The sequence below is a fragment of the Danio rerio genome, chromosome 10 (assembly GCF_052040795.2).
Source record: "Danio rerio strain M-AB ecotype USA chromosome 10, GRCz13ab, whole genome shotgun sequence".
NCBI classification, from domain to species: Eukaryota; Metazoa; Chordata; class Actinopteri; order Cypriniformes; family Danionidae; genus Danio; species Danio rerio.
In genome coordinates, this window is record NC_141030.1 from 40570001 (window position 1) to 40822500 (window position 252500).

Below are 252500 nucleotides of genomic sequence, written 5' to 3' on the forward strand. Positions count from 1 at the left end.
AAACTGAGAAGAAGAGACTGCAGCCTTGATCAAACTTGCGAAGTGTGAACTTACACGGAGATAATGCAGGACTGAACTGTGCGTGTTAGGCTACTTAATATTCAGGAAATGCCCCAATCAGAGAGGCGAATGTCTGCAGCCCCGCTTCCGTTTTCAGATGTACATGACAGTTTATAAGTATCACACACCAGACGCGCTCATTCGAATGATATTTAACATGAAACTAATCAGATGGCGCTCTGTGGCGCGGCTGAAAAATGAACTGCGTCCTGAGCCGTCGCCGGGCGCCGCCGACTTGCGGCGCCGGTGTGTGTATCCTGATAGAAACCTATGTTTAGAATTCTAAAATACATGGCGCTGCGTGGCGCTGCGCGGCGCGCCGCCGAGCGCCGCTTCTGGTGTGCGACCTTAGAGTTTTCCAGCTCTTTTCATCCCCGCTTCTAGCAGCACACTCCATTTCCGCATTACTGGATCTGTAGCGACAACAGACCGCAAGGGATGATGGTCAAGCATGGGCTGATGGGTATTGTAGTTTTTGCTACTTCCCGTTCGCTTCATTCGCCTGAGCAAATTTTCTCAGAAGACCTATAGTTTTACCGAGTCATGCGACTTCGGTAATATCGAAAAAAAATAATATTGCGGTATGACGGTATTTACAATACCGTTACATCCCTAGTTATTATTATATAATATATTAAAACATGTGCTTGTTTGTTGTAAAAATTTGTGATAATGACAAAAAATACTAATTCGTGGATCTCCTTACTTCCGGGTGCAGCTATCTTGCTGTTGTAGATGGTGTATTCTGGGAAATGTTCTAACCTCTTGGTTTTGAGTGTGGTCCTGGAAAACTTTCATCTACCCTTTCCCCTTAGCCATATGTCTTCAAGCTGAAGAGAATTGGGACACCCCTACCCCTTCACGGGAACGTGCAAAATGAGGGGTAAGGGGAAGGGCTAAGGGGTAGGGTTGGGATTGGGATTGGGCCTTAAAGTCTAGTCAAGTCCACAGTTCCAATCTGTACAAAATTTTGCATTTTAACCAACAGTAGACCTACACATCATATTATTGTTGTTGTTTTACCATGTTTGAGAATAAGATTAATAATAGCCTACTCATATTAACCTTCATTTTACATCTACAGAATTGTGAGAAAATCATCATCTTTATTTTAAGCACAAAAAAATTGTGATTACTATTATAGCCAGAATCATGCAGCCCTAGTTTAAAGTCCAGAAAAGGAACCAAAACATGTTTAAGTTTAACTGTAATTAAATGAAGCAAAAACACATTTGTATGGCAAAAAACTGTACAAATGACTTTGTTTACCTATATCCTTTATGCCAGCTTAGTGTGAACATTTACTCCTGGCAATACGATGCTTTTGTGTTGCGCTGCTGATAGGGTTGAGTCGATAAAGGATGCCATTATCCATGGCCAATGGCCGATAGAGATCATGATGCTGAACCGGCCTCACGATCCACCGCTCCGCCCAACCGCTTGTGAAAAACATACACTTAGGCCTGTTTACACTAATACGTTTTAGTTTTAAAATGGCATATTTCAATGAAAATGATCCACGTCCACAATGCTGTTTCATCTAGCATTTCTGAAAAGCCCTCCTTCCACACTATACCACTGAAAACGCACATTACATGACCACACACACAAAGTGTCAGTACACTGCTTCAATCTTTTACTTTCACACTTAAATGTAGTCATTTTAGCGAAAACCTCAGATACTGTTGGTTGGTTCCTGTTGGTTGTGGACCTTTTTTTGCTAACCAAGTTTGTGGATGTCATTATAACGACATGGATCACTCTGCCTATTCATGCCAGAGTCTCGTGAAAAAAGTGATTGACGGGGTATTTTGTGTGTAACTTAGCTTTATTTATGGGTAAAACAAAGACCATGCGGGTAAACTAGTTGAACCGGTAGGCTACAAATAATTAATTAGTTATGAATTAATTAATTATTCATAAATAATTAATTCATCGATGCCTACGATGACGATGCCATCGTCCATCGCAATGTTTCACATTAGACATCGTGCAATGCCAAATTAGTCTACTTCGCCCAACCCTAGCTGCTGACTCTCATGGGAATGTTTTATTGCCTGTAGTTAACCCACACTCTGACCTGCCGCAGGAGAACAGATAAAGGCAAACAAAGTCATTTTCACAGTTTTTTTATCACACAACTGTGTTCTTTGAGCTTCGTGTTATAAACCATTGAAATCACATAGATGGTTTGGAGGAACGTCTGGTCTGGTCTGGTCTTTGAACGTCTCTAGACCAGCGGTGTCCAAACTTGTTCCTGGAGGGCCGGTGTCCTGCTGAGTTTAGCTCCAACTTGCTTTAACACACCTGCCAGGAAGTTTCTAGTATATCTAGTAAGAGCTTGATTAGCTGGTTCAGGTGTATTTGATTAGGGTTAGAGCTAAACTCTCCAGGACACCGGCCCTCCAGGACTGAGTTTGGACACCCCTGCTCTAGACAATTGCTGTCAATGAAGGATAAAGGAGCTCTTGAATTTTATCCAAAATATTTGAATTTATGTTCTGAAGATGATCTTAAACTACATTCATTCATTCAGTTTGCTTTGGCTTAGTCCCTTTATTTAATATATTTATCAGAGGTCGCTAGAGCGGAATGAACTGCCAACTTATCCAGCATACTGTATGTTTTTCACTGCGGATGCCCTTCAAGATGCAACCCAACACTGGAAAACACCCACACACTCTCACATTCACACACATACACTACTGCCAATTTAGTTTATTCAATTCAGCTATACCGCATATCTTTGGACTGTGGGGGAAAACAGAGAACATGCAAACTCCACACAGAAATGCCAACTGACCCAGCTGAGATCGAACCATTGACCTTCTTGCTGTGAGGAGAGAGTGCTACCAGTGAGCCACTGTGTCCCCTTGAAACTACATTTTATTTTTAATAACTAAAATCTTGAAATATTTTAAATAAAAATGGAAACAGAACAAATTCGTAAGTAACATGCCTGTCATCATCCTCAGCCAGTGCCACTTTCTCAAAGTGAATGTGCAGCCGATGACCCTCAGGAGCCTCCAGTATCCAGTGACATGTCAGATTGTTGCTGTAGTTTCCAGGAAAGCCCGGAGAGATCACGCGACCCTGAGTGGCATTTCTCATCATCCCCCCACAAGCAACTAGCCATGAAAGACAAAAAAGAGAAAGAAATGGAGAGCGATACTACTGTGAATTTGCTATAGCCGTCATTTTCATTATGCATGGCACACATTTCCAACAGGCTGCCAACAACTAATGAGACTAATGAAAAGGAATAACGTCTGCATTTAAATTAAACCAAAGCACAGACATTTTTCGATTTGGAGCATTTTTGAAGCAATGCACGCAGGGGTAAATTTAGTTTGTCCCCTCATACCTTGGCACCTGGGCTCTCTGCCACTCCAGTATGGTGTTGTGGCATTTCGGCACGTCAGGGAGGCAGGGCCCTGGAGCTGATAGCCAATCAGACAGGAGAAATAGGCCACGCCCCCCACATGAAGACCAGTGACTGAAACCTCACCATTATCAGGGGTAGTTGGAGATGCACAGCTCAGGGCAAAGGCTAGAGAGAAAGAGATTGAGGTAAATGGCAGCTGATGATTTCAGTCTAAAAAAAATTACTTAATGCATCATGATTGAAATAAGTACAGAAGTCAGGAAAAAAGTAAATGTAAGTAGAAGCTAATTGAGACTGAAAAGATCCTTAATGCTAATATGCACACATAACTTTATAACTTTAACTGTTAAAAGCTATTAGTTAAAGATATTAGTAACTAATAAAGTTATGGTAATCAATATTCGGACACAGCCCTAATGCTTTTGCGCCCTGCGCTTTAGACTTTGTGCCTAGATCGTTAAAATAGAGCCCATTAAGTCAGAATTTGCCAGCGGTATGAATAATTTTAGGCTTGACCGAACATCCAAGCAAACATGCACATGAAATAACAGGGTGATTATAGTAAAATAAGTGTTAACTGAAATAAAATACATAAAGAAAACCTCTATATCAGCTTGTTGGCATGAAAATATTTCTCATTTTCATTTATTTTAAATTTAGGTAATTTTATATTAGTTATATAATAATCTGTTGGCATACAAATTAGACACTTATTCTTTGCTTTAAGGCAGCAATTACAGTAATTGAAGATGTCTGCATATGTTTACACAGAGGCAAGTAAAAGAAAACATGGCTGTCATGAGTACCAATTCTGTCCTTTGACTTCTATTTCAGTTTAAATTTAATGATATTTTTATCCGAGCCAACTTGCATGGCATTTAAAATACATATTTCCGCTCTGTGTGAGCTCCCTAGGAGCTAAACGTTTGATCTTGATATTTTACATGTAACTGATACAGTAGAGCTGAGCAAACGGATAGAAAGCAATGCTTGAATCTGACCCAGACTTGCTTAATCTGTGGCTAAATCGTTAAGGTGCTGCATGGCTAAATGTGCATGAGCAACATTTAACATCCAGCCGATTTCCCCAGCTGTGAATAACAGGCCTGGCTGTCTCTGTTTCCATGGCGATTAATGTTCCATAATGCCCAGTTGTTTAGTTATTACTAATAATGACTCGGTTCAAGCACAGCAGGGCAGATTCGCTGCTTAGAGGTTATGACCAACAGATGCCAGAGCTTTATGTAACATTAATCCAATCTGTCTATCAGCAGAAATGCAGTCTCTGACAGACACTTTCTTACAATATATATAAAGGAAATTAAAGTAGCAGGAGGAAAAAAAAAAACTTTGGGTTGATGGATGGAGTCTATAAATAGAAACTTAATTGATCATAATTGAAATAAGTACAGCAGTATACAGTTGAAGTCTAAGTTATTCTCCTTCCTGTTATTTTTCTTTTTTTAAATATTTCGCAAATGATGTTTAACAGAGCAAGACATTTTTCACAGAATGTCTGATAATATTTTTTATTCTGGAGAAAGTCTTATTTGGTTTATTTCGTAAAAGCAGTTAAAAAATTTTAAAAGACAATTTAATGTTAATATTTTTAGGCTCATAAAGCAACATTTGTTTTCGAATGTCTACAGAACAAACCATCATTAATTAATAACTTGCCTAATTACCCTAACTTGCCTAATTAACTTAGTTAAGCCTTTAAATGCCACTTTAAGCTGAATACTAGTATTGAAAAATATCTGATCAAATATTATGTACAATCATTATGGCAAAGATAAAATAAATCAGTTATTAGAAGTTAGTTATTAAAACTATTATGTTTAGAAATGTGTTTAAAACAAATCTTTCCAGTAAACAGAAATCGGGGAAAGAAATATACAGGGGGGTGAATAATTCTGACTTCAACTGTTTAAAAAGTATAAATTTGTCTTGAAAGAAAAGTGTAGGCAAATGAAGTCTAAAAAGATCCTAAATACTGTTTTCTTATTTTGAGACAAGACAAAAATGTCAACACTGGACGGTCCTATTTATATGGCATCTAAAAATACACTCCACTGTATTAGGTACACCTGTCCAACTGCTCGTTAACGCAAATTTCTAATCAGCCAATCACATGGCAGCAACTCAATGAATTTAGGCATATAAACATGGTCAAGACGATCTGCTGCAGTTCAAACCGAATATCAGAATGGGGAAGAAAGGTGATTTAAGTGAATGTGGCATGGTTGTTGGTACCAGACGGGCTGGTCTGAGCATTTCAAAAACTGCTGATCTACTGGGATTTTCACGAACAACCTTCTCTAGGGTTTACAGAGAATGTTCCAAAAAAGAGAAAATATTCAGTGAGCGGCAGTGCTGTGGGCGCAAATGCCTTGTTGATGCCAGAGGTCAGGGGAGAATGGCCTGACTAGTTCCAGCTGATAGAAAGTCAAGAGTAACTCAAATGACTACTCGTTACAACTGAGGTATGCAGAAGAGCATCTCTGAATGCACAGCACGTTCAACCTTGAGGCAGATGGGCTACAGCAGCTGAGGACCACACCAAGTGCCACTCCTGTCACTCCCGATGAGTCTCGATTTCTGCTGAGACATTCGGATGGTAGGGTCAGAATTTGGCGTCCACAACATGAAGGCATGAAAGCCAGCCAGTGTATTCATCTTCTGATGGCAACTTCCAGTAGGATAACGCACCATTTTATAAAGCGTGAATCATCTCAGACTGGATTCTTGAACATGACGATGAGTTCACTGTACTCAAATGGCCTCCAGTCACCAGATTCAAATCCAATAGAGCACCTTTGGAATTGTGGTGGAACAGAAGATTCGCATTATGGATGGGTATATGCCAAATCTGCATCAACTGCATGACACTATTATGTTAATATGGACCAAAATCTGTGAGGAATATTTCCAGTACCTTGTTGAATCTATGCCATGCAGGATCAGGGCAATTCTGAAGGCAAAATGGAGTCCAACCCGGTACTAGTAAGGTGTACGTAATAAAGTGGCCGGTGATTGTATGTTATGTAGTTATTACAGCCAGCCGACAATTGAAACCTACTCACTAAAATTTAAAATGCGCCAAAAAGAAAAAGAAAGTTCTTTTCAAAAAACAACAACATCAAAAAAAAAAAACACTTTACAAACACTTGAGCCAAAAATATCAAAAGTTAAATAAGAGTCACCTAAAACACACACACACACACACACACACACACACACACACACATATATATATATATATATATATATATATATATATATATGTATATGTGTGTGTGTGTGTGTGTGTATATATATATATATATATATATATATATATATATATATATATATATATATATATATATACATTTTATTTGCCTACAACAAACATTATTTAATGCGTTCCTCATGTTTAGTTAAACATTTATTTCTCAAAATACACACGTATTCCAATTTTGGTTCTTGCAACACATGTAAAAACAACGTTTGGAGAGTCTCAACTTTTTCTGATTTGTGGTTGTAAATAAACACAACAATAAATAGGTTTATGTGCACACTAAAATTGTGCTACTGTTCAGTTCACCCCTCAACTGTTTCATTCATCTTCTATTTTATGAGTAAAAATACTGGCTGAAGAGCATCATATCACGAGGAGGTCATCGTATGCTGAACGGTTCATTAATTTAACTGCTTTTGCCAGTGTATTGGTGCTCTTCATGGCCTCTGAGCTGCATCTCGCTGCCTTTAATAGCATTCATTGAGCCCTTGACCGTTTGAACGGCGCATTTAACCTCAGCGCATAAATATTGATAGGGCACAGCGATGCATTATAGCTCGCTCTCATTTAATCTTTATCTGGGAGAAACGCTATTGATCTCTGTTTAGCAGCAGGAGCGGAGTTCACGTGTGCTTCAAATGCATTTAAACTCAACAGGCTTTTGGCCAGTAGCTTCATCTGTGGTGCCTGCCAAACACACTGAGATGGTTTAATTTGGGGGTCAAAATGACTTGGTTTGGTTTAGGGTCAGATTTATTTTAAAAATAAATTAATAATTCTACACTGTATCTAAATTGATCTAGAGTGACAGAAAATACATTTATTATGGTACAAATGATTTAGTTCCAAATGATTTCACGTATTGTTTTTAACTACAGAAAAGTGTGAAGTAGCACTAGTTTTATTGCAAAGAGATACAATACACAACGTCAGTAGACACTGTCATTTTTACAGTTTAAATTTCCTAATCAGGATAAAGAGGAAATATAAATTTCTACATGACCGTAACAAAGCAACACATCCCTCTTACATCATTTAAACCAAAACTATTTACAGAAGAAAAGGGGTGTAAGCAATATTTAGAGTAAAAATACATCTTGAAGTTCGGTAACACTTTACAATAAGGTTCATTAGGTAATGCATTTACTAACATGAACTAATCATGAACAACACATGTACAGCATTTATTAATCATAATTGAACATTTACTAATGCATTATTAACATCCAAGTCCATGCTTGTTAACATTAGTTAATGCACCATGAGTTAACATGAACTAACAATGAACTACTGTATTTTCATTAACTAACGTTAACTAACATGAACAAATACAGTAGTAAATGAATTGCTCATGGTTTGTTCATGTTAGTAAATGCATTAATTAATATTAACTAATGAAACTTATTGTAAAGTGTGACCTAAAGTTCTATAGCAAAAAGACATTAGGTTGAATGGAAGTTGTGTACTCAATCCATTTGGACCAAAAGTCAACAAATGTATCTTTTTGATAATGCACACAATATGTAATTTTCTACTTAATATATTTTTCGAAACAGTAGCACTACACTAAGCGGCCACTTTATTAGGTACACTTAGTACCAGCTTAGACCCGCTTTTGCCTTCAGAACTGCCTTAATCCTTCGTGGCATAGATTTAACAAGGCACTGGGTATATTCCTCAGAGAATTTGCTCCAAATTGAAGTGATAGCATCACGCAATTGCTGCAGATTTGTCGGCTGCACATCCATGATGCAATCTCGAAACCACATCTGAAACATTCTCTATTGGATTGAGATGTGGGGATTGTGGACGCTATTTGAGTAGAGTGAACTCATTGTCATGTTCAAGAAACCAGTCTGAGATGATTCACACTATGTTATGGCGTGCTATCCTGCTGGAAGTACCCATCAGAAGATGAATACACTGTGGTCATACAGGGATGGACATGGTCAGCAACAATACTCAGGTAGGCTGTAGCGTTGACATAATGCTAAATTGATACTAATAGGCCCAAAGTGTGCCAAGAAAATATCCCCCACACCATTACACCACCACTACCAGCCTAAAATTGTTGATACAAGGCAGGATGGATCCATGCTTTTATGTTTTTGACACCAAATTCTGACCCTATCATCTGAATGTTGCAGCAGAAATCGTGACTCATCAGACAATGCTTTTACAATCTTCTGATGTCCAATTTTGGTGAGTCTGTGTGAATTGTAGCTTCGGTTTCCTGTTTTAAGCTGACAGGAGTGGCACCCGGTGGGGTCTTCTGCCTCAAGGTTCGACGTGTTGCTCTTCTCCTCTGACCTCTGGCATCAACAAGGCATTTGCGCCCACAGAACTGCCACTCACTGGATGTTTTCTCTTTTTTTTGGACCATTCCATGTAAACCCTAGAAATGGTTGTGCGTGAAAATCTCAGTAGATCAGCAGTTTCTGAAATATTCAGACCAGCCCGTGCTGCCATGTGATTGGCTGATTCGAAATTAGCGTTGACGAGCAGTTGGATACGTGTACCTAATAAAGTGGCCTGTGAGTGTATTTTTCAATGTTAAATTTGAAAAAGATAATTAGAAAGATCTCTGATCACGTGGCTCTTAAGACTGGAGTGATGATGCTAAACAATAATATTTGACAGCACAGGAATTAACAATTATTTTGAATTGTGACAGGATTTTTATTTTTATTTTTTGCTTTACGGAGTTTGTTCTGTAATCGAATATCTAGCGATAATTATTATTATTTTTATTTTTTTAAAATATTTTATCTAAAGTTTTTCACATTTTAAAGAACAAACCCCAAATCCCTCCCATGCCAGCAAATAATAATAAAGAAACATTTTTGAAATGTAGATACATATGCACATGTACATCCACAACTGTACAGATACCTAATCATATTCCTCTATGAAAAATCTATACCTGCGCATATCCACAAGTTCAGTCAAATATCTGCATATGTACATGACATATAGAGCATATATACATATGAGTACAAATCAATACAGATAACAAGAGAAGAGAGAAGAAACAATGATAAAATAAGGAAAAGAGATAAATAATAATAATAATAATAATAATAATAATAAATAAATAAATAAATAAATAAATAAAAATAAAAAATAAAAAATAAATAAATAAAAAAAAATAAAAAATAAAATTGGATAATTGAAAACCTATACATACCTAATTATTGAGCAATAATTATTATTTATAGGGATTTATTTTATGTTCATATAGGATCTAAAAATACAGGTGACAAGCTTCCATTTAAGATGTCCTGCTGACAGTGATGTTTACGAGAGCCCATATAGCAACACCATCTCTCTGGAAGAGCTGTCTGCCTCAAAATAAATGTCTAGTGTGTTTTAGAATTTTTCTTTGCACATGTACACACACACACACACACACACACGCACACATACACGCACACACACACACACACACACGCACACACACACACACACTCTCAAACAAACATCCAAACAGAGAGCTGCTGTCATTCTCCTCTGCAAAATATAGCATCAATAAGTTTACACTGAGGATTAACATTACTATAAGCCAATCACTATTATTATTTAGCTCATTTAGCACTTTAATATTAACACTCTTAACACAAAAATGAAGAAGATTTTATAATATATAGATTGTACCTCTGTACCGCAGAATTAATAAACCGGGCTGAGTGGTTCGTTCACTGCTAAACTGTACTGAGATCTGGTTACTAGAGCTCCGCAGCACTAAACCCCTGGATAATCCTGAGCTGTTGGCCAGAATGGAGGTCATGGGTCCACCCAAATCCTCCAGAACTGCCTCCATTCCGTCATCCAAACTAATGTTCAGCACCTGCAATACAAGGGAAGAATCAGATAAATTAAATGGTAGGCCTTGATATTTCTGATTTACATGACTGCGCTCTGTAGATAAATGTTCAGCTGAAAGCGTGTTTTGGAGGCACTTCAGTGGGTCTGGTATATAAAAGTGTACATGGAGCCTTCTTTGATCGGTTTTGTTGCATGTGTTCCTGAGATAAGCATATTGACCAGCGGTGTGTGCCGCTCTGTGCCGGTGTGACGTGTTGAGCTGTCCAGTCGTATCAGAGCTGATACCGATACACACGCTGATATAGCTTGACAAACCCCTGTGAGAGAGCACAGGTGAAACACTTTTCTTGTTGCATTACAGACGATCAACCTAGGCTCATTCTGAAAATGTACCGCTGTATACATTCTTGAGAGTGCCAAATATGTCCCAGGAGCTTCGTTTTTTTGCAATTTTGTTTCGCAAATCCACCAGGAGCCGCTGTGTACACTTTTTGACATCTCAAATTTCTCTCGCGAGTGCCATTTCTGCCTGCTTTTCACACGTAAATCCACCAGAGGTCGCTGTCGACTGACTTACTGACCTATCGACAGTTTTAAAAAGCAATACAGAAAAAGAAAAGCCCTCATCTGTGTTTTATTTTTATTTTTTTACCTCATTTTCAGATTTTACCACATTATAACCCTGTTATTTACTTGTTTATTTTTTTGGCTGTTGTTTTGGTCTTACCCGTTTGCTGGAACCGTTTTTTGCCGGACAGTGCATTTCAGAGCATTTTGGAAGGGCACTTTCTATCCAAGACTAAAAAGGGCATGTGCACTGCACAGGTTGAGCCCTATGTGTGCACGTGCCTGGTCTTAAGTTTGCCAACGTATATATGGCAAGCTACTGGACAAACTGGCAACAGCAGGAAAGTCGTCCATATGAAGGTAAGCGGTCAGCTGGTTAGCGGGTGAAAAGGAACGGCGTCATACCGCCCCGTAGCATTCATACGTAGCTCTAGCTACATTATTTCATGATCTCCAAAAGTGTATATAGGACTACGTTTTTAGAATAAGCCTTTGTTTACCATAATATATATATAAGTGACATTAATTTAGATTCATATTCAAAGGGTCTCAAAGGACGTTCACAGACTATTACAGATTATAAATACAACAAAATAAAGATATTTAATTATCAAAACGGACAAAAACATTGAACAAATTGGCTGTTGTGTTGTGTTTTTGATCCCCTTTAAAAATGAACGGGGTTTTTTTTTTTTTTTTGGGTCTCATTTTTTTATGTATTTTGATGGTCTGTTTGTTGAATTTAGATTACATTGCATCTACATGCCAACTAATTCTCATTAGACTATAAGTAGACTGTTAGGTTGGGGATAGGGTTAGTGTAACATGTACTTGCAAAGTTTCTTATAGTCAGTTAAATGCCTGTTGGAGCATATCAATAGATCTTAATCAGACAGTCTACTAATACTCAAATAGTCCGTCAAAATAAAGTGCTTCCTTTTCTGTTATCAAGTTTCTTTGGATTTGATTTACAAAAGAATTACGCAATTCAATAAGAGATTTGTTTGTTTGACAATTGGAGTACACTGACATGCGGTGTTTTTTAGGCTTTCTAAAATCAGTCTCATCTAAATAATATTTAAAAATAAATTGCTGTGTTTTGTTTATGTCAAGACCAACACCAATTAGGCCTGCACGATATTGGAAAAATCTGAGATTGCGATATTTTATTTTTCTGCGATTAAATAATGCGATTTGAATACAGTTTCAAAAGAAAGCTTAAATAGCACTATTGCAGTTTTCTGGGGAGTCCAATCTGAATAATCACAATGCTTTGCTTTGTCACGTTTCTAGTCAAAATATCAAAAAATTCTTAAACAAGTAAAACATTGTTTTGTTTTCAACTTGAGAAGAAATAAGTCAAAACTTATTAAATTTTCCTTAAAATATTCAAAATTGCCAGTGGGGTATGTAAAAAAAAACAACAGTTTTTTTGTTATGAAATGTAGATATTTGGACTAGAAACAAGAAAAAAAGTTCTTAGAATTCATATCTTGCAATGAGACTATTGCGGGTGCGCACATTGCGATTTCGAGGCTGAAACAATATTTTGTGCAGCACTAATGTCAACCGTTTATTAGGAGTACAAAATACAGGTTTCCTTGATTAACTGAACAAACTGGCTCATTTGAATCATTCCTTCAGGTACTGAATTAAGGTCATGTCCACATGAGCACAGGTATTTTCAAAGCTACATTTTTTCCACACTTTTTTCTTCACTTTTTTGACACGGCTGGGTTCACACCAAAGATGCAAATGAGGCAAATTCCTAATGTTCGCAGCAAACGCATTCCGTGTTTAATGTTGTTCACCCACAGGACAGTAACCCACCTCTGTTCTCACGTTTGCATTGATTTGTATGCAATTTACTTGTGCAAATACTTAATTCTTTGTTTGGTGTGAACCCAGCATAAAAGTATCATTATTGCCGCCTGCTTGTTTGACTTTCCCTTAACATACATGCAGTGCATTTTTGGTTTTTATGTGGATTATCTTTTGTCAACTAAATTAGGGAAACCCAGTTTTTAAAAATACCCGTGTACATGTGGATATGGGCTAAATGCCACAATGGTGGTGTTTTGATTCACTGGCGTAAGCGAATCATTCAAAAACCTGTACAACGGCAAGCCATATTGATTTGATTCACTAAAAAACTCAAATTGGTCATTCATTCTGGAAGTTTTGTTGTAATAATGCGTATTGACGGAGGATTGCACAATTGAAAACCTTTATCATTTATAATGAATTGCAACTAACATTGATTCCAGTGACAAACTAATAATGTTCTGGATGCCACTGCCATGAAAACTGTAATAATAACTATACATATAAAGAGAACTAAACAACTTATTCTAGTTTAGTTCGGTCAGATCAGTGCTGTATAATGTTTTGTGTGCAATTGCAGCTACAAAAAATGGTCATCTGACAGAGGTTGAAGGAGCCAATGACCTGGAGCAAATCTTCATAGATCTGAATGCATGATAAACTTAGCTTCCTATTTCTAATGGATTTGCTTTCCCCTTTCCCTTGTGATGTAATAGTCTCAAACGCCGAAAGGAGTAACCGTCCCTGACACTATTTTGCTTTACATATCTATATATTTTTTTATGACGCCCTATTGAAGCCAAGGTGAGATTAATATCAGCTGACAGCAATCTCTCCAACTGAGACCTCCAGTAAAAAAAACTCATTTCACATGCGGCATCAGGACCTTGAAGCTCCCCTCAGGTTCAGGCGACTGCTTTCTGTGAATATTAGCCAATTTGTTCTGCCATAATGTGAGCTTCTTCAACTCAAAATGCAATCGAATGCGCACAAAGACCTTCATTTCCATAAAGCGGGTCTAAAAGTGTGTCAGCCATTGTTCAGTTGATGCTCTCTGACCCCAGAGGTTGGGCAGAGTTAGCGGGGCAGTGTGTATGGAATAATATGAGCGCCGGCACGGTCAACAGGTCGACAAGCAATTAAAATGAAATAGTGTTGAATCCTAATGATTTGTGGCCTTTCACAGGACCTTTGTGGACTCCAGCAGACCAGTTTGTGGAACGTTAATGAAGGTCTAGTAGGACCCAGGAGAGGCGGCAGTGTGAATACAAGGTACTTTTAATTACAGCTCAGCTAAAACTCCAGTTTCACAACTAAACACTCAGCAGACAAAATATTGATTAGATCACGAACTGCTCACAGCTACCCTGATGTTCTGTGAATGAATATAAATGATGGATTTGGAGGGAAGCTGACACATGTACTTCGGTTTCCACAAAGTCCTCGTAACACAGTAAATGGCTAGATCTGTAGTCTCGTAAAAGATAATGATTGTATCACAAAACACATTAAACAGGCTTTTCATATAGAGGTGAAAATACACCTATGTGTACAGTTGCATCCCAAATGACACAATATAGACCAGTGTTTCCCAACTCTGTTCATCTAGGCACACCAACAGTCAGTGGCTGATTTAGACATGGGAAATATGGCGATCGCCCAGAGCTGCATCTTGCTCGGGGGGGCGGCATGGAAAAATAACGGTACCCACTATAAGCTTAGAGAGATTTACTTTATATAAGTATATTAGTTCAGAGGTGTATAACCAGATTAAAAACGTTAGGGGCCATTCACATTTGCCATCTTTTGCATGCGCAAGTTTGTTATTCTCTATGTGCAAACGAAACAACGCTGGTAAAAGCAAACTGACGCATGCGCACAGAAAACCATTCCCGCAAACTTCATGCGCTGCTCTGCTCCTGGTTGTTTACATGCATGCCGATAAATTACACGCTGCTTATGCACTGTGAAACCGGAGACTTTTATGCAGAGGTCAACAAATCTAAAGTTATAATATGATGATCTTATTTTGAGCATGGCTATGAAGCAGAAAGGAGGGATAATGACCTAATAATATTAATTCTCGGCCATGAGACAACAGATAATAATTACATAAAACTTTTGTTTTTTGTATTCTATAGAATTGCCATTAATATTCATGAAAAAAATGTCCTAAGTGATCTTAGCATATACTCCAGTTGTGTCTCTACATTGTTTTTTCAGTTACATTTAGGATTGATTTCTGTTATTTATTTAGATTAATAATTGTATAATAATAATAATAATAATAATAATAATAATTTTTTGGGCGAAGCAGTGGCGCAGTAGGTAGTGCTGTCGCCTCACAGCAAGAAGGTCGCTGGATCGCTGGTTCGACCCTCGGCTCAGTTGGCGTTTCTGTGTGGAGTTTGCATGACCCCGGATTAATAAAGGGGCTAAGCCGACAAGAAAATGAATGAATGAATAATAATTGTATTTATTTGTAATAAAGAATATTTATAAAAGTGTGTGTGTGTGAGTGTATACATACATATATATATATATATATATATATATATATATATATATATATATATATATATACATATATATATATACATATATATATATACATATATATATATATATATATATACATATATATATATATATATATATATATATATATATATATATATATATATATATATATATATACATATATATATATATATATATATATATATATATATATATATATATATATATATATATATATATATATATAGTGCTTAATAATATTATTATTATTACTATTATTATTTTAAATAATAATTATTATAAATAATTAAAATATATGTTTTTGGGTAGTGGGGGCATGGCCATTATGTCTAGCAACACCCCTGGGTTACTTTACTGGACTATAGGATAACGCAATGATGATGAGTTTGCAACAAAAAATGCAAGAAAGGTCCAGATGGAGGGAAATATTTGTAACATTTTAATTTGTTTGTGTGCTGTATATATTGTTTGTTTGAGACAATTACATGTGTTTCAATGGGAGTAATAAAAAGTCAACCACATAGTTTCAATATTGGAAGAGAGAGAGGGGGTTGGGGGTGGCTTGTATATGGCGTTATTCGCCCAGGATGCCCTTTAAACTAGAACCACCACTGCCAACAGAACATATTTTAGATGTTGCCCTTATCTGACCTGTTACCTTCAGGTTTTGGAGTCTCTTCTGATGAGTTGATTTAGGTGTGTTTGATTAGAAAGAGGTTGGGAAAAAAAAGAAAGAGTATTTTAGAAAATGTGTTACTTTTTTACTCAAGCCGAAAGAGAACAAAGCGTTCATTTTGAGTAAATGAAGCCTGCAAACACTGTCTCTTCTGTGTTTCATGCAATCAGGTGGAACTTGTTATCGTTCCTGTCAGCCGTCCAACTTGATACGGTTCGATCGACTGCGCTGCAATTTCTGAGACCTCTAATTTTGGATTGATCAAACGAGAGAGAACCGCATTTAAAAAGTGATTGTGAGGAGACAGAACATAACGCGTAAAACTTTTTTGAGGCAGATGCTGCCAACTATCTCTCTCTCTCTCTCTCAGGTATTAGGAAAGGCCTCCTGTCTGAAGCTGTTAAAGTTTCCTTATGGAGTTTCAGGAGGAGCGTCGCATTTCAACGTGTTTGACTGCCGCGCAGCTGCTGCGTCAAATTAAACTAACTTCTCTCTACAGTAGACTGGATGTGTTGGAACAGAAGGAGGGCAACTCTGTTCTGTGCTGAATCATACATATGATGCACACTTGGTTTTTCTGACATTTTAGATGTGATGGTTCATCAGGATGTGGACTAAATATTTGCGCTTCAGTAAAGTTCATGCAATATTCACCATCAGTAGACGAGGTTTAGCTACACTGTGAAAAATTGCTGTATAATTGACAATTTTATCAGCAATTTTGCTTGCCAGTAATACTGAAAAAAGTACAAGTTCACTGTAAATTATCAAATTCAATTGTACTGTAAAACTACAGCACAGTTATAATTGCTAATTTACCATGGACTTGTAAATTTTACAGTATTACTAGCTAAATTTACAAGTGCACTTTAAATTAATAATTACAACTGCTGTAAAACTAGTAACAGTAGTAGTAGTAGTAGTAGTAGTTGTTGTTGTTCAGGTAGTAGTAGTAGTCATAACAGTAGTATTAGTAGTTGTGGTAGTAGTAGTAGTAGTTTGGGTAGTAGTAGTTGTTGTGGAAGTAGTAGTAGTTGTTGTAGGAACAGTAGTAGTTGTTGTTGTGTTGGTGGTAGTAGTAGTAGTAGTAGTAGTAGTTTGGGTAGTAGTAGTAGTTGTGGTAGTAGTAGTAGTTGTTGTAGGAACAGTAGTAGTAGTTGTTGTGGTGGTTTTAGTAGTAGTAGCAGTTGTTGTGGTAGTAGAAGTAGTTGTTGTAGGAACAGTAGTGGTAGTAGTAGTAGTAGTAGTTGTAGTAGTTGTGGTAGTAGTAGCAGTAGTATAAGTAGTTGTGGTTGTAGTAGTAGTAGTAGTTGTGGTGGTAGTAGTGGTAGTAGTAGTAGTTGTTGTTGTAGGAACAGTAGTAATAGTAGTTGTGGTAGTAGTAGTAGTTGTTGTAGGAACAGTAGTAGTAGTTGTGGTAGTAGTAGTGGTTGTTGTAGAAACAGTAGTAGTAGTTGTGGTAGTAGTAGTAGTGGCAGTAGTATTAGTAGTTGTGGTAGTAGTAGTAGTTGTTGTTGTGGTAGTAGTAGTAGTTGTGGGAACAGTAGTAGTATTAGTAGTTATTGTTGTGGTAGTAGTAGTAGTTGTTGTTGTAGGAACAGTAGTGGTAGTAGTAGTAGTTGTGGTAGTAGTAGTAGTAGCAGTAGTATTAGTAGTTGTGGTAGTAGTTGTGGTTGTAGTAGTAGAAAGAGTAGTAGTAGTTGTTGTTGTAGGAACAGTAGTAATAGTAGTTGTGGTAGTAGTAGTAGTTGTTGTAGTAGTAGTTGTGGTGATAGTAGTAGTAGCAGTAGTATTAGTAGTTGTGGTAGTAGTTGTGGTTGTAGTAGTAGTAGTTGTGGTGGTAGTAGTAGTACTAGTAGTAGTTGTGGTAGTAGTAGTAGTAGTAGTAGCAGTAGTATTAGTAGTTGTGGTAGTAGTTGTGGTTGTAGTAGTAGTAGTAGTAGTAGTGGTAGTAGTAGTAGTAGTAGTAGTTGTTGTAGGAACAGTAGTAATAGTAGTTGTGGTAGTAGTAGTAGTTGTTGTAGGAACAGTAGTAGTAGTTGTGGTAGTAGTAGTGGCGGTAGTAGTAGTAGTTGTTGTTGTTGTGGTAGTAGTAGTAGTTGTGGGAACAGTAGTAGTAGTAGTAGTTGTTGTTGTTGTTGTAGTAGTAGTAGTAGTAGTAATCATTGTAGTAGTAATTGTTGTAGTAACAGTAGTAGTAGTTGTAGTAGTCGTAGTAACAGTAGTAGTAGTTGTGGTAGTAGTAGTCATTGTAGTTGTGGTAGTAGTTGTAGTAACAGTAATAGTGGTATTTGAGGTAGTAGTAGTCATTGTGGTGGGAGCAGTAGTAGTAGTTGTTGTAGTAACAACAGTACAACACATGCGCTCATGTTTATTTATTTATTTTATTCTGGGAGGAGTAGAATGTACATATGTGGCTTCAACTAGATGCATTTAGATCTGTTCACTTTCCTCTGGAAACTACCTCCTGGAGTTGTCCTATTAATCGGATATATATCTGCCTCAAATGCATTTCGGAGGGCATTTACACCTGGCCATATCATGATCTGAAAAACACATGAAGTGACCAGGTGTAAACAGCCCATATGTGTATATAGAATTCAGAAAACCTTGCTATTAGCAACACTGGGGTGGTTATGTAAGCTTCAGCAGCAATTTATTGCTTTGTGCTCCCACTACTGCACACAAATCATCCAAGACACTAAATGTGATTAAATTCCTTGATATACTTCAAATTGAGAAGTAAAAAGCAGTAAAAACACCATTGCAACACATTAATGAACATCCAGATGCCATCCATGCAGCTATTAAGAAACATCTGGTCATAGCAATATGGATGGTCATTTAAATGTGACTGATGTGGTAGTTTGATTACCATAAATAATGAGAAGACTATGTAGATTTAACTATGTGGGACTATTTTTGAAATGAATCCTTTTCTTCACATGACACAGTGATGTTGCAGTGCAGAATAAGCTTTTTTTTTTTCACGAGTACGCATCATATCTTTTTAATTTTCCCAGCAAAGCAGCCTGAGAAGTTATACATACATTTAGTATTCACATGAAGCAGAGCATTTAACTCATGACCCTATAAATATGCAGAAAGAACTGATAAGAATATCTTGTTTATATGAGCCTGAAGAGACAGGCAGTACTTTTACATTTCTTTGTACACTTACGAAATTTCAATGTTAAGTGTAGAGGAGGCAGTAATGACACTTTGGTGCCCTTGAGAGACAAAGATGTGCAAGAGGGACGCTTCTTTTGATCTGCATATGATAAACGTGTTAGATGAGAAAGTACTGACCTGAATCTCAATGCCATAACCCAGATACACAGTAACCAGGCAGGTGCAATGCATGTGGGAATCAAATGAGGCATCCGGAGGGAGCTCAATATAACCCTCAGCGTCTGTGAAGTTCATATCGCACTGAGCTGGAAAAGAAAGACACAGAGAGGAAAGGGCAGCATTTTTAACAGTCACCCATAACTGCTGTCTGAGGCTGTGCATTAACCCTCTATTAGCTGAGGTCAGTGCACAGTCAGAGAGTTCACCAGCTTTCTTCTGTATCTATCCATGTCTGCAGTATCCACCCATTCACATTTATATCTATCTGTCACTGTATCTTATATAGAAAGCAACTAGGCTTGGGCGGTATCCAAATTTTGATACCATCAAACCTTCTCTTTATTTTACCTCGGTATCCGGTATTACCGTGCATAATACAAAAAATGATGACGTAAGGCTCAGACAGCGTCACCAAACTGTTGGCTTGTGCCTAAACCATTCAGAAACTGAATACCGTATATGCGAGGTTAGGTTTGCAGTCACCTGTTTGTCTTGTTTGTATTAGAAATCTGCGCGGGGTGCTCTCTCTTCTTCACACACAAGCACGCACACACACACAGAGGGAGAGAGAGAGAGAGAGAGAGAGACAGCACCAAGCGACGCAAAGCACCGCTCTCTCTCTCTCATATTTACACACACACTCTCCCTTCTCATTCATCGAATCCCGAAAAACTGCCAAACTGCAGGTCACTTTGTATGCGACTCACCATCTTACCTCTCTCTCTGTTCTCCACATTGTCCCATGATGACAATCACCCATACGCATTTGTAGGCATTAAATAAATAATATTTATTATTTAACACTTGTCTCCTATTCAAGTGCATTGTTTTTTTATGACAGTATAACGGTATTGAAACTGACACCGTTGCTATCTTTAGATCCCGCGGCATACCATAATATACCGTATTACCGCCCAAGCCTAATATCAACCTATTAATATATAGCATTATGTATGGAACAATATCTTTCTCGACATTAGAGTTGTTAAAACTGTTTTTTTGTCTGTCCATATCATTATATCTCTCCATCCATCCATCAATCTCTCTATCATCCATATCTCTCTATTGTCTCAATTCACTGCTACACATCCAATTATCCAAATCACAGCATATCTATACATTCACATACCTACACATCTCTCCATCCATCCATCCCTCATCCATATCTCTCCATCCATCCATATCCATACATACATCCATCCATCCTTACATATCCATACATCCATCCACCTATCAGTACATCCATCCATCTCTCAGCCATATCTCTCCATTCATCCATCCATCCATCTCTCTATCATCCATATCTCTCTATCGTCTAACAGTTCATTGCTACACATCCAACCATCCACATCAAAACACATCCATACATTCACATCCCTACGCATCCGTCTATCCCTACATATCTGCACATCCATCCATCTCTACATATCTGTACATCCATCCATCCCTACATATCTGCACATCCATCCATCCTTACATATCTGCACATCCATCCATCCCTACATATGTATCCATCCATCCATCTCTCATACATTTCTCTCCATCCGTCCAAATCCATACATCCGTCCACATATCCAAACATCCATCCATCCCGACATATCCGTACATTCATCCATCCCTACATATACATCCATCCGTACATCCATCCATCCCTACATATCTTTACATCCATCCACATATCTGTACATATATCAGTACATACATTCATCCTTACATATCTGTACATCCATCCATCCATCCATCCCTCATCAATATCTCTCCATCCATATCCATACATTCATCCATACTTACCCATCCATATCCATACATCCATCTTTACAAATCCCTACATCCATCCCTACATATACATCCATCCTTCTCTACATATCCATCCATCCATCCATCCGTACATCCATCCATCCTTACAAATCCATCCATCCATCCTTCCATCCATCCATCCATCCTTCCTTGCATATCCAAAACATATCCATCCATCCTTACATCCATCCCTGCATATCCATTTGTCCATCCATTTCTACACATCCATTCGTCTATCCCTCCATATCCATTCCTCCAAATCCATCCATCCATCCATCCATCCCTCCATATTCATCTATCCATATCTACACTTCTCTCTATTATCTGTTATCATATAAACGTACCTGGAGTTATCTCAGACAAGTATCCGGGTGTGGTTTTCTCTTCTGGCCTTCGTTGTTCTTTCTTAGGTGATGTTGACAGAAACAATGGTGGCAATGTAGTTTCTTTGCTGAAGGCCTTCCTTGTCATTGTGGTGAGAGTTGTCTTTTGACTGGTTCTTGTGGGAGTGTTAGTTGGAGCGGTGGGGTTTGTGAGAGGTTGAGAGGTAATTAGCATCTTCTCCGATGCTCTACTATGGCTTTTGCTGGACTGTCTCTGTTCCACAGGCGTTGTCACAGTCATTGTCATTGTAGTTGCAAGGTCAGAGAAAGCTGCTGCATCCTCCTGAGGCACCAGATATGAATGTTCAGTGTTGGATATGGAGGTAGAGACTGTGGGTATGGTGTGGGGTACCTCTTTAAAGAAATGCTGATCTCCCTCAAAGTTCTTGGTCAGCAGAGCTGAGTGGAGTTTGAGCAATCTTAGGTTAGGGAGGACTGGTACTGCATCTGTCGTAAGCTGCTGGACGTCAGTTGGTGGCTCTTGTTTGCTGGTGAAATGGTCATACTCTCTCTCCAATTCTGATTCTCCTCCTCTCCAGGTTATTACAGTTCCATTCTCTGCAGTCAAAAGATATCAAATTTGTTTTAGCCAAATGACCAAGACAACCAACTATCTATTCATCCATCCATTCATATCAATCAATCAATTCATCATTCTATTCATCACAATCAATCAATTTATCAGGCCATTAATCCTAACTAATCTATTTATCCCGATCAATCATTTCATTCCAGTCCATCAATCCATTCCAATTAATCCATCCACCCATCCCAACCAATCAATCCATCCATCCATCCATCCATCCATCCATCCATCCATCCATCCATCCATCCATCCATTCCAATCAATCCATTCAAATTAATCCATTCATCAATCCATCCATTCATCCCAATCAATCCAGTTACCTATTCATCCCATTCCATCCATTCATCCCAGTCATTCCGTCTGTCCATCCATCCATCCATCCATCCATCCATCCATCCATCCATCCATCCATCAATCCATCCCAATAAATCCATCCATTCCAATCAATCCATCCCAATCCATCCATCTATCCTAATAAATCCGTCTAAACCAATCCATCCATCCATCCATCCTTTCATCCCAATCAATCCATTTAACCCAGTCAATCTATTTATCAATACATTCATCCCGGCCCATCCATCCCAATCCATCCATTCAAATGTATCCATTAATTCACCCCAATCAATCCATTCCTCAATCTCTTCATCCATCTATCCATCCATCCATCCATCCATCCAAATTTATCCATCTGTCCCAATCAATCCATTTATAAATCCATCCATCTATTCATCCCAATTAGTCCATTCATCTATCCATTCATCCCAGTCAATCCATTCATCAATCTGTTTCTTTCCAGTCAATAAATTTATCAATCTATTTGTCAATCAATCCATCCATCCATCCATCCATCCATCCATCCATCCATCCATCCATCCATCCATCCATCCATCCATCCATCCATCCCTCCATCCATCCATCCATCCATCCATCCGTCCATCCATCCCAATTAATCCCTCCATCCCAAGCAATCAATCTATCTATCCATTCATCCATCCACCCCAATTAATCCACCCTAATCAATCTATCTATCCATGCATCCATCCCAATAAATTCCTCCATCCCAAGCAATCAATCCATCCATCCATCCATCCATCCATCCATCCATCCATCCATCCATCCATCCATTAATCCATATATCTTAAATCAATCCATCCCAATAAATCCATTTATAAATCCATCCATCCACTCATCCCAATCAATCCATTAAAAGTCCATCCATCCATCCATCCATCCATCCATCCATCCATCCATCCATCCATCCATCCATCCATCCATCCATCCATCCATCCATCCATCCATCCATCCATCCATCCATCCCAGTCAATCTATTCATCGATCCATTCATCCCAGTCAATCCATTTATTAATCCATTCTTCCCAGTCAATCCATTTATTAATCCATTTATCAATTTATTCAACAATCCACCAATCCATTCAAATCCAACTAATCAATCAATCCATCCCATTTATCAATACATTCATCCATTTATTCATTCATCTCAATCAATCCATTCATTCATCCTATTCAATGTCTTCATCCATTCATGTCTTTGTTCATACACAGTGTCTACTGCTTTACACATGGAAAAACTGTTTCATTTTATTCTGCTTCTGATTTACACTTATTATTTCTGCATGACAGAACGCTTAATAAATCATTGTACAAAGTTTTGTAAAGCAATTTGAATATTCAGTTCTTGAGTGTATTATGGTAATGCCTGCCAGAGTCCCTGCAAAGTAATTATTTTATAGTTTATAAGTGACACAAGAGGTTCAATATTGCTATGATCTTCAGTGCTGAAGTACAGCAGCATCTTTCAGGGAAAAGAAAGTGTGAGGCAATTACTGAACGTCTTTCATCTGAAGATTAACACACCTCGCTAGGCAGAAGAGCTCTCGAAAGAGTTCAGAGAGAGAGAGAGAGAGACAGAGAGAGAGAGAGAGAGAGAGAGAGAGAGAGAGAGAGAGAGAGAGAGAGAGAGAGACAGACAGAGAGAGAGATGTATTATGACAGAAGCACTTGAGAGTATTAACAAATGTTTATGATCAACAAACTGTAATCAGAAGGACAGACCTTCTTCACTGTTGAGAGGAAGTGATTCATCCAGATAAAAAGATTCTTAAAAGCGTGTCTAATAAAAAAATATGCAAAAGTCTGTCTAATCAAAAATAGTCATTACGAGAATGTCAGAGAATCCAGTTGATCGCTCTTTGACTTTTTAAATGCATCATGCTTTTTAAACTGCATGTGTTGCCTCAGATTTTTGAGTCAAGGATTTTGAATGAACTTTCAAACAAAACATTTTTTATCATTGATAATTGGTTTGTATGATTTGGGGAATAAAGTAAAACAAAAAAGAAAACACCGTCTGAAGATCACAGAGTCTAAATTGAGAATTTAATCACGCAAAACTCGAATGATATTTTTTTCTGTGGAATGTGAAAGTTTGTCATTATCAAAATGTCAAATGTTTTCTTGGTAACATTTTATTTTGATAGTACATTTGAGATTTAGTAGGCTGTCTGCTTAATATTAAACTGACTGTAAGAATCTTTAGAAGTAAATGTCAGCTTAAACTAACCCTAACCCCAACCCTAACCCCAAACTAACAGTCAGATGCAATGTAACTTGAATTCAACAAACGGATCATCAAAATAAATTGTGACCAAAAATTTGGGAGACTACTAGACATTTCTGAGCTTAACTGGATTTACTGGACTTTCTTAGATTTACTGGGTTTATTAAAAATTAAAATATTTGTTTTATTACTTTTAGATTTTTATTATATCTTACAAACTTTAAATAATGTTATTCAACGAGCCCATATTATGCATTTTAAAAGGTCATAATTTGGTTTTGGGGGTCTTCAACGACAGGCTGATATGCATGCAAGGTCAAAAAATACTTTCATTGTCTTATATCAGGCATGTCTAACCTCAAGGGCCGTTGTCCAGCAAAGTTTAGTTCCAACCCCAATCAGACACACGCATCGCGTTTTCAACATGGACACTATATGTCTTTGCTGATATTCCTTTAATAACAAACGGCCGGCAAATCCCATGTTGCAGTGTTGTTTATTGTATTAATCATCAGAGAAATGACAGGAACAAACAGCACAAGGTTGGCTATAGTGTGGTACTCGGTAGGTAGCATTAGAAAAATGTGTGTATAGACTATCCTGTCACAAAATGCAGTGAAAATCCTACAGGACGGTAATAGTTTGATGAAGGTGTTCACATGCTTACACTCAGAGAGCCACAGTTACAGAGGATCTTTCAGTCCATAATTCATTCATTCATTTTCTTGTCGGCTCAGTCCCTTTATTAATCCGGGGTCGCCACAGCGGAATGAACCGCCAACTTATCCAGCAAGTTTTTACACAGCGGATGCCCTTCCGCCCGCAACCCATCTCTGGGAAACACCCACTCACACATTCACACACACACGTGTACTCATACACTACGGACAATTTAGTCTACCCAATTCACCTGTACCACATGTCTTTGGACTGTGGGGGAAACCGGAGCAACCTGGAGGAAACCCCCGCGAACGCAGGGAGAACATGCAAACTCCACACAGAAACGCCAGCTGAGCCGAGGCTCGAACCAGCGACCCAGCGACCTTCTTGCTGTGAGGCGACAGCACTACCTACTGCACCACTGCTTCGCCTCAGTCCATAATATTGTACTATAATATTGTAGTGAGATTAACGTACTGTTAACTTAGTAACTCAATCATTTCGACTAAGGTATGTCTTTAAAAACTGAAAGAGTACTGCTGACGATACAAACTAACTTTGTCATCTGAATAAACAAACAATGAACACCGACCACAAAAACAAAACCTTTGTTGCAGAACATTTATAAACAACACTGATGTCTCCAAATTCTTGTTCTTCCACTTGTTTTGGCAACACAATGTGGTGTCTCTCTCTGCCGTCTGAACACTGTAACAGGTAAAAACTTTCTTCGAAGCTGTCATGCATATAATGAAGTTGCACCTCATTCACAATAGAGCATTGGCTGATTGGAACCAAGTCTTTCTCATGAATTAATGCAGCACACTCAGAGGCGTCACAATGTACTTGCAGGTAGAGACATCCAGTCTCCACTATGGATTAAACGCAATGATCTAATCACCATTTATGCAACTTAAAATTTGTTTAAACCAGAAGAACAAATTGGCTCAAAATAACGCAAAAACAACCTATTTTCACTTTTTAGCTAAATATGTCCTAATAGTGTTTTTAGCAGCGTGGGACACATATATCATATCATTGTCATATATCCATAGTCAGTTTATGCATAGGAACATTAATTTTAAAAACTAAAATATCTAACATTTCCACCATTTCTACGTATGTTGGCATCTCTCCTCTTTACTGTATTGAGATATTTGTGATATTTCACTGAGGTGTGAAGGAAATCCTTTTGTTTTCCCTTTAGCAATCCAAAAAAAAAAAAAAAAAAAAAAACTGCTTCTGCGACAACAACATCTGGAGCTGTTTTTTTTTCTGTCAGCAAGTGCTTCCATTATTGAGACGTGTGCGAAAAAACGCTGCATTGAACTGCTGTCAGATCATCCGTCTCTTTATAATCATTCCTGCAGGATTATACAGCAGATATCCACTGGGACTTTAGCACTGTCTGGCTTTGGAAAAAATTCAACTGCAGAAGCACAGACTGGATTTTGTTAATACAAACTATAAGTGACAGTACACTTATTCATACAGATTTTTTTTTGTTTGTTGTTGTTGCTGTTTAGGATACTTTATCTAATACCATATACATGGCTTAAAATGACTACACAGTAATTTTAACAAATCAATATTAATTGATTCATGTCCCCGATTCTTTCGCTTGCTAAGAAAATGAGTGGTGTTCTCTAAATATTTGCACAATGTTAGCCTATATATGAAATTCTACCCAGCCTGTTGGTAATGTTTTAACTATTTAACATGTATGTTGAAATACTTACCGGCCACTTTATTAGGTACACCTTACTAGTATCGGGTTGGACCCCTTTTTGCCATCAGAACTGCCTTAATACTTTGTGGAAAAGATTCAACAAGGTACTGGAAATATTCCTCAGAGATTTTGGTCCATATTGACACGATAGCATCCCGCAGTTGCTGCAGATTTGTCGGCTGCATATCCATGATACGAATCTCCCATTCCACCACATCCCAAAGGTGCTGTATTGGATTGAGATCTGGCGACTGTGGAGGTCATGCCACGTTCAAAGTCACTTAAATCACCTTCCGTCCCCATTCTGTTGCTTGGTTTAAAATTCAGCAGATGGTCTTGACCATGTTTACATGAATAAATGCATTGAGTTGCTGCCATGTGATTGGCTGATTAGAAATTTGAGTTAACGAGCAGGTGTGCCTAATAAAGTAGCCAGTAAGTGTAAATATATATTACAAACAAGTTATGAAAGCCATGCATGTAAATGAACAAATTTCAGCAAAGATTTGGAGTAGAACGATTATTTTAATATTAAATTAAGATGCTAATAATCTTGCAATTTACATGTTTCAATAATTTATTAATCTTTCAGAAAGTTTTTAGTGTTGATTATTTAAATATTATTAGGAAGTGAACTTAATAGTTTGACGTGTTAATTTTAGCCTTATAGTAGTAGCGTACAGCATTAGATGTAAAGATAGATTCTTATCCTTGAGGGAAAAATAAATCATTCATTTTATTTACATTCAAAGCTACATTTTTTTTAGGCAAACAACAAACCAAAAAAATCTAATCTAAAAAGCTATGCTAAAAACCAAACCTAAAAACCAAACTGAAGTATCAAACCCCCCTTATACCTTCTGATGCAAACACAAAGTGCCCTGGTTTGTGCATTATCCCTAAATACGGCAGGTCTAAAAGGGACAGTTGACTCAAAGTTTTAAAATGAACTGTCATTATTTAATTACCTACATTTAGTTCACAGCTTATTCCCAAGCTCTCAAGTCTCAAAATCCTGTTAATTTTACACAAACAAAATGAAAATCATTTGATATGAAAGAACATGACTGTGAGCAATTTATTTATTTTAGGCAATCTACTACTTTAAAGTGCTTTGTGACAACCAAAGATTATAATCACGTGTTTTTTTTTCGTTCATAATACATCCTACACAAGTCCTAAGAAGATTGTAAACCCCAGAAGAGCATTCAAACAGCATGAGATCTCGAGTGTTTTTTTAACTCCCTAATTAGGGAACTAGATGACAGTGTGTTCTAACAGGATGTGGTTTGGCGGCACAATGAAGACAGAGATAAAAAAAGAACATCACAGGCACAGACTGTAAACAGGGGACGAATCCTAAAGGGATCAGAGATTTGGAGACCAGCGCACAGTCAAACTCTCAGCGGGAGCTACTGCTCTGCTTTATTATTGGATGTCATCAGCTTGTAGTGCATGGTGTGCCAGTGAATGCCGGTGGAAGGACGAATTAAGATAATCAGCTGTGGATTGTAGTTGGGTTTTTTTGGCGGAAAAAAAGTTGTTGGGTCAGAAAGCTGAATATCTATTTGGCGCATTGAAAACTTGCAATGTCTTATTGGTGCTTATTCAGCCATCACAAATTGCTGTAATTGAAGCAGCGCTAAGGGGAAAAGAATATGCAATATAAAGGGATAGTTCACACAAAAGCTGTTTATTCACAGTCAAGTGATTCTAAACCTTTATGAATTTCTTTCTAAACCATTGGCATCAATAAATGCCATGAAAATCAATGGTTGTTTTCCTCCCCAAACATTATTCAGTATATATTTCTTTGTGTACTCACAGAAGTAAGACATTGATAAGGTTTAGAACAAGTGGAGGAGTTAATGATGGCAGAATTTCCATTTTGGGGTGAACTGTCCCTTTAAGTGGCTTTAATACTGATAAACAGAAGCTTCTGAATGGAAAACAGACATTTTTTACAAATGTGTTTTGATTGAAACTTTTTAGTGCAAAAACATTTCAGAAAATTACATTGAGGAAAAAGATCATATCTATCATACATGTAGTTTGGATTTGAATTCTGACCCCACATGAAAAATATAATAAAAATAATAATAATAGTAAATAAAATTAAATTGTAATAAAAACAAATAAAAAAATTATAACATGATAAAATACAATGGTATATTACAAAAGGCATATTACATTTTTTTTTTTTGTCCAGGCTGAGTCTAACAGACAAGCTTTTAGTCTTAGAGGTTCCTAGATAATCAAAGAAAGGGTTCTAGGTCTGATAAAATAGAAAAGGTATGTTCTTCATAGCTATGGAGAAAGCCTCAAGTGTTGCATACTGCAAGCAGCCTTTGATTTAAACTGGGTGGTTCTTCAATAATCCACTTCACATTGATATATTTCCCAGCAAAGTAAGAAGTGTAGAAGGTCTCCTGAAAATTAAAAGGTATATCATCACTAGCTATGTTTCCATTCACCTATTTTTATGCATTTTGGATATGTGCTTAAAAAAACGTTGATGGAAACGCCATGATGCGCATAAAAAAAAAACATGCTCATAACTGAGTAAGATAAACTTTTTATTTGATAAGAAAAGATGCACATAAATTACAATAAAGAGACGCTTTTATTGCACAAATTCCAGTATGCGCATTAAAAAAGGTCATGTGATTTTGTGATAAGAGATCATGTGATGATAAAAATGTGTGCGAATGGATAATCCAGCAGGCTGACCACATTGTAAAACATCTGAACTGTTGTTTTGGTCATTCTAAAACGCTTTACCGTTTCAGTATTAGTGTTACTGTGGTATTAATGACCTCCAGAATCAAGGTATGTCTGTGCTCCGCATCTCAAGCCTTTAAATGCCACTGTGTGTCAGGATTGTCTTCTGAGGTGCAAGCTATTTATCAAATAAAGAAAAGATTGACGTAGCTTCTCTTATCGCAGCAAATTCTGTTTTTACTGTTGATTTTTGGCACTAGATAATCAGAAAGTAACTATTTTGTTCGCTTTGACTCGTTGCATGGAAACTCTGCTTTATTCGCAAATCCTTTATGCGATAATCTAGTTTTGTGCATAAAGTTAATTCGCATTTTTGGATGGAAACATCCAGTAAGCAAGTCTTTGCACCCAATTGAAATATACGTTTAAAGATGGCGTTGAGCTGCAGTCTAATCAAGTCCTAGAAATGCCGTATAGGAAGACAACTCCACATACAATGATAGAAAGATCTAATGTCCGATTTACATTTCACACACAGCTCAGACAGACCTGGAGTCATTTTATGTCTAACCTCAGATGTAATAAACTATGTAAAATTTTGAATTTGTCTTTCCCAAGCAGAATTTGAAGCTAACACACTAAGAGGATTGCAACACAGATCCAGTCAGGAATCATTGTCAATTACACTACGCAAATCAGCTTCCCATTTACACTTAAGTGAGTCAAGGTCATTAGTTTTAATATTACAACGGGTGTTATAGAAACGCTGTGTGATACATTTGACCTGCTTATCAATGACCAGAAGTGATTCAACTGGGGAAATACAAAATCCTCCAGGGAAAACATACATTTAAAGATGAAGTATGGAACTTCTAGTTGAGCCAAACTGAACTAGGACCATTTAATGAAAAAAAATCTATATATTTTTATTAGTTTATGGACTTCACGCATGCTAAAATGGGTAGCCTTACTATCAATAAAAGTATTATAGTTACTAAAACTTATGTAAAACATAAACTAAAATAAAAAAAGATAATTTAAACTTCAAATTAGTGTTGTCACGATACTGGAATTCAGTACCAATCAGTAAATTCCAGCAGTGAGTTTGCGGCCAATCACAGTCCAGTGTTTCCTCTAGGATTTTTTCCAGCTGTGGCGGCAGGTCGTTTTTTTTTATTACACAGATCTACCTGTGGCGCCATTTCAATGACAAATGTCGTGAGCGCAGTATTAGAAGTCGAGATCGCATTTATGTAATAGCCTACAGCATGCGGATCTCTTGCTTGCACATCGATTTCCTCTGCTCGTGCACAAAACTTTTTGCACACCCCCTTAAATATAAGCCGCTTCAAGAGCGCGCACCGTGCAGATCTTGTGCGCTCTCAAATAAATGCTGAAGTGCGATTTAGTGCGTTTATGTAACAAGTATGTCTTCAGCATTTATTAGATTTGCTAGGAATATTAATGAATGTCCCCCTAATAAACCTACAGAGCGATATTAATGTGCCCTGAAGTAAAGTGAAACGGCTATACGTTGTGTTTGCTGTCCTCACGCATCACGCGCCTGTTAGTCAGCGAGTCAGCACGTAACCTAAAAGGGTTAAACAAATGACGCACAGCACTACTACGGTTAAGTTCAGAGAAGTTCGCACTGTTATAATTCACTTACCCTTTAATACGTTTTGGTGCGATTATCACCTAATATTAAAAAAATAAAACGTTTTGAATGAGAAGCTGTAATGTAGCTGTGGCGGGATGAACTTTGGCGTGGCGCCCCACCATGGAAGAATAAACCATGCAGTCATTTCTGTCGAGCACGTGAACACAATGGCAAGCCAGTGCTGTTTTTACAAACTTCAGTACCGATTGGTATCGAATTCCAGTATCGTGACAACACTACTTCAAAAACTATAATAGTATATAAATAATACAGAAAAAGAACATTTTAAAACGTTAGCTCTGTCTGCATTGAAAGGCATTACATATTAAGAAAATGTAAAAAGAAGAGAGTTTGCTTAAGCTGTACTATTATTTCTGTAAATCAAACGCTAGCAAATATTCCAGTGAAACTCGCTTCCATTGCCGACTCTGCTATTAAAATGCAACACACTCTTGCTTCTCCAAGATCATAAATCACACAATAAATCTGGGTGTGTAAACTAGATCCTTTAGAGGCCAACTGCTCACAAGCGCATCCCCACTTTCATCCTGAAATCTCTTCCCTGATATAACAAACAGCTCTAAAGGCTTTAAATAGCTGTAAATCAAGCATTGACCTCACAATCTCTCTCCTATTAAGAACACACAGAGCACATGTCACTCCAGAGTGAATCCCATTTATCAAGATGACACTTTCTGTAATGGAAGTGTGATCTGATCATTCCATTGGCAATAAACAGCGGCTCGGAAAAAAACCACACAATGTCAGACCTTCTAGTCAGATTAAAACCAGATGCTCTAGACAGACATTAATCTCTAAAGGAGGCAATTCCGCTAGGTTTTTACAGGTGGATAGACTAATCCCAATGCAACTTCTGCAAGCAAATGTCACTTCTAAAGTGCTCAATACATACAACCTATATAGGGTGAGCCTTTTACTTAGACTTAACAGTATTGGACAGAATTGCTATGCACAGCCTTGGGTCCGAGGGGCTCTGGTTCGGGGACCACAGGATTTCATCTCTGTTATTCGCAGGTGATGTTGTTCTGTTGGCTTCATCGGACATGTACCTTCAGTAAGCACTGAGGTGGTTTGCTGCTGAGTGTGATGTGGCTGGGATGAGAATCAGCACCTCCAAGACCATGGTGCTCCACCGGAAAAGGTAGCTTGCCATCTCCAGGTTGGAGGAAAGTGCTTACCCCAGGTGGAGGAGTTCAAGTATCTTGGGGTTTTGTTTACGAATGAGGGAAGGATAATACAGTAGATTGACAGGCGGATTGGTGCAGCGGTAACAGTTATGCGGTCGATGTATCTGTCCGTTGTAGTGAAGAAAGAGCTGAGCCGAACAGCAAAGATCTTGATTTACGGGTCAATCTACTGTAGGTTCCTACTCTCACCTATGGTCATGAGCTCTGGATTATGCAAGCGGCCAAAATGAGTTTCCTTCGTAGGGTGGCAGGGTACACCCCCTGTAGATAGAGTGAGGAGCTCTGTAAAGCCGCTCCACATTGAGAGAAGTCAGCTGAGGTGGCTCGGGCATCTGTTTTGGATGCCTCCTGGACACCTACGTAGGGAGGTGTTCCAGGCATGTCCCACCGGGAGGAGGCCTTGGGGAAGACCCAAGACATGCTGGAGGGAACATCTCTCTCGGCCGGTCTGGGAATGCCTTGGGATTTCCTAGGAGGAGCTGGAGGAAGTGTCTGGGGAGAGGGAATTCTGGGGTTCTCTCGTGAGACTGCTGCCTCCACGCCCGGGCCCCAGAAAAGCGGAAGAAAATGAATGGAGTATTGGTAGGGTTTAGTTCATTGGTTTGATATGTGATTTGTATGACAAGCCAGCTTTCTCATGGACGTGTACAAGAAGGACATGCATCTATTAGAATAAAACATATGCTAATAAGCCAATTTAAGATTCACAAAATTGCAAACAGCACTTTCTAGTGGATCTGTCGTCTGTAACTTGCAACGAAACGTACCTAGAGCAATGCATTTCACTAAAATGTAGTACATATTTCAAATTAACCTAGTATGCGATTCTAGAAAAGAGAAACTGATATTTTCTTTATGTTTAATACTGCTAACCTATGAATCTAGCATATAAACAATATAAATAAACGTGATATGATTTCACTGAAGAGCTATCTCTAATGCAGAGCACAGGTATTGTTCATGTTTTCTTAACCACTGTTTTCTCACTATTGTCCTTTGTCTGTTATATTGTGTTATAGAGTAGAAAATGCACAGCACATATTACACTAAATAATTATTTTGCTGCTTGTTCAAACTATTTATTTAAAATTAGTTTAAACGACACAAATCTAAAGTTGTTTTTGGAAAAACGTAATTGTTTTATGTTGAATTTACTTAAAATTTTAAAAACGATTAAGTTAACCTGATTTGTGTTGCGACAATATGAAAGAATTGTGTGGAACCTTGCATATTTTTTACAGTGTAAGTTCTACCGCTGCTATCAAAAGCAATTTGTTCACTAGCATTATTCTGCTTGATAGTTAGTTCAAACCTATTTAAAAAGCAAAAATGTCAGCTGAGTATATGAAGCTGACATACGCACCAAGGTCTTTTTCAAGGATACGTTATTTTACATGTCAGTCAGTCCCATTATCCAAATTCAGGCTATGATTTGTTTAACATGTTTTTCCCCAGCCTGCGAGAGTCCAGCAGAGAGGCATAGAGAGCACAGAGGTGTTTAAATACTCTGAAATTGCTTTTATTCGCTTTGGCAGGCGGGTGTCAGAGTGCAGCGTGCTGCGAGTCAACATGTCTAAAAACATAAACGGACAAAACAAAGGCCCTACCTGCCCAGCGGACATCAGCGGGAAGCACAATATTAGAGCTGACACTGATGGATGAAGCTTGGGGTTCTTAAAAAGATAGCGAATGTTTTGGTCTCAGGATGAAGACAGTGACCCAGTGATTTGAAAATGGATCCTTGCAGATGAAAAATCATGCAGTTTATCCGATGTCCACCTCATCTGCCAACCTACCACACATTTAACTAAAACACAGAAAGCGCTTTCTTAGTTAATGCTACTCGTTTGTGTAATGAGAGTGTAATTATTTCTCTGGTGGACAGCGAACAAACCACTAAACTGACTAAACCAGATCAATCGCTCAAGCTCAGAAAGGCAGACTTACAGACACTGGTGAATACAAATGACTAAATCATACAATGCTGTCCTTCTAAACTTCCCCAATTTCTAGTGGCATCTATATACATTTACTTTTACTCATTTGCAGATGCTTTTATTGATAGGAACTGAAAAGTGAAGATAAAAGAAGCACAAATGAGCAGAGAGTCTGTATATAAATGCTATGACATGTTTTTTTTTTTTACCCCTCTAAGTATACGGAGAGGAGAGAGTGTGTCCTATAGGTGGTTTGTCATGCCCACTCACATATGGAGCACACTCAGAATTGCGCAATGTTTCCCAAGAAGTATGAAGGGCTGTAAGAAAGTGTCTGGTTCACATGGAGAGTAAAAGAGTTTGTCAACTACAGGTGGTTTGTCAAACCCAGTTACATGTGGAGCACACTCAGTATTGCACAACGTTTCCCAAGAAGTATGGAGGGCTGTAAAAAAGTGTCCGATTCATATGGAGAGTAAATGAGTATGTCAACTACAGTGGGTTTGTCAAGTCCACTCACATGCGAAGCACACTCAGAATTGCACGTTTCCCAAGAAGTATGGAGTGCTGAAAGAAAGTGTCTGGTTCATACGGAGAGTAAATGAGTATGTCAATTACAGTGGTCTGTTCTTCGTACCTCGCTTAAATGATCTAAATGATTTGGCAGATCCTGGATCTGTTCATCTTATTACCTGATCTCTAGCTAATTTGGTTCTTCAAACAAGTTAGCAAATCAGATTAAAATGTCTGGACAAGCTGATCTGAGGCGGCTGCGTGTGTTGTGAAGGACAGATCTATCAATCCTTAAAATCATGTTCAGCAATGCAATGATTGGCTGATGGCACATCAGCGTAATGAAATCATCTGATTATTATTCATTTATCCATGTGAGCAAAGTTACATAAAATTAGCAGTAAATGGTTTGTTAAATATGACGAGCAATAACTTCCCACATTTGTTGTGAACTGCAGGCTTTACACTTTCATGTCAAGAATATTCATCATGTATTTCAATGCATATCAGTATATTTAGTTCCACATTTATAGAATTGTTTTATTATAGTAGCCTAGGCCTAATCATGTTATATATATATATATATGTGTGTGTGTGTGTGTGTGTGTGTGTATATACTGTTTTCCCCAAGTGTATACAAGTATTTGGTACATACTTCCAGTATTATCTTTGCTTGTACTGACCCAATCTAATCCTGTTTATATGAAGTAAACCTGCTCCTACGCAGGTTTGAGCTACCAGAACTGTTGCTATGACAACATGACTTAGACGAGTTTTGAAGAACGAAACGATCCTGGATCCAGCTAATTAAGTAATCCACGTATGAAGAATGGACCCCAGGTGGTTTGTCAAGCTCACTCGCGTGTGGAGCACACTCAGAATTGCACATCGTTTCCCAAGAAGTATGGGGTGCTATAAGAAGGTGTCTTGTGCATTCGGAGAATAAAAGAGTTTGTCAACTGCCTAGAGCACTGCGAATTGTACAATATTTTTTAAGAAGTGTGAAGTGCTGTAAGAAAGTGTCTGGTGCATTCTGAGAGTAAAAGAGTTTGTCAAATACAGGTGGTTTGTCAAGCCCACTCATCTGTGGAGTAGACTCTGAATTGCACAATGCTTCCAAAGAAGTATTGAGTGCTGTAAGAAAGTGTCTGGTGCATTCTGAGAGTAAAAGAGTGTCAACTACAGGTGGTTTGTCAAGCCCACTCACCTGCGAAAAGCACACTCAGAACTGCAAGATGCTTTAGCTAGGTATTAGTATACTTCTAGAATACTCAGATAAGAAGAGATTTTTGTTCATATTAACTTGAATGCATCACACAGTTGCTGCAGATTTGTCAGCTGCACTCTACTCTACTGGACTGAGTTCTGGTGACTGTGGAGGATATTTGACATGCCGTGTTATCTTGCCGGAAGCAACCATCATAGGTAGGCTGTGGTATTTAAAGGATTAGTTCTCTTCCAGAACATCTTGGATGAAGGGAGTGGGTAAATTGTTGGGATATTTTTGTTCTGGAAGTGAACTAATCCTTTAAATAATACTCCGTTGGGATTAAGGGGCCAAAGTCTGCCAAGGAAAACCTCCACCACACTACTACACCACCAGGAGCGTGAACTTTCAGTGCATGGCAAGATATGTTCATCCTTTCATCCCCACATTTTGTGGGTCTGTGTGCTATGTTCCGGTATGTAATGTTATGACGTGTGCAAGAGTGGGTGTGTCTGTTTACCTTTTCATGGTAGCGTGCATTCTGTTCAGCTGACCTAATCAGCGGGCCCCAGCTGATGCCTGATTTTGCAGGCTACATAAACTGTCTGTTATGCTTTTCTTCATTTAAATTAGTTTTATTGGGTTTTGGAATTTAATAGATTATTTAATTGATCATTTAATCTAAAAATCTGAACAATGTTTATTGAGTTAATGATTGGAAAATCAGTGTCAGTTGATAAAGAAAATTAATGTAAGGGCATTCTACTATACACCTCTTTTCAGTTGTAGCAAGTGGTTATTTTAGTAGCCCTGTTGCCTTTCTATCAGCTGAACCAATCCGGTTATTCATCTTGGACCTCATGCATTAAGGCATTTTCACTCAATGAATATTTTCTGTAAGATGGTTTTAAGTGAAAATCCCAGTATCAGCAGTATTTGTAATACCAGCCTTATACATTCAAAGTGAATGAAAATGCCTCCCATTCCAATTCTGATGCTCTGTTTGTACTTTAGCAAATTGTCTTCTACATGACTAAATGGATTGAGTTGTTGCCATGTGATGCATTAAAAGATTAGTACACCTAAAATTTTAAAACCTTATTAATTGCTCATGTTGTTCCAATCCCCAGAGGCTTCCGTTCATCTTCAGAGCAGAAATGAAGAGATTTTATGGCTCGTTTGCACTGACTGGTACAGTAAGGTACGGTTCGGGTCGGTATGGGTCACCTTTATCAGGCTTGCGTTTCCAACACAAAGGGTACCCTTTTTGGTGGGCGTAGTGTATGACAAAGTTTTAAGTTTTACAGTAAGGCTGTACCGGTTGTTCACATATCATAATGAGTAGCACTTCTCACAAAACAGATGCTTTATACACATAAATACTTGTCTATAAATATTTATTACTAACTTTTCTATGAACAGGAGTTGATTATAACTGCAGATCAATGACAGTGCAAAATAGGCTACTGTAACGTCTGTAATTATAGAAAATAAATACATAAATACAACATATATGAACACATACAGCCCCTTACAGTCTACGATATATGATTAATTACAGAAAAACTACACGCATCATACATTTAGTACTTATTTGAGTTCAAAAACACACGCAATAGAGCCCACAGTCAGCGCAAACCTCTCATCTGTGTCTGTATTCTTCACCAGCCAATGCAAACTCTGTTAGAGAGTCTTTGTCATTCCCAGTTCATAATAGTCCAAAAGGCAAAGGTAAACATGGCAGTTTGTTCATGATTCAGGTTCTTAAACACTTTTGCTCCTGTGTTTTGCCAGATTTCTCCTTTTTTCTGCGCTTTACTCTTGCGCTTGTTCTTTTCTTTCTGAATGGATCAGATGACGGAGACACTTCAAAAATTACGTAACGTTACACTTTTTTATCATCAGCTCAAGAAGTTTGTTTTATAAAATATAGACGCGATCGCATGCTCCCGGAAGAAAGCGAATACCGCTCACAATTTTAGACGAGCTCGTAAAGCAACAACAGGACACGGCAGATTTTGTTCTACTTTGCATTGTTTCTGTTCATCAAGACGACGACACGGTTTGTTTGAGCCCGGGTCATCCATGGCTGGTTATTTTATGCACATAGTAACGTTATATCCATGTAATCTCTTGGCTGTGTATTAGAACATGGCGGATCCTTTGTTTACATTCTGTCTAGCTCCAGAAGCTCGTGACTTATCTCTGTAACCAATCAGCGTTCGGCTGCACGTGTAGCTCCACCTTTTGGTACCCTTCTCGTTTTTGGGACCCTTTCGAAAGGGTGCCGAAAAAGTGGTATGGTACGGTTTAGTTCGGTACGCTTACTGACAGTGGAAACGGCCATAAAAGCGTCCCTCGTCCTCTATAGACAGAAACAGTCCAGAGATGTTTAAAGTCCATAAAAGGAAACAAAAACATTGTCAAGACATTGCATGTGACTTCAGTGATTCACTTGTAATGAATATGTATATATGTAATGTAATTAATATACTATATATGAAGCTCCAGGAGAAATTTCGTTATCCAAAAAACTGTAAAAATTACTTTGTTTGCCAATGTCTCTCATGTCAGATTATGATGTGTGTTTACTACAGGCAATATGGTGCTGAACTGTTGCGCTGCTTATTCTAATATCAATATGTCATATAGTGCTCATAGTAAACCCACACCCTGACTGGTCATGGAAAAAAGGCAAAGGAAAACCAAGTTGTTGTTTTTTTGGTGCACAAAAGTGTTTTTCTAGCTTTGTATGATTACAGCTGAACACACAGAAGTCACATGGAATGTTTTGACAATGTTTATTTTTCCTTTCTTGGCTTTGAATGACTCTGCATTATTGCTTTCTATGTAGGTTAAGAGAGCTCTTGGATTTCTTCTAAAATATCTTAATTTGTGTTCTGAAGACAAACAAGGGTCTCAGAGGATTGCTACGACATGCGGGTGAGTATTAATAAACCATTTTAATTTTTGGGTGAACTAACCCTTTAGCAAGCAGTTGAAGAGATGTAGCTTAGTTTACACCATGTCCTAGCTACACACGATCTGACAAGATTTTAGCAACAAGCAATTTGTCTGTCCACACCAGACGTGACATGACTGCAATATTTAAATACCAGCCATCACAATAGTGCACTGGACTCCCAATGGAATTTTAAAATAATACAGATTCAACCTCTTTAAAACCCCTTAACAATCACTGTCCCGCCATTGGGATGCTTATGTTTACCTAATTTTAAATCCTAATCTAATCATGACAAACTATATATCATTGGAAAGGTCTAAGACTTCTAAATGCATATTTTACCACTGTTTTTTGTTACACAGGAAGAGTAATACATTAATATATATTTACTGTCACTCTTCAACCTGTGAGATTATTTACGGTTACATATTCAAACCATAATGGCATAGTTTAAACAAAGCAATCATGACAAACTATATATAATTTAAACCTTACAATGTCTAGTTTTCATATCTGGTGACTGATTTATAATAGATTTTACTGAGCAACAGATAGTTATTAATTTGCAACAAGGATACTCATCAGTCGTAAAAAGCACTACTTTGCTACAGCAATCCACATGTAAAAAATGTTTTAAAGCGGTTTTAAAATGTTTTTAGAGGGTAAATTCAAATCAAATATGACCAAACTTCACGACAAACTTCCCAAACTACTACTTTAGAATTTAGACTTTTATGTCTTTGTAAAAAAAAAAAAAAAAGGTAAAATATGCATTTAGAAGCCTTAGACCTTTCCAACAATATATAATTGTCATGATTAGATTATGATTTAAAGGGCACATATGGTGAAAATTCTACTTTTCAAGCTGTTTGGACATACATATGTGTAAGCATAGTGTATAAACTGTCATAAAGGGTGATATAAACACACCCAGTCCTTTTTTTTTTTTTTTAATTTAACAACATAAAAACGGTGGACCAATTGAAGCGGTTTTCAGATCGACCGCAACTTTACGTAGGAGTTTGGTCCCCCCACCCACCAATATTGATTGACAGCTAAGCGCATTATCATGTCTCCGTAGTAATGCATATACTCATATCGACAAGACAGGACGAGCGCAAAACAACCGAGAATAAAAGGTCTGTTCAGTTTGCTTGGATCATCAGACGTGATCTAGAGTGAGTTTTACAAGTTTACCATTTTTTAAAACGTGTGCACGTGCGTAATGAAGTACAGCCATTCACTTCAGATTCACTTCATCAGCACAGCCGCGTGTCTCTCTCACTGTCTCTGTGTGTGTGTGTGTCTTCGCTATGTATGTGTGTGTGTCTGCGCTACGTGTCTGTGCTATGTGAGTGTGTCTGCGTGTCTACGCTATGTATGTGCTTGTGTTTGCGCTACGTGTCTGTGCTATGTGTGTGTGTGAGTGTGTCTGCCTGTCTACGCTATGTGTGTGCATGTGTTTGCGCTACTTGTCTGTGCTATGTGTGTGTGTGCGAGTGTATCTGGCTGTCTACGCTATGTATGTGCATGTGTCTGCACTGTGTCTGTGCTATGTGTGTGTGTGTGTGTGTTTGTGTGTCTGCGTGTCTGCGCTGTGTGCGCGTGAACTCGTTGCAACTCCACAAAAAAAAAGCATCAAATACTGATTGGTAAAGTTCTTACTGTAGTATTTCTCACAAACGTTTTATGAGATCTGCTTCCTGCGGCACGTGGGAATGGTGGGCGGGGATGACTCGCCTTAAAGGCCCAGTGCAAAAAAACAGCAACAACCTTTTCCCAGCTATAATACAGACACTTCAAACAGCTATAATAAATACTCTGATGGGTGTTTTGAGCTGAAGCTTTACAGACACATTCTGGGGACACAAAAGACTTATAATAAATATGAAAAAAGGAGTAACTTATGTGCCCTTTGATTGCAAAAATGTATGTAAACTTAAGCATCAGGACTGTGTTTTAAACTGATTAACACTGGGTGGAAAACTTTTAGTAGTTTCAATTCTATAATGAAACCCCTTTGGCCATCAGTGATAGAAAGTAAAAGTTGACTTGTGCTCAGTGACAAACAAAGGAAAGCACATTTGTGTAGGTGTTGCTGAACAGCATGTATCATTTACATTAGCAGCTCTTCTCTGACACAGCTCAGCTAAGCAGAAAAAGTGCTGTTATACCTGAAAGCTCATGATTTAATTGTTGGCAGCTTGTGGAATATATTAAAGTGTGGATGTTGAGACAGCTTTCCACCCACATAGTGGAGAGGTCACTGCATTTCTGTGCTGATGAAACCTGTTAAAAATGCACCATTTTCTCTGCATAATAGGATCCTCTCACTAATACTGCTATCTGCAAAATATCCGTGTCATAAGATGACAGCTGTCAGTGGAAAGTCAATTACATACAAAAAATACATACTGTGCATATGAAATTAATCAAGCAATGTTTCTGTTCATGTAAACCACCGACCAAAAACAGACTTGATATGATATAATATGCCACATTTTGTTTCATCACTTAATGTTAACATGAACAACACTTGTACAACATTTATTAATCATAGTTCAGTAATCATTTAGTAATGTATTATTCAAATCCAAATTCATGCTTGTTACATTAATGTACTGTGAGTTAACAAATTAATAATGAAAAACCTTTTTCATGAACTAATGGTAACAAAGATGAATTAATATCATAATAAATTTACTGTTCGGTGTTTTTTTTTCATGTTAGTAAACACATTAACATTAACTAATGCAACCTTACTGTAAAGTGTTATATGCATTGTTATAATATAATATAATATAATATAATATAATATAATATAATATAATATAATATAATATAATATAATTTAAGCATGCATTTTAGCAAAAAAAAAAAAAATGAAATAAATAAAATATATATATTTTCAATATTATATGTGTAATTTTAAATATCTTTTTTTGTTTCCGCTCGTTGCAGATTCGTATGCGTATTCCTACGTTTTATTTAGTTTACCTTAAAACCAAAATTAATAAATTAAAGAAATTAAAATAAAAACTTAAATGCATTATTTAAAATATTATGCAGACTTGTTTATAAAGCCAAATTAAAACAAGTAAACTAAATTTAAATATAATTAACAACTATTTATTAGCAAAAATGTTTATAATTTTACTTGTTTTATGCAAGCTAGTTACCAAGAAAATATTTGTCATTTCCATTTACTTCAACTTAAAAATCTAAAATATTGAATATATCGTTTTTTCAGTAAAACTTCATTCATTAATTTTCCTTTGGCTTTATTTTTACTTTTAATTTTTCCTTTGGTCCCCTTATTTATTAGGGGTGGCCACAGTGGAATGAACCACCAAATTATCCAGCATACGTTTTATGCAGCGGATGCCCTTCCAGCTAGAGCTCTGCATTCTGTTTTGCGGCACGGGAATACATTTCCAAATAACACATAGTGGTCGGTAACTCTGGTGTAATTTGAATAGGAGCAGATGATCTAACAATATGATCTAACAAAACATGCACTATCATGTTTTTCTCTTCTTCTTCATTCTTTCATATCACATTTTACCTGTTTTTATGTTTTGTTTTGTTTTTACGCATTTTTATTATTTGTTTTTATTTTTATTTTACTTGTTTCTTTTATTCTTGTTTATGTAAAGCACTTTGAATTGCCATTGTGTATGAAATGTGCTATATAAATAAACTTGCCTTGCCTTGCCTTGCCTTATATCACGTCCGAGTCCCGATGTTATTTCGGAACAGCATATCTGTTATTTCCTAATTCTTATTGAGCACCAGTACAAGTGCTCACGACTGTTACACATGCTGACTGCATTGACTAGTGCTTTCTGCACGTGCATTGTATTCACATAGTCTGTGGTTGCATCATCTGCATAACGGTCCTCAAAGTGAAGATGTGCTGTCCTTGAAGGACATTCATTTTTCATTAGAAAACGGTCAGTTTCTGTTATGAAATCCACATCTGGCAAGTCTGATGTGTGAGTCTTTTTCATGCGTCACACAAATGGGAAAAAAATTACCCTTTGTGTGATGTGATAATTTTACCCTTTAGCAGTCAAGGGACGTCCGCGGCACCCATCTGTGTCTCAGGACACTGTTCATATTTCTGCCGTGCCACTGCGTATCTGAATACTTTTTTTTTAAAATAACATGCAAATGTGACCATCCGGGGAATGTTACTTCCGACTGTCATATGTGTGCCGCGGCGCATCCGGTGTGCGACCAGCTTCAGACTGGAACCTCAGGTTATGTCTCATCTAAAAGGGGTAAACAAAACTGTTATCACTCTCCTTTGGTAGTACTCAATTTAAACGTGAGATTTTGGATCTACATTTAGCTGGAGCGGGTGGAAAATTATTCTAAGTGGGCAACAGGTGAACAATAAAATCTGGCGGGAGCGAGACTAAAAAATCAGTCCCGTGCAGACCTCAACCCCATATCGGGAAACACCCATACACAGTCATTCACACAGATACACTAGGGCCAATTTAGTTTATTCATTTCACCTATAGCACATGTCTTTGGATTGTGGGGGAAACCAGAGATCCCAAAGAAAACCCATGAGAACACAGGGAGAGCATGTAAACTCCACACAAAAACTCCACCTGACCCAGCCAGGACTTAAACAAGAACCCTTATTGCTGTGAGACGACAGTGTTACCCACTGAGCCACTGTGTCGGCTTTTATAAAAATTTATAGACAATAATAAAAGACTGAAATGCAACAAAAGTACTGAGATGTAAATTGAAAACAGAAACGATGAAAAAAAAAACCTGTATAAATTCTGTCATGTGAAGTGAACTTCTACAACTGTAGGCAAGAGGTGAAACTCTACAGGGATCCTGAGATAGGAAGCAGCCAACAACAAACTTCTGGGGCTTATTGAGGACAAACACGTTATTTCATCAAAGAGATAAACAACAAAACCCATTCTTGCGTTTGGAGGCGCCGCTGCTCTCTCTGGATTTCATCGAACTTAAGCGTCGCATCCGTTCAGATTCACTTCTATGATTAAAACAGCATCCCTGCATGTTCCTTATCAAAAGGAAATTCTCTGAGATGAAACGCTGTTGTGTCTTCAGACTCCTGTAGGTTTAGCGAGGCTTTTTTTTTCAGACTTTACCATAACAGTTTGCACAGAATGAGCAAGAGAACATGCCCGAGGAAATAATAATGATCTTATTTGGTCATTCGTCTCCTGAGGCCGGCCGTAAATCCAGAGAAATATCGTTACGAGATCAGAAATAGTCTGCACTCTCTAAATAAGGCTGTGATTGTTATTCACCTCTGCCTTACTGTGTCTCTCCCCCTATTTACCTTTTCTCTCTTTTTGCCTCCTTGTTTTCTTCCTTTACAGCGCAATCTGTGCACAGCAATGCATTGTGGGTGATAAAACCAAGCATACTTTAAAGATCACTATAGTGATGTTTTTACATAATGCCAATGATTATATATACAGTATGGTTGCAGACTTATGGTGACTGAATAATGGTGAGCATTGCAGTTTTATAACTTATGAATTTCTGTAATCATTAATGAACACATTACATTACACACATTACATTAACATATTATTACAAATACATCTTTGGATTTTAATATGTAATATTTAATATAATTTATATTAAAATATATTTGTATAATATAATGAATTTAATGTACATATAATAATAATAATAATAATAATAATAATACATTTAAATATAATTTTGTATTTAATAATAAATATATGATTGTGAAATTAACATGAAATAAAATTAATACTCGACAATGAAAACACTTGAGGTGTAGCCAATATTTTATATACAGTTTATATTAATATATTTTGTGCTGTATGACATGTTTCAGTATCAAAACCAGCATTCATTTAAAAATCCAACAGTGTGAATGTTTAGAGCATGTATATTTTAGATATATTTATTTTCTAGATATATCTGTGAATATTTTTGCATTTATATGTTTTTTAGTTTAGCACATCAGGTTGATCTAAAAGAAAACGAGAAATTTAGATGTTTTTGATATTTTACATCAATTAACATTTATTTATGTCATGTTACATAATACCTATCATAATATTTAATTAAACATACAAAAAGTCTATTGTAGATTAAATTACATACTTTTTTCAATTATCATATAACTTTTTGTGGATGATTTTAGCTTTGATTTGATGATTTTTTTTCCGGATGTTAAATATGATTTGAACTAAGATGTTATACACACACACACACACACACACACACACACACACACACACACACACACACACACACACACACACACACACACACACACACACACACACACACAAAATGAGATTCAGAGTTTTAAAAATCCACAGGTGATTATTAAATAGCAAATAATGCACAAAGAATACAAATATTACAAGCATTAACATAAGCTAAGCAGCTTACATTGTAAGGGTCGATTGGCATACTCGCTCCTGTTGGTGTTGTCAATCTGGCAACCTGCTTTGATATATATATATATTTTTATGCATACAGATAGCAAGTGAAAGTAAATTTGTACTTTAGTGAAATCTTACATGCAAATTTTAAACATTTGACCAATAGAATATGAAAATGTTGTGTAGAATATCAATGTTTTCAAAATTTGGCATTTATTTTACATTTGTTTACTCTTTGCTATATAGTAAACTTATATTGTTTAAAAAGGCACTATATAATATGACTTTTATTAGGTCAGTTGCTGTAAGAGTACAAATTATTATTTTAAAGGGACTTTTTTCTATACACACAGTCACTAATTTATACATAAAAGCTCATATATTCAATTCATCTTTATTTCTATAGTGCTTTTTCAGTGTACACTCTCAGAAATAAAGATACGCAAGCTATCACTGGGATTTTGAAAAGGTACACATTTGCATTTAAAGGGTCTATATTGGTACCTCAAAAGTATATATTAGTATCTAAAAATGTTTAGAGGAACACTTTTGTATTTTTAGGTATTAATATGTACCCTTGAGGTATTAATATGGACCTTTTAGGTACAAATTTGTAACTTTTGAAAAGGTACCACCCCAGTGACAGCTCATGTACCTTTATTTCTGAGAGTGTAGATTGTGTCAAAGCAGTTTAACATAGATGAAGTTGTAGTAAATTTAAACCCCTTCAGTCCAGTTTTCACAGATGAAGTCGTTTAGTTCAGTGTCATGTAAATGTCACTGCTGAAAGCCCAAACAGAAAGGTGCAAATCCATTGATGCAATACATATATAGCTGCTCAAATAAAGACAAATTTCTGCTTTAAAATGTAAAACGAACTCGAGTTTTCTTCTGATCAATGATTTCCTTCCATGAGATGAAAGACGCACAAGGAAGATCTTTATTTATCTTTGTAACAGAGACGCATGTGAGAATACTCTGAGGATTGTGAAGTCTCAGCGGCAGCCGCAGTAAGACACTTTCATTCTGCAGCAAACTCTCCTCAAAACACTTGATCAGAGTGACAGGAGAGAGCGAGGAAGAGACGGAGAGAAAGCATAATTCATGCTATTTGAAAGAACAAAGGCCTGTGAGGAAATGACAGCTTGTCAGAAAAAAAAAATAAAGCCGCGGAAGAGAAGAGACAACAACACGAGGCATAAAGCAAACAAACAGAGGTAAAGTAAACAGACTTTGGTTCATCCGTGCACTCGCATATGACTTTTTATTTCTGCTTAGATCATTTTTTTTAATATCTGGAAGTAAATTAACTTGCAGTCTATGAGCTGTCAGTTTTTGATAATGATATCTTCTCAATAATTATCCTTTATAGTCTGCTGAAGTATAAGCGGAGCTTATTTGGATAAACAAAAACATCAGAAATGAGACCAAAATGAGACTGTACAGATCACTCATACGCCCGATTGCCTTGAATGATTGTGAAGCATGGACGGTTAGGATTGCTAAACAGAAACAAGTAATTATATTTGAACTGGCAGCACTGGGGAAAATACTTGAAGTTCACATCATGGACAAGATAAGAAATTATGACATTAGAAAGGCTCTTAATCAGACTGAAAACAATCAAGCAAAAATGTTAAAGACAGACAACACCAGTGGCTTGGTCATGCACTTTGTTTGGATAATAACAGGATTGCCTACATTGCATTGCATGGAAGGGTAGAAGGTACCATAGAAAGAGGGCATCCAAGAACAACATGTGTCATTAGTGCTGGCAAAATATAATTTTGGACCACAAGTTTTAATGATAATTGTGCAAGATAGAGAGAAGAGGTGGTATTTAGCGTTGACTTTTGCGAGAACCTATACGTTGATGTTCAATAAATTGCATAGAGATATGCTCAAGAAGAACTCTTTAAGACCAGAACTCATTCCAATCAATACAACATCTCTGGGATGTGCTGGAATGGGAGATTTGTATTATGAATTTGTAGCTGACAAAATGGCAATCTAAAAAATGAAATCATATTTTCTTTCACCTCTAGATGAATGTATGTGAAAACTCTGGAGATACAAAATGCAATTTAATAAGATAAGTCCTGGTATTTTGCTCTGTTTTATACTGTCTGTTTCTCTCTTTAGAGACAACAGTCCTGATAGACATCTGTGATTGACAGGAGGATGTTATTGCAGTGGAAAGGTCAAGGTTGCTTAAAACTTAGAAAGAGAGAGAAAGCGGCTGATTAGATGCTCTGTGTTGAGCTCTGAAAACTCCACAAGCCCTTGCTCAGTATCTGCCCATCTCCCATCAACTCAAGACTACAATCAAAATCAAAATAGAATACAATACAATCAAAATAGAAAAATGTCTTCGTTATTAACCCGGAAAACCTTTTTGTGTGTTTAATAGACATATAAACACAGATGTCATGGCTAAAACAAGACTAATTTTTGGCTGTCAGTGGAAATGCAATAGGCGTCTGCTGTAACAATAGTCCAAAAAATAGGCTAGCCATCAAATTACACAGATTAAACACATGTACTTTGCTGTACAATTTGAGGGCATATTGTTTTGGCCTATTGTTAGACGTCTATTGATTTTTCACTGATAGTCCAAATTTAGCCTTGGTTTAGCCAAGCCGCCTGTATTTAGATGAACATTACATGTCTATTAAACCCAAAGTTGCTTGGTGGATATCCCTACATAAAAACAGGTCTACAGAAAGTTTATGTAAGTTTTATAAATAATGATGCACATATCGGTACATTCTGGGTCAGATGTTTTCACCTTGCAGGTGAATTAATAACAATATAATTGAAAATATAAAAATGAAAGCAGGTCGGCACAACAGCCCAATGGTTAGTTCGCTGACAAATGGCTTAGAAGCACTCTGGGCTTCCTGAGTTCGAATCCCGGCTTGCAGGCCTTCCCCAATCTTACTCCCCCTCTCTCTCCCACTTCCAGTGAACTTACTGTCCTGTCAAATAAAGGCAAAATAGCCATATATATATATATATATATATATATATATATATATATATATATATATATATATATATATATATATATATATATTATTTTTTTTTAATCTTTTTTTTTTTTAAAGGTAACACTTTATAATAACTATACACTATTAATCATTTATTAAGCATTACCAAGTAGTTAATTCATTATCTGGTAATTATTAGCTCTGCAATAATAGACATTAGTAAGCAATATCTATAATTCTTGATAACACCATCATGTTGTTTCTGTTTTATTTCAGAAAATAGGATTGTCAAAAAAAAATTTGTTTCACTGCGCTCTAATGCCGAGTTCAGACTGCATGATATTAGCCCCGATTTTCACGCAGACAAATGCCCAAAATCACAGGCAAATTGGTGCTCATTCACGTGAGTAACAGCAACACAATATGAACCATCAAAGACGCGATCTGAGAGAATTGCAGATGAGTTGCTTACACTTGTCAGATAATTGGCTTGCTCAGTATCTGGACCTGTTGGCGATTCAAATCATGTCATGTGAAATGTCTTCTGATTGAAACTAACATCAGCGACTACATACAGCCAATGAGAGAGCAGCATCCACTAGTGTGTAAATCTGCAGGTCAGTGGGAGGTTGGAGGATAAGCTAAAATGGCTTCTTTTTGGTCTATTTGGACCCAAGAAATGGAGGAAAAACTAGTGGAAATTTGGCAGGAGCACCCATGTCTGTTTGATGTGTCATCTGAGCAATACCACAACTGGATCAAAAAGAAAAAAGTTTAAGAGAAATTGCTAATTCCCTTCAAAGCCATGTAAGCCAAATAAGTACATTTTCTATCCCACTAAAGGCTTCTTTCTTATTATGAGGTTAATAACGAAAGATATACATGACTTTGTGTTGTTTCCATGTCACTTCTCACATGGGTTTGGTTGTGAGACGTAGTTTGTGGACCGAGACAAAGTTGTCTGCGATTCGCCTATTGTAAAGTCATGCAGTGTGAAACCCCCTATCACGATCCATCTTGCAGTGTAAACACAGCAGCAACAGAACACTACCCCAGATATTCATGCAGTGTGAAAACATCTGTGACATGACTACTTTGAAAATCGTGCAGTCTGAATTGGCCATAAGTTTACCCAACAAAGACGACTTGTGAAAAGGGTCCATAGTGGCGGCTCTGCCCTGAACATTCATTGGCTGTGGTTGTTGTCATATCATGCAGTGAGAGGGTGTCCAAACTTGGTCCTGGAGGTCAGGTGTCCTGCAAATTTTAGCCCCTTTCACACATACAGACCTTTCTGGAAAATTACCGGCAATTTTCCGGAAAGGTTGCATTTGTGAACAGGCCCTATTTGAAAATACCGGTAAATTCGTTCTGGCTATTTTCTGGGAAGAGAAGTTGTAACATTACCGGTAATTTGCCGGAATGCTGCGCTGTGTGAATGCAGAAGGAAGATTGCCGGAAAGAGCGCGTGCACATCTAGATCGTGCTGACGTGAGACGTCTGCTTTAGCCAATCAGAACACTCAGACACATTTACGTCCGCGCGGTTTAGGAGAATAAGTGAAGTTTATGTATAAACAAATTTCGAGAGGATCACGTGCTTATGATTGCTAGCGGCTGGATCCGCATTATCCAATTCACTACGCTCCAATCAGATGACTCCTAAACTACTATAAATACCCTGGGTTTCATTCCACTGCTATCCTCGTTTTGAAGAGTCCCCGCTTCCACCCCTACTCCTTTTTAGATGGGTGACACGGTGGCCCAGTGCGTAGCACTGTTGCCTCACAGCAAGAATGCTTCTGGTTCCAGGCTTTACCAAACCAGCAGACATTTCTGTGTGGAGTTTGCACTTCTCCCAGTGCTCACGTGGTTTTCCCCGAGTTCCCTGGTTCCCTCCCACCGCCTAAAAACATGCAATTAAGTTAATTGAATAATCTAAATTGGCACCATAGATATGCTTCTAGTACGTAGTTATCTTCAAGAGCAATCACTTACTGTTCATTGGTTACTACAGCAGGGGAGTTCTCGAGATCTACCTGAGCTCAAACTCCCCTCCCGCCTTGCAACAGGAGGGAGCCCTGGGCTCGAGGATCTCATGAGCTCAGGGTTCTCTCCCGAGACAACATGCCAAACAAGCTTTTATAATTAATCATCAGCTAAGTGTGATCTCTTGAAAAGCCTTTGAATATTTTCCCAGACGCATTTAGCTGCTAGAAGTTAGTCAGATAACGTTTATATGTTCTTCTTAATGCCAACTGTGTAAATAATCATCGATAAGATGCTTATGATAAGCCGCTGTTTGTTTACCTTCAAGCTTTGCGTGTGCCTGTGGAACAGCCTGTGAGCGCCTGCACACATACATATCATGAACATCTCGACATGCGAAAGTGATCCTCCATATGTTTTCATCGAAGTCGTTCACAATACTGATCCTCCACAGAGTTTGTAATGTAGTCAAATGTTTACAAATACAAGCATAGCCATTTTAAGCTCATTTGTGGTGAATGATGTCAGAATTTACCGGTATTTTGGTATGAATGTGTGAACGGTCTTTTCTGGAAAAATTCCGTAACGTCATCGCCTGTGTGAACAGAGCTTTTTTGAATATACAGGTAAAGTCCTTCCGGAAATGTTCCTGATATTTACCAGTATCACTGTGTGAAAGGGGCTTTTAACTCCAACTTACCTCAACACACCTGCAAGGATGTTTCTAGAAAGCTTAGCTTGATTAGCTACCCAAGGTGTGTTTGATTGTGGTTGGAACTAAACTTTGCAGGACCAAGCTTGGACATGCCTGGTCTAGTGTGTGATTAATCTATGTATCAACTCTTTCTCCTTGAAATCAATGCAATCAGAGCACACTTCCTCATAAATAATAAAGGCCACAGAAATCACATAATAATTACAGAAGAGATCTAGAAATGCATTCAGAAGTCCGCAATCAAAATAAGTCTGAAAATGCTGTTTGAATTTGAGCGAGCTGTATTTGTTTCATCGATCCACAAACAATTTCATTTATTTATCTTAAGGAATATTTACGAGAAGCATCTAAAGTCAGAAGTCACGGACTGATCGAGAGAAAGACAGAAAGAGAGAAAAGCGGGATGCTAATGGTGTTGAATATATTCCCATTGTGTCTTGTTAACTTCTCAAGTTTTTGCCGGGTTTATTCCGAAGCTCCCGCTGGGCACTTCTCCAGCAAATTACCATGGAAACAACTTTTAGATACGTCCCTATGGATATTTTCAATTTATGCAATGAATGATGAGTAATGAATATACAGCCTTTTCCCCTAGTCTGTCTGTCTGGGTCAACACCGAGGATTTTTTTCTTAAGTGTATGAATATGTAACAGGGTGAGAGAGGCTGGAAAAACACAGTCAGACGTGAGCTGTATAAAACTGACTTCTTAACACGGCAAACATCCAATATAGACCTTTCAACATCTCAGAGAATATCTGGACTTAACCTGCATTTCACAACAATCCTTGATCTTGGAGAATGGAGAACACTTTGTTTCTTTCAAGGTCTGCTGGACCGGAGTGAAATAGAGTTCCTTTCGGGAATGAGAAACACTTGTTTGAACTGAAGTGAGCAAGTTGATTTGGCCTTGTTGCGTCAGATGATCTGGATCTTGTAAATAAACATTTAGCTTTGTTAAATAAAATACACATACAAATGGGAAATCATGTACTGCTGTGGCAAAGTTTCAGAACAGTACTTTGGAAAGCTGAGTACTTTGGAAACATGTTGCTCTTCTGCATCAACTAATGTATACACTCACGGCCATTTTATTAGGTACACCGGTGCAACTGCTTGTTAATGCACATTTTAAATCAGCCAATCACGTTGCAGCAACTCAATGCATTTAGGCATGTAGACATGTTCAAGATGATGTGCTGCAGTTCAAACCGAGTATCAGAATGGGGAAGAAATTATATATAAATTAAATAAATATTTGACTTGCTTGGGGATAATTTACATCTTTGTTTTCATAAATTTTTGGACTTTTTTTGCATTGTATAATAATTTTATATTTTAATAAGTGTATTAAAAATGAATAATCTTAATCTGTTTTAGTTTATTTAGATTGAACTTTTGAAATATGATTGTTCATATAAAATTCATAAATTTATGCATGCACCTAAAACAGATTATTACAGTAGTAAAATTACAGAAGTGAGTAAAGTAAAAAAAAAAAATTACCATTACTTTTATTTATTTATTTTGATCCTTTTTTATTTTGCCCTTTTATTTTTATCTCATATACATCCGATAATATGATTATTATTATATAATCTATTAGATTTATAATTGATTACATTTAATGCTCATTTTTTGCTATTTGTTGCTGCCTTATTTGTTTGTTAAACTTTAGTATTTGTCACCTGTAAATTGTAAATCTGTTTGCAGTTATTATTTCAAATAATTCTTAAATTACAGTATATATACATTATACAACAGTGCTGCTTACTAATGTGGAGAATAACCCCCGCAATGATATTGAACTTTGTAAAGCTTTATAAACTTTACAGATCACACGAATGATTCTAAAAGTTGAAAAAACAAGCAAACATAATAAACCAGTGTTAATTTGCACAGTGACAGTAGATCACCTGTTAGAAAATACCAGTAAAACAGAGTAGAGCGAGGTTTGAGCAGATTTACAGTGAGCAGCTCCAGCTGTGATTGTCAGACCAGACTCAGACTCTGTTCCCCAATCAGCTTCTCTTGTGTGTATAATCATCAGAGCAGGAGAAATCTGAACAGAAGCAGGAGCACAGGAGCCTGTCCACCTCTAATGACCAATCCACCCGCTGATCGAGCCGACCGGGTGACACTTTACACAGCGCTTACACAGGATAAATGCACTGTGTCAACTCACAACTGTCGTCTGCACCCCTGACCATATTTCTGCTGGATTTACTGCATTTAAAAGAACAGTTCACTCCAAAAATGACAAATCTGTCATTATTAACGTCCACTTGTTAATAACTTTTTAACAATTAAGATCCTTTTTGCTGTTGATCACAAAAAGAAGATATTTCGAAGAATGTTGGAAACTGGTAGCCATTAATCTTCATAATATATATTTATGGAATGGCTAATGATTTTCAGCATTTTTTAGATATCAAAATTTGATTAGTTTCATTATTTCTATATCAATTTTTATGTTTTTTTTGGGTGAACTGTCACTTTAAGGCCTGCTCACAGATAAAAAAAATTATTATAGCAAAAAAAAAAAAATAATTAGGAAAAAAATACCTTCAAATCTGTAAAGATGAAGGTCACAGTATTCATTATTTATTTCAGTTATTTTTTTTCTTTTTTATTTCTTTTATTTCTTTTCTTTTCTTTTATTTGTTGTTATTTTATTTTTTATTTATTTTTATTTTATTTGTTATTTGTTATTCCGTTAAATTTGTATTTTTTTGTTTTGTTTAACTTTATTTTATTATATTTTTATTTGTTATTTAATAAAAAAATTTAATTTAATTTTATAATTTATAATTTATTTTATATTTTATATTTTATTATTTTATTTTTATTTATTTATTTTTTGTTTATTTTTTATGTTTTATTTTAATTTAATTTAATTAATTCTCTTTTAAATTCTTATTTCATATTAAACACTATAAAAACTGCAATAACACGCTGCAAACCAATTTCCCCTAGGTCCGAGTCACTTAAAATGATGTCCAAATATCAACACTGAACAGATTCAGTCTTCCATATTTGACATTTTATCATAAGACATCGGACATCGATTCAGTTGCCAATGAATGTTTGTTTCTGTGTCTGAACAAATAGTGTCTGTGTTTGTGCTAAGCTCCATGTTCTTCTTTATAGCGCAGATTTTTCCTTCTTGGTTTGGGATGAGGGAGGACAGGCTCTGACAGCACATGTCTCCCATAGCAACGCAAGAGCTTTAAAGTCCAGCCGTGGCTCTGTCACCCTGTCAAATCAGCGCAAAGGTAAACAGCACAACACATAAACAAGCTCACAGACGCTCAAGCCAACATCCTCATTAACTGGGCTAATTACTGGAATTACATAGCCACCATTACTTTTCCAATCAGAATTCTCTTAACGTCTCAAACACCCCATAAGATTTCAGACTGTTTAAAAAAAAAAACTCCTTTATTGTATAAAGTGGCATTAATTTTGAAGACCAAGAGACTTTTTTTTTTTTCCAAACAACATTCTCCATATTGATTGGCTGGGTTAATTAATCTTTAGAACTCTGGGTGCATTTTTTAGTCCAACTGACTTGTATAGAAGATTTCTGAATCTAAAAGCATTTGCTAGCTTTATTCATCAAAAAATATATTAATAATTAAGTTTTAACCAATGTCATTATTTTGAAAATAGATACTATTATAATATTAAAATATAGCAATAATATAATAAAATATAATATGAAAAGCTTTTAAATAAATATGTATTTTATTTATTTAAAATCAATTATATATATACATATACAAAACATATATTTATACAAAATATATATCAAAATATATATATTAAATATATCAATAATAAAATACAATATAATATATTTTTTTTAAATATGTATTTTATTTATTTCAAATAATCAGTTACTAATTCAAAATTTAAATATAACAAAAAAATAATAAAATATAATATTCAATATTTTTAAATAAATAATCATTTATATATATATATATATATATATATATATATATATATATATATATATATATATATATATATATATTCATACAATATTATCAATAATGTAATAAAATATAATATGACATTTTTGATACATATATGTATTTTTATTCATGTAAAATAATTAATTAAGTATAATACAATAATAAAATACAACAATAATATAGTAATATATACTCTGAAATATTTTTAATAAATAAATGTGTTTTAATTAATTTAAAAGAATTAAATAAATATAATAATGCAATATTAAAATATAACAATACTATAATAAAAAATATGAAACATTTTTATATGCAAATGTGTTTTTATTTTTTAAATAATTTATTAAATATATTAATACAATATTAAAATATAACAATATTATAAAACATATATTATGAACAATTCTTAATAAATAAATATGTATGTTATTTATTTTAAATAATTAATTAAATATAATAATAAAATATTAAAACATAACAATAAAATATAATATTAAATATTTTTAAATAAATAAATATGTATTTATATTTATTTAAAAAAAATTTAATATATTAATACAATATTATAATATAACGATCATATAATAAAGTATACTCTGAAAATATTTTAAATAAATAATCGTGTATTTTTATTATTTTAAGATCATTAAATATAATAATAAAATATTAAAATATAACAATGATATCATAATGTATATACATACATGTATGTTGTTTATACATATATGTTGAAAAAAAAAAACATGGTGTCAGACTCATTCGTTGACCGTGGATTTGGAAAACGGTGGTGGTTTAGGATGGCCTCCACTCAGGTCCATATCTGCATTCAGTACATATATTTTTGTAGTATTAAAGTGCAAAGATTTGTTTCAAAACAATTCCCAAATTCAGTTCTAATTTCCAGCAAACAAATTAATGAAAAACAAGGAAATGTGGTCAAAAAACTGAACTTTACCATCATGCATATCACTAGAGCGTGCTCTTTAATTAACAATAACAAAACCTGCGCTTTTGACTTCAGATCAGCTTTTAATTGGTCAATGCCGTGGTTTATTTTAGTTGCCTCAAGATGGCAACAAACCAACAATGCAGGCGCAAATGCATTTGTTATTTTACCAGTGTGGCTGAGAACATGAAAATAATACTTGCACCAGAATGAAAATAGCAAAATAAACACTTGCATCATTCTACATTGTGGTGGATGTATGATAGGGACAGATGCATGTCTGATAGTCTCGGATTGCAGATCTGTGAGCATTAATTGCAGACGCGTTTCAAACCCAGCGTGGTCTGAGCTCTTCGGCAGAAGGACAACATGAAACCTTCATTTGTCCTGCAGCCTTTGAGAAGCCCAGTGTCCTCTGCTCTGATCCTGCCAAAACACGGAGCCTCTTATTTGACAAATGAGCTCAGGGGATCTACAGACACCTTTGCCTTCCCTGTCATTTCATTTAAAGACATTGCACAGTCGTCTCTCAATATGATGGGAAAACCTCAGATAACTCATTTACAGGATATCGATCCGATCTGAATTTTAACATGCGCTTAAATGCAATTAAATGTTCAAATGCTTACACCAACTCTGGAGACATGTCCTTATTAATGTTCAAATCTCATAAATTATGCTTGGAATTTCTCATATAAATTGCAAATCTGACTCGTGACCTTGATCAGACATTCGGCAAAGCTTGAGGCATAAGAGGAATCAAAACAAAACAAATTAAATAAAAATGATAGCAGGTTATAGGTCAAAAAACACGCATGGTTATAGGTCAAAATAATTGAGCAGGAGTTTTCATCAAAACAACACAAATGTAATGAGCAATTGCAGCGATATGGATTTAACATTTGCGATAAAACCTTGAAACAGTGAATGTTATATGTTAAGAGTATGTTGACATATTTGTTTATATTTTCCAAAACAACTAACAACAGAATTAGGGCATTAGAAAAATATCTGTGAATGTATTTAGTATTTTAAATGAGGGAAGTAAACGAGCATTATGGATGTGAACACAAAAATATGTGAGTTTACAGCACACAAGACATTCTGTAAATTAAACTGCACAACACAAAATAAATTATACTTATTAAAAGTATAAGAGTTGGCTCACTATAGAGCAATTATTATTATTTTTTTTTTTACATTTTTGTATTTATGAGTGAAATCTTCATAATGGATGTGACGTCTCTCTGTTATGGATGTGACAGGTGAGAAATTGACATCTGTGTGCATTTGTGTTAAATCAAATAATTGTTTAAAGACGTTGACAGAGACATTTTTGAGTAATTTTGCAATACTGTAAAATACAAGCCTACATAAATAACTTAAAGGATTTCACTATTTTGGTAAAAAAAAATATTTTTTTTTCATGGCAAGTTTGGCATTTGCATGCTCTAATAGAGCTTTAAGTTCTTTTTTTTTTTTTTTTTTTACAGAAATTTTGTCATGATTAATTATATTTTAAATTCCTAAGCAAAAAATAATGACTATCATATTTTTAGTGTGCTGTTTGATTTATCAGAATACTATTTCCCCCAAATTTACATTTTATTTTCTGTTTATTATTTGAAATCTTAAAGGATAGTTCCCCCAAAAAAAGAAAATTTCCATCAGTTACAGTTGTTGAACAGAAAAAATATATATATTAAAAAAAAATGTTAGAAACTTGTAACCATTAACTTCCATTGTAGGAACAAGTGAGTAAATGACAACAGAATTTTCATTTTTGGGAGAACTATCTCTTTAAAGCACACATATCAATTCCAGTTCCCGGAGGGCCGCAGCACAGTTTAGTTTCAACCCTAATTAAACACACCTGATCAAACTAATTAAGTTCCTCAGGATTGTTTGAGACCTACAGGTAAGTGTGTTGGAACTAAACTGTGCAGAGCTGCGGCCCTCCAGGAACTGGAATTGACACCTGTGCTTTAAAGTATAAAAATGTACTTTGTAATTTTTACGATTTGCTTTGATGACACAAAACCTTGTCTTTGTGAAAAACAGATCTTTACAATTTTTTTCACAAATAGTTTTTATTATTATATTTTTTTTTACAAAAAATATTTTTAGTCAGAGCAGCATTGCTCATTATTTGAAACATTAAAGGGATTGTTCACCCAAAAAAGGCAATTCGGCCATCAGTTACTCACTTGTTTATTCTGTTGAGCAAAAAAATTGATATTTTGAAGACTGTTGGGAACCTGTAACTATTGACATCCATAGAAGGTTTGAAACAAGCCAAGAGTGAGTAAATGATGACAGAGTTTTTGTTTTGTGAACTATCCCTTCAAAGTAGTTTTACAATTTGCTTTAATAACACTAAATCTTGTCTTTAATCCTTATTTAAACACATCTTTACATTTTTTTTTATGTTTTTTTTTTTTTTTTTTTACAGAAAATCTGTTCAGTAAAAGCAACATTTCCCATTGTTTGAAATATTAAAGGAATAGTTCTGTCAAAAAAGACAATTCTTTTATCAGTTACTGTTGAACAGAAAAGAAGATATTTTTAATTTTGGGAACCTGTAACTTTTGACATCCATAGTTGGAAAAAAAACAATCTCATCTTTCACCCTCATGCAGGTCTTTTATTTTGTTGTGTGTTTTATTTTTTTTAATCCCTTTAGTAAGATCATTATTTAAAACATTAAAGGTATTTTTTTTTACACAAAAAAGCCAAATCAGCCATCAGTTACTCACTTTTATTTCTGTTGAACAGAAGAAAAGATATTTTAAAGAATGTTGGAAACCTGTAACCACTGACATCCATAGTAGGAGGAAAAACATCTTAAACGGCTTTGGAAGAAGTCAAGAGTAAGTAAATGATGACAGAATTTTCATTTTTGGGTGAAGTATCCCTTTAAAGTAGAAGATGTTTACCATTTCAGTTTTTACAATTTGCTTTGACACAAAAATCTTGTCTTTGGTCCTTATATAAACAGATTTTACTTTATTTTTATTGATTTATTTATTTGTTACAAATTTTTTTTAACATTAATGTTAAAAAGCTAAAGTTTTAGTAGCTGTAACTATAAATCAAAGTGTGAGAGCTGATTTGATGTTTTCTATGTAAAGATTTGATCATTATTTCTATATGCTAACATAAACTACCCAGGCTGAACAAATGCCAACATGTGCTACAATGACGACAGCTTCCTTTCATCGCTAAAAAGCTTATGTTCTTTGTTTATGCCATTAAAGAGCAGCTCAAAAGAGATTATTCTGACTAATTCCTTCAAATAAAAACCCCCAAGCATTTAAAAATGAACTCTTTTCATGAAGAGAGTGAAAAATCAGAACAATTTGTAGTCTTCACAAAAACAAATCTTTATTTAGTGTCTGTGTATTTCAAAGACCCTCTTCTGCATTCTGAATCCGAGGCCAAGAAAAACCATCAGGATGCTAAATAATGAAATGTCACACATAACAAGAGAAGGATTAGGAAGCCAATGGACTTGTGGCATTTTAAAAGTCAAAATGTCAACTTGTAATCTTCCTCTTAAATATCCCAATTTTATGCTTGTGTGGCTGCAGGTGTCTGGCATGTAAAGAGCCTCAGCCTCGCGCCTGCAAAATAGGATCAGTAAGTATTGATGCCTAGAAAGTCGATGTCGCCGCCCTTTAGGCTGAAATGAAAACACTCTGAATCAATACATGACCCATGACAGCGTGCTGACTGAATAAAGTGTTTCAAATGCCATTTTGGCACAAAAGGAACACTTGTGTGTGGTGGTACACTTTAAGAGTTTTACATGGTCACTCACTGAAATCGCTAATTATTGGATTATACTATCTGTCCTTTTTTAATGTGCTGCTTTTCTATCATTGCAGTAAAAGACAGTATAGTAGGAGAGCCGTTACTTTGGATCAAAGCTATATGTACTACAACCCCAAATCAGAAAAAGTTGGGACAGCATGGAAAACGCAAATTAAAAAAATTGTGATGTCTGACTTGTATTTCATTGCAGACAATACAACAAACATGATTAACATGTCCCTCATGTATTTTTTTCTTTTTCCAAAATAAACATATTCCAATTTTGGTTTTTGCAACACATTACAAAAAAAGTTTGAACAGTGAAGCATTTAACACTCTGTTGCTATTCCTTTTCCCAACACTTAAAAGATGTTTAGAAACTGAAGACATCAAGTGATGAAGTGTTTCAGGTATAATTTTGTCTTATTCCCCATTAAAGTATGGGGTCTTCATTGTCACTTTTTGTGCTTTAAAATGCGCCACACATTCTCTATTGAGACAGGTCGGGACTGCAGCTAGGCCAGTCAAGTACCTGTATCCGCTTAGTCCGCAGCCAGGACTTTCTAATGTGTGCAGAATGTGGTTTTGCATTGTCTTGGTGTGCATGGGTGTACCATACTGTCCTAAATTTTTTTTCAGATTTAGGGTTGCACGCTAAAAGAAATCGGATTACAGTTTCCGTATTTTGTGATTCACAAGAGTTTTCCTTTAATTTTTGGTTGTGAATTGCAATATGGGACCTTGATTTCTGTTCTGTTGACATTTGATGTTTAGAGTTAAGCTGTCTACAGTTTAGCAAAGTGACTTATTGACATTGTGTAGTGTAGTATAATGTGTAAGAAATAATATGTAGAGAAATAAATCTGTAAAATAACAGAAATTGTACTTAAAGTTTATTAGAACGTTTTTATACCATAACATTCAACACCAACCCAGACAATATATCACTTTAAATGATCAAAAATGTTAATAAAAGTCACTTTTTCAAACTTTTAAAGGATAAAAGTTGTTGGAAGAAAGATAAGGTGCCATAATGTAATTTAAAAGCATAAATAAATAGGGGGAAAAAACATGAATCACAAAATATGTAAAATTGCTGATTTATGTAATTTTTTGTGTATCGACCTTATTCTTCAATGCGGAAGTGCGCTTGTTTTGCGATGATTTTAGAACTTCCGATTCAGTTGCCTATGGATGGAATGACTAGGAATAATAAACAGAAGAAAACGGTCAAACTACTTGGTCTACAAACAAGTGTTTGCATGACTATACAGACAAAGTAAAATAAAATACAGTAATAAGAAAATATCAGTTTGCAACATTAAGCAGCAGAGCGAGCTGTTTTTAACATCTAAAAATGAATGGAAGTGAATAAGACCGGAAGTCTCGAGCCAAAATGGTTCAAATGGCTGCATCCGCTCGTTCACAGAGAATAAGGTGAATAGTACAATGCAACCTGTTTACATGGGTCTTGATGTCCCTGATGGTCCAAAAATCTAAATTTAGGAAACTTTATAGAAATCCACATAACCACAGCTGACAAATAATGCCTCTTTAGCCAAACCTTGTCATTTCTAGAAAAAAAGATCTTTTTATATACTTCTTGACTTCAAATGATCACCTTGGTCCAGCTCTACAATCCAGATAATATCCAATATATATCAGACACAGAAACCGAACAATATGACTTTAGATGTTTTACACCAGCTTTGATTTTGTAGTGAAAGACATTCTGACATACTTGTTTCTCTAAACCGGGACAAAATTGAACCAGAAGACTTTGTCAGAAAGCAGAACAGATATCACAAAGCTTATTTTAGGCTTTAACTCAGTTTTGACTAAATGTGTAGTTACTGCACTTCACCTTTGCAGGGCAGTGTATACATAAGGTGTTATGCGTATGGTGATGTGTTCTTTATAACAGTTTCCCCCCCAAAATGTGGTCATCCCAAATCAATCAATCAAACAACCAAAAAACAATTAAAGTAGATAAATCTGCAATATACAGTATCATCCTTCCTTTCAATCTAGCAGTGTATTGCTGTATCACACAGCACATAACCCATATCACAGCACATATCAGTCTCGCCAATATCCAGCCCTGCTCTCATTTCTTTTTGATTTATGAACCGGAAGTAATATCAGCCACAATATGAGTGAAGGTTCGGGTAGTTGGCATGATCAAGTTAACATCCGCTAGTACATTCTAAAAATGCTGGGTAGTATTAGCCCAACACTAGGTCAAATAGACAAATAAATTAAAGGTTATGTTAAAAAATAAAATTTAAATAGAAGTTTTTGTCCCACCATATATTAAGTGACTTCAACTATGTACTTGCACTGAAATCAATCATATCACAGTGTAACTATTGTGTAAAAACATGTTTTTGCATTGTACTTATGATTGATTAAATACATGCATGTAATTACATCTGTAATTAATTTCTGTAATTACATTTTTAATTACACTGTTGTTCATCCCTTACACTTTAACCCACCCTTAAACCAACCCATACTCCCATACCCGTATCCCACCTGAAGAGCACCCCAAGTGTTCTGCAATACTTTATGAACACAGTGTGTGCATTGTATTTGTTTTTTGATGCAAGTTGTAGCGTTGCCACTAGCTTAATGTTTTATGAACATTATAAACACATAGAGTAACACGAAAAACGAATTTACCTGTGTGGTTTTAAAACTCCTATATGTCTTGCCTTCTTGTAATGTGTTCCCTGCTTACCTGTTATGAGCGACATGACGTAAAGGGGAATCCCCCATACGTCATTCATCACCTGATCAGTGCTGCATGAGATTATAGGTCAGGGGGGTGTCAAACTCAATTCCTGGAGTGCCGAAGCCCTGCACAGTTTAGTTCCAACCCTGCCTTACCTGTAGGCTTCAAAGAAGCCTGAAGGACTCAATTAGTTTGATCAGGTGTGTTTAATTAGGGTTGGAACTAAACTGTGCAGAGCTGTGGCCCTTTTGGAACTGAGTTTGACACTTTGGTTATAGTTTGAGAGAGTATTTATGGCGGAAGTTTTGCTCCGTGTGGAGAGATATAAGAAGTTGAAGAGATCGCAATCGTTTTGCAGTTTTTGCCTGCAGGTTGTTTTATTGGACTTTCTCTAAGAGGATATTACTGACTGTTTGATGCGGTGGGGAAAGAACTCCAGGACAGCGATAAGATCATGCATTGATTTTTGTTTATTGCATTAGGACAGTAAGGTCTGACTTTGCTTAAACAAAAGTCTTGTCACTTAACAGAAATAATGTCCAGTATAGAATGTAAAGTCATGCTGCAGTGGAAAAAAAATGAATATTGTGTATGACTCCCATGAGCTTGGAGGACTGCATCCTATCATCTCTGCAATGACTCAATATCTTATTAAAAAAGTTATCTGGAACGGCAAAAAAAGCGTTCATGCTGGACTCCCAGAGTTCATCAAGATTCTTGGAATTTATCATCATTCTCATCCCAGACATGATCAATAATGTTCATGTCTGGTGACTGGGCTGGCCAATCCTGGAGCACCTTGAACTTTGATGTGGAGGCTGAAGTATGAGGAGCGCTATCCTGCAGAAGAATTTGCTGATTTCTGTGAAAATCTTGGCTCCATGCGGGTTCCAACAGGTCTTCTGCAGTATTTGTGATGATTGATGCAGTTCAACAGAAGATTCATCTGAAAAATCTGGCACTTTCCCAAATGATGAACTAGAAGTCAAATTATTATTTGTTGCTCTTACAACTAGGATCGACGACAAGACTTTTGTCAGGTAGTGTAGTAGTTAAGATCGCTTAATATAAAGTGGGACCAAATTTTTAAACTTAAGCCAATGTTGGGTTTGTTCATATTTGGCCCATGAGTTACAACATCTCAGCATTTTTAGAGTGCAGATCTCTGCTTTTTTTGGTGAAAAAAAAAAACAAAAAAACACAAAGTACATAAAGCATCATCAGATAATCAGAAATACTTTATGTGAGAAACAGCAAACGCACAGCCAGGATTTCTGCGGGGCCAGCAAGAGGATATTAGAGAGCATAATGAGTCTCATTTACAAGCCATAAACTGACAAAGCGCCAGACTAATTATGTCAACTAGCAGCTTCTGAATAGCCCTTGATCAAGCTAATCACCAGCAATCCAAAAAACAGGTGTTGAACATTTTCAAGCCCTCCCTTGAAATCAGCAGTATGAAAGGCAGAGATTGAAACCCTCAGCCTGTCGCCATGCCTCTGTTTCAATAGCCAGAATACGACATGATGAATCTTGCACAGAATCATGAAAAGGTTCGATAAGAAAGCTGGGGCAAAATGAATTCAGAAATAGACCTTTGAAAGGACCTAGCTATAGCGCGCACTTTAAAATTACTTCATACACTTCTGCCTGCATAGAAAGACATTTCCCTCTGACTGCCTATAAATGAGTCATTCACTTTCAAATGCTTCTTGCAAAACTTTCATTCGGCACTCAATAAGTCATCATATACAGGGATATTAACTCTCTTAACTTCACTTAAGATGCACTTTCAAATGTCGTACTCATCATTTAATAACTAGAACCCTTGATGGAGGAGTCTTTAGAGGTGCTTTACAATGCAGGTAACGCTGCAATGAAAGTATTTTTGTTAAAGTGCACGATTTTTCAACATCACAACAGTTCTGGAAAACAAAACTAATTTTGCCATTTGGATATTGATTTTAAATAATTAACCTTTATTGTCTCTAAGGATATTAATTCAACCCAGGCTCATTCTGATGATACGCACCCCTATATACATTTCTGGAGAGCACCAAATACATCCTATGAGCTACTTTTTTTTTTTCCGTTTTTGTTTACGCGAATCTACCAGAGGCCGATATGTATGCTTTTTGAGATCTCGAATTTCTCTCGCATCTTGCATCTGCTCTTCTCACGTAAATCCACCAGAGACCGCTGTCGACTGACCCATTGTCCTCCTTTCATAAACCCAACCAATAGTGTTTTAAAAAGCACAGATTTACCTGATAATATAAATACTACAAATGCAAACATTAGGTGAGCAGGTTACATTGTAACCGCATACCAACAACATGCTACATGACGAGTTTTAGTGAAAAGCAATTTGGCTGTTTGCATCAGTCGAAACACAACATAAATTTAAATACAGCTATTCAGAAGCACAGAATAGTGCACTTTTATTAACATTATTAACATAATTATGAAAAAAATGAAATTAACATTACTGATATGTGTTGGCTTGCACTGAGTCATGGTTTTAAAGTTTAATTTCAAACTGTTTTATTTTTTAAGATCTGAGGTGAAATATCTGCAGCAGCTTTTAGTACCCTCTAAGAAAAAAGGTACACGCTGGTACAAATAATATTCCTTAAGGAACAGTTTTGAATCTATGTAAAAATTGTACCTTATATGGTACAGAAAAGACCACTTATGATACTGTTCTGTACCATTTATGGTAAAACTAAAATGAACTTACACAATTGTTCTCATATAAAAGGTTCCAATAGCCCCTTTTACACATACAGACCTTTCCGGAAAATTACCGGCAATTTTCCGGAAAGGTTGTATGTGTGAACAGGTCCTTTTTGAAAATACCGGTAAATTCGTTCTGGCTATTTTCCGGAAAGAGAAGTTGTAACATTACCGGCAATTTGCCGGAATGCTGCGCTGTGTGAACGCAGAAGTAAGATTTCCGGAATAAGCGCGTGCACGTCTAGAACGTGCTGACGTAAGACTTCTGCTTTAGCCAATCACAACAGTCAGACGCATTTACGTCCGCGCGGTTTGTGAGAATAAAAGCCTTTGAATATTTTTCCAGACACATTTAGCTGCTAGACGTTAGTCAGATCACGTTTATATGTTCTTCTTAATGCCAACTGTGCAAATAATCATCGATAAGATGCTTATGATAAGCCGTTGTTTGTTTACCTTCAAGCTTTGCGTGTGCCCATGAAACAGCCTGTGAGCGCCAGCACACGCACATATTATGAACATCTCGACATGCGAATATGATCCTGTGAAAGTTGTTTACAATATTGATCATCCACAGAGTTTGTAATGTAGTCAAATGTTTACAAACACAAGCGCAGCCGTTTAAAGCTCATTTGTGGTGAATGATGTCAGAATTTACCGGTATTTTGGAATGGATGTGGGAATGCTCTTTTCCGGAAAATTTCCGTAACATCCTCGCCTGTGTGAACAGCGCTTTTTTGTATATACCGGTAAAGTCGTTACATAAATTTTCCGGATATTTACCGGTATCACTGTGTGAAAGGGGCTAATGTGTTGGACAACTCCTTTATTACAATATGTTTGAAAATTAATCTAAGAAAGGCAAAGTGATTTCATGAGTAATTTCCATATTAAAACATGAATCATCATTTAAAAGTATTTAAAAAAAACTTATAAACATGAATTAGTAAGTTCTATAATACAATAGTATAAACAACTGGTAAAACATAAAACTATAGTTATTGTAAACTAAACTTTTAAGGCATTTAAAATAAATGTTTAGTAAGCATTTTTGACACTGTTAAGAAACAAAGTGTCTTGTCACTGTAGTGGTACCTTTTTGGATCAGATTTGTATTTTTGATTAAGGTACAATATTGTATCTGCAGGTTTTAAAAACCAAAGGTAAATTTTGGTTTCCCATGGTACAAATCATATCCTTAAAGGTACAAACTGCACTGGTACAAATTTGTTTCTTTGTCTTAAGGTACAATTCTGTTCCATAAAAGGTACTGCCCCAGTTACAAGGGTTTGTACCATCTTTGGTACTACATTGTACCATTTGTTTCTGAGAGTGTAGCATTGCAATAAATGTAATGTAAAATGGCATTCAAACTTACATTATTAGCATTTAACACTGAATAAAGCACATAGGGTGTACCTGAGGTGATCAAGGTCAGTTTTCTGTTGTTCAGCTGCAAGAAATGAAAGACGTTTCTAAAATATACATTTCTGGTGTTGGTTAGGACAAAAACTCCTTTTAATATAGAAAATATTCCTTCTATTGCGTGCCGTTGATTTTATTTAGAACACAGTTTAAATCAGCCTTAAATTAGCCTTTAGGCTTGATAGTAAGGCACACTGCTGTTGGTGTCGTCAATCTGGCAACCTGCGCTTACATGTGCTTTTAACCAGATGTGCAATACCTAGTTCAACCACTGGGTGTCAAACTTACATACTGTACCTTTAAATTCTCCCAGAATAAAGATGTTCAAAATGCACTCTGTAGCTAAATTGTAATGATAATAAACAGTCATATAAAGGGAAAATCCATTTAACAGTAGTCAAACTTATATTACAATAAAGTAATTATAAGTATATTGTGCATATACTTAAATATAAGTATATGCACTTATAATGTAGAAGTAGAAAAAATAAAATAAACTTGCCTTGCCTATATGCATAACTGTGGTTTAGAGAGATGCACAAAAGTTGCTTTATGTTTTTGGCCATTAAAAACATGTTGATTTTAATTTTGTAATTTTTAAATATTCCTGCTTTTTAAAGTGCAAAGCGGCAGTATACTTGAAATTCAACAGTCCTTCATCCTTTATCCATCAACCACTTAATTTTGAAATACAATAACTGTCATTCATCCTGTCATTCAGCAAGTTTTTTGAAAGCTTGCATAAATTATCATTTATTATTTATAAAATGTCAACGTTTGTTAATGTTCATTTGTGCAATTTCACTCGTCTCATTGCAAAAATCCCACAAAATCAGTAGAATTTGCACTTGTAAAGCAAACAGGAGCCCACAGGATAGTACAGGAGGACTGCATCTCATTATCACAACACAACATATGGCCGCCCAACATGCTGTGTCACTAAATTAAATATAAACATCAACAATACCCTGACTTATGAAGCAACTTTAATATAAAAACCTCCGAGCCATCTGCAGCCTCTGCGTAACTGTTCAAATGACCTGAATAAGCCGCGATAGAGTCTGTTATTAAACTGGTAAAAACAGCACAAGTCTGCTGCTTTCATAAACAGGTCTGTTCGGGACGGTGGTAATCTGATCTTCGGGATTAGTGTCATTATCTTCTGCTGCAGGGACCCATAACACAATCAGTCTGTCCCGCTGTAACACTGGGGGGGAGGGGGGGGGCGGAATGGTTCAACATAATAGGTCATATTTTGAGGCGCAATATGTGTGGAGCAATGCAAAACACTTAGCTCCAAACGTCAGTCATCGAAAATAATTTTTAAACACAACAATACAAGTTTCTAATGAGTTTTAAATGGCTTGGAAATCATTAACATACTTAGGTTTGTTGACATTTTGTCCCATATGCTACTACTATATTGATTGAAGCTCAAGTGGCGTACCTGTTTGTTTACCGCTAAAGAAGGCGTTTGCATGCAAACTGTATGCTAATATTAATATGTAGCGTGGCAAAGTTTGTTGTTACTTAAAATTGTTGTACTTATTTTAAGGACCATTCCAACTTTTAGCTTACACACACACACACACACACACACACAAACACACACATTGGTTATTCAGTGGTTCTTCATGCATGATATGCTATCTAATTAGCACTGCTTTATAGTTTGTTTGTTTTTTTTGTCTCTTCGCATAAATAAACCAGTTTCAGTTCTGTAACTTATAGGAACATAAATACTTAAGAACATTAATAGTTCTGTAGTGGTTCTTTAAAGTGATTAGACTGTAAATATTGACATCTTTAGAAATATAAATGCTATATTCAGCACATTTTACAGTGTAGCTTTGGGGTGCTGAAAGGGATGTAGTTCACATTATTTAGCCTACTCAGACCTTGTTGCAGACCTGTTTGAGTTTCTTTCCTCTTTTTAAAGAAAAAGAAACACACACGTAAAGTGTCTGATTATGTAGACAATGTGTATACTGCATGATATGAATGAAGCAAGACATCAGATTATGTTTGATATGATTATTAGTGCCAATTCTACAACCATGGTATAGCTGTAAATAGTTGTTTTGCTAGCTTACAGATGTGTATTTTTTTACTGTCTGAATCCTAAAATAAGTGTTTTGCATTAAAAACACTGATTTATTCTCATGACAAGTGCAGTGCACGCGTCTCTGACCATTAGTGAATTCATTAAGGGTTCAATAAGAAGACCGCAGTGGACAGGAGTGTGACTGTAAAGGCTGGTCCATGCTGGGTTCATCAGCCCTCATAATGATATTGTGGCTGAGTCTGATAAATTACTGTTAATTTAATTTAGCTAGTCCCAAACAACATAGATCATATCCAGTCAAAAACAAATCAAAATGAAAATAAAATTTAAACATGAATTATTTTGTTAATATATTATTATTATTTACGTGAAATATTTAATGTATGGAATTTTATATATTTCATGTATGTAATTTTATTACGGTGATACACTGTAAATGTTTATTAAATCTAACTGTGTAGGCTAGTTTTTGGTCAAATGTTAATGGTTAATTAATGAACGGCAGTTGTAGTTCTAAAAAATAAACAAAATGAACAACCTTATCTTTCTTGAGGTATTGACCTTGTTCCAGACCTGTTTGAGTTTCTTTCCTTTTTTTAAAGAAAAGAAAAACAAAAAATTTGAAGGATGTTGAAAACTGGTATAGTCATTGATTGAATTTTGCAGCATTTACATTCCCAATATTGGCTAGCTTTTTCCAACATTCTTCCAAATATCTTGTGTTCAACAAGAAACTGAAACTTTTGGAACCACTTGAGAACGAGTAAATAATGAGTTCATCTTCATTTTTGGGTGAATTTTCCATTGAAGTTCGCAAACGGACGCCGTGTCCGTTGTGTCGCATTAGCTTTAGCTTTAAAATGTCGTTTTGAGAAGTAGGCTAGTTTAAATGTGAACTCAATATAACGTTTTAGCGAAGACCCCCTGACTTTAAATATCAGTTGTATTCATCATTGTCATCAAGTAGTCGATATGCTAAGTGTGTGAAGGTGCAACACGTAATCCATCAATCTCTAACGTTAAATATATGCAAAATTCTTCGTAATTGAACTTTACGCGGCGCAAAATCCTCTGCCAGTAAAGCCCCAGACAACATGAAGCCTACAACCCCAGTTAATCATGAGTCCACAATGAATATCTAACACATTCATCACAGCAGATTTAGCATCTTAAACATAAATACTCACCTTGACAGCTCGTGTAAATCACTGAAAGACTCAGTACGAGCAGCAGAAAGAGCCGGTCCGTTTGGAGCTCGATCCTCACGCACATACTGAAACGACTCCTAACAACACACTGTAATTTGTCCTTGTGTTTAAAATATCCCAAGTAAAGGAACTGGATGTCAGATGAGATTTCCGTGAGGTCTGAAAAACGACTCTCAGCGCAGAGAAACAGCTATCCCGACTCACGGCTGCTGTAAGCGGATTGCGGAGCTTCAGCACCGCGGACAGTTCCGTCAGACACTCCGGACAGCAGCAGACAGTGTTTAGACTTCAGAGGATTTTTGGTTTTGTGTACCGAGAGGCAAAGGAGAGTTAGATATAACACGAGGATGGATAGATCGCGCTATAATGCAACCAGAACAAGTTCTAATACACACTAAACCTTGAGGGATTGAGACATTTGAATGGTTGGGGGGAGGGACAATGTACAAGTGGATTTGAGCGGGCGAACAACAGAGGTATTACAAAGAAAACTTTTTTTTTTTTTTTTTAGATTTCAAAGCATAACCTAATATAAAATAAATATTATACTGATTATTTTAATTAATTATTGGTTGAAGCGTGTTTGATAACACTTTAGGGTTCCATGATGCTATTTAATGTATTTATTAACACGGAAAAACGATGAATGAACAGTTAATTTATTACAGTGTTTGTTCGTCTTTGTTAATGTTAGTAATGAAAAAAACATTCATTCATTGTAAGTTCTTGTTAACTCACAGTGCATTAACTAATGTTAACAAACACAACTTTGGATTTTAATAATGCACTAGCCTAAATGTTGAACTGATAAATGCTGCACAAGTGTTGCTAATACTTAATTTGTGTAAGTAAATACATTATCTTTCATTAACTAGTGTAACCTTGTTGTAAAGTGTGACTGTTTTTGAGGAGTATATGGGATATTAGACTAAATTAAGGGATAATATAAAGAAAAACTAAGTAAACAATAAACATTAATTAAAAAATATGAAAGGTAGTTTAAATAAATATTAAAAAATAGCACTAATAATGCAATAAAAATACTGTCATATCATAAAACATATGCTGGATAAGTTGGCGGTTCATTCCATCGTGGCAACCCCTAATGAATAAAGGGACTAAGCCGAAGGAAAATGAATAAATGTTTGTCCTGTTTTAAGCTGCATTTCTACCAGTCTTGTTATCAATACTGCCTGAACTTATGGAACTGTGAATGCTCAAAAGTACAGACTGGTTTTAATCCATAATGCCATTACTTCTGGAAATATAAGTAGTAGTGAAATAGCAGTGAAATCCTATTGATGAAACACAGAAAGCCATAAAATGGCCTCTACAGTGTCCAGACCTGAATATTATAGAGGCTGCATGAGATCACCTGGATAGAAAAAGAAACACACTCTAAACCTGAAAGTGCTTAAAGAAGCCTGATATTATGCAGTACATTGTATCAGAAAATGTCAGGACAATTAGAATTAATTAATTAATTAGTTTGTTTGTTCGTTTGTTTGTTCCTTCCTTCATTAGTTTGTTTAGTTCTTCCTTGAATCCTTCCTTCATTTATTTGGTCCTTCCTCCATTCCTCCCTTCATTTGTTTGCTCTTCGTTAATTAATTAATTAATTCATTCATTCATTCATTCATTCGTTTGTTTATTTATTCGTTCATATTTTTGTTCTTTGTCATTCATTCATTCATTCATTCATTCATATGTTTGTTGCTTCCTTCATTAGGTTCGTTTATTCATTCATTCATTCATTCATTCATTCATTCATTCATTCATTCATTCATTCATTCGTTTGTTCACTCAGTTGTTCACATTTTCGTTCATTCATTCATTCATTCATTCATTCGTTTGTTTGTTCATTCATTCATATATTTGTTGCTTCCTTCATTAGGTCCATTGTTCGTTCATTCATTCATTCATTCATTCATTCATTCATTCATTCATTCATTCGTTTGTTTGTTCATTCATTCATATTTTGTTGCTTCCTTCATTAGGTCCATTGTTCATTCATTCATTCATTCATTCATTCCTTTGTTTGCTTGTTCGTTCATATTTTTGTTGCTTCCTTCATTAATTTAATTGTTCGTTCATTCATTCATTCATCAATTCATTCGTTTGTTCACTTGTTCGTTAATTAGTATTTTTGTTGTTTCCTTCATAAGGTCCATTGTTTGTACACTCATTCATTCATTCTTTCGCTTGTTCGTCCATTTGTATTTTTTGTTTCTTCCTTCATTAGGTTCATTCATTCATTTATTCCTTAGTTTGTTTAGTACTTCCTTGAATCCTTTCTTTATTAATTTGGTCTTTCCTTCCTTTATTAGTTCAGTCCTTCCTTCATTTGGTTCTTCCTTTTCCATCTCTTGTTTGGTCCTTTCTTCATCCGGCCCTTCCTTCCATTCTTCATTATTTAGTGATTGTGATTTTAGTGATTGTTTGGTGATTACAGTCATCATACAGTCAACATCCTTCATTTGCTCATCAGTGACACACAGTCTATAAAAAGTCTCTGGGTCATTGTGCGTAAAGATGTTGGACATCTTCTTGGACATTTTTAATGCTTTCAAAAGGTTTGCTGCATTTATAAAGAGCCCATGTGTTTGTTCAGTATGATGCAATTTACTATACATGTCATTTGATTGGACAGGAATTTCAGGACTAATTTTTCTACTTTAGTCAATCCCCATAGACAAGAAATAAGTAAGATAGGGACTGCAGGTTGAAGGAAATAGTGGAGTAAAAGTACCAATACTGCACAAAAAATGTACTCAAGGGAAAGTAGAAGTACACATTTTTAAAACTACTTAGCAAATTACAATTCCTTAGAAAAACTACACAAAGCAGGTTAATTAGCAAGTTGGGTTCATTAGGCATGTAATTGAAGAACAATTGTTCAGAAAAATAACTTCTTAAAGGGATAGTTCACAAACATTTTTTAATTTACTCGTTTACATTTTTGGCTTAGTAGTTAGCACTGTCACCTCATTTGAGTATTTGTAATTTGTTACTTCACAACACTGATATTGTGCAAAAGTCTTAGGCCAATAAAGCTGGTATAGTGATGAGGATTTTTGCACAGTACTGTATAAATTATCATTCAAAATGAAATAAAAGTAAAAAACTATTAACACTAAATAGATTTAAGTATTTATTAATGATATTTGTGTTTAATTGTCAGTGTGCACAATATGATTTATTCAACATTTACAGCATTCATATAAATTAACTAACTAACTAAATAAACTAACAATAACATAAAAACCATGAGATGAAACTAATATAAACTATATAGAGAGTTATAGAGAGTAAATGGAGAAAGTAATTAAAACTTTCTATTGAAGTGGGGTTTTAAGGGTTTTGGGAGTTCTGGACGGCATCTAATATACTATAAAAACACTGTAACATCCTGTACTGTATATCTGGCAGACGGTTAGTGTTTTTAATGTTTGTGTCTCTTTGCTTACACCTTCAGTCTGAGATTTCAGCTGCGCTTTGCTGCTGTTAAAAAAAAGTGTGTCTGCTTCGCTAATGAAAATCACAGCCGTGAAATAGACTGACCAATGTGCTGAGGTAATGAAGCGATCATCATCATCTTCACGGCCTCTAAATTCATTTCGGATGGGATGCTGACTAAACAGCCGATTAGATATTATTACTGAGGAATTAATCTATGGGCCTCCATATCAAGAGAAAGATTTACTGTGTCCTTATCAATCAGATCCGGCCAGGCTCTAATCCAAGATGCTTTCGTAATTAGGATATCATTTTAGGGAAATATATTTTTCATTGAAATCTAATTTTAATTATTTTTATACTTGAACATATATTGTGAAAGAACAGTGTTTTTATTTTTATTTTAGTTCAGTTATTTTAGTATATCGAATTATTTCCAGAAAATAAGAAGTTAGTTTTTAGTAATACTGAACACACATGCAGAAATAAGTTACATATTATATATTAATTACAAATATATTGTAATTAATTATGCAAATTGTGTAGGCCTATAGTTGTTAAATAATAAATATAGTATTTAAAAAAAATATTTTTATAGATTTTATTTTTGTTTATTTATTTTAGTGTATCAAAGTATTTCTGTGAAACAAAATCGTAAGAACTGTTTATAACATTTGTTTTCAGTAATACTGTATGCACATTTATTACAAAGATGTTATTTAATATACATTTTAAAAAAAATCATAGGTCTATATTTATTAACTAAATATATTATTTAAAAAAATTGAAGAAAATTATGAAACTAAAGAAAATTATAAATATTTCCTTTAAGGAAATTGTACAATTTTTAAAAATTTTACAACATAAAAGTGTACACTTAGAAATAAATGAAATATCAAATATTCATTTAAAATCTATTATTTTATACAGATTAAAAACATTGCATAGGCCTATATTTACATATTATGAATATATTATATAAATAACTGAAAATATATGTTTTGTTTTTTTTTACATTTTTTATTAGCCGTTATTTTAGTTCATCAAATTATGAAACTAAGGAAACTTAGTATTTCCTTTAAACAAGAACATTGTAAGAACTGTGGGGCTACCGGAGCACCTGTAGGAAACCCACGCCAACACGGGGAGAACATGCAAACTACACACAGAAATGCCAGCCTACCCAGCCGAGGCTCGAACCAGTGACCTTCTTGCTGTGAGGCGATCGTGCTACCCACTGCGCCACCGTGACACCTATTTTTATTTTATACATAATTTTTAAAAATGTAGTTTTTTAATAAAATATGTATTTAAAAGCTAAAATGAGTTTTTCTTAGTATTATTTATTTTAAATACTGAGGTATTTTCTGAATGATATCCCTAGTGTGTATTGCTGAAGTAATGCTATCAATGAATCCGTATTATAAAAGATGAAATTGACATCTTGACCTGCTTAATTGTGTGTGTGTGTGTGTGTGCGTGCGTGCGTGTGTGTGTGTGTGTGTGTGTGTGCGTGTGTGTGCGTGTGTGTGTGTGTGTGTGTGTGTGTGTGTGTGTGTGTGTGTGTGTGTGTGTGTGCGTGTGTGTGCGTGTGCGTGTGTGCGCGTGCGCGTGCGTGCGCGTGCGTGTGCGTGCGTGTGCGTGCGTGGGTGCGTGCGTGTGTGTGTCTCTGGCAAAGGATTAGAAAAGCGCTGTGGAAAGTGTGATTCAGGCACCAAACCTTTCACAGCTGCCACATATTTTAGTCTCAGTCTGCTGATGTCACGGCCTCCCTCTGTTCTGCTAAATGAGCCTTTCTCCCTCCAAACATTTCCTCTCAGGACTGGACAGATCAACTCATCTGCGTCTATAAAACCTGGCATTCGTCTCAATAGCAGCTCACCTTTCACGAACTGCTTTTTTTCTTCTTCTAATAGCTGCACAAACAGCAGGAATGAGATCATAAAGAATAAATAGACATCCGTTCAGGGTTTTTCCAATATAACATCCATCAGGACTCCTCCACTCACACACAGACACCCCACGGTTCCTGTGACCTTCATACAGGTGAAGGCCAAATTTTAAGTCTTTTTCAAACGTTTCCTAAGTGATGTTTAACTGAGCGAGGACGTTTTTCACAAAAAATCTTGAGTTTCACACAATCCCTTCATGTCGTTCCAATGCAAATCGATAAAGTTAACTTGATGGTTTTTACAATTTTAAGTGGATTCAACATAAAACAATTAAGTTATCCCCAAAAAACATGAATAATTGTGTTGTTTCAAGCTCATTTTAAATAAGTAGTTTGAACAAGCAGCAAAAATGCTGTATTTTCTATTATATTTTTTTCTCTGGAGAAAGAATTTCATCTGAATTTCTTTTAGTTTGGCTGAAAAAATATTTTTAAAAATGCTAAGGTCAATATTATTAGCCCCTTAAAGGGATTCCTTCATTAATTCATTCATTCATTTTTCTTCAGGTTAGTCGCTTTATTCATTAGGGGGCTCCACAGCAGAATGAACCACCAACTTATCCAGGATATGTTTTACACATCGGATGCCCTTCCACCTGCAACCCAGTACTGGGAAATAACTTACACACTCATTCACACACACACAAACACACATACATACACTATGTCCAATTTAGTTAATTCAATTCACCTATAGAGCATGTCTTTGGACTGTGGGGGAAACCAGAGCACCTGGAGGAAACAACACAGCGAGAACATGCAAACTCCACACAGAAATGTCAACTGGACCAGTTGGGACTTGAATCAGCAACCTTCTTGCTGTGAGGCGACAGTGCTAACTACTAAGCCAAAAATTTAAACGAGTAAATTAAAAAATGTTTGTGAACTATCCCTTTAAGAAGTTATTTTTCTGAACAATTGTTCTTCAATTACATGCCTAATGAACCCAACTTGCTAATTAACCTGCTTAAGCCTTTAAATTGCACTTGTGAGTACCATAGTATTTTGCCAAATATCTAATCAAATATCATGCACAAAACTATCTTCTCTGTTAAAAAAACAGCACTTGGGAAATATTTGAAAAAGAAAAACTCACATGCGGACTAATAATTTAGTCTTCTACTCTACATGTTAATGATGACTGGGGGCTATCTTGTGTCTAAATATGAATAAGAACACTCACCGGCCACTTTATTAGGTACAACTGTCCAGCTGCTTGTTAAGGCAAATTTCTAATCAGCCAATCACATGGCAGCAACTCAATGCATTTAGGCATGTAGACATGGTCGAGACAATCTACTGTAGTTCAAACCAAACATCAGAATGGAGAAAAAAGGTGATTTAAGTGACTTTGCATGTGATAGGATTGTTGGTGGCAGACATGCTGGTCTGGGTATTTCAGAAACTGCTGATCTGCTGGGATTTTCACACACAACCATCTCAAGGGTTTACAGAGAATGGTCCGAAAAAGAGAAAATTTCCAGTGAGCAGCAGTTCTGTGGGTGCTAATGCCTTGTTGCCAGAGGTCAGAGGAGAATGGCCAGACTGGTTGAGCTAATAGAAGAGCATCTCTGAACGCACAGCACATCCTGTCAGTTTAGAACAGGAAACTAAGGTCAAAATTCACACAGGCTCACCAAAATTAGACAATAGAAGCTTGGAAAAATGTTGCCTGGTCTAATGAGTCTATATTTCTGCTGCAACATTCAGATGGCAGGATCAAAATTTGTCGTCAACAACAAAAAAGCATGGATCCATCCTGCCTAGTACCAACAATTCAGGCTGGTGGTGGTGGTGTAATAATGTGAGGTATATTTTCTTGACACAATTTTGGCCCATTAGTACTAAATGAGCATCGTGTCAACACTACAGCCTACCTGAGTATTATTGCTGACCATGTCCATCCCTTTATGACCACAGTGTACCCATCTTCTGATGGCTATTTCCAGCAGGATAACGCGTCATGTCATAAAGCGTGAATCATCTCAGACTGGTTTCTTGAACATGACAATGAGTTCACGGTACTCAAATGGCCTCCACAATCACCAGAACTCAATCCAATAGAGCACCTTTGGGATGTGGTGGAACGGAAGCTTCACATCATGGTTGTGCGGCTGACAAATCTGCAGCAACTCTGTGATGCTGTCAAAATGGACCAAAATCTTTGAGGAATAATTACATAACATTGTTGAATCTATGCCACAAAGTATTAAGGCAGTTCTTAAGGCAAAAGAGGGCAACCCGATACTTGTAAGGTGTACCTAATAAAGTGGCCAGTGAGTGTATATGTACATATAATAATATATTAGCAAAAAAATTCTGTCTAAATACTTGGCATTCATAAAACAGTTGAGTCGAAGGTACTAAGGATTGGTAAATTGCAATGAAGCTACACAGCTGACCTAAAGTTAAGCCCCGCCTCTTCTCCCTTAGTTACTCTTGACATAAAAATAAGTTTCTAACAGTCTTACAATGACAGCTGTCTGTGCTGAAGTTGTTTTTGGTATGTTTTGGACTGCCTCTCATTGTGGAACATTCAAGTGTGACTTAAATACACCATGGAGGGATATACAGTGACATATTTAAGAGAGGTTTTAGCTGTTTTGTGTTAAATTGATCATAATATTACTGATAAAATAATGAAAATATCTGTGAAATTTCTACAATGTAATCATGATGTTTATTAACCTTAGTATAAAGGAGGTGTAGATCATTATTCTTCAAAAACAAGTTAGACTGTTATCAATTTCCCTGATAAATTGAAAAACAATCTACAGTAATTTACCAGCATCAGTTTGCCAGTAACTTACTGTAAATCATTTACAGCAAACGTACTGTATTTACATTTAAAGCGGCATTTATCTTGCTGTATGTATTTACAGTGCTGCAAATCTTTACTGTCAAATATACAGTAATTTCACAATGCAGCTTTAAACTACTGTGACATCTGTCCTACGGTAAAATACTGTTCATATTACGGTCAAAACTGTAAACATGGTAATATTAAAATTGAATGCGGATAAAAGCACTACTCACTTCATCTAATATTTCTTATTTCATGAACATAATATAAAATGAAGGCAAGAAGGTCAATATTTTCAGATCTAATCTAGTTTCTAATAATTATGGCCACCACTGTATGAAAGATATTAAAACAAATATGGCGGATATCAAGATTGAAGTGGAATGGAGGGTTTACAGCTACATGAAAACATCCAGGATCAACACTTTGTACCAAAGGCTGTTAAATGAATTGACATTTAACTCACCTTGCTGGTGGCAATCTAATTCAGCTAACGTTAGCTATAGCTCGCTCTGAAACACAATCACAGACATTACATGGCACTGTGGATGTGGAATCGCAAGCTATACTTTAATCATATGCATCCTTTATTTGATTTGATAATAAATAAAAGTACCCAAAAAGAACTTTAGTTTGCTTACTGCTCTCAAACATCACTCCTGTGTATTTCATTTGACACTGAATTTATCATTTATTCTACACGAGCAAATGACACAGCAAAGATCCTACTGTTGAGACTAATGAATGAAAGTAATGGCTGTTTTGAACACTTTCCTGGCCTCCTTTCTGCAATCTTTCTCTCCCTTCAGTTTGTGAAATGAGTTTATGTGAAGGCTGCCAAGGAACACATTCCTCCCTCGTCCTGGATGTGTTATATAATGCAACGGTTTGATGAATGATGCAATTTTTGCATTGTTTATTTTACAGTTGTGACAAAACAAGGCAGAGCTTTTGCTTGTGTTCATTGACATCAGCTTGTGCATTCAAATGCTGTCTTGTTTTTTTGATATAATGCTAATAGCAAATAGCCCTATGTAATTTAACCTTGAACAAAAATGAGCATATAATAGCTTTAAATATAGCTGCTGTTGCAGGCCAGAGTTGCTTTTAACTATTAAAAAATCTTTTTAAAACGTTATGTTTGAACTGAGATTGTGATGTTTCTAAATGATTAATCATGCAAAGCTTAATTATATAATAGCCAGCTTACTTTATAGTAGATTATTCCAGAGACAGTTGCGTAAAGTTCAAATCAGGTTTTCTGTACTACAAGAAGTGTGATTTCCACAAGCGTATAGAAATGTTTACAGTTAGAATAAAAAACAAAAACAAATAAATATTGAGTAAATTAATGTTTGGAAGGAGGACGACACTTTAAGAATGTGTCAGTTACATTATTACATATGGAATTGGCAATACTTGACTTAAATGTATTTGTAGTTGAATCATTTATTCAAGAGATTCGTTCAAAAAGCTGATTCATGCAGTCATGAAACAAGTTAAATCTTTTTGAAAGAGTCGTTTAAACGTGAATTTAAATGAAGCGTTCAAAATGCTGATTCATCAAGTAATGAAACAATCGAAGTCTGTTTTAGTGAGTCATTTAAACACTGAATAAAATGAAGTGTTTAAAAATACTGATTCATCTAGTAATGAAATTATTGAAATCTTTTTGAGTGAATCATTTAAACATACATTTAAGAGAACTGTTCAAAAATGCTGATTTATCTAGTGATGATACATTTGAAGTTGTTTTGAGTGAGTCATTTGAACATTCATTCGAGAAAATTGTTCAAAAATGCTGATTCAACTAGTAATGAAACAAGTGGTCTTTTTTCAGTGAGTCGTTTAACATGAATTTAAGTGAAGTGTTTAAAAATGCTGATTCATCTAGTAATTAGATTATTGTAGTGTTTTTGAGTGAAGCATTTAAACATTCACTCAAGAGAACTAATCAAAAATGCTGAATCATCAAGTTATGGAACAATTGAAGTTTTTGTAGGGAATCATTTAGTAATTTAAATGTTTATTCACGCAGATTTATCTAGTAATAAAACAATTGAAGTCTTTTTGAGTGAGTCATTTAAATATTCATTCAAGAATATTGTTCAAGAATACTGATTAAATAATGCTGATTTATCTAGTAATGTAATGATTAAAGTTTTTTAAGTCAGTCATTTAAACATTTATTCAAGAGAATTGTTCAAAACGCTGTTTCATCTAGTGATTAAACATTTGAAGTCTTTTTGAGTGAGTCATTTGAACATTCATTCGAGAGAATTGTTCACAAATGTTTATTCATAGTGATGACACAATTGAAGGTTTTTTTAAGTGAGTCATTAAAATTTTAACTTGCACTGATTCATCAAGTAATGAAACAATTGAAGTCTTTTTTAGTGAGTCATTTAAATATTCATTCGAAAGTATTGTTCAAAAATACTGATTCAAAAATGCTGATTCATCTAGTAATGTAACGATTGAAGTCTTTTTTTTAAGTGAATCATTTGAACATTCATTCGAGAGAATTTTTCAAAAATGCTGATTCATCTAGTGATGACACAATTAAAGTATTTTTAAGATTTATTTAAACATTAATTCAAATGATAACTTCAAATAGCTGATGCATCCAGTATTGAAACAAGTTTTTATGAGTGAGTCATAGAATCATTGATTTATGTCATTGAGTGAGTCATGCAATCATTTGTTCACATTAATTTATTCATTTTCTTTTCGGCATTTTCTTTTAGTCTCTTTATTACTCAGGGGTCGCCACAGTGGAATGAACTTCCAACTTATCCAGCATATGTTTTACGCAGCAGATGCCCTTCCAGCTGCAACCCATCACTGGAAAACACCCATACACTCTCATTCACACACATACACTTTGGACAATTTAGCTTATTCAATTCACCTAAAGCACATGTCTTTGGACTGTGGGGGAAACCAAAGCACCCAGCAACTGATGCCAACACGGGGAGAGCATGCAAACTCCACACAGAAATGCCAACTGACCCTGTCGAGGCTTGAACCAGCAACCTTCTAGCTGTGAGGTGACAGTGCTACCCACCATGCCACCCTCATTTGTTCGCATTCATGAAATATTTTTTAAAATAGAGCTGTGGCAAAAAATAATAATAATAATAATTTCAGAAATCAATTTGCATTGACTGTAAGATTCCCAAAATGCATTGCTATTATCTCTTCAACCGATTCTTAATTTCTGACAGCAGATAATTGTCTTCAGAATCGTACAGTAATCCTAATTATCAGTTCATCTAGAATTATGGATCTCCGCTATGATGTAAAAATATCTGTAAATTATAAATATAACATATTTTATTTATTTATTTATTTTATTTGTTGGTATTTTGTTTATTTTTGCTTTTGATTTGCATTATTTTGGGACCTTGATCTTCCTTCCAACAACTTTTAATATTATTAGCGTTTTAATAGTTATAAGTGATCTATTGTCTTGGTGTTGTATATTACAGTACAAAACCTTGCCAATTCTGTTAGTTTACAAACTTACTTCTCTGTATATTATTTCTTATGCGTCATATTATTTACTAAAATGTCAATAAAAGTCACTTTGTTCAACTATGGAGTTGAATTTTTAACATCAAAAGTTAACAGAGCTGAGATCAAGGTCTCATAATGCAATTCACAACCTTAAACAAACAGAAAACACTAAACAGAAATCTTTTTACTGTGTATATTGTACTCAAATTCAAATCAGGGCTAGTGTTTACTGAACACGTGCAATATCAAAAAGCTAAACTCCTTCCACTTTTCCTTCAACAATATGAAACCTGACCCTCACAAACCACACAGTCTCATTCAATTTCTTTCAGAGTATGTATGAAATAACTCATGTGAACCCGAAAGCAACTACATTTGAGATTAAGCATACTTGACCTCACTTTCTATACTTTCCTGCCATTATACATCATGTTCAGAGGTGGGCTGCTTTTATAGAGCAGCTGCTGAGATTGTATCAGCGTGAGGTTATATAACAGAGTTTTATGCTTTTACACAAAAGATATCAGCTCAGGAGAACCGTGTACAGCCTGACCCTCAGCTTTAAATCCTGATTGAAAAAAGTTTTTACATTTAAGAACATTCGCTCACACCTGTGACCACTTTAAGAGCAAGTAAATTATTCACCGGGCAAGAACAAACATTACTCTGTTTGCATGTCGGGTGGTAATATTAATATTCATGAGGCTGAACTAAAGCTCAGACTGCTAATAAGTCATTTTAGCAGAAAAATAGGTGGCTGACATGACATTTCAAGCATAGTTATGGTACATATAACTGTTCCAAACAATTTTTAAGAGCAAGTGCATTATAACATTTAGGGTCAACTATTTGTTTTAAGGAAAGTACATATTTTATTAAGCAAGGATGCACAAAATGGATCTAAAGTGACAGTAAACATTTATAATGTTACGAAAGGTTTATTTTTGTATTGTGCTGCTGAAGACTAGTAAGGATCTTATCACAGGAATAAATGACATGTTAAAATATAGCAAATATAGCATAATTGGATTAATGATTATCAATATTTTAAAGATTTACACTATATTTGATTTATGTAGCTCTGAATAGGCATAATAAATAATTTAAAAGGGTTTTAAATTTTTGTAATTCACGACTACATGTAGTCACACACACACACACACACACACACACACACACACACATATATATATATATATATATATATATATATATATATATATATATATATATATATATATATATATATATATATATATATATATATATATATATATATATATATATATATATATATACACACACACACACACACACATATATATATATATATATATATATATATATATATATATATATATATATATATATATATATATATATATATATATATATATATATGTATATATATATGTATATACACACACACACACACACACACACACACATATATATATATATATATATATATATATATATATATATATATATATGTGTGTATATATATATGTATATGTATATATGTGTATATTGTTAAAAAAGTAAGGTATTTAAATAAAAGTAAAAAATGAAAACAATATTTCTATAAATTAAGTTAAAGAGAGAGAACAAAACAATCGCATAAATCCCCACAACAACATCTCGCATCACAACTCCTGAGTGCGAAAATGAATTTCTCAGCATCTTTTGTGACAGTTGTGTGGAAGCTGCTGAAATATTGCACAAGACAACAGCAGACATCACAGTGCTAACAAAAGATCCTTGAGCTCCCTGATTATATCGCCTTCAGCTGTTTGAGCCAGCGTTATTCATTCTCTGTTGTCAACCTGGTTGTACATAGACGTGTGGAGGGTTCAGATATCTGATCAACCCCACAACACAACAGGATAAACCATTTCTAATCGGTCACTCTCCTGAAATCTAACTTTAAGGAGCACTTTAGAGATCTTTAAAATGAAAATCACATTCATTTTCTCATTGTCTGATAAAGAAATTTCCAAAATGGATTTTAGGAGTAGTTGGTCTCCAGTTAGTGAGATGAAATATCTCCAGAATGTGTCTAAGCTATCTCACGCCATTTTGTAACTTTTGTATGAATATGTATGATCTCAATCATGCATTTTAGTAGAATTTGTTAGGTTTAGGGGTGGGGTTTTGGTGTATAAATTGGTATGAATTAGCCATTTAATTGACAAAACGTAAAATAGTTAAGTTTCCTCATCATCAGGCTGAAATACCTGTTGAAATACCTAAAAAAATGTTTGTTGCTTTAAATGCAAATCAGCTACTTCTCTCCGCCCTCTTTTCAGAAGAGGATGTGGCCTTTACAGCTTGTGCCTTGATTAGTCTAGGGAAAAAATGAGGTGATTTTTATTAGAAATTTGGCATTTTTATCCCTTTGTCTTTTAAGTGATACATAAAAATACATTTCTGTACTTTACATCAAGGACCACAATGGAAGTAAGTTTTGTTTTTAAAACTTTATTGTGTATATCCTTGATAAAATAAGTGTATTCACTGCTTTTCTGTTAACAGGGTGTCTGTGGGGTCTTAAAAAGTATTAAAAGTTGGTAAAACAATTATGAGAAAATTATGGCCCTTAGAATGTATTAAAAAGTCTCAATCGTGTTTTTATGAGGTTTTGAATTTTGTTCGACTCCAAAAAAGCATAAATATTTATTTTCCTCCTTATATTACCAACGACGTGATCAAACCACGTGATTGGTTCAGGCCAGGGAGTGACTGGCCAAGCTCCTCCGTCCGGGTGATGTGACATTTTCTGCATGTAGCAAAACCATAGAGCGAAACTGAGAGCAAAATGGGAAAATGTAAGCTTGCGTACTCCTGGTTGGAGAAAGACAAGTTTAAGCAATGGCTGAAGCATGTCGCTGAAAACAACCGCGTAATTTATTCTTTCAAGCATTGTTTCTTCCTAGCTTATCTAAGTTCTGTGTCATGGTTGTGCTCTACTGATTTATTTAACTACAACTGTTTATTAAGTTAAAGGTTTAATACTGATTAGAACTTAGTGGCGATGAGGTCTTATAATATTTTAAAAAGGTCTTTAAAAAGTCTTAAAAAGGTATTGAAATTATCTTTAGGATTCCTGCATATACCCTGGTTAAGTAAAAAGAAAGAAAGAAAGAAAATGAACATTAATCCAGGGTGATGTAAACCCAGCAAATACCTCCTTTTGAAGCGACTTTTTATTTTGTTACTTTTCAGATTATTTACGCTATTTTATGAATTTGTATAAATTAGCTAAACTGACAAAACTTAAAATGTTACGTTTCCTCATGAAATCAGGCTGAAATATTTGTTAAAATACCTGAAGAACATGTTACTTTTGTTTGTCTTTAAATGCAAAACAGCTGCTTCTCCCCACCCCCTTTCCAGAAAAGGGTGTGGCCTTAATAGCTTGTTGTCTCAGATAATCTAGCAAAAAATGAAGGGATTTCTATTAGAAGTTTGGCATTTCTATCCTTCATCTTTTATGCGATACGTCAAAATATGTTTCTAAATTTTAGGTCAAGTATCACAATGGAAATAAGTTTTATTTTTCAAAGTTAATTCACTTCTTCACTGTCAAGTAGAAAGAAAGAAAAAAATACCCTAACTCTTCAATACATCTATAGTTTATTGCTCTTTTGTTGAACTTGTTTATATATATATATATATATATATATATATATATATATATATTGTATATCTGTCATTTATTATTGTATTTTTACTATTATTGTTGTTCTTTTTGTGTTCACAATCACATAATTTAAAATAAAATAAAAAATTTATAGGAAAGAAAGAAAGAAAGAAAGAAAGAAAGAAAGAAAGAAAGAAAGAAAGAAAGAAAGAAAGAAAGAAAGAAAGAAAGAAAGAAAGAAAGAAAATGCACATTAACACAGGGTGATGGAAACCCAGCTAATAACTGGCTAATAACTTTTAGAGCAACTTTGTATTTTGTTACTTTTAAGATTAATAATTTTACTAATATTTTTTATGCACATTACTTTTATAGCAGTTTAAAAAGCTTCATAGTTTCATAATGTTCATGTAATGAAATTGTTTTACATGACATTCTTATAGACAAATTTGAATCACAACCAGAAAAATGTGGCAAGTCACTTTTTTGCGCATTATTACTGTACCTACAACCTCAGAGGTCAATAAAACATGTGTCTAGAAGGCTACAGTATAAAGTTATCATACAAATGCCAGGCCTTATAAAGGTTAGAAGCCATCCAGTGTATAAATGCATTAGTGGAATAAATCTCAGGGGACCTTGGCTAATTTATTACAGTGATTTATGGCACAGCACTGATAATTCACTTACCAAGAGAAATTATGCTCTATTAAACCGCTGCTGACCTTCACACCATCAGAAATCTCACACACCCACTGTATTACACTGCAGGATCGCCAGGACTTTCTGTTGGAAACGACTATGAAATGTTTAATTGAAGAGAAGCTGCGGATTTTATTGTTTCAGAATATGTCTATAGGAACCATCTTAACCACTTTTTCATTAGCTGATCTTTATGGGAAAGGGTTGGCAGCTTGCCTGCAGGGCTAGACTGAATATCTGCCTGGAACATTTCGTCAGCAGTTTGAATAATCTGCAGCGAGCCCAGCTCTATTGTCTCTACTCATCATAGAACAAAACATAACTGCAACACAGGCTCACTGGGAAAATGTGCCCAGGACTACATTTTGATAACCAAGAAATTTGTACTTGCTGGGTAAATATGGCTGCATTTTGTGTGTAAAATGAATGCTACGGGCCAGTACAGCTGAATGCTTACCTCCGAATTGACAGTTTTTCTGATGTGACTGGTCTACTTGGTAGCTCATCACCAACGACACCAGACTTGAGAAGCGGAGCAGACCGGGGTTCGAGTCAGGATAAGGACTGTTCCAGAAACCAGATAAAAGGAAACCCAAATAAATACTGTGAGATCGTGTTAGAAGCATGCACCGAGGATAGCTTTTTTTTCTCCTAGTTTGCTTTTGAAAACACTATTGGTTGGGTTTAAGAGAGAGGGTGTGTGGGTGAGTCGATATTAAGCTGAAATATTATGCATGAGAAGCTGTCCTGCTTCTCTCATGTATGCGTGCAAGGGCATTGAGATTGGTGATAATGTACATATCGGCCTGTGGTGGACTTACCAGAAATGTCTTGTATGAGAAAACGTGGCCCAGTAACGTATTTGAAATTGTCAAAAATGTATATTGCGCCCTCTAGTGGAATTGTAAAAACAAAAGTTGCAAGAAGACACATATTTCCAATGAGCCTGGGTTGTAAAATAATGTTTGTTTGGGCTTAGTTTCAGGAGTTCGGCACTGGCTGTTAAAAATCCTCACACTGCCATTGGTCTATGGATGAATACATGGGTGATTCTAGAATTGCTGGTACATTTTGCGTCTTTTTGGTGTGTGTTTACTAAGGTAAACATTTGGATGAAACATTCATTTTCTGTATAGTTTTTTATAAAAAATGCGGCCCCACTTTATATTAAGTGTCCTTAACTATTATGTACAATGTACTTACTGTGTTGAAAATGTATTTGAGTACACTTGTGGTGCTCTTAAGTTGGGATAGGGGTTGGGTTATGAACAGATTTGGTGGTATGGGTAGGTTTAAGGGTGGGTTAAGGTGTAAGGGATGGTCAACAGTGTATTTACAAATGTAACTACAGAAGTTAATTACAGGTGTAATTACATACAGGTATTTAATCAAGCATAAGTACACAGTAAATACATGTATTTACACAATAAGTACATTGTAACAAACTATTAATTCTTGTGTAAGTACATATTAGTTAAGGCCACTTAATATAAAGTGGGACCAAAAATGCATATTGTATGTTTGTCTGTCCCTGTTCTGGTCAACTCTGTTACATTGGTTATAAAAAGGCATAATAATAATAATTATAACACTGATAGAATAAGCATATCACTTACTCAAACTGCTGTCACTGCTTCTGGTGAGAAACTTTGGAAAGCTTTGAGTCATTATTCTTCTCTGATTACATTGTATAAAATGTTGAGGATATACTGTACCAATAGTAGATTCTTTTTTTTTTGTCAACACTGTTACTGTGATATTTTAAAGAATGTTTCATTCACTATTTAAAACAATAATGCAATGCTAAAAATCAGTTTTATACATGCCATGTGGTATCTGTTTTGATGTTAGCATATTGAGCTAAAGCACAAAATGGTGGGTAACTCTGTTACTGTCATAACTCTGTTTTGGGTTTAAATGGTTTAACAATAAAACAAACAACATTTAGTAACAAAATTAAATGTTTCCTTTAATGTTCGAGCATTTTGCAATATTTTACATTAACAATGGATTCAGTTTAACATTTATGTTTAACCAAAATGCTTGAAATGTATCTGCAATTCTAGAATGAGGCACATAATAAATAGGCAGGGCTCTGGGACTCAAATTTATACATGCATAAACACAGAAGGATAAAAAGAAGTGGAAGATTACAGTAGAAATTGAAAGCAGGGCTGAGCCTGGTGTGTGGTGAGCACATTGGTGCCATTGTCCTGTGGCTGCCGTCGCATCATCCAAGTAGATGCTGCACACTGGTGGTGTTGTGGAGAGACCCCCCTCATGATTGTGAAGGGCTCATAAATGATAATACGCTATATAAATACACATTACATTACATTGAACATAAAAACTAGCTTTAAAGCAATCTACTGTATAAAGTGCTGTGTAAGTAAACAACACATAACTCGTCAATTTGCAGAGCTCTTGCAAACAACAGATACTTTTTAGCTGCTTTTTTTAACTCTTATGTAACTGTTTATTTTCTTAATGCTTGTAACTTGCAATATACCGCTGCTTGCGTACTTTAAACTTTGCTTGTTTTTCTAAAAGAAGATGAAATATTTCAGTCACAATTACATTTTAGCATTTCAATCGGCTCCAATAGCAAAAGAAAAAGAAATCCACTATACACAGTAGCTTTTCTATGACGCCACAAAACAAAACAGACATCAAGAAATGGTTTGCATTTGTCAGAATTTTTTTTTTAACACTGACAGCCAATCTGAATGCACCCTGCTGAAGAATAAACAGACTGAACAGCATTATATTGTGAGTTTTACACTGCAAAAACTTCTCACTTACTCACTGAAACACAAAGTTTGCGTCAAGTGCAGGATTTCTGTAGAGCGAAACAGCCTGGTAATCTATGAATGGATCATTTGCCTATATATACCCTACAGAATTCCTCCCATCTGCTCTGCTAATGAACTCTGGAATTAAATGGCTAATTAATTTGTGCTTTTAAGCAGTTTCAAGTTCTAAAACATACGTCTTTAGGGGGATCTCAACACTGTAGAGATCATTAAAACATGAATAATAAAAGGCGGTAGTTTTTACTCAAGAATTATTCTTTCAGATATATTGCAAATAGTTTTCGTCTCTCATCCCTGCAGTTATAAACAAAACAAGCTGTTAAAAAACGATTAGCCGCCTTGTATCGTGATTCCTGATGTTCCCACATCTGTCTCAACGGGAACATCAGTCAACAGACAACCCACAATCCCAACACTCCCAACAAGAAGCACAGAGCACGACGATCAGAGCGTATTTATTAGGGGAATAATAAAGTCAAATTTATATTGACTTTTCTCTGACAATGGACGCATTAAAAGACCATTAGCTAAAGCAGAAGAAATCCATCGTCCACCCAGAGAGGACTATGCTAATTAGCTTCGGGAGCAGCAAACTGGTGCTAAATCACTGTTGAAGTTTAAACTCGCTGAGATTTGGGAATTTAATTTTTTTTAAACACCCCTGAAACAGTCCTGCATCTGGTGGAACAACATAATACTCATTATATAACAGTTAAGGTCTGCCGTATACAAGAGCCAAAACTGTAACTCATTCATCAACATCGAAAAGAAATTCTAATTTATTTTAATCTCCCGCTGCACTTGCATTCTGTCAAATGTAAAGTTAGATGGATTATGATTGGCTTGCTGTGATTTTGTTCTCATTTTCTAGTCTGATTGGTTGGGCAAAGTTTATAGGTATCTGAGGTAAAGACATCCATAAAACTTCTGTTTGTTTCAATTTTTAGGTAACATTCATTCATTCATTCATTCATTCATTTATTCATTTTCTTTTTGGCTTAATCCCTTTATTAATCTGGGATTGTCACAGGGGAATGAACCACCAACTTATCCAGCATATGTTTTATGCAGTGAAACATCCATACACTCTCATTCACACACATACACTAAGGACAATTTAGCTTACCCAATTCACCCATGCTGCATGTATTTGGACTTGTGGAGGAAACCTGAGCACCCGGAGGAAACCCATGTGAACACGGGGAGAACATGCAAACTCGACAGAAATGCCAACTGGCCCGGCCGAGGCTCAAAAAAGTGACCTTCTTGCTGTGAGGGGATCATGCTACCCACTGCGCCACTGTTGTGACCTTTTAGGTAACATTTCACAAGAAAAATAAAATATGTGAGCAAACTGCAAACTTAAACAGCACTCTTAATCTACTTCAAATGTTAAGTTCTGTAATCTTTAATTGATGAATGCAGATGCGGCAGATATGGTGGCTTTTCCTATATAATAGTGCATAATATCACATGAAAAATGGTGAATAGTCTTACTTTTCTAACAGTAAAAATTGCTGTTGTTGTTTATGTGTTTTACTTTGGTGCATTACAAATTAAACCAGACATTATTTTACAACATAATCAGTTGATTCTCTGAGAGCCAAAAAGAAGTATGCATGAACCCAAGTCATAAAAGAAACACATCATTAAAAGGGTTTCCATCCTAATGTGAAGTGAACCTTTTCAAAGTTTGCATAAAAAGATAAAAATCCCAAATGCAAATAAGGTGTTTCCATCAAGTTGTTAGAGTGGCCAACTGTAGTATTGGTAACCTAGTAACCAACAGTAAACAAGACATGCAAATAGATCACGTGAGTGCAATGTTCGCTATATTACAATTAATTCTGGAAATGTGTTTTAATGTCCCATTATTTGCATTAAATCTTCATTGCACAAGTCCGAAACCATCTCAAACAAGTGTAAAAATGTCAAATGTTTTGCGAATTATATGATAGTTTACCAAAAAATTTTAATTCTATCATCATTTACTCACACCTCACTTGCTCCAAACCTTTGTGTGTTGAACACAAAAGAAGACATTTTGAAAAAAGCTGAAAACCTGTAACCACTGACTCCATACTATTTTTTTTACTATGGAAGTTAATGTTGACAACTTTTCAGCTTTCTTCAAAATATTTTCATTTGTGTTCAGAAACTCGAGGAGGATGAGTAAACAGCAAGTAAATTTATTTATTTTTTGTGAACTATCCCTTTAACACAAGGTGATGGAATACCAGCTACTGTCCTGTAGGCCTATCCTGAAAACAGCACTCCTCTAGAACGGTTTACATCCAACACTAACTCTGAAATAATAAACCAACGCACCACAAGACTCAACAGGCTACAAACTGACTTTAATTTTTATCACTAGACTAAGCAGGGGAGAGTTTAAATCATAGTGTACTGCTGCTGTTTTAGCTTTTCCCACTCAAGAGCATCAGAAAAGAGCAGACAGAAACTGTGGATCTGCCCAAACACAAAGCAGCGGGATATCCCAGCATGCCTCTCCCGTGCGTTCCCACAATGCTGTTTATCTAAGAGCTCCCTGGAGACTCCTCGGATTAATACTATTCTTGTGTTTGCAGACTCCACACCTTCTATGTACTCTGTTAGACAGACGCTTTTTTTAAACCTTGCAAAATAAAATACAGTTTTATGGTAGTAAGTAGCAAAGCAAACTTTTGTTTTTCATCAGGGTGGTTGAAGATTCATCTTTTCCAAGTTTATTTTAATACACCACAATATTCACAAACATTTTTACATGTACAGTCAAGCCTAAAATTATTCATAGCTCTGGCAAGTTCTAACTTAAAGGTGCTGTAAGTTTTCGACTCTTCTAAAGCAAGAAAATACCATAATATGCTTGCAGATATTTAAGTAACATGCTAAGTCAACATCCTTGCCTGAAAAACAATGCTGAAATCAGACATTCTGCTTTGAAAATGTGCAGAACACAACTTAAATCAGCCTTCAGGCTCAACAGTCATGCACACTGCTGTTGGTGTCGTTAATCTGGCAACCTGCACTTGCGTGTTTTGAACCAGGTGTGCAATACCTACTTCAACCACTGAGTGTCAAACTTACATACCTCACCTTTAAAGTCACTTTTACTCAACCAGAAAGTTGTCTTTTGACTGGATAATGATACAGGTTTCTCCCAAAGATAATAAGACGATGATTTTCTCAGCTTTTATTCACATTTGAACAAACTTTTAAGTTAAAATTTGCCAGAATTATGAATTTTTTCTGGTTTGTATTACTGTACATGTAACACTTTTCCCCTAATTATGGATAAATAAGTCACTTTGTATTATACATGTACACATTGGAATGTGAAAATGAGGGTCAGTTATAGTTTTTTATTGATTACAAAGGAAAAAAATAAATAATATACATTAGAAAAAGCTGCAAATAAATTAAAGTTTAGCCTATTAAAATGAATAGCTATTATAAAGAAATTGATTCAAATCTCATTAGCTTTTTTTCACTATAATTTAAACATTTTGATTAAAGAGCAGTGTGAATGACTCATTTAGATTTTTCAATTGATTACATTAAATAACAGAAGCGTCACTTTAAAAATGCACAGATCTATAATGAAAGCGATTGCTTTCCTACATATTTAAATTTGAACATTTAAGACAATATTTGCTGTGTTAAAAAAAACACCAAAATTGACCTGTTTAGCTATTATTATTATTATTATTATTATGTGTACATGTCTGTTCAAACACGCAGCCAAAACCCATTGCGTGTACAGAATCTGCCTTTTTATCACTCTGAAAATGCGTCTGAGAGTCATGCACCGCTACATGAACTGACTGTTTTGAGGATTGCACAGCAGGGGCAATTGCGCCTATAATGAAAAGGAAGGAAATCCTGCCGTTTTTATATTTATTTCAAAGTGTTTTTAAGCCTAAATGAAATAAAAGTACAGAACAGATTCATGTTTAAGAGCAAGGGGTGTCCCCTGGTGGTTCGGCAGTATGGGTTGCGAATAGGGAGGATCGGCTCTTTGATGTTCATCGCCACCCTTCATAGAAAGATTAAAAATGTGGTAGAAAAACAGGAAAATACCTTTATGGGATGATAGCAGGATAGAATTGTAAAATAAGGGAGAATCCTGGGAAAAACGGGATTGGGAGTTGACAGGTATGCTTTGTATTTACTTTGCAATCTGATAATTTAAGCTACGGTAAGATTCTAATCTCATTTTTTATGTTTCAGACAGTTCCACAAAATAAGTTGTGATACTTTATGCTTTTAATTAACTTGCATAACAGACCAATACTTGAACAGATAAGTACAGAAGTTGCATTTGACAGATGTTGTGGCAATGGAGTATATGCACAGCTAATGTTTCTTCCCATATCAATAAACTTCTGGTGAATGGTTAATGTGACTTTTTTTCAATTTTATACAGCTCCTTTTACAGAATTGATGTTGCAATGTTATTAAAATATAATTGGTTAAATAGACTTCAGCATTCATTTAGTTGTTCAAGTGTAAAAAAGGGTGAAAATCCGTTTACACACAGGCGCCATCAGGATAAGCAGGCAAGCGCAGAAACTCCAATGAAAATACTGGAGTAAAAAAAAAATTCATATTTTAAAGACATGGTGCAGTATTTAATGCATTCTGAGACCCACTTTATATTGTATATTAATCAGGCAGTGAAGATCATTTAATTTAAACTTAAACATGCAGATTTTGTAACAGCATACAGTTTACCAGAAGCGTTTGACCCAGGTTACTAAAATAAATAAAAGTCCTTCTGCATATTTTAAAATTAAAATACTGTCTGACCCTCTTGCAAGAAAATAAAATCCTCTTTAAATATAATCGGACATGTTTGTCTCTTAATCAGTGATGAAACTTTAAAACTGCCCCAACACAGACAAAAAGCCAGCTTAACTCTCTATACTAGTTTATGTGTAAATGCTGAAACTGTACATGACACTTTATAGATTCATCAGAAATCAAGTACAGGCATAAAAATTTACCAGCATCTTTTATTTACAATAACAAATGCAAAACTCTTCCTTGCATATATATATTGCTCTTATATATCATTTGCATTTACTGCATAAGCCATTGCACAGACTCTTTTTGCAGGTAATTTCCATAATAAAAGTCTTATTTAATGCATAGAAAAAAGGGAGGAAACACACGCAAAACACATGCACACATCAAACACACACTACATACGTTATTACACTCCCATCTGTAATCAATTTTGGCAGAGTAAATGATGTAGTGCTAAAATTTTTATATTAACTTAAGGGGGTATAAATATGATTAAGGCCCAAACATAACGCACCCCACATGAAAATACATATTGTTTAAACTTAGAGTTTAAGATTAGAATGCTGCCATTCAGAAAACCATTTGGTTAATAGAAGCTCATTTAGAAACAAAGAAATAAGAGATAAACGTCCTATTTAATTCAATGTAAACTACAGTAAAGCTGTGCTAAACAGTTCACTCGAGCGAATTCAAGGCAAAATACATGTCATCAAAGCAGATTCATATTCTAACCAAACAAAATAAGCATAAGTTAGATATAAAGACTCATTCATTTTCATAATATATCACTTCATTTTCATGGAGGAGTTGTCGATGGATCAAGATCTACTGTAAATAAATACATGTGCCACAAAGTTGCAGAGAAAATATTCTACTACACATTAATCTTCAGTACCATTGTAGACTTATGTGAATGAGTCTGATGTGAGTGTGAGTCAGTACTAGAGTAAATAAGAGGTAAACCGAGGCACTTTTCAGTGCACGTGAGCAGCAGATCAGATCTATGCGGTGCTTTCCGAGGGTTGGATATCACCATTGCTGTCTTTAAGGACCGTTCTTCCAGTTTGTGTAGTGTCTTCATCTGGTCCAGTGTTGTCGTCTTCATTTTGCACTGAGTGTGGTCTGTAGAGAGGAGGGCTGGGAAGACATAAGAGGTTTGTTTAGAATCAGAAATTGAGCAGAAGGTATAGAGAATGTTAAAATCACACGTTCATCGCAAACCTGTCCATTGTGAGAGGTCAAATGTGCAAAATGGCATGCACAAAGTAGTAGCTTCAAAAATGTCACCAGCTATGTTTCCATAAAGCTATTTTTACGCACATTTTGGAAAATCATTCATTCATTTATTTTTTTCGGCTTAGTCCCTTTATTAATCTGTGGTCGCCACAGTGGAATGAACCGCCAACTTATCCAGCATATGTTTTACACAGCGGATGCCTTTCCAGCTGCAACCCATCACTGGGAAACACCCATACACTCTTTCACACACATACTGTACACTACGGTCAATTTTGCTTATCCAATTAATCTATAGTGCATGTCTTTGGACTTCGGGGGGTTTGGAGGGGGAAGCGGAGAACCCAGAGAAAACTTTCGCCAACACTGGGAGAACATGCAAACTCCACACAGAAATGCCTACTGACCCAGCCGAGGCTCGAACCAGTGACCTTCTTACTGTGAGGTGACATCGCTACCCACTGAGCCACTGGGCTGCCCATTTTGAAATATCGCATACAGTTTTTTAAATGTGCACGCCAACGTGCGCATACATTTTGAAAATGCATTGCATTGCATTTTGACTTCATCTTCTGAGGTGCAAGTAATTTAGTATATAAGAAAATAAATACCCCACCGCAACAAATTCCAATTTTCTTTTTGATATGTGGCACCACTTTTTCAGGAAACAATTTAGTTCCCTTTGACTTACTGAATGAAAACAATGCTTTATTCGCAAATGTTTTTTTAAAGATATTCCAGTTTTATGCATCTTTGTATGGAATCATAGCTACCGTTTGTGATAAAGTCCTGCTGAATGATTAATTTAAAGTGAAGAAATTGGTCCTCCAACCAAGTGTGTGCACACACATTATGAGTGAGCAGTGAGAGCACACACATAAACACTATGAGCACACAAGAGCAAGGACACCTCAGCTGGGTGTCGAAGACTAGAGAGTGTGAGGTTCATTCATTGCTCCCATCTTCAATTCCTGTTGGTACTAGGAATCGAACCTGCAACCTATGATTACAAACACCCCAACTATTAGGTCACAACTGCCCCCCAGTTAAACTCAATGTCTCAATATCCATGCAATATCCCTAAATCTCTGTGTACAGTAATTTTGGCTTACTGCGTTTTCCCTTCATCTATCTATCCTATCAAACAAGCAAAATTACTCAGTCCCTTTAGCTGTCCGTTTCTAATGACTACCTACAGTATAAAAGTAAAATCAAATGGTTTATAATGATAGGTTCACAATGTTCTTCAAGCTCAGTAACAGGTAATGTTGTTCAAGTCATCCAAGTCATTCCAATAGGAACATTCACTGTCTGGAGTATAACGCAAACGTACAGGGTCACCTAATATATAGCTTTAAGCTCCCAATATGGATCATTTAGCAACTAACATGTACCCTTTAGATACAAAACTGTACCTTTTGAATGGCTACTGTCCCACTGACTGCTGGGCTGCTACAGCTGAGAGTGTAAGCATAACATCCTCCAAACATCTGAATGATTGCATGTTGTTTTAGAACCAACAAGGAACATGTCTTACTTGGAGAATCAAGATAAGCAATTGGGTGTTAGTATGTGGTCACACATTAAATCTGTCGTTGTCATTGTTTTAAACTCCAAACCATGCTCAGGTGACAATATCAAGACATGCTTTTCTATTAGACAACACATCTCGATTTCATCTGAGGTTGTTGTGCACTTAAGGTTGAACAAAGCAGAACACATCATGCATTCAGAGAGAAACTTCTTGAGAGTATCAATCCTCAGCCTCGCTCAACCAAGGTCACCTGTTAATGATCCTTAATCACTGTCAGGCTTGTACAGATATTTCATGACCAAGTTGTCCACCTTCTTCTTCTGTTTCTTCACTTCTTTTTTGCTGGGGGGTCGTTCTTCAACAGGACTCTCCCGATCCCCATCGGAGGCTTTCTGATTTGTTGTCCTCTTCACACTGTTTGAGCTGCGGTATGAAACAGTTGATGCAGAGCTGGAAGATGATGATTCAGATTCTGACTTGGACGATCCGGATTCTTTCTTCCTGGAGTTTCTTGACCCTCTCTTATCTTTCCGTTTTGAATGCCTTCTAGAATGACCCTCATTGGAGGAGCTGTCAGATTCAGAGCGCCTGCTCTTCTTCTTGTTCTTCCTCCTGCTGCTCTTGGAGCTGAAGGAACTCATAGAACTTCCAGAACGTCCAGAATCTAAAGCAGAACGTGTAAGACCCAGATCTTTATCATCCTTATCTTGCAGCAAACTCTTAGTGCCCTTTCTATCTTCGTCCTCTCCTGCACCCCCACCTCCCTCCAACTCTTCATCTGAGTCCTCCAAGCTGCGACGTTTAAATTTAATTGGTTTGAAGCTCAGGACTTCATTGATAGCCTTTTCCAGATCGGGGTCCAGATAGTTGCGGTGACTCACAGGTTTAATATCAGAGGCATCCACTGGGCTCTCAGAGGAGCGCATCTGGGCAGGAGTAGACAGACTCCGTCCTTGAGAACGTGGACTGTATGCTGCCACGCTCACTGAGTCAACATCATCATCCTCATCAACATCATCATTATTCAAGCGAACTCCAAATTCACTAAGCCTGGTGCTGCGTGCCAGTGAGATTCGAGAGCCTACGCTTGTGCTTCCGGGACTACGGCTTCTAGAGCGTTGCCTATGACTGGTGCTCGCTGACCCATAATCGCTACGGCTGTCATCAATCCAAGAAGTACTACGCCGCAAGCTGAAGCTGCTCACCCCAGAGCGCGCATCTTCATCTTCGTCAATCCCACGCCGGGTAGAAGCTCGGCTTGGGGCCACTGAGGATACCATGGACTCCTTGTCAAATTCTGGACTACTCTTGGTCCAGCGACGATCAAGGCCCTTCCTGGCCCTAATAGCAGCCTCCGAGTAAGCCTGGGAGATCACCGAACCTCGGTCATCCAGGTCATCTCCAGGCCTGTCTGTGGATTTGGTTTTAGCTTTGCGCAGTGACAATCGGTCAGGCATCTCCGGCTGCTCCCGTAAGGCACTGAAAAGCGAAGTTTCATCCCCTGCACCTCCGTTCCAGTCCTTCTGATGTGCACGCTTCCTGTAGCTAAGCGAACTTATCACAGACACCGAACGGCTCTCATCTGAGTCTTTTTTAACATCCTCTTTCCCCTCCTTTCCTTCTTTTACATCTTTCACGTCTGCATTAGCAGAATTGGGGTGTCTAAGATGGACAGAAAACACGTTAAAAACAGCAGAACTGCAAATGATCTGTGAATATAACAGGATGATACCCATGACTGAGATAAACATGAATTGAAAGAACCAAGAGATTTGAGTGGTAAATTAGGAGCATATTTTACACCAACTCCAGGAATAAATGTAAAGCGATTAAACCCCTAATGGCCGTTACGTAACAGCTCCATACTAATACTACTGAGGATCAGAACAGTAGCAGCAGCTCTCAGTGCGAGTCGTGAATCTTAAGTCATCAAACACTGTCTTCAGCTTCTTATTACCTCTCCCAGATGGAGAAGACATGTATGTTTTGGCGGTTACTCTGGTGAACCACATCGATAGTGCCTAAATATTTTAATCCTGTAAATGTATCTACAAAACCAGTCATCTCAGCAAAGAAAAGGCAGGATCCTTTATTTATTCCTCAAGGTTTGCTAATTTTTTTAATTAAACTTTCTAATTGGTAATTCACAAAGAACTGTTTATTTTTATACTGCATTACTTTCCTGTTGTCGTTTGCATCTGATGTATGACATGATGTTCTGAAAATGCAATGGTCAAGTTAAAAGAAGTTCATAGTTAAAGGGTTAGTTTACACAAAAAAGAAAATTGTTCTAAATTGTTCACTTTCATATTGTTCCAATCTTATGAGACATTCGCTCATCTTTTAGTTTATTCAATTCACCTATAGCGCATGTCTTTGGACTGTGGGGAAAACCAAAGCACCCATGAGGAAAACCCACGCTAACTGGGGGGGAACATACAAACTCCTGTGAGGCGCCAGTGCTAACCACTGAGCCACCATGCTACCCTTTGCTCATCTTTGAAACACAAGTTAATATATTTAGATGAAATCTGAGAAATCTTTAATCCCCTATAGACTGCAATGACCCAAAACATTCAAAGTCCAGAAAAGGAGCCAAAAACATTCCATGTAACTTTAATAATTACTTAGGGCTGGTTGATATTGGGCAAAAAAAACGATCACTGATGTCTAAAGAGCGAGGAGGGATCCGGGGGTGAGAAGGGTGCACAACTTAATAAGAGAGACGCGCGATTTCTGGGAGATTATCACTCGTTTGCGGGCATTATGAGTCCCGAAAATGCATAGAGACTCATGGAACTTCTGGGAGACTTGAGATGTCTGAATATCACGTTATAACTATAGTGAGACGCAATTCAGCGGTACATCCTTCATAAACTCTCCGACGTGCACTGCTCTCTGCCTGGAGATCAGAGGAGCGCAGGACAGCGTGTGGCTGTGTGTGTGTGTCTGTGTCTGTGTGTGTGTGGTCACGTGATGTGCGTTTTCAGCAGACTGAGGGCTGTTCAGAAATGCCAGGTAAAACGGTGTGTATGTGGATAATTTTTGTTCTAAAATGCCATTTTAACACTAAAACTTATTAGTGTAAAGAAGGTCTGTGTGTGTATTTTTCGCAGGTGGGTTTGCGATGGGGGCGGGGCAATGGATCGCGATACCGGCCCAGCATCGTGTTGTCTATTGGCCATCGGCGATGGACAATGGCATCGTCTATCAGCCCAAACCTTTTTGATATCAATAATTGTTGAATATTTTTTTAAAGCAATACATTAAGAGTTTTTGTTATTTAACCACTTTATTTTACTTTACCAACATTACTAAAGCAACTAGTTTTAAAATGTCAATAATAATGATACAGTAAACCTCAAAGTTTGTAAACAAGGAAAGTAAATAACTATCGTTATTCAAATACATGCTAAACATTACAAATGGTTGAATGACTACATTACCCCCTTTGCTTAAAAATCTTTCAGATGGTGAGCTACTGTAGTGGCTGAGATGCACATGAAAAGAAACCAAAAAGCCATTTTGGCGTTGTCCTTACATCCTTTTTTAAAATTTTTTCCCATGTGTTGTTATTCTGACCTGAAGTGACAAGCGCGAAAGCGTACTTTCCTTCACCATTGTCTATGAAGTCTCTTGTGACTAGGTGACCATCAAGTGTTTTCTCAGGGGATGACAAACAGACAAACCACTGCTGCAGCTCCGATGCAAGGTTATGGAGAAAAGTAAAAAGCACTGCACTGTTTGGATGTGCTGTGTTTGTCTGAATTAGTTAGTCTACCGTTATTACTGAAATGTGTATACTTCATACAAAGTGTGAAGCAAATTAGTTAGTTCTACTTACATGAATCACGGTGCGCTTGCGGCATTCAGAAAAGTTCAGATGTTTTTTTTAACTAGGTATACCTGGAAAATGCGCATCATGTGTGTGTTGCTTGCACATCATGTGCGCGTCATGCAAATCGTGACAAACTTATACCCTAAGCGTATTGGTATTCCTTCCAAGGCATGCGCTCAGCAGCCAAAATTTTAATAAAACTATAGCCTTCATACCTGAACATCATACCAAACTTTTGTTATCGTTATTGACAATGGTGTTTGGTCAATAAATATCAATACCGATTAATATTTACAGCCCAGCCCTTGTTCAACTAATCATACAAAGCTTCAAAAACACTTATCTGCACCAAAAAAACTTTCGTATTGTTTGGTAATGTGTTTCACATCAATTCAAAGTACACGTTTACTAAAGCCTGGTTTATACTTCAACGTCGACCCACAGCGCATGCATGTTTGTGTTGTTCTGCAATAACACTTCTGAAACGCTAGCTAGCAGTAGGTTTTTATGTTCCACTGTGTCAAGTTTATTCGCTGGTGTTTTGATTTTACTGAACGCTACCTTAATGTACAAGTAGCTCAAACTCACTAATTTTGAGGCGGTAACCAGCGCACATGCAACAACTTTAATCATAAGGTAAACACAGTTTCCATTTAGAGCTGCTTCACAGGACTCGACACTCGTGAACACTCGCTCCATCTGACTCGTGGCTCGTATTCCCTCTCACACTCATCAGCGCTACCAGCAACCAATCACAAAGCTTGCACTTCATATCGTTGCAACGTGTAGTTAAATTTTTAGAGGGATTCGCGTCAGAAAAATGGCAAGGGCTATGCGACGATGCACAGGCTGCACCGGAGCATATGTGTGCGCTTGACGCAGAAGTATAAATCAGCTTTAAGCAGGATGTGACACTTTCATGATGTGCTCTTGACTCTAATGGCAATACATTGTATTACCTATAGTAAACACCCACCATGATTCAATTCAATTCAATTCAGCTTTATTTGTATAGCGCTTTTACAATGTAGATTGTGTCAAAGCAGCTTCACATAAGTGGTCATAGTAACTGGATCAGGGTAGTTCACATGATGACCTCACAAAAAAGAGAAAACACTGACCAACAAAGTTTTTGGTTCCTTTTCTGGACTTTTCCTGAACATTTCATGACAGTTGATGATAAGGAGCTTTTAGATTTCATCTAAAATGTCTTGTGTTCTTGTCTCAAGGGATGGAAACAACATTTTAGGTGAACTTACCCTTTAAAGAAAAGAGTTCCTTCATGGTCTAGTCTGTAGTTCTCTAGGCCTTATAAAATAATCCCAATCTTTAAAATAAAACTAATGAGCTTTCACACTGACCTGGTGGTTTTCTGTGGGCCGTCATCTGAGAGCGTCTTGGTGGATCCTTTGCTCTTTGAAAGCAATGACTTTACCCCATCCACCCGGTCCTCCACCTCAGAGTCCATATCTGATTCATCTCCACTGCCAACAACAGAAGCTCAATCAGATACAGCAGCTGACATTAAGGTCATTTTTTTGGCCGGTCAAGACAAACGAGAGTTATGATGCTTCAGTCAGTCGTTAGTGCCTCAAGAACAAGTGGTTTCAATAAAAATAAATCTGAGAAGGGAAATGATTTCACTCCCTTTCCAGAACAAATGGCTCTATTTTTTGACACTGGCAGAAAAAGAAAAAAACCCTTCATATATTTTGATGTCACATCTCTTACTGCTATCTCTCTGTGAAGATGTGCGGATGCAGTTGCACATGTTATGAGCATTTGCAGATACTATTAGAGCATATATAAGAATTAGATTATAAAATTACGCTCAAAAGCTTACACATATATTTAAAATACAGTTGAAGTCAAAATTAGCCCTCTTGTCATTTGTTTAATTAAATTTTTATATTTCAAATATTTTCTAAATGATGTTTAACAGAGCAAGGAATTTTTATCAGTATTTCCTGTAATATTTTTTCTTCTGGAGAAAGTTTTATTTGTTTTATTTCAGCTACAATAAAAGCAGTTTTTAATTTTTCTAAACCTTTTAAAGGTCTATAATATTAGTCTCCTTAAGCAGTTTTTTTTGATTGTCTACAGAACAAACAATCATTATACAATAGCTTGCCTAATTACCCTAACTCGCCTAATTTACCTAGCTAAGCCTTTAAATGTCACTTTAAGCTGAATACTAGCATCTATCTAGTAAATATCTTATAAATAAATATATATATATATATATATATATATATATATATATATATATATATATATATATATATATATATATATATATATATATATATATATATATTGCACAAACACACAAGCAATTCAGTGGTTTTAGGCTTCAGCTGCTTTCAACTTATCAACACACAATTTAAAGATTAAGCACACACACAGCTCACCCTGAGACTCTAATCGACTGTGACAATCTGCTTCTATTGGTTGCATATTGCAGTTCCACCCAATTACAGCAAATCAACCAAATGCTGCAGATTCCCCTCTTCCCGAGTCCAAGACTTTACACTTGCACAACAACACAGATGAGCAAATAACAACGTGCTAAACAGCAGAAAAACGCACAAAGAATTCATAGAGTGCCTGGAATACTAGAATTTACTCTGGAAGTGCTTTCCTTCAGATTTTCAAAACACACAGAATAACAGTTTAATTCGCCCAGTGGGATTCACGGTGTGTTGGCTGGTTTGGTTGGATTAAAACAAACACGGGCGTGATTACACTGTTGTCTGGTTTATTTAAATAAGGATGAACGCTGCCATCCGAAACTTGGTGCACACCAAGAGCCCTTAAGAGCGTATACAATGAGAGCGTTCAGTCCAGCACATACTGTAGCACTGTGCAATTTTGTATCTATAAATTACGCTTTTAAATCTTTAAATGACAGTGTGAACTCTAATGCCAATACAAGATTTTGAGTCCGATTTGAAAGTTAATGGGCTCACTTACTCATGAACAGGGTGCGAGTTATACATTGACGATCGTGGGGGTCAGGTTTTTCGATTATGTTCGGTTATATGCCTCAGTGAACCAAATTTATAAATATTTAATTCAATTACATCTGATTTATCAAACTTGTTATTATGTTTTCAGTGTTTTTATGGATATTGAGTGGTTCTCTATGACATTTGTGATATTAAACAACAGTTTGCAGTTTGCAAATTAACAGTTTGCTTTCCTGCACCTATTAATGGATGACCATAAAAGACTGTATGTAATTTTCATTTTACTGTTAAACTTCAATCTGTGAGCAAGAGTATAATAAGAGCAAGAAGAGCAAGAACATTATAATATACAAACTATGCATCTAGTTTTATGCACGCCTATTTTTCAAGAAATATCCTTTGTGAACACTTAATTTGCCACAGCCATATGACCCTGCAGCCCAAGACTGTGTATACTAAAGCTAAGCTAGGCTGAGCCTGGTCAGTACCTGGATGGGAGACCACATGGAAAAACTAGGTTGCTGTTGCAAGTGGTGTTAGTGAGGCCAGCAGGGGGCGATCAACCTGCTGTCTGTGTGAGTCCTAATGCCTCAGTATAGTAAAGGGGACACCATACTGTCAGTAAGCGTCGTCTTTCAGATGAGACGTTAAACAGAGGTCCTGACTCTTTATGGTCATTAAAAATCTCATGACACTTCACGTAAAAGATTAGGGGTGTAACCTCACTGTCCTGGCCAAACTCCCCCTATTGACCCTTACCCATCATGGCCTCCCAATCATCCCCAACTATTACATTGGCTGTATCACTGTCTCTCCACTCCTTCATCAGCTAGCGTGTGGTGAGCGCACTGGCGTCGTTGTCCTGTGGCTGCTGACGCATCATCCAAGTGGATGTTGCACACTGGTGGTGGTGTGGAGAGACCCCCTTTATGATTGTGAAGTGCTTTGAGTGATAATGCACTATATAAATACACATTACAGTCAGTTGGTGCTCCTAAATTTGCAGGCTGAATTCATATTTTTTGGCGCAAACATGCATTCACAGTTGTATGAACCATTAGGGTTGATCAAACGTATATTTAAGTTATCTGTTATTTTCATTCATTCATTTTCTTCCCGGCTTAGTCCCTTTATTAATCCGGGGTCGCCACGGCGGAATGAACCGCCAACTTATCCAGCACATTTTCACGCAGCGGATGCCCTTCCAGCCGCAACCTATCTCTTGGAAACATTCATACACACCCATTCACACTCATACACTTCAGAAAATGTAGCTTACCCAATTCACCTATAGCATATGTCTTTGGACTGTGGGGGAAACCGGAGCACCCGGAGGAAACCCACGCGAACGCAGGGAAAACATGCAAACTCCACACAGAAATGCCAACTGACATAGCCGAGGCTTGAACTAGTGACCACTACCTACTGCGCCACTGCGGCGTCTTTATTATTTTAATTTTTAATTTTATTAAAGATACAGATCAGAGGAACTATTTCTTAACTATTAAAGAGCAGACAATCCCTCAACCCCTCATTCATTTATATTCCTTTGGTTTAGTCCCTTATTTATCAGGGGTTGCCACAGCGGATTAAACCACCAACTATTCCAGTATGTGTTTTATGCAGCAAATGCCCTTCCAGTTACAAACCAGCACTGGGAAACACCCATACACAATCTCACGCACAACGGGCAATTTTGTTTACCAATCTACTTTTAAATTTTTTGTTCATTCATTTTTTTTTTTTTTACATTTGATATTTTCTTGTTCTCAACTATTTACTAACTATTAAAGGGCAGACCCCCATACATCTTGTTTTGATGATCTTCAGGGAGATCAAGTGTTAATTAGGGAGTCCAGACCCCCCCAAACCCCCCTGTAATTCACACCCTGCTCATGAATTTATGAAAACCGCATCTCACAAAGAAAATCCTAAATCTAGCATGCAAAATATTCTGGATCAGTTAGCTGACTTGACCCCACATGGGGTCAGATGTAGACCCCACGAGGTAGATGACTAGCTACAGCAGATGAGAAAGCAAATCATTGGCTAACTGGATATGATGTCTTAGTGCTCAACAGAAACATCTGTGATTGGCCAGAATGGTTATCGATGCACTTGTTTCACTGTTTATACGACCAAGAGCATATGAAAGCCACAATTTTTTTATTTGTTGTTTTTATGAACGCTTAGATAATGTGTACAAGATTCCCAACACAAGTTCAAGATTCCCAACTTATTTCAGGGAATACAAGTTTCTCTGACTTTTCTAACATTTCCAATGTCAACTTTACAAATGTACATGTTTTAAAAATTATTTCATAACTATTGCACTTATGGAGAGTAATTTCTAGCTGATCTAATATTTTAGAATTGAGCATAACTAAAAAAATCTTACTGAACCTGCAGTAGGTAGTGCTGTGGATTACAGCAAGAATTTCGCTGGGTCGCTGGTTCGAACCTCGGCTCAGTTGGCGTTTCTGTGGCGAGTTTGCATGTTCTCCCTGCATTCGCGTGGTTTTCCTCCGGGTGCTCCGGTTTCCCCCACAGTCCAAAGACATGCGGTACTGGTGAATTGGGTAGGCTTAATTGTCCGTAGTGTATGAGTGTGTGTGTGTGTGAATGTGTGTGGACATTTCCCAGAGATGGGTTGCAGCTGGAAGGGCATCCGCTGTGTAAAAACTTGCTGGATAAGTTGGCGGTTCATTCCGCTGTGGCGACCCCGGATAAATAAAGGGACTAAGCCGACAAGAAAATGAATGAATGAATAACTTTGGATGTACAAATGTTTCTAATGAAAAGATGGCTGGTGTTAATGAAAAATCAGGTGAATGACACACAATGATGATGTTAAACATGTTAAACACACAGCACATGCTTATGAAGATGACAACAGAAAAATGCTGCTGCATTATCAAGTTCATTTTCACATGCTCGTACAATGAACAAAAACTCAAGCAGCAACAAAGACCATTTAGTGTTCTCACGTTTTGTTCTTTCTTTTCTGATACTTTGTCACCATGTCTTGTAAACTGCCAAAAATAAAACATACACAAAAATAAAGGAGAAAGGAGACAAAGAGTCAACAGCGGATTGATTTAAAAACTAAAATCTGGCAGGAAAAATGAAAAGCAAAAGAATTAAGACAATCCTCTATGTAAACAATCGTAGCATGCAGTGTTCATCCTGATCACCTACAGAGAGATGTTGCCATGTGAACAGTGACAGGATGCCAAACCTCATACCTGTTGATGAGGTCATCATCATCATCCGTCTCCATTTCGTCTTCCATAGCGGCCTGAAGGTCTCCAATCCTCTTAAAGGCCAACTTCAGATCCGCCTGTAAGCTCTGATTGGCTGCTTCCAGACTTTCGATATCCATCTCCTGTTAAAGGTCCAATCAATCAGTATTACGGAAAATGACCACAGTTTTTCTACATTACCTTACTAGAACTGGACATGGCTACTTAGGCAAGAACTACATCTATTTTCATGAACTATAAACAATATAGTGGAAATTTCTCTTTATTATAGATATTACAGCAAAAACAAGGGTCTACATCCAGTATCCAGCAGGTGGCGCTCTCTAACTCACCAGCTCGTGTTTTTTGCGACTGGCTTCTGCTTCTTTCTTTGACAGTTCAGTCATTTCCTCCTTTATATCCCGGATCTGCCTCTGCAATCGCTTGTTCTGATCCTTCTCCCGGTTTTCGCAGCCCACACGCTGGTCTCGTTCCTCCGTCATCTTCTCCAGGTTCTCCTTCAGCCGGGTTACAAGAGACTGGAGAGACGGAAAAGCCAAATATGAATGTTCATAACAAGACAGACTGGAACAGTACGGAAATTCACCAAATTTTTTGTGGCCACTAATGCCGTTGTTTTAGCCATAGATATATACAGTACACAGATGAAACATTGACAGATTTTTCTTTAAACGCCTATACTTAATCATACTCATTCGCATGCATGAATATCTCAAATCTATCTGCAAAAAGTCGATTATTTTCCTAAAAAAGGTTAGTTCACCCAAAATTGACCAATTAATTACCATCACGTTGCTTCAAACCACCAAGACCTTCGTTCATTTTTGGAACACAAATGCTCGCTCGTCCTCAATAGACAGCAATGGTCCAGAAAAGTCCAGAAAAATACCAAAAAACATCCTCCAAACAGTGTCCTAAGTTGTTAAATTGGAATATTATGAAGCTACTATAATAGCTTTGCGCGCTCGTAAAATAAAAATAACTTTATTTAATTCGTCGCCTCAGTGTGAGTATATTGTGCGCATTTAAGAGCACTGTACACTGATGCATACCAGGTACGTGCAGTCACCTGTCATCCTCCTCACCTGCCATCATAAGATTCATGCTAATAATAAAATAAATATTTTTTTAATGATTTGTGCTGTAAGTGCAATTTCTGTTCTGTCGCTTGTTATAGGCTGTCTGTAGCGTTCACCTTTTGGAAGGCATATATAATCACTATACAATTTAAATTCTTCCTTGGCCCAATATGTACCTGCTATGTGTGTAGAAAGAATGCTGATATATGAAACACAATGGGTAGTTGGCAAATATATCGGGTGCATATGCTTGTAAATCTGACCCTGAAAGAGTCTGTGCCTCACCAATCACAAACTTCAAGTCACTGATGTATACCCTCAGATGCCTGCATCTACCTGTGTCATCTTACATGACACAGGTAGAAACTGTTGAAAAAAGTAATTTTTGTTAGTTAATGCATTTGCTAACATGAACAAACAATGAACAATACATTTATTAGATTGTTTATTCATCTTTATTAACGTTAATAGAAATAATATTGGTTATAAGGTATAAAGGTTGACCTATGAATATTAATAAATTTTATACAAGAGTTGTTCTTCAAGAGTTGTGTCTTAGTAAATACATGAACTAATGAAACCTTATTGTAAAGTGTGACCATTTTGTGTTGACTTTGTCTTGACTGAATGAGTCAGGATCATTGGTGTCTATGGAGGATGAGAGAGCTCTCAGATTTCATAGATTTCTTAAATTTGTGTTCTGAAGACAAATTAATGATTGGAACTAGGGTTGGGCGATGTCGACCAATTTGGCATCATATGATGTCTAATGTAAAACATTGCCATGGCGATGGAATTGTTGTCATAGGCAGCAGTAAATAAAATGATTTATGAATTTATTATTATTAATAATTATTTAATTCATAACGAATTAATTATTTGTAGCCTACCGTTTCAACTACCTGGCCCGCATGGTCTTTGTTTTACCCATAAACAAATCATAAATAAATAAATACACACAAATTACCACCTGTCAATCACTTTTTCCACGGGAATCTGGCATGAACAGGTGATCTGTGTCGTTATAATGGCGTCCACAAGCTTGGTTGGTAAAAAAAAGGTCCACAACCAACAGAAACCCGCCAACAGTTTCTAAGATTTTCGCTAAATAACTAAGTACAAGCGTGAAAGATTGAATTAGTGTACTGACACTGTGACACGTTACCTAACAGATTCAAAAGACCAAGTAGTCGTTAAATAGAAACAAAATTAATTAAATCTCACGTTTAACTAATATAGTGAGATACAGGGCCGGAGTGGGACTCCTTTTCAGCCCTGGAGTTTCAAGCCTCAGACCGGCCCACCTCAGTTCACGACTGACTATATTAAAATAAGGTCATTTCCAATTCAGTTTCTAATTACACTATCACGTCTTTTTTTTGAGAAAACAGCTGCTTGAGAACTTCAAATGTTCAACAACCCTAACAGTATTATATGTCTTAACAATAAAAATGAAAAAAAAAAATTACTCAGAAGAGGATCAAACCTGGGTTGGTTGCGTCGTAACCTAACGTGCTAACCACTCGACCACAATAGCTGTACAGCGAAAACTGACTCATCTGAGTTATATCATCATTTACCTGCAGGCTGCATATTGCTCACGAGAAAAAGAGCAGAGCTGCTGTAAAATAATGAATAAGAAGACTGTGGTCAAGTAAATAAATACATTAATTAAAAAAGTGTGACTGCTGAGAGCAACAGATTCTGGAGCTAGAGACACCATCCAGCGGTATATCTTTGATAAACTGTCTGACGTGCACTGCTCTCTAGGGTTTTGTGCTCAAAGCACCCGCTGACTGCCTGGGGCTCAGACGTGCACATATGCTAGAGCGGCGCGCATGACAGAGTGTGTGTGTGAGTGCGTGCGTGCGTGCGTGCGTGCGTGCGTGTGTGTGTGTGTGTGTGTGTGTGTTTGTGTGTGTGTGTGTGTGTGGGTGGTCACGTGATGTGCGTTTTCAACGGTATAGCATGAACGAAGGGCTGTTCAGAAATGCTGGATAAAAAGCCAGTGTGGACGTGGGTCATTTTTGTTCTCAAATGTCATTTTAAAACTAGGCTGTAATAGGGTAAACAGGACCTAAGTGTGTAGTTTTTGCGAGCGGGTTTGCGACGGGGGCGAGCAGGTAGCTCTGCATCTATCAGCGATGGACAATGGCATCATCTATCGATCCAATCCTAATTGGAACAACATAAGGGTGAGAAATTAACACAACAACCTTCATTTTTTGGGTGAACTAACCCTTTAATAGAGCAGCACGGTGGCTCAGTTGTTAGCACTGTCGCCTAACAGCAAGAATTTTACTGGTTTGAGTCCCGACTAGGCCAGTTGGCATTTCTGTGTGGAGTTTGCATCTTTTCCCAGTGTTGGTATGGGTTTTCTCTAGGTGCCCTGGTTTCCCCCACAGTCCAAAAGACATGTGCAATAAGTGAATCAAATAAACTAAATTGGTGTGTTTCCCAGTATTGGGTTGCGGCTGGAAGGCCATCCGCTGTGTAAACATATGCTGGAACAGTTGGCAGTTTATTCTGCTGTGGCGACTCCTGATAAATAAGGGACTAAGCCGAAGGAAAATGAATGAATGAATAACCCTTTAATGAACCCAACAGGACAATATGCGAAACAGCTGCATATAATTCCAATAACAATGTTCACGATTGGCTAGTGTTCATTTCATGCCTCACCTCCAGGCGTTTGGTCTGGGTTCGCTCATATTCCAGTTTGGTCTCCAGTTCACGGATTTTGGCTTCCTGGCGGCTGACCAGTGATTTCTCCACCATAGACTGTTCCTGAAATTCAAGCTGCGACTGCAGAGAGTGAAGCTAAAACCCAAAAGAATAAACACACACAGAGGTCATCCAATGCTCTCACTGCATGAGCCCGAACAATCCACAAATCCTATATATGATGAATGATGGAATAGGGGAGGATATTTAACCCTTGATTACTGTTTAGATTGTCTTCCCTTTTGTTATGTTGGTGGCTGTTTTTGCTCATTGACTTCCATTCCAATGGCATTTTTTGCCATGACAGCGTACAATCATGCATTCTTGATTGTTGGTTGATTTCTGGCTTTTAAATGGAGTTCTATAGTTAATATGTAACTATGCTAATTTTGATATTCTCAGACATATCAAGATAAGTGCACAAAAGGTCTCTCTCAAACAAACATACACACACAAGCACACTATACTGAAGAAAATAAGCTTTTTTTATGCACTGCAATTGATGATCAAGAGCAAAAATTCAACATTTGACCTCCTCCCAACACAGACCAAACAAACCAGCAACAATCAAGAATACATGATTATATGGTGTCATGGCTTTGCAATAAAAAATGTGATTATAATAGAAGTCAATTGGGCAAAAACAGCCACCAACATAACAAAAGGGTATTCAATTTGCCTAGAGTGTATTGAACTTTTTAAAGCATTTTCCCAAAATATGTGTCAAAATAAAATGTCACCAAAGATCATTCTATTTTCTGAAACACAAAGAAAGTTGTAGCCAAATCAAGACTCAAGATCACCCCAGAGCTGAGATGGAAAAAGTACACAAATCCTTTACTCAAGTAGATGTTAAAAACAACTCTGATAAAAGTTAAAGTACTGACTACACTTCTGTATTCAAGTAAAAGTGAAGAAGTACGACCTTAAAAATGTACTTCAGTAAAAAGTACTCATTACTACTACACATTTTAGTTTTACTAGTTAGGTAAATATCTGGTCTCCCACATTTGACTGTTTTAGTACCAAATGTACAAATCTTTACGACCCCTCCGCCCCCCCAACCCCCCCCCCCCCCCCTCCCGCCCCCACACACTTTTTTTCACGGTATTAGATTGAAAGATCAGAGAAATCTCGTGCAGTGTGATGAACATAAGTGGACCAAAGACTGATTACCTTTTATTTTTACCTTCTATTTGTTAACTGGAACGTGTCTCTCTTGTTTACCTGTGATCTGATTGAGCAAAATGTGTCTTATAACTAGGGCCAGACGAAATCCATGGACGTTTTTTGATATTTCTGCGGAGAATTTGATAAAAATCTGTGGATTTCTGCGGAATTATTTTAGGAATATTATAACTAAAATCTTAATATGCGAAATAAAAAAGAACACCTTTTTAATGTTCATGTAATGTTTAAAAAGCAAATCCAATCAGATCCACTTTATTCGGTAAACAATTCAGGTCTCTCATATATCTAATAAAGACAGAAAATATTACTGTACAAACTGCATTGTACATAAATCAGATGAACATTTTTATATTACTCAATATTACTGTAATTAACTCAAGTAAATAAACAGAATCAATGATGGGCTAAAAATCTGCAGAATTCTGCGCAGGCAGATTCCATGTGGGCTTACTTATAGCCGAGTAAACAGGGTAACATCAGTCATGTTAAATTCACCGTCTCCCTCTGTAGTCACCCTTGACTTTCTCATATCAATCGTCATAAACTAGCATTCTTACGGCGCTTAATAGCCTTTGTTGAAAAAGCTGTGCACTGCAGCACGCAGGCGCAAAAAATAGACCAACTGCATTAAAAAGGCACTAAAATTGCGCAATGACCGGAAATAATTTAGATTGCGTCACCAAACACATGAAAATATAATTAACGAGACCAATTTAAAAATTTAAGGAGTGGAAAGTACAGACAATTGTGTAAAAATGTAAGGAGTAAAAGTAAAAAGTTGTTAGAAAAATAAGTAGTGAAGTAAAGTACTGATACCAGAAAAATCTACTTAAGTACAGTAACAAAGTATTTGTACTTGGTCACTTCCCATCGCTGCCCCTGAGTGAATGATAACATCCTCAACAGCACTCAAGGGTTAATGTTACTCACTAAAAACTTCAGCATAAATCAGTATGGGTTTTTCTAGGATGGTTAATTCTAGTTAGAGCAGTGTTCGCTTTTTATTGGATTTATAGAGGTTTTTCGTACCTTGTCCTGGATCTCTTGTTTTTCCTTCATGGCCTCCTCCACCTGAGTCTGCAGGTCACTGATTTGTGCCAGATCTCTCGTAGACTAAACACACACAGAAACATAACATATGGAGTTAATTGCAACTCTTAATTGTGCTGCAATTTCTGTGTGCTTTTAATTATTAAATTATAAAAAAATATTATTTAAGTGTGAAAATGACCAAAAACAGAAAAACAGCAATGTACAAAACAAATATGGCCTACAAAGAGTCATTGCAATAGATGTAAAAAAGAAAAAACTTTGTGTTTTAGGGCAAATTTAATGTTATGTATCAATTAAAAATATATATTTTTAAATAATTTTCTTATTAAAGTCTTTTCCATTCTCCAAAACTTAAATCTTTAATCTCTAATCTTTAGTCCTTCATTTATTTGATCAAAAATCTTTTTAAGATTACGTCTTATAATAGTGAGTTAAAAACAGATTTTCTTGCTTTTTAATAAATGTTCAAACAAGCAGAATTGATTTAAAATAGAAGGATTTTTTTTTACATTTCTTTACTGTGACTTTAGACCAGTTAATCATAAAAAAATATTTAGTTAGTTGACGTCTTGTCGTCATTCATCTTCATAACTCAAAATGATGTCTCTTTAGAAGACTTGGATTAAGCCACTCGATTTATAAGGATTTATTTATTTTTTAATCTCTATTTGAACATTCTCAAGTGTCTTAGCTAAACAGTAAGTAACATTTTATATACAGTTGAATTATTAGCCCTCCTGAATTATTAGCCCCCTGTATATATTTCTTTGTAAATAATATTTTACTAGATGTTTTTCAGAATACCAGTATTCAGTTTAAAGTGACATTTAAAGGCTTAACTAGGTTATTTAGGCAAGTTAGAGTAATTAGGCAAGTTATGCCTAGTTCAGACTGTGTGATTATAGCCCCGATTTTGGCTCGCCGACAGGTTTTGAGAAATCGCAGACAAATGCCTGAAATCACAGGCAAATCGCTGCTCGTGCACGTGAGTGACAATCACACAGTATGAACTATCAAAGACGCGATCTGAGAGAATCGCCGATGAGTCGCCGATGCCTGCGAGATATTTGGCGTGCTAAATATCTGGAGCTGTCGGCGATTCCAATCATACAGTGTGAATTGAGTTTTGACTGAAAATAACATCAGCGATCGCCTACAGCCAATGAGAGAGCAGCATTCACTTGCGTGTGTGTGTGTGTATACCTGCTGCAGGCCAGCGGGAGGCTGGGGGAGAAGTTAAAAGCGCTCTTTTTCGGTTTATTTGGACCCACGAAATGGAGGAAAAACTAGTGGAGGTTTGACAGGACTCAGGAGTACCCGTGTCTGTTTGACGTTTCATACAGAAAGAAATTCGTTTATTATCAACGTTGAGGAGAAATGGCTAATTCCCTTTAAACCCAGGTGAGCAAATATGTACATTTTCTACCCCATTAAAGGCTTCTTTCTCATTATGTAGTTAATAACAAAAAATAGCCTACTCTACGTGTTTTTGGCTGTGAGACGTAGTTTGGACGGCGATTCTTCCAATAGTAAAGTCATGCAATGTGAAAGTCCCTGTCGGCGATCCATCTTGCAGTGTAAACAAAGCAGCGACGAAACGCTAGCCCAGATAGTCATGCGTCATGTGACACGACTACTTTGAAAATCATGCAGTCTGAACTCGGCATTATTGTATAATGATGGTTTGTTCTGTAGGCAGTCGAAAACAAATATTGCTTAAAGGGGCTAATAATATTGACCTTAAAATGGTTTTTAAAAATGAAAAACTGTTTTTAATCTAGCTGAAATAAAACAAATAAGACTTTCTCCAGAAGAAAAAATATTCTAGAAAATACTGTGAAAATCTCCTTGCTACTAAACCTCATTTGGGAAATATATTGGAAAAAAAACTCACAGGAGGGCGAATAATTTTGACTTCAACTGTAAATAAAAGTGAACAGTGTATAAATTGACCTGAGCCACTGCAGCTTTGTGTTTCTTCATGAGTTCGTTCATGTCCTCCTGATCCTCCTCGAAGCGAGACTGCAGGTCATTCTTCTCTCTCTGCAGACGACTGAGCTGCTCCTCCAGCTGAAAGAGACACAACAGACCGCTTGAGTGAGCTACTTTCTGACATGTTTCCAGGATGACGAAACCTCCTGCAACCTGGCCATCTTGGCATCAGGCAGATTTCAGCTTATACTGTACTAGCTTATACCATAATACCATTCACAGATGATGTGACAAAACATACCAAAATACTGCAAAGATAAGACACACTTGTGACTAAATGTTGCACAGGTTAGTGTATACTGCATGAACTGTTTTTGTTTCTGTTCGCGTTGAGTTTTTGACTGTTTGGCGCCATCTTGTGACTGAATAATCTGCAGGTTAGTGTATACTCCTTCAGCTGTTTTTGTTTCTGTTTGCTTTGCGTTTTTGACTGTTTGGTGCCATCTTGTGACTGAATAATCTGCAGGTTAGTGTATACTCCTTCAGCTGTTTTTGTTTCTGTTTGCTTTGCGTTTTTGACTGTTTGGCGCCATCTTGTGACTGAATAATCTGCAGGTTAGTGTATACTCCATCAGCTGTTTTTTTTTTGTTAGCTTTGTGTTGTTGACTGTTTGGTGCCGTCTTGGGACTGAATAATGCACAGGTTAGTGTGCAGGTTAGTGTATACTCCATCAGCTGTTTTTGTTTTTTTCAGCTTTGCGTTTTTGACTGTTTGGTGCCATCTTGTGACTAAATACTGCACAGGTTAGTATATACTCCATCAGCTGTTTTAGTTTTTGTCCGCTTTGCATTTTTGACTGTTTGGCGCCATCTTGGGACTGAATAATGTGCAGGTTAGTGTATACTCCATCAGCTGATTTTTTTTTTCTGTTCGCTTTGTGTTTTTGACTGTTTAGCACCATCTTGCGACGGAATAATGCACAGGTTAGTGTGCAGGTTAGTGTATATTCCATCAGCTGTTTTTTTTCTGTTCGCTTTGCGTTTTTGACTGTTTGGCGCCATCTTGTGACTGAATAATCTGCAGGTTAGTGTATACTCCTTCAGCTGTTTTTGTTTCTGTTCGCTTTGCGTTTTTGACTGTTTGGCGCAATCTTGTGACTGAATAATCTGCAGGTTAGTGTATACTCCATCAGCTGTTTGTGTTTTGTTCGCTTTGCCTTTTTGACTGTTTGACGCCATCTTGTGACTGAATAATGTGCAGGTTAGTGTATACTCCATCAGCTGTTTTTGGTTCTGTTCTCTTTGCATTTTTGGCTGTTTGGTGCCATCGTGTGACTGAATAATGCGCAGGTTATTGTATACTCTATCAGCTGTTTTCATTTCTGTCCGCTTAACTTTTAGTTAAATAATTAATGAACCATTATGGCTCAGAACAATGTTTTGTGTCTAATTGTTATGTTTTGTAGCAAGTAGCTGTGTAATAAGCAGGATAAAGTACATCAAGGATGGTTGTTTTTACTAAAATAAAGCTCTTCAGTCTTATAGACAACAGTACTCTGCTTCATGTTGGGCTGCCAATAAACCTGTCAGGCTTTATTCTTTGCTAACAACCTCTGGGATGTACTTTATCCACAAGATATCTGATAGTTGCACTTTTTTATTTGTCTTGATTTTTATTTCTCTCTTTAAACCTTTCAGAACAGGATGACTAATAAAAATGTTATAAAACAACAGGACACTTCCCAAAATACAGGCTTGTAGCAGCACTGCAGTGCTTTAACAGCTTTGTTTCTGCCACTTTAGAGTAAGAGCCAGAGTGGGACTAAAACACTGTCATTACACACAGTAATTGCATATTCCTGCCTGAAGCAGTGACGAGAAGATTATACCCTTGAACTCTACTATTTGACATCCTCTCCTCTTCCTGATAAATAAATAAATCAAACGCACACTCCCAACTGATCTACTAGATTCAGAGTAATGTATAATCCTAAATGTACGGTGGCCGAGAGAGCTCAAATCGCTGCAAATTAAAAAAAAAACATTGACAAAATAAGAAATTGAATTGACAGCATATTGAAAATTCTCAAAATGCAAACACAATTAGAAAATGCACTGTAAATCCTCCCAACACATGCACATTAAGAAGCATGCTGCAAATATCACGGACCACAACGGAAATGTTTCAAGAGAATGTTTAATTGATTACACAATTCGTTTGTCTTTTGCATATTAGTCAAAATCAGGCCACTGTATAAAAGAGAGGAAGTTTGTTGTCAAATGTATTAATGATCAAGAAGAGTAAGTCTGTTTTCATTTTATCTCAGGGAGATGACAATAACAGCCAATCAGAACATATTTGATGTTTAAAAGGTTAGGCCGAGCTGGATGTGGACCAATGAGATTTCACTATGGGTGGAGCCAGAAGCAGCAGAAATAAATATCAACTGCTGTCAGAACTTGTTGTCAGCTGTCACAGTCACAGTCGGTTAAAAAAACGCAGATTAACATGGAAGAGACAGGATTTAGTGCTTTATCGTGTCATGCTTGGTTAGGATACCATGATTCAGGGATCCTTTATCTGACTCTGAGGGTTTAGACAGTTGTCTCTATGGAATATTTACTTGAAATGGTTTTTCCATCAGCCTGAGCAGGGATATGACTGAGCTCCTGATTTTTTTTTTATTTGAAGCATTTTGAATGAGTCAAGTAAAAATATTTATTCTGCTCAGTTTGAGTAATAAAATAAATTTTGTGCAAAAAAACTATATTTCTCCTCACAAAAGCTCTGAAGTATTTAGTAAAAACATATTTTAAAGGAAAAAGTGATAATTTTCTCATATATAATGATTCTCCAGTGAACTAATGCTATTTTATTCCTATTTTCTTTTAAATATATTTTAAGAGGAGGTTTTAGTTTTCATTTTTACATTTTCTGCTTTTATTTTATGATATAATAAAAAAAAAAAATAAATATATATATATATATAGTTGTCTGCCATTTTATTAGTGTTTTTTAAAGATGTTTAGTTTTAGGTATTTTAGTACTTTACTTTACAGAACAGGGTTAAAACTTTTATGAAAAAGACAAAAAAAACAATAAAACTACATTGATTACGACTGTCATGACACATGAACTGTGAAAGTGTCAATTTGCAACATAACTTTTTTGAAGCCCTCAGCCTTTTAACCAATTACACATACCTGTATTTCTGTTGATTTGATGAATTCAGTAACCAATCAGAGGCCTTTAGTTTAATTAATTTTTGAGTGTGTGCGTTTACTGGCTGAATTCTGAACGCTTGCAAAATCTCTAAACTAACTTCCTGATGCAGGTAAAAGATGTATTTTGCAGCTTCAGTGATGATAATGGTAGTTTTTTTTTGTGTAACTTGTACTTGACCTGTTTTAAAGTAGAGCAGAATTCGACTCACAGACATCTTTGCTTTGGAGATGTCGTCCATCTGGATATGAAGGTCTTCGATTTCCAGCTCCATGGACTTTCGTGCTTTAACTGCAGCAGCACAGGCAAACTCTGACTCCTCCAACTAAACCACACAGAACACAAAAACACATCAAGCATCTATCAATCCATTAAGGCACAATCATTGTTTTGCATTTTTCCGCATCAATATGCCCAATAGGCATGCAATAACAATTCAGCCTAAAGAACCGTACACAAATCCACAACAGGCTTGTATACAGGTCCAAAGGAAGTAAAAAAAAACAATAAAAACTAAAAAAAATAATAATAATAGTAATAATAGTTATTATAATTATTATTATTTATTATTATTATTATTATTATTATTATCAATTTTTGTTGTTTTATTTTTTGTTTATTTCATTTGAATTTGTTTATAAGAACGGTGTGTATTTGTGTAAATAAATATATACAGTTGAAGTCAAAATTATTCACCCACCTGTGAATTTTGTTTTCTTTTTTAAATATTTCCCAAATGATGTTTAACAGAGTAAGGAATTTTTCCACAGAATTTCCTATTATATTTTTTCTTCAGGAGACACTCTTATTTGTTTTATTTCAGCTAGAATAAAAGTAGTTTATTGGTAGCCCCTTTTTTAGCAATATTTTCAGGGGTCGCGAGACAATGAAGGGTGGGGGGTGGGGGTCACCTGGTGCTTTGCAAAAATCTGTTTATTTTTATTAAACCATAAGATTATCTATTATCCAATAACCATATTTTATCCATAACCCACTGAAGAGAAAAAAATGTTGTATATAGTTACTATATACTATATAGTTACTATAGTAGCTTATAGTTACTAGTTCTATTGGCTTGCGACCCCTGGTGTAATTAAATTATTTTAAAGGCATAGCAATAGCGTCAGATGGAGCAGATTGATTTTATAACAACAGGTTAAACTTTCTGGCATATTTACAGCACTGGCATACATTTAAAAAAATTAAACGAAGAATAGACTTGGTATATTGGTGTGTGTGTGTGCACCATTGCGTGCAAGGTTTCTGTATTTATAACCACCTCAGAGGACATTGGGGTTCACGAGTCACTGGCATTGTTATTTTGGGGGTCGCCCAAAAACCCCTGGTCTAGAACAAACCATCATTATGCAATGACTTGTCTAATTAACCTAATTGGTTAAGCCTTTAAATTTCACTTTTAGCTGAATACTAGTGTCTTGAAAAATATCTAGTCAAATATTCTGTACTGTCATCATGGCAAAGATAAATCAGTTATTCGAAATGAGTTTATAAAGCTATTATGTTAAGAAATGTGTTGAAAGTCTTCTTTCCGTTAAACAGAAATTCTGAAAAAAATATACAGGAGGCTAATAATTAATAAACTGTATATAGTCATTGTGATTTTTGCTGTACCTTATTTTTGAGCGTGGCAATCTCCCTTTTGCTGGGCACGTTACTCTTCATGTGGTCCAGCATGATCTGAGCGTCAGCTAGAAGAACTTTTGTGCGCTTCAGATCCTTCCTGAGCCGCTTCTCGGTTTCTACATCCTTCTGGCCAACCTGTCAAATAGTGCAGTGTTTGAGTATGGAGGGAAGTGTTGTGTGTGTGTGTGTGTGTGTGTGTGTGGTGTGTGTAATTCACATGATGTGTTGTGTTAGTACATTACCTGTTCTTGTGCAGTCATCAGTTTGGACTCCAGATCTCTCTTGTCTCTCAGAACTCTCTGTTTATCAGCATATTCCTCTTCTAACTGCACTTCCATCTGCTTCAGCTGCAAATTAAAGAAAGATGTTAGGAAATATGAATGTATTCGATTATGGGTAGCTGACAAATAGACAGTACAATTTTTTTAAGAAGAATATGATGTAATTATGTAGTTTGAAGTATGATGTTCAAGAAAATATAAGGGATCACTAACTTGATACAACAGGCTCGTTTTCTTTAATAATGCCACTAATATATACATTCTCCACATCTTCCATTTCTGTTTAGTTCAATTATGACTTAAGTCGGATTAAGGTAATCAAAAATCCCTGTTTGGAGCTTATGCAGGCCTACAGTGCAAAACTCATGTTTAACTGAATGAACAGTTAGTAAACACAAGCACATCTTATTGAACATCATTTATTTTCATCACCAACTATCATAGTAGAACAGTTTCTCAAGCAGTTTGTGATGCATTTTGGAAACATGAGACGAGCCCCTATTCTAATGCACCACCTGGCTTGAGAAAGCTGTTCTCAAAGACTTACTTTTAGTCATTATTTGGATAGCACACATATTCTGAATGCCTTCGGTAGAATTCAAATGAGCTATTTTTATCTAGATTAATGTAGATTAATTCCAAGAAACAGTAAGATTAATCTGAATTTTTTAAAAATTAATCTATGCCCACCTATAACATATATATTCAGATTCAGTTTGTTCACCTTCTTACTGCAGGACAGTCGGATCTCCTCCACTTCCTCGTCTTTACTGTCCAGCTCTTTAGAGTGTGTTTGTCTCAATCTCTCCATCTCCATTTCCAATCGAAGCTTAGCCTAATTCACAGACAAACACACATATATTGGTATTATTCTCTGCAGGCTTCTTATAGTTAATTAAACTAAACAGCAAGACTAGTAAAGCTAAAATAGGTTTGCTGATTAAAAAAAAAAAAAAGAATTAAATAAGAAAAAAAAATTTTGTCTAGTTTGAACAACTTCCAAAGATACTTTACACTCAGTTCGCTAACAAAATATTTAGACTCAAATCAAATGCTTAGCATCTAATTATTCACATACCTGTACAATAACCTTACAATAAGCAGGATAATGTAGATTGTGAAAAATGGCTGTGATTTTAACTGGAAAAAAACTGAAAAATTTGCTACCGTAAAAATCTGTAAACCGTTGAACAGAAAGTAGTCTTAGTAAACACAGTGATAACTGTACATTGACTTTTCCAGAATTCCCCATACATGACACTTAACTTGTATCTTTTTTGACATTACTCTGGTTCTTTTTTGTCTCTATTTGATCAGTGATGTGCATTAGAGTTTTATGTTTATCTAATGTTGATAAGTAATAATTACTGAATTATATAGTACATCAAAACAATGGTGTATTAACACAACAAATTAATGAAGTGTGGTAGTTTACCATTAAAATTTGTACATTTATTTTATGGTTTCTGCCATATTTTTAGCTGTAAAATTCTGGCAACCACAGCTGCTGTTCGTTTTTTTCTAAATTGTATGTTTTTTTTTTAATACAGTGTACATACATACTGATTGGTGTCACATTTCAATCAAGACTCCTCCCCTTTGTTGTGGTAAAACGAGAATTGTAATTTTTTTTTAATCTCGTACCTGTTCCAGCATCTGAATGCTTCCAGCCTGTTCGTCAAGCTCCTCCTCCTGATCTTTGACCTTTGCCTCCAGGTCACGCAGCTGCTTCTTGACCTTTGCGTGAGAAGCTTCGTCTTTTGACTCCTGCGAGGAAAGATCCTGGAGCTCTGATTCCAGCTGTTCAACCTTCAGACTGACCGTACACAGCTCCGTGTCCTTCTCCTGATTTCAAAACCACAGGTTTTCCATTAGCTGATGCTTTACTTTAGAGCAAGCTCAAAGCTGAAGAAAAGAGCTTTGCTTACAGAGCAGGTCATATTTTAAAGTGTCTTAATATAACATGTTGGAGTGGCTTACAATAGGCTCGCATGCATCTAAGGTCAGAAAAACTTTAAAAGTTGTTTAAACACACTGCAAAAAATGCTTTTCTTACCTAGATTTTTTGTCTTGTTTCTAGTCCAAATATCTAAAAATTCTTATATCAAGAAACATTTTCTAGGCAAGCAAAATATATTGTCCTGTTTTCAGAAATAATATCCCAATATTAAGAGAGTTTTTCCTTGAAACAAGCAAAATAATCTGCCAATGGGGTAAGCAAATTAATCTTGTTTTTCCTGTTGACATAAGATTATTTTGCTCACCCCATTGGCAAATTATTTAGCTTGTTTTAAGGGAAAACTCACTTAATTTTGGCATATTATATCTTAAAACAAGACAGTATGTTTTGCTTGTCTAGACAATTCTTCTTGATTTAAGAGTTTTTAGATATTTGGACAAGAAATAAGACAAAAAATCTAAGTAAGAAAAACATTTTTTGCAGTGCACAGTTGTATAGGCAGCCTCTAATAGTAGACATTTATTTTTGTTGTTGTTGTTTTTGGGGTTTTCATCTTTTATTTGGATAGGATAGTGGAGGACAGACAGGAAAGCATTGGGAGCAGAGAGGGGGGAAGGATGGGCAAAGGACCTTAAGCCGGGAATCGAACTCAGGTCGCCCTGAGCACTATTGTGCTATGTGTCGGCGCACTTAACCACTTAACCAGTAGGCTATTTACACTGACTTATAATTTTTTTATTTTTTTTTAAGGGGTGTAAACATTTATTACATTTATAAATATAATAGAATTTAGAGATTTTGTAAATTAAACTGCACAACCACAAGAAATAACAACAATGAAAACTATGGGAGTCGACTCCATAACATAAATGATTGACTATTTTATTTGACATTTTTGCATTTATGAGTAAAAGCTTCATTATTGATTTGACATCTCTCCGTTATGGATGTGACTGATGTAAAATTGCCATTTGCGTGACTTTGGTAAATCAAATAAAATTGTTAGTAAACACTGACAGAGACATTTTTGAGTATTTTTAAAGCACTGTAACAATTTTTCCATGGCAAGGTTAACATTTGCATGGCATTGCTCCTTTTCTTTATCTAGCATGCACCATTTTACACTTGTTTACATTAACAGACAGCTGTATTACAAAATGCAAATAAGACTTTTTTTTTTTTTTCCTCTGAAGACCCATTTGACCTGCTCTTTAAATACACGAGGGAAAGAGATCAGCGCTCATTCTCACCTGCAACTGCTGCTTGATTGTGAACATCTCACTGGTCAGCATATCTCTCTCTCTGGACAGTTTCTCTCGCTGGTTCCTCTCTTTCTGTAGTTCCTCTTGAACCTGGCTCTTGTCCACGTCAAACCTATCAGAAAATGCAGAAGATAGACAAGCAGTGAGGCATAGTCGATAGTCTGCTCATATCTACAATCAAACAGAATTTCAGGCAGAAGAGAAAACACTTCCTCTTCTGCTTCTAATTTTGTGTGGATATTCAGATCACAAATGTGTATGCGTGCTGCTATCTGAAGATGAATGGAGTTGAAGAACCCGTGAAGTGTTTGATGTTTTACGTAATCTCAACTAAAAATGAAGAGAGGGTGGGATGTAGAGTAGCTCCTCCTCTTTTTAAGAAGCAACCAATAGTGTTTTGTTTTTCTCACAGGTCTGCCAGTGAGTAGTTTTGAAGGTCTTGAAGGGGGTGGGGCATGTCAAATACTTGAGAGCATTTGATTGGTCAGAAGTATTGATAAGAAATTATGAGGTGACATAAAAAATAAACAGATCCATTTAGACGGAAGTGACAAACTGCAAGCTTTACATGTTTATATCAGTTTTATATCTCCTAAATGCACATTTTGTCACTGTTTTGGAGCACACCAATGTATGGATGTCCTTAAATAACAGACTGAAACTAACATCTAAAATCTTTTTATTTGAATTTAATGGGACCTTTCAGCGAGTTTTGAGTAATCTGAGCTCATTTGACGTTTTCTGTTACTATTCAGGTGTCAAAACGAAGTCTGCACAAAGTCGTTCATGAATTGTTATGAATAATACACTTGTGCTTCATCCCACTCCATTTTGAACTGGTTAAAATCTTTTTTTTTTTTTTTTAATTTACACATGAAGATGTTTTGTTGATTATTATGAAATAAATTTGTGTTTGAATAATTGTTTTTAAGTTCAATAACTTTTAAACTGTTCGAAAAATGAATCAAATCAAATTAAATTGCTGTATTTGTAGCGCGCCATGGTGGCTCAGTGGTTAACACTGTCGCCTCAAATGCAAGAAGGTCACTGGTTCGAGTCCCAGTTGGACCAGTTGTCATTTCTCTGTGCAGTTTGCATGTACTCCCCATGTTGGTGTAAGTTTCCTCCGGATGCTCCAGTTTCCCCGACAGTCCAAAGACATGCACTATAGGTGAATTGAATAAACTAAATTAGTCATAGTGTATGTGTGTGTGTGGGTGTTTCCCAGTACTGGGTTGCAGCTAGAAGGGCATCCACTGTGTAAAACATATGACGGAGTAGTTATCTGTTGTTGCCATTGTGGCAACCTCTGAAATATAGTCTAAGCCAAAGGAAAATGAATGAATGAATGAATGTTGTGTTTGTTGAGTTTAGTTTTAGGCTCTAGGTCTGGTCTGCTGTGGTTTAGTTCAGTGAAAGGATGCTTTCGCACCTAGACTTTTGTTTCGGAACCTGGCGCGTTTCCCCCTTTAGTGTGGTTTGTTTGGCATATGTGAATCCACATCCGCACAAAAACAATCAGTACGAGATCTCCTGAATGAGGTGGTCTCAGCTTGATTAAAACAAACTCTGAAGCAGATCGATTGTAGTGAGAAAGCAATATGATCCAACGAACTAATGAACCAGGCTATATCACAGTGAATAATGGATATGTTATAGGCATATGTTCATGCCAAATACAAAAGTGAAAGTATGCTGAAGCACGCTGAGCTATTATTAAGAGATTTTTATCCATTAGGAAAATGGACTGATCTGCAGTATTGGTTTATCTATTATCTCTCTCTATAATGTAAAGCCTATAATGCATAATTCTAGCCAAGGCTAGAATCTTAAATCTGGTTTATATTTGGTGACGATTTCTGTGGTGTCACCATTCAAAATTAAAGCGTAGCTTTTCGCGTATAATGTCTTATTGCTCATTGTCATAAATTGAAAATAGAACACATGACAGCTGAGCGGGACTGTAAAATAAACCATGGAACTCTTTGACCCGTTTTAGTTATATTGGTTAATTTAGAAACATTGCAGTGTAAAAGCGAGTGCAACACTGTAGCAATTGTAATCCCTGTTTCAAAACAAAACAATCGATGTGAAAGCACCCTGAAATCAGGCATATTTGACCCTGGACCACAAAAAGTTGCATAGGTATATTTGTCAGACTAGATAAATTTTATGGATCAAAATAATAGATTTTTCTTTTAAGCCAAAAAATCATTATTATATTAAGTAAAGATCATGTTCTATGAAGACATTAAGTGAATTTCCACTGTAAATATATCAAAACTCAGTCTTGGACAACATTAAAGGTAATTTTCTCTGTATCTAGATGTTTTTTTAACCCTCCAGATTTCAAGTAGTTTTATCTCAACAAAATGTTGTGCTTTTAAAGTATACAACAATGGAAACCCAGTTTATTCAGCTTTGGTGTGATGTATTAATCTCATACAAAAGTGAACCATGCTCACATTTGGCACAATTCATCCACATGAAATGGAGAGGGGAAAAAAGCAGTCTATGGGAAATTATTATTATATTAAACAGTTCTGCAATAAACTAACTAAATAATACGATCGTAAACACACAGTATAACAATCATTCATTCATTTATTAATTTTCTTGTCGGCTTAGTCCCGTTATTAATCCGGGGTCGCCACAGCGAAATGAACCGCCAACTTATCCAGCAAGTTTTTACGCAGCGGATGCCCTTCCAGCCGCAACCCATCTCTGGGAAACATCCACACACACAAACACACACACACTCATGCACTTCGGACAATTTAGCCTACCCAATTCACCTGTACCGCATGTCTTTGGACTGTGGGGGAAACCGGAGCACCCGGAGGAAACCCACGCGAAGGCACGGAGAACATGCAAACTCGCCACAGAAACGCCAACTGAGCCGAGGTTCGAACCAGCGACCTTCTTGCTGTGAGGCGACAGCACTACCTACTGCCACTGCCTCGCCCATATAACAATCATATGGTAAATAAATACCCCAAAGAATCACAAAGATACAAATAACAAAACAATAAACACATAGCAAAAATAAACCAACAGCTTAGAACTAAAACAAAACAAACAAACACAAAAGTTCAGATGGTAAACAACAGCTTAAACAACAAACAAAAGAGTATAAACACAATAAACAAACAGCTTAAATGACACATTAAAAAAACATCAAACAATGACCGAATGGCTTTAACTAAACAACAAACAAATAATCAGACAGTAAACAAAATCCCAATCGACTAAATAATAGCCAAAAGACAAAGGATTATAAACAACTGAAAGTCAAACAATGGACAATAATCAAACAGCAAATGAACAGCTTCAACTAAGTATTAAACAAACCAGGCAGAACCAGAGAGTAAACAATTGATTGTTTATAATAAATCACTGTATGATTAAACAATGAATAGACAAAAACACCAAACCATCAACAAACAGCCTATCTATTTTCAAAATAATCACCTAAACAATCAAACAGTAAACCAATGGTCCAAACAACCACACAGTAAACAATAATCAAGCCAGAAATCTCTATAATCAGACCCCAGCAGGTGACCAGCCAGCAGACCGAAGACTGATGTGTGTGTGTGTGCATCTGTGTGTATGTGTCTTTGTCTGTGTGTATGTGTGATTTGGCTCTTACTTCCTCTGCTTTCTCTCCAGCTCATGGTTGCGTCCCTCTTGATTTTCCAGGTGCAGTTTGGTGTCCTGCAGTTCAGCTGCCAGTCGCTGGCATTTCTTCTTTAACTGCTGGACTGATCGCTGGGACTCCTCCTGGTCAGCCTGCAAGTCTGCTAACTATGAAGAAAGAAAAAGAAAGAGAGACAGGGTAAGAGAAAGACAGGAAAGAGTATATAAAGGCCTGCTGAATTTAAAGAGTTATGGGTGTGAATTTAGATGCATTTCTTCTTCTTTTTTTTATTGGATTATTGTCAAAACAAGGTACATTGCATTACAAGTATTTAATGGCAAAGGTTTTTTTTATCTTTACAACGGAACACAAATAATAAACATTTATGGAAAAAATAAAAATGAAAATTAAAGAATATACAAAGATAAAATGAGCAGAAATAATACATTAATAAAAATATAAGGAAAGAAAATGTTTTAAAATGTTTTAAAAATAAATAAATGAGGAAGCAAAGACTTTAAAAATTTATTAAATAAATAAATAAATAAGGAAAGAAAACAAAACATTAGAAAATAAATAAATAAACAAGTAAATAAAAAAATAAATAAGGCAACGCAGCAGCACAAGAGGTAATGCTGTCGCCTCACGGCAAGAAGGTTGCTGGTTTGAGCCTCGGCTGGGTCAGTTGGCATTTCTGTGTGAAGTTTGCATGTTCTCCCTGCATTCGTGTGGGTTTCCTCCGGGTGCTCCGGTTTCCCCCACAGTCCAAAGACATGCACTATTGGTGAATTGGGTAGGCTAAATTATCCATAGTGTATGAGTGTGTATAGATGTTTCCCAAAGATGGGTTGCAGCTGGAAGGGCATCAGCTAAGTAAAAACATATGCTGGATAAGTTGGCAGTTCATTTCACTGTGGCGACCCCAGATTGATAAAGGGACTAAGTCAAAAAGAAAATGAATGAATGATAAATAAATAAGGAAATAAACTAAAACAGAAAATAAATAAATAAAGAAGGAAAGAAAACAAAAAACATAAAAAATATAAATAAATAAATAAATAAATAAGGGGAAAAAAACATTAATATTAGAAAATATTTAAGAAAGAAAGAAGTAAAGAAATCAAAATTATTAATAAATTAATTAATTAATTAATAAAATAAAATAAAATAAAATAAAATAAAATAAAATAAGATAAAATAAAATAAAATAAAATAAAATAAAATAAAATAAAATAAAATAAAATAAAATAAAATAAAATAAAATAAAATAAAATAAAATAAAATAAAGCTTATAGGGGTGGGTGTGGGGGTGATGGTTGGAGAAGTACATTTATCTCAGTAGAGGTTATTAAAGGATCCCAAGTTTTGTAAAGAGAAAAGTTATTTTTCCTGCTCTTAGAAACAGCATTACATCACTAGGCGTGTGTGTGTGTGTGTGTGTGTGTGTGTGTGTGTGTGTGTGTGTGTGTGTGTGTGTGTGTGTGTGTGTGTGTGTGTGTGTGTGTGTGTGTGTCTGTGTGTGTGTGTGTCTGTGTGTGTGTGTGTCTGTGTGTGTGTGTGTCTGTGTGTGTTGTGCTTTACTAACTTTTCTCTCTAGGTGTCTCTTGTTCTGTTGTTCTGTCTCCAGCTTGTCATCCATCTCCTGCTGGAGTTTCTTCTTTGTGAATTCTGTGTCTCTGATGGCGCGTTCATATTTCAGCCTCCATTCACCTCCTGACAAACACAGAGTTTCCAAAGTTGGATTGTTTTGTTGAGCTTGTTTTTAGCATGTTAAGAAGTTTCGAACCCCTGAAAGCCGTCAACACTCCTTTATAAAAAAAAGTGTAATACTATCAAAATGTACAATAGACTATGGATTAACTGCTCATCTACTTTAAGTCTAGTCCACTAATATAGTCTGCTTGGAGGAGTGAATAAAAACAAGTGAGTGATTTTTAGCACTGAGTGCACCAGAACCTGCCAGAATGCTATTTGTTAGCATAATATTTTTTTAATCACAGTCCCTCCCCTACTGTCCAAAGCCACGCCTCGTGAAACACAAACCGGCACATTAAAGATGACAGTAGACAACCCATTAGATCATTAGGTCATTCGCCAGTTAGAAAACTTCATAACATTATAATACTACAATTCTTAAAGAAAAACTGTATTTTATTTAGCACGTTTACAGTTGTGTAGCAGCAAAACTTGTCATAATGTGCAATATTTCATGCATGCAAGGATTGCTAGTCTCACTCTCTCATGCACGTTGTCCTAAAGCAACTAATGTATGCTTAGTGGTTGGCCAGTGGGGTGCAGCAATTACACTTATTACAAAGCCATACTTTAATGCTATTTCAGATTGAATATTCAGAGTAGCGGTAAACAATATAGGGAGCACGTCACAGGTTGCCATTTAAAAATGAACCAATGTGAATATAAAAGCGACTTCAGCTCAGTAAAAGCAGGCTAGGTGGAATAGCGATATTTAAAAAAGTTTTGTTGTTAAACTAAATAAAAATCGACATTATCGATGAAGGTCATTTATAAAACTGAAAATAGTCACATCAATATGTCGCCAGAAGATTTCAGTGGCTGAACAACACTTCCGTGCATATAACCCATTCGTAAACCTACACAATCTACATCAGCTTTGCGTGACTAAAATGCTTATAAAACAGAACATTCATTTATTCATTTTCTTTTCGGCTAAGTCTCTTTATTTATCTGGGGTCGCCACAGCGGAATGAACCGCCAACTTATCCAGCATATGTTTTATGCATGGAATGCCCTGCCAGCTGCAACCCATCACTGGGGAACATCAAACATCTTAAATTTTTCATATGAGACCAAAATAGTGCTCCCTGATTTTGTTTTGATTGTCTACAGAACAAACCATCAGTATACAATAACTTGCCCTAACTTGGCTTTTTAACGTAATGAATCCTTTAAATGTCACTCTAAGCTGAATATTAGTGTCTTGAAAAATATCTAGTCAAATATTATGTAGTGTCATCATGGCAAAGATTTAAAAATATTTCAAATGAGATTATGTTTATAGAAATGTGAAAAAAAAACAGAAAGTGGGGAAAATATACAGGGGGGCTTATAATTCAGGTGGGCTAATAATTCTTAATTCAGACTTAAACTGTACATATTTTTTTTTACCAGAATCATCATCTCCATCGTCCATCTCTCCATTGAGGTCTGAGGCTCGGAGAAGTCTGGCCTCCATGATCTCCATCTCCATGGACTCTGTTTGTTTCTTCAGAGCGTCAAACTTCACCTGTGTTTCAGGAAAAAAAAAAGACAACAGGTGTGTTTTACAGCAACCCACTCATAACCACAGCCTCCTTACATTTAGGGTCCTGTGAAGTGCTTTGAAATGTGTATTTTATTCGATGTTTGATGTAATCTCAACTGAATCACGAAGAGAGGGTGGGACATAGTGTAGCTTCTCCCCTTTTTATTAAACAGCCAATAGCGTTTTGCTTCAACACTGGTCTGCTAGTGAGAGTGGTTTAGCTCAAGCGCATCAAATGTGAAACATCTTGAAGGGGGCGGGGCATGTCAGATACTAGAAAGCATTTGATTGGTCAAGATTTTATGAGAAACTGAAGAATGTCCAGCAGGCACACAGCATCATAAGACGTTAATATTAGGTTAGATTTAGGTCATGTTGTCAGGTGACCTAAATTCAATGTCTTGCCAGCGTCTAAGGATGTTTTTTTGCCATCCAATAACGACGTCAAATTACGTTGATATTTGGTTGATTTTACGTTGTGTTGGAAAGCAATCAAAATCCAATGTCTGACAGATGTCATAGTGGTAACGTCTACACAACGTAAAGGTGTAACATGATTAGACGTTGATATTTGGTTGATTTTAGGTTGATCTTAGGTTGAACAATGGACGTTGGGTTCTGACGTCAACCCAATTTTTATTTCCAAACAAAATCCAACGTCCCCACGACGTTGATAAAACCGTTGATCCATTTAGGCGGAGGTGACAAGCTACAAGCTTTACATGTTTATATGAGTTGTATATCTTCTAAACTTTTATTTTATCACTGCTTTGGTGCAAACTAGCTTATAGATAACCTTAAAATACAATACTACAATAACAATACTGACACTAGCATCATGTTCATGGGACCATTAAAAAAATCTGACTTTCACCACAACTTCTAGTAAATCCATGACAAACTACCATGTTAAAAATCACATCTAACATGTAAACTCATTGGAAAAGCTACATTGTTTTATAAAAACATTACACAGCAGTTACATTAGTAGTATCTGTATTTTAGTTACTGTCCTTTGCTGTCTTAAAGACTGAAGCAGGAGAGATGATTTTCATATGCTGTACCTGTAAATCCTTCATGTCCTTCTCCAAGCGCAGTCTCTCGCTGGTTTCAGTCTCCAGCAGCTGTGATGTTGACTCTGCAGTGTTTCTCTCATCTGAAAGCTCTGCTGTCAGCTCTGTGATCTATATAAACACACATATGCATTACTATTCTGATATTATGAAGTCAATTTTAAAAGTCTTAATGTGGCCACAACGTTCTCTGTGTTTCAGCTAATGGAATGATTATTGGTGACAAATCTTATTTTGACCCTCTGTGCAAATTGTCTACCCTTTTGTTATGTTGGTGGCTGTTTTTGCCCCATTGACTTTCATTATAATGATATTTTTTATTGCAAAGCCATGACAGAATATAATCATGCATTCTTGATTGTTGGTTTTCCCTGTTGGAAAGAGTTCAAATTTATCATTTTTACTGTTGATCATCAGTTGCAGTGCAAAAGAGTTTTTCTTTCTGGCTCTTATGTGAGGTATAGTGTAAGAGAGACTTTTACATGCTTACCTTGATATGTCTGAGAAAATCAAAAAAAGCAGCTCAGCTCTCAGAACACGGTAAACATAGTAAGTGTATTTATGCATGCGCACTATCATTTGAATAAAGTGGAAGCCGCAAAAGCACAAGACTTGTTCCAATCAGCTTTTTGGATGGTCTAAATAGGTCCTCATCGTTATTCTCTTAATTAGTTATGGTCATGTTTTGAGCATAACCTGCATTAAACCAATCAGAGTCTCATCACCCATTCTCTTTAATGCTACGTTCACACCAGACACGGATAAAGCATCAAGTGCGAGTGATTTGCATGTTAAATCAATGCAAAGATGAGAATAGACATCCTGCGGTGCGACTCGTGCGAAGGAGCAGCACGAATGACGCGATTCATGAGCGAGTTAAGCGTTTTTGCACGTTTGACACATTTAACCAATACACTTTACGTGTTAACCAACTAGGAGCTTGCTCTTGTAGAGGAGTGATTATAACGTAGCGTCTGTTGTTGGTGTGCCGAGGGAAAATCCTCTTGCCAACATGGGGCAACAGTTCATCAAACTGGGCTTGGTTCAGTCTGTAGCATCGCTGAAAGCTTCCATCATCCTGGTATAGTGTCTAGAGGAGTTGATGAACTCACAGAGTTGGGTGCACCACTGAAAGGATCTAGTGGACAAGACGCCGAATGAATCTACGCTGTTCAGCCTTCCTAAAGCAAATAAACAGAGCTACTCTCGCAATAAAATCCATGTAAGCTATTTCAAGAATTCACACTTAAATATTGCTTGATATTAATAGCAGGTTTGGCATGCTGTCCTGGGAAAGAACCTTGAGCTCGAAGATAATTGATCCTAGGGCTCCCGCCTGGTCAATGAGCATGTGAAAGGGTAAGACAGGGGTGTCCAAACTCGGTCCTGGAGGGCCGATGTCCTGCATATTTTAGCTCCAACTTCCTCCAACACACCTGCCTGGAACTCTAGTATACCTAGAAAGAGCTTGATTAGCTGGTTCAGGTGTGTTTAATTGGGGTTGGAACTAAAATTTGCAGGACACCGGCCCTCCAGGACCGAGTTTCGACACCACTGGGGTAAGAGATCATGTAGTTCTTAAGAGCTCCCCCTCGTAAAGGAAAAAAATGTTTGGAATGATCCGATTGGCTTACTAATGATTACAGATGAGAGATCAGCTGCGATCAATCATATCACATGCTCCTCTCAAAATTCCCTGCTGAAAAATCCAGCTTAAACCAGCCTAGGCTGGTTGGCTGGTTTTAGCTGGTCGACCAACCTGGATTTAGAGGGGTTTTTGCCATTTCCAGGCTGGTTTCCAGCCATTTCCAGCCTGGTCTTAGCTGGGTAGGCTGGAAAATGACCTGCCAAATCCAGCTAAAATCAGCTTGACCAGCCTGGTTTAAGCTGGATATAGCTGGTTTTGGCTGGACTCCCAGCTTGGCTAGGCTGGGCAAGCTGGTTTTAGCTGTCATCTCCCAGCCTGACCAGCTAAGACCAGGCTGGAAATGGCTGGAAACCAGCCTGGAAGTGGCCAAAACCCCTGTAAAACCAGCCTGGTCGACCAGCTAAAACCAGCCAACCAGCTTAGGGTGGTTCAAGCTGGATTTTTCAGCAGAGTTAGTTTGTGAAACTTCACTTAGCAATAAAGCTAGAGTCACTGGGCAGACAGAAGCCCTGCCAATGACGTGTCTATTGTGAAGTAAATTTGATGCGCAAATGAAGCGAACTGACGCACGAATGAAGCAAGTAAACTCAAATTGTTCATGCGTCTATTTACTATTTGCACATGCGGTGTCTGGTGAGAATACAGCATAAGAGTGAGATTTGCTATTTGCATGGCGGACTTCACTAGCAAGAAAACAGTTAAACAGACCATCTGTGTGAGGATTAAAAACAAGCCTCCTCCATTCGGCCTCTTTACTGTCTCTTTATCTTACTTTTAGTCTTTACTTTAGTCCTTTACTTTTGTGGAGTAAGGAAACGGTGTTGTACGCACCCCACTGAAGACATCCATTTCATATTAATTTCGTAATTTTGTTTATTAAGCGCCAAGATTTGTTTCAAAACTATTTATAAATTCAGTTCAAATTTCCAGCAAACTAATAAATGAACAATAATAACAAAGTGTGGTCAAATATTCAAACACATTTCCTATTCTTCCTATGCCCCATATGGTAATGCATGCGTCACCAAAAACTGACCGGTGGACAAATCTTAACTTGTTTTTATTAAAACAAATATGAATATACATATAATAACAACAACAACAATAATAATAATAGTAATAATAATTAATTATTATTATTATAATTATACTACTACTACTACTACTACTACTAATAATAATAATAATAATAATAATAATAATAGCATTAAACAAATGCATATTGTCATTAATAAACATACTACAACATTGCTAGATTCTGTTTTTTTTATATTCATGTAGAAAATAATATATTTTTAACAATATAATAGTTTTCATAGAGCTTTGTGTATTGCAGTAGATTATTGCGTTATTGTGTATTCCTTTGTTGTACATCCTGTGTATTAAGCAATGCGTGTTTTGGACCCTCATGGGTGCCTTACTGAGCTCCTTAAATAATAAAAACTGTCGGTGCAATAGCCTAGTCATTATGCGATAGCGCTTCAGGGCGTCCTGAGATCAAATCCCTGACCCTACATCCCTCTCTGTCTTCCACTTCACCTTCTCTCTGATTACTGTCCTATCTAATAAAGGCAAAAAAGACCAAAAATAAATCTTTAAAAAATAATAAAAATAAAACTCTGCCTCATTGACTTTAGATCAGATTTTAGTTGGTCAATAGCATAGTTTATTTCAGCTGCCTCAAAATAGTAACATGCCAATAATGTGCCTTAACACACCTCCTTTATAGACCAGCATGCCTATGAATTCACAAAGTAGCACAAATGGATTTGCTATTTAAACAACGTGCCACAAAATTTGAAAATAACAGTTGCGCTGGTCTGAGAATAGCAAAAAGTGCAGGTGTGCCACACCGAATTGCCCTGCGTGTATGATAGGGCCCAAAGTAAGAAGCATTTTTCTGCCGTGCACTTTGTTTAAGTCAAACAAGTAAGTCATCTCTTACTCTGCTCTCCAAGCGATCAGAGGTCAACCGCAGCTCGTTTCTCTCCTTCTCCACCCTCTCCAACTTCAGCTTCATATGCATGATCTCCTCCTACGAGTCAAAAGAACACACAGCTTTATCTCCATTTTAAGGCAAAAAAAAAATCAAACATTTAGCTGAGAACAAAACAATCTTTAGCCTGAGGTTTGCTGAGCTAATATTGCATGATCTGATGTTCTTTTGATCAAGCCGGAGTTTCTGCCTTTAGGTGAGTTCAAAAAGAGGGCAGAAGGCAACGCTGCATCTCCAAAACCAATGCTTTGAGACAGGGTTTTTAAAGACGTGACGGCTGCGGGAATCAAAGACACGTCTCGGATCTAACGCTGATGCAGCTAAAGCCGTCAGATCATGTCAACTTTAAGGCAAACACATACACATACACAAACAGTTGAAGTCAGAATTATTAGCCCTCCTGTATATTTTCTTCCCCAATTTCTGTTTAATGGAAAGAGGAAACGCATTTCTAAACATAATAGTTTTAATAACTCATTTCTAATAACTGATTTCTTTTATGTTTGCCATGATGACAGTACAGAATGTTTTACTGTATATTTTTCAAGATACTAGTATTCAGTTCGAAGTAGGGCTGGGCGGAATAAAGATATCAATATTTATTGACCGAACACAATTGTCAATAACGATAAAAAAGTTCAATATGACGTCCTGTAGCTTTATTAAAATGTGGCTGCTGAGTGTGCACCTTGAAAGGAATACCAATAGAGGTTATTTCCAATCGAGGTGCACAGCTTGGCAAGATGCACCTAGTTGAAAACATTTCAGAATGCCGCATGCGCACCGCGATTCATGCAAGTACAACTAACCCACTGCTTTACACTTTGTACACTTTTGACTTTGTATGCAATATACACATTTCAGTAATAATGGCAGACTCAGACAAACACAGATCACCCAAACACTGCAGTGCTTTTTCATTCTCTTCATAAATACAAACTATTATCAAAACCTCAGCAATGATTTGTTCATTAGTCATCCTCTAAGAAAACGGTTCATTGTCACCTAGTTATGCAAGACGCCAGAGGAGCTCGAGCACAAAGCGCTTTGAAAATTTTAGATGCAACATGTGAGCAGACTCTGTTTGGTTTTTTCACCTCCGGTCAGAATAACAACACATGTGAGGAGTGAGGAGATTGTAAGTAAAAAATTATGTAAGGATGTCGCCAGAGTGGCTTTTTGGTTTCTTTTCTTGTGCATCCTAGTCACTAGCTCCCCATCTCAAAGAGTTTTTAGCAAAGGGGTAATGTAGTCATTCAACTTCACGATTTGTACCGCTGCGATATCTATTTGTAATGACAAACCATAATGATGGTTTGTTCCTTTACTTGAAAGCTCAGCTTTAACTATTATAATTAGTTATGTTAATAAAGTTTAATGAACTGTGTGATTTATTATAGACACCCTACAGATGTTAATCAACCTTAAAGTTTGCTTTGATTGTTCAGCGTTTACACCTTTATCATTGCACACACTTTGTAACATTTTATTTATTAAGTTTGAGTCTCTTGAACACTTATGTTTATTTTATTATAAGACATAAGAGACAAGATATTTTTGTAATTTTGTTTTTGTTTTTGACTATTAAAACTATTTGCCTTAGTAATGTTGGTAAATTAAAATAAAACGGTTAAAAAATCCTAATATACCTAAATTGATTGTACATTTTTTTTTTAATATTGATCAATACCGAATGAAGAATATTATATCGTGATGTTTTTTCCTGTATCGCCCAGCCCTAGTTTAAAGCGACTTTTAAAGGCTTAGCTAGGTTAATTAGACAAGTTAGGGTAATTAAGAAAATCATTGTATAATGATGCTTTGTTCAACTTCCTGTTCAAATTTTTAAACTGAATCATATTATATGTTAAATCAGTGTTTCCCAACCCTGTTCCTGTAGGCACACCAAAAGTGCATATTTTGGACGTTTCTCTTATCTGACACATTTAGTTCAAGTTTTGGAGTCTCTTCTAATGTTCTGATAAGTTTAATCAGGTGTGTTTGATTTGGAAGACGTAAAAAAAAAATTTAATCAAACATTTATTTGACTTATTAGTTACATTTATTATTTAAATTTAAAGTGTGTGGTTTTTGTTAAGCAGTAGAGCAGTAAGATTATGGTTTAATGATCCCAGCAAAATAATAAAAAAGTGAAAATACATCAACACAGCATGCATTCCTGTAAATAAATGAACAAAAAAAATCTAAAAGTCTCTAAAAAACCTAAAAGTTTTTCTAAAAGACAAGGCGTGTTGTGGCACTTTGCATCGGGTGTGCGACGAGCTCCTTGATACAGCCAAATCTTGGAACTACTTGATGCAGATTTTATGTTTAGAAATGAGTTGAAAAAAATCTTCATACCGGTAAACAGAAATTGAGGAAAAACACTGTGTGTGTGTGTGTGTGTGTGTGTGTGTGTGTGTGTGTGTGTGTGTGTGTGTGTGTGTGTGTGTGTGTGTGTGTGTGTGTGTGTGTCTGTGTGTGTCTGTGTGTGTCTGTGTGTGTCTGTGTGTGTGTCTGTGTGTGTGTCTGTGTGTGTGTCTGTGTGAGAATGTTTGCCTTAAAGTTGACATAATCAGACGGCTTTAGCTGCATCAGGTGTTTGATTAGGAAGTGGTTGAAAATGTGTACTGTTAAGGTACATGGTTGGGGAACACTGCATTAAAAATATTGCTTAAGGGGGCTAATGATATTGACCTTAAAATTGTTTTTAAAAAATTAAAAATTATTTTTATTCAAGCTGAAATTAAGCAAATTAGACTTTCTCCATAAGAACAAATATTATAGGAAATACTGTGAAAAATCTCTTGCTCTGTTAAACATCATTTGGGAAACATTTGAAAAAAATAATAAAACTCACAGCAGGGAGAATAAATTTGACTTCAACTGTATATGGATTAGACTCAGATCTACTCACGTCTTTTCCTCGAATCTGTTCTTCTGTGAGCTGAACTTCTACTAGTGGCCGTACTGTGGTGAAAAGCTTCCACCAGGGCCAGTCTTTTACACCGCGGTTCTTCTTTATGTTCTTCTGGACACAGCGGATGGCCAAATCCTGGATCTGAGAGACACACAGAACTATTACATAATATCAACCGCATTGAATATATATATTTTTTTTACATTTTAACCACAAATTTAAGCCCTTTTATCATTTAATCATTCACAGGCCTGTCACAATAGTCTATATATTGACTTCCTGCACAACACATGGACATGATCTCAATCATTTTTGTTGATGCAATACATATCGCCACAATTCTAGCAACATTTCAGCTGATTGCGCAACATCTCGATCTCTCTTGGAGGTGTCAGAGTCAGTATGGTTAAAAAAAAACACTGTAGTATTTACTACAAATTACTATAATATTTTTATGTGGGTGTGTGACAACTGAAAATAGATCTGGTAGCTGATATCGCAGCCTCTGTTTTTACATTGCACCCTTTTTTGTTAACCTTTATTTAACTTTTTTTTGTAGCATTTCACTCTCTGGAAGAGTGTCCTCGCATCGTGATAATATTATATTGTCATTCTGCCATCATACAATGAGTGAAATGGTCTTAAAATGACAGTAATCACAATATATTTTGGAACAATATATTCTTCAACAAAAAAATAGATAACATGACAGGCCTACTAATTTATAAATAAAATTTAGAAACAAAATAATCTGCCATTGGGGTAATAAAATAATCTTGTTTTTCGTTTTGACAAAGGATTATTTTGCTCACCCCATAGGCAGATAATTTTGCTTGTTTTAAGGAAAAACTCACTTAATTTTGGCATTTTATTCCTTAAGCAGGGGTCACCAATCCTGGGGCCTCATGTATCAATGTTGCGTACGCACAAAAACTTTGCGTACCCCAGGTTTCACGCTCAGAATCGCTCACGTTTGGATTTACTAACAATGAACTGAACGTGGGAATGTGCGCAGCTTCACGGCAGCTTTTTGGCAGGCGTACGCACATTTTTTGTGCGTGTCTGTTTTATTTCCATTGGCGACTCCTAGAGGCAGTTGTGTTAAATCCCTCTCTACAAGTGTCTGAGCATTGCAATGGCAGCTGTATGCAAGTGGTGCTCGCTGCAGAGCCATTTGAGGAGAGGTGAGCTCCAGAGAGGGGGAGCTTAAGCTTGAGCTCCACCTTTTTTGCACTTCTTCTACGAGTGATGTCACTGGGGGTAGGGTTAGGGGTGGGGTTGGTATACGCATTAAAACAGCTTACAGGAGGAGGAGCGACAGCTCATGCTCCCCCTCTCTGGAGCTCACCTCTCCTCAAATGGCTCTGCAGCGAGCACCCTCTCGCTGTATGAGACGGGTTCATCTAGCAGGTAAATAAGGTTTCCATACCATACAGTTGAGCAGCTAAACATTAAAGCACAATTTGCAGCGGTCGCCTGTTTTCCCCAATGTAATCTGAGCTATCTACTGCACGCACATTGCTATAAAGACACTATCTGAAGATGAATTTGCATGCGTGAATCAGAAACATTTTCATTCAATAAATGTGCAAATAAAATATGATGCACAAACTTATTGATGATTCCTACTTGTCTTTCTCGTGATAAATAGTTGGCAAAATCTGATATGTAGCGGGGGAAAAAAAAGAAGAAAGAGTTCATCAGACGCTGGATTCGAGCCGAGTTCATGCTCGAACGTGTCAAAACATGTTGACATGTGTCTTACGAACGCGCCACTGAGACTGTTAAGACTACTGCAACATTTTACAGATATAAACCAGACTATTTATTTTTTAATGCACTCAGTGCGATGTTCAGACCCAACTGTGTTAACCGCATCAGCTAAACTCTCCCCACTCTATTTTTTTTCTTTTGTTGTTAATTCCGGAGGAAAAACTTGCAAATAACACCGCTTTTCTCCGGTCTACCTCCGAAAGCAGCACCTCCAATTCACATTCTGTTCAAAGTTTCTCTTTTTGCTTGCTTTTGTTATTGCTTTTTCGTTGGGTTTTGCCATTAGCATAGTCATTAGCATATTCATACGGGGGAGGAGGCAGGGAGGGGTTTTGTGCTCGTGCATGGTGCGCTCAGTTTCACGTTCATTCGGATGTACAAAAGAATATGCGTGAGATTCGGCGTACGCAGTGTTTCATACATCTGAATTTTTTTCTGCGTACGCACATTTACAGCTTTGTGCGTACGCAATGTTTTAGTAAGATTTCCACGCAAGTCTTCGTACATGAGGCCCCAGGTCCTGGAGGGCCGGTGACCCTGCAGGGTTTAGCTCCAACTTGCCTCAACACACCTGCCTGGGTGTTTTTAAGTATACCTTGATTAGCTCATTCAGGTGTGTCTGATTAGTGTTGGAGCTAAAATCTGCAGGACACCGGCCCTCCAGGAACAAGTTTGATGACCCCTGCCTTAAAGCAAGACAATAGTTTTAGCTTGTCTACAAAATGCTTCTTAATGTAAAAATATCTAAATTTTTTAACTAGAAGCAAGACAAAAATCTAAGTAAGAAAAGCATTTAGTAGTGTAGCACATACGTTGTAATATTTCAAATCTTTTTATAATAATTCAAATTGTTTTATTTAGTTTGAGCTTGCCAGTCCTTTTTTATTATATGCAATAGAATGACTAATATATTATTAGCAGTGGGTTTTTATTTGTTTCTCATTTAACAGGGAAATTATAATCAATAAAACATAATGACATTAATAAACCATAGTGAATAATGTTAATGATCAAATTAGTCTATTAGTAAATTAAGATGCTAAAAACTTCTCAAGCTTTTCTCCTCTGTAACTTTTTATATATATATTTAACATAATAATAAAGATGTAAAGTGAGCTCTTTCTATTATTTACAATTATACCATAAATAATACTGCAAAAGAAATAATTGAAAAATATGTAAGTATTTAAGTGTCTCAACTAAATAATGATTTATTATTATTATTATTATTATTATTATTATTATTATTATTATTATTATTAATGTTATTATTATTCATTTATTTATTTTCTTGTCAGCTTAGTCCGTTTATTAATCCGGGGTCGCCACAGCGGAATTAACCACCAACTTATCCAGCAAGTTTTTACGCAGCAGATGCTCTTCCAGCCACAACCCATCTCTGGGAAACATCCACAATCATTTAAGGAAATACTCAATTTTGGCCAATTATTTCTTAAAACAAGACAATCGTTTTTGCTTGTCTAAAAAATGCTTTTTGATTTAAGAATTTTTAAATATTTGGTCTGGAAACAAGACAAAAACATCAAAGTAAGAAAAAGCATTTTTGTAGTGTAGCATATAAGTAACAATAAAAATCTTTTGATAATAATACATTTTTTTTGTATTTATTTTGAGCTTAAAAGTCCATTCATTTTTATTATATGCAATAGAATGACTAATATATTACAAAGTTTTAAAGCAGCGGTTTTTAATTGTTTCTAATTTAACAGTGAAATTTAAATCAATAAAACATAATGACATTAATAAACCATTGTGACAAATATTAATTTTTAAACTCTTTGTAGATTAAGATGCTAAAAAGGGCAAGTTTTTCTCCTCCTCCATAAAAAATGTTTTACCATAATAATAAAGATGTAAACTGAACTCTTTCTTTTATATAAAATTACAACATAAATAATACAGCAAAAGTAGCAATTGAAAAATATTTCAATATTTTAATGTCTCAACTCAATAATGATTAAATATAATAATTAATAATAATAATAATTCATATTATGTTATTTTTAAAACGTAAAGTTCTTAAATCTTTTGATTTGCAAAAAAATTAGTAGATAAATAAAGCTATTAATTGAATTTTCTAGATAAAACAAAAACCATGAAACAAAAAAGGTTTTTTGTGAAATTTAACAAATGTCAATTGAAAAAATTAAACAAATAAAAACTTACTTCCACGTGATGCCAAGGAAATATGTCTTATTTTCATGTTAATATTTTGTGAAATATGTCTTATTTTCGAAATAAAATAACTAAAACTATATTAAAATGAGTATAATACAATTACAATAAAATACAGGAAAATACAAACACAAAACCGTCCAAAAATTACAGAAAATGAAAATATACCCTATTGTAATTTAAAAGACTATCAAAACAACACTAGTTTCTTGATTCTTCAATAACTCTACAAACTTTGTCAGTTATAGCAGGAAATAGCCTGAGAGAGATGTTAATATTGTGTTGGACAACAGGAAGCCCTCAAATCAAAACAGTTGAGGATGAGTAATAATCATTTTGACTGAACTCTCGCTTTAATTTCTGCATTAGTGTGTTCAGAACAAACAGGCTGACGATACAGATCTCCATCTGTGAATGACAGGACAGCTTCATTACCAGCGCGCCACTAAATGATTAATGTTCCTTTGCGAACACAAACATAAAAGCCACAGTATGACTTTGATATGACATGTTTGAAAAAGCACAGAAAGACTTGCAAACCAAAACTGTACAGTTTGATTGGAAATAATTAAACGTGCTTTATAAAGAATTGAAGGTTTCATTTGAAGCTGGACTGCATGTTAATTTTGAGCTTTTCACAAAGTGTGTTTTCTGTCTAATGGAAAGAAAACGAAAAACACACTTTCAAGTGTTTCTTTTGCTGCACTTTATTCATTTTGCGTCGTTGTTTATTATTATGGTATTTTTTTTTTCTCCTGCACAACTTTTTTTCTGGCAATTTTTTCCAGTCATGTTGTGACAAATTATTAGTCTGTAAAAACCTAATGTTTTTATAGTATATAGTATGTATATAGTATGATAAACAGAAGAATTTTAACCCGACTTCATTCAATATTCAGATTTGTTTTATATATATATATATATATATATATATATATATATATATATATATATATATATATATATATATATATATATATATATATATATATCCATTAATTGTTGGCTTAGTCCTTTTTTTAATACGGGGTTGCCACAGCGGAATGAACCGCCAACTTATCCAGCAAGTTTTTACGCAGCGGATGCCCTTCCAGCCGCAATCCATCACTGGGAAACATCTACACACACATTCACACACACACTCATACACTATGGACAATTTAGCCTACCCAATTCACCTGTACCGCATGTCTTTGGAATGAGGGGGAAACCAGAGCGAACACAGGGAGAACATGCAAACTCCACACAGAAATGCCAACTGAGCTGGGGCTCAAACCAGCGACCCTGCGACCTTCTTGCTCTGAGGTGACAGCACTACCTACTGCGCCACTGCTTTGCCTAAGAAATAATTATTTCATTATTTTTAGTGTGGTTAGAGATAAATTTGGTAAATACAACACTATGAAACCATGACCCATGCGCTCATGCTCACTGCGAGCTCATACACAACATATACAAAAAGTAAAATCAGTTAGGAAGCATGTGGACATTCCATAAAATCAAGTACATAGTAGTTAAGGCCACTATAACTATAACTTAGTTACCAAAGTTTTACAACTGCAATTTAAGAGAAATAAAGCGATTCTGATTGATGGACAATGCAATTTCAGCAAAAGTAAAACCGACTTTTACCTTTCTCTTTTTGAAGGCCTGTCGAGACAGAAAGCCCCTGCAGGCGGCCTGAAACAGTGTGATGTTCTGTCTAGTGTGTTCATCCCTCTGTGCCTCTAGTTTAGCCACTGTTCCAGCCCTGAAGAACACCTAACAAATACGAACACACACACAAACACACACAGACACACACACAGACACACACACACACACACACACACACACACACACACACACACACACACACACACACACACAGAAGAGAGAGCTTATTAAGGGTGCATATTAAGATGCTCTTCAAATATCAAAGTAGAATCAAAGCACACCAAAATAATCTAATGTACTAAAAATAAAACCCACACAAAATGTTTATATTAAATATTCAAATAAAATAAAATGGTAAATAACATTATCAACACGGTAAAATACAACTAAGCATTTTTTTAATCACATTGACTTATTAAAGGGGAACCTATTATTCTTCTTTTTACAAGATATTAAATAAGTCTCTGACGCCACTAGACTGTGTATCTGAATTTCTCGCTCAAAATCCCACACAAATAATTTTCATTGGAAATAAAAGTTCATTTGTGCACCCTAAAACTCCACATTTATAATGCCTCTTGGTCACTGACATTATGTGCAGCACTAATGGAGGAAGGCTGCTTCTAACTCAGGGCTGCTTATGCTAATGAGGGAGAGATTGTCACTGATGGGTGGGACTTTCCCCTTCTGATGTCACAGGCAGAATGTCAATCAAAGTGTTTCTCCAGACTTTTTATCAAGTATTATTATAAAATATAGAATTAATTTATTTTTAATATTAGAGACTGGCTATTTTCACACACGTCTACATTACAATTGTGTTTAAACCCATTATAAAAGTGATTTTTGCATTATAGGTCCTCTTTAATGAGTAATTTAGTTATTATTTTGTTTATATTTTTTTACAGAACAATGATTCTAGTCCAAACAGAATCCAAAAATCATACAGAGATCATACAGGTACAGTAAATCTGCTTGATTGAACGGATATAGTCATGAAATCAGTTGATTGTAACACATTTACTATCATCATGGTGTAAAAAGCTGATGCTTTTACATGTAATTTTTGAATAAGTGTAAACGTAACATTCTGTAGTGCATTTAGTTATTGCCCAGCAGGCACACAACGTCATAAGACGTTGATATTAGGTTAGATTTAGGTTGTAATGTCAGGTGACCAAAATTCAAGTCTAGTCAGCGCCTAAGGACAACGTTATTTGGATGTCCAATAACGATGTCAAATGATTTCGGGTTGTGAGAGAGAAAGTGACCAAAATCCAATGTCGAGCCGACATCTTAAACCAATGTCATATTGACATCAAACACTGACATTTATTCATCAGTTATGGCAACCAAAATCCAACTTTCAATAGAGGTCATAGTGGTAACGTCTACACAACGTGAAGCTGCAGCATCATTAGACGTTGATTTTTGGTTGTTTTTAGGTTGGACGTTGGACATTGACAAAGGCCTAACATTGGGTTTTGATGTCAACCCAATTTTCATCTCCAAACAAAATGCAACATCCCTACAATTTCGGGGTATAACATCAATCTGATGTCGTATTGACATCTTGTGCCTGCTGGTTGTGTAAGACCATTTCGGTCAACATAAAGTAAACATCCGTCATCTTCTCATCAGTGACAAGCATCTAAACAGTCTCCGGGTCAATGCGTGTAGATTTTTTGGACATCTTCTAGTTCATTATGTTGCGATTTACCTTCTATGTGCGATTTGATGGACTTACAGGACTGATTTTTCAACAAGAAAAAATAAAGTAGTAACTGCAGGTTGAAGGAAAGTAGTTGGAATCCTTTATGAAGGGCTCCTGACATTATAATCCATTTCTGTGCCGCAGTTCAGCCTCCGCAAACGTTGACGCCAATTGCAGCTGCCACAAAATAATTACAAACCATTCCAACTTATAATACGCTCCAATAAACCTCTGTTCTTCTGGGAGCGTGCCAGACCGGGCTTGTTTACACGCGACACTGTTTATTTTTATTTATTTTTTTATCCAGGGGTCCTTTTGGCTCACCGTGATTTTCCAGCTGATGGGATTAAACTGTTGAGCGCCAGCGTCTGTTCACACTGATTAGGACACCAGGAAAAACAAAAACAGACAATGCAACTCATGCCGAGATGAGAGTTTCTTGGATGGACAGACTGAGAAACACTGCAAAAATGCTTTTCTTAAGCTCAGATTACATGTTGTTTTTTCCCAAATTTCGGCACGATTTGTTTGGCGTAGGGTTTCATGGGGATTCGTAAACGACAAATAGGCATTGGGACGCAAGATTGTTTCCTTACGTGTAGTGTGTGGCAACCAATGCCATGTCTGCAATGCTTCACAACGTCATCACAGCATGTTTCAGTTTTTTGTCTAGTTCCTAGTCCAAATACGTATTTAAAAATGAAGACTTACATCAAGAAGCATTTTCTAGTAGGCAAGTTTTTTCCTTTAAACTAGCAAAATAATAAATATGAAGAGCGACTTTTAATTTTCAGTCAGCCAGCTCAAGCAAACTTTCATTCCATTGTAAAATCCCAGCATTTAAGATCTAGTTTCTTCAAAAACCAGTGATCTGATTGAGATATGATATAAAGTCTCAGACTAGACAAGAAGCAACACATTAAATGACATTGTTCTGCACCCTGTCTTTAAAATCTGGAGATTTATTTTACCCCTGTATTTTCAATAGAGTTTGAGAGGTCGCTGGCGGTGCTTTCATTTAAATGACTCTTTCATCTCATTTTACACTCGAACAACTAAAGTCTATTTAACTGATTATATTATAATTAAATTACATTATTGATGATGTCAAAGGAACCTTGTGAAATTGAAAAGAGTCAAATTTACCATTCACCTAAAGTTTATCGGTGGCTAACAAAAACTATGCTGTGCAAAAAGCACATAGGTTTAGTAAAATAATCTTGTTTTTGGATTGAAACAATATTATTTTACTAAGTTAATTTAGACTTTTTCTAAAAAAAAAAATAAAATAAAATAAAAACATTTGTTCTACTTTTCTTTTACCTGATAAGGACAGCAATAATGAGCCTGTAGTGCATATCCGGGTAACGGCAAAAGTACCAGAACTAGAAAAATCTTGATGGTTCTGTGGGTCTCGTCTATCAAATCTGATCTTTAATTTGTGTTTTCTGTTGGGTTCAAGTCAAGTAATTGGTATTCTACAGCTTTATTTTCTTTCTCTGAAAGAATTTTAGAATTTCCTTGGCTGTGTTTTGCATCACTGTCGTGCTGAAATGTCCAGCCTGGTTTCATCTTTATCCTTCTAATGTAGAAGTTGGACTGAAGCAGCTAATATTAATTTATATTGAGGAAGGGCAGAGGATTACTCAAGAACTACTGAGATTTCAGCTGCATCATTTAATTATTACACATAACGTCATTTGCAAATTTGATTTTAATTTTAAATTTGTTTTCTTAGCATATATGGATTTCTTTGGTTGTTACCGACATTCGAGGAAATTTCATGTCAGTGGCACCTTTAGAAATATGTTTTCTGAACTTTGCTACCAGGACAAAAACTGAAATTTAGCACCACAATCAAATAGTTTTTTCATTTGTTGTTGTGAAATCTCTTTTGCCAGTTCACATGCACATCGCAATTTCAAACAAAACTTCGAAACATAATCAAGATGTTGTTCAGATCATTAGACCTGTGGTTTTTGTTTGTGGCGTATTAAAAATGAATTAAGCTATTTTTGATTAAAGCTATTTTTAGGCTATAAATAAGCTATTTAACCTATAGGCCCACAAAGAATCTGCAGATTTCCCAAAATTTTCAGCCCATCGAGTCGTGTTTAAAATTATATTTATTCAATTTCGAAATTAATTTCAGTAATATTATTGACTAATATGAAAATGTTTATATGATTTATTTAGAATACAGTTTGTAAAGGAATATTTTCAGTTGTTTAGTAGATATACTATATGGGAGACTTGCTTTGTTTACTAAATGAGTGGTTTAATTGGATTTGTATTGTTAACATAAAAAAAAAAGTTTAAAAGGTTTTATTTTTATTTCATATATTTAGTTTTTAGTTACGATACTCCTAAAATCATTCCACATAAATCTGCAGATTTTTAAAAAAATTCTGCACAGAAATAGCAAAAAATGTCCGCAGATTCTGTCTGGTCCTATATTTACTATTGTAAGAAATTATCAGCATTTGGTATATACTTTCAGTACCACCTTTGCTTGAAATGACCCGATCTAATCCTGTTTACATGAAATAAGCTGCTGCTCCCAAGCAGGCTTAAGCTACCAGACCTGTTGCTATGACAACAACCCTCAGATGAGTTTTGAAGAATGAAACTATCCTGGATCGTGTCAAATCATCAATAGCCAAATCCAGCTAATTGAGTAATGCACATACAAAGAACTGACCCCAGGTCTCCAGGTCTAGTTCTTACCTGGCTCAAATGCTACTTGATTTAAGATTAAATATCATTTAGACATTTGGAATAAAAACAATACCATAACTCTTAAGTAAGAAAAGCCACTTTTTCTGCAGTGAACACAAAAATTTTGACTCACCTGCATCATCGGATGCTTCTAAAATCACAAAACGAACGTAAAAAAGTGTGTATAAACTCACCCTGCTCAAACCCATGTGATAACTGCTCTTCTCCAGTTCCAGCGACTCCAAAAGCTCCTCTACAGCCTGCAATGACACACACACATTCACACACTCACTGTCATGTCCAGTTCACACAGTGTACATTACAAAGCACTGCTGACCCTGGTGCAGGCCTGCAGGACACACACTGGCCATAGAGTCCCCAAACTGTCCAGACCACCATCACCACTGACACTGTCCCTCTCTCTCACGCAGAAAGGTCTGGAGAACTCGATCTGTCTGAAAGGGCCCGTCTACATTACTACAGTTAAGGGGGATCTGGCCCCTGACTACTAAAGGGCCATTGTTTGAATGGCTTCACAAAACAGCTTCTCCTCCGAGACGCGTTTCCACCTCCCTCTGTCTCTTTCTCTTAGTGTCTCTCCAGATCTCCAGTTTTGCGTCGTTCCTTTTTTTCTGGGACTCGAAACAACACTAACCTTCACTGCTGTGTCACAAAAGGAGGACGGGTGTCTTTTTACCGCAGGTTATAGCAAAAAAAATTATAATAATAAAATACGGATATGTTATATGTACAGTGGAAGTTAGAATTATTAGCCCCCTTTTGATTTTTATTTTCTTTTTTAAATATTTCCCCAACTATTTTAAACAGAGCAATGAAATTTTCACAGTATGTCTGATAATATTTTTTTATTCTGGAGAAAGTCTTATTTGTTTTATTTCAGCTAGAATAAAAGCAGTTATTAATTTTTTAAAAAACATTTTTGGGACAAAATTATTAGCCCTTTTAAGCAAATTTTTTTCGATAATCTACAGAACAAACCATCGTTATACAATAACTTGACTAATTACCCTAACCTGCCTAGTTCACCTTATTAACCTAGTTAAGCCTTTAAATGTCACTTTAAGCTGTATAGAAGTGTCTTGAAAAATATCTAGTAAAATATTATTTACTGTCATCATGGAAAAGATAAAATAAATCAGTTATTAGAAATGAGTAATTTAAACTATTATGCTTAGAAATGTGCTGAAACAATCTCCCAGAACAAAACAGAAAATGGGGAAAATAAACAAAATAAACAGGGGCGCTAATAATTCAGGGGGGCTAATAATTCTGACCTCTACTGTATTTTATATAAACAGTTGAAGTCAGAATTATTAGCGTTCCTGAACTGTTAGCCCTCCTGTACATTTTCCCCAATTTCTGTTTAACGGAGAGAAGATTTTTCAACACATTACTAGACATAATAGCTTTAATAACTCATTTCTAATAACTTTATAATAACTTATCTTTGTCATGATGTACAGAATATTTTACTAGATATTTTTCAACACACTCCTATTCAGCTTAAGGTGACATTTAAAGGCTTAACTAGGTTAATTAGGCAAGTCATTGTATAATGATGATTTGTTCTGTAGACAATCAGAAAAAAACATTGCTTAGGATTGCTAATAATAATTGAAAAGTTCAGATGCAAAAACCTCTAAGTGCCGTCTGAAATGTCCATTGAAAATGAACATTTTTCTCAGCCTCCTTTGTTTATTTTGCGATATTTCACTTTAAAGACCAGGAAAAAGTATTATTGTTTGCCATAAAAGTGATGTTACTGAAAAGTGATGTTACTGAACTTTTCCATTACACTACTACACAATGTGACTACATGATCTTATAAGTGTGACTTTTTTCTTTTCTTTATGTTTTTATTTCTGCCATTATGGCTATCTCACAAGTGTGACTTCATTTTCTCTTATTCACAGTGTTTTATACCAGACTTTACTCATCAGAAAATATGATTTTATATCATAGTATGAAGATTTCCTGTTTTTTTTTCTCTCATAATTGTGACGATATAATATATAGATGTAAACAGACTTGTATTTTATTATCTATTACAATATGACTTACTTTTTATCTAATATTTATCTCATAATATGACTTAACTGTATAATGCACAGTATGACTTATCAGAAAATATGACTTTATATCATAATATGCATATATTTGATTTATTTTGAATATATTTTTCATAATTACGACTATATCCCACAGATTTTTATTATAAAATGAATTTATTAAAACATCATAAAAATCTTTATTTATATCTATATATTATATAGTCAAAATTATGAGAAATGTAATCTAAAAAAATCCGATATATTCATATTATGATAATAAAATCAGTTTACTTATCAGAAAATATGACTTTATATCATAATATGAATAAATCTGATTTATTTTGAATATATTTCTCATAACTGCATCTATCTCTTACGATTGAGCCTTAATCTCATAATTGTGACTTAATTTCTTTTAATTATGATTATATATTTCAAATAGGCAACAATTGTGATTTGGCTTTCTCATAATTACAGTTTTATATACCACATGACTTTATAATGTACATTTTGTGACGTTTTTACAATACCTTAATAGTTAACCTGCATATAATTTATGCAAATGACATTAATATTTAAATCGAATGATGCATTATGCTAAATTTCCTAATGAAGCTCCAGCAAAGCCAATTTTTTCCTTGCATTTGGCACAGGGTTAATCCTGAATCCTGTCTGCCATTTACACGCTCAGGGCCACAGAGCAAAGGTTTTTGTGTAGTAAAACTCTCCGTTCCCCTCGGCTAATCACAGGGCCAAAACCCGATTAGGAGGCCCCTGGATGGAGCCGTTTTTTTTCCAGCTAATAATTACAGTACATTTGGGCATTTAGTAAAGCGCTAAAGCCCAGAGCAATTACTACATTTTTCCTGTCTCGTCCGAGTATTGATTCAAGTTGGAGGCCCAGCTGGGGTTTCTTGATTAAGCCCTCACAATAACCCTGATTACCCAGAGTTCATTTCTGCCTCAGACTCAGACAAAAACACACACAAGAGCCCAAAACTTCATTTCGCCAGCTTTTGTTCTATTATTCCAATGCTCATTATTCTCTTAAATACTGTATCTACTCACTCGTTTTTCATCTTTCACGATGTAGTTTCGGCCGAGTTTCTTGGTCAAGTGAGGAGCCAGAACGTCAAAGCGTCTTCTGAACTCGGAGAACACCATGTGGTCGGGATAACCTGTGCAAAACATTCAGATTTTTAGCTGGAATTAATAAAGCGGACTTGATGTATGTAAGGCTTCTAGTGCAATAAATTGCAAAAGCTTTTGTCATGGTATACGGTAGCACGTCATGATTTTGCCAAGCACGATGCGATCCTAGATTAACATCTATGTTGATCCTATAACATCATTTTTGTTCAAAAATGTAATCCATACCTTTTCCCTACCCCTAAACCCAGCCATAACTGTATATTATTCCCAAAATCAGAGGGGAACATTAGATGGATAACAATCATGTGAAGTGCATAAACCTAACCGTAAGGCTAATCTTAACATAAACTGAAAATAAATCCCTAATTCTGATTGGAATGTTGTTCCAGGATCAATATACACTCATTGGCCACTTTATTAGGGACACCTTACTAATACCAGGTTGGACTCCCTTTTGCCTTCAGAACTGCCTTAAGCTACGGTCACACTACAGTTTGAGAATGCGATATTCTGTTGTGTGGAATTTCTGCCCAGAGATGACATGTTTTGATCCTCGACTGTTCTCACGCAGTCAAGTGATGCGATTTCGCAGGTCAGAGTTCACCAAGCTTGAACTTTGCAAACTTGAAACTTGACGCATTGCATGACCCCGCAGTTCCGGTCTGATGCATTCGCGTGCGTATGAATGGAAGTCTATGGGAGGAAATGCCCAGTGTGACCGCAGCTTCAATCCTTCGTGGCATAGATTCAACAACTACTAGAAATATTCTTAGAGATTTTGGTCCATATTGACATGATAGCATCACACAGTTGCTGTAGATTTGTCGGCTGCACATCCTTGATGCGAATCTTCCGTTCCACCACATCCCAAAGGTGCTCTATTGGATTGAGATCTGGTGACTGTGGAGGCCATTAGAGTACAGTGGCTCACTGTCATGTTCAGGAAACCAGTCTGAGATGGACATAAAGGGATGGACATGGTCAGCAACAATACTCAGGTAGGCTGTGGCATTGACAAGAAGCTCAATTGGTACTAATGGGCCCAAAGTGTGCCAAGAAAATATCCTCCACACCATTACACCACCATCAGCCTGAAGCGTTGATACAAGCCAGGATAGATCCATGCTTTCATGTTGTTGATGCCAAATTCTGACCCTACCATCTGAATGTCGCAGCAGAAATCGAAACTCATCAGACAATGTTTTTACAATTTTCTATTGTCCAATTTTGCTGAGCCTGTGCGAACTGTAGCCTCAGTTTCCTGTTCTTAGATGACAGGAGTGGCAACCGGTGTAGTCTTCTGCTGCTGTACCCATCCGCCTCAAGGTTGGACGTGTTGTGCGTTTAAAGATGCTCTTCTGCATACCTCAGTTGTAACGAGTGGTTATTTGAGTCACTATTGCCTTTCTATTAGCTCAAACCAGTCTGACCATTCTCCTCTGACATCTAGCATTAATAAGGCATTTGCACCCACAGAACTGCCGCTCAATATTTTTTCTTTTACAGACCATTCTCTGTAAACCCTAGAAATGGGGACAGGTATAGCTAATAAAGTGGCCGGTGAGTGTAGATGTTAAACCAAGAACATGTACTTTGTGAAATTAGGTTGGTGACATAAGGTTTTATCACGGTATTGACCCAAGCAGCAAAAATATTAATTTTACAGGTATAAAAACAAAAAACACTTTGCATATTGTTTTACTGTGTATACGTGTTCAATGTTTTAAACGATATAAATTGCAAAAGAATGATAAAGTACACTTTACAAGAAAGTCTCATTAGTAAAAAATAGTTAATGCATAAAAATCAACAATGAGAAATAGCCCTATTGAAGTTTTTTAAGTGAATTTTAATAAAACGATTCAAACTTTTGATTTTAATGCATTATTAGGAATTGACTAAGAAATTAACATCAGACTTTAGTTATATTAACTGATGGTAACAAATAGAGCCTTACTGTACAGAGTTAACAAACAAAAGGCCTATAGTCACAGAATTTGTCATAGAAAAGGTGTCGTAGGAAGGATTAACTGTAAGTATTAGTGTTTGAAAATAGATCAAATGCTGTGACGATGATGAACTATTCTTAAAAAGCACTCTAAAAGTGTAAACCAATAATTATGAACTGTATTTTCCTACAATATCAATATTGTGCATGTTCATTATCTTGATATATTGAATGAATATTCAATATATCAAATGTCTACATGTTTGATTGGATATTCTCATATTTTCTCACCTTGTCTGTAAATCCTTAAGCTGTCCAGCAGTTTAAAGCCGTGGATTTGAGCCCTGAGCAAAGCCACATCGATCTGCATAAGTCCAGGATCACAGCTCTCATCTGGAGACCCTGCGGCCCTCAGAACCTCCGCTCGGGGTAACAGACAGTGGACAAAGTGAACTTTGGATCTGCGGATGGTGTCCAACAGTGCATCCTGATTGAAAGGACCAAATTTATAAATTAGCATAAGAGTGTGATAAATAAAACTCTGTTGGTGATTTAGACAACCTGCAAAATAAAGAATCCAGACACAGCAGCTCATTTGCATCAAAACCAATATAATCTATCAAGAGGAACTGTTAAGTCTTAAACATCAGTGTAATCAAACATATTCGCCCATGCTTGTGTCGTTAACATGTCAAAAATAAGATGAGTTGGATAACATCATCTTTTTCTTTTTGTTGTTTCTCATCTTAAACTGTAAATTTCCTTAAAAATGCTATTAAACCCATTTCCTTTAAAGTTAAGCCAGCTTAACAGTTCCAAGTTACAACATGTTTAGTCACTTTAACTAAAGTCAACAAGTACAGTAAACTTATTACCTTAAAAGGTGCTGCATTTAAGTTTTTAACTCTTCTAAAACATAAAAATACCACAATATGTTTGCAGGTATTGAAAAAACATGTTAAGTGAACATACTTGTTTATCTGAAAAGCAATGCTAAAGTCAGTTATTCTGCATTGAAAATGTGCTTTCCGTGTCGGAATGTCTGTCTTTGCTTTGGTTTCTATAACCAGCCCACTGCCAGTTTAAAGTTTCCATGAAGTGCTTTTTGAAATTTGCATATTTTTTTTCAATGTTTAATGTAATCTCAACCAAAAAATGAAGGGTAGCACATTTATTAGCTCTTCCTCTTTGTAAAAACAGCCAATAAGGTTTTGTTTTAACCACAGCTCTGCCAGTAAGAGTGGTTGAACTCAAGCATATCGAATGAGAAGTGTCTTGAAGGGGGCGGGGCATGTCAGAGACTTGATTGGACAAGATTTGATGAGAAACTGAAGTATGAGGTGACGTGAAAAAATCGTTGATCCACTTAAGCGTGACAAACTGCAAGCTCTGGATGTTTATTTCAGTTTTATATTTTCATATTCTCCATATTTGGAGCACACTAGCTAATAAATATTCTTAAAACTAACAGACTGAAACTAAAACCTCATTTTTTTTTATTTCATAGGACCTTTAACCAATTATATTTTGGCCCCCCTGAAAACAGTGTATTTTCAGTCATAAAGGTCGAAAACGTGACCTCCAGAAGACAGTTGCAGCCTCCAAAATGAGACGCTGTTTTAAAATGATAATAATCCACATGAGATGGTTTTTAATTAGCAAATAATATAAATATTACAAATGTCAACCTTAGATGAGCAGCTTACAGTGTTTGGCTTAATCATCAGACACATACACTCCAGTTGGTGTCGTCAATCTTTAGACTGTTAGTAATTTGAGCCGAAAATCTGTAGTTTACTAGGAAAAGATGGGCAGTTTTGCTTGGTTATTGTAACCCAATGTTGGTCAAAAATGGAAAAAGCCAGCTATTGGAGTGTTGGGTTAAAAAGTTAATGTTTAATTTGTTCAAATTTGACCCAACAGTATGAGAACCCAGAAGTTGTTAGAGTATTCAGCCTGGGACTCTTGAAAACCCACCACTTGGAGTTTAATCTGAAGGCAAAGAGACTTCTTTTTGACCGCCGCCATGCCTGTGGTGAAAGTCTTCCTCATGCTGGTGGCCCGACGCATGGCGAGCTGAGAAACGCCCTCCAGTCCAGCAATAGATCCGGTCAGAACCGCAGCACTGCTTGAGCGACCCACAAACATCCCGCTGATGCTTTTCCTGTTAGAACAAAGAGAAGAAATATGATACCGTGTCTACAGCTGATGATACTGAGAAAAACAACAAACATTTTCTAATAGATGAATGATTCAATGACTAAATGCGTCAGATTTATGAATGACTCTTCTGAATGAGTCCAATGTGATTTCGAATCTGCAACAAAATCTGACATAAACTCAAACCCAAACCCCAAAAATGTTGTATCTTATGCACATATTTGACACCTAAAGTGATGTGATCAGTCTTACTTCTGTGAGTTCAGCAGCAGATTGGCTGCGTTCTGGGGGGTGGGGTTTAGCCTGGCTAGATTCAGCCAACCATATGTGTCATATTCCACCCAGTCTGTCCCATGACTGTGTCCGAGCACAAAGTGGTTTGTGTTTTCGCTTTTAAGCACCACTGTGTGACCTGCAGAAAGACAACAGAATGCACAAACTGGTCCCAGGCAGAATGTAAACTTTTAGGAGTACTATTTTTTGTGATTGACTGTGTTTGTGACCTGTACTTTCCCCCTCGGCAGGGCCATAGTAACTAAAGAGTCGCTGCAGGAGTGTTTCCTCAGACCCTCCAGGCTGTAAAACCTCCTCCTCCATCAGCCAGAACAGACCTCTGGCTTCATCAGTACGAGACAGAGTACGTACCTAAAGCACAGACATGAATGTCCAGTCGAAAAATAACAGTGTTCACTTTTCAACACACACTTTTCCATCAGATCTCATATACCTATAAACATTGTTTAATCAGACCACAGTGTGTCACTTTGACTGAAGGGACAAGATTACTCTACAGTGGCAAGGAACTTTCTCATCCACATACAGTTGAAGTCAGAATTATTAGCCCCCCTGAATTATTAGCTCTCCTGTTTACTTTTTTCCTCAATTTCTGTTTAATGGGGAGAATTTTTTTCAACACATTTCTAAACATAATAGTTTTAATAACTCTTTTGGGGGTATAACAGTCTTATAAATGAAATATTAATAAAGTGCGTGAGTAAGTGGATTTGCTGCATTTTTACAAATCTCAGCCAGACAATATAATGACAAAAAAAACACTTATGATAGCCTAACATAAATCTTTATTTGTACCTTTAATTTATTTTTTTTTAGCTATTGTTCAAGCTACACTAATGTCTTGAAATGTAACTAACACATTTAGCTACTATTATTTTAAATGACAATAGATAGTAACATTTAACTTTTTCCTAACACTGATAGATGATTAGTTGGGTAAAAGGCAATAGGTGAAGCATGATTACTCAGGTTATGCTGATTTCACTATGTTTTTTTAGCGGTTATTCGAATAGCCTATCCGTGGGTTAGCTTGGATGTGTGGGCATAGTTTGATGTCTTTACCTAAAACTTTAAACACTTATGTTATAAAAAAAAAAAAAAAAAAAAAACGGAACGAAATAAGTAGAATAAATTATAATTAAAACCATAATTTTTAAGCTAAAGCCATGATTACAATTACAATTATCAGGACAGCTTATCTTGGCATAAATCAGTCATAAACATGATTGTCATGAGGCTATTATTATTATTATTATTATTATTATTATTTATTGTTATTAATAATAATAATAATATCATGAATATTATTTGAATATTGTGATTGCATTTGAAAAATTTATTTTGAATTTGTAAAATTAAATATCAAATATTGATAACTTGACATAAACAAATACATCATAACCTGTCTTTGTCCTGACAACTACAATTACCAAGTCAGCATAACTTGTCATAAATCTGTCATAAACATGATTGTCATGAGGCCATTATTATTATTATTATTATTGTTATTATTATTATTATTATTATTATCATTATTATTATTATTATTATTATTCTTTTAATCATGAATGTTTTGTAATATTGAATTTGAAAATTTTAATTTGTCAAAGTAAAAGTCAAATAATATCTTGACATAAACAAATACATTATAACCTGTCTTTCTCTTGACAATTACAATTTTCAGGACAGCATATCTTGTCATAAATCTGTCCTTAACATGATTGTCATAAGGCCATTATTATTATTATTATTATTATTATTATTATTATTATTATTTTATCATTTTTTTAATCATGAATATTTTTAGATGTTAATTGTATTTGAAAAATGTAATTTGTCAAAGTAAATGTCAAATAATAACTTGACATAAACAAATCCATCATAAACTGTCTTTGTCTTGACAATAATAATAATCAAAACAACATAACTACTCATAAATCTGTCACAAATTTGATCATCATGAGGCCATTATTACTGTAATGAATATTTGAAAAATGAATATTTTTGGAATATCTTAATTGAATAATTGAATATGAAAAACTGAAGTAAATGTCAAAGACTTTTATGACAGCATCATGATTATTTAATAACATGTATTTACATTTTAACATTCTGTACGTTTTTACATTTGTAGTTGAGTTCAGCACAAAATATTATCGATGCTGTCATCAAATTCATGACACAATTCACAAAATCCTGGAGGGACGGATTGACTGAATAGATGGATTGATATGCGACCCCCCCAAAAAAGCTAATGTAATTTCAACTCAGCAAGTATAATGATTGGATAACACACAGTAAGTATACACAAGAACATTCACTAAAATAGTCAGACAGACAAACAAGCATCATGTGTTGAGTGGTTGTGGACGAGTGTCTCACCAGGGTTTGACTGGAGGACTGATCGATCACAGCCACTGAGCGAGAAGGACTGGGCTCCAGGTCATCCAGAGTGATTTCAATGTTCTCCTATGGGACACACAGACAGAGGGTTCATGTGTTGAATTCATTTGTGACTCATGATGCTCTGCTTCAGTTAAAATACACAGAAATAAACCAACCAGCAAATAATTGAATATGTTAATACTTGTGGAGATAATCAAAATAATAAGCCATTATAATGTGGAAGATGAATAAAACATATGATAGATATCATAAAAGCAAAGACTATGTAAGAACTGGTAACACTTTACATTAATCTTTTATTAGTAAATATATTTAATTGTAATTACAAACATGAACAATACATTTATGTTAATGTTAGTTAGTGAAAATAAAGTTGTTCATTGTTAATGAACCGACTGAATACTTTCCCTCTTCCCTGCTATGTCCGATCATCAGTGAAAATGGTATAAACCAATATGGGGGTCAAATTATACTGACATTATTTGTTATTAGTACTAATATAGGCTGCATGTTGGCTCAGTGGTTAGCACTGTCGCCTCACAGCAAGAAGGTTGCTAGTTCGAGTATTAGCCACTTGGCATTCCTGTTTGGAGTTTGCATGTTCTCCCCGTGTTGGCGTGGGTTTCCTTCGGGTGCTCCAGTTTCCCCCACAGTCCAAAGACATGCGCTATAGGTGAACTGGATGAACTGAATTGGCCGGAGTGAATGACTACGTGTGTGAAGTTAGTGCAGTGGTTCCCAACCACCGGGCCGCGGACCGGTACTGGTACGTAAAAACAATTGGTACCGGGTCACATAAGAAATCATAAATTATTTCTGTAGAAAATATTCCCCCCGTGACTTGGTTTCTTCCACTTACCCCCGCCGTCTCACGTGAAATAGACAATGCCAAAATCCACCACGGAGCGGGAAGAACGATCGCTAGAATGTAGCTCAGTGATGGTTGTTGATAGTTTAAAGTTATAAAACAGGTATTATAGAGTCCATGTCAGCAGAGCATTTAAGGACTGTGCATATATGTGTGCGTGCATCGCTAAGTAAGTACCCGAAATCATTGCAATATGTATCCTAAAATGGAGTTTCACATAATCATACTCATTAAGGCTGTAACATGCCAATGCATACATTTAATTCGGCTATATTATTGTTAATATGTTCGTCAGTTGAGATGTTTGGCACAGACGTTATGTATTTGATGCATATAAACCTTGATTGAAACATAATCAGAGCGCGATAGTGCAACTAGCTGTTCATGATTAACCTGGATGCACGAGCGCAGCAGCTGTGTTCACGTGAAGACACCCAACAACGCATCGTTGTAAAATGGACAAACGTTGACCGGTCTGCGGTGATAAAAAGGTTGGGGACCACTGAGTTAGTGTATATGGATGTTTCCCAGTAATGGGGTGTGGCTGGAAGGGCATCCACTGCATACAACACATGTTGGAACAGTTGGCGGTTCACTTTGCTGTGGTGAGCCCTGATAAATAAGGGACTAAGCTGAAGGAAAATGAATATATAGTACTGATATTGTTATTATTTTTTAAAATACAGATTACCCATGACAACCCCCTATCACACACTTATGTAATTTTGACATCCTTTAAGAGAGATCAAACATTAAATCAAACCCCTCCAAGCCCCCCTGTAAACAGCACCCTGCAGAGAGATACAAAAGAGCTGGTACTGCCCTAGTGCCCTATTTTTTTTTACATTGAGAGTGTAACGTGTTTTTGTTTTACACAAAAGACACAGAATCATGGGTGTTTTTACACACCTCCTTGTAACGCTCCAGCTCCTTTACGAACGTTCTCTCCTGAAAAAGCGTCTGTAGACGTTCCTGAGCATAATTATGGCAGAGCTCCTCAAACGTGGCGCTGCGCTGTATCTGAGTCTTCACCTGCCGAGGGTTCTGGAATCCTGGAGTGTCCACAATCAGCAGAGAACACAGAGAGTGCTGACTGGACTTCAGCGCTCTGAAAAGAGACCAAAAAAACATCTCTAAACACACTAAATCAGCCCCCACTGTACTGGGTGATTAAGGGTTACTGATTACCTGTTAATCAGAGAGATGATGAGCGTGAAGAGCTCTGAGTATAAACCAGCCGCCATGGACTCCAAACACTCCGCCGCTGTGGCTTTAGATGCTAAAAATGAACACAAAGTTCACTTGTTTTGAGATATAAAATAGATCTTGATTCGTGACATAAGCCATGAGAGTATTTATTCATAACGTGACACATCATGAACATGGAGATTTTATGTATGCTTATGACAACTGTCTTTAAGTGCTGTTCACTCAATTATGCTATCTTTGGGTGCTTTCACACCTAGACTTGTTTCGGAACCTGCCTCATTTGCCCAGTTAGCGCAGTTGGATTGGCATATGTAAATATAGCAACCAAAACAATTGGTCCGAGATCGCCTCGCCTACAATCCGAGCCCAGCTATATCACAGTGTTATATGGATATGTAATAGGCATAAGGGCTATATGAAGAGAGTATTATGAGTAGGGCGGGAGGTCATTCCAGACATTTCAAGTCTCCTGGAAGTTCCGGGAGTCTTCCGCAAATGTTCCAAAATGCCCGCAAATGAGTGATAATCTCCCTGAAATCTTGCGTCTCTCTCCCGGTCCTCAAATAAGTCGCACACCCTTCTCACCCCTTCCCACCACATCCCTGCTCGCTCTTCAGACACGTCGCGCGCACCATGTCAAACACCACCAAGATGTCTTAGTTATGACTATTTTACATAAATACAATATAACCTCTCTTTGTCTATATCATCAAAACTTGACATTACCAAGACAAATTGTCATAAACCTGTCATAAACATGATTATCATGATGCTATTATAACTGTTGTGAATTTTTTAACAGCGTCATTAATAGTTTTTTTTTACCTCAACTACAGTGAAACAAATCGAATTTGTCATTAAAATGGCATTAAATATCAGTGTCACTGTTTTAAAATTACATAAAATTATTAGAAATTTTCATAAGAAATTCAGTTTGTTCCGCTGAAAAAGAAAAGTGATCAGAAGTTTATTTATAAACTAATTTGGAGAGGATCACATGCTTATGATTGACCTCAACTGGTCCTGCATTAGCAATCCAGGATTCACCAATCGGATGATTTCTAACTCACTATATATAATCAGAGTTTCTTACCTTAGTTACCTTCGCCTTGAAGAATCCCCCCCCCTCCCTCCATTCCTACTCCTACCTCCTTTCCTTGACAGCGTGGCATGGCAGCCCAGTAGTTAGCACTGTTGCCTCACAGCAAGTTTGTCATTGATTCAAATTCAGACTTGGCCAATAGACGTTTCTGTGCAGAGTTTCCCCCTGCATGCGTGGGTTTCCCCTAGGTTTTCTGGTTTCCTCCCACAGTCCAAAGACATGTGACATAGATGAATTGACCAAACCAAATTGGCACCATTGATAAGCTCTTAATCAGCAATTCCTAATTGCCATTAGCCATATAAAAAGCGGGAGTTCTTGAGACATACCAGAGCTTAAACTTCCCTCTTGCCTTACAAACGGAAGGGAGCCCCAGGGAAAGTAACTATTTCTTAACTTTAAAAAAAGTACATTTGTCAATTGACTATAAAATAAATATAAAACATTGTACAGTAATCTACACCATTTTAATGTTGTTGTGGGATAATGTGAGAGATAACAGCAGCATGTCCTCAACTATATATCTAGATATTATTTTGTTTAATTCTGTGTTTGCGGTGGAGAAAAATTCAGTTTTATGTGCTTTGACATCATGGCGTCATCTCCTCCTTTGGTAGCAGAGCTCATGTTATCACCTGCATAGCCACTAATTTTGAGGTGGGATGTTACAACATGAGGTGCTTCATTAGATTGGAATTACTTGTCAGCGATACAGAGAAACTTTTTATCCTTGCATGAGTTGCACGATAGATAAACATTCCTGCCATTCACCTCAACCAGGGACAAGTAGTGCTTATATTTCTAGTTAGCAAATGCTACCTTTGAACTTTTTGGATTTGCCATCATTCTTACTTTGGATTAGACACCATCTTATGTTAACACCACCACTACTCTGCCACTGATTGGCTAACAATAAAAATTTACTCTATCTAAACCAATCATCAAGTTCTCTGTTACACCACTTTTACGCCAATCATCATCACTGGTTGGTTATATGTTCTGCCCCAGCACCGAACACACATATACACCAGAGAAAGAGAGGTACTTTGGCTGAGAAAGACGCTGCTCGCATGTAAACAGCTTCAATGTTCTTAATTATAGTAACGCGGATCTTATTGTCAGTAACGGTAACGACGTTGTAACAGGGGAAACAGTGATTCTGTGAAACATAAATTGGGGACTTGTCCGGGATTTGAACCTGGGACCTCTCGCACCTGAAGCAAGAATCCTACAACTAGACTGTGTAATTCTTAATCACTCGTCACTAAAAAAAGTATTGCTGCAAGTAACGCTATTTATTTATAGCACCTTTATTTCCATCACTGATCATAACGATTATGTTTATGACAGGTTTATGACAAGTTATGTTGTCTTGATTACATCAAGTTGTCATGACAAAGGATACAATGTAACTATTTGTCAAGTTGCAAAAAAGACAACTCAAACAAATGTCATCTTTGCATTTATTTAATTAATGGCACTTAATGACATTTGTTATAAGCAAGCATAGAATCTTCTTCATAATCATGGCATGTGCTTTGTCATAATTATAAAGGTGTCAGTCTTATGAACACCCCTTCATGTAAAGTGTTATCAAAGGCAATAGCAAAGATAAACTACCTGCGTGGTCCGTGTCTTCCGTACTCGGCCGGAGGCTTGCAGAGCGTGGTAGTGTACCTTTTCCTTGAGGTTTAAAGATGGCAGAAGACAGCTCCTCCAGTGAGCAGCCCAGAAGATACGCTGCTTTCTGTGCCCATTCATGTCTGGCAAACTGCTTTCGGCCAGCTGAAAGGTCAAAAAGCCACATTCGCAAAAGAAAAGCAGCATTACAACAAAACCTCCATCACATTACACTGAACTACAATAGATTTTCAAGCTACTCTGAGAGCTCTTTGGTCAAGCGTCCGGAGAAACTTTCATCTCCTGGATTGAGGATCAAAGAAAGGAACATTTTCATTCGGGCGCTCGACATCAGAGAGCAGAAACAAGCACAAAGGCTGATGAAAGGTGGACACGTGGTTGTATTAAGATGCTAAATAAATAAGAATGATAAAAGCAGCCACTAGAGACTGAGTGAGAGTAACTTGCATTTACCTGCGTCTGTTTCTGTGTTAGGATGGGAGCAACATGCAACATCAACACATGCAATAAAACACATGATTACAATGGTTAAATAAATAAAAAACAACTGGTATAGATGAAGAAACACTATTAAATACTGATGATGATGATGACTGACAAATGTTTTTAGAGCTCAAACACACACGAGACTGCTAGATTAGTATTGTGACTCTACTGACTCTTAGTGGACAGATGGTAAAATACACTCAGTCAAATGAATGAAAGTGATTCAACTGCAAGCAATAGCGCTATGCTAATATTTGTGAAGGATATAAGAAATAATACAATAAGAATTTATGGTAGAAGGCGATTAGGGTTAAGTGATTTTTAATTATTTTTTGAACGACATATGTCAAGAGTAACAGTAAAAAAAACATTTATAACGTTACAAAAACTCTAAAGTCAAAAAGGTAACATAATACCATCATATTTGAGAGGTTTATTTAATGCTTGATCAATACAGAGTAAATGAAAAGCATTTGTTTAATATAGATTTTGTAACATTATAAATGTCTTTACTGTCATTTTTAATGAATCTAATACATGTTATGTGTTTACTGTCATTTTTGATTTATTTAATACTTTGCTGATCAACAGAATATTTTAAAACAGGAGCATTTGTTCAAATCATTTATTAATTTTAAATATTTTTTTAACATTATAAATGACCTTGATGCTAATTTTTGCTAATTCGATGCATACTTGATCAATATAAAGACCAAAAGATCTGCGTTTATTCAATTTTAATATATTGTAAATATCTTTACAGTCATTTTTGATTATTTTCACGCATGCCTAATCAATAGAACCCAAAAGAACAGCATTAAGTGTCATTTTTCAAACATTATACATGTCTTTTCAGTCAGTCATGATCAAATTTAAGACATTTATAAAGTTAAATATATATTTTAAATAGATGCAGTTCTTTTGACTATTCTGAACATTAATAAATCAAAACAATTATCAGTTTTCACAACAAAAAAAAGCACAAAGAGTCTAAACAAAAAGAGTCTAAAAAGTTTCCAAACAAAAATATGAAATGGCACAATAATTCTAAACACTGGTTGTTTCTACTATTAATCAGAAATATTTAATGACGCAAATTGTCTAATGGCTCGTTTCCACTAAGTGGTATGGTATGGTTCGGTACGCTTTTATGGCCGTTTCTGCTGTCAAAAGGTACCAAAAGGGTACTGTACCACTTTTTGGGTACCCTAAGGGTGCTTTCACACCTGTGAATCGATTCAGTTGTTCCGAAACAGAAATTACATTAGTTACATTGTTGCTCTTTGCTCTTGGAGCGGTTCGCTTTCACACTGCAAAGTTTCTAATCGGACCAAAAGAGCTAAAACAAGTCACGCGCGAGTAAACTCTCTTCACATTGGTCAGAGTGTCAGGATTTATTTTGCAGTGTCCCGCTAAGCTGTCAGGAGAGGTGGTGGTTTGGTGGTGATTGACAGGGTGCACGCGCGACGTGACTGAGGAGAGACGCGGTGGGGAGGGGTGAGAAGGGTGCGCGATGATGCCTATTTGAGGACCGGGAGGGAGACGCGAGAGGGAGGAAGACGCGAGATTACCGGGAGATCATCACTCGTTTGCGGGCATCGGGAGACTCGCAAAACTTCCTGCCCTACTCATAATTCTCTCTTCATATAGCCGTTAGCCTATTACATATGCATAAAACACTGTGATATAACCGCGCTCGGATCAGATCGTTTTCTCACTGCAATTGAACCGCTCCAGGGTTCGTTTCAATCGAGCCGAGTCCACCTCACTCAGGCGGTCTCGGAGGGATTACTTTGGCACGGAACAGAGCGTGATTGCCCTGTTCACATATGCCAAACGAACCGCGCTAACTGGGCAAACGAGATACATTCCGAAACAAAAGTGTAGGTGTGAAAGCACCCTAAGGGTAGCCTAGCACACCAAAAAGGTACCAAAAGGCGGAGCAAGACGCTAAATGCTATTTGTTTACAAAGAAGCATCAATCGAGCAGAAGAATGAAAACAAAACAAAACGCCATTTTTAAATACACAGCCGAGACATTATGTATTAATACTATATGCATATAATAATGAGCCATGGTTGACCCGAGCTCAGACAAACCTTGTTGTCGTCATGATGAACAGCCACAAAGCCAAGAATAACAAAATCTGCCAGGTCCTACTTTTGTTTTACGAGGTCTCCTAAAGGTGCGAGCGGTTTCACTTTCTCCAGGGAGCTTGTGATCGCTCGCGTGCGCATCTATATTTGAAATATCGAACTTTCTGAACTGATGATAATAACATGCGACGTTACCGTAGTCTATTTCGCACTGTCATTGACCTGCAGTTATAATCAAATCATGTTCATAGAAAAGTTAGTCATGAACATTTATACACAAGTATTTATGTGTATAAAGCATCTGTTTTGTGAGAAGTGCTTCTCACATGATATGTGAACGACCCGTGCAGCTTTACTTTGAGCGCGATTTCCTACAGTGAGAATGACGTCAACTTGTACACCACACCCACTAAAAGGATGATAAAGGTGACCTGTACCGACCCGTACCATACCGTACTGTACCAGTCAATGGAAACAGAAGCATGACTGTAAAGTGCCACTACTGACTCTCAGTGGACAGATGTTAAAATACACTCTTTGCAGTCAGACATTCCTTTATTGTAGTTCTCTTCCTACATTTAAATATTTGTATTAGTTTAGACACTGGTAGCTTTACCTTTAGTGGCCCCGGCAGCACCGAGATGGTAAATGGCCCCTAAGATCAGCCAGACAGTCTTCAGTTCTTCAGGAGAGACTCCCAGCACTTTCATGGCAGCCTGTAGCTTGGTGAACTGCTGAGTGGCTTTCTGCTTGTCATCGAGCTACAGAAAAGGGCGTATGATATAAGGTTTACTGATAAAATAGTTATGCATTATGAAGATCTGTGTGGCTTTTCTTACCTTTGAGGGAGGATGGAGTCCAAAAGTGCTGTTCTCAGCCAAGTGATTGAAATGAAGTTCAGTCCTGAAAGGCAGACAAAGTTCCTTCAGCTGATCAGCTTTAATCTGAACAAGTTGCTGTTGTGGAGGAACATTCACTTGCATACTGTTTTAATCATTTATCTGCACAATTCTTGATATTGTTGCAGTCTGTTTAAAATATTGAACTAATCTGAAGAAATTTGAATTACTTAACAAATTAATCAGTCTTCTGAATCAGTCTCTTGAATGAATGATTCATTGACTCAGTCGGTTGTGAAGACTTCACTTGTCCCAGCTTTTGTTAGCAATTCTTTTGAACAACAAATGATTCAGTGATTACTAGAAAAAAAGTATAACTATTTTTGTTTGAGTTTCTTAAATGAATGATTTAGTTACTCACTCAAAGATTTCATTACTGGATGATTAAGAATTTTTGAACTAATAGTAATTCTCTTGAACAACAAATAATTCGGTGACCAGGAATTATCAGTGTTTTTGTAGAAGATTCTTATAAATGAATGGATCAATGTCCATTCTTCATTACTCAGTGTCATTACTTGATAAATAAACTTTTCTCTTAAACAGGTGATTCAGTTACTAGGACTTGTTTTATAACTGGATGAATCAGTATTTTTGAATTATTCTCTTAAACAAACTATTAAATCCCTTCGACTTGTTTCATACCTGGATGAATCAGTTTATTTGATCAGAAGTTTCTTGAATGAATGATTCAATAACTCAATGATTCACTTGTTTCATGGCTGGATGAATCAGTTTTTTTAATCAAAAGTTTCTTGAATGAATGATTCAATGACTCAAAGATTTCACTTGTTTCATTAATTAAGCATTAATAAGCATTTCTGAACTTTTCTCTGAAGCAGGTGATTCAGTTACTTAGGTTTGTTTCATTACTGGATGAATCAGCATTTTCTAACTAATCTTAGCTATTCTCTTGAACAACACATGATTCAGTGACCAGGAATTATCATTGTTTCTTGGATCAATGTCTCACTTGAAAATTTTCACTTGTTTAATTACTTGATAAATATGCATTTCTGAACTTTTCTCTTAAACAGGGGATCCAGTTACTAGGACTTATTTTATGCCTGGATGAATCAATGTACGATTCAATCACTTGAACTTGTTTCATTACTGGATGAATCAGCATTTTTTTTTAACTATTCTCTTGGACAAATGACTCAGTGGCTAGTAGGACTTGTTTCATAAGTGAATGAATCTGTGTTTTTGACACAATAATTCAATGACTCATAAAGATTTCACTTGTATCATTACTGGACGAATCAGCATTTTTTTAATTATTCTCCTGAACGATTGATTCAGTGATTTCAGATCTCTTTGAATAGAGATCTTCTAGCAAGTTCTTTTGCAGCTCTGTTTTTTAGTATGAGTATGCCAGAAAGGTGGCTGGGTAGATTCATGCAAGAAGTCTGCTTGCAATTTGCCTGCATGCTTTTGTATGTTAATAAAAGCCTTGTGCTCACTTTAGAGCTGCATCTGCTCCGGCCATCAGATAGTAAAACACATTGAAGCTTGATTCTCCTTCTGGTCGTCTGGTCACTCTGAATTTCTCCAGAAGCATGGTCTGTAGATGAGAAAACAGAGATAAATATTCCAACTTTTTTTTCCTGCAATTTGATTGCAGCCATGCTGTACCCTACCTGAACAGATGCAGATGCCACCTGTCCTGCTTGGTCAAAGTCTAGAGAGACGATATGTGAGAAGCGACTGGCGTTCCCATTCATAGCCGTACTGCAGTTCCCAAAAGCCTCCAGAACTGTGTACACCGCCTGCCATTTCTCAGCTGTGGAGAGGAGACACAATGCTCTTTGAAAAACATCCAAGTTAGTGGAAAAATATTTCAAACTATGTGAAGTTTAATTTTAAACTAATTTCGAGAGGAGCATGTGCTCATGATTGACCCAGCTGGTCCACATTAGCTAATCATTATCCTCCAATCAAAGGATCCCAAGTCTCTATATTTATCCTCACTTACTTTCTACAACTATTTTCGTCTGGAAGAAACCCCCCTCCTCCCCTTCTTCCTCCTTTATCCAGAATGGGCGGCACGGTGGCCCAGTGACTAGCACTGTTGCCTCACAGCAAGAATACCCATAGCGTTGGGTCCTCGCTGAGCCATCTGGTATTTCTGTGCGGAGTTTGCATGTTCTCCCCGTGTCCGCGTGGGTTTCCCCCGGGTTCCCCGGTTTCCTTCCACCATCCAAATGTGCTCTATATTGTAGATAAAATAAGCCTAAACCTTTTTTATAATGTCTTACTCTCAGGAAGTTCGCCTTAGCCTCAGCAGCGGGGGAGTTTGAGATCGACCTGAGCTCAATCTCCCCTCGCCCTGCAATAGGGGGGAGCCCTGGGCTCGAGGATCCCTTGAGCTCAGGGCTCTCTCCTGGGACAGCAATCCAAACAAGCTATGTATAAATCATGAGCTAAGTGTGAACTCTTGAATAAGAATGTGTTTGTAATCTATATAAACGTGAAATAAATTAAATAGAATATAAATGCAATATGAAAAAACTAACCTTTAAAAAAAATTGCAAATTCTGCATGAAAAACGTCTAAAACGTAAAAAAAAATTATAAATTGCTAATTTGTAAAACAAAAAAGAGCTTATTAAGATAATAAGTAAAAATATTTTATATGAATAATACTTAACCTAAAACAGACGGACACATATTATTATTCTTATTATTATTATTGGTAGCACATTAAAACAATAGTCCATTCATTAATGTTAGGTAATGTACTTGCTAACATGAAAAAACGATTTGTAATGCATTTATTATGGTATTTATTAATCTTTATTAACACTAGTTAATGTTATTTAAGTTAAAAACCAGGTGTAAACCCCACCCCTTTCTCACCTGAGTACACCTTCCCACTGCTGGCTGCGATGGTGACCAGGTACTGCAGCAGGTGCTGGGTGTTGGTGGTCTTTCCGCTGCCGCTCCTGCCCAGCAGAACGATGGTCTGGTCCTGACGTGTGGTCAGCAGCTGATGATACGCTGACTGAGCGACAGCGAAAATGTGGGGAGCTGTTTCCTCTCTCCGGCAGCCCTTAAACATCTGCATCACCTGAAACCAACAAACTATGTCAATAATTTTGAGGTGAATTAAGCCTCATTCACATTACACACTTGGGTGGAAATTGAAATCTTTAGTGAGCGTTCTCACCTTGATTTCTGTCATGTATACAAACATAACTGAACGGAAATAATAATATTATTTATAAACTGACAGCTTTCGCTGAGGATGCCATCTTGTGGTCAGATGCGTAAATTAATTTCGGCGTGCTAACTTAGTGCTTTATGAGTGTTTTCTAGCTGTTAAGTGTACATGAGTTGTACACTCATGATTGAGTTGCATTGTGGGATTATTAAAGTGCACTTCAAAACATCCACTATGGTTTTAGACACCACTTCAAATGGCTGCTCCCTCAAATAATGTTTTATTTAAGGATATAGACCGTGATTTCTGATCACTCCTAGTTTCAGTTGTCTGTTAGGTATGTTGCCAGGGGTAATATTTTATGATGATATTTACTGACAGTTGCTGCTTTTCTTGTTGCAGAAAATAAACATTGTGGAGGTAAAACAGCAAATATAAATAGAATCAGTACATAAATTAGGGCTGCTCAATATATCGTTTCAGAATTGATATCGCAATGTGCGTATCTGCAATAGTCACATCACTGAATGTGCAATGTTGAGTTTATATTTTGGGATTACAGTTCTCCAGAGCCACAGTTTAGAACACAGAAGCGTTGTGCAGTCATTGTAGAGTTTAACTGTAATAGAGTGAAAGTTTATCATGTGCAGGTGTTTTTAAGACTCATGACTATGTACACATTCAAGCACAAGTGAGTTAGAAGTATTCAGGCACAAGCAATTGTGCCATTTGAAACTTTAATAACTTAATGACTTGAAACAGATCATGATTCTCCCCTGATTGTGAATAAAAACTTAACAAAAATAGCATTATTTACTGGAGGTTCTAGAAAGAATATTAATCGTTGCAACTAATTTGAATAACTTGTTTCATAAACGAATAAATCAGTGTTTTGATCCAGTAACTTTAATTAAGATGAATTGTATTGGATTAGGGCAAAGCAGTGGCGCAGTACTGTCACCTCACAGCAAGAAGGTCGCTGGTTCTAGCCTTGGCTCAGTTGGCTTTTCTGTGTGGAGTTTGCATGTTCTCCCTGCATTTGCGTGGGTTTCCTCCGGGTGGTCCGGTTTCCCCCACAGTCCAAAGACATGTGGTACAGGTAAATTGAGTAGGAAATTTGTCCGTAATATATGAGTGTGTGCGTGGATGAATTGCGGCTGGAAGGGCATCCGCTGCGCAAAAACTTGCTGGATAAGATGGCGGTTCATTCTGCTGTGGCGAGCCCAGATTAACAAAGGGACTAAAAAAATGAATGAGTGAATGTATTGGATTATTTATACACTCTCAGAAATAAAAGTATGCAAACTGTACCTCCGGTGGTACCTTTTCAAAAGATACACTTTTGTACCTAAAGGGTACAAAATTATGTGTTAGTACCGAAAAAATTTAAAGAGGAGCACTTTTGTACTTTTTAGGTACTAATATGTTCCCATAAGGTATTATAATGGACCTTTTAGGTACAAATTTGTACCTTTTGAAAAGGTACCACCCCAGTGGCAGTTTGAGTACCTTTATTTCTGAGAGTGTACAATGAAGACTTTAGTGTTAATTTCAATGAGATTTTTCAATTTCTACAGTTAGACTCCACAGAAAACCATAAAACACTGTATATTTCCCTTTTATCTTGAATTTTTTTCATATTTTATGATTCATTCACTTCCCTACTGCAGTGGCGGATTTAGGCATGGGCAATATCCGCCCAGGGCAGCATCTTGCTGGGGGTGGCACAAGGAGACAGTGACGAGGAGAAAAAAAACAAGCACCAGTAAAAGCTTTAAGATACTGTTAACTTCATGCAAGTATATTGATTAGGAGCATTAATCCCAGAATAAAGACGTTAGGGGCCATTCACATTTAGCGTCTTTTGCATGTGCAAGCTTGTTACTCTCTATGTGCAACCGAAACAACGCTGGTGAAATCAAACTGACGCATGCACGAAGGAAACCATTTCTGCACGCCTCACGCGTTGCTCTGCTCCTGGTGTGAATCCTGGTTGTTCACAGTCACGGCGATAAAATTCGGCCAGCAGTGGGCACTCAACCTTTGGTCTGTGTGGGTCCTAATGCCCCAGTATAGTGACGGGGACTCTATACTGCTCTGTGAGCGCCGTCTTTTGGATGAGACGTTAAACTGAGGTCCGACTCTCTGTGGTCGTTAAAAATCCCAGGATGAAAAAAAGTGTAGGGGTTTAACTTCGGCATCCTGGCCAAATCTGCCCACTGGCCTCTTTCCAGCTAGTGTGTGGTGTGTGGTCTGGCGCAAAATGGCTGCCGTCGCATCATCCAGGTGGATGCTACACACTGGTGGTAGATAAGGAGATTCCCCCATTGTGTAAAGCGCTTTGAGTGCCCAGAAAAGCGCTATATAAACGTAAGGAATTATTATTTATATTATTATTATTATTATTATTAAAAAACAAAGATAAACTAGAAAAAGCGTGTGTTCTGTCATTGCGGCTATTTATCGGCGTCAAACACTGATCTATGTATGTTTACAGCACAGAGAACACAACCCGCTGGTGTAGGAACTAAGATAGCGTCCGTGAGCTCTACTGATGCTATCGCTTAAGAAAGTCGGTCTTCATTTGTATAAAGTTAGAAGACTACTTTGCCGCATCTCATGACATGCCCGCTAATGGTTTCTAGCTCGCCATTGAAATGAATGGTCACTTGTCGCTTTAGATGTCATTCATAGTGTAAATAGGGCTTTAGAGACGCTGTGTGAAGTTCATACCTTCTCTGAGTACATGGCAGGGCTGCAGAGAGGATTGATTAACAGCAGGTTTGGCCCAGCGTATGTGTGAATGAGGTTTCCACCATAACGCTGACGTAGAGAGTGAAGGATACTAGATTCATTGAGGTACAGGAGAGACGAGAGATCCTCCACGCGATCATATGACAGAGGATTCGCCTTAAAGACAGAATGACAGAACAATAGACAGAAGATTTAAAATCACAGTGAGGTTAGTCAGAAGTTACTTTAAAATGTAATTAATTGCTAGACTGTAAAAAAAAAGTCTTGCTGCCTTCAATTTTTTTGTTGAATCAAAAAACTTCTAGTCATCTCAGCTTACATCAGTCAAACATAAAACTTAACTTTAGTTGAAACCTGTATAACTTATTAAAATGAGTTAAAGCAACATACAAATATTTGTTGTCTGACCTTTTTCTATTACATTTTTTACAGTGTAATTACAGTACATAATTAAAACTGTATTTCAAGAGTTCACACTTAGATACTGTTTGACAACTTGTTAGCAAGTTAGCAGGTTTGGCATGCTGGCCCGGGAGAGAACCTTGAGCTCGGAGATAGTTGAGCCCAGGGCTCCCGCCTAGTCCATAGAGCATGTGAGGGGAATACGAGATCAAGTGGTTCTCAAGAGCTCCCCTGGTAAAGGAGGAAAGGAGGAGAAGGGGTGGATGGGGGGTTTCTTCGGAAAACGAAGATAGGGAGTAGTTCTAGCTAGGCTACTTATAGTGAGTTTGAATCAATCTGATTGACTAACTAATGAATGTAGATAAGTGGCCAGCTGCAGTCAATCATATCACGTGCTGCTCTCGAAATCAGTTTGTGTAACTTCACTTAAATTAATTTGTCTGAAAAGTAACTTAATTACTTAATGAGCAATTTCATTACTTCACTCAATACTAAAAATCCACATGAATGTCAACGCATAGACAATGGTAACTCTTAATTATTTAAATTTGAGTCAAACAGGAGCATTTGGTTTGGTTTAAAAAAAATGTAAACAACATACACTCACCTGCAACTTTATTAGATACACCTTACTAGTACCGGGTTGGAACCCTTTTGCCTTCAGAGGCAAGGTACTGGAAATATTTCTCAGCTGCTGACATATATAATGCGAATCTCCTGTTCCACATCACAAAGGTGCTCTATTGGATTGAGATCTGGTGACTGAGTACAGTGAACACATTGTCATGTTCAAGAAACCAGTCTGAGATGATTCACGCCTTGATGACATGGCACATTATCCTGCTGGAAGTAGCCATCAGAAGATGGGTACACTGTGGTCATAAAGGGATGGACATGGTCAGTAATAATTCTCAGGTAGGCTGTGGCATTGACACGATACTCAATTGGTACAGTTTTGGTGAGCCTGTGCGAACTGTAGCCTCAGTTTCCTGTTGTTAACTAATAGGAGTGGCACCCGGTGTGGTCTTCTGCTGCTGTAGCCCATCCGCCTCAAGGTTGGACATGTTGTGCATTCAGTTACTGTCGCCTTTCTATCAGTTGGAACCAGTCTGGCCATTCTCTTCTGACCTCTGGAATCAACAAGGCATTTGCGCCCCCAGAACTGCCGCTCACTGGATATTTTCTTTTTCGGACCATTCTCTGGTCCCTCAAACACTAAAAATGGTTGTGCATGAAAATCCCAATAGATCAGCAGTTTCTGAAATACTCAGACCAGCCGGTCTGGCACCAACTATGCCACCTTTAAAGTCACTTAAATCACCTTTCTCCTCCATTCTGATGCTCGGTCTGATCTGCAGCAGATCATCTTGACCATGTCTACATCTCTAAATGCATTGAGTTGCTGCCATGTGATTGGCTGATTAGAAATTTAACAAGCAGATGGACAGGTGTACCTAATAAAGTGGCCAGTGAGTGTATGTATGAAAACACAAACCTTTTCAAATTAATAACACCATATTTCATATTTACAATACGCTAACTTAAATTGTTTTCTAAGCATGTACAATTGTCTGACAAATCGAAGCTTCGTTAGTTGAAGGTTAGTATGGAAAGTATCTAAATTACATATAGATACCCTGCTTCTCCTAACTGACTTAAATAGAACCGCTGAATGTATGTATGTATAGAATTTAGAGGCAGGTATATTATAAGTAACTAATTAAATTACCTAAAAAATGAAAAGTAATCTCTTTACTTTTTAAGCAGAAAATAATTTCATTACAGTAACTAATTGCTTTATAACTAATTACACCCAACACAAATCTTACTAAGCACAATTAAACATTTGTTCAAGGCTTTACATTAGGCAATCACCTTTTCCACATCATCCTCATCCACTTCCAGTAATGTCCCATCATGCTCTAGTCTGATTTTTACTTTCCCCTCTGGGAGAGATCCTGTGTCCGTCTTGAGCTGTGTAGCTATATAGACAAAATACATATTTATTTGCTTGAAATAGAATCGTAGCTCATGGGAATTCGACCATAATAGGTTGTTTAATGAACTACAAGTCTTCACTGACCCAATGAGAAGCCATCTTTATGGACGAGCCAGACTTTCTCAGTGTTGTACCAGGCCTTCTCTGCAGCCAGCTGCTCCTCGGTCTTCACCTGCAACAGATAGTTGAGTACAGATTTAAGAAATGCATGCAAAGATCTAAGATATAGATAACATATATGTCAAATGTGAAGCATCTGCCCACATCAAAACAACTAGAGCTATGTATAATACAAAGAAACCACACATTCAACCTGAAAATTATACTGCAGTGCAATGCACACCGTCAGGTTAAAATCTAAACCACAGCTACTGAAAAAGCAGTTCAAATTATCTGCACAAAACAAGGAAAAAGAAAACTGGAAAAATGAAATGCCACTTGTGCACACCAAAGTAGAATTTGCTGGGAAACATGCTTCTATTCATACTGGTAAGTTAATGAGATTCCTCTCATAGCACTATCATAATCTAGTAAGCGGTACACATTAGCAGAATTACACGCAGGCGATGCAGTGGCCAGACCTTAGACAGACAGGCAGCTTCATGTGCAGCCTGCAGGATAGCCACAGGGTCCTCGGCTGCCTTGGCCTACATTGAGCCGGAAAACCAAGTCAGAAAAAGTGACGAATATACAAACTCTCACCGGTAAAAAAAAAAAAAAACAACTGGCAAGGAGACCTGGTTTAATCAAAATTCTACTTGAACATTAGTAAAAAGTTAATGTAGACTGAAAATGATAGATGGATGGATGGATGGATGGATGGATAGACAGACAGACAGACAGACAGACACATAGATAGACAGATAGATAGATAGATAGATAGATAGATAGATAGATAGATAGATAGATAGATAGATAGATAGATAGATAGATAGATAGATAGATAGATAGATAGATAGATAGATAGATAGATAGATAGATAGATAGATAGATAGATAGATAGATAGATAGATAGATAGATAGATAGATAGATAGATAGATAGATAGATAGATAGATAGACAGACAAATAGAAAGCAGAGGTTACAGGAGGTCTTTCTGCAGAGAAGTTCTGCTCCAGATGTTTGTGATTCTCTGGGGTGGGCATCACTTGAGACCCCTATGGAGGGAATCAAATAGGATCAGTGATTCTTGAGCAGACCTGACTGGGATCAGCAGTATTAAAATCTACTGGCCTACAAGTATAATGTAAAACCAGGACACAATACTATAATCAGTGAGAGATACAGTTGACATCAATGAGTCTGAATACATTCTAACTTCAGGCAAAACAATGTCTTATTGCTGAACACTCTGTCTTTATCCCTACTCACATGTCTTTGGATTTTGATACTATCCGTGAAACATTCACTATTCCGCAGTCCGAAATGAAAACTTATGGCAAACATAATCAAAATGTAGCAGTAGTAAAGTTTTGAGTTTTCGCGCTGATTGCCTCACCTGATTCAGAGCTCCTATTGGTTCTTGGTTTGACGCTTGTCGTAGCTCAGGAGTGTTTAAACTCAGTCCTGGAGGGCCGGTGTCCTGCAAAGTTTAGTTCCAACCTCAATTAGACTCACCTGGGATAGGTAATCAAGCTCTTACTAAGCTTTCTAGAAACATCCTTGCAGGTGTGTTGAGGCAAGCTGGACCTAAATTCTGCAGAACACCGGCCCTCCAGGAACGAGTTTGGACACCCCTGTCGTAGCTGAAGTCACACCGCGGGAAAGTGCTTGAAATCTTTTGACACTGCCAGAACGTCCTCACAGGGACATTTGATTGCAACGGCCTTTAAGATGCTACCGGTGAACATGTCAAACCAACAATGAAAGACCACAGATTTTACTCTAGGATTAGTCTCAGACAACCAAGCCATGGCTGCAGTGGCACAGTGTAAGCAGGACTTTACTCAAATACCTTGGGGGTTGCAGGACACACACCTGTTGGTTGGTGATGGTGGAAATCTGTGACGGAAGTTTACCAGCAGGAGCTGCAGAAGGTTTTGACACTCCCTTTACCTTCACACACATACCACTAGTCACTAGGCTTATATGTGAGAAGACATTTACATTTATTCATTTAGCAGATGCTTTTGTCCAAAATTGAGGATAAAAACACACTTCAAATCACCAGAGAATAGCAATATACAGATGCCATGGCAAATTTAAGTTAGTGTAGCAGCTTTTCCCCAAACTTGTGAGATGGAAACCAACAGATACAAGTTGTCCGCAATTGACATGATCAGTGCAAATGCAATGTTAGTCTGATATATAACCTACGCCTTAACCCAACAATTTTGCTGTTAAAACCAGAGATGTTGTGCCTTCAAAAATGTCACTTTCTCATCAGTTGTCATGCTGAATTATCGTAGCGATCCTCTGGTTTAATAGATAGCACTTCAATCCACTCCAAAGAGTTAAAGTAGTAGAGAAGTCAGAAGCCTTTATGCAAACAGTGAGAGATTAGTTCTGCAGTAAGACTGGGCTGCTGAGCAATTTCATGCGTTTCAAAAGCATTGAGAAAGACATGCAGTCTGTACCTCCGGCTTTCGTACAGCGACCATCCGGGACGCAGGAATAAACCCTGTGGGAGGTGCTAGTGGATCAACTTTAGGCTTGGGTATAAATCCTGGCACTGATGGAAACGGGTCTCGCTTCGGAGGGGGAAGAAATCCTGCTGGAGGTGCTAAAGGATCAGGTTTGGGCACAGATTGAGTGGAAAGGTTTGCTTTAGAAGCAGGATTAAATCCTGAGGGTGGTGTAGGATGATCAGGATTGGGTGTAGGTTGAGTGGAAGAGTTTGGTTTTGGGATAAAACCAGCAGGTGGAGCCAATAGATTGGGCTTGGCAGCTGGAATGAATCCAGCTGGAGGGGTAAGAGGATTCTGCTTAGGAGGTAAAAAGCCTACAGGAGGTGCAAGAGGGTCTGCTTTAGGAGGTGGACTGGTTGCTGGGACAGACAGTTGGGGTTCCTCTGTGGGTGTCTCACTTTCCCCAGTCCTTTCTTGGCTTTCCTCCTGAGTTTCTTTGCGTTCGGTAGCTCTCGAGCGGGAGCGATGTTCTTTACTTCTTGCACGCCCCATTAGGCTGGTCAACCCGAAAGCAAGAGCGTCTCCATCCACCGAGCTGCTGGCTTGCAGGGGCCGGCTAGTTTTGGGAACTGAAGTAGCTGTTGACTGCTTTTCCTCTGACCCTGTTTTATTCGCCAGATTGAGTCCTCTTCTTGCCAGTGTATCTGATTCCATGCTGCCTTGTCTTCCATTAATGGACCCACTGCTCCTCTGATCTATATTCATTGGCCGCTCTGGATTCAGCGGTGTTGATGGTTCCCCTCGCTGTCGCTCAGTTGGACCACTTACCGATGGTGTTGTCTGGGGTTGACTCGTGCTGTTCTCACTCTCTGACTGTTCATAAAACCCAAAACACACATGTACAGGTCAAAACAAAGTAAACATGCGCTAGCTGCTGGAACAAAAATATAAGAGTTCACATCACTCCTAACCTACAATAATACAAGGTTTACAATAGCTTTGGTAAAATTCCACAAGCAACAACCTTCCAAAGTTTCCTGAATTTCCCAAAAGGTGTCAGACGGGTTTCTGTTCTAAATATCAGAAGCTCTTCACTCTCTCCAGCACAGCAGCACTACTGAGTTCATCTGAAAAACACTTTGATTTGCTTTCTTCCACATGGCCAGGCACTTTGCAGTTCTTTTCTCAGCACAGTTAGACAGGTTAACTGACAAACCCAGTAATTAAGGTCACTGCAGCGCAGCGCTGGCTCAAAGCCCTGAAACACAACTCTACTGGATCAACCGCATGGACTTTTTGTACTCTCTCACACCATGCACAATTCAGAACCTTAAGTATTCCAAAGACCTCATAATCATTTCACACTTTAAAATGACAGTTTATAGTGCACATTTATTCTTAAGGTGCTAAGAACGAGCTCTTTTATGCAGACAGACCTTCATGTCTATCCTGAAGGTGATGATACTGGTGCTCTTCCAGCTGTGCACGCTGTTCTGCGGGATGCTGAAAGCAACAGCAGCACTCTGAGAGTGCTGGACAGGCCCCCAGTCCGATACCTCCATGATGACTTGCAACCCTCTCACACATTTGCTTCAGGCACATTCTTAGCTCAGCATCCTTCTCCTGCTCCTTCCCTCTCTTTCTTCCTCTACACTACAGCAGTGATTGGAGGACGAAAAGGGGCAGGGTGTGATGTCAGCAGGCTCCACCCACTAGAGTAGAGCAGCAGGACAGTGCCAAACAAACACCAACATACTATACCATCACTCTGACATAAACATGAACACTACAGTACGTTAACAACTGAACATTTGAGCATTCAGCACAAGTTCTGGAAGCCACTTTGTTTTGCCAATACCTATTAAAAGGCCACCTTTCAATCAATACTACTCCACAAATTCCTCTGGATTAAATAGGTGAAGAAATAGAAAGAAGAAATAGATGAACTACATACACACTAGGGCTGTGCAACATGACAATATATATATTGTGTGGACAAAATAAAAAGCCGTTAATTTTATATTATGTATATTTATATTGTGGTGTCACAAAATACATTGTTTACTTACTTTCATTATTTATAAAAGAGTACTACACACCATTACTGTGATTCAGGCAGCATTGTGAGAAAGTTACAAACTTAAAAAGTATAATGTTTACATTTAGCATTTTATTTAGCTTTTTTTTTTTTTTTTATGTTGGACCTGACTAGGCATGGGCCGGATTCAGATTCTGACGGTATGATAACCTTGGATGAAAATATCACGGTTCCATGGTATCATGGTATTGTGCTCACTGCTCTAAAATATGTTGTTTTTAAAAGTCTAGGTAAAAAAACAACCACTTATTTCCCTTGAACACAATATATTTTATTTTTTGAAAGATTTATGATTTTTTTGAGCAGTATACATGTCAGGCTAAATAATTTAAATGGATCCATAGCTGCATCCCAAATCGCATACTTATGCACTATTTAGGCCGCATACTTACTACTTATGCCATTTTGTAGTATAAATAGTGTAAGTAGTGTGTTCACACTGAAAACTCTAAAAATCATAAGTGCACTTTAATTTCCCGGATGATGCACTCATTCAGCCGGTAAAATGAAGTGTGTAATGATGGACACTTCACGCACTCAACGACCGCAGGTTAGCTTACGTAGCGGAAGGGGCGGAGCAAAGCAAAAATTTTCCTATGAGAGTGATTATAGTGCCTCCCGATGGTGAATGTGGCAATACTCACGGCAGGTATTATTTGATAATTCGGTCGTTTATTTCACTGATTTGGCGTCCGTCAAACGTCATTAGGGAAACGGTTTGAATTTCCGCTTAATAAAAAAACAATAGTGTGCCATTTGGGACGACACTACATACATATACTATGCTGTTGAGTGTGTAAGTGCATGAGTACATAGTGCATGAGTGCATAGTGTATAGTGTGCCATTTGGGACGCAGCTCTTGACTTGACTGCTGTCTTTGTTAGTTTCAAAAACACAGATTTCTTTACAGTTTAAAACGGCATATTTGGATATTTTCTGCTGGAGATACTTTTGTCCTAAAAAAATAAAATAAATGTAAATTAAAAACTTACACATACCTTAGGAATGGAATTACAGAAAATTTTGGCAGTTTTAAAACCTTGACTTTTCCCAAACCGCCGTATACCCTAAAAACTTGCTTAGACCTGACATCATTTGTTTTTTTGTTTTTTTAATCAAACATTGCCCTGATGTTCTAAATAAAGTGAAATATGATCACATGCGATCCAGTAAATACTTTAAAATGTAAAAAAAAAAAATGAATAGAACTTTTCATCATGTGAAAAAATATTTTCAATTTGGATAGAAACCCCATAAATGACTAGTTAGACAGTTGCGCATAATATATAGTGAAAGATTAATTTATACGTGGGACTCACTGTATCGCAAATAAAGAGATAAACAAATGTTTTAAGGAATTTTACTCAAAGCTATACACCTCAGACACGGAGTTGGACTCACAAACAATGGAATCATTTCTACATAAATGTAATCTCCCCGAGTTATCTTCAGAGGACCGGGCATCTCTTAATAAAGACTTTACTTTAGAGCAGGGGTGTCCAAACACGGTCCTGGAGGGCTGGTGTCCTGCATATTTTAGTTCCAAGCCCAATTAAACACACCTGACCCAGGTAATCAAGCTCTTTCTAGGTATACTAGAAACTTTCAGGAAGGTGTGTTGAAAGAAGTTTGAGCAAAACTATGCAGGACACTGGCCCTCCAGGATCGAGTTTAGACACCCCTGCTTTAGAGGAATTAAAGATCACAATAAATACTTTAAAAACCGCTAAAACTTCCGGTCCCAATGGGCTGCCAGCTAAACTATATAAAAAAATTCAGCCACATACTTACTCCATATTTGTTTAAGGCTTTTTTCAGCAACTGTAAATAACTGGACTACCACCAACTTTTTCTGAGGCTATTATTACAGCATTTCTTTAAAAAGGTAAAAATCCTAAAGAAGTTGTGGCGTACAGACCCTTCTTAAGACCCATCTCCCTTCTCATTGTTGATAAAAAATATTATCTAAAACACTTGCTAATAGACTCTATAAATTAATTAATAAATTGGTTAATGTACAGTTGAAGTCAGAATTATTAGCCCCCTGAATTATTAGCCCCCCTGTTTATTTTTTTCCACAATTTCTGTTTAACGGAGAGATTTTTTTCAACACGTTGATTTTTTAAACATTATAGCTCATCTCTAATAACTGATTTATTTTATCTTTGCCATGATGACGGTTAATAATATTTAACCAGATATTTTTCAAGACACTTCTATACAGCTTAAAGTGGCATATAAAGGCTTAACTAGGTTAATTAGGGTAACTAGGCAGGTTAGAGTAAATTAAGCAAGTTATCCGAGTGGAGTGAGGTTACTTGTTTGCTGTCCTTGATTTGGGAGATGAGTTTATAACTTGGATAAGAATTTTGTTCAGTAGTCCATTAGCATGCGTTTCAATAAATAGAACAATTTCAGACTCTTTTTACCTTAAACTCCCTTTAGATATTCTTTATCTACATGTAGATTCTGATGTAGCACTTATTATATTAGCGCATTCTGACAAATTCACTGAGCTGTGCATAACAGAGATTTCTTACATATTGTTTGATAACAGCAAAAAAGCTACTATTATTGCACTGGAAAAATGTTAATCCTTCAACTGCTAAACTATAGCTTTAAGAATTGATATCTACTTTGCACTTGGAATGAGTTAGATGTCTTTTAAAAGGCAACATTGGACAATTTCACAAGATTTAGGGCCCTTTCTTCTGTCCCTTAATGGGGAATTATTTTCCCCAAAGGAACATATTGTAACTAAAAAGTAGTTTTGATTATCGCTGTATTGTATACTTATAGACTGGGGTTGGGGTGTTTATTATTTTGGGATGAAAATTAATCCCGGAATTTGTGAAATAAACTATTAATGAACTGAATTTACATAAATGGTACTGTAACGTGATATCAGGATATGACTGAAGAGATGTTTGTCATATCGCCCAGCCCTATTTCAAACAATTCAATTGTTAGTTAGTTTAGTTCAGTTCAGTGTGGTTTAATTTTCACTCCTAAAAGTCTAAACACTGAAGAGCAAATCCATTGATTTGCAGCTTCACAAGTCCCAAAACTAAGCAAGCCAGTGGTGACAGCAATTACAGACAAAGTACAGCAATTACAGAGAAAATGCAAGGCCGGAAGCCAACAGCTTTCGTAAAAGATAAAGGCTTTTCAAAACAAACCCCATCTTTAGCAACTCCCGATGATATATGTGAAGTAAACACACAAGGATGTGTTTTCAAGTGAACCCCAGCCACAATAACAAATGCTGAGTGCTAAGAGATGTGAGCTCATCTGATCTCTGAACAGGCACCCTTCTGAACTCAGAGTCATGCAGTAATGAAGATGCCGCTTAAACACTTACACTCGAGCCTTTAGCACCCGGTACGTTTTCATCTTTCACCTGAAGTGAGGAAGATGAACACAGTGGTAAAGTTAATGTTGTTCTGGATGTAGCATATAACCATATTTTCTCTCTCTTATCCCAATCTACACTTTGTTGACTCATAGATTCTCATAGAGATGTAGTTCAGATATTATTTCTCTGTAAGAATAAAGCTTAACATCTGCCTTTTTTCAGCTACAGTGGGGAAAATAAGTATTGAGCATGTCATGTTTTTTTTTTCCTGGGAATAATATTTCTAAAGGAGCTGTTGATACGAGATTGAACCAGATTTTGGTAAAAAAAAAAAAAAAAAACATTTTAAGTGATAACAATTGTATGACACAAGAAAAAAATACTGAAATGTGTATAATACTAATGACTTTTTGGTGGTGGCAACTTAAAGACACCTCTCAGATGAAGAATGAAGTCACATGGAATGCTCAGGTGTGATTTTTATCACAGACTTCAACAGAGTGTAAAAATCTTGATGGTTCTGTGGGTCTCTTGTCAAATTTATTTTGTATTTTCTATTGGTCAAGTGATTGGCTGGGCCATTCTACAGCTTGTTTTTTTTTCTCTGAAAGCATTTGAGAGTTTCCTTGGCTGTGTTTTGGATCATTGTCTTGCTGAAATGTCCATCCTGATTTCATCTCCATCCTCCTGCTAATGTAGATGTTGGACTGAAGCAGCTGATATTCATTTACGATGAGGAAGGGCAGAGGGTTGCTGAAGAACTACTGAGAGATTTCAGTTGCTGTCTGGGCTTTCACTGCCTTTTTACACCTCCCTTTCTTCATGTGTTCAATACTTTTCTTTGCGTCGTATTATTTTTATTACACAACTTCACTTGTAAACTAATTAGATTTGTTTTCATTGCATGTATGGATTTCTTTGGTTGGTACTAACATCCGCGGAAAATTTCAAGTCAACGGCACCTTATGTTGTTGAGAAAAATAGTGATGTGCTCAATACTTATTTTCCAAGCTGTACTAAAAACTAAGCTTCAAATACACAGCAGACCAACGCTAACTAGAAAATTAAAGGGATAGTTCACTCAAAACTGAAAGTTCTGTCATCGTTTACTCACCCTTTTCCTCTTTCAAACCTGTTTGACGTTCTTCTGTTTAGAAGAACTTCACTTTAGAAGCACTTTAGCAACAAGACCAGCAGCGTGTAAGTACATTTAGACTTGTTTTCAGTGTTTGTGTATGGTTCTAGCTGTTATCAGCTGTTTGTGATCCCCCCCCCCTCCCCCCCTTGATTTGTATAGCGCTTTTACAATGTAGATTGTGTCAAAGCAGCTTCACATAAATGGTCATAGTAACTGGATCAGGGTAGTTCAGTTTTTAGTGTTTAAGTTCAGTTCAGTTTAGCTCAGTTCAGTGTGGTTTGAAGTCATTACTAAGAGTCCAAACACTGAAGAGCAAATCTGTCGATGAAATCCATTTAGACTTGTTTTCAGCTGTTTGTGTGTGGTTCTAGGACATTTAAACTTGTTTTCAGTTGTCTGTGTTTGCTACTAGAAAGTTTACTCACTGTTTTCTAGGTTACTGTAAGAGCTTGTGTGTCGATCGCGGACGGTTTCGCGCCCCCCGCCTCAGTTTTTGGTGTTTTTACTCTCGAGGCATGTCCAAGCGCCAGGTAAAGAGTATATTCAGCATAGTAGGTTGAATTAGAAGGAGAAGCACTTTAGCAACAAGACCAGCCGCAAAAAATAAAAGTAAATAAATAAATAAATTACTAATGTTTTGCTTCTTACACTTTACATACCTGAAACTTGCCTACAGCACTTATTCATTGTTGCTCTTATAGTTGTATAAATTGCTTCCTTGTCCTCATTTGTAAGTCGCTTTGGATAAAAGCGTCTGCTTAATGACTAAATGTAAATGTAACACATAAGAAAACTGTTTAAAATAGTGTAGAATTTTTGAAAAAAGCTGGAAAGCACTGACTTCCATAGTATTTGTGGAAAGTCGATGGAAAGTTTTCAGCTTTCTTCAGAATATCTTCTTTAGTGGTGAAGTTTGAAACCACTTGAGGGAGAATAAATAGTGGGTCTTTTTGTTTTTGGGTAAACTATCCCTTTAAGTACTTAAGGACTCTTTTAAGACAAAGCAGGAGTTTTCAAGGTAATAGGAACTGGTTTGATTTCACCTGTCCTGCACACACGATAAGTTCATGAGCAAACAGCATGAAACTGTACTTCCCTTTTTCTCCCAAAATGAGAAACGAGACGAGAAGGCCATGGAGAAACCAACAGTTCAGGATAGGGCAGGAGAAGAAAGGAAAGGGGAACAGAGGAGGGCTGGATCCGAGAAGGGGAATAATTCAAGATCAGTGACAGTGAGGGTAGTTTTCTCAGGTGAAGTTTTGGGGGTACTAGGACCCTGTGGTGAACGGGTAAAATGTGTAGCTACAAAAGAAGAGAGATGGATAAGCATCAAAAGATTAAGCAGAATCATTAACATAGACTTACAGCATAACACTCGCTTAGCCAAACAAAAACGCGATCAGTTATCGTCTTTACATTGCCAATTTGGAACTTGTCAACCTAAAAATGACAATTCTGTTATTGTTTATGTGTTTGTCAGTCTCATGATGTTCAAAACTCATGATTTTTATTGTATTATGTTTTATCCTTGTTCTTTCTTCATTTTTAAGTATATGAATGACAACTTGAGCTGTCTCTAAAATGACAAGAGAAATTAGTTTTGATGATTCATGCAATATCCCAAACTTCCTGAAAATCCAAGTTGTTATTTAAGTAAATGATGACAGAAGTACAAAAATAGATCCAAATAGAGTCCATGTGAATCAAACTCTTCACTAACTAAACAAAAATAATGCAAACTAGTAACACAGAAACAAGTCAGTCTGAAAGTGAAGGTGCAGTTTCAGGCAACAGCACTGAGCTTTCATGATACACCAGAACATTGACTATAAATAGAGCACATGAGAAGAGGCCACAATTTTAAGTAACAAGCACACACACAGGCTGTCCGGCAAGCTTTAAATCTTGATTCTTATACCTGTCACACAGAAAGTAGACGCACTGTATTGCCTCTGTTAGGTTAAGCAGGTGATCAAGTAGAGATCCATGAGCAGACGTCTTGAGTGGAGTTCAACGTGGGACAGGACATTACGACAGAGACGTCGAGCATGGGTTTAGCATCGAGAGGGGAGGGGATAGCAGCTGTTGCAGGGCACCAGAGATATAAATAACCATGTAGACCCCAGAAACTCCCTGGCCACACATACAGAGACACATATGTAAACATAAACATAACAAACTGGATTCAATCAGCTTTACTGTTCTTTCAGAAAATCCAGGCAAACTCAATTCACAAACTTATTCAACCAAGACGACATGTTCAAATCCTACCACAAGAGGGCGACAACATGTGCATATTAAAACACTGCTCTTCCTCGTAGATCCACCAGAGGGAGATGTTGTGCACACTTCACAATGAGCTCATAACTTTTGGCCTGAGTTAACTAGCATTTGAGCAAACCTCCAACACTAAGTATTATAAGCTTTGCTAGGTAACTATCCAAACACTGTCCCATGATATCTAGGGATACCTTTTCACCACTGAAACACCCCACAGAGACATTTAATACATGCTAGAAATCTCTTTAGCACTACATCTTGGTATGAAGTGATGAAGCTAAGCTATTTTTGATAGCAGCTGGAAACTAAACATTACAGGTAACAGGTCATGCTGTTAAATGCATCAAACAAACTTTACAGAGCTGCAATGAGAATACATGATTGGTCAAGCTGTGCTGTGCTATAAAGTTGAAGAATGCCATTGTTATATATTAGTACTTCTCTCAAATAAACCAATACTAGAAACTTTCAAGTGTTTTTTGAGTAGATATAGGAACAAAGTTATAGAAAATAGCCACCGTGATCAGTTCCCCACTAAATTACTTCCCCCAGGACTATATCCTGGGTGCATTCACATCATTACTAGGAACTCTGAAGTGATATAAGATGACAAAAAGCAACATGAAGTGCTGCACTGAACAAAATACACAACTGGAGGTTGTGTGTTGATTGTTTTTGTGGTAACAGAGATGGAATGCAAACGAATGAGTAAAAAAATGTAGGACTAAATCAACTTGTAGAGCTAAATATCACTGAGCAACAGGTAAATACCACAAGGTAAATTAATGTATATGCCTTGTAACACTTTAAAATACTGGGCCGGTGTTTATTGCAGCATGCATTCATCCAGTTAATGGACATTTAATAATAATAATAATAATTAAATTTCCTTACATTTACTTTTCTGGACACTCAAAGTGCTTTACGCATTTTTTGGGGGGATCTCCTCATCCATCACCAGTGTGCAGCATCCATCTGGATGACACGAAAGCAGCCATATTCGATCAGACCGCACACCACACACCAGCTGAGTGAGTGATGAAGCCAATTATGATGTGGGGAAGTTTAGGAGGCCATGATGGACAGAGGCCAGTGGGCAAATTTGGCCAGGATGCCGGAGTTAAACCCCTACTATTTTTCGAAGGACATCCTGCGATTTTTAATGACCACAGAGAGTCAGGACCTCGGTTTAACATCTCATCCAAAAGACGGTGATCACTGAGCAGTATAGAGTCCCCATCACTATACTAGGTTATTAGGACCCACACAGACCACAGGTTGAGCACCCCTGCTGACCTCACTAACACCACTTAAGGCGGCAAAATAGCTTTTCCATGTGGCATACAGGAGTACCCATTTACCCCACTGTAGTTTCTTTTGTGTTGGATTAGAGCCTGCACTGAAGTAGGAACTAATTTAGTTCTCCCTAATGGCAGTCCTGAACTAAAACCATTATCAGTCCCTGTAGTGTATTGAATTGAATAGTGAATATGCAAAACAAATCTAGTATTTAGCCCAATAATTCTACAGTATGTGAAGAAATTCCTCCAGTGGGAGAGCCTGTATATGATTTTAAGTCTGTGTGACATCCAAATGTACAATGTTTATTTTGCAAACACGTATATTTTGTTAAACCACTGTTTTGGTAATCTTCAATCAAAGTCTGATCATTTACTTCAGTGTTTGGAGTGGTGGTCCTGACATCTGTTCAGTCACAATATTTTTACGACCCACATACTGTTACTTCGTTATGAGGGAATAATGCAAAAAAAAAAGCTCCGCCCCCTACTCAATATTCCATTTTAGCTGGAGGTACGTCAACATGCACAGTAAATAAAATGCAAAGTGAATTGAACATAAAACCAGCCAAGGCTCATTCTGAAAACATTTCTGAAGACCCCGAAATATGTACCGGGTGCTACGTATTTTTTGCAGTTTTTGTTTTTGTGAATCTGCGAGAGGCTGCTGTAAGCGCTTTTTCACATTTCATGTCACTTGCCACTTGTAAGTGCTGTTCGTCCCCGCGCTGTTCTCACGTATACCCACCAAGCCGTTGTCGACCAACTGAATGACTAAATGATTGACTGAGCGACCGGCCAATCTACTGACCCACCCTCTTCCATACCTAAACCCAACCAATTTTACCGATTGACCCGCCCACTTGCTTACTTCCCTAAACCCAACCGACAATTTACAAAAGCCATCCAGAAAAAGAAAAGCCCTCGTTTGATTTTTACCATGTTTTTCGGATTTTACTACATTCTCACCCTGTTATTCACTCGCTGGTTTTATTTTTTGGATTCTGTTTTTGTTTTACCTGATTTTTTTCCCCTGACTCAAACCCGGTCGTCATTGTGGTCAACTCCTCGCTGCATCTCAAGCCCGTCGACATAAACGATGAGCTAACTGGACAAACTGGTAGCGGTGGGAAAGCCCTCCTCATGGAGGGAAGCGGTCAGCCGGTAAGCGCCAACAGAACGGCGTCATACCGTCCCGTATCAATCACTTTCAAAAAATGAAATGCAGCCATATGTACCTCCAGCTACATCATTCGTGGTCTCCAGAAACGTCCGCGGGACTACATTTTCAGAATGAGCCTGTTTTGCATAAAACAATTAAGTCGTCCCAAAAACATCTCAAGAATTGTGTTGTTTCAGCTGATTTTAAATAAGTAGTTTGAACAAGCAGCAGAGCGCACTGAAATAAGTCTCAGCAACTTCCGGTCCATGCAATCTTTACCCAACCCTGCACATAACAATATTGGTGATTGATTGGCTAACACATACACACACTATGTAAGGGTTTACAGTTTGATAGGGTTGTAGACCAGGCTAGGCCTGTCATATCATATCATATCATATCAATGCTTCAAAATAGAACACAAACAGGCTGGAGTTGTCTATGGAGGACGCGGTGGGCTCCTTAATCTGATTAGCTCCTTTGTGCAGATGGATCTCTTGTCTCTCTGTGTGGTCCCTGTCGAAAATCCTGATGGATCAGTGAGTTTTCACATCTTATCGGCTGTTTTCACTGAAAGCAACGCTTTTGCATTCTGTCGACATTATTCAGGAGTTTGATGCTCTGAATGAAAGACTGATGTGAACTTTATCAAGCATTATTTCATTTCTCAACTATAGTAACTGATCACAGTACATATAAACACAGGAGTGGACTAAGTAGCATACATCACTTACTTACACACTGACATTTAAAAGATTAACTTGGTTAATTAGGTTAAATATCATTGTATAACGATAGTTAGTTCTGTAGAAAATATAGCTGAAGGGGGCTAATAATATTGACCATAAAATGCTTTTAAAATATTAAAAACTGCTTTTATTCTAGCCGAAATAAAACAAATAAGACTTCCTTCAGAAGAAAATATATTATAGGAAATACTGTGAAAAATTCCTTGCTCTGTTATACATCATTTGGGAAATATCTGAACTATATATATATATATATATATATATATATATATATATATATATATATATATATATATATATATATATATATATATATATATATATATATATATATATATATATATTGTTCAAATATTTCCCGACTATATTTGAAGAAGTTTCTCCAGTGGGAAAGCTTGTTGTCTCTGTCTTTTGATCTTATTTATATGAATAAGTTTGACTTCAGCTGTGTATATACATTTATGCATCAAAACTTGCACTTACACACACTTCTAAACACATTTAAATGTGACACTAAATCATTAATAGAATGGAGAAAGGTGAGGATTGTCTAACATGCACATAATGGCACATGGTGGGAGGTCTAAAGACTAAAGTTCCTCCCAGAAGCCTGTTCATTGCTATGTTAATGAAGCATGGCACCTCCTTCTTTCAAAGCCTGATTATTCTTAGTCTTGCTAATCCAATGTTTGATAGTACCATGAGCTAACGAAGAGGAAAACCATCAATTTTATCCATTTTAAATATGAATTTGCTGCATATTGAAATATAAGATAGGCTATACATAAGGGATTTTCAAAAATCTAGGATAAAAGCATATAGCATGGAGAAGATTATCATAGCGCGAGTTGATCTTTGAGGGGAATCCAGGACATGGTCTTTAGCACAGTATGGTCAGTCTTTTTCAGTTGCAATTTATTTTACCTTTTCTATTGCGCACAAACACTGAAAACATAGGGGACTGTAGAAGAGGAGGTGGAAACATTCTTATACAGGCCAAACTATAGGTTGCTTTAAACACCTGCTACACGTAGATGCAAACATAAAAACAGATGCTTTTCTCATTCAGAAGCATCCAGAGGGCACAAGGTCTGCAGGCAGATACCAACAGCATGTATAATCTTGTTGCATCTCTCTATAAAGTAATTGGCAAAAAATGTATGTTATGGAAAAGTACCCTTATGATGTAAGAATACAAGCCTCAAGCTAATTATAGGTAGCAATATCTTTATAAAGAGTCAAATTTAACAGTAATTAATTCAATTGCATATTTAATTATTTGAATTAGCAGATAAAAAATAATTGTTGATTAAAGTGCTTCATAAAGTCAGAAAAAAAACTAATAAATAATATAAAACAAAAAACACTGTACACTGTAAAAAAAACTGTTATTTTACGGAATTTTACTTTTTTTATTTAACTTTTTTTTCACATTATTCTGAAATACGGTTAAAAATCGTAAAATAACAGGAAAATGCTGTAAATGTACATATCCACTGTTAAACCACATGAAAAACATGTCACTGTCTTAACTAGAAGTAAACGCCATACAGGTGTGTGTTAAGCATTGATTTATAAAGACCAATAGTTTGAGCACTTATATAAGTGGGCAAGCTGTCCATGAATTTGGAGAGGCCACAGAAAAGTCTCAGATACCTTTGTTTTTCAACCATGCCTTCAGGATATCTAGAAGCACCTGATTTTGATGGCCTCATAGCTCTAACAGGTGTGTGACCGTGCAAAAGATTCAAAGTAAATCGGCACACTGCCACTTTAGCTCTCAAAAAAATTTTATTTGTCAAAATTACAAAAGCACTACGTTTCGACCGACATGGTCTTCATCAGGTAAAGCGTTGCAAATGGAAGTCCTCCAGAAATAGTCAAACAGCTCTACACAGCACCTGCAGTCAATTATCACAATCAGCTAACAAGCCGGTAAACAGAAACATTTGCATACAATAATATACATCTAAACAATCTGAAAAACATGCATACCATTACAAACAGACATTTAAAATACAAATACAAATTCTCACTATAGAATTCCTCGGAGACAGTATTCTATAGGCTAAATAGATATAGCGCATCACATATGCACAAAATCACATCAATCAAACACAAGGCCAGTAGACCTAGGGGCAAAAAACATTATGTACATATTTAGTACACAACAACTCATCCATTCGTTTTCTTGTCAGCTTAGTCCCTTTTACCAAACCGGGGTCGCCACAACAGAATGAACCGTCAACTAATCCAGCAAGTCTCTACGCAGCGGATGCCCTTCCAGCCGCAACCCATCTCTGGGAAAAGTATACAACAATATAGAATGCAAATACACTTACAAAAAGGATTTTAAATCAAAATCTAAATTCAAACCTCTCGGGGATAAAGTGTTTAGTGTGTAAATGTAAAACGCTTCCCTCTGTAATAAAAGTCTGTCAACATCGCCACCCCTTCTCGGCACCTTCACTTGTTCAATGCCAATATATCGCAAAGTCGCAAGGTTATGTTTCAATGCATTAAAATGAACGGCGATAGGATTTCGTTGATCGTTTAATCGTATATTACTTCTGTGTTCAGCAATTCGTGTTTTTAAACACCGTCTTGTTTTACCTATATAGGCTAAACCACAAGGACATTTAATCATATAGATCACATTTTTTGTGTTGCATGAAATCACACCTTTAATCTTTAATTGCTTACCTGAATGTGGATGACTAAAAAACTGACATTTGGTTGTAAAATTACACTGTGCGCATTGACCACATCTATAGTTACCTTCAGGGACTATTTGCTACGCTTTACCTGATGAAGACCATGTCGGTCGAAACGTAGTGCTTTTGTAATTTTGACAAATAAATTTTTTTTGAGAGCTAAAGTGGCAGTGTGCCGATTTACTTTGAATCTTTTGCTACTTATGTTTGTTTTTTGATCGTGCACCTGCCTTCAAGATTTTTCTAGATGTGCGCACATTTCTGTTTTTTGACCGTACAAAAGCTCAGTCAAATAGGGTGGCGCAAACCCATGTAAAATCTTTAAAACAATTAACAATTTCAATTCTAAAAGGAACTGGAAGCCAGTAGAGCAAAGTGAGGACTGGGGTAATATGCTCACGCTAGACCCAGTTATGGTTAGAGTTAGGGCTAGTTTAACTAGTTGTCACTGCATTCTGAACCAACTGTAAATGCTGAAGAGATGATTGATCTAATCCAAAGTAGGGCCCGCAGGCCAAAGTTGGCCCTTTGTAACCTTTGATTCGGTCCACCATCCTATCTGAGAAAAGAGTAAGAAGGATGGAGCAAATGCCTTTAAAAGAGATCATCCTTTCTAGTTTAATGTAACCCATTTTGTTCGTTTGTTTGTTTCATTGCATGAGCTACAAAAAAAAAAGACTAACTGAAATAAAATGCTTCAATTAAATGTTGTAAATAATTGTGATTTTTTAAAAATGTACAGTAAATAATGAATAGTCCTCTATCACTTTATTGATAGAGGACTATCGAGAGTTGCAGATGACATCGGTGAGCAAATCAAGGCAAAAACTAGTGTAACTCCATTCAGTTATAAATGAGATTGTTTTTTTTTAGGAAATTAGCCATGGCAACTATATTTACCTTTGGCCCACTAACCTGAATCAAGTTTGGTTTTTGGCCCTTCATAAGAAAAAGTGTGAGCACCCTTGATCTAATTCAATATATAAACCATTACAGTAGTCAAGTCTTTAGTTGTGCAAAACACATTTGATTGTATTGCTTTTTTAGTGTAAAGACTCTAGGTTGAATTGGGTATATGCAGCAGTATGCTAAAGGACTTTTAATTTGTCAGTAACCTGGGTCAAGCGCTTCCGTTGAACTGTATACCATTACAAAATCGGCACATTTATGGTCTGTTTTCTTAAAAAATCAGCGATCTCCAATGGCTAAGTGATATCCGATATAAAGTGGGATTGTACAAGATTGTACAAGAAGCACTGCATTAAATTACAGTTTTCCCCGCCATGTCTTTAAAATATGAACATTTATTTTACCCCAGTATATTTAATGGAGCTTCTGTGCTAGCCTGCTAATCCTGATGGGTGCGTGCGAGTAAACGGCTTTTCATCTTGTTTTACTATTGAGCAACTAAATGAACACTGACGTCTATTAAACTGATTATATTTTAATTACAAATATTGATGCTGCAAAAGGAACCGTATAAAATGGAAAAAAGCCACATTAAACGTTCACCAGAAGTTTATCAGTATGGGAAGAAACACTAGCTCCGCGTATTTACTTAGGGATATTTTACCCAAAAATAAAAATTCTGTCATCATTTATTCCCCACTAAGTCGTGTGTTTCTTTGTTCTGTTAAACACAAAAGAAGATATTCTGACAAAAGCTGAAACCCTGTAACCATTGATACAAATGCTATGGAAGTCAATGGTTACAGATTTCCAGCTTTCTTAAAAATATTTTCTTTTGCATTCAACACAATGAAAGAAACTCACACAGGTTTTGGACTAGTAAAAGCGTGACTAAATGATGACCGAATATTCAGTTTTGAGTGAACTTTGCCTTCAGTTTTGACTGAACGTGATGCTTAAGGCACGTGTTGTGAGAAAGCAGGCCAAAACAAGGTATACATCAATACCTGTGTGTTACCAAAACACACAGTTTGAAGACATTGTAGTCCATCCAGATTCCTTTCACTTGTTTGCTTTACTGCTCACTTGTAAAACATGTCAAATGCGAGTTCAGTATTCCTCGTCTGTAATGTAGAGCATAACGAAATAAGAAGAGCGTACTAAAGTCTGCATGAAATCAAAATTTACAATGTTTATTTTGCTAGCTCTCATTCTTAATCTTAAGGTGAACAATTAATCTCTGCAAGTTAATCCTCTTTGTTTTGATCATCTTTATTTAAAGACCACTTGCTTTTGTGTTTGGAGTGACGATCCATTTGTTGATGTGTGCCTGAGGGCTTTCATAGCAACTGTATGTTAATATCCTTAGCCACACCCCTCTTATCGTTAGTTAGCTATGAGGGAATGATGCGCGAAAGAAATCCCCGCCCCATACTTAATATTCCATTTCAGTCAGAAGTAGATCAACATACTAAAATAAACCACCAACTATTCAAGCATATGTTTAATGCAAACCTTTGCAACATTCGTTTCAGGAAATCCGGGAGACCCATGGTTGAGTGGTAGTTGGGGGGAGTTTGGTTTTTTAAACTGAAGGGGGGGGTTGTTGCGCAAACTAAAGAGCGGGAAGTGGGGGGTGTTGCGCGAACTAAAGAGCAGAGGCGTTTGTGCGAACTGAAAAGCGGGGAGGGATGGGTGCGCGTTGGGTTTGGTGCTCGAACAAGCACTAGGTTTCGGGCCGGACCGTACCAAAATGCTGAAGGTGGGGGGGATTCCGGGAGTTTTCCGGGAGATAGAACAATACAGGAGATGGGTCTGAAATACGGAAAACTCCCGAGAAAAACGGGACTGTTGGCAGGTGTGGTTTAACGCAAAGTATGCCCTTCAAGCCATAACCCAGTACTGGGAAACACTCTCGCGTTCAGACATGCACTCATACACTATGGCCAATTTAGTTTCTTTAATTCACCTACAGTATAGCGCATGTCTTTGGACTGTGGGAGGACCCAGGCAAACTCCACACAGAAATGCCAACTGAACCAGCCGGGACTCGAACCACCAACTTCCTTTTCACCCAGACTTTAAACAAAGTCACAGTGTGTTAAAAAATAACGCCAAAGAGTCATACCCGAGCGTCCATATGTGATCATTTAGGAGTGTGAACGTGTTGGCATCGTCATAGGCTCACAGTAAGATCTCAAATACTGGACAGTTCACACAATCCTACTGCCAAACACCAACGTAGATCAGCCCAAAAACCACAGCTGGTCATCACACTGACCCGCCGATCCAAACCAAGAGAATTATCATTTACTTCCTGGACCCCTACGGAAGGCCAAGTGTGTTCGCTGACCAGCATCAACATTGAGGCCTTCTCCGTTTGGCCCTGACAGCTCCAGAAAGACTTCTGGGTCATCGCCAGAAAACAAACCGGAGACATAAAGAGAGATCTGAACAGAAAGACTGCAGACACTGATGACAGACCAAAGACACTTCCTGTATTCAGTGCCTGATGTGCAGCCAAGTCAATCCATTACATAATCTAATCTGATACTAGTTAATGAAGCCATTCATGGACAGACTGTTTCAGAGCAGTCGGAGGACATTCATACGCCACAGGCCCTCAGAGCGCATGAAATAAGACACCCATTGAGCTCCAGTCTTCGTGAAATTCAGCGGGGGTTATTTAAAATAGCAATGCAAATATTGACTGACATAAATTTGCAGAGGAGACTTATTGCCTGTTGGTTGATTCTTTAGGCAAAAAAATGTAGAGTACACTACATTTTAAAACTTTTTACAATGTTAAAACATCACATTTTTTTAAATATTCACATCTTATTTATTATTAATATTAATAACAATGCATTTTATTTAAAGGCACCTTTCTTGACACTCAAGGTCTAGAACAATCAGTTCAAATAAAACACAATAAAAGTCAATCGAATACAATACACATTTTTAAAAAATGCAGCCAGGTTAAAGAGAATAAGCTGTTCTAAACAGAAGTGTTTTGAGTTTAGATTTAAATTGTGAAAGTGAGTCTAAACTACGGAGATCAGGAGGAAGTGAATTCCAAAGCTGGGGAGCAGAGTGGCTGAAGGATCTGCTGACAAGGCGGACACGGGGAACAGTTATTTCTGTTGAGCACATGAACACAATGCCAAATCAAAGCTGTTTAAGAACGCGATCAAATGTTAGCAGGAAATGTTTTTAGAAATTTTTGTACCGATTGGTACCAAATTCCAGCATCGTGACACCACTAATGTGGATATTTCTGAGGATCCAGTACATTTGCTGACCCCAGAGTGTTCATAACAACTGCAGAAACTGTCGTAAAACACAACACCTGATCCGAGCCCCTCCCCTAAACAATTGTCAGCCTTTAGCGATCAATAATTGGCTCTTGTAATAAAAGAAGCCATACTGACGTTATACATTTCCCCATTCAAAACTATACAAGTGACATGTCTTGTGTATTCTATAGTCAGCCTGGTCTCTCTCAAGGTTTTTTTTCCTTCACTTTCGTCAATTGGTAAAGTTTTATTTCTCGTCACTGTCGCCACTGGCTTGCTTGGTTTGAGACTTGTGGAGCTGTGCATTGATGGATTTGCTCTTCAGTGTTTGGACTTTCAGCAGTGAAAATTAAACCATGCTGAAGTTACCTAAACTAAACTTTAACTGTAAAAACTGGACTGACACAGTTTCAATTTCAATTTACTGGAACTTCTATGTGAAGCTGCTTTGACACAATCTCCATTGTAGAAACGCTATAGAAATAACGATGAATTGAATTGAACTTAACAATTAACTCCTCCCCTCAGCTTTTGACCACACCCACACATGTCTGCCCAACTCTATAGGGGATTAACCAACCTACGGCACACATGACCTCACACGGGTTCCCGGTTTGAAAAAGAGACCGGTTGCATTAGCAAACATGTCATGTTGTGCGGTGGGATGCCAAATTCGAAAAATAAAAATAAATAGAAAACTTAACTTTTACCGTACACCACACTGCTAGCATGGCGATCTTTGAGCATACTGTATATTTCAACTCTACATGCTTGAACTCTTAAAAAAAAAATGCCAAAAAAGTTATAACACTCTGTCAACTCGGTTATAACACTTATAATGCAACATTTTGCCTTATTTTGTTAAAAATTGGCATGAAAACTTAACTTTTACTGTGCAATACACTGCTAGCATAGTGATCTTTGAGAATACTGTATATTTCAACTCTACATGCTTGAACTCTTAAAAAAAATGCCAAAAGAGTTATAACACTCTGTTAACTTGGTTATAACACTTATAATGCAACATTTTGCCTTATTTTGTTAAAAATTGGCATAAAAACTTAACTTTTACCGTACACCACACTGCTAGCATGGTGATCTATGAGCATACTGTATATTTCAACTCTACATGCTTGAATATGCCAAAAAAAGTGCCACTTTAAAACTACATGTATGTAAATCATCTTGGCTATGTTTGTGTAATGGCATATTTCACATTGTTGTTCTACGGGACGAACCAAATCGCTTAAAAATGAACAGGTGTTGATATAAGGGTGTTTCAGGTCTGTAGGCATTGTGTTGCAAACCCAAAGAATGACTGCACATTACGTTGAACTCTTCACCTTAATTCTCCTTGATTTGTCATTGTCAAACACGCTCACGCAGTAACCCTCAGTTAAAAAGTGTGCTCAGATTTGCCCAGAGATTAGAGCCGCACACAAAAGGCTGAGGAGAGCCTGTCGGTTCATTCATTCAAAGCTAAGAGGAGCGGAGAGGGTGTGAGGTTTGTGTGTGTTTAAGTGCTGTTTTTCTCACTACAGTAATGCCGCCGGAACCTGTCCGGCTAGTAACTATCAGCACAAACAATCAGACCTGTCAGAAAAAATTGCTAGGGTTTCCTGTCACATTCACATACACACCACGACTGAAGAAATGCCTGACATTCTGCTGGAATAAAGCCATTTACGCTGCATGAATGACCTGCACATGCATCAATTCAACTTAAAACTGATGTGTTTAAGTCTTTCATTTAGACAACAGCAGCATTTTTTGGCTCTGAAAACACTGCCCATGTCAAGTGCATTTTGATGGTAATTGGAATAAAGCTTAATTAATAACATTCGAAACTAAACTAAAGCCACAAAAATCTAAATATTAATAAAAATAAAAATAGCATATACACTACCTGACAAAGTATTGTCGTTGATCTCAATTGTAACAAATAATAACCTGACTTCTAGTTGATCATTATAATAGTGCCAGATTTTTCAGATGAATCTGTCGAACTGCATCCCAATCATCTCAAATACTGCAGAAGACCTTTTGGAACCCGCAGGAACCCAAAATTCTCACAGAAATCAGTCAAGTTTGGTGAAGGAAATATCATGGTTTGGAGTAACAGTCAGTATGGGGGTGTGTGAGAGATCTGCAGAGTGGATGGCAACATCAACAGCCTGAGATATCAAGACATTTGTGCTGCCCATTACATTACAAACCACAGGAGAGGGCAAATTCTTCAGCAGGATAGCGCTCCTTATCATACTTCAGCCTCCACATCAAAATTCCTGAAAGCAAAGAAGGTCAAGGTGCTCCAGGATTGGCCAGCCCAATCACCAGACATGAACATTATTGAGCAAGTCTGGGGTAAGATGAAGGAGGAGGCATTGAAGATGAATCCAAAGAATCTTGATGAACTCTGGGAGTCCTGCAAGAACGCTTTCTTTGCCATTCCAGATGACTTTATTAATAAGTTATTTGAGTCATTGCAGAGATGTGTGGATAATCTAGAGGCCTTTGCCTATCATAATAGCCATTTCTGATACCAAATGATTAATTAGAAGTCAAGTTATTATTTGTTGTTCCCTTAAACTTGGATAGGAAACAAGACTGAACTACTGAAAAAAACCCTGCTGATAAGCTTAAAATATTTTAATGTAGAAAACTTTTTCACCTAGAAATTTCAGTATTTTCATGCAGAAACAGTATAGTGTAGCTTATTTGCATTTTAGCATAAAAACTGATGTAATTGTGCCTTAAAAAAAGGTTTAGTTCGTTGCAGTTCTTATTATTATCAATGTTAAAGTCAAAGGGCTCTATTTTGACGGTCCATGCGGCGCAAACGCTTTCAGGGCGTGTCAGAACGCCTTTTTGCTAACTTAAGGACGGGAAAATCCGCTTTGCGCCATGGCGCATGGACTAAAAGGGTTGAGTTTATTTTCTTAATGAGTTATAGGTGTGTTTTAAGAATAAACCAATCAGAGTCTCATCTTCCATTACCTTTAAGAGCCAGCTGCGTCGCGCCATAAGCACATTGCTATTAACATGACGTAAAGTAAGTTCACTTTCGCTTTTGCTCTTGTAGATAGAGAAACCTTACCGCACAGGCATCAATTAGCCTATAAATAATTAATTTCGTTTGTTAAGCGCAAAGATTTGTTTCAAAACTATTTCTAAATTCAGTTCTAATTTCCAGCAAACGAATAAATGATTAATAATAACAAAGTTTGGTCAAAATACTGAGTTATTTCCTAATACACCTGCTGTGCCCCATATGGTCTAGAACCTGACAGGTGGACAAATCTAAGCTTGTTTTTAATAAAACAAATATAAATATGCATATAATAAATAATACTGCTAATAATAATAACATTATACAAAAGCAAATTGAATGAACTGAAAAAGCCTCCGAGATGAAGAAAGTTTGAAGACAGTGGTTTTTAAATTCATGTAAGCTAGAAATTAATATGTTTTGTAATATTTTAATCATTTATATTTATATCCTATATATATCCTTATTATATCCTATATATATCCTTAATATATTATTTCTTTTTCATATGTAAAGATATTTGCGTATTGCATCTTGTGTGTAGTGTGTAAGCCAGGCGCACTTTGCGCCAGACAATAGACCGACTTTGTTCTGGTCTAAAGATCAGACTATTTACAGTTTCTCAAAATAGCAACGCGCCAAAACACGCCTGCTTTTTTTAGCGTGTACATTTGAGCGCAAATGCATGTGCTATTTAAACAGTTTGGCGCAATGCCTCAAAATGACCCTTGCGCCAAGCTTAATGTAGTAAAAGACTATTGCGTTCCGCCTTGCGCCACATTGCGCCGGGTGTATGATAGGGCCCAAAGTGTTTTAGCAGATTGTTTAAAGTCTGCATTATTCAATAACACAATTATATGAAAGTATTTTAGGAATACGCTGCTCAATACTTTTATGGAAACATCTAAATATTTATGTAAAATAAAAACATTATGTATTTGTAACAATCTATTGCAACTTTGTAAATGTTTTTAGTGTTAAGTTAATACATACTTGATGAGTAAAATATTTTTAATTGGAAAACGTATTATTAAAACTTGAATTAATTATTAACTTGTATTATTAAAGACAAATGGAGATCATTCATGTGAATAAACAATTTATGTCAATCCTAATTTGCATAAGGAGTGTTTGCAATGCAAACTATGACAGGGACTTAATAAAATATGCTACAGATGTTTTAGCACATTCACCACTTGGTTAAACGGAATTGAAAATTGCAAGTAATTAAAAGAATGGTGAGTTTTGTTTTTGTTTTTCTCTCTGACAAATTTATTTGCCAGACTTTACAAAGTAGCAGTAAGGCATTAGAAAAACTAATGTCACCTATAGGGTGAGTTTTGTTTCAAGAAATATGTTGATTGTAGAAGTAAGCCAGTCAATATACTTGCTAAGTATTTCTCATGTATGCATCTCAAATCACATACAAATCATATATGCTTACATGAGAAATACCAAGCAAGTATAGTGATTAAATACAAAATCACATCTATAGACCTTTTTCTTGGAACGCAAAATTACCCATTATGCTTTGCGTGTATGCGCAAGGAGAATGCGAAGAACTTCCGGTCGGCAGCTGATGCGTGTAAACAGTCACATTTGGACAGCTTTGAAACGATAGTTTTAATCTATTTTACCTGCTTTTATCCTCTTTGAACTAATACTGTTGTCCATCAGCACCATCTCCTGGACTGATCATTTAAAGAAATGTGATCTAATAGGATGGAAAACAGCTGCTGTGAGGCGTTTTCCCCTCGTTGTCAGACGGCATATTCTGCAGTTTAAATGAAGCCTTGTCATCGCTAAAGTCAACATTTTCTCTTTATATCAAATATATAACCAGCCCAAACTAATGTAGTTCACCAAAATGTTTGACACACACACGTAGCCTGTACTGTGCCACTGACACACTGATTTAATAACTGTGACAAAGTGAAAATATAGGCTAGTGTCATTTCAAAATGACAGAAAAACACAAACCGTGGTAAAAACAACACACGAAATAAAACACAAACGGCTCGCGATTAGAATGAACAGCAAATCAGCCAGCAGAGTATCAAAAACAGACTTTTATTGGTCATTTTTGTAAATTGCACGACTTTCATACCTGTTAAGTTTCATGCCAGTACTCTGGTTTGCTCTCTCTCTCTCTCTCTCTCTCTCTCTCTCTCTCTGTGTGTGTGTTAAAGAGCCGCCGAGCTAACAGCTGACAGGCCGGGAACGCACAAACACACAGTATTTCTGACGGCAGACACGTAAACTAGGAGAACGTTTTTCTCGTATTTCTGACGCGCTTGAACCACATGTGACAGATTATAACGGCTTTAACAGACACATTTCTAAGTTGTGTGTCACAAAAACACTCTGTTATCCACTAAAAACGTTATTGAAACCCATTTTCGGAGCGCAAATTACCAGTTGTACACGCTGTAAACGGAAGTTTTTAGCATTCTACCGGAAGACGCTGGTCGCTAAGGCACCCTCCATGCAGCAGCCATGAAAAAGGTCTATACTGATCCTTAAAACTGTAAGTGGGAACATCTGTGCTAATGCACACAAGACTTGAACTCGTTCTTTGAGAGTTCAAAAAAAAAAAAAAGTTACGTGTCAATGTAAAATCAAATTCACAAAGATGTAGAGACTATTTACAGACATACAAAATCTGAATTTTGATAGAGAGGAAGGGTCCCGAGACATCCGAAGTCCAAATAAGAAAGCAAAAACTTCAACGGTTCAACTAATTATCTGAAGGTCCAAAAACACTTTGTGCAGCAAAGAAAAACTATAAATATGATTTTATTCACCTATATCTTCTCTTCGTCATCAGGCCAGGGTGTGTGTTTACTCAAATGTTGTGTTAACTGTAGTAAATGCACACCATGATGTGACAAACACAGGCAAATAAAGTTGTTTGTACACATTTTTGGTGTACAGAATTGTTCTTGGAGCTTCACATTTGAACCCCCTGAAGACACATGATAGTTTAACAAGGTTTTTGGTTCCTTTTCTGGACTTTAAGCATCGCAGGTTAATTGCTGTCTATGGAGGACTGCTACAATGAAACCCTGCTACTCAGTTTAGCTATTTATCACTGGCCATTAGCATTTAGCATTGGCCATTTCATTCGCATTGAGAAATGTGTATCGACTCTATTCCTATGTATTCCGTCTTTCGGATGAGACGTTAAACCGAGGTCCCGACTCTCTGTGGTCGTTAAAAATCCCAGGATGTCCTTCGAAAAGAGTAGGGGTTTAACCCCGGCATCCTGGCCAAATCTGCCCACTGGCCTCTGTCCATCATGGCCTCCTAACCAACCCATATTCCAATTGGCTTCATCACTGTCTCCTCTCCACCAATCAGCTGGTGTGTGGTGTGCGGTCTGGCGCAAAATGGCTGCCATTGAGTCATCCAGATGGATGCTGCACACTGGTGGTGGATGAAGAGATCCCCCCCCCATTGTGTGTAAAGCGCTTTGAGTGCCCAGAAAAGCGCTATATAAATGTAAGGAATTATTATTACTGTATTTTTATATATATATTTTAACAGATTGATTCATTTTTGACTTTGTTTGATAGGACAGTGGTTTGACAGGAAGTGAAGTGGGAGAGAAAAGGGTGTAGGATCGGGAAGGTCCAAGAACTCGGGACGCACCATATGTTAGCGTGTTAACCACTGGGCTATTGCACCGACAGTATCGATTGTTTTCACAGGAAGGGTTTTATTCTGTCAATCGTAGAACTACTAGAGACATTTGAGACATTTAATAGAGACATTTGCACACTTTGGGCCAGATTTACTCAAGGACACCCTCTTTCAGAAGTCATGAACTGCTGGTATGTCATCCTAAAGACACTGACTATAGTTAAAGAGTGCCGTAAACCTTAAATTGCCGTCTGAAATTTTCTTCTACGATGAGCATTTTTCTGAGCCTCTTAAGTTGTATGTTCTGTTACTTCATGTTGAAAGTGAAGAAAATACCTTATTATTTACGATAAAACTGAAATTTATAAACCAAGACATAGGAGCCTGAGAAAAAAGGAAATATTAGAAGAAAATTTCAGATGGCACCTAGAAGTTTTTGCATCTGAACTCTTCAAATATAGTCACTGTGTGTCTTCAGGATGTCCTACCAGCAATTCATCGCTTCTGAAAGAGGGTTTCCATGAATAAATCTCGCCCAAAAGTGTGCAAATGTCTCTATTTTAACTCTATTGGTCACTGAAATATATGCAACAAGCAACACATTTGAGCATGCAGCCCTCCACAGTGGCATAGTCTAGATTTCTGTATGATGGTCTTTATATAGAATACGCGCTTCTAGGCCAATCCCAAATGTGTCAGGTCTTTTTCGGGACTCTGCTTAAAGTGGGCCAGTAAAAGTCCTGGTGGGATTGAGTGAGAATGGCCACTTCATTACAATGATTGCCATTTATTACTCATATTCAGATGACATAATAAGCATAGCATGTGGATATATGTTTTAAATCTCTTTTATAAAATTTTATATGTTTTTAGATGGAAGAAAGCTTGTTGAAGATCAGTTTGAATGGCCCAGATTGTCAGTCACTCCTCTGACTAATGATGTGCTCTAATTTTGCAGTTTTGTCGGCCAGTTTTGCCCACAGGCATCTAGACAGCATAAATGTCTCCACATATTATCAATAAAGGGTTTAGGGAGGAGAGACATGAAGAAATTTATTATCTACATCAAAAATATTGCATAGAATCTTAGAGTAAAATTAAATACATATTTAGCATAAAACATACAAGGGATAAAAAGAATAAACTTATCTCAGCATAATGCAACAATGTTATTGTTTTAGGGAATGATATTATCATTTAAAATTAATATATAGTTGTCGATAATAAAGCTTATATATAAAGGAGCTCAATGAGACATTAATTTATTACCTAGAATTTAAAAACAGCATAACCATGTAGAATTAAACATGATACTTGTACTCATATTTTTTTGCATATTATTATACAACGATATTGCTTTAAATGAAGGTTATTGTCATTAAATCTAGAATATAATTGTCCATAATAGAGTCATTTATAAGATTAAATGTCTATAACATCCTGTAATAATGTCTTTTTTTAATGAAATTAAATAGCAGCTGAGACTATCAATTAATAATTAATAAATCTATGGTTATCAGTAAGGGACATGTAAGGGGGTCTATGGAGAAAAAAAACAGTATGCATAGGTATAATAAAACAAATTAATAAACATTTGGAATCAAATATGTATAAATATTGTTTTAGACTATATCAAAGGCTTACCCTGCTCAGTTGATATCAGATCTAATACACAGTAAAAAATTGCAAAGAGGAAATATCGACTCCTTGATGTGAACTTTTAGTTTTTTTTCTTTCTTTTTTTTTTTGCTCTTATCGTAAAGTTTCTTATTTATTATTATTATCTTTTTTTAAAGAATTTATTTTAATTTTTATTTAATTTTCAATTTATTATTATTCTTTTTCTTTCAGAGGATATGTTTCTTTATAATGCATATATTATATTTATTTTATTTTTAGGGGATAGTGGGAAAATAAGAAAAATAAGACTGTAATTTTTCCTATGTTGTTTTGTATACTTTGATGTATTGTCTTGTTAAACACCAATTAAAAAAGAAATATGTATAAATATTTACATAAAACCTTTAAAATATATATTTTTAAAAATAAATAAATATGTTTATAGAATTAAATATTACTTATGGCATAAAGATAATATAATGCTATAATCTTAATGTTTTTTTGTTTTGTTTTTACCAGTTACTAAATTTAAATTGATAATTGAGTGGCCTGTAATGTAAATTATACATCTAACTTAAAATATTTTAAATTAAATTAAAAAAGAATCTAGTGTTATATATTTATAATTACAATAATAGAGCAATATTATGCAATAGTCTTGATGCTTTTAATCGACATTTGTATTATTATCATATAATTGCCTGAGGAATTATCAAAGGGATCAAACTGATATTATCAACAAATTGCTATACTTTTTTGTATTTGAAATCTGTTACTTAGGGTCTGTTTTGCTGTATATTTCAGATGACAAATCCACTAGAAGGCGCTGTCTACACTTTTGAGTATCTGAAAGACAGACAGAAAACCTGTGTTTAGAATTCTGAAATGCACTGCACTGCGCGTCACCGAGCAGCGCTTCTGGTGTGTGACCTGCTTTAGGGTACGTTTTATTGCATGTTTCAGATGACAAATAAACTAGAGAGCCATGTCTACACTTTTGTTTATCTGAAATATGTTACTTGCGGTAAGTTTAGTTGTACATTTCAGATGACAAATCCACTAGAGGGCGATGTCTCCACTTTTGCAAATCTGAAATACCTTACTTGGGATACGTTTTGTTGTACATTTCAGATGACAAATCCACTAGAGGGCGATGTCTACACTTTTGAATATTTACAATGTTACTTGGGGTACTTTTGTGCATCTGAAATGTTACTTAGGGTACGTTCTGTTACTACATAGTCACTGTGTTTTGAGGATGTCCTACCAGTAGTTCATATAATTTTCTATAATATTAATCAAAGTGATCAAACTGATATTGTTTTAAAAATGCTAAAAAAAAAAAAAGCTTTGAATTTTTTATTTTAAGCTTTATTTAAAGCTTTATATTTTTATAATATTATTATTATAATATATGAATATATTTATTATCAGAATAATAAGGTAATGCAAACATCTTAATGTTTTTAATGGATATTTGTATTATTAACATGTAATTTTCTATAATATTAATCAAAGTGATCAAACAGATTCTATAAATAAAAATCCAAAACAAAATGTTTAAAATAAAATATGTAGAATTTAACTTAAATTAATTATAATTTAATTTAAGTATAAAAACAGAAATATAACACAATCAGATTATTTAATCTGTATTGTTTTAACACATTTTAAAGGTGGTGCACTTCTAAACATCAGACTTTGACACTGAGATTTGTCTGGTTATCCATTAGCAGAATGCATGTGAAGAGTCTCTGCACACACACTCCTATTCAAACACAGGCAAAACCAGCCCGACAGCAGCTTTAGCAGGACTGACCGCTGACTCACTCATTTGATTAGCTTGACCAGATCCTTCTTTTCAAACACCTGTCTCTTCTTATGTCCAAATGCTTTTTGTGTGAATCAGGCCAGACGATAAACCTCTTACTCCTCAAAAGACCAAATGTTACAGCGCAGAAACACAACACTCCATATATTTTCATTAATGATAAATCACTCAATTTGATGGTAGAATTTATTTCTTCTTTTTTTCAACAATTTACGTGGTAAATAACAGTGAAAATTATTTATTAATTTTTTATTCTAGCAACCAGCAAGAAAACTTTAACTGGAAAGCGGCTACAACTCGAACCCCCTTCGAAATCTGAATGGTTGGATATTGTATCTAATGTTCAAAATATGGAGAGGATGACATTTTCTTTAAAACTACAAATGGGCAAACACCTGCAATATTGTTGTAATGGGTTGTAATTATGCCTTTACAGTGAGTAGACTAATCATTATATGTATAGTAAAAGAAGTGTTCACAAATATTCAATACGTCAACATTTCTTAAGGTGCTGAGGGCTTAAAATTTCAATCAGATGTTGATAACAACCAAGAAAATACATATATGAAAAGTAAAGAAATCTAATTAGTTTACAAATTATGTTATTTGTAAAAAATATTGGTGCAGGGATTGAATACATGAAGAAAGGGAGATGTAGAAAGTCAGGGAAAGCCCAGACAGCAGCTAAAATCTCTCAGTAGTTCTTCAGCAACCCTCTGCCCTTCCTCAGTGAAAATTAATATTAGCTGCACAAATCAACTAGAGGGCGATGTCTACACTTTTGAGTATCTGAAATGATACTTGGGGTACATTTCGTTGCACATTTCAGATGACAAATCCACTACAGGCCGCTGTCTATACTTTTGCATATCTGAAATATGTGACTTGGGGAACGTTTTGTTGTACATTTCAGATGACAAATCAACTAGAGGGCATATCATATATTTGCATATCTGAAATATGTTACTTGGGGTATGTTTCATTGCACATGTCAGATAACAAATCCACCGGAGGGCGCCGTCCACACTTTTGTGTATACATAATGCATTACTAAGAGGATGTTTCGTTGCACATTTTAGGTGACAAATCCACTAGAGGGCAATGTGTAAATTTTTGTGTATCACTTGGGGTACATTTTGTTGTACATTTCAGATGACAAATCCACCAGATGGTGTTGTCTACACTTTTCCATATCTGAAATATGTTACTTGGGGTATGTTTTGTTGCAGGTTTCAGATGACAAATCCACTAGGGGGCGATGTCTACACTTTTGCGTATCTAAAATGTGTTACCTAGGGTAAGTTTCATTGCATGTTTCAGATGTCAAATGCACAAGAGGGTGCTGTCAACACGTTTGCGTATATGAAATACATTCAATTAAGGGGACGTTTGGTTGCGCGTTTCAGATGACAAATCCACAAGAGGGCACTGTGTACACTTGTATTTCTGAAATACATTACATAGGGTACGTTTTATTGTACTTTCATATGACAAATCTATTAGAGGGCACTGTCTACACTTTTCCGTATCTGAAATATGTTACTAAGGGTACATTTTGTTGTACATTACAGATGACAAGTCCACCAGAGGGTGATGTCTACAGTTTTGCTTATCTGCAATCAGGGCCGGAGTGGGACACCTTTTCAGCTCTGGAGTTTCAAGCCTCAGACCGGCCCACCTCAGTTCACGACTGACTATATTAAAATAAGTAAATAAATAAATATTTCCAAATCAGTTTCTAATGACACTATCACGTCTTTTTTTTTTTTGAGAAAACAGCTGCTTTAGAACTTCAAATGTTCAACAATCCTAACAGTATTATATGTCTTATCAATAAAAATGAAAACAGTAAATTACTCTAACAAGGATCGAACCCGGGTCCGCGGCGTCTTAACCTAACGTGCTATCCGCTCGAATAAAAAGGCTGTGGTCAAGTAAATAAATAAATTTAAAAAGTGTGATTGCTGAGAGCAACAGATTCTGGAGCTAGGGACACCGGCCTTCGCGGCCAAAAAGCGGACCGGCCCACCGGGAATTCTCCCGGTCCTCCCGATTAGCCAATCCGGGCCTGTCTGCAATATGTTTCTTGAGGTACGTTTTGTTGCACGTTTCAGATGAGACATTCACTACAGGGCAATGTCTACACTTTTGTGTATCTGAAATATACTACTTAGGGTATGTTCTGTTGTACATTTCAGATACGCGTCCATCTCATACACGTTATACTGCCCTGTGTGTTCATTTTACCTAAAAACTGCAGTCCAAGGTATGTTGGAATATGTAGATTTTTTTTTTTTTTTTTTACAATTTTGCAGAAATGTAGTTTGAGGCACATATTTTCAATGAGCCTGTCTTGCAAAACTTTTTGTGCAAAAAACAAATAGACTAACTTTTAAAACGAGCTATTAACTATTAAAACTGAACTGAAATATGAATGCAGCACAGACCAAAGACATCTAAATGAAACAAAACAAAAGTTAATGTCACAATATGCTATTTCAAAAGGACAAAATGCTTCAGCATACTTGTGTATTGTGCATGTGTACAGTTTAAAAAATGATGGGTTGTCGAAACTCAAATATGGAAAACCAAACAAATGGGTTATGATTAATCCAGCATTTCTTCAGAATGAAATGAAGGAATCAAAGGCACTATTTTGAAGATTTTTGCAAATTCTCAGCAGATGAAACACCACAGTTTAATCAGAAAATATGACTGAGCAAATCAATGAAATCAAAATACACAACCTGTATACACTTTACACAGTTCATGCATTCCTTGGGAATCGAACCCCCAACATGGGCATTGCTAAATTATTTTAATAAAATAAAAATAAAAATAAAAATTCAATAAATAATTTAAAGACTGTTTTGATCCTATACATCATTTAACAGCATGCTAGACCACACTTCGGACTTATAATACTTTCAGTTATGCCATTTATTACACTTAGATTGGGCTATAATGTCCTCCAAAATTGGAAAAACCCCACAAATACAGATGCATTTGGGTAAGAATGACGAACAAATTAGACAGGTTATTAAACCCCGAAGCTGTCTCAGTGAAACTGTTGACATCATCAACATGCACAACGGTCTCTTCAGATGTCAAATACTCATATTGCTCTGAATTTACAGAATACCTCAAGGCTGTAACTGATCTTCAGACTAAAAGTTGCTGAAACACACAGTTGGTGTGCAGTTACTGTATCTGTTTTCCTGAGAAATGTCAATATCACAAACACACACGACCCAAAGTGCACATTTCACATTATAGCAACCCTTCATTTATTCGAAATTCAATTCAATTTTATTGACCTACATCATGTGGTTTATCTTTAAATTTAGCGTTTTTATTAAAATGATGCAGTGCCACAATATTTCTACACAATATTTATGTCTGTTACAGGAGTCACTGTGTCAGATTAAATGACTCCTTAATTCTTTTTGCTTGTGGACAAGAAACATGTCAGGCTACACCTTTCTTCTTAACCAATCATGACCTGCTGTCTTTAATGACGTGGTTATGTCATCGAGAAGGCCGAACAAGCAACTGACCTCTGCAAACAAGAGCATAAACAAAAAATGACTACCGAAGCAGATTTAGCACTGGCTGACTTGATATCAGAAAAGCCAAACCCACAACTCCTTTTTCATTTTCTCTTTCATTTCAACGTGTTTAATTGCTGTGTGCGTACTTTAAGAGTTCCTGGGCTGCTACTGGTCAGTGTGGGGTTGCACAAAATGTTATTTCTGCATTGATATCACAATGTGATCATTCGCGTTGAGTCTGGATTATAGTTGATCATTTTGCGTGTTTTAGATGCCTGCGACTGTATAATGATTTTAAAAGCTTTTAGGCTAAAGAAATGGTATTATTTCTAACTTTAATAACAATGAATGTTATTGAATTGTTTTTATTTTTATCATTCAGTAAGTGTATTTGAATATTGTTGGACTCTGAAAATGATAATTCACTGTTTATTTCAATTGTATCTTTTACTTATATATATATATGTGTGTGTGTGTGTGTGTGTGTGTGTGTGTATGTGTTTATGTGTGTTTGTGTATATATCGCAGAATAACAAAATATAACAAAACATATATATGTATATGTGTGTGTGTGTGTGTGTGTGTGTGTGTGTGTATATCGCAGAATAACAAAATATAACAAAACATATATATGTATATGTGTGGGTGTGTGTGTGTGTGTGTGTGTGTGTGTGTGTGTGTGTGTGTATCGCAGAATAACAAAATATAACAAAACATATATATGTGTGTGTGTGTGTGTGTGTGTGTGTGTATATCGCAGAATAACAAAATATAACAAAACATATATGTGCGTGTGTGTGTGTGTGTGTGTGTGTGTATATCGCAGAATAACAAAATATAACAAAACATATATATATGTGTGTGTGTGTGTGTATATATCGCAGAATAACAAAATATAACAAAACATATATATGTATATGTGTGTGTGTGTGTGTGTGTGTGTGTGTGTATATCGCAGAATAACAAAATATAACAAAACATATATATGTGTGTGTGTGTGTGTGTGTGTGTGTGTGTGTGTGTGTGTGTGTATATCACAGAATAACAAAATATAACAAAACATATATATATGTGTGTGTGTGTGTGTGTGTGTGTGTGTGTGTGTGTATATCGCAGAATAACAAAATATAACAAAACATATATATGTGTGTGTGTGTGTGTATATATCGCAGAATAACAAAATATAACAAAACATATATATGTATATGTGTGTGTGTGTGTGTGTGTGTGTGTGTGTGTATCGCAGAATAACAAAATATAACAAAACATATATATGTGTGTGTGTGTGTGTGTGTGTGTGTGTGTGTGTGTGTGTGTGTATATCGCAGAATAACAAAATATAACAAAACATATATGTGTGTGTGTGTGTGTGTGTGTGTGTGTGTGTGTGTGTGTGTGTGTGTGTGTGTATATCGCAGAATAACAAAATATAACAAAACATATATGTGTGTGTGTGTGTGTGTGTGTGTGTGTGTGTGTGTGTGTGTGTGTGTGTGTGTGTGTGTATATCGCAGAATAACAAAATATAACAAAATATATATATATGTGTGTGTGTGTATATATATATATATATAGCAGAATAACAAAATATTGCAATGTTCAATTTTTCTAATGTCGTGCAGCCCTAGGTCAGTGTCACAGATCATGCAACATACAGTAGGGGAACAAGAACGTTTAACATGCTAGTTTTTCTGATAGTGAAGAGTCCCAGATGCAGAGTCAGGTGTTGTCAAGTATGAGCACACTATTGACCTGTTTCCACTGAGTGGTACAGTATGGTTCGGTACACTTTTAAGGCCGTTTCCACTGTCCAAAACTACCTCAACGCGAACCGTACCATACCACTTTTTGGCTACCCTTTGCAAAGGGTACCTAGCCTGGCAAAAGGTTACCAAAAGGCAGAGCTAGACACACAGCTGAACGCTATTGGTTTACAGATACGTCACTCACTCGTGCAACAAGCCAAAATGAAAACAAAAGAACCACCATGTTTTAAATACACAGCCGAGACATTATGCCATAATAATATATACATATAATAATGAGCCATGGTCGACCCAAGCTCAAACAAACCTTGTCGTCGTCCTGATGAACAACCACAAACCCAAGAAGAAGAGCAGATTCTGCCCTGTGCTCTGTAGTTTTTTACAAGGCCGTCTAAAGCGCCAGAGATTTTGCTTTCTTGCTTGTGCTCGTCGCACATCTTTATTTGAAATAACGAACTTCTTGAGCTGATGATAATAACGTGTGCGTGATTACTGAAGTGCTTCTGACATCAGATCCTTTTAGAAATGGACAAACGCGAGAGTGAAGCGCAAAAAGACAAAGGAGAAGCCGGAAAAAAACAAAGGATCAAATGATTCTTTTAGCAACCTAAAACATGAACAAACTGCCATGTTTAACTATTATCATCACTTCCAAAATCATTTAAATGTACGGTATTTTAAATGTGGGTTAGAATCAGTGGTGTAAAGTAACAAATTACAAATACTGAAATGACTGTAATTGAGTAGTTTTTATCAGAAATTGTAATTTACCAAGTTTTTTTTTTATGTGTACATTTACTTTTCCTTGAGTACATTTTTAGTGCTGTAAAATTTTTACTCACTACTTTCCTTCAACCTTCAGTCACTACTTTTTTTCTTGTCAATTAGATTAATCAGTCCTGTGATTCCTGTCCAATCAAACTGCACATAGAAAGTGAATCGCATCATAATGAACAACCGCAAGACATTGGCGCTTCATAAATGCAACAAACCATTTGAAAGTTTTTTGAAAGAAATTTGTGGAGGAAGATGTCCAAAATCTTTACACAAAATGATCGAGAGACTTTACAGACTGCACATCACTGATGAGATGAAGGATGTTTAATGTATGAGGACTGAAACCACCAAATGTCCTCAAACAATTATAAAATCACTACAGAATGTTACGTTTACACATCCATGCACAAATGACATGTACACGCATGAGCCGTTCACATCGTAATACTCAACACTCACTCCTCTTGAGTACTTTTAAAAGAGCTACTTTTTACTAATACTTTGAATAATATTTACAACAGATACTTTTACTCTACTTGCGCTATATTTTTGGGTACTTGTAATGGTGTTGGTACTTTTACTTGAGTATGATTTTTTCAGTACTCTTTTCACTACTGGTCAAGATAGGCCAAACTTAAATGGCACACACATACTGTATCATTTTTTACATCTGGGACAAATACTACATTTTACATCTGGCCCAAGTCTTGTGTGCCACCTTAAAGACGGTTTTACCTCTGCCAAACCCGGGCCAGTGCTGGATGAATGCCTGCTGTGCCTGATTTATGGCAAATCTGGGCCATTGTTCTTTGCTACCTGTGTTGATCTGAGTGAACATGCCAAACCACTAACCTGACAATAGATGACAATTAATGAAAAAGCAGAAATACGCTGGCACACAAAGACACAACGTGGTGCTGAGCAACTTTATGCTTCTGACACATGCTTGTAAACAAATGCATATCATTGGTCAGCCATCTTATAACGGGGTGCATCATACCAAAAAACAAACCCAAGGCATTTTTTGTTTTAATTGTGCAGTTACACCTGTAATTTTGTGTGTTTTTGTGAAGGCTCACATTGTCACCCTTTGTTAGTCCCAAGGCATTAAACAACGATGATAAACGCTGTCAAAAAAAGTAAAATGAAACTCTCCATCGAATCCACCATCCTCACTGGTTAGTTAAACACATCACAACCATGACACAAACTTGCATCTCACCTCATAGACCTCGCGATATGGGCCTTTGGTGTTCCTCAGCCAGCAGCGGCTCAGTTCGCTCAACTCCACGATGGGCTGCACCTTCAGACGCACCGTGTCTCCAGATTGCCGTATCATCTCCACAATCTCATCTCTGCTTTTATTTTCCACATTCCTCCCATTGATCTCCACCAGACGGTCGCCCGGCACCAGCCCTAAGGTCGGGTCTTTGCTCCCAGCACCAGGCTCAGCAAAGTGGACGACCTTTCTGTAGAGCGACCCATCGGTCCGCTGGTCAACCATAGTGGTGCGCCGAAGAGAAAAGCCAAAATCGCCTGTGTTGCGACGTTGAATTTCCAGCTCTCTTGGTGCAGGAACCTGTGGAGGTGCCACAGCCGGTAATCGCAAATCTGCCGGGAATGTTCGGTCCACTATTTCTGGAATCTGGACGATTTTTGCGGGGCTGGTTTGGTGGAAAGAATGTAGTGTCGACTGATTGAATACCTTGACCTCTATTTGGGGTGAAGCAATGGCGGAGTTCTGCCCTGATGGAGCAGTTGACCCTGAAGGGCTTTCCTCCTTGCTCCTCTGTGAGAATGAATATCGCTTTAGCATGTTCTCTACCTGTGAATTCTGCTTGGTAATGGAGTCGAACTTTGCCGCCTGTTCTTTGACGGATGACCGGCGGACATCCTGCTCCCCTTTAATGTCATCACTGGAACTCGTGGGGGTAACGGAACCCTGAGAGAAGACAATATTCAATAATTCAGTATATCATGATAATAAACATGCACAAATTGGATATCATAGGCACTTCAAAATACTGTGAAGAACATATACTGTTGAAACGAATTGCATTTGCAGTGGTGTTCATAACAGCGCCAAATGCTTGGAGACTTAGCTGAATAGTTAAATTTTCAGACGTTAATCTGTCCTGTTACATCAACAGTTACCATTAATTAAATTAACTTTACAATGAAAAAATTTTATTAAACTTGGGTAATGTTAATTTCTTAGTTACCTTAACTGCAATAATAAGTTTATGACAAATACAATTAATATGTTTTTTAAACCTAATATAAACATAGTAACCATAAAAAATGTGGCTTTTTTCGCTGTTGATTTTAATCTATTAACTAACACTCTCTACTTAGACTTGATTGTAATGTGTCACCTATTGCAATTAATAATCCCTTTGCAATTTAACTTTATGAAAATAAACTTGTTTAACTTGTTTACTGGCCACTTTATTAGGTACAACTTACTACTACAGGGTTGGGCCCCCTTTTGCCTTCAGAACTGCCTTAATCCTTCATAGCATAGATTCAACAAGGTACTGGAAATATTCCTCAGAGATTTTGGTCCATATTGACATGATAGCATCACACAGTTGCTGCAGATTTGCCGGCTGCACATCTATGATGCGAATCTGCCGCTCCACCACATCTTAAAGGTGCTCTATTGGATTGAGTTCTGGTGACTGTGGAGGCCATTTGAGTACAGTGAACTCGGTGTCATGTTCAAGAAACCAGTATGAGATTATTTACGCTTTATGACATGGTGCGTTATCCTGCCTTTGGGTACACTGTGGTCATAAAGGGATGGACATGGTCAGCAATAATACTCAGGTAGGCTGTGGTGTTGACACAATGCTCAATTGGTACTAATGGGCAAAAAGTGTGCCAAGAAAATATCCCTCACCCCATAACACCACTACCATCAGCCTGAACCGTTGATACAAGGCAAGATGGATCCATGCTTTCATGTTGTTGACTCCACTTTCCTACTCTTCTATCTGAATTTCGCAGCAGAAATCGAGACTCATCAGACCAGGCAACGTTTTTACAATCTTCTATTTTGGTGAGCCTGCGTGAATTGTAGCCTCAGTTTTCTGTTCTTAGCTGACAGGAGTGGCACCAGGTGTGGTCTTCTGCGGCTGTAGCCCATCTGCCTCAAGGTTGGACGTGTTGTGTGTTCAGAGATGCTCTTCTGCAGACCTCGGTTTTAATGAGTGGTTATACGAGTTACTGTTGCCTTTCTATCAGCTTGACCAGTCTGGCCATTCTTCTCTGACCTCTGGCATCAACAAGGCATTTGCTCCCACAGAACTGCCACTCACTGGATATATTCTCTTTTTCGGAGCATTCTCTGTAAATCCTAGAGATGGTTGTGCGTGAAAATCCCAGTAGATCAGCAGTTTCTGAAATAATCAGACCTACCCGTCTGGCACCAATAACCATGCCACTTTCAAAGTCACTTAAATACGCTTTCTTCCCTATTCTTTTGCTCATTTTGAACTGCAGCAGATCGTCTTGACCATGCCTACATGCTTAAATGCATTGAGTTGCTGCCATGTGATTGGCTGATTAGACATTTGCATTAACGAGCAGTTGGACAGGTGTACCTAATAAAGTGGCCGGTGAGTGTACAACACTGCAAAACATCAATTGTTTTTTTTTTTATACCCGTAAAGTAATTTTTTTGCAAGTTAGATCAATATCATGATAATACCATATACATGATAAATGCTTCAGCAATTAATTACAACAAGAAAATTTGATTGGGAAATATTTTACCTGAGAGTAGAGTTTCCTGAGGTCTACATCTGCCAGACTGAGTTCTGTGTTTCGGACCACCTTAATGGGAATGGGACTGGAAATCTCCAGCTTCCCTTTCGTCTCCCGTTTAGAGTTGCTTCGATGAAGATGAAAGAAACCTCTCCTCACGCTCATTTCCTCCAGACTCTTCAGCTCGGCCTGGGACATTCGCTCTTTTTTCTCCTTCTTCTCCTTTTTCTCTTTTTTCGCCCCATCTTTTTCCTTGTCTTTATCTTTCTTGATCAGGTGAAACATGATTGGGGCCTAAATGTAGAATTCAGCAGACGTCGATCTCTTCACGGCATACAGATCAGTGTTGGCGTTCAGTCATGACCTGCTCCAGCTCCAGAGCACCAAGGTCACCTTAGCAACTGGTGAATCCCTCCTCTATAACAACAGATTGATGAACAGAATGCTGTTTTAGTGCCTTCTCTCTTTCTCACTGCATACAGGAGGCATGCACATGTTAAAAGGACTGAAAAATAATAAATAAAATAACAATAATAATGTAATAATAGGGCGCAACGGTGGCCCAGTGGTTAGCACTGTGGCCTCAAAGCAAGAAGGTTGCTGGTTCAAACCCTGGCTGGGTCAGTTGACATTTCTGAGTGGAGTTTGCATGTTCTCCCCGTGTTAGTGTAGGTTTCCTCCGGGTGCTCCGGTTTCCCCTACAGTCCAAACTCATTGAATTGAATGAACTATATTGGCTGTAGCATATGAGAGTATGTGAATGAAACAGTACATGAAATAAACCAATTTCTATCTTATACTCCAATTCCAAATCTTTCCAAAATATTCTTGAGTGAATACAATGAAAAAAAAAGATGCAAAATTGTTTCTTTTTCTTGACCACAAAATACAAAACATGTTTAGCCGGATAAATTCTATGGAGTATTTTATACGACACTTCTTTAATTTTGTTATTTAAGCAAAACTTATGTGTCAACTTCCAAGCTTTAACCCGAGATATATTATCAAATAATGAAATATGAAAAATATCTTGCTGTAGGTAGAGACTACGAGCAGAGAGCATTCCTTATATCTTATTGTTACATTGTTGTTTTAAAACATTAATATTTTCAAGCAGTAAAGAGAGTTTTTTTTCTTTTCTTTCTTTCTTTCTTTATTTATTTATTAATGCTTAAACTGACAATACAAGAACATCATAACAAAGTCCAAGGGATCACAGACAGATCTTTAAAAAAATCAACAATATACATAGTCATAAGAAAAAATCTTTAAAAAAAACATACAAATAATAATACCATTCGACAGAAAGGGAAATAATAATAATAATAATAGAATGATAGAAATAATAATAAAATAATAATAATAATAAAAATACTAAATTAAACAAATGAATGAAATTACAATAACACTTAAACAAATAACCGTAAGGAAAGCATCGCAAATCGAGAATCTTCTTTAAATACATCTGCATAATATTTCAGGAATCTAAGATTTTTTTTTTATTCTTAATAAGATGAAGTGATTTTAGGAGGGAGTTAAATTCTATTCTAAAATAAGCAAAGGATGTGTAATTATTTGCGAATTTCTGTTTGTGAATGAAAAATTTGCCATACAAGATAAATATATATATAATGAGTTCAGGGATTTAGCTTTTGGGTTACTATAATAAAAAATAATGTATTTTAGACTAAAGCAATTCACAGCATTGGCAGAAGCAAATATATTAGAATTTTGGATTTAATTTATTTATTTATTTATTTTTTAATACAAGAATAATAACATCACTGCATTGAAGAAAAAATACAATAACAAAAAATAAGAAAAAAGAGAGAAAAAGCCTCAATCATTAAGAAAAAAGATTATCATTAGCTTTAAGAAACGTATTATTCTTCTTATTATTAATAAGCTTAAGAGACTCAATATTGTACGAAATTTCAACAAGGAAAGTATTAAATATGGGTATTGTTTTTAGGATCTTATTTTTGTGTATAAAAAAATGTACATTGTAGCCTACCACAAAAAATTATGATCATGCTCTCGATCTTTTGAGAATTTAGGAGTGACAGCAGTAAAGAGAGTTTACGTGACGAAAGACCTTAGTGTGACGTCGAACACTCTGATTGGCTTTTCCTACCTTTCCTGACAGGTACAAAAATCGGTAAGAGAGCCGTAGGGCTTTATACCATAGACAACAAAATATACGGTTCGTTTAAGAAAGACATGTAAACCTACATTATATAATAGATACATTAGCAATGATCTCAAATCGATCAGTTTTTTCTGATTATCCAAACAAACCCAGAAGAATGAATCACTTCCTGAAACTCCTCATCTCCAGAGCGCTCCCTCTTCGAGCTGACTTAAACTCTATTTTACAATTGCAAATCAATTTCATGCAAAACATTTCATCTGCATATTCATGTCTATTATGTAAAGTAAAATTAAACTCTTTAAACTACCGGCGGAAACTTCCACTATTTCAGCTCTGAATGTAGGTTAAACGTAAGGCTTTTGAATGACATTCTGTACTTAATACACTATTCAGATCGTATACTCATATGCTGCTTTTATACCGCGATTCATTTGATTTTGCATTAAGGCACACCAACTGGCTTAAAGGTGAATGTTTTGGTGTGCGTAATGCGCTTCTCTAAGCCTCTTTATTCCGCGTCAACGCGAATAGACAGTCTGTTCACCTGTACAGTGAAGTAAAAAAAAAACACCGCTAAATATAAACAAACTCACCGCTGGAACAAGCGCTGAAATATTCTGGCGATGCCCGGTGCGCGCTGAACTGCAGCACCGGTCCTGTGGATACCCGTCTTTAGCGTCTGTGGGACGCGCGCACTACCAGCTGAGCGCGCTCCCGCCTCACTGAGCCTTGCTGGAAATGATCTCCTCAAGAAGAGTCCAACACAGCAAGTGCATCATTTCTGCATGACTAAGAGACTTTCAAACCTACTTTAAAACTTAGAAAAGTTGGTTTTGCCTGATGTTCAACATAAAAAATACTAAATGAATAGGCTTAAAACAATATTAGTTTTAAAATACCTTATACAGGCTACAATTCATTCGAAAAATTAATGCCCTGCATATTAATCAAATTGATCTGTTAGAATAAAAATAACATGTAATGATGGATAGTATTGACATAAACACACTTTAAGTGCATGTTATTTATTGCTTTTCTTATTTATTTTTTTATTAGGCCTATTTATCTTTTGTACGTGTGCAGAAATGTTGCATTGGAATATTCCTGTACGGGATATGTATTTTGATGTTTCACTTGCTTGGGCACAGCGCCCTCTTATGGACGAACTCTCTGACAACACTAATCTCTTCTTATGCATGTTTTTATTATTCTCCAGTTGCGCAATAATCTTGAAAATCCCCATCTGCTGCACATTTGTGATGCGGCCATATTAAATTCATACTAACACAGCGTTTGTTATAGAGTCTTGGAGACTGAATACATCTAAAATGCACACATTTAGCGGAATAAAATGCATGCAATATTTTTTTTATCTAAAGTTTCACTAATCAAAAATTATAATAAAAAATGGGTCACACTTTACAATAAGGTTCATTCGTAAATGTTAATTAATGCATTTACTAACGGGAACAAACAATAAACATTTACTACTGTATTTGTTCATGTTAACGTTAGTTAATGAAAATACAGTATAGTTCATTGTTAGTTCATGTTAACTCATGGTGCATTAACTAATGTTAACGAGCATGGACTTGGATGTTAATAATGCATTAGTAAATGTTCAATTATGATTAATAAATGCTGTACAAGTGTTGTTCATGATTAATTCATGTTAGTAAATGCATTAACTAATGAACCTTATTGTAAAGTGTTACCTAAAAATGTATCTACATTTAGGGTATTTAAAATAAACAAAAACTATTATCCTAACTAAAAGCAAAGCATTTACTCAATATAAACCTGAAAGCATATATTTTAACTGTAATGTTGATGAAGAAAGGCCATGATAAATACAAAAGACACTTAAAATAGGCCTGGCATCAGTATAGTTTTTCATAAATCACTTGTTATGATTATAAAATTAGTACAGCACAGCAGATATTACAACCACCAGTATAGGATTGCCAGTTAGGCTACTCAATTAACTAATAACTAATTCAATCTTTGTGTTTTTAGACAATGTTGGGCCAAAACTACTCTCAAAGCTGCTCTCATTGCAGTCATGGATTTGAGATGTGTATTCAGATCAGGGGCGGATTTAGTGATTTGAGGGCCCTATAAGCAATTCCAGACAATGGGGCCCAAAAGTCCTAAAATGCACCATTTGTACTTTAATTTATTTTGCTGTTTGTTTTGCTTAAATCACTCAATCCCCTTTTCTTCATTTAATCATAATGCAAAATAATTATGGCATGTAAAACTTTTTAAATGATTTGTTTTCTTAAAATGAATTTACCACTGAAAATAATAAATATAATCTTTCGGTTTTTTTTTTTTTTTTTTTTTTTTTTAAGATCTTTACAGATTTGTCTCCTGGGCTGCTCCATGATTGAGGAGGGGGGGGGCACATTTGCACAGATGTAATTATTTAAATAAAAAAAATAGTACACCCTTTATTATACAAAATATGATAGAAATTGATGTTATATATAATTTATATTCATTCATTCATTCATTCATTTTCTTGTCTGCTTAATCCCTTTATTAATCCAGGGTCGCCACAGCGGAATGAACCGCCAACTTATCCAGCAATTTTTTACGCAGGGGATGCCCTTCCAGCCGCAACCCATCCCTGGGAAATATATAACGGTCCAAAAACTAGTACACCCAAATTTATGTTATAGAAAAATATATTTAAAAAAACTAATTTAAAAAAACAGGACAAATCAAGAGAAGCAAATAAAAAATTGACAATTTTTGTTAGATTTTTGTTGCAATATTTTGCCTAATTTTAATTGTATTATCTTTCAATTTCTAAAGATGTTTGGTGACTAAAATATTATTTTAATAAATATATAATAAATCCGTTTTGTTTAAATGCATTCAAATGCATTGCCTATATTCACTGAGAAATGGATAAAAAATAATCAATTTCAAAATGGGGTGTCCTCAATTATGCTGAGACTGTAAATATTGTAGTTAACCTTCAAAACCATTCATCAAAGCTATCCTAAAATTATTGAACAACACAGGACTATTTTGAAAGGCTTTTTTGGTGTACTTTAACCGACTACTGTATATAGTGATATTTAAAGTTTAAAACATCAAAAATAATAATAAAAAGATTACGATAAATGTATTAATTTGGGTTTAAATGTTTGGTAGGATAGACTAAACTGCTACAAATGATGACTTATTTTTTTACAAATCAAAATAAACAAACAGGACGTTAAAGCTGTATTATACACAGTAGTGTGAAGCAAAAATAAAAAATACAAATACTCAAACTACTGTAATTGAGTATTTTTAGTGCAGTATTGGTACTTTTACTCCACTACTTTCCTTCGACCTCACTACTACATTATTTCCTGTCTATAGGGTTTAGAAATATCAGTCCTGTGATTCCTGTCCAGTCAATTGGCACATAGAAGGTAAATCACCTCATATTAAACTACCTTAAGACATGCAGCAAACTGTTTTGAACCATTAAAAGTGTCCAACAAGGATACCCATACTTTACACGCAATGACCGAGAGACTGTTTAGACTGAATATCTCTGATGGGAAGATGACGGATGTTTAAATGGCCATAAACAATAACTAAATGCACTACAGAATGTTACTTTTACACACACATGCACAAATGACATGTAAACGCATAAACCTTTCACAGCATAATACTCACTATGCACTTCTCCTCAGTATTTTTGAAAGGTCTTTTACTCATACTTTGATTAATATTTACAACAGATATACTTTTACTCTACTTGCACTATATATTTGGGCAAGTACTTTAACTTGAGTATGATTTTTCAGTACTATTTCCACCATCGATTACGATTTGTTTAGATGTTTGAGAACCCCTTTAACATAATTTGGTAGCCCCCCCCTCCCCTCACAAACATAACTTATTGAATGAAATCCTTATCATGGCCTTTTAATCTCTTTGTGACCTATAAAACAGGAACCCCGCTGCAAATAAATCGGGTTATTAAGTTAATTCAGTTCAGGACTCGCTCTGTGTGTCGCTCTTGATTATAAAACCATCCTCAAATAGATCAGGCGCCTTCAGCTAATCATTTCAGTACGTCTGCTGGGGGATTTATACGAATAAATCATGTAAAACGACACACAAATCTGTCTCATGAAGGCTTGCTGCAGCTATAGAGGTGGTGAATGAATCATTTAATTAAACGAGTCATTCTACGCAGTGATTCATCTCATTGCAACTCGTTTGTGAATGAACTAAAATCTTAACAGAACTAAACGAACAAAACATTAAGGGGATAGTGCGATTTAATTCATATAAATCTCTGAATTATTACTACTATATTATTTTCTTGTTTTACATTTGTCTACATTATAATTGCTTTGTTGTTATTGCAATAAAGAAATTAAAGGGATAGTTCCTCCAAACATTTAGTCATTTTTTACTTCAGCTTAGGGGAGAGTTTGGCACAAAGTAACACTTTTTTGTTTTAGCTAAATAATGAACAATAGAATGGGGTTAGACAAACCCCTTTTTTTACCAACAACACACAAGCCTTTTCTACAAATGAGCATTGGTTGTATGATCGCCGGACCTATGGTTGCTGTGCAGTACTACCAAAAGTGCCAGGAGTAGGCCCACATGGAATCTGCGTGCGCAGAATTCCGCAGATTAATAAACATTATGTTTTAAACATTATTAATTCTGTTTATTTACTTGAGTAAATGTGTAAATCTGAATTTATTCAGTTTTTATTCAGTAATTTATTACTTTTTATTTAATATATCAAGGTTTTAGTTATGATACTCCGCTGGATACTTCCAAAATAATTCCACAGAAATCCGCAGATTTTTACCAAAATTCTCCGCAGAAATAGCAAAAAACGTTTGCAGATTCCATATGGCCCTGGCCAGGAGTAAAAATGTTAAAAAATGCTGTTTGCAGAACTGTTGCAATTAGTTTATATGTGTTGAATTTAAACAAACAAATTAAATGTAGTAATTTTCAACTTAATTTGTTTGTTTAAATTTAGCCCAAATAAATTGTTTACAACCACTTAACTTAAAAAACATTAGTAAATTCAAGGAATCATCTTTGAATTTTTTTTTCAGTGTAATTACAGCACCTGCGGGGCAAGTTGTAACAGATGCTTAAAAAGTCAAATTTCACACAATAATTAAAATTCAGTGTACTCAACTAATTAACTCAATTTGATATATTTTTTATGTCAACGTTTTACACAACAAACACATTTGTATTTATTTGCATTATTATATTATGCATTATTATTAGCAATAATATTAGATATTTTTTTCTATTAAAAATATTTTTCTGTTAAAAACATTCATTCATTAATTTTCTTTTCAGCTTAGTCCCTTAATAATCAATGGTCACCACAACGGAATAAACTGCCAACTTATCCAGCATATGCCCTTCCAGCTGCAACCCATTGCTGGGAAACATCCATACACTCTCATTCTCACACATACACTACGGACAATTTAGCCTGCCCAATTCACATAAAGTGCATGTCTTTGGACTGTGGGGGAAACCGGAGCACCCGGAGGAAACGCGGGGAGAACATGCAAACTCCACACAGAAACTGACCCAGCCAAAGCTTGAACCATCGAGCTTTTTGCTGTGAGGTGAACCCACTGCTCCACTGTGCAGCCTGTTAAAAACATTTTTATATAAAAAGTTCTAACATTACACTCAAAAATTATTTAGTTAGTTTAATTGGTGTCCGACAGTGTGTGGCTTATTTGTAACACCCTGTTACAACTAACCCCACTGTTTTCCTCAAAACTTTCTAGCAGACACTGTGTATTACATCTTCCAAAACGGTTCCATCTCTTAGCCTAGAAGATGATAATCACAAAAATATAAGATTTTACTTACAATCAAAGATTTCTTTTAAATAAAAAAACATACACTGTAATAAATTACTTTTATGCTGCAAAAATGGTTTCTTCTGTGTTTCTCATCCAAATTTTGTCAAACTAAAGACCTCTGCTGACACTGTGGTGAAAACCTCCAAAGCATGCCATGCTAACCCTGATCAAACACCTTAAAACCCGTGTTACATTTTTTCCACATGTTACTTTGTGCCCTGCGGTCCCCTATTCCTTTTATTTATCAAGGGTCGCCACAGCAGAATGAACTGCCGACTTATCCAGAATGTTTTACACAGAGGATACCCTTACAGCTGGGGCGAGGCAGTGGCGCAGTAGGTAGTGCTGTCGCCTCACAGCAAGAAGGTCGCTGGTTCAAATCTTGGCTCAGTTGGCGTTTCTGTGTGGAGTTTGCATGTTCTCCCTGCCTTCGCGTGGGTTTCCTCCGGGTGCTCCGGTTTCCCCCACAGTCCAAAGACATGCGGTACAGGTGAATTGGGTTGGCTAAATTGTCCGTAGTGTATGAGTGTGTGTGTGGATGTTTCCCAGAGATGGGTTGCGGCTGGAAGGGCATCCGCTGCGTAAAAACTTGCTGGATAGGTAGCGGTTCATTCCGCTGTGGCGACCCCGGATTAATAAAGGGACTAAGCCGACTGCATCACAGTACTGGGAAACACCCATACACACTCATTCACACACACACTCATACACTCCAAAATGATTGCATAAACGCAGATGGTCTACTGTTTTTGCCTTCTTCAGTATTTTCTTGCGGTTCTTTTTTTAAACAACGGCCTGATGTAGTGTTGACACCTTGTGGACGAATTAAGTAGTGTAAAAACATTTTAGAGCATGACCGAACCGCTCAAAATTATAAGGATAAAAAAACTTTGGTTTACAGACGCTTGAAATTTGGCCTTTAAATGACAGGTTGCTATCAAAAGTTAACCCCAAATTCTTCACCGATGGTGGAGGAGGACTGAACTGAACATCCATCAAGGGATGGGCAGCATTCTAGGGATTTACTCTAGAATTGTTTTGGTCCATTTATCATGGGTCGCCACAGTGGAATAAACCGTCAACCATTCTAGCATATATTTCATGTAGCAGACTCTCTTCCAGCAACAACTCAGTACTGGGAAACACCCATACACACTCATTCTCACACACTCATATACTACGGCCAATTTAGTTTATTCAATTCACCAATAGGAGAATTACCACACATGACGTCTCACGAGTTCAACCGCGCATACCAGTTGCAAAAAAACACCGGTTGCAATAGCAAACATGTTGTGTTGTGTGGTAGGATGTCAAAATCAAAGACCAAAAATAGAAAACGTAAATTTTACCGTATACCACACTGCTTTTAATGCCAACCACAGACTTCTTTGGCTAACAGCCATCATTAGAGCTGAATGGAGTGAGGACCTAATAAAATGCTCAATTCTGCAGTTCTCATTTCATATCAGGTAAGCTCACGCTATGCTGAATCATGCACAATACTCATTTATTGATTGCAGCAATGATTTTAGCAAATTCATTAAACTGTGGACACTGCAAGCTAAGAATAAAATGTAAGTGTAAGTTCACATACCCAGCCGTACAGGTGTAGTCAGTATGTAGCGCATCACGCTCAGTGTTCGCTGTCAGAATGCAGTTGGTTTGCTTGTTGATGATTACCCAGGCCTTGTACAGTTCTGTCTTCTTTCCTTGTCTTTGGCTAGGCAGAACCTCGGTTTATAGCACTACAAAGTTTTGAATCTGGTAATCATGGCACATTATTTCTTGTACATGGCCACACAGAACAAAATTGATGGCATCCAAAGACGTATAGGCCATTAACATCTCTCTTGTAAAATCACTTGGAGTTTAAATGAGATGCTTGGCCATTTCGTCTTATCCAATATCCAGCGGGAGGGTGCTATCGCAAATGGACTTGTCAGATGAACGCAGCTCACTTTAACGTTCATTTTGCCCAATAACTGTGCTTATCACTGGGTGACGAGCTGATAAATACGCTGAAAGCATTATGTAAATAATATATATATAATATGTATTCAATAGAACTTATCTCTAACACGACAACAAACTTTGTACCTCATCTGATGTCATTCTTTCGCTGTAAATGGTAGTGCTTCCGGGGGTTTTTTTCTGCAACCTTGATGCGCGCGCATCCTGAATGTTTACAAACCGGTAATTCGCCTATAGCACATGTCTTTGGACTGTGGGGGAAACCAAAGCACCCGGAGGAAACCCAGGAGAAGATGCAAACTCCACACAGAAATGACAACTGGTCCAGCCAGGACTCAAACCAGTGACTTTCTTGCTGTGAGTCTATAATCTGTACGACTATTTAGACTACTCACTCTCAAGTGGATCTATATATGGGTGCCAATGGTTACAGGTTTTCAGCTTAAAGAAAATCATAAAGATTTGAAGTAAGTAGGCTAAATGGTCAGTAAAAGATGACAAAATGCTCAATTTGGGGTGAAGTAACATTCAATGAGCCTGCTACTTCAGAAAAGTCTTATTTTGTTTGAACAAGTGATTCAATAACCGAACACACTGGAGGAGTCAAGTGAATGACTGAACAAATCATTTTAGTGAAAAGACTCAAAATAATCAAATAAATCAAAATCAACACCACTAAACAAGACAACAGTAATGCAATAAAATGCACAATCATGTAATAAAAAGTGTGAAAATATACTTTATATACAGAAAAAAGCGCGTTTAATTGCATAAATGCAGATAAACCCGCAGTCAGTCAATCTCGCGCACTGAGTTATGACGAGTCTCGCGACAGTTCCGAGCTATTCATCAACTTCACTCCTGTTTTTTGGAGCGTCCCGAGAGTCTGTCGAGATGCAATCGAAAAACAGGGGTGCTTTATTAAACATTCAATTAAAAACTTTGTATCATATACGCTCGAATAACACCCAGCTTGTATTGTAACTCGTACACTTCACATATGTATTCACATTTGTTATTACTGTAGAACTGAGTAGTATTTTATTAAACGAATCATTTTAATTTCCATTCCACCCCCCTTCCCGTGAGTGGTACGTCCCGCGGGGTGGCGGAAGTCTCGCTCTGCCATGTTGAGCGCTTTGTTTCTGTGAGTGAGACGCGATGATGGAGCAGAGCTGGAGCTCTTTCTTATTCCAGGTGAGAAACTCTCTCTCTCTCTCTGAAACACGCACACACATTTACACACACATCCGCAGCCCGCTTGCTGCTCACTCATGCTGCCGGCCTGCCCGCTTCAGTTTGCTTTACAAACAGAGATATTTGAAACGGAGCAGTTGGAGCAAAACAATAGTAGATGAGTCCCGGGCGCCCAGCTGCGCTCCCTCGATAGATGTAGTAGCACTCAATCTCTGTTTACCACACTCTCACTATCTTTTATTGAACTCTACTGCTGTACAAATAGCATTCTGCACACCACTGTGCTACTCTGCCTCTCTTCTGTGGATGTTTTCTTGTGTTTACTCCTCTGTCTGTCTCCACTCCGCATATCCCGCTATATTTCTCAGCTCTTCTGTGTCTATCTCCATCTCTCTTGCATCCATCTTTTCCCCCTTAGATATTTTCTTCTCTTCGTCCATCTCTGTGTTCATTCCTCTGTAGATCTTTTGCTCTTTTTTTTTTCTTAACTATCAGGCAATCTTACTTGTTTCTCCATGTATCTCTCTCTTCTATATGTGTTGATCAGTCAGCCATCAACTGCTTTATCTTTAAGTCTAAAAGGTTCACATGGTCTTGGACAATCTGGAAATATTAGCAAGGTTTAAATAAAATTTGATTTTTTTTATAACTTTGAGTAGTTGTAATAAAATAACATCTAAAAATTTAGACATGTTTTTCATTATTATTACATTTTATATGATGAAAATATTTTTTTCTAAGTATTTTATTATTAGTTTTATTTTATTAATTTTCTGTTGAGTAGCAATTTGTATAACATGTTTGTTTTTAATGTAATTATTTTTGCCCTGTGTAAATGTGTACACCCCTCACAGATCTCTCTTTATAAAATTTATATCTTCTACAGGCAGGGGCAGATTTTGTGATTTTTGGGCCATAAGCAATGCCATGGGGCCCAAAAGTTTTAAAATGCACCATTTGTGGTTTAATTTATTTTGTAAAATATTTAGCAGTTTTTTTTTTTCTTTTATCATTCGATCTCCTTTTCTACATTTTATCTAAATGCAAAATAAGAATAACACGTAAAGCACCTTGTAAAACTTTTGAAACGATTTCTTTTATTCGGATGAATTTACAACTAAAAATAATACAAATTAATAGTAATACTAAAATTAAATCTTTACTGATTTGATTGCTCCAAGATTGAAGTCGCAGATGTAATAATTACGTTCAAATTAAAATTGTTAGACCCTCATCGTACAAAATATGATAGAAAACAATGTTATATATAATTTATAGGTATTATTTATACTTCTATGTATTTTTTTGGTGGGCCCTCAGAATTCATGAGGCCCTAAATGGCTGCTTACCTTGCTTATTGGATAAATCACCCCTGTCTACAGGATGCTTTACAATAATATACAATAAGTCTAATTTACCAAAACTTAAGATCACAGTCCAAAAATAGTACACTAAAATTAACATGTCAGAAAAAATATGAAATAAAATTTTAATAAAGAGAAAAAGTCAAGAGAAAAATAATAATTTAATTTTTTTTTATATTTGATCTATTTTATTTTGCAATGCAATACCTCCTATATTTACATGTATTTAAATTACTCATAATCCTTGTGATTTTAGATGACCAATCTCTTATTTTAATGGATAAAACTGTTTAAATAAACTGTTTTGTTTAAATGCACCAAAAAATATTGTCTATATTCACGGAGAAATGGATAGAAGGGGTTGTACTTGTATATGTTTTGCAGAAATGTGTGTTTATTTATAAGTTATTAATATATAAATAGTTATTTATTTATTCAACTAGCTAGCTGATGCAAAGTTAGACCAACTTCTCAAGTCTAAACCCAATTATATATTCCTTTTGTCTGCATATTTATCTATCCTCTTTTGTACACAAAGAATCAGACATAATATAATAAGCTGCTCCAGTGAGTCAGATCCTGATGACTGGTTCACACGTAACCTCACTTTATGGGGTGTTCAGCTTGACTGCTTTTTGCCTTCTTAGTCAGTTGTGTGTCCTCTAGGCTTAGTTTAACATTCTGCTTTTCATTAGACTTTTTACAAAGCGCTTTTGGCTTGTGTTGCACCTGGTTCCTGGCGTGTGTTTTTCTTCATCTGAATGCTTGCATATTGTTGAAGATGTTATATCATGCCTTTTTGGTGTCAGTGAGAGTTCTTCCAGTATGTAATACTACTATAAATTACTCCAGGGAACATGTCAGAGAATAAATTGAGTTTGATTACATGCTTTGTGTTTAGCACATGTTTAGGCATATGGGCTGTGTGGATGAGTTGTAACTCTTTATTGTAATTATTAGTTTTTTTTAATTGCTTCGTTGTCTTATTTATAACTGCTAATTGCAGTGTGAATTATATTTTAATAAATGACTAAAATAATGTCTGTAGAAATATCTGGAAACATACAAATTCTGAAAATATTTTATGTATGCTGTAAAAAAGGCAGGGTTCCACACTTCATTCATGCTATCTGTAAGGTAATTTAATAAATTTAAGTGGACTGAACATAGAAAAATTAAGTTTTCCCAAAAAAAAAAAATGTTGTTTCTGCTTATTTTAAATAAGTAGTTTGAACAAGCAGCAAAAAGTACATTTTTTAAAAATGTAATGATGAATATATTGTTTACGTTAATACTTTTTCATTATTTGTTTGTACGCAATCTTACACACTGGCAGAAACATGGCTAACAGCATGGTGAAAAAGTTGCATGCTTGCAAGTACAATGTTTAGATTTTGTGTTGCGATATTTAATGTTGGGCCTGTAATTAGGTTTTAGGAATGTTTTGTATTTTAGTAATACATTTTATTTTTACGTTTTAACCAAACATTTGCACTGAAGTTCTACACAAGTGAGGAAATGGATCACATGAATGAGTAAATATTTTGTATATTTGGATATTTCATTATCAGGATATGAGATATCAGTACTTGGATGAGATATTGGCTGCACAATATATCGTTTTAGCCTCAATATTGCAATGTGAAAATCTGCAATAGTCCCATCACAGAATCTGCATTGCCAAAAAGTGGGATCATAATAACTGTAATCTAATTATGTGAAGAAAAAAATGCAAGAGTTTTTAGGGCTAGTAACTTAGATTTAAAGTGATTTTATGCCATTTGTGCAAAAGAAATGTATTTCATTTGTCACTTAATTGTTTAATTATTTATAGAATGAAGACTATACATTGTTACATCGTATTATTGAATTTCTGTACCTTAATAGTGTTAGACTCTCCGAAAGCGATTAAGCACTGTTTATTTAATTGTCCTAATAACATTTTGTGCCTTAATTTATTTGATCTTGTATAATTTTTGTACATTTTATGCAAATCAACTTCTGTACAAAATCATCCAAATCAATGTAAAATTAGGAATTCTTTCCAAATATTCTTCTTGTGAAAGTATATTCATAATATCGCAATATATATCACATAAAAACAAAATGTCGTTTTTTTTCCAATATTATGCTGCCCTAATTGTGATATGCTATTTTTTAGTTTTTTAGTTTTTATTTTGCTCTTGAATTGCTGCACAAGTCATTTCATGCTTTTTTTCTAATAGGATTTTTCTCTCTCTTTTATTATACAAAAGAGTTTATGTGAAACCAGCTTTGTTTCCATCCACCAATTTTTATTGACAATTTGAAATATGACATTAAAAAGCACTTAATGGAAACTCAGATATGCACACGTATGCACACACAACTGAACAAAAGAAATAATGTTCATAAACTATGATGGAAACTCATTTACCAAATAAATTCCAGCATGCACATTAAAAAAGTAATATGATTTTGTTTTAACAGATCAAGTGATGATAAAAATAGACAATGCAGTGGACTGACCACGTTGTAAAATATCTGAAATGTTGTTTTGGCCATTCTAATATCCCTCAGCCAAAGTCTGTCATCAAAGTGGTTCAGTACTGTTCTCCAGAACTGTCGTTCGTTTAGTCTTTGTCTTCTGTTGTGCAAGTAATTAAAATTAATTATGTAAGAAATAAAGGCCTGCTGCAGCTAATTCACTTTTTCTAATTGATATTTAGTGACAGTTTTCATAGGACTGTGCAATTAATTGAAATTCAGTTTCGTTTTTGCCTCAAACGATTATGATATCATATCCCGCCCCCTTCCAAGTAGTCTGAAATGAAATATTTTGCAGCATGCCAAGTGCTGCATTTATTGACTTGCATTTGATTTATGTTTTTAAAAGCATGTGCAATATGCTCAGTCTCGGACGAGCAGAACACACACATACAACAATCTATTAGCTTAAGGTAAGCGCCTAAATGCTCAAATACATGTAAAAATTTATTTTAAAAAAGTTGCGCTTGGTGAGTATTCACATTAACCGTTGTTTGCTAAATTGCTATGTAATTGAACAGAAATAGTGAAAGTGAAACCATAAATTGGTATTGGCAATTCTTAATGTAAGTGCGCTATATTGCTGTTGCTGACTGTTCTTACTATTAATCAAACAAGATAAAATCACTCACTGCTCTCTACTGAAAGATTTTTGAAGCTTTAATAGGAAATGAATAAAGTTTAATTGTTACAGTGAAGATGCTTCAAGCACAGTTTTTCATTTGAATATTTTTCTTGCTATACTAGGCTATATGCACAGCTAGTGTTTTTCAGCCAAGGGTAAATGTCCGGTGAAAGGTTTCTGTGACTATTTTAAATTATTTTAACTATTTTAAATGGCATTGACATAGTAATTTAAAAAAGAAAACAATCTGTTAAATAAACCTAAGAATTGATTTAGTTGTTAAAGCAGAAAGTGGCAGAAACTCCATTGAAAATACTGGGGTAAAATAAATGTTCATATTTTAGAGAGATGGCAGGGAAAAATGAAATTTAACGGAGTACTTCTTGTCCGGTTTGAGACCCACTTCATATTGTATATCTATCAGGCAGTGAAGATTCTTTATTTTTTTAAGATAACAGATCTTAAACGTGGTGATTTTGTAATGGAAGGGCAGTTCACAGGAAGCTGTTATGCCCATTGTAATAACATTTTTGTTTTGCAAGGTGAATACTTTACTACTAAAACTATATATCTTCAAAACTTTTTGGTCTTATAGCCTAGGAGATTCGACCTAAAATCAAAATCTTGATTAATACAACATTTTAATTTGATTGCGATTGATGAACGATTATCTTTATTTTTGCTGACAATTTTTATACAGTAGATGTGCATTTTTCTTTGGTACAAGTTGCTCACTTGTCTCAGTGTTTAAGTTGTCCATGCTCTACATGTTGGCGAAATCATGTAACGTAACGGAGCAGGGTCACGTGACTTCCCCCGCGGTAAGTGTTCAAAAAAAATTAACCTTGAAAAATTCAGTTGATTATAGGTTCTGAATGCCGTTTTCGATTGCTTTTCGATTAATCGATAATCGTTTTAAATAATCATGATTACAATTATGACCAAAACAGTTTTCCTACAATCGACCAGCCCTAGTTTATCAGAAAGTGACGATTTTGTTCTATTTAAACTCATTGGATAAAAACGGTTCTTTATTTACAAATGTTTTTTTTTTTTTTTTTTACAATATTCCAACTCAAGTCTATTTCACATTTTCAGTTGGAAACATATCTGGTGTCAGATACAGCAGCTGTTTTACTCTGATAGGTCAAGCGGTTGTGTTTTTGGTCTAATATCATGGTAAATGTGGTGACTTCAAGGTTTAGTCATGAACTTGGTTAGACCGCAGAATAAGTGTGAATCAGTGGGTGTTTAGTGGCAGCGCAAATCCATCAAGTGTTTCTAGATGCACTTCTTCAAAATCGAGACCTGATTTTGAAACTAGTTGACCTCACTAATCTCTTGTTGGACGGCTAGTCTGCCTTCATGACCCATAATGGCCCAGTGTAGCCTCGAGAAAGCAGAATTCCTGTAATCCATTTATCTTAAAGCTGAGGTAGGTCTGTGACTCACGACGCTGACTCATAAAACATCCTTTATTTGTTGATCAGACACAGGCGAGACGTGTGCCTGTCCATACCTGGCCCTAATTGTTCAGAATGGCTTTCTTTAGACTTTCATTTTTACTGGTTTTGAAGGGTAACTTTTGATGATGGATGAAAGTGGTGATGTCAGAGTGTCTGGGATGTGAGCAGCCATTGCTCATCGGAGAATGTTTTTGGAGTCAGTTGACTCATCACTACAGTGGAAATGTTTGCTGCAACGTAAATTGCAGGATGCGCTTCATGCTATGTCATGGTCAGGGCTGCTGAATGATGCTGTATGTCTTGAAAACAGTATAAATGTGCAAACACCAATGTGCTTTATCGTTTGTCCAAAGACGTGGCTTTAAAAGATTAACCATAAGATTTTTACAGTACACTTTTCTTTAGTATTTTAATGTGTATTGTATTTCTAATATAATTAAACTTTTTTTTTTTCTTATTTTTTAATTTGTTAAATGACATAATTATCACTCATATGATTTGCATTCATCTAATAAAAACATATTTTATCATTCAGTTCATCAAATTCATATTCTGGGTATAACAGGGCTGCACAATATATCATTCTATATTGATATCGCAATGTGATCATTCACAATAGTCACATCACAAGTATACACAAAATTGAGTTGGATTAGAATTTATCATTTTGCAAGTGTTTTTTGAGGCCTGTGACTGTGAGAGGGTTTTAAAAGCATTTAGGCCTAAGTTTTACAATTTGATTATTCAATTACTGTATACCTGAATTACAATTCGACTGTCAGGAAAACAATAAAATGCTGTTTTTTTTTTTTATTTGTACCTTTTGGTTCATTGTATTTATTTATGCTTGTAGATAGTTTAATTATATTTTATACAATCCCCGATAGAATCATCCTTATTAGGGCTATTTATATTATGAATGACTTCCAGAATCAAGAGCGTCTGTGCTCAGCATCTCGCGCCTTCAAACACCACCATGTGTTCACTGCGTGTCAGGATTGCCTTATGAGGCGCAAGTCATTTATTAAATAAAGAAAAGATTGACGCAGCTTTTCCTACCGCAGCAAATTCCGTTTTTTACTGTTGATATTTGGCGCCAGATAATCAGGAAGTGATGATTTTGTTTGCTTTAACTTGTTGGATGAAAGCGCTGCTTTATTCACACATCTTTTATGCGATAATCCAGTTTTGCGCATAAAGTTAGTTAGCATTTTTGGATGGAAACATAGCTAGTGACTGAAACCACAAAATTTGGAAAGTCCATAAAATAGCATAACATTTTCGACCAATAAATTTTCATTGGCATAAATTCGGTACATCTCTAATATAAGCAAACTTGTAGACTCCCATTGTTGTACATTTTTGATGTGTGATTGGCACTTAGATCAATATAGAGTAACAAGTCCAGAGCGTATTATTGTTATTGACATAAATTTTATCGCGATTCATTAATAAATGGTTTATTGGGCTAGCCCTAATCACAATCAATGTAAATCGATCAATTCTTTCCAAATAGTTATTCAACTCCTCTTGTATTCATATCACAGAATACAAAAATATTGGAATGTTAGATTCAATATCGTGCAGCCTTAATGTATATGTTAATACAAAATGTAAAATATTATTAAAAATGGATCATTTGTTGTATTTGTTTTATTTACCTATATTTTATATAGAAGTTATAGGTGAATTACTGGTTTGTAAACTTTCAGGATGCGCACGCGTCGAGGATGCACAAAAAAAACAGGAGCGCTAGCATTTACAGCGAGGGAATGGCATCAGATGCAGTACAGAGTTTGTTGTTGTTTTAGAAATAAGTTATTTTGATTACATGTTATATATATTATTTACATAATGCTTTCAACATTATTACAGCTTGTCACCCAGTAATAAGCGCAGTTATTGGGCAAAATGAATGTTAAAGTGAGAAGCGTTCATCTGACAGGTCATTTTGTGATAGCTCCCTCCCAATAGATATTGGAAAAGACGAAAATGACCAAGCATCCAGCCCCAAATATAATCTCATTGAAACTCCAAATGATTTTACAAGAGAGATGTTTAAGGCCTACACGTCTTTGGATGCCTACAATTTTGTTCTGTGTGGCTATGTGCAAGAAATAATGTGCCATGATTACCAGATTCAAAACTTTGTAGTGCTAAAAACCGAGGTTCTACCTAGCCAAAGACGAGGAAAGAAGAACTGGTTAATCATCATCAAACCAAACAACTGCATTCTGACAGCGAACTGCACCTGTATGGCAGGGTATGTGAACTTACATTTTTATATTTTAGTCTAAGCATTCAGTGTCTGCAGTTTAATTAACCATATTTAGCAGCATAGAGTGAACTTACCTGGTATGAGATGAGAATTGAGTCGAGCATTTTTAATTAGGTCCTCACTCCATTCAGGTCTTCTGATGGCTGTTAGCCAAAGACGTCTGCGGTTGGCATTAAAAGCAGTGTGGTGTACAGTAAAATTTTAGTTTTTTATTTTTGGTCTTTCGATTTTGGCATCCTACTGCACAACCTGATATGTTTGCTATTGCAACCGGTATGCGTTGTTGAACCGGTGTGAAGTAGGTTGGTAATTCCCCTATAGTTTTAAACTACTTGTATAAACTTGTAGTTTTTGAGTAGAAGATTTTTCATATATTACTATAAATTTTTTATTTATTTTTTCAATGTTTTATAACAATAGATAGACAAAATTTCATAATATTTAGTAATAGTTTATATTACTAGTAATAATTCAGTCATATTTCTAGACTTAAATCTTATCGATTACTTATGAACAAACATTCTTTAGTGTTGTGGTAATAATTAACATTATATGTAATAACATTGTACATAACACAATTTATTTTAATTTAGCCTTTTGTTTTTTATATTATGCTACTATATTCATGCACATTATAAATATTGTAATATTTGCATAAACACTTGCCAAATGATGAATATTTAATATATTCATTGTTATGTGGCTGAATTTCCAGCAGAAAATATTTTGACGTATTTACAGTCGCTGTGATCTGCAATTACTCATGGCATGATGTAAGACCGTGGTCATAACGCCCACCTCTAGTCCCAGTGAAACGCAACCTTCATGCGCTTGTGAATTATGTGTGAAATGCCGAGAGATTATGCGCCGGGATTTGTCCTTTAGGGTCTAATAGTTGTAAACAGCTGGGTTGTGTAGTGTTATGAGCTGTTCGCCTTCCCACAAGCGCTCTGTTCCCTTTGTACTGTTTTTTTTTGCCCATTTAATCACCCTTTCTTCTTAGCTGTTCCTTTTCAAATTCAGATTTTAAGAAAGCTTTATTAAAAAAAATGAATTACCATGTGTTTCAGCATTCAGCCCAGACCCGTTGCGGATCTCCATTGTGCAGCCGCTGGCTTTTCAAAACTACTTATTCTCTCCCTGAACTCGTTTTCTCTGTTATTTACGTTACACTGACCTCAGCCTTCAGAGCCGATTTGTATCAAAATTGTCAGAGCGGCGTGAAGACGCAGCAGGGCTACAGTCATTCTGCGTCACACAAAGTTCACACACACACACTCACGCATGCAGCGGCCTAGTCTAGACATACTGGGGATGATGGCTGGGATGCTATAGGAAGAGTTTAGAGAGCAGGTGTGTGTGTGTTTGTGCGCATGTGTGTGTGCGTGTGGAGATATGCAGTTCTCCTCATGAATAGAGGAACCAAATCGGAGAAGACTCCCGCACAAAGACCCCCTGCGGATCCGCGAGGGCATCCCCGCTCCGATTTGTGTCCATCACAATAGAGCAGATGAAGTAAGGAGCAGAAAGAAGCGTTCATTTTTCTTGTCCTGTGTCTGCCTGCGTGCCGGTCAGCCCTGCGAGATGGATGGATGACGCTGAATGAGAGAGGTCAGGTATTTAACCCTGCCCTCTCCGTGATTGTGCGCATCTTAATTGCGGTGTCCTCCTTTTTTTTTTTTTTTTCCTCACTGCGTCTGCTGAGACCAACAACATCTCCTGGTTCTGATTGAGCATATGCTAAATTACATGTTGGTATAACGGATACTTTTCGCAGACGATGCTGGTTTTGATGGTTCATTTTATCTGAATATATTTGCTTTGTGTATACCTTTAACTGTAATGCTGCAGCTACTTTTAATTAGTGATGTAGCAGATCACAAATCTCACGTTTTGGTTCACATTGTTTTTTTAAATCATGGATCGGACCATTTTTCGGATCAGCTGTGAATGGGAGGAGACAAATGTAATTTGATTTTCAATAATTACAAAAAGAGTACCGCAGGAAACTTTTTGGTTTTAACAAACAGAACCAAGAACTATAATTTAATTTTAAAAAAAAATAGAATGGAGAAATAATCAGCTGAATTAAAATAAATGGTAAAATATTCAGTACTGTGAAAAATTCACTGTAACTACACAGCAACTACTACTGTTGCTGATAACGCTTACAGTTATAATTGTACAATATAATTTTTACAACCCATATTTGTTTTTAGTCTAATTTTTTAATGAATGATTCAGTGATTCACTCATAAAGCTTCATGTTTCATTGCTAGATGATCATTTTTGAAGAATTATTCAGTGGCATATTTTTGATGGCTGGTTGTCGCCACCTATTGGTTGAATAATGTAATTGCTGCTTACAACTTTTATTTTTGAGCGCCGTTAAATGTATATGATGGTGATTGTATAATTTACCATAAACATTAGGTGTTTTATTTAAATTATTAACTGTCATCACAGTACTTCTGTGTTATTTGGCTGCTTGTAACTTCATAACTTCAAGACTGAATCTCTCTCTTGATTTTTGCGCTTTTCAAACTCAAATTTAAATGCAGCGATTCAAAGATTAATAAGCGTATTTAAATCAACATCATTCATAATTTGTTGCGTGGGTGTTGAGATCCTGATCTTTTAATGATTAATTGTGCACTTGCACTGAATGCATTAATGGCGGCTTAACAAGTAGTGACAGAAAAACACTTTTGATAACCTAAGAAACCCACCACATCTAATCATTATATGTTACAGGAAAGACTAAATGCTTTCCTACATGTAATTTGAATGTCGTGAGAGCCAATCTCTCACAAATGTAGAATTAATCTACCAGTAAAAAAAATGTATGAGTCCGCGGGTCATGTTGTATTCCGAATCGTGGGTTGTGATCTGTACGAATAACAGATCAACTGGGATCCGTCACACCACTACTTTTAAATAAGTGTTTTGGATTTCATCGTGGATGAATGTTGAGTATGTCAGTAGGGCTAAACAATACTGGTAAAATATGCAATATGCAATGTTGTTAAGTGCTGCGATTATTAATATTTCTTTCGATATAACTAACTAGCAATTCTGTTAATTTATTTTTTATTTTATGATCATTATGCTGAAATAAATAGATATTTTTCTAAGCTAATTAAATCTGTTTAAAAAAACAGTTTGATTTGAAACACCACTACTGCCTGAAAACCAAAGCAGAAATTCTTATTCTCATTGGCTGTTGTCATTTTCCCCGCAGAATTTATTTTCAGGTCTAGGTTCACCCAACAGAGGTGAGGATAAAAGAGTAAAGTCCCCACAGTTGGTCGGATTTAGATAAACAAATAATGCATTAAGCACATAAAATGTCTTTAATTTATTGTACTTCTCTGCAATATGTATTTTGAATATAGTATTATCAACAGTAATGATCACTTTCAGTATATTGTGCAGACCTATATGTCAGTCACTGTATGAAAAAATAATAACCAAAGCTTGGTTTGAGACTACAAACGCATTCACTGTTTGATGAGGCCTGTCAGAATGCAGTTATAAAACAAAAATGAACGCTGTATTCATAAATAGAATTCTTATATTTATAATAGCACATAAGCAAAAGTGCAGTTATTCCGAATATTGGCATGACTACAGTTGGAAATGGGATTTGCAAACGCCAATGAATGTTTTGAGGAGTAAGAGAAGTAGTGAGAGTCTTTAAGGGGATGTAAAAATGATGGCTCACTTGTAAAGCTGGGTGAATAATCATAAAATCACAAAGGCAATTCAATTCATGTAAAGCACTTTTACAATGTAGATTGCGTCAAAGCAGCTTAACATGGAAGATTATAGTAAATTGAAACTGTTTTCAGAGTTAAAGTTCAGTTTCGTTTAGTTCAGTGTGGTTTAATTTTCATTGCTGAAAGTCCATATGCTGAAGAGCAAATCCATCGACGTGCAGCTCCACAAGTCCCAAACCAAGCAAGTCAGTCACTACAGTGATGAGGAACAAACTTCACCAATTGACGAAAGTGAAGGAAAAAACGCGGGTGAAACCTGGCTCAGTTGGGCATAACCCTTTCTCCTCTGGCCTAACTTCCTGTGCAGAGCTGCAATCTAGGTGTCGGAGGCTGCAGAACGCTGAACATCCATCGTGGATAAGCTGCAGGTGTGAATAGGTCACCGACGGGTGTTTAGGCTGGCCCATGGGATCAGTGCAAAGACTCCTCTTTCACTGGGGTCTTTCATCAATCAGTCTCACGCTCTCCACTTCTCCATGACCACCACAGTATCTACTCTGTATACGGCCTGGTCCAGGGCTATAGAGACTAAGGGTGTCACGATCCTCCAAATTCTCGATTCGATTACATTTTCGATTCTAAAGGCACGATTCGATTCAATTTTCGATTATGAATAATTCATTAATGACCAATTAATTATTTGTAGCCTACCGTTTAAACTACCAGACGTGCATGGTCTTTGTTTTACCCATAAATAAATCATACAGTAAATGAATAAAGGCAAGATACACACATAATTACCACCTGTCAATCACTTTTTCTGCGGGACTCGTGAATAGGCAGTGATCTGTGTCGTTATAATGGCGTCGGTAAAAAAGACGCACAACCAACAGGAACCAGCCAACAGTATCTGAGGTGTTCGCTAAAATGACAAAGTACAAGTGAGTGAAAGATTGAAGCAGTCCTCTGACTGCCTGGACCCGCTGTCTCGAGGGCATGGCTGTGTGTGCGACTGTGTCTGTGTGGTCACGTGATGTTTCAGAGGTAGAGAGGAAGGAGGGCTGCTCATAAATGCTACACGCCACTGTGGATGTCAAATCATTGTCGTTCTAAAATGCCATTTAAAAACAAAGACAGTGTAAACAGGGCCTAAGTGTGAACTTTTCGCGAGCGGATTTGCAACGGGGGTGGCGGTGGATCGCGATGCCGGTGTTGTCTATCGGACGAACCGTACGTAATACGTACATAGCAGAGCTTGCAAAACTGTGTTTTTTGTCGACAACACGAACGTTGTCAACATAACTCACTGGAAATCCAAAATGCTTACACACCGGCGACTTCATTGAAAGAGGAGAGGGTTTAAGTTCTGTCGATGGGTCTCCTGTTTCTGCAGTTTAACAAGCACTTCAACAAGCCTGTTTTTTCCAGCTTGGCAAGCCAAGCTGACGTGACATGGGTGCGTGGCAGCATCTACGATTCTATTTTTTGATTCGATAATCGAAATTGAGCATAAACTTCGATCGATTTCCATTAAAAATCGAAATCGTGACACCCCCAATATAGAGACCTTTAGAAGTCCTATATGGTTTGCATCATCTCTTCACAGGTCTCGGATCGCATCAATGACACTGACAATCTGTAGAGGCCTCAGAATGGGTATCCCCAAGTGGAAATGGAAAACAAAGAAAACAATTAGCGTAGAGGTGCTATAATTGATAACAGCAGTTATATAAGCAAACATCAAAACAAAAATGTAAGCATATGAGTATTTCTAACAAAATGTCTGGGACAATCAAGCAAAACCATTATTGTCATGCACATCTTGTCAGGGAAGCACGGTTGTGGGATCTGAAGGCCAGGGTGCACTTTCGCATAGAAACTCCAAGCAACCACAAAGAAGAAACCCAGGAAATGCCCTCAGCGTGTTGCATTATGAAGTTTTTTTTGGTTTGAAAGTTATGAAAGTTTTTTTTTAGTTCTTTTATTAGCTGTTTTCATTTGAAAATGTGAATAAAATTTATGGGCAAAACTGGAATCTCGCATAAAAGAAAAGCGAATAAAGCAGCGTTTTGAGAATTTGCTGTGGTTGGAGAAGCTGCTTGTGTCTTCTTTTTAAGTTAATAAATAACTTGCGACTCAGACGACTATGCGAACATGCAATGAAAGTGTGGTGGTGGTGTTTGAAGGCATTAGACAAGGAGCACAGACGCTCTTGATTCTGGAGGTATTTAATAATATAATAACTTTAATATGGTTTTTAGAATAACCAGAACAACATTTCAGATGTTTTACAGTGTGCTCAGCCTGCTGGTCTCTCCATTCACACACACTTTTACCATCTCATGATCTCTCATAACAAAATCACATGTCTTTTTAATGCGCATACTGGTATTTGTTCGGTAAAAGTGTTTCCATCGCAGTTCATGTGCATGTTTTATTATTGAAAAAAGGGTTAATCCTACTTGGAATTTAGTTATGAGCAAAAGTTTTTATGCGCATTTTCAAAACCTATGCGCATCTTAGTGTGTGCATCAATTGATTTTTTTAAGGACATATCCAAAATGTGCATAAAAATAGGTGGATGAAAATATAGCTATTGATTCATCATGACTATTAATCGCATGAATATGTGAATCAATTGATAAGGGTTTATTTTAAACACTTGCCCTAATTTATGAAGTGAGTTTGGAGTAAGACCTTTGTGATATTTTCACCTGCTCTGTTTACTACACAGAGGTGTAGTTCACTAAAAAGTGATGCAAACAGCTGTCATTATCACCGAATAATTATCTCAATGTCATAGTTGTCTGATTAAATCCATTTAAGTTTTTTAATTGATTTTTTTCTCGCTAATCAATATACTATGACTATGTGTATTGATGGCTACTTTATCTGAAGACAAATCTGGTTTACCTTCAGCATACTAAAACTCTTTATGAAGTTAGATGCTTTAAATGACTAAAAACATTCTTATTCCTGAATCCTTCATGTTACATGCGTTTGTTATCCTCTGTGAATCAACAGGGCAAGAGAATATGAGCCCTCAGGGGACAAACACTAATAAAGCCACCTTTGACCTTTCGCTAATCTAGTTCTAGTTTGAAATCTCCGTATGATTTTTCGTCATTAGTTGTGTGTGTGTGCGCTGTTTTTTCCCCAAGCTGGGTTGGGGCTATTTCTCAGTTCTTGGGGGCTTTGCCTCTTTTAGATGCTCCATTGAACATCAATAGTGAGCGAACAGGGCGTTTGCCGCCCTTTATTGGGCATTTTAAGGCCCTTGGGCTTGAGAAGCCTGATTCACTTCAGCAAATCAGTTCGTTAGGACCATCAAAGATTAATTTGCTTATTTACAAAGTCTCAGCATGGCAGGTTATGTGTTTGCGATGTCTATATATTTTCTTGGCTGTAGTTTATCCTGAAGTTGTGGCTCTGTGATCAGTGTGTGCCGGGCCAGGTGGTTATGATGTTGTTTAGCAGTGAGTGTCTAAGTTTTTGCCCCCTGGCTCTGTAAACAAATCCAAGTGTGTGTGTGTGTGTGTGTGTGTGTGTGTGTGTGTGTGTGTGTGTGTGTGTGTGTGTGTGTGTGTGTGTGTGTGTGCGTCCATCTGTCCGAGACACCTCGGTAAACAAACACACAAACATCCACCTCTGCTTCCAGGCATGTGAGGTGGGTTTCTCTATGTGTTCATGCTGGCTCCGTCCCAGTTAACACATCTGCACACTCTGAAAGTAAACAATTTGTGTGTAATGGGAACCTATGCACTTTTTGACTGTGTAGAAAGGCAGTGTTGGTATGGCATGTCTATTGACATGTTTTTGCGATTTTTGTTTAAGAACTTTTAATTCAATTTCCTATGGGCAAAATAACAAGGAATAATAAATGGCAGAAAACAATCAAACTACTTCTTCTATTAACAAGTTTTGGACCATTTTAAAAATATTTTAATTTTATGGATGATAATATATCGAAAATAAATAAGTCAAATTAAGTGTGTTCATGACTATACATAAAAAGAACTGTAACATAATAAGAAAATATCATTTTGCATTATGAAGCAGCATAAAGAGCTGTTTTTAACGCCAAAAAATTAATGCAAGTGAATGAGACCGGAAGTGTCGAGGCAAAAAGATTCCAACGGCTGTGCATGCTTGTACGCAAAGAATAAGGTCAATGTAAAACATAATTTTGAATTATTATAGGTATTACCATTATAGTGAATCAATCTGAATGATTTAAAATGTGTTTTGAATATTTAAATATGGAAATATTTTAAATATTTAATTAATATTTATTAAAAAAAATTTAAGATAGCCAATAACTTTGAATTTTAACTGTACATTTGTCCTTAACATTTTCTTAGTGTTATAAACAAATAAAAATTGTGATGCTGAATTTAAAAAAAAATGGCATGTTTGTTTATCATAATTGCTATTTGTAGTTGGCTTTTTTTACAGAGCTTGTTTATCCTGAATAATTCATGATTTTTAAGATGCCAGTTCTGTCATACAAAGATTCCATCCATTACAAATAAAGCATAGAAACTTAAATTCTCAAAGACTTAAATGTAAATGGACTGCAGAAGAAATAGAAAAAAATATAAGTTTAGAATAGTTTGGGGATCTGATTGTGACCGTTCTGCAACCAGGCACATGGTCTAACAGGGTTGTGCTTATTATACTAATAAGTTATGAGTGTGTTTTGAGCATAACGTGCATTAAACCACTCCCATCTCCCATTCCCTTCAAGAGTCAGTTGAGTCACGACTTTTTCACACGTGCACAGCGCACAGGAAATCAACAGCAGAGCAGAGCTTACCAGTGGCAAAATGAGTTCCCCCGTCTTTTTCAAAGTGTCCAAGAAAGACGTAAAGTTAGCCGTTTGCAATGTCTGTCATGATGAAATCGCTCGAGGTGGAAGCAAGCAACGGCATTTTAACACCACTAACATGATTAGGCATCTTTTATGAAGTAAACGGTGTTTTACGCACTCCACTGAAGACATTAGACTAATTTTGTCTGTGCGAAGATTTGTTTCAAAATTATTTCTAAATTCAGTTCTAATTTCCAGCAAACAAATAAATGAACAATAATAATGAAGTGTGTTCAAACAACTGAGTTATATCCAAACACGCATGCTATTCTTATGCCCCATATGGTGATGCAAACGTCTCCAAAGCCCAACAGGTGGACAAATCTAAACTTTTTATTTAAAATTCAGTTAAAAACATTTGAATCTTTGCTTCCTCTATTACCAGAGTTTTATAAAAATCTAAGAATTCTTGGTTAATTATTTTGGGGTGTTTAATCATTTTATTTTCGGATAAATATATTTTGGGTATAGATTTGCTAGTTTCTTCTTTTCTTATTTGCCATGCTAGCACTTTCCCGATCTTATCTCCATGTTTGTAATACTTCTGTTGTAATGCTTTACATTATTTCTTTTTCAAGTAATTGTAACTTGTTTTTATAGTTTCTTTTTTTACCAGAAAAAAAAAAGATTTGACCCGTATAAATGCCTTCATGGCCTCCCAGATTATAAACTTGTCTTTAATAAAACAAATATAAAAATGCATATAATAAATAATCAGCTACTAATAAAAAATTGTACAAATGAAAATTGTCATAAATAAACTGAAAAAAGACCCTCGACGTGGAGGCAGTGGTTTTTATGTAGAAAATAATAATTTTTGTTACATTTTAATTCTTTTTTTTTTTCATGTATAAAGTAAAGCTGCACAATTAATCGTTAAAAGATCACGATCTCGATTCGACCCCCTAGACGATCTTAATCCAGCATTTCTACGATTCTGCCAATCATATTTTCAAGTTCAGGAGAGAAGAAAAGGCGGCTGCACTTTTGAGTCTTTTTTTATTGTTTTGAGTCTTTTTATTGTTTCACATACGTTGCTCAGTGACATTGACACCTCCAAATGAATGAATCACATAATGTATTTATAAGGTATAATTCACCTAAAAATGTCATTTTTGTCTTCATATAATGATGTTTTCGCGGCCGGGAAATCACACATGACGTGAGCTGCTGACCGTGACCTGTTATCACACAGAGGGCGCGCGCGCGCTCTACGTAATGAAAGACGCGCGTCTACTTTAGTGAACAGAACCTGCATATGTTGCGAGAAACGGGTAATACAGTTGTAAATAATATTCTGTTTGTGGCACAGAGTGATCATTTGGGAGCCGCGCGGGAAGTATGAACAAGCACTTAGCAGTCAAAATGAAACCGAAAGTGTGCACTTCATTTAAATGATCAAATCAAATTTTAGAGTTATGATTACGGCAAGCATTTGATGTTTTTTCTTTCATAGCGAACCCACAGTTGCGCATGAAAATAAATGTTTACAGTGTCAGTATAACTACTCTAGCCTAAATATTGTTGAATATAATCTAATAATGGCAAATGTCTGATTTTACCAGTGAATAAATTTGTCTAATATGATAGATTGCAATTATACTTCTATTTGATTGCATGTCACTGCATAACAAACGACTGAAACGATATAACTAGAGAAATCTCCACTGTGCTGCTGAGTGAGAAAGCGCTTCTCACTGAACAGCGCAGCAGCGATGACGTAGGCGCAGAGGCCCATTTGTGATGTGAGCGTGGCCGTCGGGGGAGATGGGAGGGGGGACAAGCGTGCTTTGGCCCGGTTCGAGGCAACTGTACCTAGTGTGAGTACGGCCTCAGTCAATAGCGAAGTCTATAGCATGCCTATGAGTGCACAAAATAGCAAAAATGGATTTACTTTTTAAACTATGTGACACAAAATGTGAAAATTACAGTTACGCTGGTCTGAAAATAGCAACAAATCGCGATAAACACATAGGGCCCTTTGTGGGTTTTTTTGGGACAACTTGAATGTTATATGTTTAATCCACTTAAATTTATAAAAACAATTAAGGCAAGTTAACTACTGGACTACATGAAGGAATTATGAGGAACCCAGCATGTTTTACAGTGTTTATCTGACTCTCTGTTATGCAGAATATTGTTGACTATCCAATATAGTGGTCATCAGCTTTTAAAAAGCACATTTTGTCCATCAAACAGAGCTCTTTCTGAAGTTTAAGTGCTGTATCTCAGTTTTTTTCCCTGTCCTTGTCATCTCATTCACAGCTTTAGCTGAGTTTGTTCCTGAGCCGCTGAATCATGTATCTTGCATTACCCTTAATTCTGCAGTCACATGAAGAACCGGCAGCATCTCGGCATATCGGTTTACGGCAGACAGATTTAGATTCCTGAGCGGTGGCGGCGCGGTGTTGTTGTTTTTGAGTTCAGTTAATCAGAGCGAACACACAGACGCTGCCCTGTACCCGCTGCTCATGCCAGCGTGTGCTCTATCACGACTGCAGTGTAAATCTGTGTCATTAGTTTGGGGCCCAGATGACATTTCTGATCACGCCGTGAATCATTGGAAATCAGGACTTCTGAATCCAGTCATTAGCCCAGCGTGCGTTTCTGCGGTTGAAGAGGGGAAACTTGACTCATTTGATTTAATGAGATGTTTCTCAATGGAGAGCCTCTTCCTCCCGCCAGCTGTCGTGTCCAGTGTGTGTTTGTATGTATGTAACGTGAGCGTTCGTGTGTTCATTCCTGAACTTCTGCTCATCGTTAGTCACCCCACAGGCTGCCGGAAGTGCTGATAGGAACACAGAAAACACACACACCGACTCAATGAAAGATGGAGGATCTCATCTATAACTGAAGAGATCAGAGTTTTTCATCTGTGTTCAAACACACTGGAGCCCCAGAGTTAAATTCTCCTGAGAAATGCCTTTTTTCTTTACCAGAGGAAAAACTCAAGTAAAAGTGAAGATCAGCATTTGAGGCTGAGCTCTCGCATCTGTGGCTGTTTAAGCAAATATGTAGTTATATTACAGCTCATTTTTTTTCATTAGTTCTGCTGCTAATGGTTTATTGCTATGTGTTTTTATTTTATTTTACATGAGGCATGTTAAAGGTGCAGTGTATTTATAAATATTTTAAAATGTTGATAGATAGACAGACAGACAGACAGACAGACAGACAGACAGACAGACAGACAGACAGACAGACAGACAGACAGACAGACAGACAGAGAGACAGACAGAGAGAAAGAGACAGAAATATAGATAAATAGATAAAACCGAAATGTAGATGGATAGAAAAGACAGAAATGTAGATCATAGATGGATAGATAAAAGACAGACGGATGGACGGATGAATGAATGGATGGATGGATGGATAGACAGTCAGATAGATAGAGAGGAGGAGACCGAGAGAGAAAACATAAATATAGATGGATCAAAAAGACAGAAATATAGATCATAGATGGATAGATAAAAGACAAAGATAGACAGACGGACGGATGGATGGATAGACAGTCAGATAGATAGACGGAGAGAGAGAAAACACTGAAATATAGATGATGGATAGACAGACAGACAAACAAAGAAACTAGATAGATAGATAGATAGATAGATAGATAGATAGATAGATAGATAGATAGATAGATAGATAGATAGATAGATAGATAGATAGATAGATAGATAGATAGATAGATAGATAGATAGATAGATAGATAGATGAAGACAGAAATATAGATTGACAAAAAAAAGACAGAAATAGATAAAAAGACAGAGAGATGGATAGACAGATAGAAGAATAGACGAACAGAAGGACTGATAGATAGACAGACAGATTGATAGATTAATAGATTGATTGACTGTCTGACTACAGGGGTCTGTTCTTCATACCTCACTTAAATGATCTAAGATTATTTGTCAGATCCTGGATCTGTTCATCTTGATAACTGATCTCTTGCTAATTTGGTTTTTTCAAACAAGTTTGCGAATCAGATTAAAACGTCTGGATGAACTGATCTGAGATCGCTGCATGTGTTGTGAAGGACAGATCTATCGATTTCAATCATTAAATTTTGCATCAAAAAAGCATTTTGATATCGGTAAAGGTGTCAATCACCAGCATATTAGCGATCAAAACACATGCATCACTGCATAAATTATTATCCTTTTTTAAAAAAGTTGAATATTGCGTGTACACGTTTGCATCTAAAAAGTTCATATGAATAAATTTTCACTTTGAACCAGCAGCAGGTGGCAGTCTTTTACTTTTATTGTGTAAGTACAGATTGCTTAAGTTTTATTAATATATATATTTTTACTTTATATTTAGAATATATTTACTATTTTCCCAAGTGTATATAACTACTGTATGAAATTATCAGCATTTGGTACATACTTTCAGTATTATCTTTGCTTGAACTGACCAGATCTAATCCTGTTTAAATGAAATGAACCTGCACCCGAGCAGGTTTGAGCTACTAGAACTGTTACTATGACAACAAGTCTCAGATGAGTTTTGCAGAATGAAACAATCCTGGATCATGCCAAATCGTCAATATCCAAAATCCTGAAGAACAGACCCCTGGGCTTCATTATACAATGCAAAATAAAATAAGTCTCAGTGAATTTACTTAATTGGCTTTTGTAAAAAGTAAAACGAGTGTGAACAAGTTTTCTAGTGTCAATTTTTACATGTGTTTGTTATTAAAATCATCTGAAAATAATTTTGTGTTATATTATATAATTAATAATGCAGTTTTGATTGATTGCTTAATTTTTTGTAAATGAACTTGGATATTTCTTGATCTATTAATATTGTTACTTCATTATGCATTTGTTTTTAATTGAATATAATTTGCTAATTTGTTTTTATTCAGATATATTTTATTTAATTATTTTAACCGAATTTGTTTTATTTTATTAAGCACAGAAAAACTTTCTTTACCATTTACATTTACAATGTCATCCTAATTGCTTTAAATCATTATTTTGACCATTTTTGACATCTTTTGTACATGCATGACCATTTCTAACCGTGCCTTCCGCTTCGGTCTCCTCCTTTCTAATATATTCCAGAAAAAAAAGGCATCATAGTGTTTCCTCTAGTATTTTTTTCAGCTGTGGCAGCAGGCTCTATTGGGCATTTTACACAGATCTACCACTACATGTGGCGTTATTTCATTGACAAATGTCGTGGGCGCAGTATTAAGTCGAGATCGCATTCATGTAATGGCCTACGAGCATGTCAATCTCTGCTCCAGCGCTGATTTCCTCTTTTCGTGCACAACTTATTGCGCGCCCTCAAATATACCCTGCTCAAGTGCAGATTTTCTTGCCGCCCTCAAATAAACGCGGCTGAAGTGTGATTTAGCACGTTTATGTAGTGAGTATGTCTCCAACATTTATTAGATTTGCTAGGAATATTTATGAATGTTTTAAATAGACTTACAGAGCGGCATTAATGCGTCCTGAAGTAAAGTGAAACGGCTATCAACTCCAGCAAGATTAAGTCCTTGTATGCAGAACCATAGACCTTTTTCTGTTAATAAAGTATAATTATGGAAACTGTGTTCATCATAACTTAAAGCTTGTCCAGCATATGTTTCACGCAGTGGATGCCCTTCCAGCTGCAACCCATCACTGGGAAACATCCATACGCTCTCATTTACACACATACACTACAGCCGATTTAGCTTTCTCAAATCACCTATAGCGCTTGTCTTTGAGCTTGTAGGACCAGAGCACCCGGAGGAAACCCAAGCGAACATGGGGAGAACATGCAAACTCCACACAGAAATGCCAATTTTTTATTATTATTATTAGTAGTAGTAGTAGTATTAAAGGTGTGTGTGTGTGTGTATAGATATGTGTGTATAATTGATGACACAGTTTTGATTAACTGCTTTTAATTTTATTTTGTAAACAAATTTAAATATTTCTTTCCTTATTACTTAAATATTTCATATTATTAAAATAAAAAAATATATAAAAATTAAATTACTTATTCAGTTTTTTTTTATAAATTAATGTTTGATATAATAGTCTGCTATAATTTTGTTTTATTTAGATATTCTTTATTTAATTCGTTTTATTTTTATCATTTTTAGTTTTTATTACTTTATTTTATTATTTTGTTTTATTAAGCACAGAACAACTTTCTTTACCATTTACATGTATAATGTCATCCTAATGCCTAAACATTAATTTTACCTCTGGTTTCTTTACCATTTACGTGTACAGTGTCATCCTAACGGCTCTAAATCATATTTTGACGAGGAGTTTCTTTACCATTTACATCTCCAAAGCCATCCTAATGCCTATAAACCTTAATTTTGACCTGGGGTTTCTTTACCATTTACATTTACAATGTTATTCTTATGGCTATAAACCATAATTTTGTTCAATACTGTAATTAACTTTTTTTGTACATGCAAGAACATTTCTAACCCTGCCTTCCGCTTCTGTCTCCTCCTTTCAGCAGGCTAATGAAGCCCTTCACCACCAGCACCAGGTGGCCCCAAACAGCCTGCTGCCGCTGCTGAACTCTGAGCCACAGGACCAGAAGCCTGTGATGCCCATTCCCCTGGACCACAAACCCCCCGTCAGCGCTGCAGACCTCCTCAAAGACAATGTCGTCAGCGGGACAGGTGGAGGAGGTGGTGGCGGCAATGCTGGTCCAATGGTTGTAGTCAAAAAAGAGCACAAAAGCAAAACGCCCTTCATCTGCGGCTACTGCAACAAGGCCTTCCGCGACAGCTACCACCTCCGCAGACACGAGTCCTGCCACACCGGCATCAAAATGGTATCCAGACCCAAAAAAACGGCACAGGCGGCGCCCACAATGGTCCCGCTCATTTCCAGCATGTCTCGTGAAAGCACCGGCGACCCTTCGTACATCTCCACTGTTGCTGGAATCCTTTCGACAGCCACTACTTCAACTTCCTCTGCTTCGACTGTCATGTCACCAACGTCCATGTCTAACGTGACTCAGCACAGCGCCCCCAAGAAACCACCCAAGCCCGTCAAGAAGAACCATGGCTGTGAAATGTGCGGCAAGGCCTTCCGGGACGTTTATCATCTGAACAGGCACAAGCTGTCGCACTCGGACGAAAAGCCCTTCGAGTGTCCGATCTGCCAGCAGCGCTTCAAGAGGAAAGACCGCATGACGTATCACGTACGCTCGCATGATGGAGGTGTCCACAAACCTTACGTATGTTCGGTCTGCGGAAAGGGATTCTCCAGGTATGCTATTATGCTTTAAATTTTGTTGTGTTTTAGCTTTAGAAGGGGTTTGGTAACACTTTAGTTATTCATTCATTTTCCTTCGGCTTTGTCCCTGATTTATCAGGGGTCGCCACAGCAGAATGAATCGCCAACTATTCCAGCATTTGTATTTACACAGCGGATGTCTTTCCAGCCACAATTCAGTACTGGGAAACACCCATACACACTTAAGCCTGGTTTATACTTCTGCGTCAAGTGACCGGCGTGACCCACGCCGCATGCAACGCGCGTAGCTGTGCATTTATACTTCTGCGCCCTGTCTCTGTTGGTCTGAATTAACACTTCCAGAACACTAGTTGGCAGTGAGGTGTAAAGGTAGAGGTGTCGAGTTTCTTCTCTGCTGTTTTGCTTTTCCTGTACACTTCCTGGATGTACAAGTGGCTCAAACTCGCTCATTTTGAGGCAGGAACCGGCGGACGTGCAACAACTTTAACTATGAGGTAAACACAAAACAAAACTTTCCATCTGGAGCTCCTTCACAGGACTCCATGCTAGTAAACAATCGCTCCATCAGGCTTGCGCCATTCGAGCGGCTCTCGGTCCTGCCCGGACTCGTCAGCACTACCAAGCCGACCAATCACAGAGCTTGCGCTACGCGTCGTTGCGACGTGTAGTTACAATTTTTGAGAGGTGCACGTCAGCGACGCGAAGGGCTATGCGTCAGCGCCGTAGCATACGCCGACGTTTGACGCAGAAGTATAAATCAGCCTTTATTCACACACTCATACACTATGGCCAATTTAATTTCTTTAATTCACCTATAGCGCATGTCTTTGGACTGTGGAAGAAATCAGAGCACCCTGGGGAAACCCACGCGAACACAAAGGGATCATGCAAACTCCACACAGAAATGCCAACTGGCCAAACCAGTGGCTGTGAGGCGAATGTGCTAGTAACCACTGAGCAACCATGACGCTAACACTTTAGTTTACAATTCATTCTGTTAGCTACTGGCTTATTACCTCACAGTGCC

General features: G+C 36.5%; 3 protein-coding genes and 3 long non-coding RNA genes across 41 annotated transcripts in view; 4 read left to right on the forward strand and 2 right to left on the reverse strand.

Moving 5' to 3' along the window:
• The window catches only part of LOC147835136 (uncharacterized), a 113866-nt gene extending 54501 nt beyond the window's left edge, over nt 1–59365 (forward strand). The window contains exons 3-6 of one of the 5 annotated variants that reach the window (XR_015501466.1): nt 14128–14213; nt 46838–47095; nt 54720–54844; nt 59271–59365. This is a non-coding gene — a long non-coding RNA (uncharacterized LOC147835136). Of the gene's footprint in view, nt 1–14127; nt 14214–46837; nt 47096–48020; nt 48583–54719; nt 54845–59270 lie in introns of those variants that run through there. The other 4 variants (XR_015501465.1, XR_015501468.1, XR_015501469.1 and 1 more) reach the window with 4 other exon arrangements.
• sez6a (seizure related 6 homolog a) overlaps nt 1–70738 on the reverse strand; it is a 99525-nt gene extending 28787 nt beyond the window's left edge. For 4 of the 6 annotated variants that reach the window (XM_087271186.1, XM_087271185.1, XM_087271184.1 and 1 more), the window contains exons 1-6: nt 70456–70738; nt 21651–22247; nt 19468–19595; nt 10380–10572; nt 3425–3610; nt 3020–3188 (exon numbers count right to left, since the gene is read on the reverse strand). In XM_087271186.1, coding sequence (XP_087127312.1) covers nt 3020–3188; nt 3425–3610; nt 10380–10572; nt 19468–19595; nt 21651–22247; nt 70456–70540 — 1358 coding nt within the window. In that variant the 5' untranslated portion in view covers nt 70541–70738. The remainder of the gene's footprint in view (nt 1–3019; nt 3189–3424; nt 3611–10379; nt 10573–19467; nt 19596–21650; nt 22248–70455) is intronic. The other 2 variants (XM_087271188.1, XM_087271187.1) reach the window with 1 other exon arrangement.
• Nucleotides 70739–94360: 23622 nt separating this feature from the next.
• myo18aa (myosin XVIIIAa) lies at nt 94361–219029 on the reverse strand. Of its 19 annotated transcripts, none has more exons than XM_087271169.1 (47): nt 185731–185838; nt 184881–185090; nt 182657–182695; nt 177206–178069; nt 176607–176684; nt 175715–175786; nt 175211–175276; nt 174714–174801; nt 174506–174612; nt 172208–172384; nt 169171–169381; nt 167953–168095; nt 167776–167876; nt 166253–166316; nt 166030–166174; nt 162810–162974; nt 160067–160157; nt 159788–159986; nt 157987–158073; nt 155814–155955; nt 155563–155722; nt 155128–155314; nt 153442–153637; nt 151119–151228; nt 148173–148238; nt 143523–143651; nt 137919–138062; nt 134951–135040; nt 131349–131468; nt 130149–130266; nt 128587–128714; nt 127014–127168; nt 123350–123473; nt 121784–121984; nt 120864–120974; nt 120101–120205; nt 119847–119993; nt 118426–118539; nt 115013–115129; nt 113036–113119; nt 110774–110911; nt 107345–107530; nt 106995–107134; nt 106737–106781; nt 102142–102264; nt 97193–98604; nt 94361–95309 (listed from the first exon to the last, which is right to left on the reverse strand). In XM_087271169.1, the coding sequence occupies exons 4-46, from the start codon at nt 177959–177961 to the stop codon at nt 97206–97208; spliced, it is 7329 nt and encodes a 2442-aa protein (XP_087127295.1). In that variant the 5' UTR covers nt 177962–178069; nt 182657–182695; nt 184881–185090; nt 185731–185838; the 3' UTR covers nt 94361–95309; nt 97193–97205. The 19 variants fall into 19 exon arrangements, with proteins under 19 accessions (XP_087127295.1, XP_087127289.1, XP_087127292.1 ...); XM_087271163.1 differs by having other exon boundaries at nt 182657–182694; nt 184884–185090; nt 185707–185838; XM_087271166.1 differs by having other exon boundaries at nt 185707–185838.
• LOC147842168 (uncharacterized) lies at nt 113255–117578 on the forward strand. Its single transcript, XR_015501479.1, has 3 exons — nt 113255–113741; nt 113930–115517; nt 115988–117578. It is a non-coding gene; the product is annotated as an uncharacterized LOC147842168 (long non-coding RNA).
• Nucleotides 219030–227346: 8317 nt separating the features above from the next.
• Nucleotides 227347–252500, forward strand: part of vezf1a (vascular endothelial zinc finger 1a) — a 48461-nt gene continuing 23307 nt past the window's right edge. For all 9 annotated transcript variants that reach the window (XR_015501425.1, XR_015501426.1, XR_015501427.1 and 6 more), the window contains exons 1-2: nt 227347–227402; nt 250722–251485. Coding sequence is in view for 6 of the 9 variants with exons in the window: in XM_087271213.1 (XP_087127339.1) it covers nt 227367–227402; nt 250722–251485 (800 nt within the window). In the remaining 3 variants the exon portion in view is untranslated. The remainder of the gene's footprint in view (nt 227403–250721; nt 251486–252500) is intronic.
• Nucleotides 235096–241046, forward strand: LOC141376437 (uncharacterized). Its single transcript, XR_015501482.1, has 2 exons — nt 235096–235646; nt 235793–241046. It is a non-coding gene; the product is annotated as an uncharacterized LOC141376437 (long non-coding RNA).

Excerpts from the sequence above, each read along its gene's own strand:
- myo18aa (XM_087271163.1), bottom strand. The coding sequence starts at position 184,923 with ATGGCCTTCTCGTCTCGTTTCTCATTTTGGGAGAAAAAGG. Across the intron at positions 182,695-184,883 it reads CTCATTTTGGGAGAAAAAGG|TGAAAGATGAAAACGTACCG; the intron begins GAAGTACAGTTT and ends CCTCACTTCAGG. Across the intron at positions 135,041-137,918 it reads AACAGATTCGAGGAAAAGAC|GAGGAGATCATGCATATGAA; the intron begins GTGAGTAGATCT and ends TTTGACTCGTAG.